The sequence below is a fragment of the Taurulus bubalis genome (assembly GCF_910589615.1).
Source record: "Taurulus bubalis genome assembly, chromosome: 17".
NCBI classification, from domain to species: domain Eukaryota; kingdom Metazoa; phylum Chordata; class Actinopteri; order Perciformes; family Cottidae; genus Taurulus; species Taurulus bubalis.
In genome coordinates this window covers 7217257-7481127 of record NC_136605.1, presented here as the reverse complement: position 1 = coordinate 7481127, position 263871 = coordinate 7217257, and the positions used below count along the sequence as shown (strand labels likewise).

The window sequence follows — 263871 nt, the reverse complement described above, 5'->3', positions numbered from 1 at the left end:
TGAGTGCAGTGATGATATAATGAAGTTAAAAATGGGAAGCACCGATAAGAATAAACCAACTGTCTCTTTATTTTTTTTATTGTCATTATTTATTTACTTTTTATCACTCAAGAAACAGCCCAATAAGATGGAAAAATACACGAATGCTGATCAAAAATGACTTTGATTACACTACATCACTTGCCTACAAGCCTTCTATTGCCTTGGCTTTTATTTTGATAGACTCGTACTTCCGGGACGAAATATGGCACGGTTATTGTTCACAGTAATGTATATCACCGTGTGAAATAAAGACTGACAATGAGTTGTGTATGGATAGGAGAAGAATAAGTAGTTGTGCTCTCTTGTGTGCGCAGGAAGAAGTGCCTGGCAGACTGCGTTCAGGGCTGCTAGACCCAGCGTTCATTAAAGGGCCAGTAGAGGTTTGCAGCTGGCTCGTGGATGGTCTGGGCTGCTGGGAATCGAAACTTAACTGCAGGCTAAAGTCAGACACGGAGCCTCGACGGGTCTCTTCCTCCTCGGTTCGCTGTTTATCTCCTCGACCTCTCAGCTGCAGCACGTGTCTCCGTCTCTCTGCCATTGGACACTAAATTATTTTCAACTTCTATTTGGTTCAATGAACTTCCTCACTTCCTGCGGTAGGTGTGTCTGAAGTTGGGCCACACTCGATAGATACGCGGGGGTCAGAGGCTTTGCATGTTGTATGTGTGTTGCTACATGTATTAAATACGGACTGAACACGGAGCCAGGCTCGGTTAGTGTCTTTTCACGAGGTGACGACGGTGGCTGTTTCTTGCTTTCTGCTCTTTAAGGAAGTGTGTGTCCACCAGCTTCCAGTTCATCGGCACTATCAACACACCATCAGGCGGTCTTGGCTCCTAAATTCACGTGTGGTCTGTTTGTCTTCCACCCCAGATATCGAGCATGGATCCTGCCAGACAGAAACGAAAGGAGGAGATAAGGAACTCTCTGAAATTTATACAGTGAGATGCATTTTTTATTTGTTTGAATGCGCCCATACAGAAAGTGAAACCGTCCAGGGCCACGAGTGACTCATATCCTCGACAACAAGCTGTCACTGTGCTTCTCTAAGAGAGTTTACATCTTGTGTTCTAGGTCTTCCTTGGCTTATCCAGAGCCCGAGGGCTACCAGGTACCACCTGTCATTACTAATGCCGTGTTATGTCTGTCTCTTTATGCACATTATGATCTACAATAGCCGGGCTATTAGTCGTCGCTGAAATCCACATCCTCACTGCACTCTCTGTTTGTTTCTCACCTAAATTCCTCTTTCTCCTCTAACATCTTAGTTCATTCCGAGCTGCATGTACACTCAAAGACTCTTCTTCTTGGTCACAGCGACGCTCTTCAGATTATTATCTTAATACTCTCTCGGAAAGAGATACTGGTTGTTGTAATCATTCCCGACATTTATTGTCCCCAGAGGATGAATCGTACTGATATTTCCTCTAGAGTCACCATGAAGTTGATATTCGTGTTTTTAAGTGACATGTCTCATAAAATTATTTGATAGACTGGCACAATTTTTTTTTTTACAGACATTCATGGTCTCCAGATCAATGTAACTTATTGTCTGTGGCAATGCGCTCACCTTTCGTGACCTGGTGTGTATGACTCTAAACACGTGCTAAACTAATGACATTACCATCTGGAATCATTTCAGGGCCAGTATGAACGGGGCGAATGTTTACAACAACCAGTATGATGGGCGTCCGTATTTCTGAATACACTTTATTCATGACAGGGCCCAGAGTTTTTTGGGAAACACCACACATCTTTTTTCTCCCCCTCCCTCTTTCCAGGACTTCCTTTCCCGGCTAGTGTGCAACCTGCTCGATGAGGGCAATGCCTCGTTCAGAGACGGTGACTGGAAGCAGGCGGTGCAAGAGTTCAGTGAAGGCTTGAACGTCTCGGACTACGCTGCAGCAGAGGAGATCCAGATCTCGGAAGCTTTGCTGGAGAGCCTGTACGTCAACCGGGCGGCTGCCTACCACAGCATGGTAAGATACGGCTGGCACTGTGTGTGATCCTGACACGGCGTGTCCGCTTTGCAGACACTTTGTTTCAGTGAGTGTGAGTGCAGCTCACACAGACACTTGAAGTGTGTCCAGGCACATGCAGCTGTGAATAGGTCTGCTAAGGCTAGTGTGGAAGGCTTTGCCATGCCCAAACCTGATCTGTGCACCAGTCAGTCAGTTGTAGAGTCAGTTAAAAGTGGATCAACCTAAATGAATGTGTGTGTTTCGGTGTTAATCTTAGAGTAGCATGTTATAGTACAAAGCAGGGAGCACAGCGGCATAATTCATAGCAGCATAATATGACAATTACATATTCCTTTTATGGTTGAATTGAATTTTTTTTTCTCCTCAGGACTGGATGGAAAAATAACAACTATTGTATAGATTGGCATTAATGTTTGTGCAGACTTTCATGGTCCCCAGAGAATGGGTCACAATGACTTTGATGATCCCCTGACTTTTGCTCCAGCGTTCAGCATGAGGCCGACATGTGTGATTGATAGTGGAATGTCAGCTTTTGGAAGCATTGCCTTGAAATTTGACTCAGACGTGCATGTCCCCCTCAGGGATGATTGTGATAACTCTGATAATCAGGTCGACATTTCAGTTTGTCCAATATTTAGTTTCATCACCAATGGTCAGCATCAGTCTCTGATGTATTGCAAGTGACCAATGACGTTGTAAACAAAGAACGTGTCGTTTCAGGCCAAAGTTATCTGTAAATCCGATAATATTAATTAATTTAATCGTAGATAATGTTAATAAGATAATGGGAAGAAAAGGTTTTCAGATAAACTTTATCCACACACATTCCTACACCAAGAAACATAATTTGTACGAAATAATAAATGGACTATTAACTCTGTAAATAACCTTTTTATTAGATTTTTCTGTCCTCACCATCCGTCACACCTGCACTATGAGGCTTCTTCTAGAAAACAATACCAGTCTGACCGAGCCTCTTTTTTACCGTGTCCTGCGTTGTCATCTCTCACGTCTCCCACAGGGGGAACATGAGCGAGGCGTGACGGACTGCGACAGAGCTCTGAAAGTGCGTAAGGAAAGCCGCCGGGCGCTGTACAGGAAGGCACTTTGTTTGAAGGCGCTCGGGAAGTACAAGGAGGCCTACAACTGCACCACCGACTGCCTGCTCATTACTCGCCTGGTAAAGGAAAGGGACAATTGGGAGAGTTGACGCTAATGGGTCTAAAACTTACTTAAATGGCACTTACTTATAGCACTTTGTAGGTTAACTTTCTTGAAGAAATTGTACTTTCTTGATTCTTGTTTGGATAAAAGCGTCAGCTAAATGAAATGTAATGTAATGTCTAAGAAATTGATTAACATAGATCAACAACGATTCTGTCCAGACATTCATGTTCCTTTCAGGCTAAACCTTCATGGATTTGGTGATCGCCTGACTTTATCTAGGCTTACCAGCGCTTCTACAATTGCAATACTTTGGTGTTTGCCTAAAAACGAACGACATTCCCATCAACCTCAGCTGGACTGATTTTGCGCCAGTTCGCAAATGTTATCATGGTGAACATGCTAAACTAAGATGGTGAACATGGTCAACATTGTACCAAACTAAACTTTTAGCCATATCTCATGGCATTCGTTGCTTGGTACTCACAAAAAATCTCATCTCCATGACGTTATTTTCATGATTTTACTTAAAAACCAAAAGGATATATATCTTGTGGGTTGAATAAATGCTAAAATATGTAAAAATGAAGCAGCGGTTGAGCGAACGTTTATGCAAGAAAAAAAACGGGAAACTGCTTCTGCGGGACATTTCCGAGTTGGAACTAAATGGGTTACACTTGTACTGAAGCTTGTGTAATGTATCCTATTGTTCTTCGTCTGTTTTCACTCTTAACAGGACAAACCGGTGAATGAGCTCGCAGAGGAGCTGGCCGTCCACCTGGGACTGAAAAATCGCAAACCATATGTCGGCATAAAGGTTAGTAAAATAATTAAGTTTGAGATTTTGTTCACTGAAGAATGCAAAGGAATAATGGGAAAGGATTTTCTCAGTCTTCAGCTCAGTCACGGTCAGATAAGATGCAGTCTAGGGGTGGGCCTGAATATAATCTTGTTTCACTGTAAATTATTTCATACTGTGAGTTCAATGTTATACATTATGACTTGAACAATTATTAACAATTGAATACCTTAAAATCACATTGATGCGAAGAAATGGTTACCCAGGTTTTTTTTTATGTATGTAGTAAAGAAAATTATCTGATTGTTGATTGTTGTGTCATTGCATATTTCATCGTTTTGTCGAACTCCAATGAAGACATGGTGCAGATTTGTGTCTCATATTCAGTCGGTTATCGTGTCTCTCCCAGGAAGGAGGACTTATCATGAGAGCTAATGTCGCTAATGTCGCTAATGGAAACATGACTACTGAAGCCATCAAGGTAAGTTGATCAAGGTAACCAAATATAAACTTTAAAGATTCTAAATCATAATATTTATGAACAAAAACATTTTTTGTTTTCTTAAGTGAGGACCTCTGAGCTCTGAGAGTTTTTCAGCATCAGTGATTCATGTTTTGCAGATGTATCTTTGTCTAGCCTTTACCCATATTCTCATATATTCATACACATTACATTTGTTTATATTTGCGCTTGATTTGACTAAAAATGCTTTTTTAATCCTTCTCACTTTCAGGTGTCTGGTGCTCATGTCGGAAATGGTATGAATCCTCTGAGTGGCCTCGCACCAGGTGTGAATTCTTAACTTTGACTTGTTCAGAAGTGTCTCTCCTTAACAAGACAAGCAACATGTATGTCTCCACAATGTTTTCCTTGATAAAGGTCTTGAAATATGTGTAAGAAATCCCCCCAAAATCCCTACTGCTTCTCTTTAGTTAGTTTTCCCAGCATGCCTCAGTACTCCATTCGCTCCCCAGCTCCCAGCTGCTGCCAACCTGCCGTCTCTCCAGTTCCTGACATCGTGGACACTTTGGAGGACTTCGAGCTGATGGGAGACGATTTGGACAGTCTGCTCGACGGCTTCCATCATGAGACGGAGCCAACTGAGGTAAAGTGTGTTTGTGCTGCGTTTGTCCTCGCAGACCAGGAAACTAACTTTTGTCACTGATAGTGGAGTGATTATTACTAAGATGGAAGAGCATGTAATAATACATTACTATTGTCCAATTCTTTAAAGGTTTGGGAATTACATGTCGTGAAAAAAACAAAAAGCAAACCTCCTCTTTTCAAAGAAGCATATTTTTTTTCATGTTTTAGCTGATTTACAATACCTTGCATTCTTTTCATTCCAGTGCAGTAAAAGTATTTTTACATTCTGTCCCATTTCCCTTTTTTTTTTTTTTTTTCTTCATCCATCTTCACTCCAGTTTCCTCCTCCATGTTTTCCAGAACCCCACCCAGGAAACATTCTCAATCCCACGCCGGACTTCCGCCTGCGATCGCGCAGTCCCCTCTGTCTTGCCCGCCCCAACACCCCAGCTACCCCCGGCCTTCTTCAGCTCGGCCGTCAGCCAACTCAACTCCCTGGACTCCTTTTCAGGCGGTGGGTGCAGCACCAGAGCTGGAACCCTGAATGCCCTCGACGACCTCTTGACCTCTGGCATTGGGGGTGGCGCTGGTGCTACAAACTTAGCACTGACCTCCGAGTCGCTGGATGGCCTTGATTCCCTGGATGACTTCTTGGATACGACTCCAAGTGCTGCTGGAAGTAAGGCAAAAACAGAAGTTGACGCCGGGGAAATGTCCCTTGATGATTTGCTGGATGAACTGGATCCTCTGGAGACTGTCTCCGATCCAGGCGGTCAGAGTGGTGAAGTCCCTAAGACTTGTTTGAAAGCATTGGTCGGGCTCGACTCCCTTGATGCCCTGGACTCGTTTCCCTCAATGGAAGGTGTTGTGGCAGCTTTGCCAGCGATCTCCATGGGGGCAACACGCCTGGACACGCTCTCCGATTTCAGCTCAACTAGTGAGTAGGATTTTTTTTTTTTTTTTTTGGCTCATCATATTATTGGCAAAGCAGGACGCCTCTTCTTTCAGAGTTCATAACAACAAGTAGTCGATCAATCGAAGTGTGGCGATTTAGTTTTTGGATGACATTGTTTAATTAGAAGGACTTACAAAGAGAAAGCACACAGTTTCAAATGACAAATAAAATTATTATTTACACACAAAAAACTACAAAGTGTGCACACATTGTTAGTAATGTATTTCCTGTTATTACTCCTCAGGTATCACAGGCTTTCAAACGTCTGTAGCTCCAGTAATGCGATCTCCAAAGAAAAACTACAAAGTAAGACTTGATTACCTGGCTTGTGTTACCAGCTCTTTGGTTGTCTGTTTTGTTCGCATTAACTGAAATCTTATTCTTGCAACAAAGGAGACGAATAACCCGGTGCTGTTTGCGGCCTACAACCCGCTGTCCTCCACTCATGAGTTCCTGCAGGCCTGCTCTGCTTGTTTCCCTCGGAAAGGTGCGTCAGCAGTACAACCCTGTCTGTAACTAACTGTAGTGCAGCAAGAAACCTCAATGATTCTGCTGCTGGGGATGATTTTACCATCCTTTTTAATAATCCCTGTTTTGGGCATCGTGAAAGGCGATTTGGTCTGCGTCTTGAAGCCCACTTTGTTTCTGTTCTATTGAAAATCTTCCACTTCCACTTAAAAATAACCCGCCCCCGTTTTGTTTTCAGGTCAAGGCATATATACATTTGTTCACAAGCCAGACCTGGTCCACAGCTGTCAGCGAGACGTTCTGTTATGTAGACTGAAGGCAGGTTGTTCTGCGGAGTGGACCAGAGTACGACAGGTTCCCAAATGGAGTTCCTTCAGTGGGCCATTTGTTCTCTGCAGAGGTAAGAAACTATCACATGGATGAGGATGTCTTCTGGTGAATATGTTGGCGTTCACTGTTCATTGCTTGTTATAGCAGCTAAAACGTATTTGCGTAATGCACGTTGTGTGTTTTTAGTTTTGTGCGGTTGAATATAATAAAATTACAGTACGTTTACATAAAACACTAATCCGCCGTGAAATTAAAGAAAACCATTAGTCTTCTTGTCTAAATGGATTTATGTTCAAAAGTAACTACACAGTTCCTTCAAAGACAGCCAGAGACAAAAATCTGGGTTTCCACTTGTCCTTGAAAATACATAAATAATGAGAGAAGAAGTCAAACGTCCAGACAAATCTTGTTTTGCCCTGGAAATGTATTGTTGGGAGAGTTGGAAAACAGTGATTGGGAAGTCGGCGTCCAAATAATGAGTTAACCAGCTCAATACTGGTGAACGGTACTTTTTCACTTAACGAGCATTATCTCTTCAAGTGAAATGCTGCATTATTGTTAAGATAAAATGGACCATGACATGTTTTAACTTTTGTAGCTGTTATTGTGTTTAACAAGCGGATTCCTCTTACAGACCTCTGGAATGCAAAGAGAGGAGTTGACCTCTCAGGATGTCAGACTTTGGGTTGAGGTCACACATCCCGTTGTATTTTATGGCCTCGGGCTAATCTCGAGAAGGGAAATCATAGTCCCTCATTTGTTGACATGGCTCTTTGTGCTCCGCACACAGGGCTGTGTGTCAATATAGTAGCATTAACCGCATCCGAAATTCAGTACTGATGCCAAAAAGAATGCTTTTGCTGGTACCTTCGTTGAGTAGTACAAAAGATTTTAGCTGCATCGCACGATAGATGGTGATATCCGTCTGACACCCGATTCTCTCTGACGGTCGGTCGGTGGACCACTTTGGTGTGTGTGTGTGTGTGTGTGTGTGTGTGTGTGTGTGTGTGTGTGTGTGAGTGTGTGCCACATCGGGGCATGTTGGGGGTAGTAGCAGTTCAGGTCAGTTCTACAAGGCCCTTCCTGTCGTAAATTTAACATTTGTCACTCCCTTTTCCATTAGTTCCCTTTTAGCCTTGAGTTCAGATCACAATGTCAAATTGCAGTCACCAATTTTAACTAGTGTTTTCTTCCTTTTTAACCAGGTGGCCATCTCTTTGCGGTTGTGTCAGAAGGCAGTTTAGATTTATAGGATGCAACTTGGTAGTTTTGGGGAAGGTACCCCAAGTTTCTATTGTTCCCATGTGAACAAGGCAGCGTTTCTCTCCACCCCGATTGGTCAGAAGCATTTGAATGTGAAGGAACTGTTGATGAGGCATGAATTCTGGGAAACTGTTAAAGAGGGAACTTGTTCTAAAAATGAGTGATTAACCCAACTGTGTTACTGTCAACCAGGACCGTGGATGTGCGGCAGAATGAGCTCTGTATTTTCTTTCATGTCAGAGCTGCTGAAGTCCGGGGATTTGGGTCTGTGCAAGTTCGGAGAGAATTGCACGTTTGCCTACAACCAGCTGGAGATTGACGTCTGGACGGAGGAGCGGAGGGGGACGTTGGACCGAAACCTGATGTTTGACACGTCGGGTTTGAAACTGGACCCTGTAAAAAGCATCATCCGCATTCTGCGGGAAGACAGGGGCATGTTCATGTTCCTCTGTCAGGTTAGTGCTCTCCCACTGTTTTGGAATCATCATAATAATTCTAATTATTATACACACAAAGTTTCTAATGTTGAGTCATGTTCTTTTTACTCTATAATATATATATACGGTTTGTATGTACACGCACCAATTTAGTTGTTCCTTTTTTTTTTGAAGGTTTCTATACTAGAAACCTGAGAAGTACCAGTTGCTAGTGTTTGTTCTGTCCATGAAGCATGCATGTTCCATGTGTTTAATCTTCATATGACTATGTGTCTTGAAACATTCATACAGCTTTTTGTCGTATCATAATATATGTATCCATTAATATTGCATTAAGACTGTCATCTGTTAATATACACACAAACTGTCTTTCTTTGTCCCTTTCTCGTCCTGTATTTTCTGTCTCAAGGAATGCTATGACAGTAAACCTAGAATCATCAGTAAGCGCTGTCGAGGCGATCACACCGTCTGCTCTAACTTGGATGCTCGCCACACCTTCGATGCCAATAAGTGAGCGTGTTTACAACATATGTGCCACTGAGTCCTCGTCCTCGTTCGCTCGCTCATTTCATTCCCAGGCGGCAACTTTTTACTTCTTGCGTCTTTCTTTCCACTGTAAACACGTTTTTAATTTCTCACGTCTCTGCTCATCAGATGCTTGGCATTTGTGGTGCAGACGCTCAGCGTCAACTACAAAAAGGTCCGACCGCTGAGCGTCCTGTGCCACTTGGATTTGTGCCGTCAAGCCATCCGGTACGGCTGCCAGAGAGATGACAGCTGCTATTATGCCCACTCCGTCATAGAGCTCAAAACCTGGAGGGTGCAGCGCGACACGGGTGCGGTTTACCAGACGCGTATAAACATATGTGTTTATATAAAGAAAATGGAATCAAGAGCGTTGTTCATTTTGTTTGTCCACTTGAATACAAATGTTCAAATGCAGATGAAGGACACCATTTCGCTGTGATGTTTCTCTTAAAATGAGCAATGTGCTTGTGTTATTTTCAGACATCAGCGCCGAAGAGATTGTGAAAGTATCGACAAAATACAATGAAAATCAGGAGCAAAACTCAATCAAACATAAAGGAAAGGGAGTAAGAAACCATTTTGATCATTCTTTGTTTTGTTGATTGGAACAACACAATGTTTAAAATGTTCAAATATAGATCGAGCTGTTACAGTTCGTTGTTGGTCCAGCATCCCTGTTTGTTCTTTCTTTTCTAAATGGGATTAGCATTGTGACACCGCCTCACTGCTGGTCTTCAGACTGACAGTCATTTTTCTCATCTTTTGTAATTTATAGAGCATTTTGTCAAAGTTATTATTTTTATTGATTCATATTATGTGTAATTAATGGCTTATATAAACACTTTAAAGGTGGAAAAAGTATCTTTGAGATTCATATTGTTGTTTATTTTGTCAAATGAAGGCTGTTGAGGAAATGTTGTCAAATGACTACCACTCTTGTCTTTATTATGATTTAATTTTAAGCAGCTGTCTTCTGGAGGCGATGGGAGCAAACCAAGAGGAGCAGGAGTTGGGAAGAGTCTGAACATGAAGATGAAGTTTTCCTGTGCTCAGTGCATGCGGGACGGCCTGATCCGTGAACCAGACAAGGCTCTGAAGTACTGCACTGCAAAGGCCAAGCACACGTGAGGAAAACATGCATACAAAATGAGCACAATTCCTAGTTTGGAGAAATGTATTCAATTATTTCTCTACTGTATTGTATATTGGAATATTCTCTCCCTGTAAGCACGTAAAGGTATGTAGGTGTGTTTGTGATATCAGTAAGTGTTGGGTTGAACTGCAATACAGTCCATATTTATTTTTACAACAATATAGAAAAAGGATTACAGCTAAAAGCGCAACACTCTAAGACAGAAAATAAAAACTGAATCGAGCGATACATTTGCCAAGCATCGATTATATGTTTGAGTATACTTTAAAATATATGCACGCTTTCGCAGAGTGGTCGACTGTCTCTATTAGACGGTTATACCTCAACCTGAGCATTATGATGCATTAAAAGAAGAAATAAAGCACAAGAATAAAACTTAAGACATCCGAATACAAAGATAAAAAGATTGATTTGTTTAAGGATCCGTTTATTAGTTCCTTATTCTGCTTCGGCTTGTCTATCAATAGCAGAGCAGAGACGCTCAGCAGTGAGGCCCATTAACCGTTTACCAACTCGGCAGTTGGTCGACTGTTAGTTCTGCCATTTTGTTGCTATTTTATCTTTGGTTCACTTACGCGGTTACAGTTAGTTTGTTTTTTATCTTTATGTTCATTGTAAACACCGTAAGTTAAATTATAGGCCAGGGCATTACGTCTGAGATATTCAAATGAAATTGCATGTCTTCCAACACTATAAGTACATCCATGTCATATTGTCATAGATCCTATTATATATCAGCCAGATTTGTATAAACCTGCTTGGAAAAACAAGCTGAAAGGTTAGATGTTAGACTGTTCAATCACAGATGATCACGATGATCCATCTGCTTTCCAGCTCCATATCTGTGTCAATTTCAGCCTCTGTCCTCTTCCTGTGTCGTCACCTTCAGGTGGACGAAAGAGAGATGGGTGCTGCTGGTCAGGTCCTCGGAGAGAAGTAAATGGGTGCAGGTCCGACCGCTGCCACATGCCAAGAACTTCCCTGTGTATTATGATGTAGGTGTGCCTCCTCTACACTGATGCACTTTAATACAACAAGCAGTTTCAACCAAGGGCTTCGATCCATCAAAGACATTCTCACATTGATTCCTGTTTTTTGTGTTTGTTATATGTTGTGCTTTTAACAATGACAGCTGTATGTTTTCCTGTTGTGGTGTCTGTTGAAAGTTTGTATTGCACTTTGCTGTCTGTGTGTAACAGCATTACGTTTTCTCCTGGCAGATATGCACCCAGATTTTGAAGAAAGGGAAATGTAACTTCACAGGGAACTGCACCTTTGCGCACAGCCAAGAGGAGAAGGAGATGTGGATGTATATGAAGAATAATGACTGTGAGTTATTAGAATAGTGCAATATGCCACTGATTTATTACACATTCCTCTCCCTTGTGCAAACATACATTACCCACAATGCAACTCACTCACTGAGAGCCCAGTCAGAGATGTGTTATGCTAGTAGCGGGTAATTTAAGCTCGAGCAGACACGGCTTAGGAAATGTTGCTAAAATGGCCAGAAATCTAGATGGAAACCTTTAACCTCATGTGACAGATTTGTATTTGTGCCTGCAGTGCGGGACATGCAGCGGATATACGATATGTGGCTGTCATTAACCGCCCAAAACCGGCAAGCAGATGGAGCCATGCTAACCCAGCCGGTTCCAGAAGAGAGATGTATCGTCATGCCGACTGACTATGCTGAACCAATGGTTTGTGTTTCAGTTCAGTAAAGTCAAAGACCAAAAACAGCTGCACCAAACAAACGCATTGCGTTTCCTGACTATATCTGTAAGAAAAAGATGACTATGAGGCTTCTTTTTTTTTTACGTTATAATTTTCTCTTTAGAATGGCTTCCACTGTCGCCTGTGTGGTAAACACAGTAACGGTGATCGGCAGTGGCAGCAGCACATCTCCACTGAGAAACACAAGGACCGGGTGTTCAGCTGTGAGGGAGAGGACGAAGCTCTGACGTGGAGCTACCGCTTCCCTGGGCCATGCTTTGATCTCTGCCCCAAGTGAGGCCTTTTCCTGGATCAGGATTTGAAGTGTTTGCTTTGCTGACACCATATCAACCTTTAGACGGATGCGTCGTGTGTTTACAGCTGGTTTTTCAAGACGTTACTGTTTGACAGGTTTGACGGCGACTGTCCCGACGGTGTGAGCTGCGACTACGCCCACAGCTTAGAGGAGCTGCAGGAGTGGACGGAGAGACGAGATTTCCTGAGACAGAAGCTGGCCAAAGCCAGGGAAGACATGCTCGTCATGCCTGATGAGCTTGACTTTGGAAAGTTCAACTTTCTACTTCAGAACTGAGAAGTTTTTATTTTTTTTATTTTTTACTTTGTGAGCCATTAACTGCCAAACTAGCTTTTCAGTTAATTACGATTATGGTCAAATCATGACCATAATCAAAAGGTGATGTGTTCAAACTAGCAGTGTATACGATGTGCCTGCAAAAAGATGACTTAACATGATTCATGTCGCACAAGTATTTGCATTCCTAACTCTTAATATTTTAATTTCTTCTATGGAACATTTTCAGAGCCACTTTTTGCTTTTGCCTGTTCAGCTAAAACATCAGTAATAAAACAAAACAAACTCTTCGCTGTGGAAGTACTTTGCCTTGGAGCCAAAAACACAGCAGATACAAAGACACACCGCTCATCACAGAATATTCTTTAAAGTTCATATTTAACCATACATGCAGCCGTTTAAATGTTGTTTACTTGTTCTGAATTGTTGAAATTATTTCCCCTTCTGTTTGTGTCTGTTTATTTTAAGGTTTTTTAACGTCACTTTCATTCCACTATTCGCTAAGAGGGAGGATGTTAGAGGCCTCGACTGGGCGTTAAAATACTCCCCACTAAAGATTTTTCTTAATAAAATGTCTTAATAAAAATAATCACGTTCCCTTCTGATATTTGTTTTTGGTGTGTTCTTGTGTTTTTTTTTTTTTATCAGATTACTTAACAGTTTTGCTCATATGCTAAATGAGAATTGTTCTCCAGTTTAATAAACCTGTGAACCGGCCGCCACCTGTTTAGCGCAATACTCAAATAGGCCGCTAGATGGCGCGGGGCGCTCGCGCGAATCAGACCTCGCGCCTCCCCGCTGGACTTGCACGTGCGAGAAATGTGCTCGACTGAACAGGTTTGTTGTTGTGCTCGCGTGAGAGCCCGCCCCTTGCGTTTCTCGTAGGCTGTGCGGCGTGACTGATAGGCGCGTGCTGATCTTTGAGCGAATCAACGTGACCCCCGGGGGGCGTGGCTCTCCTCGCGCATAAGACAAGTTGTTTGGACATGCGCTGGCGGCCCAGTGATGTGACGTCCTGCGAAGTTGGTTGAAAGTGAGAGAAGTCGGCCGCTGTCTCAGTTGGACTCGTCTGTCGGACATCAGAAGAGACTCGCGCAGGCCGGTCACCATGTCAACTGCGAACCACGTGACCCTTGGAGACAGGAGCGACGTTCCTGATCTCCTCAAGACCTTGGCTGACTACCCCTTTTTCTTCGATGACACCGGTAAGAATAGTTTCAGATTAGATTGAATGTGTCAAAGCGTTTAAATGTATTTATACTCTTATTGTGCTGTTTTCCTACTACTAATGTTGCAGTTTACTGTGTGCTCCTCTGTATTCATGACTAAACGGTGTGCCTTTTAAAAAAAAAAAACGCAAAAAAAAACACAAGTAGCTCACATTTGCTCGACCACTTTTAATATCGCATAAAAGTCATAATTCTGCTGACTGATGAGAACTTTTACTTTTGATGCTCCAAGTTGTTTTGCCGTTAAAAGTTACTGTAGTTAAAAGTACTACAGATGCATTGTATCAACAACAGAAAGGAGAGCTTCCCTAAGGAAAAGCTTTTTTTCACTACACCTTTTTTTTAAAGTACAAATTTAAAATGCAGGACTATAATTTGTGCATGGAGTGAATGTCACTATATCTAAGTACTACTTCATTGATGTAAATGTATTATAGTAGACCACTTAAATAATGATTTATGAGCCACACAGACCTCAACAATCTTATTACAATGGTATTACATATGAACTGTTCTCTCTCTCATACAACTCACTCCTGCTGCAATCAGCAACTCGTCGTTCTATTGATGACTACTGTAATGTCATCAGTGTAGTATATTGTAGGTACACTGTTACAGGTTCGTGTGTGTGTGCGTGTGCGCGGTTTCTCCATGTAGTCACTTTAAGTCTACAGCATCATGCAACTGATGCAACAGCACTGAAACGGCCCTCATGAGCTCCTCATCGTGTACCACTAGGCCTCAGTTGGCCCCTTTCCTTCTTTCTTTAAGTGTCCCTGCTCCGCTTCTGCGCATGTCAAGACAGTGCTCCACAGGGCGAGGACCGATCAGACTTCCTAATACAAGGGAAACTGACGTGTTGTCACACTGAACAATAACTTTACTTTGATATTATGCTGTTTTACTACGTTGCCAACACATTTTATAATAAAATTCCGAAATATGTTGCATTCCCTGACTACATTTGCCCATAAATTCCTGGAATGTAACTTAGTCTACGGGTATTTAGGTTCATCATATAAAAAGACACGTTAGGATGAACATATTACATATTCGCGTGTGTGTCAGTGGAACATATATGCAAAAACAATACAAATGACATCATTCATTGAATTTAATTATCTTGCGCTGCAAACATTGACACATTTGCTGTCATATTTGCCTTTTTCCTGTAAATCTCACAATATAATACAACATAGAGCAGAATATAATTTACCTGCATGTTTCAAAGCATTATTGCAGATCAATGCTAGCAGAAACATTATTATATACAACAAATATTATATATTATTAAGACATAAATAAAGATAAATCAATCAGTTATAGGTCCGTTAACAGCACCAGCAGACTAATGGTCAGGGCTTTTTCTCGTCATGCTACCTGTGTTTGTAAAAGCATCTCCTGCTTTGGAGAGGACACTGATATAATACTCTCAGCCTTTCTGTTGAAACTATCATTGCGCTGCGTTAGATTGAACATTTCAAACAAAAATGTTGGTGTGCTCATATTTCCCAAAACAAAAGCTGGACCAGGAGGCCACCTGAACTGCTTCAAGGACACTCAAGGATGGAAGTGTTATTTTAGGCCAGCAGCTGTTTGCATCTGTTGCACTGAAACACTTTTTTTTCAATAAGCTCTGCAGGATATTTAGCAAGTAACAAGGAATAGGAACTCTGTGAAGCTCTGTAAAATATCCGAATACTGACTTTTTGCAAAAGCACAATTAATGCAGCCACACTGACCCAGTTACTCGAGCCACATGATCACTTTGATATCCATCATCCTAACAAAGAGGGAGTCTCAAGCTATATGCACAGTACCACGTTCAGTACCAAGTTGTACCAAGTGTTAAATGGATAAATAACGTGACATGTTGGTGTTTTTTTAATACTATGAAAAATGTTGTCTAGTTTGGTTAGGGCAAGTCAAAAATATTCTCATGTGTGAGGTATTACTGAAGTTCTCAGACTATATGGTACTCTAACATTATGACGTCACAGGGTTACAGTCTTCTTTGGTGGTGCACATAGCTCACCATGTTACCAGCTCACTCACTCGATATTTTCCGCATTCATTGACACGTTCCATTATCAAATCGAGGTAAATAGCTGAAATAACGACAACAAAAGAAGAAACATCAAAGAAAGATGGGAATGTAAACAGATCAGTGTCATCTCTAACCCTCTCAGTGTTTATCTGGCAGATACACTGCACATTGTGTACCGTGTGGATAACACGTCCGACACATACGTGCTGAAGGTGGGATGTTTGTGTTTATGTGTTTGAACAAGATGTTCCCGAAACGGCACACGCGCTGCTCACGGAGAGAGTGACATACTGTCGCGCGCTCAATATTGCGGCGCGTGCATGGGGACGGGACATTTACTCTTTTGTTGTGGCACTTCTGCATGGCGTTGGATGTGGAAGATTTAAAAAACATAAACATGTTTTCAATTACGGTTGTGTGACACGATGGATGGCATAATGCCATAACACGACATGCAGCTTACTTATATTAAATATATAAATAAACGAATTGTGGTAAATTATTATGAATAAACCGAGTCGAATTATTTAGCGCCGGCTGGTGAAGAGCGCGCACTAAACTTTGGGTCCCCGTGCCAGCTGTTCGAACTATGGGCGCGTGCCCGCTCCGGCTCACCTTAGCCTGCACGTGCTAAGTATCCGAAGCCACGCCCCTCGACAGAATGTACTTTCACGTGAGTGCGATAGGGGCGGGGGCACGTGTCTAGACACGAGCATCGGTGCGGAGGGGATGTGGAAGTGACACAAAAAGTCTTTGCACGAGCACACTGCGTTGTGTTTTTTTTTTTGGGTGCATCGAGAGTGTGCGTGGGTGCAGTCTTGCAGTGTAATCTGTGGAAACGATGAAAGGGTGCACATGTATCATTCAGTCCGCTTCTCGCTAGTAGTGACTCTTTCCACTTAAAATGCATGCTGGTTTGGTGCACGAGACCCTATGTTCTTATTGCGGTGCACGTTCCCCCACTGCACTGTGCCATAAATAAGGGACTGTACAGTCTGTATGTGTAATTGATCTTCATGTGGACAATTGGCGGCCAATGAGAAGTCCTTGGACCACAATACAGACTCTCCGTGTGATCACAGTCCCTCGTCAACAGACGGCACCGACAGCCAATCAGCTTCTACTATTCTACGAGGGGGCGGGGCCCTTGGCTCATGAATATCCAACAAGCGCGCTCGGCGGGGACGGAGAACAAGGGGCTTGTGTTGTGTTTTTGTTTTTTGGGGCATCCTAAACGCGTTGACAACAGCCCTGGACGCAGCACCAGAGTTATAGGAAGTGACCATCTGCGTTCCGTTCCGCTTGTTGCTGTCGCTTCCCGGTGAAGGAGGCAGACCCCGGTACCGTACAGGACACGCGCGGGTCTGATCGGAGTTCAGCAGCATGTCTGGCAAAGCCGCGGTGACGGTGGCGCTCCAGCCCGGCGATAAGGTCGTTCCCGCGGCTCCGCAGAAGTCTTTTCCTTTTGTTTTGAAGAAGATCATGGACATCCCTCCTCCCAACATCCTGGAGGAAGGAGACGACGGTAAGACTGAAACGGCAAAAGGTGCGCTCAGTTTGTTTCCGTCATGTTTGTCGACACTATGCGCGTCAACGTTATTCGGCCAAATGCGCGTAATGATCAAAATTCACACCTCGGGCCGTTAATTGTGTTTTGATTAAGCGATGGGCGTTCATCAGGCTAGATTGTAACGGGCCGCCATATGTTCCACGGAGCCAGTCTCCTCCTAGGAGGCGAGGAAACGAGAAAAGAACATAAAGTTCCAGCTCCTCTCTGCTGCTCTCCAAGCGGCGCACGCGGGCTGGGAAGAGACTATATGCTAAAAGACATGGTTGACTTCCATTAGACGCATTGGTCTAGTTGTTCCGAGTTTGTTTGTGTGCTGTTGCACGTGTGCACTAAACAGGGCCGTTTTGTCGAGCCTTTCCTTATCTACTTTCTGGTTTCCCAGAATCCTTGTTCTGTCTTTTATTCCATTTTGGTATCTACCAACTAATTGACAGGCTTTTTGGTTGAAACCCTCTTTTTATGTGTGTGTGTGTGTGTGTGTGTGTGTGTGTGTGTGTGTGTGTGTGTGTGTGTGTGTGTGTGTGTGTGTGTGTGTGTGTGTCAGCTGTCACATTAACACTACGCCCCCCACCCCACTCCTATTTCTATCTGCTTGTTAGCTTTTTTTCCTGTGTGCACCTATGATGTCACATTTCACTGACATTAAGCAGCCATTTATTTATCCAATGTATTGTCTTGTCTGCAGAAATCGAGAAAGAGAAGCTGTGCTCCTCTGAGGATGGTGAGGGGGGCGGGGCTGGAGCAGCCAGTGCTGGTGCAGGTTCAAGAGGAGGAGGAGGAGGAGGAGGAGGAGGAGGGGGAGGGGTATCCGCCTCCTTAACCCCAGCCCTTTGGGAGAAGACCATTCCCTACGATGGGGAGACGTTCCACTTGGAGTACATGGACCTGGATGAGTTCCTCCTGGAGAACGGGATCCCTGCGACCCTGGAGGAAGAGGAGCTACAGAAGACTCTGGCCTCAGTGGGATTCAAAGGCAAATTTGTCCCAAAGGTTACTCCTATAGTTGCTACAACTACTATTACTATTACTGCTGCCGCCCCTGACCCCGCCTCAGCATCACCCCCGTCTATCTCCGCCACCTCTACGGTCACCTCTGATCCAGAGGAAGCGGTGACAGTCACTATGTTACAACCAGCTAAACTAGAGGAGGAGGAGGAAGAGGAGGAAGAAGAGGAAGAAGAGGAAGAGAAGGAGGAAGAAGAAGAAGAAGAGGGAGAAGAAGAAGAAGAAGAAGAAAATGAATCTTTGTCTGTGAAGGCAACAGCAGAAGTGAAAGAGAATAAAACAGGTGAGAAATTGGTTTATTATATTTCTTTAGGTATACGGCTGCTATTAATGAGATTTCAGACTGTTTATTCTTATTTTTTCCTGTTCCTTGTTAAATTTAAATTCCCCAATAGACTGAATCATTTTAGAAACGCAATTTCTTAAATTCTGTATCTAGAAGCTGAATACAGGACACTGAAGTGTGCCTTTTTGTTTCAGCTGTCTGAAGTTGTATAGGTCCAGCTGTAGTGTGTCCTCTTAGACGCTGGGGTAACATGAACTATTATTGCACATGTAGACACACAGACGTAACCCTGACCATTAAGCCCGTGCTATAGCTTTTAAAATGTTTGGCAGATGGCCAGCACGACACAAAACAATGCAGCTCTGTTGAGAATCATTACATTATCGGCAATCAAAAATAGATATAATGTGTGAGAGGGATGATCAACTCTCCCAATCGCTGACAATTTGCATATGAACACAAAGGGCACACAGAAGCCCAAATATGAGGCCATTATATTTCCATGAAAAATGGAGCATCCTCAGGAAAGACATTTCATAGTGTTGTCTAAAGAGTGTAGTTAGTCTGGTTTAATCGGAGTGGCCTCTCTTGTATCTGTGCCTGTAGATCGTAACACTGCCTCCCCCATCGATCCAGAAGCCATCGAGGTGGACATCAACTTCCAGCCGGATCCCACAGACCTGGTCCTGTCCAGTGTGCCGGGTGGAGAGCTGTTCAACCCGCGCAAACACAAGTTCTCTGACGAGGAGCTGAAACCGCAGCCTATGATCAAGAAAGCCAAGAAAGTGTTTGTTCCTGATGAGCAGAAGGTAGGCCAATTCAAACATTATGTGGAGCATATCAAGAGAACCTTTCATCGTAAAACAAACACAACACAGATTGAAAATCCCTCGCTAATTTCGGTTGCGTTCAGCTCCACCTCTCCCGTTCTGTCCGTTTCATCCACTTTCACTCTCCTTCCCCCAGGATGACAAGTACTGGTCCAGGCGAAAGAAGAACAACGTGGCAGCAAAGCGGTCTCGGGACGCGCGGCGGCTGAAGGAGAACCAGATCACGGTGCGCGCCTCCTTCCTGGAGCGGGAGAACGCAGCGCTGCGCCAGCAAGTGTCCGAGATGCGGAAGGACTGTGGCCGCTGCAAGAACATCCTGTCCCGATACGAGGCGAAGTACGGGCCGCTGTAAAGAACTCGGATCAAAACACCGCCCCCCCCACCCCCACCCCTCAAAAAAAGTATCAATGAGACAAAAAGCAGAACCCCCTTCCCCCGCAGAGATCAACACAAACACAAACCACCAAGGGATTCTAAATTTGCACTGTTGTCTTCACTGACATCCAGCAGCCGCGCCGAGCTCCCGCTGTTGTTTTCAACGCGATGCTGGAGTTTTGGATGCGCTCTGGCAGGCAGTGAGGCATGATGGGATGGTGGTCACAGGAAGGCCTGTGGAGAGCGCCTGGCTCCTACACTCGGGAGAGAAGGGACGATTGTGGACACTCCCCGTGGTCAAACACGCATGGAAAGTCTGGTTCAAGAAAATTCAGGAAATGCGGAGATAGCAGACTGGTACAAAAGAGTCACTTTTAAACGCCACACACATCAGTTTTTATCACTGCACAGCACTTCTTCTTCTTCGTGGACCAAAGCATGAGTCAGTCAGAAGTCCTGTATTTAGACCGGTGCACACGGGCCCGCCCCTCACATTCCCTTGTGTTGTAACTCATGTTTATGTCTGTGCTTCCTTCAAAATACTCAAAGGGAGCTGGTTAACTCACGGCAGGGCGGGAGAGGAACTGATTGAAGGTACGAGAAAGGAGCAGAAGGCATTTACGGTGGTACTTCCAGCTCGCAGGGGAAAGGAAGCGAAGCGAAGCCCTCAGGTCGGCGGAGGAGAAAAGGGCGAGAGTCCGTTAGCGGTGAGGTTCAGTCACAGTTCTTCTGTCTTGTGACCCACATGCACGTGGAAAAAAAAAAACTTGTACATATAGCCACCTCCCTGCACCGCAGAGATCCGTGCGTGTAATCCATTCTTGCACTTTTTACAGTGGCTCATAGTGGTACCTGCACCACGGAAGACAGAGTAGCTTTTTAGGGGGGGAAACATGCATGACCTTCAATTTAAAGCTACTCTGATCTAGTTTCCTTTTCTACTAACCTCAGATCAGCTTCCAGAGCCTCACACATTTTTTTTTTATTACCGAAGAAAGGCTTTGGGTTTGCTCAGAATATGACTATATTTTACAAATGAAGACAGAGTTGTAGTTTTCTTTCTCCGTAAGTTACTTCGGAAGACAGTTGTCCGATCTCCAGGGCCCTCACTGGTGGAGGGGTATGTTGATGCGTAGAGATGTTTATTTTACTGCACTCCGCAGATAGAGGGCGCTAGAGCCACTGCCTGCCTACTCAGGTGGGATGGCTGGATTGATTTAAGAAAGGGAAGAAAAAAAAGATTTAGCCAGTCCCATAGTTGGCTGCTTCTAAACCTTGTAAATAAATGATTGTCTCATGGTTTTTAATTCCCTAGACAGGAATTCTGACTGTGTCTTTATTAACCCAATACTATTCCTCATATTTGCCAAATAGTCAATGAGTGCCGTATTTATTCTGATGGTAATAACGCATCTGTTGATTGTGATGTACAACAATATGTTGGATAATTCTATTTCCTTCGAGGAACAATACTTCTAATGAAACCAATGCAGGGAAATCAATGGGTAAACTGTGCTTTTGGATGTTTGTTTTAAAAATAGATTTATATTGTTTTATGGGATTCTCCCCCTCCCCTCTCCCCTCTATATACATACAGCATGTGTTTGAACACACAAAGGACAAGGCACACTCTTGTTTACCTCATTCAGCACTTCCTATTTTGAATGGTGAAAAGTTTAGCAGGGCTACAAAATGGCGGAAGTTGAAGCAGAAAGCACATTTTAAAAAGCAGCTTAGTTCCATTTGGCAAAACCTTGAGTTTTTTTTTGCTAAACTGAGTCTGTTTCTAAATTAGTAAATAAACGACAGACTGTTATCGGACTCCGTATCTTAAGTGTCTTGGGCTGATGCACATTCTGTCATCGGTCGGCTTGTGCTCATAATCGCCGTAAATCTCGGAAAGAAAATAAGTGGGGCAATAATACTCTGTTATGTAATGCTTGTTTTATTTCCTTGATGATGTTGTCTGTAAAATTGTTATGATGTACTAAATAGAAATGCCCCAAAGTCATTTGTGCTTCCAGTTCAGATCCTCCGTCGTCTAGGATCCTAATGCATGAAACCCAGTAAACTTGTCTGTTCTTTATTTGAATATTTTTACACCAAGTGTACTTATGTCTGCGAACCATTACTGAAAACTCTATATGTTTTTGAATGGGTAGGTTGATGGTCTCCTGTACAGCTCTGTCAAAAGAAAAAGCGTAACATCTTTGCTATAACGTTATGTGTTTATGACTTGATAGCATAATAGCGCCACCCGTCCTTGTGCAGCCAGTGCTTGACCTTGGGGCGAACATTAGCTGAAGACAGCATCTTTTAATCACTGTGTGGATTGTTGTTTATTTACTGAGGCTTGATCTATATCTAGATACACTGGATCAGTTTGTGAGTTTGTGTTTTTCTCGATAGATTCTGTGTTTGTTCCAGTTTCCTGGGAGACATTTCTTCGCAATGTGTTTTACGTTGCATCGACTTTCAAAGTAGGCTTTGGCTACATTATGCTGTTTATACATCAATTTGGTTGATGAATACAAACTTTTAGTTGTTTTTTAACTAAATTAAAAAGGCTGATTTAAAGGTACTGCGAAAGATAACCTTTTAGAAGACAAAACTCGTTTATAGAACTGCATACACTATGTAGCAATTTCTTCTCTTTTAGTTTTTTTTTAATGCAAAGCACCTCACGGATCCGGCGGTAACTCTCAAACCAGCTCATTGTCGTTTAGCAGGGAGTAAATTCTCCAGTTCCACACATGCCAAACTGGGCCACCAGTAGGAAAGGAAGATAATGGGAACAGCGGTTTCGGTCTGCAGCCGTCTGTCCCCACCTACAGACAAAGATACTAACAGCTGCTGCACTATTGGAACCACTATGCGCCACCTGGAGGCTATACATGTTACGATGGCAAGTTTCACCTTTGCCAGGCTCTTCGTTTAGAAATTGAGCATTTTGGTGTAAATAAACATATGTCTTGAACTAATATCTTGAAATCGGATTCAGGTGACAGATTTTAAATACAAAAAGCATTTGAAAAACTGCAGTTGTAATACTTTGCCAGCAGGTGACACAAGTGTTAAAATGCCATTGCTTTCTTTGCATGTAGGTGGTGCAAATTAGCATCTATATCTGGTCCAAACTGCAGTTTTTCCCGCTTCCCACTTCTGAAACTGTTGGCAATGGCTTTGGGTGCTGCGCATCAAAGACAGTGTATTTGTTTGCTATTCAAAGCAGCTACTAGCTACAATACTCCGTAAAAATAACTATTTGAGGTCTCTCGCGATTTTTAAAGTTGAGTTTTTTTTTGGGGTGCTTTGCTTTCTTTTCTCTTTTTATATAAACATGTTTTTGTTTGTTTTTGTATTGTCCTAAACATGTGTTGGATACATGCAACTGCAGTACCACGTTCTAACTGTATCTTGTATCTTGTATCATGCGATTGAAATAAATTGGCATTAAATGACACGTGGGCTCTTTGTGTGACCTTGCCAACCAGCTGCAGCAGCGCTAATGGGAGACACTGCTGCTGCGAGACAATGGAACCGTGGGTAACAAAAGAAGGGGAGGATGGATGAAGACGTCTTCCTCATCCTCATCCTTGATGCTCACGTTCACATGCATCATCACATGTGCACATGTCATGCACACACACACGATTGTGTTTTCCTCCGCCTTGCTGTTTTTTTTTGCCCACTGTCCCTTCATCTCCTCGGTCCTGTTGCTCATCAGTATTCCAGAGGAGTCGCGGATGTTGCGTAATGATCACATCGACACACTGGGGAGCAGCGTTGCGTAACAGCAGCAGCCTCAAAGACCAGCGGGATGGGCGTGTGAGTTTGGAGAAAGGAAAGCGAGGAAGCAAAGGAGGGGCTCTGGGAAATAGGAGGGGGGGGAGAGGAACAAGGAGAGGAAAGGATCAGGTGATTGGAAGGGGGGAGGAGAGGAGAAGAAAGGGAGGGAAGAGCAGGTGGGTGAAGGAGAATGGGGGAAGCAAACAAGATGGCAAGGGGATGGACAGAGAAAGATGGAGAACAGGGGACGCAGTTGAAAACATGTGAGCCAAAGAGGGAGGGAGGGAGATGGGATGCAGTGAGTGGGCGATGACGACGAGCCGAGGAGGAGCCCATAGCCGTGCATGTTAATGTCACACCACTGCATGTTACTATGGAGAGCACAGCCCAGTGCGTTCACGCGAGCGAGCCAACCTCACAGCTGGCTGCATCCGACGGGCACGGACCAGACGAGAGGGAGAGACGGGGCCGCTGGATGATGAAATTTAAAGTAATATCTGCTGGGATGGGTCCAGCTGAGGTGCGTGGGTGGTGAGCAATCTGGCTCTTCACCATTTGGAGAATTTCAGCTTTGCTTTGAATTATTGATCAAACACCACTCGAGTTTGTTTACTGCAATAAGAGCTCCACACCGGAGCACATGTTGGTGGGAGGGGAAGGGGGGGGGGGGGGGTCACCTTTTCATCGTGTTTGATCTGCAATATGTTCAGCATCCACCAAGTACGACACACTAAGAGGTGAGCATCTGTGACCGAGCGGGTCACACGGCCCTGCACACCCATAAACAATGAGGATGACACAATCAGCTTCTTTTCCATGCTTCTTTTTGCCAATCTGTTTTCTTTTTATTACAAAACTTAAAAAAAGAATCCGATACAATAAGAAACTGCGGTAGTAACTCCCCATTCCCGGGAGGGGGAGTGGAGGGGGGAGGCAGCACAGAAAACAGGTCGTTGCATTTCAGTAGTGAAAGATTCATCACACATCTACAGGGTGTACAGATCAGATACAAAATAGGAAAAATAATAAAATACAGGCAGGAAAGAAAGCACTATTTATACATCTGAACTTTTAATTATATCTATTTCAATCTTAAATGTTAAACTTTACATAGAAAATAAACTTCTTTTATGTCAATGAAATATTCCAATGTGCAAAATAAAACGCACACATCGATTTAAGCAAAAGGACATCAGAATACAAAATTCTTTTTTTTCCTCTTCATTGATGTTCAACCCTGATTGTGGGATGGCCTGCGTTTAGAGTCGGTTTGCGGCACGTTAAACCCCCACTAAAGTGTTCTTTTCAAGTGTAAAACTAACCAGCGATCACTCTTAAAAGATGCGAGGGCCAAACAGCTTTTACAGGCATCGCTCACATCCTCAGAGCTCTCACCTCTAGAGCCCGATTCGAACGCAGAGGACATTTAACACACCGCGTTTGTTCAGCGTAATCTGACAAATATGAAAAGGAAAAAGTTGTCACTTGGACTTTTTGGACATGCAAAAATTCTCTTTAAACACAAAAAAAAGGATGCGCCGTTTCCTCTTTTCCTATTTTCCACAGGCCATCTCAACCAGGGTTGACTAAGAATCACATTCACAGCACATTCATTTCCTTAATCCTTCTGAACCTGCCGTAACACTGTCGTCCTAAAGAGGATATATACTGGATTTATTTTTTTATTGTTTATTCCCGGGTGCAGAGAGGTAGAGACCCCTTGAATCCTTCAGGGTAATTTAAATTATGGCATAACATTGCACTGGAGAAGTGTGAGCATCTGTGTACGCAAAGACAGTCTGGGATATGGCTATAGTGTCAGGACCAAAGGACCAGGCTCCTGGGGAGAAGAGACCCCACTGGGGAAAATAAATAAATGGAGGTGGGCTATATAATATGAGGGAGGTCAAAATACATCCGGGTTTAGCTACTCTAGTAGCCCAGAAAAAAAACAGGGAGTTATTGTTAATGTGAAATAGTTTTTCAAACCCTCCCCAAAAATAAATGAAAAAAACCAAACTGATGGACAATTATTCAGGAAAAGAGAAAGAAATAAGCGGGTGACTACAATATGCAGTGAATTCACAAAAAGGGTTAAATGGACATTGCACTGAAAAATATTTTTGGTTTAAATGTACTACCTATGGGAGTAGTGTTGTCAGGCTGCCCTGGGAGCACAGGAAAAAAAAAAAAAAAAAAAAAAAGTGATAGCCATCCTTTCCTACACAAACTCATTGTAAACATTCACATCTTAAGCTTCAAATCCAACTTGAAGAACAAATACATTTACCCGTCTTTTTAGACAAATGCTGCACAAGGTACAATACACATTCAATACTTTATTCTGTACATCTTTATTTTTGTCTCAGTTTGCATATATTCACGTTATTTTCTGGAAAAATAAGCTCCGCATGTAAGAAACTAAACAAAGAATCCAAACATAAGAACTTTGTATATACATATTCCTGGACTTGTCACGTCTTACTCATACAAATGTTAAGTGATCATTTTTGCAAAAACAAAAATATAGAAATATTGGAAATAAATTACAAAACATAAAACTATAAATCTTTCCCCTCACAAGGTGTACCTCTCCACCCCATTCCCCCTGAAAAAAAAAAGAAGAAATACAAACTTTCATGCATATGACAAGCTGTCACATTGCAAAACCAGCGTGCGCACAAGTCAAGGGTCATCGTATACAAAAACAGCGACTTGAAAACATTCAAGTAAACCGACAAGACTCACTGCACCTCCTCACCAGCCTGATGCACTTTAAATACAAATTAAGCTCCTGTTTGAATCTCTAAAGCATTTCATGATTGCTGAATTAAATGTGCCATTTCCAAACAGAGGGCAAAAGGAATGGTGTAAGCGTGCGCGGGCGACACTCCGCCTCGGGGAGCCCAGTAATAAAGTGCCGGGCAGCTCAAATGGACATCTGAGAGTTACCCTTCCCTGCAGTGACTAACCGACAATCACGTGGACACGGCTGGTAAACAAACCATTGTCAGAAACAGCGGCCTTCTGGAGACCTGGTGAACCATCCGATAAAGCGACAGAGCAGTGAAGAAACATTCACCCTTTGCATCTTTGTTCACAGAACTGGGGGAGAGAGGGGGGGGGGGGGCAACCTGAACTTTACGGTTCTGGTTCCAATTGCCGACAGTCACAGAAGAAATCACAAGAGGAGGGAGAGAATAGTGTGAGCCTTTGGCTTCAATACCATTTAAGCTCACCAGAAACGTGTTCTGGGTTTCAAAGCGTCGCTCTCTGAGCCAATACAGCCTGGTAGCCACAGAGACAACAGAACCCTCGAGCGGCTTCTCCCTCTCCGCCAGTCGTTTTCTTCTGTCTTCCCTTCTTTCTCTCTCCATCCCTCTCTCTCTCCCCTTCCTGCAGAGGAAAACCTCTCCTTCATAGTCAAAGTCATGCTCAGCCATTTATCACACACACTGCTGACTGGAATTGTGCGCATATTTATGGGTGTGCGTGCGTCTCTATTTAAATGCATGTGAGAAACCATAACTTGCATCCCAGTCTGTATGATTGAGGTATCAGCGCATCGTCGTCGTCTTAAAATACAAAGATTTACTTGTTTTCCCACATTCACCAAGGTCTCCCCGACCTTCCCGGCTGCAGTACCCCCCCCCCCCCCCCCCTCCCTCCCTCCCCGACAGATACAACACATTCCACTACATCACACTGCCACAACACCCCGATGCTCTCTCGCTGCTCGCTCCACTGCTCCCACTTCGTTTAAACTCGTGTCATGTTCTCATTCCAGATGACGATAAACCGCCTACGATAAACGCCGGCGACGACAACAACAGTGTCAAAACGTGCATGCGCACGAGTGACTTTCAAAAGGGAGCGGGCCCACCGTACAAACAATGAGTCTCTCCATCACGCTGAGCCACAACAAAACAGAGCAGGACAACACACACACACACACACACACACACACACACACACACACACACACACACACACACACACACACACACACACACACACACACACACACACACACACACACACACACACACACACACACACACACACACACACACACACACACACACACACACACACACACAGCAAAGTCCCCTCTCTGTATTTGTTGCAAGTAGGGCAGAGCAGATTGCAGAGCAAAGTGCTGAGCTTTTCCACAGCCGTCGCTCCCTGCAGGACTTGGCGAGGTCCTTTTTCACAGCATGACAGTGCAGTGCAAAATGGAGCTATACTGGAGCCGGGCCCATTAAACAACAAGTCAAGGGAGAGAAAAAAAAAACAAAAAAAAAACACATTAACATTCAAAGCAACAACAACAAAAAAAAAAAAGTAGAGATTGGCAACCACTCAAGGTAGAAAGGAACATAACCGACCAACCAAGCAACCAACCCCCCCTCCCTCCCTCCCTCCTGTCAAAGCAAACACACAGAACGTGATGAGTAACAGCAACGGACTACAGGGTGGGGTTGGGGGTAATGGAGGAACAAAACCAATCACAATAATTATTCAGTGGACGGTGTATTTTAAATCTTTGTAGTTCTAAACTTGTATTAGTAACAATTTCTTAGAAAACTGAAAAGATCTGGAGCATCATTGTCCACCCCGCCTCCTCCAACGACAACCGTTATCGTTACAAATGAGGCTTAGTTGGCCAGCACAACGGGCTGGAAGGACTGGCTAGGATATTGCAGGTTGTAGCTTCCTAAACCCTCGACAAATGGCGGCTTCTCCATGTAGGGGATTCCTCCGTTGCTGCCAATGATGCCCACACTCGGGGCTGGGGGAGGGCTGGAGAATGGGTCAAAGGACGGATGGGTGTTGAGACTGTGGGGGGGTTGGAATGGGCTGGCGAGCGGCTGCATGGGCTGGGTGTCAGCATCAAAGTAAAGGGGGCCCGGGGATCCTGGGTAGACAAACTCTTTGGCGTTGGGGGAGAGCTGGCTGGCGATGGGACCTCCGAGGGAGTGCAAGGAGAGAGACAGGGGCTTGTGCTTGAGCAGCTCCGGTGCCGAGATGGCGGTGGGAGAGCGGGTGAGCCTCCTCTGGGCAGGCGGTATGGCGGCGCCGGCGCTCGCCGCCGACCCGGCCCCGCTGCATTTCTTCATCTTGGTCGAGCCAAATTTTGTAGCGGCGAAGCTGGCGGTGGTGAACGTGATGGGCTGAGGACGGGCAGTGGGAAGAGCAGCGGGCGGCTGCTGGGCGGAGAGGTAGGGCAGCCCGCCGCTGGGGGGGGAAGGGGTAGAGGTGTTCGAGGAGTGGGCGGCGGGGTCGGTGGGCGTGCTGGAGCTCGGGTAGCTGAAGAGCCCGGGGCAGGACTGGGCCGACAGCGGTGTGGGTGAGCTAGAGACCGACGGCATGAGGGCAGGAGATGCCTGGCTTCCAATTGGCACAAACACCTGAGCGTCTGGGTTAAAGCCCAGACTCTTGGCCTCCTCCGCCTCGGCGTCGCCGTTACCCTCTCCGATCACGCCCTCCTCGCCGTCGCAGCCGAGGCCCGGATGGTCCTCCAGGTAGAGAACCTTCACGGCCCCTTTCTCCCCAATCTGGTAGGATACCTCGTACGGGTCAATCCACACGCTGAGCTCCGCGGGAACATTTGCGCGCACTTCCTCTGTGTCCAGTCCACTTCTCTTGGCGGCCAACTCCACCACGGGGTCCCTCGGGGCTCCCAGGTGAATGCAGCGGAAGGCAGAGCCCCTGAGAGGCGCTTCGGGGTACCAGTGACCCTCAAAACGAGAAATCAGTATCCTCTCCAGCTCCTCGCCGAACAGGTCAGCTCGACGCCGAGGCAGCTTGTTGTACAGGTAGGACACGATGAAGTTGAGGGCGACCTTCACCTCCAGATGCATGGCTGCACCAGGTTAGCACCGTCCTGGGAGCAAAGTGATCAAGAGGACGCTGAAAGTGAGGCAATGCAACTGTGACAAGGAGCTTTTCCTCTGGCTTATTGTAAAGTGTATGATTCTTTTAGTGTCACCATGGTAAAAAAAAAAAGGCACCTTGACGGCGGGGACAGCCGGTTGCAGGCTGTCTTTTGTCGTCACGAATATGCAACAATGTGGTCAGGTCCCAACTGTGAAGAAAAAGAAAAAACAAACAGAAGAAAGCTGTCATTTTACATGGAAAGAACCGGAGGAAGATTTAAGGACAGATGAAGGGAGATGGATCAAAAACCAAGCGGGAAGGACACTGCTATGTTTTTGTCTGAACACAGCACAAAAATATACCAGAACTTGCATATCAAGTGCCATTTGCCCATTGTGTGAACTATTTACATTTTTTCCTGTCGTTTTAAAAACAAACCAACAAAACACACAAACTTTCTTGCAGTAAAGAAATGCTGCTAATGAAGGCACTTTTTAAATCACAATAAAAAGAAACTTGTGAGATCCTGGTGGAGCGGTTTGGGAAATGTATTAGTTAAGTGGGACACTTCATTGATTTACATAATTATTTGAACGACACACTCAAGCCTCCATATAGGTCATTGCTCTGATGAAAGCAAGGAATATTCACATCTGCACGGATGAGACCAGTAAGAGCGTTACGGCTATAGAATACACTATGGATTGAGAACTTTCTATGCTGACCTGTGAGGGCAAACTTTGTGGTTAAGTGCTTTTGAAGCCATCATAACTAGATCCAGCTCACCATAATGCCTTTAGGAACAAAGTTTAAAAAAAATGTAAAGACATGATAGCAAAAATACTGTACATTTGTTAAATGTGTGATGAGGGGATCAGTTACCAAGCCTACACATGGTACATGAGTTTTTTTAAAGAGTGAGCAAATGAACTTACATCACCACTATTCTTGGTCAATAACACACAGCAAGTATACATGGTTAATATTTTGGTTTCATCGACTGCAAGATGTACCCACGGATGCAACAGATGCCGTGTTGTGGGCTTCATAAATCCTTCATAATCTGAATCCGATCCCACGGAGTGCCTCCTGCTTAATACTTTAACACAGTCACACAGAGGGCATGCATCACCACGCAGAGTCACACCGAAGGAACGATTACGCGCCGACAAAACTAAAACAATCAAACCACAAGACCCACAAAAGAAAGGTGTAAAATGGCAGGGCAGTTGGTCGACGTCACAGAACACCATTTCCCACCATGCAGTGTGTGCAATAACCCCCTCCCCCCATAGCCACATACACACGCGCACACACACACACACACACACACACAAACAATTCACTCACATTCACTTCCCCTGCCAGATGGGGCTTCGGTGGCTAAGATTAGGAAGACGCCTCCGATTAAAAGACAATTCTAATGTTATTACCAATAAAGCTGCACAGGCTGGATGCAGAGCTGTGGGAGTGACGGCTCAAGACAAGATTTACATTTCCCCCATCGCATGCAAAAGGTGACATTGAAAGCAAAGATGGGGGTCGGTTGGAATGGGCTATAAATAGGGCCCCATTTTGCGTCATTTATGGTGCAAATGCATCTCCAGCACCTGAGTTTAAAATGAGTAGAAGTGACTGCAGAAGGGTCTTTGAGCACAAGAGACCCCCCCAGTCCATCACCTGCAACAGCCATCATCATGAAAAACAACAACAACCTTGTGTGCACACACGCATGGCTAAGCTACCTACTGCTACATTTCTCATTATAAAAAGACAACAGCAGGATGCACAATATGGCCAATGTCATCCAATGACATTAAAGGAATAGCTCAGTAAATAGGTGCACGTGTGCTGCTTTGGGAGTGCAATCAATGCTCTAAATCACGAACCGCAGCCTGAAATTTCAATTTAAAAAGAAAAACATCCAAATCGCTCATGTTCATAAATCATAAATCCCCTCTGCTGTTCTCATGTTTGTATTCTCCACCTGCAGATTTGGGACACAGCTTGGAGTAGCTAGATTCATTTAAAACATTTCTTTTTTTACAAGCCTGTTGTTGCGGGTTCAGCGCAACAGCAGGATCTATCGTGCTATTTTTGTTTACATCGACTCATTATCAGAGCTGCAGATGTGTGGCACTGGGCGCTGCAAAGCATCCACTGCCTGAAGCACATCTACAGTGAGCTTACAAGTAGCACAAGCTAATGTGCAATAGATACACAGCAGATGTATGAAAGCAAAAGGGCCTTAAGAAAGAATAGAAGTGAGGGTTAAGCACAACATATAGAACCTGACTGAACGGTCGGTCGGTCCACACACACACACACACACACACACACACACACACACACACACACACACACACACACACACACACACACACACACACACACACACACACACAATATCATCATGATCTTTCCTTTTTTGTTAATAAAAAGACCCCTCACTTCAATTTGCTCCCAATAGAACTTTAAACAGATTGGTATTTTTAGACTGAATGGGGAATGCCATCTACCAGATGGCAAACAATAGAGGTAAATATGCAAAGGGGAGGGTTGAGATTGGAGAAATAGTCACCCAGGTCTGCATGTGTGATGACGAGCTCGGATAATAAGGGATCAGGGTCTACCTGGGCTTACTGCCATATGTCAGTCAAAAGGCACATGAGCAGAAAGGACACTGGCTCAGCTGACACCGCCGTGCCAAATTGTGCCTGTAAATTAAATGATAAGGCTAATTAAGTGGGGGAGCATCATATCGACCGGTGTGTACTCACTGAGCAACGAGAGCATCTCCTCGGCATAAACAAGATATACAAATGAAAAATACCCATAACAGCTGCACAGACCGCGAGAGGGTCACTCCGGCTAATATAACCTACATAACGGACTGAAACAAAAACAAAAGCGGAGCCTTCAATCAATGGCTGACACCAGTGCAGTCATTCATTTGAGTCAAGAGCGTTTTGCCAAGCAAGAAGACACCAACACTCAGCAACATGCTGCTGACAACGAACACGCCTTGTGTATTTGTAATAATGCCGTGCATTTTAAATCAAATGTACCCGTTTCATGCACCGGCTGACATGTAATCACTCACCCACCGTCACTGATGCGCTAGCTTGACTTGTACTCCTGCGTTTCTGTGTGTAATTCCCTTGTGTTGTCTCGGATTTCAAGGCGGGTGTGTCGTTGATTCGGATGCTGACCACCAGATATATTTCACCTTGTAGTAGTTGGATAACTGCCGCCCCAAATCTCAAATGGCCACGGGGTTTCACAGTTTGTCTCCAGCTGACAGTTTACATGGAGGGTCCAGAGAAACTTTACTGTTTGACAACCCGGCGTATTTATACAGGGTGACTCGCCCACACGTCCGTGACGGCAGGGACTACTTTCTTCATATTATAGTAGCTGCTGCTTTATTATTCCACAAAACGGCATTGATGCATTGTGTTCCCCTTTCAACAGACCATTAATGTCATCTATATGCACAGGACCTATATTATGAATAACCAGTGGACAAAAACAACAATAACAACAACAATGCAATAAAAAAGATAACTTCACTCACTCACCCCTTCCTAGACAAGATGTGAATTCATAGTCTTCCTCAAAAAACAGAGACGCAAAAAAATTAGAAAATGAGGCCGTTTTGTTTCCATGTTTACCTTGCAGGCCCTAGTTTAATTGGCGGAGGGATATTTGTAGTTTTCTGCGGTGCTGAACAATTTGCTAAAAATACAAGCGGTGATAGCAACAGAGTCTCCATTGGCTGAGATGGAGGAGGACCCACAGATTATTGGGCCTCATCGTCCACTCAGCAGCTGAAGAGACCTGGCTGTTACCAGGGGCTTGTGGGAAATGGTGTTATTATCACTCAATGCCGTGGGGTTATGAAAGTGTTAAATTATAAGACGTGCATCAGAATCAGAATCAGAATCAGAATCAGAACCATTTATTGCCATGTATGTTTTCACATACAAGGGCTTTGTCCTGGCGGGAGGTGCATAACATTTAACAATAAACATTTAACAATAAACAGAGTGCAATTAATTCATATTTAATATACAATTAAAGTTAAAATAAAGTGCACAGACAACAGATAACAGTAATTTAAGGTGGAATGTAAGTGTAATGTGAAAGGGACAAGTCGATGGTAAAGTGGGATTGCATTGAGTATTGAGTGATGGATTAGAAATAGAGAATATTATCTAAATATGATAGGGTTGAAAATGACACCAATGGAGCCAATGGTACAAAGTGTGCTTTTACAAAAGGGGCCTAAACAATTCCCAAATAAATTTTCACATTTGCTTAGTGTAGTGTCCTCCAGCCTATGTTATGCTTTCATGCGATTAGTGTCTAATATTGCATTCAACTATGAAAAGGTACTTGTTACATTGATATCAATATATATCATATTATATGTGATATCATGCTATTAATTGTATTATATTATAACTATGGTGTAGTTCCAGTGGTGGAAGAAGTATTGATAACTTTACTGAAGAAAAGAAGCAATACTACACTCTGTAGGCCTACGCAAATTCTGAAACTGACTGCAGTGGGGTAAAATGACAAAACCCTCCTCTGAAATTAAATTCAGTAGTATAAAGACACATAATTCAAATACCTAGTTTTGACTAGTGGCTTGTTTTTCTGCCTCGTCTATACATGTGGGAAAAGATTAGATATGAAATATAGATATTATTCATGTTATCAGGATACTAGCACATAGAAGAAGCTTAATAGAAAGATCAGAGAAAGACTGTAGGAAGGGAGGGAATTCAACTGGTGTTAATATCTCATCAATGTTTATGGAATAATAGCCAAACATTGTTATTATTATTATTATTAGTACTACTACTACTACTACTACTACTACTACTACTACTACTAATAATAATAATAATAATAATAATAACAACAATAGTAATTATAATTATAAGAATAATACACATATCATATTAATCACATATTATAATACATAATATAATACACATATTATTATATTAATAATGATACTAACAATATTTTATTAACATTGGCTTCATTGTACAATTTTTAAAAATATATATCTACATATATTTATATATATGTATATATATATTTTTTTAACCCAATGATAAAATAACGGGCTCCTTAAGCCGGTTACGTCACATGAGGGCGACACACTCATCTTTGTCAGTGAACAAAATGGCGTCTTACTGCTTAACTGTCACTAGGCTGCGGGTAAGAAATCGTTTATTTACTCTTTCAGAGTTTGTAAATTCCTTTACAAACGAGTACATATGTGACAACGGATACGTTGTGTCGTGTAGTAAACCCGCCGGTGCTGAAGTTTGACGAACGACGTGTAAATGTGGGCTAGCGCGCGCACCCCGCCGCTCGAGACAGGTCACGGTGTCCTCGTTTGACTCGCGACAGCGACCCACTCTAACAGTTATAAACTGTTTACCACATCATAGCAAACAATATTATATCGTGTAGTTGGTAATAGCAGTGGCAGGTTTGGTCAACATCAAATGAATAGTGGTTCAAACGGGCTGTCGGTGCTTCTGGTGTTTGCAAGGTGATCGCAAGGTTACGGAGAAAGAGGACGAAAATGGTTGCCAGAGGAGCGTGCTTGAGTTGTCTGAGTTTGTGATTTGTCATTAACTCATTCAACCAACATCTGTGAGAGAGCTGTTGTATATTTTTGTTCCATTTGAGGAGAATCGATAGACGATGTGTAAAAGGCCATAGTCCCAGTCCTCAGTCTCACCTTTCTCCTTCGTCACATGTTTAGTTTATTATTTGGATCTGGGTCGATAGGATATTATTGCATTGAGTTGACATTATATACAAACTATGCATTCTAACAGCTTCTTTATGAACCACTTGCACCTGTGGCCTGTTTCTGTCAATAAGTGTCTGAAACGCTGAACCTGCTGCCCAGTCGTGTGTTATGGTGTTGCCACTTTGCATTGTCAGAGTCCTTTTCTTTAAAGACCTTTGTTAATGTTTTCAACACATATAGGTTGTTTGACGAGGTGGAGAATCTCCTCATCTAGGCTTAATCTAAGAAAACCCTGTTCTTTACATTGCAAAGGACATCCCAAAATAAAATGCCTAAAAAATACAGACTGACTACATTTAGTTTATTTCTAATCATTGCTGGCCACCAAAAGTTAACATTTCCTGGCGCTATTAGGAGGATCTCTGAGCAGCATTTCCCACTGCAGCTGCTTTATTTACACTGATCTTTTTTTGTAGTTGATTGTGCTCGTCTGATTTACTTTGCCCGTTACCTTTAGTGCGTAGTAAACCGTTTACTGTATGAGACTGTCAGTAACAGCCTAGCAGGTCATTTTCTACCCCTGGAAATATGAGCTCTATAAACTTTCACCCAGTTCTTTCGGAGCACAGTGACTCCACTGAATGTCAACACTGAGGGTTGGATAGTAAGTGGGCATAGCATCTCTTATGTATTGCCTACTATCAATCATTGGCATGGGTATAATAATAATATTATAACGTGTTTTGCTGGTAGTGGCAAATTACATCAACTAATACAAATCACTCAAAAACTTTACAGTGTCCTGATTAAGTCAGTCTAATAAAGCTTGACATTGCACACTTGAAGTTGCTAAAATGTAGTCAATGTGGCTGTTATTTACATGACATACTGTGTGTTTGAAATTGGTTCTAGGATTTTAACAAAGTCCAGCAGGGCGTTTTTGTCAGCTGGTGTAGATAAAGTACAGCAGGATACAGAAATAACTGTATAATAAATGTGCGTTTTGATTTTAGATTTGAACATGGGTTGGTGCGGTCTCAGATGTGTTTGGGAAGTGAGTTCCAGGGACAGGGGGCAGCTATGGAGAATGCTCCCAAGTTTGAACTATCCTCACATGTCGTCCCATTCTTGCATAATTTAGTTGCCTCTGTTTCCTCTTTATAGTTATTTTATAACTACAAACTGAATGTGTTAGTCTTTAACGGCACAGTAAAACATTGTTTATGGTGTCATTTCTCAAACCTGTCTTCTGTTTCCTCTGTTCTAGCTCGCTCTTGGAACCGGGGCGAGGCGTTTGCATGTCTCCGCAGCCTTCAACGCCAAGGCCAAGGTGTCCATGAGCCGCTTTGAGCCCGGCTCCAGCATTAACTATGAGAAGATGCACGAGAACATCAACATTGTGCGCAGGAGGTCAGCAGTTGTCCTTCTCAGAAATACACATGAGCATACAGAGTCCTGGTTGATTACAGTTTGGCTCATGAGGAGTGGCTGGTGTTTATTACAGCTGCACAGTTACTCTTCGCGTTAACCACAATGTTGACTTGTGAGGGCCAGCGTGGCCTACGGAGCTAACTTTAGATGTCCTGGTATTTCTCCCTCACTGAGCTTACCACTTAGGAAAAGCCTTTTGTGTGACTGTTATATGACTAATATATGAACAGTTGACCCCCAAGTGTTTGCTGTCCTGATGAGTTTATTTTGGTGTTCCATGATTTTTGTCAAAGATGAGATAGAAGGACACTGCAAGAACACTTAAAATAAATGTGTATAGATATTGCAAGTAAGACTTATAGTATCTACAATTCATGTCCAGCACAACACAATTTTTACCGCATGTTTCTATTAATCCATGCCAACAGGCTCAGCAGGCCTCTCACTCTGTCAGAAAAGATTGTGTACGGCCACCTGGATGATCCAGTGGGGCAGGATATCGGCCGCGGCCGCACCTATCTGCGCCTGCGTCCAGACCGCGTGGCTATGCAGGATGCTACTGCTCAAATGGCAATGCTTCAGTTCATCAGCAGTGGGCTGCCCAAGGTGGCGGTTCCCTCCACAATCCACTGTGATCATCTGATTGAGGCTCAGATCGGTGGGCCTGAGGACCTTCAGAGGGCCAAGGTGAGGACATAGGAATGCAGTAATATTTTGTACATTGTAATGGCACAGGCATTAGTTGAAATTGTCATCAGAAGTAGGGTTGCAAAATTCTGGGAAGAGTCGAGGTGTAAACCTTTCTTGGAAAGAAACAGGAAATCGTCAAATAAAACGTAAATACAGGGGTTATCTATCCAGGATGTATTTAACATGTCATATGCAGATGTAAGCAATACATAGACAAACATATTCCATTAATTTACCAAATAAATCTTTTAATTTGTCAAATACATACTATGTGAAATGTATCATGTGGCGAGTTAGCTAGCTTGCAAGTTAACTGATTGAGAAAGGTACTTTAATGAATTTGAGCCAACAATGGGGGCTGTGTGAAAACTTAGGGTTTAAAGTGAGCAGATAATTTATTAATATATGTTTTACAATAAAGAATGGAATAAAATCCTCAATTAGCGTGCTCAATCAAGCTACATCAAACATAATAACAGTGTTAACAAGTTATAAAACATCTACTTTGCTTTAGTTTACTTTCTGCTGGTTAACTGAAATATCATGAAGAAATTGATTTTGTGACAGTTTGATCAAATTGTCTGTTGGATGCAGCCAATTTTATTATTATTTTATGGTTCCATCAAGGATACTCAAGGATCATATATGAATGTAACTCTTCCACATTTCACTTTAACACAGGAAGTAAACGAGGAAGTGTACAACTTTCTTGCCACTGCTGCTGCCAAATATGGAGTAGGCTTCTGGAAACCCGGATCAGGCATCATCCATCAGGTACAATACACTGATTTAATAATGATGCTATAAATAGCTTTTCTAATACTCGGAAATGTGTTACGCATATTGGTATTTCTCTAGGATGTTTGACTGTCACTTTCAGAATGATGAAAGTGTCCTTCCAGAAAAGTAGTCAATTTCAAATAGCAGTATATAGACATTGTAAATGTTGAGGGTAAAATGTGTGGCTGACTGTGAATGCCCCTTTATTTGGACAGATCATCCTGGAGAATTATGCTTATCCTGGAGTGATGCTGATCGGGACAGACTCCCACACTCCCAATGGCGGTGGCCTGGGGTCCATCTGCATCGGAGTGGGTGGAGCTGATGCCGTGGACGTCATGGCTGGAATCCCTTGGGAGCTCAAGTGTCCTAATGTGAGTTCTTGACACCGGAAATCTTGTAAATTTAATTTGAATTTCATGAGCAGGTTCAACCCTGTGCTCAACCACTTTATGTCTCCACGAATGTTTCTGTTCGTTTCTATCTGTTTGTTTAAACCTGTGTGCCTTTTTTCTTTATTTCTTTCCTTCAGGTGATTGGAGTGAAGCTGACTGGATCCTTGTCTGGATGGACTTCTCCAAAGGATGTCATCCTGAAGGTGGCTGGCATCCTGACTGTGAAGGGTGGAACTGGTGCCATTGTGGAGTATTATGGGCCTGGAGTGGACTCCATCTCCTGCACTGGTAAGGATGAGATGCAATACAAGACCTGAAACACTAGTGGAAGACATTCTTTGTGTTGAAAACTGAAAGTCAAAGACAGGAGACGGCTGAAACTAACATCATATCTTGCTTGAATAGATGGTAAATGTCTCCAGACTTTTGTGCAGTATGTTTTACTCCAAAGGGTAAAGTGACACTATTTTTTTCAGGAATGGCCACTATCTGTAACATGGGTGCTGAGATTGGAGCCACCACGTCCGTTTTCCCCTACAACCACCGCATGAAGACGTACATGGAGAAAACCGGCCGTGGAGGTCAGTCTCCTACTGTTAGTCTCTCTCTCTCTGTTTAGTCTTTATTCACTGAGTCTTACCCCCCAACTGTGTCCCCTTCTTCATGCCCTCTCAGAGATTTCCGCTGTGGCTGATCACTTCAAAGAGGACTTGGTCCCAGATAACGGCTGTGAATACGACCAAGTCATTGAGATTAACCTGAGCGAGGTGAGTCAAAACATTAGTCATGTACAACATTATTGTTGGCATGTCCAAATCCATCCTACATACTAATGATTTACTGTCGTACTAATAGTCATTGCATAGTGCTGCTTCAATAGTATAGTAGTTTCTGGAGAAGTCTTTCACCACCTCCCACAATTTATTTAATTATTTTCCAGCTTCGTTTGTGCATTGCATTGTGGGAGAATAATATCCATCAACGACACACTATATTTAGTATGTGTGAGGTATATTTGAGTATTATACTTTTAGTCACTTTTCCACAGTGAATACACTGCAAACCTACCCAGAATCAGGATGTTGAATGGATTTAAGTCCTACCACCATACTACATGTGAGACTAACTCATGGTGTCATTGCTTTAGGCAGCTTAGTTGTGCTTTTTAGTGTTCCTCTTTTTTCCAAATCTAGAAAACAATATTGATAGCATACGCAAACATGTCCCACGTTTACTCAAATTATGACCTTGCGGCATTAACCATTGAACAACCCTTCTCCTCTCTCAGTTGAAGCCCCACATCAACGGACCGTTCACCCCTGATCTGGCTCACCCGGTGTCTGAGATCGGAGCCACAGCTAAGAAGAACGGCTGGCCCCTGGACGTTAAAGTTGGTCAGTATTTCTTTGACAGGGCTGTATTATCTTACAATTGTCCATGTTTCTAATGATTTGTCTCGAGAAATTGGATATTTCTTTTTTTTTGCTCCTGCGAACTGTGTTGTTGATCAGATCACATTACAGCCCTGTCATGCCTGTACTGCTGAGTAAAATTTTATTCCAGTCATTTACAGAATGACTGACTAAAATATGATTATGATGATTAAGATGTGTAATTACAGACTTGCTTGTCTTTTGTGTCTTCTCCTCTTATTCCCCATTCCTATGATATACAAATGTAGATGAATTCTTCCAATCTGCCACTGTAACTGTGTACACATTCACTTTAGTTTTCTTGTTCTCAGTTTTTCTCTTACAAACGTTGAACTTGTCTCCTGCAGGTCTCATCGGCAGCTGCACCAACTCAAGCTACGAGGACATGGGCAGGGCGGCCTCCCTGGCCAAACAGGCTCTGGATAAAGGTCTGAAGTGCAAGGCCCAGTTCACGGTCACCCCTGGCTCTGAGCAGATCCGCGCCACTATCGAGAGAGATGGATATGTGAGTCAGAATCTTCCCAACATTGAACCAGTGACCCATAGCATTTTGGCAGCTTGTTTCCTGTATTTATTTTTTTTCACCAGTTTTTTCTCATAACACATTTATACAGTTGTGTGTGTTTGAAGATACAGGAAAGTATTTTGTCAAATTCATGTTGTCCTTCTTTCAGTCCAAGATCCTGAGTGATGTTGGTGGAATCGTCCTCGCTAATGCGTGTGGACCCTGCATTGGACAGTGGGACAGGTATGAACGTCATTTGTAATTGGCTAATTGTGCCCCACTAGTAAGCAGGGTCATGTCAGTTGATAAGTCTCTTCTACCAATGCTTTGGTCCAAAATATCTCCAATACAACCACTGGCCAGATTGCCATGACATTTTGCAGGAGTATTTCCTCTTTACCAACACTGGTTCATGACTGGATTTCTATTAAATGTACTGTGATATTTATATGAATACTGTTTCTGGTGACCTTTCCGCTCATACTTACCAGTGCGCCATTTAAAAACAACTTTAGACAAGAAATGTCAATCTAAAGAGAGAGATTAATGCTCATCAGAACTCTTGCAATTTTGGATGTTCGATAAACTTTCTTGTAGGATCAATCAGAGGCTAAATTACTTTCATATTGTTGCATGTAATGTACACTGCAGTCAGTAGGAGGCCTCTAATCTTGTAAGCTGATATGAAACTGGTGGCTCACCTCACAAAAGTAAAGTCTGAAGATCAAACGGAAAATTCCTCTGAGTGAATTAGGTTAGACACAATGCATCAGACTAACATGCTCTGTGTTTTGACTTTCTTCAGGAAAGATGTGAAAAAAGGAGAGAAGAATACGATTGTCACGTCCTACAACAGGAACTTCACTGCTAGGAATGACGCTAACCCAGCTACTCATGCTTTTGTCACCTCCCCTGAGGTAAGAAGTACTAAAGGTTGAACACCGAGCAAAAAACAAGCTCAGCCATTCATAATTACATGGGCATCAATGTACAGACTCATATTAGCTTATGCATACAGCAGAGTGGATGTGTGGAGGACTTGACGATGAAATTCTTATTTTGGTTCCCTGTGATGCCGTTGACATTTGCACACCCAAAATATGCCTTTTCTGTAATTCAATATAGATTGTCACTGCCATGGCGATCGCCGGGACCCTCGACTTCAACCCAGAGACCGACTACCTGACCGCTGCAAATGGAGAGAAGTTCAAGCTGGAAGCCCCCAACGGTGACGAGCTCCCCTCAAAAGACTTCGACCCGGGCCAGGACACCTACCAGTACCCCCCCGCCGAGAGCAGCTCAGTAATGGTATTTGGGATTTTGATTTATAAAAAAACACAGATACAGTATCTGATCCCAACAATCTGGACGGCAGCACAGCGCTACTAAAACAGACTTTTAGTGAGCTGAGCATCTTCTGTCATAAGCCAATAAGAGTTTAAACCAGCCCAAGAAACGGCATGATCAGGGCTGGTTCTGATTGAAATGGTGTCATGTGACAGTTTGTCGAGACAGACTTTTTTATTTTGGTGTATAAATAAAATTCTGTTTGATCTGGAAGTTGTTCGCCCTGCTATCTTATGAAAATATTCTTGGAAGAACATTTACATCTTACCCTGATTTGATGTTGTTCAGGTGAACGTGAGCCCCACCAGCAACCGTCTGCAGCTTCTGGAGCCCTTCGACAAGTGGCACGGAAAAGACATGGAGGGCATGAGGGTCCTCATCAAGGTGAGCAGTGAAATGGAAGGAAAGTTGTGGTGGAAAAGTGCAGATTACAAGACTTTTGCCACAATTTGCCCGTCTCAGACAAATTTCTTTCATCCGAGACTAAAACCCTTAAGTTAGCACAGAATCAGTGTTAATGCCATCCAGAACCCGTCCACAAGTTAAAGTAGTTCAAACACTTCATCATATTGTGAAGAGTCTCAGACACTACCACAGTATTCAAACATGCTTGATTTTCTAATAATAAAAAAAAAAACAAGTGATGGCAGACACACACATAAATACAGAATTATATTTTTATTCATGTTTCTTTTCTTAATCGCAACCGTCCTTGTGGCTCGTGTCCTTGTGGCAGTGGCACTGTATATGAATCTACTTTTTCACCTGCTATTTTATTTGATACCACATATGTCCCAGCTGCCCTTTTTATTGGGATTTGCTGACTGTAAGAAAAATGATTTTCCTTTTTAAAGTAATAATGAAAACGATAAATTAACAAAGGTCTGAATTGCTTTGCTAAAAGAGTGATATTATATTTCATTCCCTTTTCAACGCTTTTTAAAACTCCACTGAATTATATAAATGTTGTTGTGTCTAATAGCTGTTGTTTATTATCTGTTCCTTAACTTCCTGTCTCTAGGTGAAGGGAAAGTGCACCACTGACCACATCAGCGCTGCCGGGCCTTGGCTGAAATTCCGCGGTCACCTGGACAACATCTCCAACAATATGCTGATTGGTGCAGTCAACATTGACAATGATGGCATCAACAAGGTCAAGAACCTGCTGACAGGAGAGTTTGGAGGTGTGCCGGATGTGGCCCGCCACTACAAGGTGAGTTAGATGGGACGTGTCCGTTTGTGAACTGAACCTTTAACCTATGAACGCAGGATTTATTGCAGGACTGTTGTATTAGACTGCAGTAGGTTTAGCTAGGTGTACCTAATAAACTATTGAGTGTAGATTGTGCTATATTCTCATTTGTGTTGCATACTTTGTCCAGCGACCTATCTCCTCCTTGGGACTTTACTTGTCTTCTCTGTCCTCGCCCTGTCAGCAGTGAACATGTTTTCTTTGTTTAACTGTACAATCCAGGCCAATGGAGTGAGCTGGGTGGTGGTTGGAGATGAGAACTATGGAGAAGGGTCCAGTAGGGAGCACGCTGCCCTGGAGCCACGGCACCTCGGAGGACGCGCCATTATCGTCAAGAGCTTTGCCAGAATTCACGGTAGGTTTCAGAGCACAGAGAGAGAAAACATGCGAACATCATCTGCATCACTGCAGTAATGTGGAATTTTGTATTATGCCTTTGTTTTCTGGTAGTTCTGTGGACGGAATTTCAGTAAATCTGGCACAAACATCTACTCTGAGTCAAGAATCAACTGATTAGAATTTAGTGGTCAAAGTTTCACAAAACACATTTTTGGCCATAACTCAAGAATTATGACAATTTCACACAAATGTCAAAAAAAGGATGAAGTGGTGACAGTTACAGGCAGCAGTTTCTTAACTTGTATGGGTGGGTTCTAGAGCAAGCTGAGGATTATTTCAGCTTGCATGTTTACAGTCTGCCAGAATGGAAGGAGTGTCTAAGAGAGTCTTCAAGTTATCCTTCCAGTCCATTAGGGCCAGTTTATTACTGGAGGCTACATGTAGGTGATGTAGACAAAAGCCTGTGTGATCTTAGCGGTGTTGCTTTCATTTGTGTGAAAAGAGTTCCTCAGAACCAGAAGCGCATTCAAATAAATGCGGTTGCGTGTAGTTGATAGTTTGCATGTCGATATGCAAAGCTTTCAACATCATTTAGTCTTGACAAATAAGATTTCCAATCACATGAATTCTGTGTCAGTGGAACAGCTAATTCATCATGAGAACTTGAGCCGATCAATAACAACCAGAGACGCATGCTCACAAGCTTTATTCTCCACGACCTTGTATTTCGGTGTAACAGATACTCCTGACAGACAAGGCGCCCTTCTCTGGTTACCTGATGGAAGTACAGAGTGAGTTAGTGTCTTGCCATTACGTCTCATTTTTCCATTTGTTTTTCCTCCTCAGAGACTAATCTGAAGAAGCAGGGCCTGCTGCCTCTGACTTTTGCCGACCCCCAGGACTACGACAAAATCCGCCCTGATGACAAGATTTCAATCACTGGGCTGCAATCCCTTGTTCCTGGCAAGGTGAGGAATAGTCTGTCCAAATTAACCATTGATCCAAAGGACAGCTGAGTGTCTCTTAACATTACGTTGAAGATAAACTGGATCAATTATTGACCCATGATCTTGTTTGCCTCCTGTGTCCTACCTCCAGGCTCTGACGGCAGTAATCAACCACAGCGATGGCAGCCAGGAGTCCATCACTCTCAACCACACCTTCAATGAGACGCAGCTCGAGTGGTTCAGGGCTGGCTCCGCTCTCAACAGGATGAAGGAGCTCCAGTAATCGTTGGAGAGGAGGGAGGTGGGGCCTCTAGGGGCCACTGAGGGGCCTGCGTGGGTTAAGAAGGGGAGAAATGTGGGCCAAGAGAGGGGCTTCGCAAAGAGGAAGAGACAATGTGAACGGTAGATGGTAACCAGACTTGTTGGTGTAACTTTGGTCTATGTAGTCATGCTCAGTTAAAGAAAACACACACACACACGGTCGCTGTACAGATGAAAAGCCCACATACACACAAGCACGTACATGCACAGACAGGATTACTGTGAAAGCTCTCCCCGACGACAGGCAGAATTACACAAACACACTCAAACGATCACACATAACGGAAGCTTAGCAGTATGTGTCTTTAATAGGCGGCATCCTCAGTTTAACATCAGATTCAGTCAAGCGTAGTTGTTCATTGCGTGTTACCCTGCAGCGTTCAGCTCACTGTTTCATACACAGACGCTCATCTTTCTCTCTGAAACGTGGCGTTTATGCTCCAAATTATGTGAAAATACAGGTGGAAGCATTAACATGAAGGGTAATTCATTATCAGCTCCACAATATACACCCTTTTAATGGCCGTATCTGTCAGTGTACAAACCTGATTCAGCCCGTAAATTATTAAAGTTAGATTCATCGTTTGTCTCAATAGTTTCCATCCAAACAGCTCAATAAGCTCACTGTGTTGTTCTCGCATGAATGTTCTTCCCCAATTTCCTGCAGAACATCTTTCCACGAACCGTGATGAACTCCACTAGTCGTCCTTCCCTTTCCTCCTAGTAAGCTGCTAGAGTTACCATCATTGACTTAAACAAGCGTTTCCATGCTAATTGTAGTTTGGAGCCACACTGTAAACAATCTACCTGGCACACTTATTTACTGCAAGCAGATCCTTGAAATCACATCAGCCCCTCCACCGGCATTAGAGCCCAGTCTGCATCACTCAGTCTGAGACCTTGTGTTTTCATGCTGCTGCTGTTGCACTTTTTTACTTTGTGCGTACCCAGACTGCTACATTTCGGCCAACAGGTGAATCTGTGTTCACTCCCAGCTACTCTTCCATTGGTTATTTGCGCGTTCTGTCTTTTTGTATGATATAACACCCCATTGTGTGAAAACTTGGGACTAGATCACCCAACCACAACACATACTGCCATTGTGTTAGCGCTAGCCTTGCTATTTTCTTTTCTTACTGTGGTTTGTCCTGTGTGTGTGTGTGTGTGTGTTATGCATGGTTGTTTTTATTGGGTTAACGTCGGTCTGTGTTCACATCTGTGTGTCTCTCTTTGCTCATCCTGTCTCTCTTGTTGATCTCACCAGGCTGGTTCTTGCAGTCCAAACCAGAACCTGAAACGTTTGGGGACATAGGCTGTAATCAAATTAGTGTTGCCAGAAATCCCATTTCTCATGTACATTCTGGTGTACCACATAGATACAGGACATGTTCTGTGCCCATTATAAATTGCAGCACAACACTGTCCCAAAAATTCAGCTGCAGAGAAAGCGCTTCTCTTTGATAGTAGGTCTTTTGTCTCAACGTCCCAATGAAATCCTCTGGAACAACGTTTCTGTTATTGTGGTCTCTCTGTGTTTTAAAGTCTTTCAGTTTGTCCTCACCATCATCTGGAGTTGCCAGCGTGTGAAATTGCCTCGTGTAGCTGCGATGGGAGATGATATGATGTGTTTGTGTTCTTGGCATTGATTGTTTTTCTTCAGGTTGAGGTTCGGTCCTCCATAGCATGAGGAGGCCGGCTTTCTTCTTGCACACACTAACGCACAATCTAGTGTCCAGATGCCTGTACACTAGCACTTTGTAGAGTTAGGAAAGTAGTTTTAGGTGTGATTCGTCACGCTTCCTTTATCCTCCGCAAACCTTTTACGCTTCAGCGCTCATCTCTGTTGTGTGTGTGTGTGTGTGTGTGTGTGACTCTATATGACTGACATACATACAACTTGTTAGACGCATTATTGATACACAAGTTTTCAGACTGTAGAAAATTATTCAAGATCTTTTCTGGTTTTAAGTCTTGCCATGATGTAGACTAGTGTACGCCACTGAAACAGTCTGGTGAAATGTTTTTGTTGGATGGTTGAGGTCATTGTTGCGATGTTTTTTTTGCGTGAAATTACGCTGTTTAGCTCTCGTCATCATCTAGAAGTCTTTGAATCCGTCACTTCATTCGTCAGTGGAGGAAGACACCGCTTTAGATTGTTAATTACAGTTACTGAGGTGAATCCCTATGTACTAAAACAAACATGTGTAAATGATGTGATATATATAGCTGCACTTTGTGTAGGGGTGTGTACATAAATGATAAAGTCCTGATATAGATATATATAAAGAGCGAGAGAGCGCAAGTAACATGCGCTGCCGGTCGAAATGAGAGCTGTTAACTCCATTTGTGACAACTCGTAACATAACGTCATGAAATAGTGTCCCCTTTGTTGACCTATTGGTTTCACAAACCACTTTAGGATTGTGGGTGAAATTTAAAAGCACAGTTACTGGATTGTAGCGGTCGGTTGCTGCTTGGGCTGTGACGGTGAAGAGGGACTTGTAATTTCTAGGAAGGAGACTCTTGGTGGCTTTGTGTATATTTCGTAATCGTTTAGTTTTGTTCAAATCATTTTCAGGGTCAGAGGTGATTAGAAACTGCAGCAGCCCATCTTTAAAGACGTTTTGGACATTAATGAGTCCATGAAGGGGGTCATCTGTTCACAACATTTTGAGAGCCATCACGTTTTCATGCCCTCTTTCAAACCCATCACTTCGATGGTTAAACACTCCTCACCACTGTAACAGATTTACTGCCAAAGATGCCTAATGGAATATACTGACATGTTGAGAAGTAATGGTTATCCATAAGTTGTGTTTGAGAAATCAGCCATTATTGTGTGCGCTTTCAAATAAATCGCCCTGTGCATAATTCTCTGCTTCAAACGGGGTGTTGTTACCTACAGAATTCACCAGGATCAATGTTTATCGATAAAACATCTTTGAAAGTACTGATTTGTTTAATCCTCCTTTGTCCTCCGGCAGCACATTTAAAACAGCCGCATGTGAAGCAGTTCTGTGTTGTAAGATAATGCTTTGTTGTGCAGGAGTTTTAAAAAGCGCTACTGTAGAGTGACAAATCAAGTGGTTCATGAAGACATGCCCCTTGTGTCATTTTGTTCTCAGGTGTGCTCTGTTTGGTCAGGCTTCCTCTGACGCGTTTGACGACAATTTTACAACATGCTTCACTTGTTCGGATACAGCAAATAAATATGGAATATGAACATCTGCTTTATTACAGTGATGATTCCCCTCACACTCCGGTTTCAGCATTACACTTTTGTAAAGTAGATGATTCAAAATGCCTGCAGTTGTATTGCTTGAGAGATTGAAAATGTCTTGACATCAACAAAATAACCAGTAAATTAATAAAGATAAAGTTGTGAAGTGAATGTATTTGTAGTTTTATTTGCTCAATGAAATAATGAATAAGCTCATGTGATTGTCAGTCATGTAGTGTTACAGTTGATATACAGGCTTCCAGCAGCGGAGGAATACTTTTCTTCAGTTGTGGTTGCTGCCCTCATGTGCTCCTGAAGAACTCCAACTCACTGACATTCATTATCGAAACATTTTTTTCTATTATAGGAATGTTCATCTGTCAATGGCAGTTTCAAAACAACATCCACGACTTTGAAATATCAACATGAATGCGCCCATACATGTACATATGTCTCTGTCTACATAGATTCTGGGTATTATATAATTCTTTTTAACATTCATCAATGAAACTCCAATAAAGTGCATTGCCATACCAATAATGGACAATATCTACTGCACACTTAAAAGGGCATATGGAAATATGTGTGCGATCCCCTGAAAAGATTTAGGCTAGATACAAAATAAGCTTGTGGGGAAAAATATATATATATATTTGTAATTTTTACTGTTTATACAGTAGTAAATATAATACTAGTATGTAATGTTTCATGTCATTATGGGATAGACGTGTATAATTCCTATAGATTTTTTTTAAATATTTTTAGATCTGTAACAAGTATAGAAACCAAATGTCACGTTATGGCAATACAAATACACATAATCACATATATACGATAATAACAGACTGTATATAATGGAGCTTTGAAATTGTGCTTTGTAGCTTTACGATTTGCGACATGTCGTAAAAATGCATTGTCGAAAACCATCACGTGGAGACATCATGGATGCGTTTGGGTGTGCTGTAGATTCTTACACATGTATTGGTGTCTTCAGCTAGATCGTGAACAACTGTCGATATTTTTATTTGCACCACATCTCTGCGGTAAAACGAGAAATGCGGTCCCGAGAGTAGGCGACCCCTCGGAGCTCACCTGACAGCAGCGCTGTGCCTGTGCGCGCGCGTGAGTACCTGCTCGCAGTCTGCATCATGTTCGTGTTGGTGGAGATGGTGGACACTGTCAGGATCCCTCCGTGGAACTTTCAGAGACAACTCAACGAGGCCATCGCCGAGGAGCTGAACAAGAAACTGGCCAACAAGGTGCGCGTGAGCGACACTTCGGCGGTTACACAACTTAAAAAGAAAAAACTCTACACACGAACTGTTAAAATATACTTCAAAATCTAACATGGCCATGTCACAAATAAAACCAGTCATGTTTATTATTATAACTTTTTTTTATTCGTCATCTCTTTTGTGAGTGCATCAGGAGAAATGAGCACAATAATGGCATCAGAAGCAGTCACAGATCTCTCTGAACAGGCTCCACGTTAACAATTTTAAATTCATCCACTGAGAGTTGAGACTGTCGGATATTAAATGCTGAATAAATCCTCCATCCATACGAATGATAATTGGAATTGAGCTTCAGTTTATTTTGTTTCTGTTCTGCGTCTTCCACAAAGTGTATTGCATATTTGTCCTACGAGTTTTGCTTATTGGAAGTGTGGACTATTGTAATGTCAGCCTGTCTGCGTTACTCTGACCTCTCCTCATGACTTCAGGTGGTCTACAACGTTGGCCTGTGCATCTGCTTGTACGATGTCACCAAACTGGAGGATTCCTATATATTCCCCGGAGACGGAGCCTCACACACTAAAGGTACGAAGACGCTCTCTCGTTTCTTCATGCACTTCTTCAAAGTCATGGACTGTGTTTTTTACGACAGCTTTAGACACATTGCCACATTTTGCAACGCAGGTCCTTCCTCTTAGTTCTTCTTAGTACTTTGTGATAAGTTTGGTGTTTCAGGGTCCTGCTAAGAGTAAACTCCTGTAGGACATATTGATATAGATGTCCTATCCAATAATAAAACACTTTGACAGGCTTGCATATGGATGGAGGAACCTCCTTATTGTCACTGTTAGTACTCCGAACAACTTCACCTAGCTGTCGCTCGCTGAACGTTCCCCATCTTCCTTTTGGTTTTTCTTTCAGTTCATTTCAGGTACGTTGTCTTTCACCCGTTTCTCGATGAGATTCTGCTCGGCAAGATCAAGTACTGCAGTCAAGAGGGAGTTCACGGTAACTTCTGTCTTTCCATCTCAGCAGGTTTGATTCAATCTCCAGAAATGTGTTCGCTGAATTATTCTCAAGGTGGCGTAACATCTGGTTTTGTTCGGCCTACAGTCCAAAGCCCAAAGATACTGAATTTGCAATACTTCAAAACAAAGAAGCATTAAATCCTCTCATAGCAGAAGCTGGAAATAGCAAATGTTCTGCGCTTCTGTTTGACAAATTTACATAAATTAATATTTTATTGTCAAAATAGTTGTCGAGACATTTTCTGTAAATCTACTAATTGATTAATTTGCTAGTCATTTCTCTATGAATAATAGATTCATGTCTGTGACTTAATTAACCAGCTCTTTGTAATGTAGCAAATAACATTGTATATCTGCGTAATTTATTGATTCATTTTTGACATATTTTCTTCATTTAGTAGTGCGGTAGTGTAAATATTTTTTTTCTCACCTCTGGTACCAAAGTTCTCGTCTAGCTGTCGACGTCCCATGTGACTTTTTATAAAGTACAACATCAATGTTGGAATGGTCATGAGATCTGGTGTATGTATGAACTACGTTCCCATGTCTCTGCTTATGCATACACAGAAATCCCGCGGTAAGACCGTAACCTTTCTGTTTCACAGTGACAATGGGCTTCTTTGATGACATCCTCATTCCACCAGAGTCTCTTCAGCAGCCTGCAAAATTGTATCCTGACAGAAAGTGTTCCTGCAAACAAAGCGCCGTGATTTGATCTTTAGAACAGTTTTGCAATGTGCGTCGCATCACATACTCTGTAGATTATCACCCATAACTGATCCTTAGCTCCGGCCTCCAGTGACGAAGCGGAGCAAGTTTGGCTCTGGGAATACGAGACGGACGAGGGGGCCCATGACCTCTACATGGACCAAGGGGAGGAGATCCGTTTTCGGGTGACGGATGAAGTGTTTTTGGACACCTCGCCAACGGGCCCGGCCGCCGCCGTGACGGACACGCCGGCGCAACCGGGGCAGTCGACGGCTCCCCCGGCAGAGGCCAGCGTGGAGAAGAAAGAGCCGCCGTACACTCTGATCGTAAGAACGCGACTCATGACTAACGCACATTTACATCAGGAGACCTGTTCACGTGAAAATGTCTGAACTGTGAAAATTGGGGTTTCTCACTAATGTTAACCAAACTCCATTATGTATCAGTTAAGGGGCACACTTTTACATTTATTTATTTGTACTCCTATCAAATATCTGTTTCGGCCTCAAAAGTCCAGTCTCCTGTGTGCTGTAGTTTAACCTCCGCCAGAGCTGGGTTTTAAAAACACAGGATGCTGTTTTCACAACTATTCAAACTATCAAAATGACAGAAAGCACCTGTGTGGGTTTACAAAAGGCTTCCAAAATGGAAACAAAAGTAGCTCCACGTCCATCCTCACCTACTGCGCTGTTGTTCCAGGGGACCATCTGTGACCCGGGTCTGGGGCTGCTGTCATGGTGGAACAGTTAGCGCCGCAGCAGGAGGAACGAGGACATTTGGCGGTTACGAGCTGCTCGACCGGCGCGACTGATCGGAGAGGAGAGGGACGGTCGGCTGGAGACCCAGAGCCCCAGAGTTTGGATCCAGAAGTGAACGCAGAGCTCTCTGAACCGAGATGCTCTTGGTGTGAAGTGACTGACGTGCTCTGCCACATTGAGACTGATTGTGTTGTAAATAATGCCCTGAACATACCAGCTCCGTGTTGACGCGTGAAATTGACCATGTATTTCAAAACAGATTCATTTGATTGACATTTCTGTTAATTTAGTGTATTGCACATGAAAATGAACCCCCCCAATTTGAAGGAAAACATTAATTATTTGAGTCATAATTTCATCACTACTTTAGTCAGACATACACAGGTCACAGAATCTGATTAAATGGGTCAAAGTAGGTGCTGTTGAACCACGAACAGCAGGGATGAATACATGTGGGGCCTGATGATACTCTGAGAGCTTACAGACACTCTTACGAACATGAGAGAAATAAGCATGAGTGATACTTTTGTTCAGAAATTAGACCCACGGGACAATTTATACCGCATTTGTATCTTCAAGATCCGAACAACATTGCTACGATTTGAAAATAAAATAATGTCGAGCTTAAAATATTAACTTATTTGAAATGTTTCCTCAAACAGGTTTCTGTGCTCGCTTCTTCAGTTTATGAAACGGCCTTGTACTATTCTGTTATCTTATTTTGCCTCTCAGTAAAAAGGCCTATCATCAGCGTGAGTGGTTGTGATTTGTCATGTGTGATTATAGGAAGTGTATCAGAAAACGGATTAGTGGCCAGCCGGTCAATCCCACAGTTTGAAGGCCGCCGTCCTGCTTGTTTAAAGCAGAGCTGCGCTGTCCACTCTGCTCTGTCCATTCCCCCCCCCCTGCCACACACACGTGTTTGTTGTACAATCAGACATGGGGTGGGTTGATTGTTGTGAGACATCATGGCGTTTTCATCAACACAAACACAGGGCATGTGAACCTCCTTGCAGAAATGTCTTCTGTACAGAAAGCTTGACATTGTGTCTTTCATCACATGCCAGTATTAGACATTTACAGTCATTCTTTTGTCACCCCCTTTTTTTTGTGTGCATTTTTTATAACTGTGATGACGATAAAAATGTAAAAATCCATTGCATCCCTGGAGAGCGGTCTACCCCATAACACACCCTTTATAAGAACAGCGCAAGGACAGGTGCGTGTTTTTAAATTCATGGTAAAAACGAATAACTCTGACAACGCTGTTCCCTAAACAGATCACACACATGCGACGGAATGAAGAAAGTCCTTTTCTACACACACACACACACAGAGTCGCATCACGCCATCGGAATCTCCGCCAGCTGCGCAGACTCAGCAGCCCTCACATCGTCACATCAGGGTTTTCCGTCGGACTGCGCTGATTTAGTCGATTTATTTATTTAATAACTCGTTATATAATACACAGCGACTTAAGACACTCGCTCGCACACGCGGATCGTCCTCATCCTTTAGCGCACCCAATGCAGTAAGTAACATTTCTGAGAATATATGTGGAGTCTGTGCAGGTGGGTGGGCGGAGTGTGTCAGGGTGGCTTTGTTTTGGGATCCGGACAATGTATTCTTTGCATGCTCGACAGAATAACCGAGACAGATTTGATCATGAGCTATATTCATGTTTTCATTGTATGGAGCACTGATCGGTGTAACATCTCCACCATATTTGACCGTCAGCTGCTCTCAATGAACGGACCTCTCGCGCTGCTTTTTGTTCAAGTTATACGTTGTCAAATCGCATCGACGGCTCTTTTTTTTTTTCACACGTTTTTGACAAATTGCGGATATCATGAGGGATGTCATTTTGGGATTGATTTATTTAAGTGTTTTTACTAGATAGGCTAATATAAAACGAGGGTAAATGTGTAGATGTGGGGTTTTGTGGTGGTTCTCTGAAGGTATAGGAGAAGTGTATGAATTCAACTGAACTCCACAAACGCACATTCGTACACACGCTGCATTTGGATAATCATGGGACGGGGACCATGACACTGTGGCTTAATTTCTGCACATCCAGATGTTCTGGTGATGTGTGTGAACTCTGAGTCGCTCTGGATGTTTAGGTCCATTCGAAGTAGTTTGTCATTATAAAACATATTATATCCATCACGTAGACCTCTCTAACGTGTCCCGTGGCATTGTGGTTGTAGTACTCCTGCAGGATATGCAATTGTTCATTTGTGAAAGAGGCGCTGACGTCACGAACGCACCACTGGAGGCGGTGTTCTGCAGCTGTTTTGACGTCACGACCTCGGCCTCCATCATTACACGCGAGAGGAGTGGGCGTACAAGACACGTAGGCTCGTGCGTGTAGAAAACGACACGGTGTTTGTTACCCGGACTGTTAGTGGTGTTTTTTCTATGGGGGAATTCACCCTTTAGTGCTGACCGGAGATCAGTCAGTTGCCTCTTATCTAACCTTGAATGTACCACAGTGGGGAGAAACCGGATTAGGAGATATTGAAGGGCAAGGTCACCTGACTAAACACGATATGTTGCGGATTTTAGTATTAGGGAACGATGATCAACACAGATGGACAGAGGCATAATTCCCCAATTCTCTGGAGAAAACTGGAGCCTGGATTAAGAGCATATACTGTGTCACCCTGATTGAATAGACATGGCAACGACAGTGCTCTGTAATACACCTAACAGCAGGGGTGCCAGTCCAGTAGATGTGAACATTGAATCTCCACGTGTATTCATACAATGCAAGAAACCCTGTAGTATAGTAATAATGGGGGATTGTAGTGAAATGCAGTTTGTTACCAACGGAGCCAAAGAAAACATTCAAAGGCTCCATGGGACAAAAAGAAAATGTGTGTTTTCTTGCATGAAATTATATTTGGTCCTGGATTTAAAGGGCCACATCACATACTTGTGAAAGTGTAACGTCTTCAGTGGATGGATGTTCTTTGGTCAAATCAGAGAAAATAACCCAGATGATGTCATCGGGGTATCTCTGGTGAGGTGCCTTCCTTTGAGATGAAAACATGCAATTGATCTGCATCATGGTAAGTGTGGGGTCTACCAGGAAAGACCAGTTGCACCTCACCGGTCCATTATATGTATATCTGCTTGAACAGACTTATTCTTGGCTGGGTGACCCCTCCCATCACCTCTTTGCCCCATCAGGTCTAAAGCCACATGACAACTCTCTGATCCTCATCCATTCTTTCTCTTCACAGCCTGTCCTCCTGACAGACTTGAAGTGACAGCCCTGACCTGGATAACGGCTGTGCCTCTTGTCCCGCACTGAGGCGAGCCTCTCCAAGCAGAAGGACTCACACATACACCCGCGGACAGACGCCTGTGTCAGCAGCCCATCAGCAGACTGCGGCTCGAACAGCACCGCAGCAGAGTCCAACACTGCATCCACACCATCCTCCCTCATCTTCCTCGCCCCTGTCACTTCTGACATGGCAGACCCCAGCCTCACGTCGCCGTCCAGGACCCCGCTGCGCTCCCCCAACGCCTCTCTCAGCCTCTCCTTCCCCTTCCTGAGGGAGAGGAGCCGTATATGGGAGGATGGGAAAGAGCAGCCGCTGCCTCGAGATTTGCCCAGCCCGCTGCCAACCAAACGCAACCGCACCTACTCCGCGTAAGTACGATGGTTTATTTACCAATGAGGTGGATAGAAGACATTTAACAAACACACACGTTTTTCTTTTTACTCCACTTCCACTAAATGTACTAAAGCTTTACGTCTCTGTAGCCAGCAAACCTGAACCAATAATGGGTTCAAAGCACTCAATGCTAATGTACCATTATCACGCCCACGGCACCGGATACTGACGCACTAGGTACTATCGTGTCTGTAAGAGACTGAAGACCAAATAAAACCCACACAGGGCAAGAGGGGGTGGAGGTTGTGGATAATCAAACACACAGGACTTAAAACCAGACCGTTGTTTATGTGTTACTTAGTTATTTTAAGCCCAACCGTGATGTTTTCTAAGTGGTTTTGTAAAGTGCGCCAAATCATTCCCTTTTTTGTTTGAATTCCAACATTAACCCTGTGTTTATACTGATACTGATTTTGGCTTCACTGTTGTGAAAGCTGTTGATGTAAATCTGACAGGTTGCTGTATTGTGGCTGCTCGCCTGACTGTGATTGGTACTAAAGAAAGATGGAATACTGTACTCTACACAGATGAATGTTCTCATCTCTGCGTGACGTAATGAATGAGGCAGTGTGTAGGAGTTGATGCCATCACCTCTTCATCTACCTTCTAACCTTCATTATCAATCCTCCTCCACGTCCACTTCTCCATCTCTCTGCCTTGACAAAGGGGCCTAAATCATGAATTGTCTCACATTGTCTTACTGAAACAATAACAACAGTAAATTGTACCGAGATGAGTCATTTTATGCTTAATGTAAGAACTTTATTGTTTCCCTCTCTTTGGCTGCAGTACGGTACGTGCTCAATCAAGTCCTGTGTTCAAGGGCGTGTGTAAGAACTTCTCCAGGTCACAAGGTCATGGCTTCCTCAAACCCTCCCACGGTGGCGAAGACGTCTTTGTTCACATCTCAGAGTGAGTGGCAATAGCACTTTACACACTTTTAAAGGACATAATCATACAGATTTCACAGCTGTATGATTATGTCCAATGTGCATGCGAGGGTCCCGGGACAGAGGATGTCGTATGTGTATAGATTGTAAAGCCCTCTGAGGCAAATTTATGATTTGTGACTTTGGGCTATACAAAATAAATTGAATTGAATTCACAGAATTACAAATAGCAGCACAAACTTACTGCAGAACCGCAGCGTCAACTCTTTGAACTGCAAGGACCGAGCAAACAGCACTGTTTATGTGTGAACTTTTTTCAAAGCTATTTTTTCCAACCCTCGAAGGACTCTGTGACACCTGCAATACGGGAACATGCACAGAGAGTGCAGCAGTCTGTGCTTCTTTTATTTTAGCTCTTTAATCAGCACAAGCTGTATGCCAAATGTGATTCCAGCCTCTGCAAAAGCAACTTTGTAAAATGTCTCCCAATAGATTATATGGGATGATCCAGTTATTTTATGGCCAAACAGCTGCATCGTGGCCCTGAAAGTCTCAAATTTCCTCATCTCAAAGCTGAGACTGGAAGGAGGAAACAGCTAGCAAGGCTCAGTCCAAGTTCAAAAGTACGCCTACTTGCACGTCTAAGGCTCAGTAATTAAGACATTGCATCCTGTTTGTTGAGCTGGCAAATATGAGCTCGGCAATGTGACTTTCTGGAGTCTCCACGGGTTGAAAGCATGTTTACATTTTGTCTGTACATCTATATACCAAGACAGTATCGAGCGAGACTCATTTTCAGTTCTAAATCATCGCCCTACTTTTGCTCTATTTCAGCATCGAGGGGGAGTATGTCCCAGTAGAGGGCGACGAGGTCACGTACAAAGTGAGCCGGGTCCCTCCCAAGAACCTGAAGGTGCAGGCGGTGGAGGTGAAGATCATACATCTCAACCCGGGGACGAAACACGAGACCTGGTCGGGCCAGATCATCAGCTCGTAGACCTGAACTTTGGGCCTAGCTGGTTGCGCGGGGCAGGGCTGGGTGGGGTAGGACGGACCTGTCATCGGACTGATAACTTACAATCTGTGCTAAAATCCTTTCTTTAAAAACACGTTTTATCTACACAGCAAAGTGCCCGTGATAATTCATGTGTCGTTCATGTGTCCACTCGCAGAGCGGATGCACTGTTCAAAGCTGTCCACTGCACTGATGGATTTGCTGTGTATGTAAGACTGACCATTTATTCACTGTATGGAAAAAGACACGTTTATTTATTTCTATTTTTTTCATGACAGCAGTAATAAAAGTCAGATTTGAGACAGGAGGGTACAGTGACCGGCATAGGATCAAACCCGGAAAAAAGGCTTTTAGGCCTCATTTTTCACAAAGTAGTTTTCACGTAAAGTATTACAAACAACTGGTAAAACAAAGTGGACATAACTGTGTTGCAGGTCTGCAGACTGAGGCATGACAGCTGAGTCCATGTGCAAGGAAGGAGAGCGACGTAGGACAGAAGCTAAATTCAGTTTGACTTCCCTTCTTTGGTCGCTGCTGCTCACTTTACTTCAGCAGTGTTTCCAGGGTCACATGTTGGGTGCAGGTGTGGGTCAGATTATCACAACCTACACAGTTCAGACTTTGGACAGATGAGAAGAAACTTTGAATTCAAGAGCAGAGATAACGGATGTAAAAGCAAGTAGTTGAGGGAATTGAAGTTGAAATGGCAGGTTGACAGCAGTAAATCCCAGTTACCCAAATCAAATCAACACAAAGAACAATATCCCTAGATATGAATAGTTCTATGTTTGCACCCTAGACAGGATGTCTTATTAGCTCTTTTCCGGTCACCAGTTTAGAAATATCACCATATAGGACTAGAAAAGGAGATGTTTTATTTTTAAGTAGGTGAAGTGAGTTCAAAGTTATGAATTCAGTTTGTCTTCGACAGAAAAAGCATGAAGGTAGACCAGGAGTAAGACAGGCAGATCACATTAAATCAAGCATGAATATTTCAAAAGTTTGAAAAAAAAATTACTTTACTGTGAGGAAAGCGATTGCAAGTATTTTCCTGGAAAACGCATATCCTTGGTTGTGTGTCTTGTCTGTGGTTATTTATTTTAATTATGTATTTATTTAATCAGATGTGTATGTGACCTCAGATTGCAAGCTCTATATTTTGGGTAATTACAGTCAGAGCTTGCACTTAAGAAATTTAAACTTCCAACATGAAAACTGCCAGAAAAACTTCTATAAACATCACCGTCAGGTTTTTCCAAATTTGTGGAGTTGTTTGAAAAATGTCTGTTTTGAAAACATCTGGGGCCAGATATTACTGATAAAAAAAACTATTTGTAAATCTCTTTTTCTATTATCAGAAAAAAACATGTATCTGTGTGTGGTGTATCAAGCGCAGTCAGTGTGATCGTGAACTTCATGACTTCATAGTTGGTGTCAAAAGAGATCATCGACACATCAACGCTGTTTGTAGTTATTCAGGTTTGCCGTGTGTCATTTTCTATTATGTCTGTTCCATAGAGTCTCTATGCATCTTGTCTGTCTGTCAGTGTCACTGCCTGAACTTGTTCAACCTTACTTTGGATTTATTTAGGGGCACTTTCTTTTGTGGACGAGCCACGGTGGTGGTGATCCCCATGATGACGTCTACTGAGCCTTGAAAGAACATTAAAGCATTTTATGATTCACGCGTCTGATGGAAGCTGTGTTTCTTTAGTCGCATGTGAGAGTGAGACTGACGGAGGAAGAGGAAGAGTGGAATGAACTTTGATCAACATATGAGGCTGTCTTTAAAAAAGAGATCACAGGTCTGTTTTTGACCACAGACAACACGTCCTGTCAAAGTTGTCCCCAGACTGATCAGTATGACAGTGATTATTATTACTATACTAATACTATATTAAATTAACTCCATTTTATTTATAAATGAATAAATCTAAGATGTTGGTTGTGTTTTAGGTCTGGAACCAGGCTAAGCTCACCCACTGACATGTCAACTTCTGTCTTCATTGGTAAAAAAGATTGTACAGTAACCTCAGGGCTGTTATTGAGGGGTGAAACAACTAGTGGCCAAATGGCAAAAAAAAAATAAGATGTGCTTAACACGATGACGTATTTATCACGTCACTTCCTGCCTCTTCTCTATTTCTAGAGACATATGCTCAGCATAAACGTGATGGTGCCTGAGGAAAAACTTGAAAAAGTTTGCAAACCAGAGCAACTGCCGATACATGCCTTTTGTGTTCTTCCTGCCATTTGAGTGCCTGTATCTTTAACATATTTAGTATAATACATTTTCCCACTTTTGTACATTACATTTTTTACTGTGTATTATTACTAAGCCCCGAATGGCTTTTACAGTGGGGTTAAAAAAGAAAGAAGAATACCAAAAGAAACCAATAAAATTAGCAATATTGGTTGAAAATATTTTTGTCTTTGATGCTGAATATTTGAAGTACAAACTCTTGTGCTACTTATTTAGTTATCTGTGACTTATTGGTAGAATAAGTAGTTAACTGCGGTCACATACATTTTTCTACGGACATTCAACACTGAGGCTCACTTGTCTGATCGTGTGCCTGCCAAGACGTAGTGTCAGGCACTGCTGACTTACATTAAAAGAGAATTGAACGATAGTTAGGGGAATAAATGATTCATTTGTGTACAAAAACAGCCAGAAGTTGAATAGTATTTTATCGTTAAAGCATCTGTGTAGGTGAGATTTGAAAGTGTCTGCCGTCTCCCAGTGGAAAAATGTAAAAAGGCATGTAACGAGGCAGAATTGTATTAAAAGTGCAGAGTTCATGATTTTGTGAGTGAGTTACATGTAAAAGGAGTAAAGGACAAAGAACAACACTTGAGAGCTGAGGTCGGTGACATGATATCAAAAAAGTTTTATTACCATGAATTGAGCAAAATTTCTGAAAAACGACAAGACCGATCTTTTTAATCAGTTAGTGATTCATTAAAAGCTCATATCTGCTGTGCATAGAGGTCTACATGATCCTTTTAGTCTTTGTTGTTGAAGCAGTGTCTACAGTCAGACACAGAACTGCAGCTGATATATGATTTATCCTATTTACAACAACGATTCATCCAGGAGGCGTTTTTTCTGAACCGTGACAGAACATTGACCCGTCATGGGAAAATCTAAGTCTCAGTGTTCACAATTTTAAAAGTTACTTAAAAAACCCTTGAGGCATCTGTTGAAAACTGCATTAATCTAAAAGAGATTAGCAATAAGCATCAATACATACATTCACCCAGAGCGCAGGCCACGATTTAGCTCGTAAAAATATTTTACATAAAAAGCTGTCATGTCAACTGACAAAAGGTTTGCAGAGTGACTTGGTCACAATAGCTTAATTCACTGGTTAAGATGAATTCATTGAGTCAGTAATGTTCAGTTTTTAAAACGAAATCTGATCCATTTTAAAAACAGACACTTGATAGTTAAGGGATTACACAGTAAATAAACAAAACATAACATATTAAAATACCTGGAATGATTCATATGCTGCAACTGCATTTTCAATGTGGACTCACAAAACGAGTAAATGTTTCTCCGTCACTTTTGTCACCTTCTTCAGCGGTGTTCAACGAGACTACAGTACACCAGCGAATGGTATGGAAATATAACAACATGAGTGCAAATCATAATTCTATGCTCTTAATAAATTCTGGAGTAATAATTCCCAACACTGCTGAATATCTTAGTTTTTAGGGCTAGTTTCATGTCACATGCTACACATCGCAGTGCTGTTACACTGGCCCCGCACTTCAAACGTTCACATACAGGTAACACTTCCTCAGTTTCTGTCCCTTTAAAACAAAACAAAAAAGCAGCTGGATTTATTGCACACATTTAGTCAAATCACCCTGCTGCTGTCTATTTGTATAGAGTAATCATATTAATAACATGGAGATGATCAGTAGTACCTTTCAGCAGTTGTAATATGGGATGGAGTTGCTTGTTGTTGGGGAGAGGGCATGTTATTCCAGGACATCAGGGCTCATGTGGTGGAGCATCAAAGAAAAGCTCCCGACAGAACCTGACCGTGTCCTCCGGAGAGTAGACCGTGAAACCGATGGTCCGTGGGTCGTTGAAGATTTCGTAGTCATTTCCTCCCTGAAAAGACAATCATCAAAGATTATAAATCCATATTAATATTCTATCAGCCAAAGCTCTCCCAATCTAAAATCAAGAAATTTGAGCTTTTAACAAGCCTGGACAAACAGTTTGATCTGAGCGAACACTTAAGTCATTAAGTTGTGAAGATAAACCCCAGAATACAATGGAATATTGAAATAGCAAGTTTCCTTATTTAAGAGAAATCTTTATGCTGCTGAAATTACACAGCAGTGTGAGTGCGTGCAAATCTCTGCAGCCAGGTTGCTAAATATTTGTGAAAAGAATTCCCAGAAGAGTGGGGGCAGATTAATGCCCAGGTTTTAGAATGGAGATATTCAACAATCAATGTAATCTTTGACTGTCCACATACCTTGGGCCATGCAGTGTATGAAGAATGTAATTAGTAGACAGTGTCAGTATCTGAATCCACATCACTGCACCCAGCCCTCCTGTAAATATTTCCCAGGATGAACTTACATCCGACGTCTCGTTGCCAAAGAAATAGATGGCGTTTAGGCCTTCGCTGTCCAGCAGCTCTAAACACAGTCTCTTGTCCCAGCCCTCTGGAAAAACGTCAAAGCTGATGAGACCACCTAAAAACACACAACCAACAGGACATTGTTATCATCCTTGTCATAATTATTTAGTCATATGCATTGTAATCCTTGAATAAACAGCTTTAACAATACAATGCATTTTAAAGACAACATAATTCATATGAACCAGTTCACTCAAAATGTTGGTGAATACTTTCCCTTTCGCATTCTTCCACCTATTTACACTCAACAAGTCTGGCCCTGTGGAACACACGTTGTTTACTGTCTGACCAGAGGCTGTGACTGATGGAGGCTTTTTTGTTTTAACAGTTGGCAGAGAGCGAGACACACCCTTCAGTCTGGAAAAATAAGATTTGCAACAAATAAACACACACCCCAACGTGTGTGCGAGTCCATCATTGACCAAACAATGGCAATAATTTTCTATATTCGAGGAATCCAGAGACGACAGTGACGGGCGTGATTGCGGCCGCAGCTCGTAGATAAGGGCACAGATTGCGACGTGTGTTTTGCAACATGTTCTTTACACAGTTCAGCTCTGGCCCTCATTACAGCTTGTTGTTCATCACATATTAAGGGTCACAGAAAAAGCTCTCTTGTTGCTCAGCTGCCAGTCGAATGATCATGCAACCGTGACATGGAGCCCAAAAGTCTCCTCCAACGTTCTACACAGCACTTCCCTTTTAGTCCTCCCTTCCCCCGTAAATACTATTCACTGCCTTGTCAATAACAAAGGCAACAGCTGAGGAGCCTCCAGCCAATCAGAGGGCTGTTTCACTCACCCACCCACCACACGCCTCCATCCTAAACACCTTCAACCCCACACAATAAACACCTCAGCGCTTCAGCCACCTCTGGGAGAACCCATCCCCCGGCCTGCTTTGTCTGCTTTTTTCAAGAACAAAGTCGGGCTGCTCAGTGGACATTGAATAGATGTGCATGTAATCCTTTTCAACCACTCTGCTAAACCCCTAAAACCTAAATGAATTACACAAACTGCCTCTTTATATACAGGTGACTAAAATGCACAAAACGTGAAGTTCCAAAGAACATATAGACAGGAATCTAATAGCTTTAAGAAGCTATATGTGGAAATGAGTAATTTAAGGAATTTGATATTCAACATTCCTCAAAGGGTTTGCCTATCTTTAACTGCATCTCCTCCTCTGGGATTGCTAACATTTAATAATTAAAGAATCAATACAGGATACAAGCTTTTACCTCACATCCTCAGTGTCTCTTATATTCTGTATTCTCAGTGCAGATTGGATATAATGTTTAAACAACACCTAAATAGCATTTACAATCAACACTTGCAAATGAGAAGGTATGACAACATGTAAACCATACTTTGGTGTTTCATTAAAGATTTCATTAAATTTCTATTTTCTTTTTTTTTACAAAATGGACTAAAACACTGGCAACGAGGAATATCTTTGGTAGATAATAATAATAATAATAAGATATCAGCTACCAGGGGCAGCCGTGCTGAAGCAGAAAGACACTGATCATTAATTTGCGCATTTCCTCTGCGTCAGTAAAACAGTAAAACATCTGCAAATGGCGCTGATGTTGCAAAAAACAACAACAACTGTCTCTCTACCTCAGAAACCTATTATTAGATCAGATCGTATACTGTGCAGACATATCAGCCCACCTAGACTGATCCCGACTGTTAACCTGTTAATATCTTTAGGATTCATACTTATTTTGCATTTGCACCTTATTGTTATCTTTTATATTCACACACATCCCAATTCGTATTGCAACTGCTGAGCAGCATTTTTACTCAGGATGAGTAAAGTTTCATGTTGTTTTATCTTCTAAACTTCAGGTAACATGATAGCTATATGTGAACTCAGAAAGCAGACAGGAGATAAAGTCCCATTTCCCTTTTGTGCTACGTGCCAGGGACCTAGAACTGGAAGAGATTTGAGGAAAAACCAGTCTGTCTGTCTCCTTTGTTTGCCTGGATTGTGAAAAGCCTTCTGGGGTCATCAACTGAGGCTCACGCCTCTCAGAGCACGTAAGCAAACATCCATTATCCGATTAATCTTACTGCTGCTGCGTCACAGAGAGAGCGGGAACTGTGTGTTTGTATAAAAGTTAACAGAAGGCTCCAACGTAAAGCACAAGGTCCTCCATACAGCACAGGCACGGGTTAGAGGGAGAAGAGACAGACAGATGTGCTGTAAAACTAGTTTGTCATTAAACTACACCGTCATCAGGAAGACAGCAAGAGCCAGAAAGATCACGCTCCAAGAATACAAACAAAGAGACTGTAGTAGACTGTATTATTCAGAGAGCATGCGTGGTAAAACTATAGTAGATTAGGTCACGTCCAAACATCATGGAACATTGTCATCTGGTGTTTTGATCCCCTATCCACCTCTTCAGGAGACATTTGAGGGTGATATCAGGGTTCAATTGGTTAAATGCAACATGTAGTATACACTGACATGATACCTTCCAATACAGAGTACTGACCTGATACAGCGCTCTCTTGCAAAAATCTAAAATCTGTGTGCCTCACATGGAGGCCTCCCTGCAGATGTTTACAGGCTGTCTTACAATCGATTCAGCCCTGAACCAGTGACACAAAATTAACTCTACTGGCAAAAAAACACCCCAAAAACGAGTATGTGATCAGACTCATTTATTTGTTTGCCAATAAAGTGCCACTGTCTCCTGGGTCTTGAGGCACCGGGGATGCTAACATACAAATACACACTGGCTCTTTTCTCTCGTACGTTTATGGCTCTCCTGTTTTATGTCTCCTGCAGATTAAGAGAAGACTCAACTGCCATTTCCTGAATGTAATTTTAGACCCGTCAGAATTAGAATTAGTGGGTCGAATATTACAGGATGCATGCTTTTTTGCAAGTGCAGGTTTTCTGTAAGTGGGCTTTCGGCTGTCGACTCTCTTACCTTTAGTGAACTGAAGTCCCTTTCCAGCAAACTCCTCTTTCAGGGCAGCAACAAATTTCTCCCTGATCTTCTCTCTCTGTGGAGAAAGTGACAAAGCAGTCAGAGTTAGCCAACCTTGTTACTGCACACAAGCCGTGTGTTTGCATTGAACACACCTAGAACTATTATCTGCTCCGTTCCCCAGATGTTAAATGTGTGCAGTTTGCCATGCACTGGTGCATGTTGGTTAATTTAATCTGAACATAGAGGATCTAGCTGCATAAATGCTAGCGGGAAGCTAAAGTGTTAAACCTCTCCTCTGCTGCTATCTGCTTCCTCCATATCGCCTGGCTCTGTGAACCATCAATGGACAGCCTGTTCAGCGGTCCTGAAAGCTCAACATTGTTCGACCTCTCGCCGTGACTCTCAGTGCCTGATGTGTTCAAATGTGCAGCTTGTTTAATTTGGCAAACTGTGCATTTTTAATTAAGTTATCGTTTCAATCTCATTGCAAATCAGGCGAATTTTCAACCCAGTAATGTAACTTTGGTCACCGTCAATGCACTAATGGCAAATCTTTCACCTTGTCGATTTCAGAGAATTCAATTCGCTCCTCCAGCGTGCAGCTCCGACCAACGGGGGAGATGTTGAGCATTCCATTCCTGAACTCAATGAACGTTCCCCTGCCGGGCAAAAAAAGGACATGCTACTTGTTGAGAGGACTTAAATGAGGCTGCCATTCACACAGCCAGGAGCCAATCCTGCATGTCAAATCAAGGAATTTTACAAATTTGAACCAAGACTGAAGATTCATGTTGACAAAAGACATTCTGAATAGCTGGATTTGTTTTCCCCCCATCAGAAGAAGAAAATATATACATGCTAACAATGGTGTTTTAGCTTTATTACTACACAGAGATCACGATGAGGCAGGTTTCTTCCTGCTTCAACTGGTCAGGGCGGATGAGTTACCAGAAATACCAGGAATGCAGGACGAAAGTGTGTGTGTATGTGTCCACCTGGGGGAGAAAGTAACTTGTGGCCTGACTGTTTCTTAAGATTGGTCAAAGTCTCACCTTTTCTTTGGCAGCTTGATGAGCCCCATGTAGCTGAGGCAGAAGTTGATGAGGTCCTGCAGCAGCTCCTCTCCGATCTGGTTCTGTATCGCCTAACGGGACGAAAATGCACTTTATTCATGAAACACATGGCGGCCTGTGCTCTGTCCCATTGTTGTGACAGGTGACTGAAACTGATAACATTTGTTCTTTTTGCCCTGAGGATCTGGCTTGTCAAGATGCAGGGAAAGAGGTCACCTTGGTAGATTTATAGTCGTAAGTGGTGTGACATAGAATGCTTCTTTTTGAAACATACGTTTCATACAATCATGTCGTCCAATGTATTTTTCTCAAAATAGATAATGTGTTGAATACTAGCGGATATTGTGACTGAAGATGAAAAATGGGACTGAATGTTCACTTACATGCTTTGAGAGGAGTTTCCCGTCTTTGTATTGCACTGTCCCGTTCTCAGCAAAGACGTAGTCAAACTTTTGCATCACTGCAAGAGAGGAGACAGATGGATCAGGGCTAAATGAGCTCATTTGGTTATTTAAGACACACACACACACTCACATATGGAAGAATGGAACAGCCTGCTATTTTTACCTGGTAGCAGATTACAGTGTATGTAACACTGCCTGGAAAAGCCAAGTTTAATCTCTCTGACCTTCCCATTCACTTTAGCCTGTAACTGCCCTGCTAACAACGCTCTACACTATAACTTTGCCTGATTAAAAACGGCATGGTTTCACTTTACCTTCAATAACACAGCAGTCACATGCAAAACAGCATAATCCAGCATAAAAAAGGCATGTAGAAGATGATTATAAAATAATGGCTGGATCTTGTGTGACAAATAACAATAACACATTCCTCTCACTGGGTTAAAAATGTAATAAAAGTGTTATTGGAATGAATTTTGTGTCAGGTACATTATACTGCAGCAGCAACAACGACATTTACTGCAAATGTGTGCATCACAAAGTATAAAAAGGATTCACCTTTTAGCACACTTGGCAAGGTTAGGGAACCACATGGCTCACTCTTGGCATAACCTCTGCCTTTCAGCTGTACCGTAATATTTACAGACAAGTTTCACCCTGCCCATGTTAACCAAACAATATGTTAACTCGGCTGGGAAGTTGTTGTCACAGCAGTGTGAGGGCCAGGGCGCCAGTGGGTTTTGACGGCAGGTTTGGGGGTCATAGATTAATAGTAAACCATACCGAACCACTGGAGTTTAACCTGTGTTTGTTTAATATGTTCATTTTTTAAACTGTGGCTCCCAAGGTGCTGTTACGAAATAATCCTGAGACAATCATGATGAGTGGAAAGGCAACAGTTAGTCATCAAGAGACAATTATTAGCCCGGCCTCCCGCATTGCGACATCGATGAAGGAAGAAAAGGGTGTTCAGGGTTGTGTTATCATCCTTTTTTTTATAGCGAGTCTGTTCAAAGCATTTTGTGTTACTCTCTATTAAACTGCACAGTGGCCTAAATCCCACATTATTCCCAAGGACCATCCTCTCAGCTCCACTCTCTGTGGACTAGTGTCCAATTAGGCAGAAGGCACATTAAAAAGGTCAGGTCATGCAGTGTGACCCAGCTGTGTAAACGATGCAGCATGCAGTGAGTAAACCCTCCCTGGTTCAGACAGGAGGAAGACTGCTCACCATCATCCCCCTCCCCGAGCTGCTCAGCTATCTTGGAGTAGTCGGAGCCTCCCACGATGCCGATCTTCACTTTCCTCCGCAGGGTCTGGAAAAACTCATCCAACTGTGGGTCGATTTTCTGCAGATTACATGCACCGCACATTATCACTTTGTGTTAACTGGTAGAGCTCCCTCTCAAAAAACACATACACAAGTCTGTGTTGTTGAAGCATCATTACACAGAACAGAGAACAATGGACAACGCTGCAGAATTTGCCTTTGTGGTAAAACAATTTGGCATTTCCAATTATTTTAGCATATGGAAGAAAAGCTCTCAGCTGCCCCGCATTATGTAATACACACACACACACACACACACACACACACACACACACACACACACACACACACACACACACACACACACACACACACACTAGTTTACCTTAAATGAACCCAAACATTCAAACTCAATGGACCGAGAAAAAGGAACTGAATAACAGAAAAGATGTTTTGTGCTTTAAATCTTAATTTACTCAATGACAAAACAACCAAAACTAGGTTTATAAAAGAGTTGGTATGTACAGTATGTCAGTTTACCTTTAGGGAATGTAAAGTATATTAATAAACTAAAAAACCTAAAGTGAGGGCAGTGTCCATGTGTGTTGTGACAGAAGTTAAATACACGTCAGGTTGAAGACACCGTATCCTCACTGTCTCACACCCTGAACATAATGAAGGGGCAAATGATGAAGGCAGAAGGGCGAGAGGAGCAGGATCTGCTCTTACGAAAGCTTATGAATGATAACCAATAACCTATAATGTCGATCTGGATGGGAGTGAGCTGCTCACCTCTCTCGGTGCTGTCAACGTCCCGTCCACATCAAACAGGCAGAGGATGTTTCGGTCGGACGAGAAGCCGTTTGATTTCTCCATGTCTTCTTCTCTTCGAGTTTTCCTTCTTAACAAATTGCGCGTGTCACAGGTCCCCGCTCGTGCAAACAAACACGTAATAATAATACACATTCACGTGAAGGAGAAAATAATCAAAGTATCCAGCAGCCAGGTCAAATATCCAAATAAATAGGTTTTGAAGATGGGAATTAAAGATGGTAAATGAAGCCTTCTCGTGCACTTGTTCTTCTTTAGCTTCTTCTTTGTGTCTACAGTCCCGCTCAGTTCAGCTCGGATCAACCGGGTTGACCGAAACCGTCAAGCTCAACAAACACGGCCCGCTGTACGTGTCGTGTATCTTTTGCAACACTGTACGACACACAACCAACAGCCAATCACAGCCGGGCTGCCTTGACGTAAACAAGTGGGCGGGGCCGTTCAGCCGAGCGCGAACTGACCTTTTGCCTCCAAGAGAAAGAGTGGAAGAGATGCAGAACCGAAACAGACAAACAACTGAGGATGAGTCGTATAGACAGGGTATTTATGGAGTAGAGTAGTACCTTATTTATCAATGAAGAAACGCCAGATGGACTTAATACTCATGAATAAAAATCATGCATGAGATTAAGGTAAGCAAAATGCAAATCAGTTGTTGATAAACAGATTTAAAGGATGGGACTACATTAGGATTAATGTAACTGGTTTGAAAATGTTTGTATATATATATGTTATTTTTTAAATATATCTTTTTAATTTAATTCAATTACAGTCCCAAATGAATCAAACCAGTCACAATAATTATTATATTGCTCCATCCTTTAGATACAACTTTCACAACGGATACATTATATTATTCCCTCCAGAGACTTCTCTTCATTCCTGAGTTACAGAGATTATAGATCATGTGTCGCCGGCTGTTCCTATTACACTTGAGATCTTAAGAAATAATAACAAACACAAATGAAATCCCCTGATTTTATGATTTTATTTTTTAAGAGGTTTTCTAACACATTCTAAGTAGTAAAAGTGTTTTGTTACGTTTCAAAGAAAATGATACGCAACAAAGGTTTAGTGGTTTTACATTCATCAGACTATACTGTTATGGTTTTATTCTGAAAGTCAGTCAGACCTCTTCAACCTGAACCCTCGCCTGGATTTGATTTCTATCTCTATATCAGTTACTTTGCAACAGTGGCAGCTTTGCAGCTGACGGACAGAACTTCTGGTGTACAACGAGACTTCAACTGACACAACTGACTTTGGTGCTGGTATCAATACTGGTGCTGACTTTGAGGGTAAATAAGGTGACATAGGAACACCTTTCACTGAGAGTTGACAAATAATTACTGCATTAAGTGACATGTGTGAAGTACATATAGCTGTGATGAACATAGATATTATTCAGAGGTGGAAGACACCAATTATAGCAAATCTCTCATGTTTAAATAAAGTACTGGTTAAGCTGCACCAAACCAGCCCAACTGCTTTAATTTGCTGCATCAACACCTAAACAAATAAAAAAAAGATGTACCATCCCTTTCTCTCCATACACCAGAGGCCCTTCTCCTGTTCTGTGCGCCAGCACAAACACCCCCTGTTGCTGGAATAGTGTAATCATTTGCAGAGCCAGGGCTTTGTAAGTACGCCAGAGTTCTTTTTAACACACTCAGAATGGACAGCAATCGAACCGTGCAGAGACATCTGCTGAATTTGACTATATTAGATTACATAATATATAACATGAGGTTAGATAGATGAGTTAGGAATATATCGTGTACACTTGATTTGATTAAATTAAATTAGGTTAGAAAATAAATAAAATAGATAATCCTTGATTGAATATTAAATTAGAATAGATTAGATGGATTATATTATGAGATGAGGTGGCACTTGATTCAATTTGATTGTGTCAGATCACCTTTCTGTTAGACTGCACTCCATGTGTCTGTGACAAGCACTCAGTTTCACATAATAGGCAACAAAAACACACTATTGCGTTCAGAAACAACTCAGACAGTGCAGACAGTTCAGAGTCTGACAGGTGACTCACAGGTGCCAGCGGTGAAGCAACAGACAGTGACGCACTGCATGAAGAGCTGGGCCTTTTGGAAACAGGTCAAAAAACAGACTCATCTAAAACAAAAGGTTAAGTGGCATTTTGTATTAAATGATACTTAATCTGTATTTATAGAAGCAATTTAAATCTCAAATGAATCAATTAAGTCAGCACCATGTTATTTTCTGTGCTTGAGGAAAATGGTCATGCCGAAATTCCTAGCAAATATTTTAGGTATACTGGTTGTGTCTTATGAATCAATTTTTTTTTAGGTCCATGGAAGCAACACATCCACAAGAGGGCAGAATGGCAGCGAGACAGAGATGGTACCAGTCAAGAGTGGCATTGGGACTCATTGAATTACCGCCTATCAGGCAATTACCCAAATCCAGAAATTCCAGTTAAATACCGACATTTCTCATGAAGTTCTTGGAAATAAGAAACATTTTGTGGCGTTGTCCTCAACATATTTATGTTGACAAAACTACACAACACTTGATTGAATTCTTTAATAACATATGATGAAACACTTTGTAGGATTCTTGCTGAGGGCAGTTTTACAATAGTTAACAGACTTAATACTGGCTCCATAAATCACTTGTATGTTTTATCTTTTCCACATTTCACAGCAATCATAAATTACTACTGCATGGACATTAGTTTCAGAATAAGTGATAGTGTCAGAACACAAACCAATTTGACCCCTCTTTTGGTTTAGTACATACATATTTGTCATGTATCTTTGCATATAAGGTACCATTATATATTTGTGTGCGTTTTAGCCATGCTGACGGACCTTTTGACATTTAGGTCTGAGAGACAGAGTTCGCTTCAATGTCAAAGTCAAAAAAATTGGTGTCAATAAAGTCAGCTAGTTATTTATGTTCCTGTTTTATTAGTAAGATGCCAATTGATATGGTCAAATTGTATGAGGAAGGAGGCAGCTGAGGGAAATTATTGACTAATCATAAACAGACTAATCATTAGCCTCTGAAATAATGAACACGCATCTTTACTGACTTCGACCTCAATCCCATGTTTCCGAAGCAGACGGGGTCTTATAGCTTTAACCTTTTAGACTGACTAAATGGGACAGAGACTAAAAACAGTGGTATTGTCAAAACATCCCATGAATCTCGGTCTCTCAATTATTGACTACCTTAACCTGTTCCTTTGTCTTCGGCTCATTTGTTCCGACTGAAGATGTCAATCTTTAAAGGGAAAGTTCACCCCAAAATAAATAAAATACACATTTGCCTAGCTTTGAAGATATTGTCCATAGAGATGTCTGGTATTCTCCTGGAACAGCTGGGAATTGTTCTTTTTTTAACAAGAATAACAATAATAAATAGTGTTCATTGTGGGGAGTATTTTTGGACACGGATTAATAAGCATTAGTGTCCATCTTCATCATCATCTTCTTTACTCTGAGCTAGATTTAATGTTTTGGAGAAATATGTGCATGTGGTCTCTCAGTCCATATACCACAGGAGGGGGAACTAAGGGTAAGACCTATGCCAAATATAATCCATGGTTCATAAAATCTGATGATTTCCATACCGGGGTTCATGTTAACAAGATGGAAATAGATAGTCAGACTATCTATTTTTGAAAGCAGAAGATAAAAAGAAGACTCTGTATCTGCTTGTTATGTATCACATGTACATTGAGTGATGCACTCAAAAGGGCGTTGTTTTTATATTGCATCTGTGGAAACGTGCTGATCTTTGAAATACAGGTCATTGGGTTTAATACATGTCTGAGTTTGTTTTGAGGTCGAGGAGACGAGATAAAAATAAATCAACAACAAACAAGATGTTCTCTCAAGATTAATTATGGCTATAACTATGGCTTCTTCTCAAGCCTCTTCTTTCATATATGTATAAGTGAGAGCATGTGTGCATATGTGTGTGTGTGTGTGTGTGCGTGTGCGTGTGAGGCCTTCATGCTCACACGCCTGTTTGGGTGCTCTGTGAGTTGAGCTGAAGGCCTCCTTTAAAACAGCACTCTTATCTACCTTCATGCGGAGGGGAAAGTGCTCACTTGGACCCATTTTCTCAGACTAACAACAACAGCCACTGTTAACAGCGTTCAGTTGCTATTAAACAGCCAAGATGAGACAATAAAACAAAGAGTCTTGTTCCTCTTAACACGTTACCTTTTCCTCTGCCGGAGAATAATCCAGGGTGTGTTGAGACGGAAAGCCTCTTCACATGAAGCGGTAATGGGTCTAAATGGCCGTGTGCCCCAAGCCAACCGTGCTATTACGACGTCATACGTGTGTGTTTGTTTAAGATGTTTACGACCCTGCAAGGTGGCGGCCAGACAGGAAGCTGAGTGATGATGAATTGTACTAGAAAGACAAGTTTTGTTTGGAAATGTTCAGTCCAAATGTATAAGAACATTGTTTGTTTTAGGTGGTACAATCATACAGCGTAATAATGTCAAGGGTTTTGGTGGAAATTGCAAATTTATTGAAAGAAAGGAAATAGCACACTACATGATCTTCTTCTTTTGTTCTCCATGTACGCGGCAGAGTTTTTGGAGAGATGAGAAAACAAGCTCATTTCAATTCACTGACACAAATGTCATGTAAATATGTTTTTTTATCTGAATGATCATTCTTTAAATTCCTCTTCTTAGAAGTGAAGCAAAGAACATAAAACAGTGTGAGAAAGACAATTCAATCATCGAGCGATAAAAGAGTCGGACACCAGCGAGATTTAGGACCGGCAATAGGACCACAGTGTGTTTGTAGAAGATGTGTGACGAGGATAGACGGATAGTGAGACAGACAGATACTGAACCAACTGTAAAAGATACAGCCATCCCATTTAACAAGCCACGATCAAATAAACTATATGGCAATCATTTGATGAAAGTATTAACATTGTGTGCAGTAACAAATGATTTCATCCAATATCTGAGATTACATGATATTGCATTTCTTTGATAACTTGATGACTGTTAAGATGGATGCGTGAGCAGGTAAAGGTTTGTGTAAAAAAAACATGCCAGCATGTGAGGCTGTACTAATATAGTAACAGCAGTGCCTCAACACACAACGCATTCACAATGATGATGCTAACACGCAGATGTTAAGTAAGTTCATCATCTTAGTTTCACATGTTAGCTTCTTGACATTAGCTAAATAGCTCTAAACACCATGTACAGCCGAAGCTGATAAAAATGTAATTAGTTTTGCAGGTATTTAGTCATAAACCAAAGCACTGACAAATGTACATCATGGTGGGGAATGGCAAGTAGAATATTTTGACCAAAATGCTTAGCAATCCATCCAATCGTTGTTGAGACACGTCACTTAAACCCACAAATGTGTAAAGTCAGTCGGTTGCAAAGATCAGGGGGCTCCACGAACGTTGTGCTAATCCTTCAACTAGATCATAGCTGAAAACCTCGACTGGCTGGTGGTGCTACAGCTCAAGGCACGGGATAATCAAAGCCCTTCAGTTTGATCATCTGGGGAACATAAATGTCTGCATATAATAACATGTATTTGTTGCTTTATTTAGTCTAGACCAAAGTGGTGGACAGACAGACTGACGCCAGACACGTTCCCCCATTGCATGGTTAACAAAACAGCACATGTATCATTACTTCACAAAAGAGTTTGACTCCTACAACAGCGGGGCGTCGAGGCTTCTAGCAAACATTTCTCAAACAGATGTAAATAGTGCTGATTTGGTGAATTAGTGTGTATTTTATGGCAGCAGGACGGGTTTTAAAGATTGACTCCAAAGAAACTACAGTTCCCATGTTCCTCGCTTTGTAAGGAACATGCCACCCAGTGCGTTGGTGTTAATCACTTATTAGTTTGAATAGTTCTTGGATATTTATGAATTCACTGGCCCAGATAGGAATGTACTATATCAGGCATTCGTTCATTGTTGGTTTGGGTGTATTCAAAAGATTTGATAATATGAAAATGTAGAAGATCACTTAAGCAAACTGTTAATCGGAATACGATCACTGCTATGATAAACCGGGTGGGATAATTGTGATCACTAATGACTTTATCGTGTTGTAATGCCATTATTAGCCTACATAAACACATTAATGTGTGTTTAAGCAAAGAGTACAGACTGTTTTAACTTGTGTTAGCCTGTATTTTCACCAGCAGGTGCTGTTTTGAAGATACCAGAAATGTTTTTGATGCATTTAACTGCAACATTAGCTCTCTTCTATCAAAACTAATACAATTAAACAACACTGGTGGCGCACTCACACGTTTCATTTGGTTTTGTAAAGATTAAAGCTGCTTTCCCCAAAATGAGGTGACACTGGTTTATGAGCAGTTTGGCCAAGACTTTTACAGGCTTAATCCACCCTGCTTTTATAGCAGACAATATTTATCACCTCCACACAAGCCTTCACTTTTATTGCCTCCTATGACCTTTGCCCCTCTCCCTATGCAAGCTTCCCCTGCCTCTCCTTCGAACAAAGAGTCTCCAGAACAAACCAGATTGTGTAAAACAAAGGCAAAATAGCATTTTAAACTGATTCCACTGTCTACGTTTATGTAGTTTTTTGTCACGTGTACAATTATTCTGCTGTTGTCAAATAAAGAGCCGGCAAAGATTCTGGTGTTTTATTCTTACACTTACTGCAGGTTATTACGGACAGATTAGTCACTAGAAAATGGAAATTTGTAAATAATCTTTGATGTTATTCAGGCAGGAGATGTAATGTGGAGGCAGGTCTTAACTTTATGTTTACACACAGGATGATTTATGAGCTGAATAAGTTTCTAAGTGAGGTGTCAGTCCAGATGGAGTGTGGGAGTCTTTCCTGCCCTGCCCTCCGTCTGAATGGTGCACCGACTGTCACTTGACTGTTGTTCATTAACGTATGGAGGACAGGTAGACCAGACCATACCAAGGTGGAGGATTATTGATCTCAGGCTTGAGAGGAGCAACTGCTGTGAAACCTGCGATTGATTCTTTTGTATTGACTAAAGTGGTTGTGTGGAAGATCTCAGACAAAAGTTTTTTTTCTTCTCTTGTCTGGACGCTGGACAGTGAACAGTGAGACTTCTGCCTAGTCCCTGAAGAGTCCCATTCACTTTTGTTTTTGGACCAATATCGTCAATTGAGAGGATCTGTTCAGGCGGACGAATGTAAAAACCTGAATTCAGCCTCTGTTTGTCAGGACGGGGTTTTGCAGCTTTTGACATGTAGAAACTTTGGAAAAGACACAAACTTCTGAGGGAAACAGGAACATCTCACGGACCAACATGTACAGCTCGCAGAGTTTGCCTTACCTGGGAGTGTTAATAGTGGCGGTGGTTGGGAACATGCTGGAAGACTGTTTGTCATCGAACCATACATACACCATGAATGTTGTGCTGCTGGAGGACAACACTTATGGGTGGAGTCGACCGTTTGTTCAGGCGGCCGTGGAACGAGCCATTGAACAGGACAAGCAGGAGAATGAGAACTGTGGTAAGGACTGATAGTTTACAACTAAGACCTTACAGACAAATGTAATCTGATACAATACGCAGACGAATAAATAAATAATAAAAAACAAATGGTTTTCAAAATGAAAAAAAAGAAGAATCAAAAATGTAACGATCAGTTCTGTCACAAGGAGCCAATGTTGTTTTTTCAGGCAAGTGATACATTTTAAATGAAAGTTAAGTAATAGATGCTCCTCGAAAACCATCAAAACTGAGAACGACAAAGTCAAGATGGTTTATAAATTTATAAATTATTTCTCCGCATCCTGTTGAGTGAGAAGAGGGTTTATTGCACCACCACTGTGTAAATGATAAAAGAATGCTGAGGATGATAAACAATTTAAACGTAATTTAAAAACAAAATCTACCCAAGATTTTGTCTAAATTGTTCATGAATTATGAGATCTTTTTGGGATTTAGGTATTATTTCAGACTTTTTTTTTATTGTCCTCTTTTGTTGGGTGAATACAATTGATTAAACTTTAGAATTTAATTTCACACTAAATGTATCTTAATTAAAATAAACCTGGTATTAATTAAGACAAATTAAGATAAATTCAATTTCACACTTCATTTATCTTAATTTTTTATCAACACTTATTCAACAAATACATGCCACCAAGGTGTTTCTCAAATATGGACGGTCTACTTTCAGAAATATAAACTTTCAACAGAATTAGAAACTCTTAACATAAGTAGCCATACAATAACTTTGCCTAAACAATAGACATTGACATTTTTGAGGCCAAGAAAGAACTTTGATGCTTAGCTAAATAAAACATATTGATCAAAGAATAAGTAAAAAATACCTGACATTCAATGCAAGTCAGTACTTGACAGTATTTGATACACTATGGATATATTGTGGTTGGTACCCAAAAGTATTGGGGCTTGGTTTGATACCTAACCCTACAGGTGCATGCTGTACAGGAAACCTTGTGGTAGATGCAAAAAACATGTTTAATACACTGAAAAGAATCCAGCACAGTCTCCTTGTTACATTCTATCTTGTGTATCTTAACACGTGCAGAGAGAGATGTAACACACTGACAATTACACCAAGGTGTCTTCAAATGTGTCCTATTCACACATCAAGAAAGCTAAACACAGCTAAATGCAGCATAACCCAGTGGTTCCTAACCTCCTCAGGACCAGGTATCGTATCTTTAGACGGCTCGGAGGTCCTGACCTTCAGTTGGGCACCACTAGCACAAACATCCTTAAATTCATCTTTAGAAATCAAAGTGTTCCTTGTTAACTAAACATATATGTGACTTCACAGTTTTTAATTTTAAAGACATAATGAAGATATTAATAGTATTTGTCTTATTATCAACAGTAGTAACAGATAATGAGCTTTACTCTTGCTCCCATCCCCTTGTTGGAGGCTAGTCAATTTATTATCAAATTATACACTTTGTAATATCCAGCTTTGTTCTAGCTGCTACTGTAAATGTAAAGGCTGCATTTACCCTAGTGGGCGATAAAGCCAGTCTAATCTAATCTAACTTCACCAGCCCAAAGAGATTAATGAACATTTTTTTAATATTAATAACTCTTATCTTCTTTCCATGACTCAAGGTTTAGACTTCAAGTTGACGGCTAACTACAACGGCTTCGACACCACGGTGTACAACCGGCAGGGCTGTGGCAGCAGCACCTGTGAGGGAGTGGCTATACTCAAGTTGCTGCATGTGAGTGTGGTCAAAAGATGAGATGGCTAAAGAGTGTTTGAAGTGTTTCTGTTAGTGCAGCCATTAAAGTCAAATCCAACATGGGTGTTGTGGTAAAAATGTTTAAGGTGAAGAGACACTGAGAGGCTTTGATAAATAAGTGAGGTATTGTTGAGAGTGATAAGATTCAAGGGATTACACTTTTCTGTGTGGTTAACTGCATAGTAATAACGTTGTATGTTTCCTTTTTTGTGGTTTGATCATTTATCATCCCGAGATTACTCTTTAGCTGGCACAGTTACATGTCAATTCCTCCATGACAGGATGGTTATTCTGACTCACTTAAATGTTGAATTATTAAATGTTGAATTATAAATGAGTATATTATACTATTTATGTATTTTACTATATACTATTTTGTATATTATAGTATTTCGTCAAACTATTTCCAGGACAGTTACAAAGGCTCAAATGTCAATCATCAAAAACTTCAACAGTAGAAGTAATTTTTTTGAGCTGTCAGTGCCTAACAGTCAATGATAAACAACCTCTTTGAAGACTGACCATTTTGCACCAACAATATCAGCATTGCAGGGGTTGCCATCATAGTAGTAGATGCCCGGGATGCAAATATTGCATAGTAAGTGACACACTTACAATGCCTCTGTGATGACAGAATAAGTACATGCACTGTGTCTTTCTGCAGAGCAAGGATGAGGTTGGATGCGTCATGCTGGGGCCTTCCTGCACTTACGCCACCTTCCAGTTAGTGGAGTGAGTATGACTCTGTTTCTGTTTGATTATCTACCACCAAACAACTGACTGATTTCTGACTTTTTAACCCCCATTATCCACCTCAGTGATGAAATTGGCCTGAATCTGAGCATTCCCATCATCTCTGCTGGGAGTTTTGGCCTCTCGTGTAACTATAAGCCCAAACTGACCCGAATTCTGCCTCCAGCACGCAAGATATCAGACTTATTATACAACTTTATGATAACAGACTTGCCATTTAAGACCAAATGGAAGCAGGTCTACGTCTACAAGAAGTCCAGCAACGTATCTGAAGACTGCTTCTGGTGAGACAACAAAGGCTGCGATTCACTTGATTGACCTCTGCAGCTTTGTTCAGCATGTGTCACGTTTTGGTTTCTCCTCCTCGCTTTTTCTCCAGGTACATCAACGCATTGGAAGCACCCTCTGCCAACTTTGCCAAAAATACAACCAGAGAGATGTTGCGTGGGGAGGAGGCTCTGATGGGGGCACTCAACGCTAAGAACAGACACAGCAACAGTGAGTATTTGGTTTGTCTGTTTGAGTTATATCTCAACACATCAAGCATTTCTTCCTGAGCTGTAATTTTTTCAACAAAGCTTGAAATCAAAATAGAGTATGTTCATCTGAAAAACATCATCTAATATCTACATCTGTGGGTGAGTAAACTAACGAATCTGGACAGTCACAACATTAGTGTGCATGGGGTGAACAGGAAACCAGTCTAGGTCAAAATCTAGTACAGTCAATGGGCTAAATATTAGCCAAATTGTTACAGGAACAGTTAGTGGTAGAGTCTGTAAGGTAAACTCCTGTATATTACATGTGGATCTACAACTTGCCAACTACTTAGCATGAACAATGATTCCACAGGGAAACGGGAGCAAATCAGAGAAGAAGGAAACTTCAGCTCAAGGCCTGTCTCTAATATACGTCTGATTCAAATGACGCTGGCAACAATACTCTGCAGTTGAGGCACTGGTCACTACATTATGAGAATTGACGGTAGTTAAGTTATTTTCAATGACTAACATAACTAGCATGATGTTTTTCTAAGCTAGGTTAGCACACCCACAGCCTAACTGCAACAATGCAATCATGTTAATTTGGGCTACATAATTCTATCTATCGATATTACTCCCAGAGTCTAGGTCATTTAGCAACTCTGCCCTGTTAGCCTGCTTTTCTGTTTTTCATCTTGGATTGACGGGCCAGACAAAAGTATCAAAATGTGAAATACTACTGAGGAAGTTGGGCGGGGTGTGGGAATGTGTGTGTAGCGTTGCAATTGATCAAAGTAACGTTACTAAAAATAGTTTTTGCTCTTCAGGGATTGGTCTTTTGGTGTTTCAGTTGGTCCACTACTTCGGTCCAGAGTAAAATATCTCATCAACAAAATGTAATGAATGGATTGCATCACTTATTGCACTATATGTATATATATATATATATATATATATATATATATATATATATATATATATGTATATATATAATATATGTATATTCATGGTTCTGGAAGGATGAAACCGACTGAATTTGGTGATTCACTGACTTTTCCTCTAGCACCACCATGAGGTTGCAAGTTGCTCATCACCAGCCCACTTTTTGTTGTGAAATATGTATGGCACCAGCTTTAAAAAAAAACAATATATCTTTCTCAAACACTGAAAGTCAATCGGTACAAGATTTATGAAGTAATTGTACAAAGTAACATTGAAATAATGGAACCAGTGCTAAGAATAAGTTGTTTTAAAATGTTCTGTTTCAGTTTTCATCTTTTGCGGGGGTCCTGATGACATTGTTTCAATAAAAGAGAAGGTGGACCATATTGATAAAGACATCATGTTCATTCTCCTTGATATTTACAAGTAAGCCTGTCTATGATGACACCATTCTGCCCACACTGTGACCATGAAGTTTCATGAGTCTATTCAGTGTAAAACAAGAAATCAGAATAAACTGTAAAATAAGTAGTGATGGGACATTTTGAAAGTATATGTGTATATGCAAGTAAGACTGTTCACAGTGACACCGTTTATCTTCCTCCAGCCCTGAGTATTATGTCAACACAACATCCAGTCAGGCTATGCAGGATGTAATAGTGATCACTCTGCCACAGAGGAACTACATCTATGGATCAAACTCAACGTACAACGACACGGTGAGCAACATTTCAAACAAGACTTTGTCAGGAAATGGTTCTTGCATCCGGCTTTGACTGTTTGGTCTATCTTCCCATCTAATGGGCAGATAAATGACTATGTGGCCGGGTACCATGATGGGGCTTTGCTGTTTGGCAAAGTGCTCAGAGAGAAGATGATCAGCCAGCGAGAAAACAGATCCCAGGATGTGCCTCTGGATGACAACCCTTTTGTTAACGTCTCCTTTGACGGTGCGTATGATCAGTGACAGCTCAAGGTTAACATTGCAACGAGAGGAAGAATAACAATGTAAAATATATTTTTTTAAAGTGTAGCTTTTGGTAATGCAGTTGTGAGAAGATCTGAAAACTGTTCGGTACCATGTGTACAACAAGGATGCTCCAACCCCTGCAATTTGCCTTAGTTGCCTTCATTCGTGTGATGAGGTGCATGTCCTGCAATGTGAGATTAGATGAAAAGTACATTTGGAGGGTAATTTCGATATCTTTCGACCTATTTTCCCATTTATTTGTGTCTAAGTGATTAATGGGGACAACATGTGTTTTAATTGGTCAAATATTGAGGGAGAGCCCTTCAGCCGACAGACGATAAATGTGCTACCATGTAAGTGTTTTTCTTAAAGTTTGCTTTCTGTTCGTTATTTTGTCATTTCACTTGTGGAAGGCAACGGTGTAAACGTAAGAGAGTTGATGGCAGGAGTGACACAGTGGGGCTCAGGTTGTTGTGTTGGAGTATAGAAAGTGTGGCAGTGTTATCTTAAAGATTTTCAATGGGATGGGTGAATGTTTCGCTGATTTCGACAATGTGGATGAGGCCGCGAGATTTCAGAACGAGATCTGTAGGCTCTGTAGGGTCATTTCATGACCCTACACTTATGGCAGAACCAAACATTTTTAGTGGAAGTACATTCGGTTTCTCTAAGTGATAACCTTGCAGTCTGCTGTCTGCAGCATTACATTTCAAAATGTCTTGATTTGTCACTTTGAGACAAGTTAGGCTCCAGGTTATACAATACCAAAGTTACCCTTTAACAAAGCAAGACACAACCAAATTGACACGGACATTTTCATGGTATCCAGAATTGCATATTCGGAGATTCCAAAATGCTCCTGGCTTTCAAATGCAATACTGTAAAACTTTTGCGATGCTTGTAGTTAGATTAGACATTTCATTGATTGGATTGCCAACTGTTTTGAGTATAATTATTTTTTCATCAAACTATTTTTTCATCAAACGTGATGTGATGTGGTCCCAGCTTCTCAAAATGTGAGGATTTGCTGCTTCTTTCCTTGTTTTACAACATAGTAAAGAAAATATCTTAAAGGTTTGGGATGTCTGTCACCTTAGTCTGTCTTTAATAGACTCAATTAATCAAGAAAATGGTAGTTTCATTGTGAATTAAATGAATTGTTAACATTGGGCCTACTTGTTTTTTTTCTGACTATATTATGTTTTTTTTAATATGATTTTTTCCAATCTAAAGCAAAGGCACAGGCTAATCATTAGCACAGGCTAATTTTGGACACAACCGCAATATAACTTTTGTAGCTGATTCAATAACATACAATCATACATTTAGATTGTGCCATGTGTCAGAAATAAAAAAATCTTTCTTCATCGTGTGTGTGCATACGTGTATTTATCTTTGTGGTTTCAAGCAGGTATGGGAGGACACTATGTGCTCGATGAGTATGGTGACAGAGATGTTAACTTCTCTATGCTTTACACATCAACCGTCACTGGCCAGGTGAGACTATTCTCCATTCAGCAGTTGGCACAGTCAATGTGAACATTTGTTTTTATACTTTGCCTTGGTCTCCCTCCAGTATGTAGCCCTGTTGATGTTTGACACATCGCAAAATAAAACCATAGTGGTAGACACAAACCCCGCCTTGTACTGGAATGGTCGCCTACCTCTTGATGTGACGAGAAATCCAAACGGTAAACACACACACACACACACACACACACACACACACACACACACACACACACACACACAGCACACACAATCTCATTCAAATCCATCGATAAATCCATAATTTAGAAATATAGTGTTATTTTGTTGTTCTTATTCCTGGTACAACTGTGTGTGTGTGTGTGTGTGTGTGTGTTTGTGTGTGTGTGTGTGTGTGTGTGTGTGTGTGTGTGTGCGTGTGTGCTTCCAGACCTAGATATGCAGGACGTGATTGTGATCGTTCTGAGTCTCAGTGTTGTTGTGGTGACAGCCATCGCCCTCATCTTCTACAGGTAAACGGCTGCTGCATCACACTTGCTACATGTAGAGCTTTAGCATCAGTAAAGCTGCATTCAGAGACCAGGGAGATACAACACTTTTGAATGTAAATTGTTTTTGATGTTGGAGCACCAGAAGAATTAGTACTTCCTCCAAAATGAAGTTTAAACATGTGGCGTATAAATGAAGCATGATTGGATGCACTCTGAAAGCAAAATAGTTATTCTACAAATATCCCTCGTGCTCATTATGCATGTATTTACTGTGTGTGTGTGTGTGTGTGTGTGTGTGTGTGTGTGTGTGTGTGTGTGTGTGTGTGTGTGTGTGTGTGTGTGAATAATGTTAGGCAGAACAGGAAAGATCGTCTTATGCAGAAGAAGTGGTCTCACATCAACCCACTTCTGATTGGTCCACTGGACGAGAAGGAGGTCTCACTGAAGGTAAACAGCCTCGTCAGTCAACTGTTTCCCACATGTTTCATGCTTTTATATGATGAATAGAAAGTTGAAGACTTTACAAAGATGAAGACAACCAAAAAAGACCCCCTCAGCAAGAGCTGTCTTTTAGTAAAGCATTCCTGACATAACATCATGTCAACATTAATTCATCATGCTGGTTTATCTGTTTTATCACTATCCGAATTTAGCAGCTAAAGTGATTTTTAAAGGTGCAATGTACGGGATTCAGGGCATTAACATAGCAGCACTCAACTATGATCAATGTAAAGATCTAGAGGAGTAATGTCTACCTCAGCAGAATGAAGTCACTCTCCCTCTGTGTGTGGTGTAACCAAGCTTCTCCCTGCTAATGCCGTCCCGACCATCAGCGTTGTCGCGGGAGCATATAGCATAAACTCAAGTACGTTACCAGGTTATCGAAAATGCAAAGTTTCTTGATACCTTTTCCTGACATTGACCAAATCTGTCATCCATCAGGCTTTGGAAGTTTCCGGAGTTCAATACTTTCTTTTGTGTTTTACATGATGTATACTTGAAATTTGATGAAATCATATCCAGCAAGATCAGAATATTAAATCATATAAGTGTGTGTGTGTGTGTGTGTGTGTGTGTGTGTGTGTGTGTGTGTGTGTCTGTGTGTGTGTGTAACAGATTGATGAAGATAAGAGGAAGGACAGCGCTTTCTTCAATCATCGAGGCCGCTATGACAAAAAGGTAAATCTATATTTAGTCATGAAAAGAACAAAAAGAAAGAGATGATCATGTATTTTCCCTCACCGTTTAAATGTGTCTTATTTTTCTCGGTTCTTCAGCCTGTGATCTTGAAAGAGTTGAAACAGACAGACGGAGACTTCACGGAGAACCAGAGGATTGAGCTGAACACTGTAAGACACCCCCTCTTTTTATCTTCATATAAAACTCTTCTGGTAAACCTACCTCCACCTTTCTCCCCTCTTGTAGCTCCACATCAAAACAGTCTTTCGCGTTAAATTTACACAATTCTTTCCCAACATACTTTTCAATGGAGATAGATGATGGTTCCTGCTAATGAATTAGATGTGGTGCTTCGTCATAGTGATAAGATTAAAAGATTGTGAATGAATGAGCATTTTCCTCTCTAACATCATATAAATGACTCGTCACTTTTTAATATATTCATGTCTCTGGCTTTAGATAACATGTATTTGTCTGATGTCATAGCAGTAAAAGTGTGTTGCCCAATCCTTTTTTTTAAACCCCTTTTTGTTCTACTTCCTTGTCCCTTCTTGTCCCTGCCTCCAGCTGCTGCGTATAGATTACTACAACCTGACAAAGTTCTACGGCACGGTGAAGTTTGAGTACGGTGTGTTTGGGGTGTTCGAGCTCTGTCAGAGGGGTTCCCTCAGGGTAAGAGCTTCACTCACACTGCGCTCCTCTTTCTCTTCAATATCAGATCCTGTTGTTTTTTAACATTGCAAGATAGGACCTTTTTATCATGAACTACTATGCTTACTTAAAGTACATACCTGGATCATGTATCCGTCATTGTGCGTATTTCAATGCAGATCTGGATCCACATACAATAAAATACATTTAAAAAAGATCACATTTATTCAATTAACATAACAAATTCGAAGAACTTTGTGATTTATAGTTTTGTCTATGAGCTGTTTGGCTGTGAGATGCATTGCAAGAGGCCTTGCTTTTTGTCATAGTAGCTGTTATTTGTCCTCTTAGTTGTTGTTTGTATCTTCTCTCTCTTATCTCCCTTAGCATTTTAAATATAGCATCTGCTTGTTTTACCTTTTACATTGATTTAAAAGTTTTTTAAACCTCCATTGTGAATCCTGCAGCAGTGCATTCAACTGCATTGTTACTCTGGTGCAATGATGATCTGACTTTACGTCATACTACATGACTAAGCACAGATCAACTTGTTTATGACAGGGCTCAGTGGCCTCCCTTTTTCACTGCTCACAAAGACTTTACTGTTCATTTGATAAGTCATCGACACAGAGTTTAAAGAGCACTGATGGTGTGTGTATGAATGCACATAGTCACACACATACACGCACACACACATGAACTTGTTTACCTGTTTACCCCCAGTACATTCTGAATGACAGCATCTCATACCCAGATGAAACCTTCATGGACATGGAGTTCAAGATATCAGTCATGTATGACATAGCAAAGGTATTGTTTGTTTTTGTTACCAAAAGTTTTTTGTCATTTATTTATGCACTTTACCAAATAATAACAATAGCAATTATATATCATTTTCTATCACTCAAAGATTATTTTCCTTCAGTGATATTTATTCAAATTCAGCAGCATTTCCCAAATGGACATGGCCATGATTTGTTGAATGTGTTTCAAAGACAATATGTTGGCTCAGTGTATTTTACTCAAATGGAGGGATATTTTACGTAACAACTCTGTATAACCATCCTGGTCACTACTGTCCTCCTACTTCGTGTATATACAGGGCATGTCCTATCTCCACTCCAGTAACATTGAGGTCCATGGTCGCCTCAAGTCCACCAACTGTGTGGTCGACAACCGCATGGTGGTCAAGATCACTGACTTTGGCTGTCACACCATCCTGAGGCCAGGCAAAGGTCAGTTTTTTATCATCACGAAGGTCAAATTTGGATCTAAACACTAAGAATAGAGTCATCCTTTCCTCTCCTCTCCTCTCCTCTCCTCTCCTCTCAGACGTGTGGACGGCCCCGGAGCATCTTCGTAAGGATGGGGTGTCTCAAAAAGGCGATGTCTACAGCTATGCCATCATTGCTCATGAGATCGTTTTGAGGCGGACCCCGTTCTATACACAGTACTGCTCTGATCCTGCAGGTGGGTCTGGATGATTTGGCACACCATTAAGCTGCGATAAACAACACAACTAAACGTACTCTGTGAGTGCAAGACAGTTTACACGCCTGCTCGCATTGATTGTCTTTATGTCATCCAATCCCTCAGAGAAGCTCTACAGAGTGAATAATCCCAGTGGGATGGACGTCTTCAGACCGGACCTCACCTTTGACGGCGCATCAGAAAGAGAGGTTGAGGTAAGAGTGTCATACACTCTGACTATGGGGGTTTATAAAATAAAGCTGGTTGGTAAGAGAAAGAAAGCCATACACTCTCTCACTCTGTTTCCCTCTTTGTCCGTGTGTGTTTGTGTGTATACAGCTGTTCATGCTGATAAAAAACAGCTGGGATGAAGACCCAGAAAGAAGGCCAGATTTTAAGAGAATAGAGGTCACTCTGGGTAAGATTTTCAGGTACGTCAACACCACACATTCATTTAGTCAGACTTTCAATTATTTCACTAATATACTTCATGGAAAAATATATACTTTGATATTGTGATTAATTTATCCAGTGACACAATCAGTGTTTGTAATGTTGTATATATTTTTCCTTTGAAACAGTAACCTGCACAACCAAGCCAGTGAGACATACATGGACAACCTGATCCGTCGCTTGCAGATGTACTCCAGAACTCTGGAGCATCTGGTGGAGGAGAGAACCTCTTTGTACAAAGCTGAGAGGGACAGAGCTGATCGCCTCAACTTTATGCTACTTCCTGGGTAGGCTTTGTGTCTGCGGATGTGTTACAGAGGGCGGCTGAAAACATGCTGCACTGAGTTTTTTAAATCTTTATTTTACAAAGGATCGAATGTTTATTGTTTAAAGGGCCCAAACTGACAAATCAACAAACAAGGAGAGGAACAAGGCACATGTGTTGTGCCTTGTTTTATATTTTATTAACTTTGTTTTTGAGAATTTTTTATTCATCTCTTTTTCTTTTCTCTATTGTATCACACATTTTTATCACATTTCATAAATCCTGCAAGCAGGAGACTTTTTGAAAGTTTTCCAAGCATAAATATACAATATGTACTTATTTATACCTGCTTTTTGTTCCCCTTTGGTAATAATTTTCTTTCCCGCCTGTGGAGGCAACGAGCCACCTGCTCAAGGCGAAGCGTCATCTGCATGCACATGTCATACTCCCTTAGCTAAATGTAGCTGACAGCTATTTCAATTTCTTTAAAAGCCATGAATTAACGTCAGTATTTTTCACTATCTCTGCGTCTCCTCAGCCCAGTGGTGCGTTCACTGAAAGAGACCGGCAGAGTGGAACCGGAACTGTTCGAGGAGGTGTCCATCTATTTCAGCGACATTGTGGGATTCACCACCCTCTGCCACTACAGCACCCCCATGGAGGTGGTGGACATGCTCAACGACATCTACAAGAAGTTTGACAGTATCCTTGACCACCATGATGTCTACAAGGTACCTAAGTCTGAATTCATGCCAGCGGGGACTAGTGAAAGTTAAGCCCAGAGGATCTTACCTATGTTTTTCTGGGTGTGTTTATTTTTGTATTTCGAAGACCTAACTTGTGAGATAAAACTTAGATTTAGACTCGTTCAACAATAATCTAAAACTCTGAGGTAGTTGGAGTTAGAGTTAGTGTTTTCATGTTTATGGAATACAGCTAATGAGTTAAAACAATGTAATAACAAAGCTATTCATCTTTTGTGTCTCAGGTTGAAACAATAGGAGATGCGTACATGGTTGCATCAGGTTTGCCCAAACGCAATGGCGACAGGCATGCAGTGGATATTGCCCACATGGCCCTGGACATCCTGGCATTTGTAGGGACTTTTGAGTTGCAGCACCTGCCCGGCATCCCTCTGTGGATTCGGATCGGTGTGCATTCAGGTAACAAAAAGTCATCATTTGTCTTATTTAATGCTTATTCTTGCCCATAAACTTTACTTAAATGAACAGTGTATTAATTAATTGGCACAAATGGAATATAATATGCAAAAGTGTGTTTTCATTAGTGTAAAATTACCTGAAACTAAGAATTGTTATGTTATATTTATGTATACACGAATAACCACATAGAGTAGATTATTTAAACAGTAGTTAATAGACTACTAAAAGACTACATTTTATTGCTACTTTAAAAATATTTAACTCCCCTTCTCAGTTGTATCAATCCAAGCACATTATGTCCCATTTCCGCCCCACCACATTCTCTTCAATGAGAACAACGTGGGAAAGACTACACCCAAGTCAGTAAATGAAAGGAGTGTGTAAATAGTAACAGTTATGGATGTGAAAGTAATTTAAAAACACAGAAGGTGGCCGTAACACACTGTGACAATGCCAACAATTTAACCACAATAAAAAGAGAAAGTCAAAACCTCATGATGTTACTAACATCTACATACTGAATCATATAAATGATGAGCCAGTGATAATGTTTTGATCCATTTAACTGGATTAAAAGGAAATGATAAAACAAAATAAGATAGCATTGCTTGTTTGTGTGTATTTGTGTGTAGGGCCGTGTGCAGCAGGAGTGGTGGGGAACAAGATGCCTCGCTACTGTCTTTTCGGAGATACAGTCAACACTGCATCACGCATGGAGTCCACGGGCCTGCGTAAGAGACAACAAGCATCTTAACACAGTCACACTATTGGTGGTTTAGGTGCAGCTTCTGATCTTAATAAGAAAGCTGAGGGTTTGACCCTTATGATTCTCCCTCGTGTCGTCTTTCCAGCTCTAAGAATTCACGTCAGCCAGTCTACCATCAACATCCTGCAGAGGACAGACTGCAAGTTTGAGTATGAAGAAAGAGGAGAGACGTACCTGAAGGTGAGCTGGGTTTGCTTTGGCTTCTTATGTACTCATCAATCCAGGTGTTTATATCAAACGTACACTGTACAGATAGTGGCTACTACTCTCATTCCCTTTGTGTCTGTGACCTTTTGTTCCTCACCCTCAGGGTAAAGGCAAAGAGATAACATACTGGTTAACAGGAGTGACTGGGGGGAAATACAACCTGCCGACACCACCAACAGCGTGAGTAAAACACTGTCTCATATGAATCAACTCCATTGTGAGAGGTACACTCAATCCAAACATTTCCTTCCAGCTCGCTATTGATGTAAACTGTGTTCAGCTACAAATTTAGAAATTTGGGACACAATTCATTATAATGCAATGCATACATTTAATCAAGCAAAACGTCATGCAATTATTACCCACCCTAATGTAGCAGAAGCAGAAATTGTTCAAGCAAGACAGGGATTTTGGCCCTTGTATCATATTAACATCATTTTAGGCATTTTAAAATAATCCTCATGTTAACAGGGAGAACTTCCAGCGGCTCCAGCAGGACCTGTCGGAGATGATAGTGTCCAGTCTGGAGAACCGTGGAGTTGGGAGTGAGGGCTTTAAAAACAGGAAGACCCTGTCCACCAAAGTCCGTCGGGGAGAGACTAACAGCAGCCTGCAGGGGAACAGCCCGCCGGAGTATTTCCACCTGGCTGTCACTGACATCCCCAGTACCTACCTTTGAGGGGAGGAGCTTTCTGTACAATACGGGCCAAGAAGTGGACGTCGTAGAAGTACATCATAGCGTGCACCTGTCTGAATCAGCACTGCCGGGTTTGTTCGAGTGACAGCGGAGCGGCCGTGGGACAAGCAGGCGTGTTGAAAGTGAGACTTGTGTGTTGATGTAATGATAAACGGTCCAGCAACAGAGTCTCAGTTGTCTCAGTTGTCTCAGTTGTCTCTTTACCCTTTGACGCTTCATCCTCTCAACACCCATCCTTCTGACATGAAATTAACTGTTTATTAGTCAATGTTTTGCTAAAAGGAAAAATCCACCCTCAGATTTTTTATATATCATTCAAGATGTTTGTTGAGTTTTGTTGTGGTGGAATTGGTAATATAAATAAGCCTCCTCCTCTTTTATTGTGTGGAACTGACACATTTCAACACAACATTCTTGAGATAGCATCACTGTAGCTGTGCAAACTATTACATCTGCGCTGTTATTCATGGGAATAAGAAAGGAACAAATGGCCCTAAAGAGTAGAAAACACATATGCAATATCTGCCCGTGTTTATTTTGATACTGTCACTTGGGGGCGCCAATGTTTTACACTTTTACTCATATAATGGCTACACATTTTTCCCGGAACTATTTTGGATGGATTTTTTGGATATAATGTTGCAAATAAAAACAGCATGGGTTCATGCCTTCTTGTAATTAGTAACACACAACCTTCACCATCTCCTGCCGTGAGGACAATGATAAGTCACAGTTATTGACACGACTACATGGATCTAGTATGGGAGTCGTCCTTTTAAAGCCATTAAAAAAACACAGCTTTCTCTAAAAGGAATCCTTTTAGATATTGAATGTACTCTTCTTGACTTTACTTTGAACAGTTCTCCGTTTATGTTCAGATGTTGCCTGCAGGAAACTTATTGATTGAGAAAGTTTGACGCAATTATTTACCATGTAAATACCCTTTTCTGCTTTTCCAAACTGTACTTGTCATAATATAGCGGAGATCTGAGAATATTTCTCTTTCACACCACAACAATGCTACCTTGTTTTCAGAACATCAGCAATATCTGTAATGATTTAGGTCTTGTGTTTTATTAAATGATGTTTGAAATATGGCACAAGATCAGAGCAGTTTTTTTGTTTGGTCTTTTAACAACACTTTGCAATAAAGTACAATAAACTGTAAACAGTCTTACATGGTACAATTGGACACCAATCTACAAGAAAACACTTGTGTTTCTTCAAGCGTTGCAGTGAAATCAAACAACAGCAGTAAATTACTTCAAAAACACACAAAAAAGAAACGGTAGAGGTAAAAAAGAAAGATATCCAAAATGTGGATTCACTGAAAAGTCCCCACACTGAGTAGAGTACATGCAGTGGCGAAAACCCTACACTGTTTTAGTTGTAACTAAGACAGTGCCACCCAGCTCTGTGGCAGGAAGTGGGATCCTGTGTTCCCTTGTGTTGCATGTAGGCAACCCTCTGACCCCCTCTGTCCCAGCATGCTTTGCGAGGTCGCTGCAAGCGGTAAAGCCCTCCTCCCACTTGGTGCCTGCTTGGGCCTCGAGGTGCAGGTGAGGACAGGGTGAAGGGGCCCATTCTGCCCTCTGCCACCTCTCTGCAGGCGGTTGTTGGCTTTTGGCAGGTGGCTCTGTTTTCTGAGGAGGCTCCTGTTGCAATCCTGCGTCCTCTGCAACGCAGACAACTGAAACATGAGCATGCCACTGAATATATGAATGTCATTGAATATCCAGACTGAATTGAATATATTGTGTGATAGGATCTCCCTGAATACGTCTGTGGACTGAAATTGAGCCCTGATTACTGAACACAATTGCAGATACCATTTACTTTTAGCCAAGAGAACTGTTTTATATTCTGTGGTCCCATAATACAGAAACCGCTATAGCATATGACCAAATACCATACAATCCAGTACAACAATATCCCCCATATACAATGTCCCAGCCCTCCTAAAAACAAAATAATAACAAAATCAAGCAAACATCATAGTACATCACTGTGCATGGTGTTTTCTAACAAGTACACTAACTGCACAATGTTGCAAAAGGACAATCTAAGATTAGGAGTATAGATACAAATAAAATGTGTATTGACATTCATACACATTTTATGTGTTAGAGGGTCGAAAATAGTTTCTTTGGACAGCAATATGCAGTTGAGGGTGTTAATTTTATCCCATGCATCTGTGTATGGATTTTTAATTGGGATACTATCCAGTATGGAACTCTGATTTCTGATTCTATATTTAGTCAACTAGTGTAAAAACCACTTCTAAACATTATAAGCAAAGCATCAGAGTTCTGCATTACATCACGTGTGAAACAACAATGATGTGTGAAACAACAAGTAATTGGGCAAAGCTGAACACCTCCACACTGCTGATGTTATTAACATTCCTGAGATTTCTTTCTTTTTATTGTACTGGGTTAAAACTGCACAGGAGCTGCATTCCAGAGGATTCAAATTATGGTCATGATCAGGTTGGCATATTTATCATATAAAGCACAAAAGTTACCAAGTTCAGATATTAGCAGCTTTCAAATATCTGGCTTTATGGATACAATATGATGTCTCTGTCCACCACACTTTCATAACTCTTTCAGTCTGTGACTGAGTGGGATCTATTCTGCTGCTACTGCCTCTCTGCATGTCTTTTTGTCAGGATATGTGTTTTTTTTAGAGACCCAGTTTGTCCTGCCTAACCAAAGGATGTGTGTTGAAACCAGAATAGCTGGTGAGCGAGCAGGGCTGACCCATGGGACGCCTGAGAAGAGAACAGAAACTGTGGAGTTTCTACTGTGATGAGCGTCACACTTCATCACGTGCCCCCACTTCCTGCACACTGCTCATGCTCTATACTTCATGCACTACAGATGCTCACTCTGCATGTTATGTCCCCAGCGTACAGCAACACTAATGGCTGCCACTGGACGAAGACATCACAAACAGCTCTAATAAAATACGTCTTGAGGTGGATTTAACCCAGGATACGAGGGATCAATTATTATCTGTGAAACTTTCATTTCTGGGGCTTAAATCATACACTTCTTTGCTATATATGCTGATATCTTGTCCTACATTTGAAGAATGAATACATGAAGAACAAGATAAAATAAATCATATGAATCATCAATGCTGTTTGTCCTTACCTGAGTTGCTGCTGAGCCTGGTCTGTCGTTTGTATATGATAAACCAGAGAGCGAGAGCCAAAATGGAGCCCAGTGTGACCAGCACTACACATATCCACAGAGCCGGACTCATCAACATCACTGAGTGGACCTGTGCAGATGGGGCCGTGGATCTCAGCTGGCCCACAGGAGGCAGCTCTGAGGGGAACAGACTGATCAACTACCTCAACATAAAAAATTGTTTACATTCTCAACAGCTGTAAAAGTTATTATTTAGGATATGAGCACACACTGGGATTTATCGGCATTGATTGCCTGTGTAGTTCCTAAAGGAGCAGGACTGCAGGCAAGTCCAAGTCAATCAAATCTGACTCAGTTGACAATTAGAAAGAAAAAAAAAGTGTTATTAAGATCAACAGCGGTATTTTATCGTAAAGAGGGTGCTCTGTGCCTTCCCTTAAGAAGATAAATAAATCATTTTGGTATGTTTTTACTAATCAGTGCATAGAGTTAGGAGCTGTACACAGGTGTAATCACCTGATTACTTTGCGTTACCGTCAAGTTGAAAACAACACATCACTCAAATGTAAGAATTTAAATAAAAATCAAGTCAAGAGATGTCAAGTCAAACTAGAGATCAGTTCAACGAGGTTTTGAAACGAGAATATGTCAAAGCAACTCTGCTCAGGAGGGAGATAAATATACTGAGACGTCAGAGACATTCAGTGAAACTCACCTGTTGGTGCTTTTGGTTCGGGTCTGGGCGTGGACTTACTGAGGACACATGCACCGACGAGACTGTCCCACTTTTTGCCAGCTGGACAGTCCTCCCTGGCCATGGCTGGAGCAGGGTGAGGAATGTGGAGACCTGCTGCTGTGTTACCCTCCCCGAAATGTGTGTGTGTGTGTGTGTGTGTGTGTGTGTGTGTGTGTGACACAAACCGAAAAAAAGTAGAAAACAGAACTGTGAGACACAAAGGAGGGATGTGAAGGGAACGTTTCTGAAATGAATGCAGAGGGCCAAACAGAAGTTTCAGTTCCTCCATCTTAGAGGAAAGGGTGAATCACAGTGTCCCCGGGGGCAGACTGAGAGAGAGCTACTGTGTCTCTGTTTAAAAAACAAAGAGGTCCTGACCTTCAAGCTCCTTAGTTTGGATTCAAAATTGAATGGTAGATTTACCATTGTTTCTATCACTTTAAATTATGGAGGATAACAAACATCACAGCAAGCCACTCCTATTCTGTCCCAGAGACTGTGTGCGCATGCAGATGCAAACTTTATCGTGTGAATAGTTCCCCTCACTTTGTTACAACAGTGTGCGTCGGTGACATAATGTCTGTCGTTATCTCCTCATGGCTCTATGATACTAATGGTCAATGATGCAGTAAGAAATTGAGATGCTAATTAGCAAGCTATTTGCTTACGTGGTGCTCGGCTTCGTCAATGAGCGGCTGTGTGGCCCTGTGTATGTGCAACAATGTGCTATCTATATGTTACTGCCTGTTTATTATTGACTGTTTCCTAAATTGAAATATTTGTCATGCTAAGAATAGCGCAAGCAATATTATGAGGTAGCTTTGGGGATCCACAACATCTCATTATCTCCATTACTTCTTGATTTCGACCACACTCTGACCTGAAGGGTCAGGGCGGTCCCTTGGGTTTGGATAATCTGTCTTAACAGTGGATGGAAGGATTGTTACGCTTTTCCTCCATTTCCACTGAATCTCTGCATACTCGACAGGATTGCCCTGGGCCTTTACAAAGTGCTGTTAATAGCGACCTGGTGGTTTTCCATTGCCCCTTCACTTGCATGGTCAATCTTGCCAGTCAGGGTGGATCTTCTCTTCCAAGCAGAGGGTCAGAAATGTCACCCCAAACCAATTTTTAAACTCGCAATTTTGCCTAAAATAGAAAAGATACAGTAGTCATAACCAGGCCGAGGCTTGCAGCATAGTAAGGGGCTGGCTCTGATTGGGAAACAACCGGATGGCAAATGTCAGTGTGGAGATTCAGAGACTGTTAAAGACACATCTTCATCCAGTGCAATTACTCTCTTCAAGGGAGAAAGCTCGTCAGAGACCTGGGAGCAAATGGAGAAACGGTTTTAATCTGCACACTTTACTTAATCTGGATGACAATATGAAGAAACTGATGGTGAACATTGGACTGTATCAAAGTACAAATAACTTTGAGACGATCATCGCCCACGGCCGAAAGCTAGGAAGCTAAGCTAACCCCGCTAGTACCTGAGGCTACTCCACTAACCAGTGTACTGCTGGCTGTTTGATGCCCGGTCGCCAAAAAGTAAGATGGATGAGAGCAGAAGGATGTCGTTGACTGTTGAGCCCACATCTTCACAGAGACCTGGCTCCAACCCGGATCAAGCTGCATGGCCATATATATATATATATATAGATAGGCGCACAATATTAAAGACAGAACTGTGCTGGTACAACTGTAACACTTTAATGAACAATTAACATATTACATAAGAAACACATTTGTGTAATAAATATATCAACCTGAGTTATTTTCATTCTGCACAGAAATAAGAAATAGAGTCATATACATAACAGTATTAGAGAAGGTCTCAGTCCTGAGTATGACATTGTATTATATATATATATGTATTAATTTACCATTGAAATGATGGTGTTTGCATTTATGAAGACATTCGAGCATTTAAAAAAAGATTACACATTTTCTCTGATTTAGTGCATTCATTCTGCACATTATAATATCATGAAGTTGCTCTCAGTGTTCAAGGCACAAATGGCTGCAAGTATAAAAAAACACTCCTGGTTTCGACTGTATTCCAAATAAAAAAATCACGAGACATATACGCGTTTAAAACTGATTGGCAGTTTGACGTCCTGCTTTTTATCAGGTGGAAGGAGGTACTGTTGGTCAAAAAACTTGAAAACTTAAAAAAAAACTTTAAAGCATTTCTTGGGACGCAATTCAGAACATTAAAATGTTCTCAAAGATTTTCATTTAAATATCAGTTAAGTCACTATCACCGAATTAATAGTGACTAAACTGATATCACACAATAGTGATTGAGCCTATGGACCAGTGATGAAAGCCCTTGCACTGGCAGTGTTACAAACTGTGCGTCTGTGTGCAACATTGCCAAGAAAAATCTGAAAAGGTGCACAGCGTTTGTTTCTGGGAAGTGAGATCCACAAACACACCTGCAGTTACCGCTTATTGCCATGGCTGCTGCCAAAGAGAAGCAAATGGAGATCTTTTGAGCAATAATTAAAACAAAAATCATCAGTGTGTAAACAGATGTGTGAATCACAAAAGAAACATCAGATTGTACCTTGAACTCTCATGATTCCCTACTCTGAAAGCATCAAACAGACAGAGCACACCTCATGGCTTGAAGAGAAGAGGCTGCATCCTGATGAAGGTGAAGTTGTAGTACTGAGGCAGACCCTGGTGGCTGATGCTGCTGAATTTATCCCAAAAGAACGGCGGGAGTCCGTCCTGTGTCGTTGGCCCGTTCACTGCCTCCGCACGGAAGTCCCCAGCCATGAGGAAATCTGTCACCTGGACGGAGAACAACACAGGGACCAGAGAAAATCTGAGCTCAAAGGAATTTGATTTTACAAGTGACCTCTATTACTATACAAGATCACTGTGGTGACAGGGCACTACCTTGGTGTCATAGCAACCTGCTGGTGTGGGCTTCTCTGCTCTCAGGTCGGCACGGCAGCAGATGGTCTTGCAGGGGTCACCCTTGGAGTACGGATCCTTCTTGTAGTCTGAAAACAAACAGACAAACAACAATGGGAACATTACATGTGTGGCCACAAGTCCTCTTCTGGGCTGACGAGTAAATCTTTATTTTAAATGTGGGCCAAACATTAACTAGCTGGATGTGAGTCAGAAAGTACCAAAAGGAGGCAGAGCCACACACCATTAGACCTCATGATGTGCTTCAAAGAGTCCAGGTCCTTGACGTCAGCTTGGTCCCGGCGGAAGATCTTGGCTCTGGGACAGAGATCGTAGGAGAAGTCTTCTCCTAACTTAAGCCACATTTCTTCATAACCACTCAGCGTGTAGATCTTGTGGTGGAAAGGAACGTTGTAGGACGGCCAGTAACCTTTGGTTGACGAAGGCAGACGGGAAGAGAAACTCTACAAATGTGCAAACGAAACAAATTCTGTAGAAAAACAGGATACAAAGAGCTGTCGTTACCTCTGCGCAGAGCCTGTGTCTGGTCAGAGTACTCCACCAGCCCAGGGATCTGCTCCACCACAGTCAGAGCGCCGTCATCAACACTGTGGCCCAGCTTCACTTTGCTCCTGTCCAGCACCATGTACTGGTTGTTGTAGGTGCCTACACAAGCGGAGCCAGAGGTATCGTCTTTAGTTGATTTAAATTTGGTGCTGAAATAAATATTATATAAATAGTATTCCAATCGCTGCCTGGAAGGTGGAATTAACGAATTAAAGAGCTAATACACTGGTACGCTTTGGGAAACTAAAGGTTGGCAGTAGTATAAGTATACAGTCATTTTATTTGAATGGTCTTTATTTAACTGTCATTGACCTATTGATGGTTGTGTCTCTTCATGTCTTCTACAATAATTTGTGCAAAATGTATAATCACTAACCAGAGTTGTGCCTGGAGAATGTTTTTGCCCACTCTTCTCCAGTGTGTGCCAAACTGTGCGCCAGCCTGACCCTCTGCCACGCCAGGAGGCTGTTGGGGGTGATCGAGTCAAAAAGGGAGTCGTTAAAGACGTTGTTGGTGGTCTGGGTCATCATCAGACCGCTGCCCAAGAGGTAGAAGTCATCCAGAGACACAAGGAAACCTGAAGAGGAAGATTAAGCTGAGACTATTACCGACATTACTGACATACAGACAAGCCACAGTTGTGTGGAAAACTAATTGGACTCGTGTTATGGAGAATTCCTGCGGCCTTCATACCAGGGTAGCTGCTGAAGGACAGCTTCCCGGTGGCTGTGTGGGGCTCAGTGATGTGGAAATCCCAGTGTTTATAGATCCGCATTGTAGCAGCGTACGTGTACCAGCTGGAGTGGGCAAACAAGAGGTTCTCAAAGCCGGGCAGCATCTGAGAGGGAAACAGTGAAGTGTGGCTGTTTGGTGATTACCAATGAAACACAATGTCAGTCTTTAAATTACAGGTATATGTGAATACAAGTGTTTTCTATTTGACGTATGTCCTACAACATAAAAATGTCATCTTGGATTTCAAGGTAAGTATTATCTTGCAAAAGCTGGTACAGAACAATTGTTGGCAGTGCTCAACAAAATCAGCAAAAAAAGGATATTAAATTAAGGATATTGTTAATTTCAATGAATTAATTACAATGTTGGTGCAGCTACATCATTAATTGTAATTCAAGCATGTGTGATGTGATGTAAATTTCACAAATAAAAAAACAAACATAAAACACAAACAATAAGAACAATGACGTAAGTGAGTAAGTAAGTAAACAATTGATGAAGAACAAATACTTTGGAAAAAAGAAAGGTGTGATTATAAGTTAAACCACGAACAGTACTGCACTCCTTAAAATATGTCAACTGCACACGAGGGAACAATATTTCTGGTTAAATATACTAAATGTATTTTGTGACAGAGGAATCTGCGAACACTTTCTCTGATACCAAGGCTTGTTTCTTACCCCACACTATACGCATGTTCACGAACACAATATGTTATTTAGCACATTTAAGTAAATCATCTAGTTTACAGTTAATGTTTTACTGATTTTAAACACATATTGTGAACAGGGGCTTTGAGGAACACTCCTTACTGTACAGGTTTTGACCTCTGACCTTGATGAGAGCAGAGCAGTGACCCATGCCAGGAAGTTTGATGTTTCTGAGGAGAGGGTTGGAGGTGAGGACCAAGGCTGGGATCAGATCCAGCAGGTCTCCCACTGCATTCAGGAACTGGACGGCAAACAGGGACAGCGGCTATGGGAAGGAGGCCAGATAAACAGCTGTTTATCAGCAAATGAAAAAGAGTAGTAGTGTTGTTACTTTACTTAACTCGTGAGCTATTGAGAGACATGTCACACCAAATCTGCACTATCAAGCTGCAGTTTAACTTTATGACAATTAAGAGAATCATTGATTGTAACATAACAATATTGGCACAAGAAAAGGTGTTGTGTACTTAGTGTGGATCATAAATGAACCTTTGGAAAATATGTTACTACTCTTGATCTACAACACATACGTACACAAGGCATACAATCCCTTGTCCCTTTAGTGCAGAGTGACAAAATGTGATACATCAGCACAAGTTTGGTTTGAGTTGGAGGTTCCTCATCGTAAATAAGAACTTGTCGGAGCAGTATTTAAAGCCGTTAAACAAATCTAAAAGTGGAATTTCTTGTTTCAATAAGATTCAGATTATTCCATTCTTATATATTCATTCTTAATTAGGACACATCTACGTTTTATCTATACATATGCATTGCAGTTGGTTATTCTTTATTTTCCTATTGATTTCTACCTTTTATGTATGTTTTTTAACTGTTTTTGCCTCCATAGAGCTTCAATGCTCATAGAACAGCCTGTTTAAACAAGAGTTAAATTGCAATGAAAAGATCATGTTAATGTTGTGTGCCCTTCTTACCTTTTGTCCCTGTTTCTTTGCCCAGTGTGCGACTCCTGCTTGCAGCCCATCCATCTGAGCCACGATGAAGCCTGCGTGTTTCCACAGAGGATCTGAGCTCTTGTTCAGTTTTATCTGCTCCCTGGTCCATGCGTCCTGCTTCCTACAAGCCCAAGAGTGACCTTATTCATTATAATTATTCACACTTAAAAGTAAAGAACCAAACACTAAGCTCATGACCAAAAGCTCTGCAGACACAGAGTCCAACAGATACATGTTAATGAACTGACTTGAACTGAGGACAAACATTGCACTCTCTAAACAATCCAAAATGAATTAAACAAACAATAATATTTTCTGTTTCCTTTTCCTGCTGAATTTTACGATGTAATCCTCTTTGGAATGAACTACATTACACTCTGGTCAACAGCATTACAGAAAGCTAACAGAGCTTAACTATCTGGCCACAGTTTCTGCTGAACTAAACTCTGAGAAGAGGATATGAGAGATGATGACTGTACTGTGTGACTCAGATTATGTACTGTAAATGCTGCTGCTGTGGTTTTAATTTATAAAAGGAAAACGGAACAGACTCACGTCATGAAACTCTGAAGTGGGCCGAGGATCTTTGGGTCGTGGATCAGCTGTGGATACATGTTGGCATAGTGGTCTATCATCTGCCTGGGGAGAAAGAGTATGTATGAATTATAAAATAATGTAATCAGAATGACAAAAATACAGTATTTACAATGTTAAAACAGTGTGTTGTTTTTTCAACTCACTTTTTATTTAGTTTTCAACAACATAACAACAGCATATATTTTCAAACAGTCACATTCTTTGTCAATTTTTCCGTTGCATGTCTTGGTACACATGATATTCAGGTACAGTGTACAACACACAGAAAGAACGACAAACATCAAATGGTGGTCACTCCAAGAAAAAAGAGAAAACAAAAGAGGGGAAATAAGGATAATAATAATGAAAAGATGGGATAAATAAATACAAATAATAATTTAAATAAATAAATAATTTAAATAAGATGAAGAACCAATAATTGTCCACTCCCGAGTGTAGTATTGTATGTGCTATATGTGCTTTCCAGAGAGGATTGTGTATGTGTGTGTGTGTAGAGAGAGTTCGCGAGAGCAGTTCTACCAGAGGGCTAAGCAACATATAATAATCACCTCATTGTAATAATAATGGTGCGACAGGACTCCATCGTTTACTAAATATAGGCTTCTGGAGCCTTAATGAATATGTGATTTGCTCCATTTGATAGATGTCCCATACTTTTTGGATCCATATATCGTATGTTGGGGGATCCGGTTTTAACCATCTGATGGTTATACCCTTCAATGCTGCTGTTAGTGGTATGTTGAGGAGGTATTTTTTGGCCCTCCCGCCCAGGCCTTCAGGTATCACTCCCAATATTGCTACTGTGGGGTCTTGTTGGATGTCTTGTTGGAATATCTCTTTGAGGGCATCAAAGACTTCCCTCCAGTATACATTTAACTTGGAGCATAACCAGAATATGTGTGTGTGATTGGCAGCGCTTCCGCAATTCCGCCAACATACGTTGGAATGTGTTGGGCCCATCTTGGCTACTATTTCTGGAGTTCTGAAGAATCTGGTGATTATTTTCCATTTATATTCCCTCCAGGTGTTTGAGTTTGTAACTCTGTGTGCCTCTGTGCATATTTCCTCCCAGGAATTCTGTGGTATGGTCTTGTTCATTTCCGCTTCCCATCTCTGCTTTATCTGTTGGGAATTATGCAAATTCATAGATAGAAATATGTTATATAGTTTACTTATTGTTTTCTTAGTTTTGTTCCCCATCTGAATTTCTATTAAAAACCTTCCTAGAGTCGTACATTTCACAAGCTTTCCCCACTCTTTGTGTGTTGTTAGAAAAGTTCTCAGTTGTAGGTATCTGAAAAAAATCAGTTTTGGGAAGATCAAAATCGTTTTTCAACTGCTTGAATGTCTTGAGGTTGTCCTCATTAAATAGCTGGTGCAGGTGAACCAGTCCCATGTCTGACCACTTTCTAAAGCCTGTGTTTAGATTGTTAGGTGTGAAGGTCTTCATAGATCCAATGCTTGTTAATAATGAAATTAACTTTGGAAGCCCAAAAGCCGTCTGTAATTTTTTCCAGATTTTAAGAGTAATCTTAGTCCTCTCTCTCACTTCTTTTATGGGTTTATCTAAAAAAGGCAATATTTGTAAGGGCTCAGGGCATACATTTTTCTCAATATTAAGGGAGCGTGGTCACTATCAATGCACTGAATTATTTTACTATAATTGGCCTCATATAAATTATGTAAGGATGGGGGGATGTATATGCCCAGGTATTTTAAACTGTCTTTTTGCCATTTAAATCCACTTTGGAGTTTTACACTTCTTGAGATGTTACCGTTGACATTCATAGCCTCTGTTTTTTCCACATTTTCCTTGTATCCTGAGTAGTATCCATACTGTGAGATGAGTTCCTTTAAAGGTGGTATTGTTGATGCAGGTTTCGTCAGATATAATAATACATCATCAGCATAAAGGGATATGTTATGCTCTTCTTTATGTATTACAGTTCCTTTTATTTTATCATCATCTCGGATGAGCTGGGCCAAGGGTTCAATACTAATTGCGAACAGCAGGGGAGATAAAGGGCAGCTTTGTCTGCAGCCGCGTTCCTTTGTGATCTATATCCGTTAACTTTAACAGCTGCTTATGGTGATGAATATAATGTTTGTATCCAATTTAAAAGGTTGGGGCCAAAATTTAACCGTTTTAGTGTTTGGAATAAATATTGCCATGATACCTGGTCAAATGCTTTTTTCCAAGCATCTAGGGACATAATCATTGTTTCCAATTTCTCTTCTTTTTGATGAGATAATATGTTTAATAAGCGTCGTAAGTTATCGCCATAGTATCTTCCGGTGATGAATCCCGTCTGATCAGGATGGATGATTATTGAATATCATCCTTATGAATTACCACCATAGTTGCCTCAGTCCAAGACGGTGCCATGGTTTTAGATTCTAATGCATGGTGGTATGCTTTTAGCAACAGTGGTGCTAACAAATCCTTGAAGGTTTTATAAAATTCATTAATAAATCCATCTGGTCCTGGCTTTTATTATTTTTATTATTATTATGCTTGATCTCCCATTCCTCAATAGGCTCATCTAATTCCTTGGCTGCTGATTCTGTCAATTCAGTACATTTTATAGGATTTAGGAACTCTAAGTTTTGCATTATCAGAGCAGGTATCCGTATTTTTGTATAAAGATTTGTAAAACTCCGCTATTTTATCTGGTTTTGGAACAAAAGTTTCTTTTGATTGTATTTTCTGTACTGTATTAGATGATTGCTGTTTTCTGAATCTAAATGGTAATAATCTGCTTGCTTTGTTACCGTGTTCATAGTATTTTTGGTTCGCGAATCTTAAACTTCCCTCAATTTTATCTGATTTTGGCTGTTTATGTTTATGTTCTACGTCTTTTATTTTATCTTCCAATTCTCTCTTTCTAGCCTCTTTTCCTCTTCTCTTAGCAGAAGCAAATGAAATAATGCGGCCTCTGATGTATGCTTTAGCACAATCCCACAGTGTAAGAGGTGTTGTTTCGGCTGAGGTATTGATATCCAAGTATTCCTTGAGTTCTGCTGTAATAATGGCGGCAAATTCTTCATCATTAAGGAGAGCTGCATTAAGTCTCCAGTGTTTTGATGTTGGTCTTTGGCCTATGTCTCATTTTAATGCCACGGGTGCGTGGTCATTCTAGAGAGTGGAGCTTTAGAGACAGGTTGTCGGTCCATTAGTTGTGACATTACGCAATACAGGTCCCCTCCCAGGAGTAGTAGCCCTGTACTGTATTGTAGGATCTTATTGTACAATGTTCTGATAAAGCCATGCTCGTCTTCATTAGGTGCACATACATTTATGAGTGATGCTTCCTCATCAATTAATCCATTAACTAAGATAGTAATATACTTTATCTGCCCACGACCTTCTCAACTTTTCATGTTCAGCATCAGATAAATGGGTTTCCTGGAGAAATGCAATGTGACAGTTGGCTTGTTTCATCTGTCTTTCTCTTAACGGGGCTATGGAGGCCTTTGACATTATAACTTATCACTTTTAGCGGGTCCATTATGTAAAGAATGCAATTTTCATATTTTGGGATTTTGCATAGAGAGATGGGAAGCGGACGCAAACAGCCAGCACATGGGCCATGTATCTTGTTATGTGGAGTGTGGGGAGTTGGACTAGACAATTAAACCAATAGGGGTGGGGTAAAAAAAGGGTATTTAAGAAAAATGGATGATGACTTTGTTGTTTTTATATACAACGTAGGATCCCAGGGGAACAGTGGGATCAGAACAAGGGGAAAGCAACAGTTGTGACTGCTGTTAACAAACATTAACAACAATCTAGTAGTTGTTAAAAACAGTGTGTTCAATGCTGTTTGATTAGTCAGTAGGTTATTATCCTGAAGACTTTGTGTTTTTACTGCATTGTGAGGGTGCTGTCAATCATTTCTTAATTGTTACAGGTGACAAAGGTCAAAGCTCATCAAAGTTTCTCATCAGCATCATACTGATCAACATACCAACCAACCGATCACCAATTTGATTACTGATATTTGTCTTGTTTTGATTATCAGATGTTGAGATATAGGCATGAACTCCTTGTAATATGACGAAGACTGTATAGGAAAAGTGAGCCCGACAGCACGTTCATCACACTTACTGGGCCGTGAGGAAGCCTTCGAGGTAGCCAGCCAGGAAGAAAGTCACCTCATCAGTTTCAGGGGTCTTCCCATACCCGGCACGGATCTCTAGGACACTCCAGCCCGTTTGTGACATGGTGTCATTCAGGTAACCGTACGCATCCCCTTCCGTCTCCAGCACCCCTTCCTTCAGCAGGACGACCTTGTGTTGGGGGTCCCAGTACACTGTGGCTGTTGTCACCTCTGAGAAGAAATCATACACCATTGCAGTAAGAGGGCATCCAAACAAAACGGTTGTATAAGGTCACAACAGTCTTTGAAAAGAAAGAAAAATGAAGAAAAATGAAGTTGGGGACATTGACTCCTAGAATGCAATTTAAGTGCAGTAAATATACCAATGCACTTATATCTTGCTCATGAAGGCCTTTACTAATTGCATGGCAGTATATCAGTGCATTGCGTTTGTAAAGTTTATTTAGCTTAATAAATCATCTATTAAGGGTCACAAGACTAGATTGTCCCATTTACTAAAAATATCTCACCCTGCATGTCTGCATTTCTTCTTTCTCGCCTTTTGCCGTCTACATGTTTCTACATTTGCTGATGTTACAATGTATTTAGGTTTAAACTAAACTAAACATGAGTGGAAGGATCCCTCGTGGGTGTGGGGATTACCCTGTGTCGTAACGTTAGGTAAAGAGAACAGGCTATTCACTTCAAGCAGTCATTTCAGACACACCTTAATTCATAATAGTCCCCAGAGTCAGTCATAGTTCATTGCTGCTTGATTACAGCGGACCACTTTTTGTTAAATCCTGATGCGATCCTGAAACAACAACAACCCGTGATTTTATATAAACTCGGCGTACTTACTGTCAGCGGAGGCGAAGGTCGAAGCCACAATAAATAACAGAAAGACATGCAGCCTCTTTGCTAAAAGCATTGTTGTGTAAATGCCGTTTACAGTGAATATAACTGCAGAGTTGAGACGCGGATCGGTCAGACGTGGTGGAGGCGAAGAGAAAATCTGATATGGCGAAGGGACAGAGAGTAAACTGAGCGGAGCGTTTCCTGATCGGCTGCTGAGGAAAGGGAACGACATAACATGCCCTTTTAAAGGGATTTGTTATTGCAATAGAAAATTACACTTAGCACTAAGTGTCATAGGCAATAGCTCAAGTCCATTTCTGCCCATTTTATTCTATTTCCACTATAGGCTCACAATAAAAATGTAAGAAAAGTCCACCCCAGATGGGACTCGAACCCACAATCCCTGGCTTAGGAGGCCAGTGCCTTATCCATTAGGCCACTGGGGCTTAGCGGAACCACAAGCACACCAGTTAGGAAGTCAAAACCACATACACTTTTCATATAACGACAGTAAATGAGTTAAATCCCTTTTTTTTTTAAATAAATGGTGCATCCCGATAGGTACGTTTCTACTCATCTAATCCAATATGCTGCAACGTTAAGTGACAAGGATCTGTGTAAGATAACACAGTAGCTCCTGATTCATTACATTCCAGTTAATCAGAAAAAGACAATATAAACCAATGTTTTTATTCTTTATTTAAGTCAACAGATGATGTAGTCGTTGATGACTGCAGAACAGTGTTTTCTGATGTGATTGCTTCCCCCTTAGTGCTCTCAATAGTAAATCGTGAAAATGCACAAGATCCTCTTCTCCCCCTGAAGGCAACCAGGAGCCACAGAAGAGGATAATTATATTGACTATAAAATATAATTCAATTATCTAATTAAAAGGTTTAAAATATACTTTGACAAAAAGAATAAATAAAGTGGGAATGACAATAAAACTTCAAACAACAGTTTTTACACCCTTTCCCTTTGTACATAGTTATTTACATGTAGTGTTTGTATGTTTTTTCCTCATCTATGATTTTCACACAGTGGTAAAGCTCTGCGAGGCTCTGTGTGTCCATTACCTCTCTCCTCCTAAACAGAAACACTACCAGGGGCATTGTAAAAGTGAAAAAAACAAACATGCTGTTGACGAGAAGAGAGCAATTCAGGTGTGTTACAGAAAAAAAACATACACATATATAACTTGAAACATGCAGTGTAAGGAGATGAAACAGATTGAAAGACACAAAAAATAGACTTTGGTTGTGAAGCTCGTCAGAGCTAGACACTGTGGCAAAATACAGGCTGTCCCTTGTGAACCAACAGAAGAATAGAAAAGAAAAGAGGACAAAGGAATGTAACGGCCTCACGGAACAAACTTCATTCAGTCATTATCTTCAGCAATACCTTCAGTAGTGTAGCCAGTAGTATCATTTGCCATTTGTTTGTTAAAGCAAAGTGTCACTTAACACAAAATATAATGTTAGGTAGCTCAATAAATCCCTGTTTGTAGCAAAGAAAATAACAAAAAACAAAGTTAATGTCAATATATAACTTAAACAATCCACAATATGCACATTGACACGCAGCCCAGGCCCATGAGGCTTCATTAAGAGCAAAGAAGGCACACTTCATAATCTCATGATCACATAAATACTACTATTATTATTATTATTATTATTATTATTATTATTATTATTATTATATTACTAATATTCTGCTGCATTAAAATTGCCATCTGTAGTCGTGTCTCTCTCACAGTCATTAAGAAATGACATTATGTGTGGAGGGGACGTCAGAAAGCAGGACGTCGTCTTTTTTTCTTTTCTTTTAAAGAGAAAGTTGACAGTCAAAAGTTGCTATCGTAAAATAATCACAAAGCTGTTGATGTGAGAGTATCCCAAGAAGGAAACGGCACCAAAAGAATAACATACAGCATTATAGCAGCAATTCTTTGTAGTATTTAACGTTTAAACCGCTATAATCCACTGCAAAGATCGCTGCTTGAAGAACACACACCTACACACCGACACACACACTCACTGTCATTCGTCATCGATCAGTTTCTCAGCACCATTCTCTGCTCGTCTCTCTGTGCTGCTCCGTCCCTCCTCTCCTCCGTCTTCCTCCTCCTCCTCCTCGTCCTCATCTCCGGCGTAGGACAATGACGGGCTTCCGTAGTTGAACATGGTGCGGGAGAGGTCCACTTCAATGGGGAAGACATCCGCCTCCTTCAGGACGGCGTAGCACTCGTCATAGTAGTGGGACATGCCTGAGACGAAGCGCTGCAGCTGGAACACAATGTCCTGGACTGGAGGTGAAGAAGAGGGACGGAAAAGAGTGGATAATCTACGTTATTACATTTAGAGACGGGTAAGGGAAGCTGAATATTGGCAAATAAATAAATAAAGAACGTGAAGAGAATGAGCTAAAAGAGTTAGAAAACGATGGGGTCAACAGGTAAAAGTGTTACTGTTTGAGGGACAGATTATATGAGATTAAATGTCTGAACGGGCTGCCGTGGCTCTCCTCGGGAACAATTCATCATTGTAGGACTTTTTTCTGATCAATATCTTTACATTTCTCTGCACCTTTTATTTGTGCATTCTGGCAGACTAAATCCCAAAAATTAATCAGTGTATTTATTCTTAATTATTAAATGCATCCAATATTATTTTGGCAAAAAGTATATGAAATTCTCTCGATAGTCATCAACTTAAGTGAAAAACTAACACTGTTAAAATGTGCTTTGGGAGTGAGTGACAGACATTGTCCCATTCCTGGTGAATAGAGAGAAGCCGATCACACAGATGTACCCGTGTTCCACTAGTGCCAGTTTACAACGGGCCGAGTAGGGAAATGGAAACAACAACAACAACAACAACAACAACAACAACAACAGACCGTGTTTCTGATCCAGCAGCTCTATCTTCTCCAGAACGTCCTTCCTCATCTTGGCGAAGCGGGTGCGAGCCTCCTGCCGACAGCGCAGCACCAAGCGGTACTCGTAGTTCCCAGTGCTGACGCGGTACATGGGCTCTCCCATGGCCTGCAGGAGGAAGCACACCAATCACTGCTTCAGATGATAGGAGTGCAAAAAACCTCTGGGAGACGCAACAAGACACATTTTTCCTTTGGCAAACCTTAAAGCTTGTGTATACAATGAAAACGAGAACTCACAATACTGCTGTATTCTTCATCATCCATTTCCTTCACCTTCAGGCAGTACGACTGGAAGACACAGAGTTCAGACGGTCATTCATAGACTCCCTAGACTGAGAGTGAACCAAGTCCGGCAGATTCACAAGTGATGACTCGATGTTGCACATGGCACCAGAACTTACCAGATACTCAAACTTCACATCCAGGTACTTGCGGATGGTGAGCTTGGTGTCGGGAATGGCCTTGTGAAGGTACGTGTTCAGGTCGTGGAGCATCTGCACAACAGGATATGATGTGGTGAGTCATGCCATGAGAGTGCGTGTGTTTTGTACTTCCATTCCAAAATGTTTGCGAAGAAAAAAGAAACACGTTTGATCCGAGGGTTCAGAATTGTGAATCTGTACTCACGGGTTTGATGGTCTTCAGCAGCTGAATGCCGTATTTCTCAATGTTGCGGTGAGCGTCAGCAAACTTCACAAAAGCCTCGCTGGCTACAGCCTGAGGCTCTCGCACCCCGATGACAGAGAAGACGTCGCCAAACGCTGGAGGGGTAGATTTTAAAATACCAGTCAGGTACATCAGAGTGCTCAGATAGACTGAGAGGATAAGGTTTGTGCTTTTCTTCTTTGCTGGTCGTTTTTTAAGGGTTTAAAGTGACTCACCTCTGTGAGTTTGAGAAAGCTCAAAGAAAGCTCTGAGCAGTCTCTTCGTGTGCTCCATCAACCCTACGAGCAAACAGAATAATGACACACACTTTACCACAATGTTTCTGATATAAACATCACATTACCAGTTACCTTACTTATCACACTAAACGACAACACTTTAGTTCACTGAAGGCCAGTTTTGTTCTTTACCTTTGTAGAGCTCTGCTGTTTTCTCCAGCTCCTCCAGTCTTTTGACCAGTCCATCTGCAAAGTAAATCCACGAGTTGAGTTTATGTCGAGCTACATAGATGCACTAATACAATCAGAATGCTCGTCATGATAATCTCACCGTTGCATAGAATAGCTCGACTGAGTCCAAGAGCATCGGCTGTGCCTGAGCTCATATTCTCTACCAGGCGATGTTTTACTTTTTTCAGCACTGAAAGACACAGCGGATGTGTTTAGTGGACACAAACGGCACTGAGCAAAATTTACTGTGATAAAGGAAGAAAGCAATTCAAAGCGTTATGATACATAAGCCACGTGCAGTAAAATAACAAACACTGAATCACGAGGAAAAGAAGAGATACCTATATCCAGCGACTTCCCCTGTTTGGGGTCAGCCTGCAGTTTGTTGTAGTGGATAACGGCTTCTTCCTGTGGAAACATAATCACAAGACACACAGTTGAATCAACAACAACAAACATAATGTCATATTTAAAAGTAGACCATCTCTAGAAAACAAACTATATTCAACATTAATTGTATCTTATAAAAATGAACCAGAAGTGCGTTTATTAAACTGATAATGTGCAAGCTTTTCCAGCTTCGTGGTGCCGAGGGTGAAAGTCACATGCACGTTAATTTGCTTTGAATGGGAAACAGCGGCACATTCTAATCCTTTAAATCCCGCGTCGCACCTCGTCTTTAATCCGACATGCAGTCATGTCAAGTCATGGAATTTTCTGGGCGCGAACAATGGATGCCAAAAAAAACACAGCCACTCTCCACTGGTGACGTTACGCTAAAGGCGACGGAGCTTTTGTCCCGACCTCTGCAGCACCAAGCCAGTACAGTCCCTCTCTACCAGTTTGATGGTGGTTTTGCATCCAGTCAGTAAACTATTTCTTTAGGTGGGAAACAGAAATGTAAGTAATGTTTGATTCCTTTTGCATGTTTCTATTCATGTCCATCGGTGCTTAAATTTGACTCATTGGTGATGTGGAGTTATTATTCTAAATCTAGATTGTAGATCTAAAACATTGTGGAAGAAGTTAGTAATAAGCCACCGGAGCATTTTCCTGGTGGGACTCAGAGCTGTGAATCCATCCATGTGTGTACCTGCACAGCTTGAATCATCTTGGCCACCTCCACTTTGGTCTTTCCCTTCACTGTTTTTCCGTTCACGCCTGTGATTTCATCTCCTGCTGCCAGTGTCCCATCCAGAGCTGCTGGGGTGTTATCAAAGACCTGCAAGACACCAGAAACCACATTTAAAACAGGTACCGATGACACAGAAACACTGTATGTTCTTACATGTTATACCTTACAGACCTGATCAACTCAGTTGTGTACAAACCTGGACAATGTAGAGACAAGGGCAGTACTGTGCCCCGCCACCAATGCTGATCCCAATAAGGTTATTAGCGTCTTTCTTCAAACACACAGTGCCAGGTACCGTTGGTATCCCACTGTTGAGGAGAAAACACGATACATTGAGAATTGTAGCATTCAGTTGAACCGGTACAACTGTATAGTATAAAATCCTACACGTTCATGAACATTTAGTTCATTAATGGGAGGAATGAGTGCAACGTTCATATCAGGACTTGGGCTCAGCTCCTGTTTTAAGGTTTTAGTGAGATCTCAGCGTGGTTTGGTTTGTCAGTGACTGTATGAACTGAAGGCTTAACAATGACACACACTGACACACACGACCGAACGGCTCAGATCCTGTAAAGGGAAAACACAAGTGTGACTCACAGTTTGTCCTCTTCCAATTCATAATCCATGTCTGTGAACATTGCAGGCCAGAGTCAGTCCTGTCCCTGTGAACCTGCGAGTGATCACAACAACACCTCGTTATTAAGAGAGAAGACAGAAACAAGCGCATGCTGGTGGGCAACACAACAATAGTGAGGTGGAGCTGATCCCACAATAAAGCAGATGATCGCCTCCATGTCAGATCTGCAGCAGCTGGTGAACAGCTGGTTGCTTTCGGTGCATGCGAACTAAAGTTACCACGTTGGCTCGTTAGATGAGTCTGAATACGTGTAACAGTTAAACTACGTACAATCGTATCAATGCGGTCAAAACACACGACTGATATGTCTTTGCATGGACAGAGATAAACATAAAAAGGCGTAGTAACGTTAGCTGCTAGCTGAGTAACGTGAGGCTATTTGGAAGATGAAAAGGAAACACGCCGTAAATTAATTACCTTTGTCAGAAGTAGCACCAGTTTCACATACAAACGTCACGTAGTATGCAAACAAAGCACAACGTGTTTTTAAATCGCTGCCTTTAGTCGCAATTATCTTAATTTCTGGATCCACAGCTCCTCTGTTTACTTTCTTTTGTCACTTCCGGTAGCATAGCGGAAGTTGTTTACGTATAACAACTTATATAGATATTGACTAGTTGTTTTTAGACAGAATACTACAGATAAATTACCTATATATTGTTTTTCTTTCTGCATTGATGTATACTTTATATATAGGTTATATATACAACCAATATTTCGATAATGCAATTCCTTCCAAGAAGCCTTCAAGGTATAATCTTGGGGTTTTACTGCCCTCCAGTGGTCACAGTCGGTAACTGCAGCATATTCATTTCGTCAAACTATACCTACTACACTTACGGTAGTACTTTCAAACTCTAGTGCTCGAACTGAAGCCATGCGAAATGAAATAACAGAATGGTCACTTAAGAAAATACACTTAATTGAGCCATTTCGACGAGTAGGGCGATGGCTACGTGACCGATATTCTTCCAGTACGGTAGTTTGTTAGTCAACAATAACATTTCAACATTCAATTGTCTGCATCGGTCATATGACCCCAGCCAATGACGATGTTAATGTACGGTTATGGTCGCAGTTCCACACTACTTAAATACGACGTCCAATACTGCCCTCCAGTGGACAGAGTAAGTAAGCGTCAATTCAAACATGACAGCACTTCCGGTATATACTTTCAAAATAAAGTGATCACGTCCGCTATGACGTTAAAGGCGAGGCTAACGTCAGACGGAGTGCAGCCAAAGCTAGTTTTCGGTCGCATAATTGATTTGTGTTTAAGTTACTTATACTCATTCAGAGCGACACACACTTGATTCCAATACACTCGATTTAACCGTCATCTCCACTTTGTGATCAGGCGGACATCAGGCCTATCACCCCGTAGGTTTTACTGAGGTGATAAAAGTAGATGAAGAGGCAGGAGAGATTGGTAGAGTATTACAAAATAATCTTTAAAATCTTTAAAAATACAATTAATTATTAAAGAGACATCCAGCATTATTGTGAAAAAGAGCCTATAATAAATAGTAGAGCAATATAAACTTATTTTTATTAATTTATAATGTATTTTGAATGATTATGCACAGGGAGCAATGCTCTTTAATTTATAGGATCACCTCAACAGACTGGTTAAAACAGGGACAGTGTACTCTGGTAGGTTGTACTTTTGTTCCAATGTAATCAGTCATGTGTTGCAGACCTTCCTCAACGTGCACAATGGCTCCCAATCAAAAATATTGATATATTTAAATAGCTCTTGGAAAAGTCAACGGGTCACATTGCAACGGTTCAATGTCCTTTCACTGAACCCTTCGTGCTTCACATTATAAATTAGGTGAAACGTCACAGTCAGGCTTCTTTCTTTTTGTCTTCTAGGGCAGAAGACTGCTTGTGTGCCAAGAACCGTCCTCTTACATCTTCCATTTGCTCCAGGACTGTCCACCAACACCAGCACCCAAAATGAGCATGGTAAGTTTGACTGCTTTGTTCTTCACTTTGCTTCTGTAATTTGTAGAATAAAAACACAAGTGCCATTATGGCAGCAATCTTTTATTTTCTAATTAAATGGTTTGTAACCCTGAATTGCACAATTGTGTTTCTCAGCAACTTGAATTGAAGAATGTGAACATAAGAGCTGGAGATCAGCTGAAAGTAAAGGGGATAATTCCGCATGATGCTGAGAGGTGAGCCAACCAAACATAACATTTGTTTTATATTGGCTTCTTCACTGAATCAAATTCAATGGTGATGTTTAAGCAGATGCATTGTGGAAAACTGGAATAAAAGTGACTTTTAACTTAGATAATTATAATATTGGTTCAAGCTCAGCAAACATCTCAATATTAAGACCACATCAATTGAGTAATCTCTTATCCACTCAGATTCCAGATCGATCTCGGCTGTGGTGCAGACGACCTGGCCCTGCACTTTAACCCTCGTTTCCATGATGACACTGACGGAGCCGTTCTTGTTTGCAACTCAAAGGCTGCTGGTTGTTGGGGCGATGAGAAACGGGAAATAAGCAACCCCCTTCAGAGGGGCGCTGATGTCAAGGTGAGGCAATCTGACTGAAGGGAATGAGAATGTGTGTATTTTGTGAAGAGAAAAAAAAAGCTGTGGAAGTTAATTGACATTTTTTTAAATGCTTAATGGGTCAGTTTACCCTAAATCACAAGAAACAGATTTCCTCAATTACCTTTAGTGATATTTAGCCATGCAGGTAGATTTGGTTTGGAGACGTTTTGAGATGTCTGCTAAAAATTAAAAGGTGTTACTGTTTCTTTTCTATTTTAGATGGTGTTGAAGCTGACTGGAGACATGTTTGAAGTGGAGCTTCCTGATGGACATGAAGTCCAGTTTCCCAACCGTGATGGCATGGACATCATCAGCTACATCAAAATCGCAGGGGACTTCAAACTGACTTCCTTCAAGATCTGCTAAGAGAAACAATGGCCGTTACACATGCATGGGATGTTTATCGGTTTGGTTGAAGTCAAGACCTTGAGACTTGATCAGTTATTGTTAGACATATTCATCACTATAAGATGTAGAGCTTCAGTGAATTGGAAATGTACCTCTATCTATAAATGTCCTGTTGTGTACAATAATATAAAATGTTTCAATTCAAATTACGTCATTGTCTTTGAAGGGTTGCGGCTTAATCCTGAGCTTTGAAATGTCTTTCCACAAATAGTAACACTAAGTTTACAAACAGTGTCAGTGTAGTCGTGAGAGAGCAGCGGTTCAAGACAGACAACAAATCCTCCAAAAATAGTCACAGCCCACTGAGATTACCTGTAGCCTCAGTGGACACAATAAACACACAGTCAAGAGAAGTGCACTGAGATGGCTTTGTGCACATAAAGTAATATATATATATATATATATATATATATATATATATATATATATATATATATATATATATATATATATATATATATATATATAATTGGAGCAATGTGTCACTTTCATCACAGAATACACAAAGATCTTTATAGTTATTACTGCTTGACCTTTATCTGCAAAGAGTGCACAGCCATTTCAGTTTAGCTCTTTCTGTTTCAAAAAGTTTTCGTTTTTTGCTCCGTCCAAACAATATAATAGCTCGTACTCAAAATATTTGCTCTTGTCACAAATTCTTCATTATTTGATCAACTTCATGTTCTGTATTTCCTCTTCATTTTCTTTATCTGTGTCCTCATTAATTTTTGCAATGGACTCTTTATTTCATCACTTCACATCATGGCACAAGACAACAACTCCTTCATAATTAATTAATAATTAATTAATTACATTTATGACCACCATGGGTTAATTTTAATGTTGATATTGATTTTGATATATATCCTGTGTTCAGATGATTAATATAAGTAATCATCTGTGGAAGTTTCATGTTGAATTATTTCCACTGTTCATCTATAGCAGAGGTGGGCAAACTACGGCCCGCTGAGTCATTTACGTTATATTCTCACACCGCCCCTTGCTGGCCTCGCCGTCCTCAAGTGTAGAGCCACGGGTCTCACACCGCCCAGCACCCCCTGTGGCGGACCACAGGCTCCCCACCTTCCCTTTGGCTCCAATAATCTGTTTTACCAGATACTCATACTCTCATGTGGTCTGCATTTGGGTCTGCAACATTGTCCTCCCGTGACAGGTTCACACAAACACTCTCCATCCATCTAATACTGGCCCGGCCCGTCTGTCAATTTTTTTTATTCAATGTGGCCCCTGAGCCACAAAGTTTGCCCACCCCTGCTGTAGATGACTATAAATGGGACGTATGGACTGGAAAACACAATGGGACCATAGCCTGAAGCCTTTTCTAGTCTAAGTAAAAAGTTGATAACAATATCACAGAAAATTAATATTTTACACATGTTTTTCTAATGAAATGTCTAGGCGTTTTTTCATTTTGAGACTGAAAATATTCCTGATATATATACTATATACCTATTAAAAAGGCTTATAGTCTTGCAAACTTATATAGGTACTATTCATATATACTACCAGTATTGCTGACATAGAGAAAATTAAGTATAAATGCATTTTTATGCTAATTTACACTTCAGACTGAAGCTCTACAGCAGCTGCTCTTCTCATCAAATTGAAGGCTGTTGGGATTATTTGCCCCCCCCTCTTCCCGCCTATCTTTGTTTAGGCAATTTCATTGGCTTCATTTTTGGACTAAATCTTTTATGGGATTTATTTTTATTGGACCTTTACGACGTAACAACGCCGTTTTTGTTGGAATATTATGGATTTATGGATCAATATGAGGCGTCATCGGTGAGTTGTCTTGATTTTCAAATCGCTTGTTTGTTTGTTGTTGTCTGACAAAAGTATTGATTGTAGCTGCTGTGGTGGTCTGATGTTGAAACAGAGTGGACAGCTGGAATCACAAGAATCGTAGGTTTCCAGAAACATATGGCACTCATACCGAACTATAAATAGATGTACAGTGTACAACGGAATGTACAACGGAATGTACAGTGTATAGTTGAAATGGGCGCCCGCGCGACAGCAGAACGTTAAGAAGAATTACAAAAGGTTCACCTCCTTACATAGGTTAAAGACATTACCCTCTCCATATTGCAAAATAAAATAAATAACTAACAGCTTAAGACCATTAACACTAGGGAGCGTTCTTCTCCTACGTGGATTCCCTCCTGGACAACGTTTTCCTAGTTCTTCTTTTAAGGTTTCTAAGGAGCGGAGGATTTACCACTGCTGCTAATTCATCCGATCCAGCATGGACGTCACCTGTCAGATCTAACTTTTCACTTCAGTCCTCTCTCAAACATTAGGCTCGTTCGTTAGAGCTGCGCCTCGCCTGGAATCCAGACGAGAGCAGCGGCCGCAGCAGGAGGCGTTGACAAAAAACTGCAATCAAGTCGGACAGTTGTCAGCTGCCAGCTGTGTATACGCAGGAAGTCACAGAAAAAAGTACTTCCTGTTAGTTCCGAACTTTTGTTTACTTGTAGTTTACAGATCACGTTTGGATTTATTATATGTGTTTATAAATATATATTTATGTAAAAATGAGTGTGTAGCTGCATCCTTTGGTCTTTTGATGTCTGCCTGTGAAATACATTACTAGTAGTTTTGATGTGTGTTGTATAAATACGATTTTGTATTAACAACCACACAATAAATGTTTTTAGATCAAACATGAGACTAATAGTCAACAATCCAGGGTTAAGTATTCCAACTACACATAAAATACGAATTTTCTACAACACGTGGTGTTTGCTGTCAGATCTAAGAGCCAATCAGCTCTCTGATGTGGCGAGAGCCAGGCGTTTCCCATCATGCACTGGGCCAAGCAGTCGGGGGAGAGCCACTGCAGCGCCTGCTTCTGAAATCAACGGTCGGCTTAGTCTCGTGAGAGTATCGTTGACCACGTGTGCATGACGTCAGAGCAAGTCGGAAGCAAGTCGGACACAAATCTAACCGGCATGCATTGCGCGCCGATCGCCGCCGATCGATTCTGCGCAGAACTGGCTCATCTCGAACGAGCCTAATATACAAGGCCAATCTACGGCTCCACTAAAACAAGTGGGGTGTCGGTCATCCTCAGTTTATGCCTCCTACGTGCACCCCAATGCCTCAGACATCATCGGAGCTCAAAGATCCCTAACAAATATGTTCCAATTATCGGGAACAAGGTCCCCTGAAGCTGCAAGTCTGCTGGAATCCTCAGCTCCGTTAAATCCAGATTGAAGACTTTTCTGTTTGCGGTTGCCTTTTAATTGCACCAGATTCAAGGACATTAATCAAGTTATGCATCCCACTACTGCATTCTAATTCCTAAACTGCAACCGCCCTCGACCTCCTTCTTAATGTTTTAATGAATGTTCTTAATCGTGCGTAATCACGTTTTCTCCTGCATCATGTTTCGATTCTTTAACAATTTTATGTGAAGCACTTTGAATCGCCTCATTGTCAACACTTTTCCCCTTTTTCTCCAGCTGCACTTAATCATAATGCTCAGGAATTAAATGGAAGTTCATGTCATTTATGGTACATCAGTCATCACAAGCAGGACCCACAGACATCATTCATCCAAGCAGAAGAAAGGGAAGAAGAGAAAGAAGGAAAGAAGCATTGCTGGCTACACCATTCACCCAAGCAGGACACACAGCCTGTTAAGCCGTGCTGGCTACATCATTCATATAAGCAGGGCAGCTAAAAATGGGATTATTGTTTAAGAACAAATACAGTTGTGCTACATATTAATGTTCTTTATCACTTTGTGTTGTGTCTATTTCCCTTTTCTGTTGAGAGAATAACTGAGACTTGTGTTAGCTTTGAGGCACTGCTTATAAATGCTTTGAAAGCATAGATAGTCCTCACTTTAGATGAGGTCACAGAACATGCTTAAGTAATACTTAACTAACGAGTAGTAACTACTAACGTAATAATGACATTTATTAATGCTTTGTAAGGCATACATAGTCCTAACTTTATATGAGGTCACAGAACATATTTAACTAATACTTAACTAACGAGTAGTAACTACCTGAATTAATCATGAATTGCAGTATTAAAACGATTATTAAGTTCATATCTAAATCATTATATGTATAAATAAATGCATGAATAAATTACATTTAAATAAAAAAGGTATCATTTACTAACACTTTATAAATGATCTTATTAATCATCTATAAGTCCTTAATACTTAATTTATAAATGGGGAATCCTTCATTTATAAAGTATGAAAACCCAATCATGAAACGCATAATAGTCAAGCCTATTAATCAAGAATGAAACTTTCATAACTGTTTATAAATTGCATACTAATGAGTTACTAATGAGAATTCATGTTGGAATAATGCTTTATAAATGGTGAATTAAGTGTTTATTCATGCTTTACTAATGGTAAATCGTGTGTACTTATTATAAAGTGCTACCCACATACGTAGCAATAAACGGTTCTGATTCTGATCCTGATCTGATTCCACCTCCATCTTTTCGGTACGTCATGCTTAGGATTGTAAGTCAGTTAGATAGGTACTATAATTAACTTGATCACGTGTGTATCACCATTGGCCTTGTATTTTATTTAATAATAAATCAATCAATCTTTTCTAAAATGACTGCAATTGTTTTACCTCGAGCCCAGAATAATCTGTGATTAGCAATTTAGAAGTGTCACTGAGAAATCTTGAATTTTAATCTTGCATTTGGGAAAAAAGATGCATCCAACAAGTTCATAATTCTTTGAAGTAAGTAACTTCAAATCGAAATATGAATCTAATAAAAGAAACATGTATAAACAGAAACAACTACAATTTTGAATAAACTCACCTTTGTGTTGCAATAGCTCTACCTGGTGTTTGTTGCTGTAATTCTTTGTAATTGCACAGAGATCACAATATGATTAGTAGGTCTGTCCCTCACAGATGCCTCCTCTTCACATATATTAGACATGATGTGCTGAGCTGAAGAGTTCAGCATCTGCCCTTCTTTTAAACTATTGATAACAAGTAGGACAGGTCTGAAAAACAGCAGAAAAATGTGATGCCAATTTACGGCTGCACAGAGTGTCTGTGCAGCCGTAAATTGGCATCACACTTTTCTGCTCAAGCTGCAGAACTTGTGGCCCTTACAGAAGCCTGTAAGCTCGCTGCTGACAAAACAGTAAACATCTACACAGATTCTCGCTATGACTTTGGTATAGTGCACGCTTTGGTGTAGTGCACGATTTGAGGGTTTTTTACATCATCTGGTAATCATCAGCCAATCAGTGTTGAGAAGCTCCCCCCGTCATCACCGCCGTCTTGCCGTTGTTAAATCAAACTGCTGCTGAAGTAGTGCTGGTAGCAGCCGTCATTCAGATGCTGTTGCGGGACAATTGCAGGCTCGGCTCTCTGAGGAGACCCAGTGCACTCGTCTGGTATCCTCGGTGACCTCCTCTCCTCCTCTTGACCCCGTCCAGTTCCTGCTACTGTAGTACACACTGTTAAATAGAGCTATGACAATAATTACATCCCTTCACCACAGGGTAGCAGTATTTAACAACCCAGTAACTCAATGATGTAACTTCCCTGAGAGAGTTTTCTGGCTCCTTGCCAGATTAAATATTACATACAGTAGAAAATAGGATTACATGTCAGGTATGGTGCCAATGAAAGGAGCGGAAAGGGAGAAGAACAAGAGGGACGGACAATTAAATGTGAATTAACGGAAAACTTGCCATGATGTTAGTGATGGTCCATCAAAGACCCTGAAGGCCTCAAGCTGTAACATATGTATGATAATAAAGTTGTCTATAAATGTTGCTGGAGCTGTTGGAGTCAAATGATTTTAATGAAATGGTCAAAAATGTGTATTACATGATCTACAAATGAAAAATAAGAAATGACAATACATATAGAATTTTTTTAAAAACTTTAATCTACTCATTTTTCTTTGTAGTATCATAATCTAAATGTAAAGTGGTTTACTCTAATTCATAACCAATAGGTTTACAGTATACCGGTGGATAATGAGACAATATGTGACAAACAACTGAGTGAAAATGAGTGATGATGCAGGCAAACTGAGAAGCACTGAAGACAAAAAGCCCCCATCATCCTTCAGTTCACTGACTCTCCATACCAGCTCCACATCACTCAGTTTGGGCAAATTCCATATGATTTGGGTAACTATAATCTGGGTACGGAAGAGGGGCTTTCCAGTCAGGCTCTGCACACTGCTGCCTGATCAGCTCTGATTGGTTGGCAGATATAACTCAGACTCAGAAAAAGACTGCATGTTTGCTGGTTGTCTTGGAGGAATGTGGGAGCGATGTTGAAAGGAGGGAAACCTCACTCTCTCTGTTGGTGTGTTCACAGACATTTATAGTCCTGTTTGGACCAAGTCAGCTCAGCAGCTCTTCATGCTGTTTGGTCCAAAGTCAAATTGAGGACCAACTGGACCAAACTTACACATTTATTTTGTTCCATCTCCCTCCTGTTAATAGTAATCATTGCTATATCCAGTAATGCAAAGTTAGTGTTAACACTTCGCTTGTAAATCATGACAGAAATAAAAATTAGAAAACATCGAAGATCTTGAGAGTCAGTCTTAGCTTAGCTATAGGCTTTGTATGCTGTCAAATGAAAAATGTTGTCCATATACCTTTACTCAAAACTAAATGAACATGTGATGCCCTTTCTGTTCAACAGGAAAAACATGCTGCTGAAAGATGAATCAATTCAGTGTGTCAATGGAAAAGCCTTCCGCTGTTTTCTTGGAGCAGCAATGTAAAAATAAAAATTTTCGGGCCAAATTACTTCTACAGGGTTATCCTAGCATTAGCATACCGTGTTCGGAAACTGACAGACATTTTGTCATTTGACATGGATATGACTTTCCATAAACCCTGTCTCATGCAGGATGTGATTATGGATATCTCACCATATGTGCAGAGGGAGTCATCTGTTGAGCTGATGGTTATAAAGCCTATTATGTCGGCTGAAGCATCAGTAGTTTCCCTTTGTTACATTTAGTTACTACAGGGTGTGTGGGCTGTAATCTAATACACTATTTCATGAACTTTGTTTTCTGTGGACCCACCTTTCGAAAGAAAAGCACATTTGTGCATTATTTAATGTTCCTGACCATGTTTACTGCCACACAGACTGCTGTACGTTGCTCTGACATGAAACTGCACTCATGTTTTTCATAGGAGATGAACAGCTGAAAGTAATATTTTGTCTGATGTTAAGAGGAAAGGTTTCAGTTCTTTAAAGACACCACTTTAATCTAGTCACCATTTAAAAAGTTACCCCTAGATGTGAAAAGTCTAGTTTTCCCCGTAATGGAAAGGTGTTTGTTTAAAAAAAAAAGTGAGAGTGAAGCAGATTTCTTAATATAATAATGTTTACTACATATCATCCTTGTTCGAGAACCTTTGTTTTTGAGCACTGAACAAACAGAAGAAGGAGAAGGGGAAGAACCTCACCTTTAACCAACCTGCTCTAAGGACCCGTCATAGCTGTGGAAAGGTCTTAAAGGACTAGTTAGTGGCATCTTGTGGTGAGATTGCAGATTGTAACCTTGATAATACCCATCTGTTCACCCTTCCTTTCCAAGCGTGTGGAAAACATTTGTGTCACCAAATTCAAGGTGCAACTTAAAAGTAAAAAAGTGAAAGGCCCTCTCTAGAGCAGTGTTTGTTTCATCCGTCTGGGAGACTGGAGAAGCTTTGGGGTGCAACAGAATGCACTCTGGGAAGAAGACCTGCTCCTATGTAGATATGTTGGACTCAGTCTTATCTAGCAAATACACAATTGATAATAATAATCATAATAATAATCATAACAAACGTGCATTTTGTGACCACCAAATTGATATCAAAATCTGGTCAGTCCACCTGAGTCCAAATTTAAAGAATTTCCCTCCAGATGTTCCTGGGATATATGAGTTCATGAGAAAGGACATGTCTATAGTACAAGACATAAATGCTCTGTAGTATTTGTTAGACTTAAAGGTTGTGAAATCATCAGAAACACTAGGAAACCTGGTCTTTCGATATGAAAAAGTTATTTTATTTTAACATGACAGGTTACACTCAACAAATTTCTTCTCAATGACTTACATTGTTTACATCTGTTTACATCACTGTTGGATATCAGAACAGGTAGGATACAGTAGGTTACTCAATAAAAACAATACAACTCATAATTGTGTGGATATAATAGCCGATTGGTTGAAAGGAGATAAACATAACACACCTTAACACTTCAAATACTGATGAATGATTAATTACGTGAAAACAAGTATTATGATTGTCAGCAGTGTCGTGGTTATATTGGCTTACTCACAGATTGAATGAAAAACAACAACACTCACTTGTGTGGATCTAATAACAGATTGGTAAATAAAAATAACAAAACTTAACAGTTTCAATACTTCAGAACCATAAATCCTCCTTCATCCGTATTATTTTTGAGGTTGTCATGGCAAACAGAAAACCTGATACTTTTACAGATTCACAACAGTCCCTCTGAGGTTATACTCCTCTGTATAATCTTCATTATGTTTTGGCAGCTACTAGCACATGAGCATCTTAACAGAACGATTCCATAACAAAAGCTACGCTAAAATATAAACATGCAATACTCATGACAGGATGTTCAGTTGCAATTTTAAGAAATTAATTTTACAGGTTCACAAAGAAATATGGATCACCCTCTCACAACTCTTTGCTCTACTTTCACTTTATGAAAACAATTTTACTTTACAGAAATCCTCACAGACAAACTTTGTAGATGAGTCATTGACTTGAAATGAATATTCATATTTTGAGTACTTGTTATGACTCACTAAATTCTCCATGTTCTTTTGTGCTCTTTTGTTTTAAGTGTTACTTTGCATAAAGCGATCTGATATCTGTGTCCCAGTCTAATCACGCGTAGTTTGTAATAATTAATTGATCTGTTCACATTTATTATTGACACAACTTCCCCTGTCAATGGTAAAATAATCAATCGTCACTGAATGTTGTTTTATAGGAGTCTGATTAATGAATAATCATGAAAACAAGTATCATGATTTTCAAGGTTGTGGTTTTATTGACTTTCTCACTGATTATCCAAACTTTTAATAGCTTGTTTCTTAGAGTATGTTTTCCACTCGCTGGGAATTTCACCACTGCCCTGGAATTTTAATTTATAGTAGTCTTCCAGTTTCTTCTCAAATCGACTCACAAACCATTTCCAATATTTCAGCTGAGACCCATCAGGGGTAATTGCCCAGTTAGCATAACGTTGGCCAGCAGTACGGTACTTTTTATAGGGAATGCTCACTTTTGAATTACCAGCTGGGTGGAAACTTCGACCACTTGTAACACTTGTTGTGCAGAACTCAATACACAGTTCCACTGAGTTTCTGAAGCGCATTCCATCAACTGCCTTAGATCGATGAAAAGGCACGCTGTGGTCCCCTTCGTGATCATCTATGGTGTTGGTGCAAACAGCTGAACAGAACGGACACTTTACCCAGCAGCAGTTACACAGTTGATCGATGAGGATTTGCTCAGGCTTCATCCTGAATTCCTCGATCTTATCCAGTGAGAGGCTGCTCACTTCCTGTATGACAGACTCAAAACCTTTCTGTATCTCTTCTTTAAGAAAGTCAATATTTTTTATGTCACTGAAGTTTTGACAACAAACTGTGTCGAACGTTAGCTCATCTTTTAACAAACTGGAAAATTCCTCCACCCACATTTCTGGGCCTCCTGTTTTTCCTTGCACTTTCTCTGTTGCATCAAATAAAGCTTGACTCACATCTTTTTTGACGTCGTCAACATTTCTCTTGAGTATTTTCAGTGCTTCTCCTCTTTGTTCTGTGAAGATGTATTTCTGTACTTCTTCTCTTATGTATGTCTCTGCTTGCTTCCTTGGGTGTCGGATGTAGGTGATGAAGTCATTAAAGTCCTCTTTCTCTGCGAGTGACTTCAACATATGTATCTCCAAGTTCGACCTGTTCCCATTGAATGCTGGGACATTGCTCTTCATCTGGTCAGCGAGATCGATGACACTCCTGTTACAGACGGCCTCAACAGTGGAACTCTTCAGCTTGTCACAGATCAGTTCTCCAAGCACAACAGCAGATGAGCTTCCTTTGCAGAAGCTTTTGAAAATGTTGTAATAATGCGCTTTCTTGCTTTCTACATAGGAGTGTGCATCATTGTTCCCTTTGAATTTCTTGTGGGACTCTGAAAGCCATCTCTCTGCTCTGTGAAATACATACAGTGAGAGATCAACTGTGAACTCCTTCTTTAGAGCATATTTCCTCTGTGATTCAAATTCTGTCACCTTTCGTTTTACGTTGTTGATCAGTTCTTGCAAGTAAATTGGGCTGTAGCCTCTTGTAGCTACAGGTTTGCTCATAATTGACTCAAGGGACTGTTCTTCAACATCGTCAATGAGGGATCTGATCAGTTGCTGTTCTTCAAACTGAAAATGCCCCTTAAAGTAGTATCTCACTTTTGTAGTTTTTTCTACAACAAAGTGATGTACTTTGTGAGCAGTAGAACTTTTTCCCTTTCCTCTTGTGTCCCTTTCCATCTCATTGTCATACATTTGTTGGCCTGTGCTACACGGATTGTGACGCTTGCTCAGACATACATATTGAGCGTAATTACCAGCCTCTGGCATCTGTTTGTATCTGCCATTCTTTTTGGATTCATGGATGAGAGAATATTCAAAACCAAGCTCCTGGAGGACTGTTGACTGATCTTCTTCATAGTTGATGTCCTCAATAGGTTTTGTTTCTGCAATTAGTTCTTCAACTAAGCCACTCCAAACAGACTTGAACTGCTTTTCAAGTTCCTCTTCATTTTTATTCTTGTCCTTTAACTGATGAGCAAGTTCTTTGCTCTCTTGTAGCAGCTTGTTCTCAAACTCTGTCTTCTTAGCATCAAGCTTTTTACAAGCATGTTTCTGCTGGATCACTCCATCCAGTTTTCTTTGAACTCCTTTCACTTGTTCATCATGAAACTCCTTGATTTTGTTTTCAAATCGGCCTCGCCACTGAACCAACATTTCTTTGTCTCCGTCATCATCAAAGTATGTTGCCATTGCTTTTTTGATTTCCTGATAGGTTTGGTTTGATTCTTGATGAAGATAACTGAGCTCGACCTCGTCAAGTCTTCCATTTTCAATTTTGGAATGAAGCCCGTTCTCAATGGTCAGCATGTTGCTCCTCAGGCTCCAGGTCCAGTTCCCATACTGGACCTCTAGTTTTCTGTACACTGCAACTTCAAGTGTGTTTTTAAAACTGAAAACAAATTGTTCGTTCATCAGAGCATTCCACAGGTCCTGAATTTTGGTTTTGAACCCCGAGAGAGTAATCCCAGCTGACTGTGAAGCTTTTGAGAGGATGATGGTCTTCAGCTCTTGGACACTCTCACTATAACCTGGATTAGGAGGAGCCATAGGTGGACTTCCCTCCCAAAGCGGGGAAAAGTATTTCACATCTTTCTGCACATCAAATTCAATGACGTCACTGAAGCACTCTGCAACCCAGTCCTCCTCTTTGGCTGCTAGTTGGGCCATCTGGTCCAGTTTTTCTTGCAGCTGTCTCTTCCCCTCCCTGTTTTTCTCTGTAGCAGCAATATCTGTAACATTCTGGTGAACAAACACACAACTTGGAGAAAGTTTAATTTTCTTCATCCTCATGAAAGCCTGAACAACAATCTGCAGAACATCTTGCATCTCTGCCGGATTCTCTCCCATAATGTTGATCAGTGTCATGTCTCCCAGACCAACAACAAATGTTGCCAGTTCATTGTCGTGTTGGAGAGTGGCTTTACCTTCCAACTGAAGAGCACGCAGTCCTTCAGTGTCCACCACGAGCACGTAGTCAAACCGAAAGTCTTTCTTGATCTCCTCTGACACTTCGACCAGCTGCATGAAGGCACCCTTGGTGCACCTGCCAGCACTCACTGCAAACTGCAACCCAAACATGGCATTCAGCATTGTTGATTTTCCACTGCTTTGTACGCCTAACACTGACAAAACAAAAACTCTCTTGTCACCCAGTTTCTTGATGACTTCATCTAAAAGACCAGAGATCCATGTTAAAGGTACATGACCTGCATCACCATCCATCAGCTCCATTGGTTGTCCTGATATCATCAGCTCTGCAGCCAGCTCAGGGTATTTAGACCAGTCAGTCTGTCCCCTCTGTGTTTGGTTCTGCAGAGCTGCATGAGCTTCATAGATCTGTCCCATCTCTCTGAAGATGTGCTCCAAGCCAAATGTAGCTGACTGTACTTTTGTTGATATTTCATCAAGCTCAGTTTGCTTTCTTTTTAGCAGAGCAGTCTTGTCCTGCTTCTTGTTCTTTTTCAAAGCCAAGAGCTCAGTCCACTTTTCATCATAGTTTTGGAGAATTGAAGAGAGATCATCTGTGGAGAGGGCATCGATTAAGATCTGTGTCCATTTCAGAAAATACTCTTTTTCTGTAGCTGACAAATATGAGAGGCTTTCAATGAACAACTTCATCGGTTCACTACAGGAAACTTTGCATTGTTCTTGTCGTATTTGCTTCAGTTTATCTTGCTTTTGACATTTCTCATTCTCAATGTTTCCGTTGAGGTGATACAATTCTTTGTTGATTTTGCACCATTCATGCCACAGTTTGCCTTGACAAGGAAGATATGCATCTTTGATCTTTGAAACGTCCATCTCCTGAAGCAAGTCCACAATTTTCAATGCAGCAGATTTTCCTTTTTGACAGACGTCGTCGTCTTCATCCACTTTGACTCCAGGAACTTCAGCCATGGATTCAAGCTGGAAGGATGAATGTGGTCCAGACAAAATCTTTCCAATGATTTCTTTCAGTTCTTCAGAAACATCTGACTTGCTTTTGTGTTTTAACCCCATTTTGTATTTTCCCTTTTTCTGTTCAATAGCATCACCATCGTTCTCAGCAATGAGAATAATGAGAGGTTTTGGAGACTTGTAAAGGGCTGAGATCACTGCAGTGATTTTGTCACCTTGTTCCAGAGTTGGTACAAGAACAACATTGACTGAAGATTTGTCAGTCAGTATGTCACGCTGTTTTACAATTGACAGCGCATCACCATGAAGATTACAGAAGGCAATGCAGTCAGTGAAGGCGTCATTGGGTTTTCCAGCAGGGCAGTACCAGGCAATCTCTGCCACACCATCCACCAGATGGCGAGACCTGGTGCTACCTGGGCAGTTTCTGTGGAAGAAGGTGTTGTGACGATCGTTGATCAAAGTGTTCATCAGCTGAGATTTAGACAGAGATGGTGAACCCAGGCGGAGAAATGACACCAAGGGTGTCTCAGCTTTGCAGATGGGCATACTCTTCATGGTGACAATGTTTGATTGATCTTCACTTTTAGTTATCTTCCATGTTTTTCTTATTTGTCTGAATGTCCACAGAGGACAGTCAATATCCATTGTGACTGGGTCAGGAACAAGCAAAGGTAAAGCGTACTGACATTGTGATAGCTTTGTAATCATGTTCTGCTTCAAAAAGCTGTCTGAGCAGTGCAATACTGCCATTTGAACATCCATTGGATGCATGCTAGTCTTGAGTTTTGACTGATCAAAGTCAATATTGGTGCTGCAAAATGCCTCAAAGTCATCATTGTCTGTTTCAACAGGCTTTGAGAGGCTCACTTCGGGACTGGCTTGTCTCACAGGAATATATCTGGCTCTGTAGTCTGACATCATCAACCTCTGAATGAAAGTATGAGCTACATCTTTCTCACATGTGTCACGGCTCTGTTTCACAGGTGGACCTACTTTGAGAAAATCTGCTGGTGACAATTTCTGTTGCTGTTTGTCTTGAAGCTGAAGTCTGTCAAGCAGTGTTTCAGTTTCTCTTTGATATTGTTTCTTCCTGTTGAACTCTTCAGAAAACGAATTCTGTAAATAAGTTAACAAGCATGTAGAAAATTATAACTTTTAGATATAAAGTAAATTGTGATAAAACTATTACATTTTGAGTTTCTTACCTTAACCATGTTTCCACTCATATCCATATTAAAGGTACCTGTCGTAGAATAATTAACTGTATCAAACGAGAATCAAGCTTAAGACATGCAATGCACTTTTAAACTAATTTTTTATGTTATTGACCTTTTCTTGTCATTCATTAAAATGTTACCTTTCTCAGTGGCAGCAGACTGTACAGGCTTGATTTCCAATTCTTCTCCCACTATTATGTTGTCATCATTCTTTGCATGTTCAGCAGTTCGATTCACCGGATCACACTAAGAATACAAATAATTTAATTTAACAGTCAACCACCCATCTAGTGAATCGTTACCTTAACGTTGTGGAGGGATTGCGTGCCCCAGTGACCATGGTAGCTATGTAGGGTCTCCCAAGGCAGAGTGGTCCCATGGGAGTGGCAAGACCAAGAGCGAATCACTGTCTCTACATTTATCAGTCAGAAAAGAGTTGTTGCACCTCACCCACAAAAAGTAAGCTCCCATCTTGAGGAAGACTTGGGAGGGGAGCATGCCGGCGTGTGGTCGGTGACCAGGCCTTTACACATGGGGCTTGGAATATCAGGTGTGGGAGTAGTTAGAGGAGATTATAGAGATGGACATTTAGGGGAAAACCCATCCATATTACCGGCAGGTCGCTCAAGTAGACAGAGCCAGAAGGGAAAGCTGTTGATTTACAAGTCCGTCTTTGTTCCAACCCTAACCCGTGGTCATGAGCTTTTGGAAGTGACCAAAATAATGAGATCCCGATTACAAGCGGCTGAAATGAGCTTCCCTCGTAGGGTGGCTGGGGTCAACCTTAGAGACAGGGTGAGGCATCCAGAGAACCACTAGATGTTTTCCGGGCACTGCCAACTGTTAAGAGGCTCTGGGTTAGAGACATGCTGGAGGGACTATATATCTCGTCTGACCTGGGAACGCCTTGGGGTTCCCCAAGAAGAGTTGGAAATGTTGTTGGGGAGAGGGAAGTCTGATATACCCGCACCATAAGGATTGCGTCAAAAACTACCAAGCAACTAAAACTTGTGTGGTGCAATGACGATGATGATGAAGATGAAGTTAGAAAATGCAGAGATGCTTAGATCCATTGGGATTATGAACACGAAGATCACAAATACACAATAGAAGACGAATTCAGAGAACAACTCCCAAAAAAAAACAGGCTAAACACATTGAATAAACTTAATACATGCAGCTTTAGGTAAGGAGAAAGTAAACGTATCTCATTTCAACTCATGCACTTGTCCATCCAGGGGGTAAAGGTGTTCAAATCTAAACTACAAATGTAAATAACTCAGAACTTCACTTGAAAAGATAGATATCATTAATAAGTAAACACTGCTGTATGACAATGACTACTGAAGACCAAAACATCTCACATTTACCTCTGTTTCAGCTGCATTCTCCTCCAGCTCGCCCCCTGCAGGGTAAAGTAACAGAAAGCAAATTGCAGAATCAAGCATAAAACTAATAGTTTTGGGTCATTTAACCATTCAATGATTGTTCATTATTCCACATGATGGATCTTCTCCACACCCAAGGGTCTAGGTTTGCATATGGTCCATAGGGACTAGTCACGACCAAAGTTTGCACAATATATTTTTCAAACTCACTTGTATTATTATTATCTGTAATAGAATAGACACTTGGAAATGGATTTTTCACTCTAGTATAATACTAAGTTCGTCACCCAGAAGAGTGAAAAATCCATTTCCATGTTTTCCAATGTGCCCTCGACACTGCGAGTCAGAAATACTATGTGAATCGTAAATGCAGAATGAGAGCTGGCAGTAGTCTGACACGGTACACTACTAAAATACGCCAGGAAATAATAATGCCTCATATTTGTATTTTGTTTGGTCTCAGCATTGATATTGTTGACCCTTTTGTGCTTTGTAGATAGGAAAATGCCACCCAAAAGGAAAAGGGATATACAAAGTTGTTTCACCCAGAGGGTAAGTAGCTATCAAGAAGCCCAGGTCGTTGTTAGTTAGCTAGTAGTAGGCTAACTACCCACACAGTGCAAACCTGCATTATTTTGAAATGCATTCAGGAAACTAAGAAATCCAGTGCAGATGTAGTGCAGGTTGAGGAAGCAGCAGATGAACCATCAGGCCTTCAGGTGAGGTCTTACTCATGGCATTTTGTAAAGAATATATTATTATTATTATTATTATTATTATTATATAATTATATAAATTATAAGAATGACCATGCATTAGCAATGAAATTGAAGGACGTTCGGGGAAGCTGACCTTATGTCAGTGTTGTACCCCCTCAAAACGAACTGTCCACAAACACGTCCTTCTTCGGTTTGCAACTTTTATTAAAACAAATTCCAGGTTAAACACAAGCACACGTTTTGTTCTGCATACTGCACGTCTTCCTCGCTCCTCTCTTAAAGAGACAGCGTTCTCTTCTCCAGGGTCAATACCAGTGGCAGGCCGTGGGTTTTAGACCAAGGCCTTCAATGACGTGTGTCCACATCAGGTGCGGACTGGGGAAGAAGAAAAAAAGTGTCCCGGGAGTTCCCGGGACACTCTTATTGAACACGGCGCTGCCCACTACACGGCGCGTTCATCCAGACTGTCATGTGTGGACAGCAGACGCTCACTCTGCTATACGGCCGATTTCTTTGCACTATTACGGGCATGGAGGTCACACGGTGTGGACCGACCCGCGGAGCTGTTTTAACCGTATAAGCACCAAGCCCACCCGCGCCTATTCTCGAAAAAAAAGAAAGAAGTAGTGAAGAAGGAGTTTTTTTCTTTCTTTTTTCAGCGGACGTTTCTGAGTCGGGGAGAGCTCAAGCAGCGCCTCTCTGACTCGCCCGACCCGGTCGGCCCACCGGGGATTTCCCCGCATCAACAAGAACCACACTGTGTTATAACATGACAAAACAATCCATGATTAAAAAAACAGCACACAACACAACGCCACCGCAGATGAAACACAAGAAGCAACTCACTTGATGCTGTTCACTGTTCATCGCCTATCCTTATTAACAACAAGTTCAGCAACGCGGTTGTACAGTTTACGGTGCTTCAGTTCCAGCAAGTGACAGCCGAGCCTCCCAACCGCGCCCCGGAAACCTCCACGCGTTCTAGGGCAGAACATATCCGCTCGACAGCAGCAGTCGACGCCCCAAATCCACCACCAAGTCCGCTTATCTTCCACCGAGTGCCAAAACACGCTAAAAAATAAACATGTCACAACTTCTCTAGCTTCAGCCTGAACCATTCCAGCTCCCACTGAGCTCCGCCATGTTGACACACTGGCCAATCACAGCGCATGTTAATGGTCACGCTGGGCCACTGACCAATCACACGTCCACGCCACCTCGCAGGCCCTGCACGTCAAAGAATCCGCCCAGCTTGTCAAACTAACGATCTGATTGGTTGAAGTCCATGACAATCAACCACAACGTCCACTCTCTGTGTACTTTAATCTGCAAAGACCTGCTTAAACTGCCTTGCTGGCCTAGAGACACTGGAGAGAAGAAATCTGATTGGATGAAAGCTTTTCCTTCAAACCAGGTGCAGTCTGATGGCTGAAGACTGCAGGCTGAGCAACAGAGCTGTACAATGAGAAAATAACCTGATAGGGAAAAATAACTATAATGCATGTAGTGTATTTGTGAAAAACAATTAAATTATAAAATAGCTATAACTTTGTGATTCTGTTTAGGCCAGCAGAGAAGGCTTAGAAGGCCCTGACGGCCCACCACTGGTCAATACACACCAAATAGACATAATATGTGTTTTACCTTAATTATAATTATACAGATTTTGCATAAATGCATTGCAATATTTAAAGAAAATATTTATTTTGGTAACTGTTGAACTAGTCTGAGATGTTGGACTCTCTTCCGTGGACGGCTTACTCAAGTTACTGCTGCTTTCATTGTTGACATCTCTAACTTCCCCTGACCCTGTTGAAGGGTCAAAGTCAACGCATTTAGTTCCATATTTTATTTACACCACTGAATACTCATTATTATTTTACTGTAAAAATATATGTAACAATAAAACACATTATTGTTACCTTCATTGGTTGCAGATGATGATACAGATTTTATTTCAGACTCTCCCTGTAATCTTATGCTGTCATCATCCTTGTCTGAGTGTTTAGCACCCTTCATTGGATCATTCTAAAAAAACAGACAATTTAATGTAATTGAGTTAACCAGGTTGAAACCAGTGAGATTAAGAATATGAATATAAAAAAGAATCAGTAGTACACCAATTCAGAACAACATTTTAAATAAACGGGAAAACAATAAGTAAAAACTAAATACAATCATGTCTGTAGTTTAGTAACAAAAAGGTAAACAAGTGTTTTCAGCTGATCCATATGTGCAACCAGGTTCATTGAGTCAAACTCTGTTCAAGTTCAATCTAACAGTATAACTTTAGAAAAAAAGGTAGCGTTGAAAAATAAATGCTTCTGTTTGACAATGGCTACGAGGACCAGAAGATCTCACCTTGATCTCTGTTTTAGCTGCGCTTTCCTCCGGCTCGTCTACTGTAGAGTAATGTGAAAACAAGCAGATTGTAGGACAAAACATCAAATATACTTGTTTTGGTCAGTTACCCATTTAAGATTAACAAGATATATCTGCAAGAAGTTACATTTGTATTCACAGATTTCACAGGCTCTGTAAAGCAAAATGGAGCTCCAGTTTCGGGTGATAATTATTCCTTATAATAATAAGGATAATTACACCTTTCACATTGTAAAATTGTTTGAAAAGTAATTTTGATACTTTAGTTGTTCGTTCTGTCCACATTGTCTTCATGAAGCAGTGTGGGTGTGATTCATAAACTTTAAAATTTCACCTGTTTTTATTTGCTGACATAATGAGGAATCCATCCTTTCTTCTTTGTGGGATTTGTGGTCCATGTGTTCTGACTTCCCTTTATTTTCATCACACATCAGTTCACTGTAGCAGTGGGGACCATTTTCTGAGACCATGGCGTCTACTTTTTCCAGCAGAACTATTATCTCGCTTGCATCCATCATACTTCTTTTACATGTGTGGTATCTTTTTTCAACAAAACTGCTGTTGGCTTTAAGGTCTGTCAGTGCACTTTCACAGTTTTCATCTGACTCATGAGTCACAACTGTCATTACATAATCCAATAATCCTTTCCCAAAAGCTTTTTCTAACCACTGCACTCCTGAATTGTAATGGCTGTCATGCAGGCCATTTGACAACAGCATGAGAAAGGCATGAATTTCCTGATTTAACGGGATTTTGTCAATGTTTTGTAGACCAAGCATGTTAATGACAGAGATGTGCCGACCACACAAATCATACAGTTTGGTTGAAAACTGTTCCACATTTGTTTGCTCGTCATGGTCAATTAGGATGTTTTTTGATCCAATCTCAATGGAATGTGTGTCACCAATCAACACTAGTGTGAGATCAGGAATCACTGAAACAAAAGAAAAAGAATAACATCACCATGCTATCCTGCAGAATTCATGAAGAGAACATTTTGAATGACAAAAAGTTCTGTTTCACAATTTGCTGAAAGGTAATGCAAAAATGTAATGAATCTGATAAATTGAATCGCACATTATATATTCTGAGATGTTATAGACTTGTCCTCCAGTGTGTTTTCATGACCTTATCAAAGTAATTATTTTCTACAGTTGAAGATTCATAGTCTTCATCAAAGACATCAGATATTAGTTGAAATATGACCTTTTTTTTCTTTCTTTTTTTTCTAAGATGTTGCCATACAATCAATTCATATTTAAAATATGACCTTTCGTATTGGAGAAAGATGGCTCTGCAAATGCAGTCGTCTCTGCTCCTGTGCTTTCATCGTTATTCTCGGAGTGTTGAGCTTCACCAGGTTCATTCACCACATCAAACTGAAAAGATATGGGATTTAATACAAAAAATGTTCAGCTTCCGACTGGATTACAATATTTTTGTAATCTTTATAAAAGGAGAGTATTATAAACCCAATGAAAAATAAAACTAACACACACTCATGAGAGAGGAACTCTTTGCTGAAACCAATGATGCCTCCCAGTCTACGACAAACTGTTGATGAGTTATGAAAGGGGCATGGCTAACGTGTGTGGCGGGGCCAACCCTCACTAGTGAGAAAGGAATAGGGCCGAGTGCAATGATGCCTCCCACAAGAGTCTACGACAAACTGAACATGAAACCATTTAGAAGTTATGCAACTTTTTGTTATCCGGCACTCTCATTGCCACACCCCTTGTTTGCCAATAGACATTGTGGAAGAAAAATGTGTATATAATCACGGACATATACATATATATAAGGAAATATTTTATCCACACGAGTTGATAGCAAATCCAACGAATAGTTGTACGTCTCATAAAACAGCAGCCCAAACAACAGCTGCAGTCGCACTTAAGCACACATACTTTCCTAAATGTTCCGCTGTATACAATACATGTTTTTTGGCAGGAGCCAGTCCTATCTAAGAAGTCACTGTGACCTGGTGCGCATCCAAGTACTGACCGAAAGGGAAATCGGAGTTTGGGCCCCAGGCCAGGATAACATCATGGGCAGACACTAACATTTGGAAGCTGATTGGTGGACGTGGTCAATAACAAATGACGAGAACTATGTAATGAGGAACGGGGGGCGTTACTGCACTGGATTTTTTGTTATAGTTGATATGTTGGGGTGGTGTTCGGGGTCTTTGTTAGAAAGATCGTTCAGACAACCGGATCCAGCCTGTTTTGTTTTTGACAATGATCCGTTGCAAATAAATCTACGTTTGTGAACGTCAACGCAGTCTCTCTCTCGTGTTCTGAGTACAGGGGGAGTGCTGAGTGTCTTCCGAGAGGCCTGTGGAGTCTCAACGCGCTGTCAGTTAAGTAGATAGATTAGAGTTTATTCAGTATCGGTATTTATAGAATATTCATCATTAATAAAGGTATTTTTCCACATCAACATGAACACAAACACACACCATCTCTCACGCACACACACGCACACGCACACACACACGCACACACACGCACACGCACACGCACACACACACGCACGCACACACGCACGCACACACACACACACACACACACACACACACACACACACACTTTTGTTGCAAAGACTAACTTTTACCTTGGTTTCAGCTGCACTCTCCTCTAACTCCTCCACTGCAGGGTCATGTTGGAATAGTAGAATATATCGTCAGCATAAACAAACATTATTTGGTTAAATTATTCATACAAATGTATTTACAAACGTTTAATTTACCCTTTTCATTAGTCCCAGATGGTAATTCATTCTTATGGTTTTCCACCTCCATCTTATCGGTACGTCATGCTTTATAGAATTGTAAGACACAGTCTGTTAGATAAATACTGTAATTAATTTTATCACGTGTGTATCACCATTCAAGCTGAAGGGCTTTATATTTTATTTAATAATAAATCAATCGATCTTTTGTCGAACGACTGCAATTGTTATACATATAGAGACCAGAAGAATCTGTGCTCAGCAGTTTAGAAGTGTCCCTGAGAAATCTTGAATTTTGATCTTGCAAATATGATGCATCCAACAAAAGATCATAATTCTTTGAAGTAAGCAACTTAAAATCGTAATTTGAATCGAATAAAAGACAGATGTATTTACAGAAACAACTACAATTTGGAATGAACTCACCTTTGCGTTGCAATAGCTCTACCTGGTCTGTGTTGCTGTGCTGCCTTGTTCCAAATCTTTGTAATTACCACAGAGATCACAATATGATTAGTAGGTCTGTCCCTCACAGATACCTCCTCTCCACATATGAGGTGTGATGTGTTGAGCTGAAGAGTTCAGTATCTGCCCTTCTTTTAAACCACATAACAAAAAGTGAAAGTAGGACGGGTCTGACTCGTGATTTACGAGAAACCATGTGACTTCAGGGAAAAGAGTGTGAAGTTTGAGGGTGTTTCTGGTTTCAACCAAAAACAGTGACGCACAAACCACTGACAACACTGAACACTGCTACAACTAAACGGTTTCATTGACAGAGGACAGCTCTATATCAAGATATTCTTCAGGCATTCTTCAGAGCTCTTTCCCACAACCCAGGGGTCGGTAACCCGCGGCTCTTTCGCACCTCTGTTGCGGCTCCCTGAGGCTTTGGAAAAGAAAAAAAGAAAAAAATCTTTTAGCTTCTCTTGCAATCTCTTGCACTTTCCCCTGCAGGTCGCTACTCGGAATTCACAAAGCTCCGCCCTCGCTAAACTATCAACTGATCAAAAAAAAGAAAAAAAAGTCACAGAGAAAAGAGTTTAATTCTGCGTGGACGTATTCATTTGCTTTCACTGCTGTCTGACCTGTATGCTTGATATGTGGCGAGAATTTATCAAACAACAAAACATGTCATGTTGAAAGACTCTTCCAGAACAAACACACCGCATCTGATGAACAGTATCAAGCTGCAGATGAAGAAGAAGAGCGATTTCTCAACTGCTGCAGCAAACTGAGAAAAGTAAATATACTTTCAGGAAGTGGATCACGTCTCCAAACTCAACTACTGTTGCAGGTTCTGTGGCAGCTCATGAGACAGTGAGGCGTCCGCTAGTAAAAACGGATCCGTCCTCGGGAGTGTGGCGGAGTCAGGACGCTCAGTCTTAACGTAGCAACGTGGGGATCAAACCTGCTACCTTGCGCTTTAAGGACAATCTCTCTACCACTTAAGCTACAAATATTGATAGGAATTGAACTCTGCAAAGTGCTAATCTTAATGTACCTTAATGTAGGCCGACACATGACTATTGTGTTCTTCTCCTCTTCATAAGAGTTTGATAGTTATAAACAGGTAAAATAGCAATACAATGTCAATAATTGTCTTTATTCTTGCTCTATACTGTCATAAATACAACAAACTATATTTTTTGTAGATATAATATGACTATATATACAACTTTGTATGCTGTGATATTAAATAGCTTTTGGGTGGAAAAAAGGGCAAAATGGCTCTTTGGATAGGAAAGGTTGCTGACCCTTGCCCCAACCCATGTGACTTAGAGGACAACAGCAAGGAGACTGACAGGTCACACTACCCAAACACTAACAAGCACAAACTGCCGTCAACACTGAGCTCCTGTTACTTGCAAAGCTACAAAAAGCTACAAATTCCGGCTTGTTTACTAAACCATTAAATATCTACCAGAAGATCCACTGATAGTGAAAACATTAAAGGAAGTTGCTCCAAAACAGCCCCTCAAGGCCTGTAGAAGCAAAGCACTGTAATTGTTTTTATTGAGTGTTTTCTGTGTCAGATTGGTGCAACTCTCCTCCATCTCATTCACCTCCAGTTCTCATCTTAGACAGCACCTATAGGACCTTCCACTGAGCTGCAGTTTAAACTGCAGAACTGCTGCTACCTGTGTTCTTATAATGATGAATCCCAACGTGCTCGTAAATTACAGGAGTGTCCCAGTTGATCCTAATTAGCTTTCTGTCTCGTCACCTGTTATATTTGATGTGTCACCAATTCATCTCACATTAATGAGTTACTTATCATTTGTAGATCTTCCTGAAACTATCTGTTACCAATGTTCTGTATATCTATGTATAGAAGTAGTTTAGCTAACTTTGACCTCTTCCTCCTCTTCAGAAAAAGGCATATGATGTTTTGCGGCTTTGGGAAAATGCAGCAGAAGTGGCGTCGCTGCTCGTCCTCGTTCCCTTTGTGAAGGACCCGCCTCCATAATGACGAGACAGCACGTCAGCGGCCCTCTGGAACCTTTCTGCCTCGATTGCAAGCTCTTCTCTCTGAGGAGACCCAGTGCACTCGTCTGGTATCCTCGGTGACCTCCTCTCCTCCTTTGCAGTACCATAATCTAAATGTAATGTATTTTACTCTAATTCATAATCAATAGGTTTACAGTATACCGGTGGATAATGAGAAAATATGTGACAAACAACTGAGTGAATAAGAATAATGATGCAGACAAACTGAGAAACACAGAAGACAAAAAGGCCCCATCATCCTTCAGTTCACTGACTCTCCATACCAGCTCCACATCACTCAGTTTGGGCAAATTCCATATAAATTGGGTAACTAATCTGGAGACGGAAAAGGGGCTTTCCAGTCCCGGCTCTGCACACTGCTGCCTGATTAGCTCTGATTGGTTAACAGATATGAATGCTGTGTTTATGCTGAGGTCTCTGATTGATCAACTGCAAACCTGAAGCTCCTCACTCCACTAATGACTTGTTTAAGGAAAACCATCTGAATGAATTATCATGTGTTTGTGGAAAACAAAGGGACAGTCCTGACACCAACGAGGACTCTCTCCATCCTGGAGAGGGACGTTAACAGGCTGTTCAAGAGAAGCCCCTGAAGACTACTAGGGATGTTATGTGTACAGATTGTTTAGCCCTCCGAGGCAAATTTGTATCTGTGATGTTGGGCTATATAAAATAAACTGAATTGAATTGAATTCCCTCAATATTGTTGTAGGCATTTAAAATACATTTTATAGACTGAACATTCTATTCATAATTTTTATCCGCATGAAGTCGATTCGTTTTTGACACAAAATCTGAAAATGGAGACAATAAACGCTGTGTATACAGTAAACCCAATAATATATGAATGTGTTTTTAAATATACAAATATTTAAATAAAATCTTGGTTCACAGATAATCTCACAAATTTGAGGGTGAACACACCCTGCACCTGATTTAGGAGGAAAACTGACTAAGTTATACTATCATTTTAGTTTCATATTAGTTTTATATTTTAATCAGCTTTGTGTGTAACCCTGGAATAAAGACAAGACGAAAATACTTTGTTCATGTTTGTTTATTTATCATGGAAACATTCAGTTTGTTCTCACATCCTATCTGACAAAGTAAGTAGAGTAAAGACAACTAAAATATATTTGATAAATGTAGGTCTGCTGCTTTTTGTCTTCAGAAAAATGCAGTGGAAGAGAAACAACAATATAAAAGCATCAATACAAATATTCATCAGACATTTTAAGCTCAGAGAAGTTCAGATGATGAGCTCTCAGCAACAAACATGGAGACTGAATGACTTCAAGACTTCAAACACAGAGTTGAACCCTCAAATGACTTCTGTCTATTTCAGTTTACACATCTCAGCAGTGTCTCCAGAGGAAACACAACGTCCAGCATAGAGAGGCTGAGTGAATGTGGTCTGGACTTTGTGGAGTAGAGTCATGGTTTCAGAGACGCTGTAGAAGGACAGAATACCTGCACTGTGATCCAGGTACACTCCTACCCTGGAGGACTGAGGACCAGAGACGGGAGTGTGGACACTGTTGTGAAAAGATGTATAACTGTTTTTGAGACATCTTAATGCCCAAGATTTGTCATTGAATCCAAAAAGACATTCAGCCCCGTACCCTTTTCTGCTGATATCCTTGTATGCAACTGCTACATAAACGCTTCCTCCTCTCCACTTCACCTCCCAGTAACAACGTCCAGTCAGACTCTCTCTACTCAGGACCTGATCACATACATTGCATCTGTCTGGGTGACTAAAATAAGACTGGTGTTGACTCATAAATGCTACTTTTCTGTTCCCATCGGATAATAACAGCTGTCGGCTTGTTGTGTTTGGATCCAGTGTGATTTCACGTGAATACTCTAAGAATCCAGCTCTGGTCTTGGGCTCTGGTTGTGGCAGTAAAACATCCACTTTTTCTCTAAGAACGCCCTGTAGTTCATCTCTGACTTCTGACACAGCCGCTGTCACGTCCTCAAAGTATCTCAGAGGACGGATGTTGATGCTGGATGAGTCTGTAGACTCACTGAGTGGTGACAGTGAGGGGTAGTTGTGTAGAAACTGGTTGAGATCGTCTGTGTGCGAGAGCTTCTGCAGCTCAGCGTCGTTCCTCTTCAGCTCTGTGATCTGCTGCTCCAGCTTCTCCTGAAGCTCTTTGACTCGACTCACTTCAGTTATCTGCTGGGATCTGACCTGCTGCTTCACATCAGAGCTTCTTTTCTCAAGGAGACGCATCTGCTCAGAGAAGATCTTCTCACTGTCCTCCACTGTTTTATCAGCAGAGAGATTAATGGCCTCCACCTCCTGATGGAGCAGCTTCACGTCCTTCTCTCTGTTCTGGATTCTCTGCTGGATGTTTAGTCGACTCCCCTCCAGCTCTCTCTGCCTCTCAATCCTTTCTGCTGCAGCTGAGACTGTGTCGTGGCCTTTATGTTCCTCCATTAAGCAGAGATAACAGATACACCGCTGATCAGTACGGCAAAAAATCTTCATTACCTTATCGTGAAGAGAGCAGATGTTCTCCTGGAGCTTGTTAGAGGGGTCCACCAGCTTGTGTTTCTTTAATGGCGGTACATCATGATGAGGTTGGAGGTGTTTCTCACAGTAAGAGACCAGACAGAAGAGACAGGACTTGAAGGCTTTCAGTCTCCTCCCAGTGCAGACATCACAGGCCACATCTTCAAGTCCAGCATAGCAGTGATCAGCAGCAGCATCTTGGAGTCCAGTCTCCTTCAGCTCCTCCACTAAATCTGCTAACATGGTGTCTTTCCCCAGGACAGGCCTCCGTTTGAAGGTCTTCCTACACTGAGGGCAGCTGTGAAGTTTCTTCCCTTCCTCTGTATCCCAGTGGGCTTTAATACAGTTCATGCAGTAACTGTGTCCACAGGGAATAGTCACCGGATCCTTCAGTAGATCCAGACAGATGGAACAAGAGAAGTTCTCCTGGTCCAGCTGAACTCCTTTTTCTGCCATTTTCTCCTCGTGGCCGAGACTGTGAGTTTAAATCAAGAATATGTTTTTTGTTCCTGTTCATTCACTAATCTTCACTGAATGAGGTGTCTGCTCCAAAGAAGGCAACATGTGCTCAGAGTGGAGCTGCCTGTATTTTACAGGAAGAAGAAGAGGGAGGAGTTATCTAGCTTTCATGTGATTGGACAGCAGCAAGATGGGGAGGGGGGGTCAGCCCAGTGAGAGCGATGAAGCTACCATTGGCCGGTCTCATTGGCCGGTCTGGTCTGCTTAACAAAGTATCATGAAGTACACAAGCAATGTTTGTTATTAGCAAGATAAACTATTTATACGACACTTTTGAAACAAAAGAAAAGAGAAGGATTGAATAAAAGAGACAGATACTAATTGTAATAGAAACAGAAAGTGGGCACATAGCTTATTTATAAAGTTATAAACCATATAATCTAATCTAATCTAATCATAATATATCTAATTAATTAATGTTAATATTACTGATACTATTTTAAAGATTTAAAAACAATGTTAGATAGAATATACAATATGTCCTTTAAGGCACACATTTAAAGATTATTAAAAAAAACAGGAAAAACATTGAATTTGGAATAATAAAATCACACAATCATTGAAATAATCATCTACATTTTATAGAAGATACAGCACAATGAAAGCAGTGCTTTTAACTACATAAACACCATTGTCACTGATTCTTACTATTATGTAAAAGTCAATAACAACATTATTTTATATTGTATGTCTACATTTTGTTTTACTATATAAATAAAACCTTGGTTCACAGTTAAGCTCACACAGATGAAGCAAACAGGTTTAAAGAATCCAAGTACAGGTTTCGCGAGACGATGAGAGAAACCTAACGAGTGTACTCTAATATACTCCAACTACAGTTCTCAGTAAACGACTCTGCTTCTGTCTGAAAAGGTCTCTGATTGATCAACTGCAAACCTGAAATTCCTCACTCAACTAAGGACTTGTGCATGGAAAACCATCTGAATTAATCATCCTGTGTTTGTGGAAGACAAAGGGACAGTCCTGACACCAACGAGGACTCTCTCCATTCTGGAGAGGGACGTTAACAGGCTGTTCAAGAGAAGCCCCTGTAGACTGCCTGCTCAGCAGCAAACAACAGACACTAATCAAGAAGCACATGAATGAACCAAATCAGCTGATTCTGCTGTTTGAGGCAACCCTTTTTTCTCTTCACAACTAATCAACAAATGTCAAAATACCAAGAATCGTCAATCTTTAAATGTGTCCCTTAAAGGACATGTTGTATATTCTATCTAATATTGTTTTTTTTAATCTTTAAAATAGTATCAGTAATAATCACAGTTTACAGTAATGACATTTTTTTTATAACTAATGCAAAACACAGAAATAAGATTGTTATTACATGGTTTCTAACTTTATAAATAAGCTGTGTCCACACTTTCTGTTCCTATTGCAATTAGTATCTGTCTCTTTTATTCAATCCTTCTCTTTTCTTTAGCTTCAAAAGTGTCGTATAAATAGTTTATCTTGTTAGAAACAAACATTGCTTGTGTTCAGCCTCAGCTGTCTGTGAACCACAGTTTTAGTTTCATATTTGTGTATTTAAAAAACAATATTTATACAATATTGGATTTAAATAAAAGGTTTATTGTCTCCATTTTCAGATTTTGTGTGAAAAACAATTTGACATACGGATAAAAAAGTATCAGAATCAACCATCAAAAACTCATGAGTAGAAATTATATCAAAAGTATTTTAAACACCTACTCGTGTTTATTTAACTCGCACAACAATAAAGAATGAATTACTCGTATTTCTTAAACTCCCACAACAATTTTGAAGGAATGTCCCCAGATTCATTAGTGGTAGATACAGGTACAGCCCTGATTTAACAGACGTTAACAGGCTGTTCAAGAGAAGCCCCTGTAGACTGCCTGCTCAGCAGCAAACAACAGACGCTAATCAAGAAGCACATGAATGAACCAAATCAGCTGTAACTGCAACAAAAAAACAACTCTTGGTTGCAAAACGCAACAAGTGATATCAAACTCTGCTCATTTCATCGTGACAACGATTCTTTAGCGTTTGACTAGTAAATGGTCTCCTGTTCAAACTTTGTCCCTGAATCAGGAGCAAAACTGACTCAGTTATAATCTCGCATTAGTTTCATATTAGTTTTATATTTTATAAATCAGCTTTGTGTGTATCCCTGCAATGAAGACAAGACGAAAATACTTTACAGCCCTGATTTAACATTTGTATGAAATATTTTTGTCATTGACTTTTATAAAATATTAAGAATCACTTTTTTAGCAGCTGGAGTCCAGTCTTCTTTAGTTGCTCCACTAAATCTGCTAACATGGTGTTTTTCAGCAGGACAGGCCTCCTTGTGAAGCCTAAACCTAACGTTTATTTAGTTGAGTAAACCTAAGCTCATAAACTAATTTTAAACCCAACCTTCACGATTTGTCTTAAACGTCTGCCCACTGGGCCCGCGGTTTCGCGTGGTGACACTCGAAGCGTTTCTCTAAATTTCTAAAATATTCACAGCACGCGATTATACATCGCAGAAATATAAATTTACGTCTGGCGGAAAGAGAAGACTTCCTGCTTCCGGGTGCCTGCCCAGGCATAGCCCAGCATAATTTTAACATTATCAAGCAAGCGAAAGGGCAGCAGTGTGTCATCTGACGCTGGTAAAAAAAAAAAAAAAATCCTTCTCTGTGATTTGTTGAATCATATGTCCGTCACCATTTCGTGAACTAAACAACCAATGTACACTCAGGAAGTCTCAAAGGACTACCCACCTGAGCTTATACACACGCTACAGTTTTTAGTCAGAGAAAAGCGACCTCATGACGACAAAGAGATTCAACACGGAGGAAGCAAAACGCATGATTCTGGAGAGCAGCGAGGAGGAGGACGACATTGCATCGTCGTCAGAGCTCGAAGGCTCTGGTTCTTCTGAGGAAGATGGGTAAGTGTAGTTACTAAACTTTGTTACGTGTCTGTAAGACTGCATGGTGCAAACTAGTAATGTGTACACTGTGCACGAGAGCACGCCACGCGGTGCACACTGCTGCTCACGTTACTACCACAGTCATGATCTGAGTAATATTCAGTGTTGGGGGTAACGAGTTACAAAGTAACGGATTACAGTAACGTAATTACTTTTATAGGTAGCGAAGTAAAGTAACGCATTACACTCAAAATATTGGTAACTACACTACTTTACTAGACCTCAGTAACTCGCTTTCCTGCGTTACTCAAGCCACTTTTACCAGTCCGAAAAGTTCTCTTTTAGTGGCGCGCGAGTCACACGACACTTCCTGCATGAACAATCTATCACAGAACTCCATCTGAGTGATTTGAGTGACGTAGCTGCTGGTGCGTAGAAGGAGGGAAGCGGGGAATGGATGAGACGGAGACGGAGTGCCCGGATCCAGTTCCCTAGGATTAAGGATATTGCAAAGCAATACAACACTCCAATACCATCAAGTGCACCTGTCTGTAATGAAGTGGAGCTTCTAATGAGGACCAAGACATGTCTGGTATGAACGGAATCACTTTACTGGTGAACTGCAGTATTACAACTGTTAAAGCATTGAGAACGCGCTCTTGCACCCGACATGTGTATATTTTCCACACGTAACATCAACATTAGTTAGCGTCAACAAGCACGTATTATTGTACTTTCTGCCTTCAAAGTAAAAGCACTTCCTGTTTACATGAGAGAAAATCATGTAATAAAACAAGTTACAACACTGTCAAAAGGCTTTTCAGCCGGGGCAGTATTGTTCTGACCCCAAGGAGGAACAGGCTGTCGGATGAAAGATTCCAGAGACTTTTACTCATGCGATACAATCGCTATTTTGAAGAAGAGAGAAAAATTATAAACTTCATAGGATATAGTGCACTTTCTGTTTATTTAGGCAATGATGAAGTGGATTTTCTGTTTATTTAATTGCATTTTCTGTTTCTATTTTATGGGAAAAAGTGCCATTAATTTTTCTATTTTTCTTAAACCACTACAATGATTCCTATAACAAGCTGGTTTTGTTCTTAGGAGTCGGCCCCCATTTGGTTTAGTGGAGTCTCATGTTTCCAAAAGCCTGTTTTTAATGTGTTATGCTGTTTGACCGACCTGAATGTCCCCACCATACATAGCCTCTTGTATCCTGTTGTTTGTGGATTTTAAAGTGAGGCATATTTCTTTGGTCAGACAGTGTGAACAGGGTTAATGTTAATGTCAAGTTAATGGCTGAGTTTTGAGCGGAGCACACTGCTGCTCACGTTACTACCACAGTCATGATCTGAGTAATATTTACACATAGTATGCTGAGCACTCTGCTCAAATTACTACCACAGTTGTGATCTGAATAATATTTACACATAGTATGCTGAGCACTCTGCTCAAATTACTACCACAGTCGTGAGCTGAGTAATATTTACACATGGTATGCGGAGCACTCTGCTCAATCGTTACGTCATCTTTCTTTCAACTGACTAGTATTCATTTATTTTACAGAGAGGAGTACCAGCCACAAATAAGTCACCGAGAGGCTCCATGAGATGGCCCTATCGTCTATGTGAAGTGGATGGACACAAGGGAAGTATCAGCCTGCTCCACAGTTCACTCTGCATACTCTGGGGGAACTGCGCAGAGGAGGATGAAGCAGCAAGATGGCTCCTGGAAAAGAGCACCAGTCCCCTGTCCCACACCAGTTGCAGAGTACAACAAGTACATGGGTGGAGTTGTTCTGTCAGACCAGCTCATCCAGTATTACTCTGTACATCGCGAGACGATGCACTGGTACAGAACGCTTTTTTTTCATTTTATGGACATTGCAGCCACCAACAGCTACATCATCCACCAGGAACTCTGTCTGGCCAGGCAAACAGATCCCATGACGCACAGAGGTTTCATGGAGCAGCTGAGTGCTGATCTCTGTGGACAGCCGCTTCACATCGCTCCTGCCCCGACACCTGCACCTGCAGGTCATGTTCCTGTGCCTGTCTCTGCTGCTGCTGCAGCCTGCCCCAAAACAAAGTCAACGGCGGGTCGCATGGTCTGCGAGCTTTGCAGCATAAAGAAAGTGCGAAAAGACACGGCATGGAATTTTTTTAAAATACATATTTTTATTTCCAAAAAAAATGTTGTTGTGATGGTCATTTTTCATTTGCACACACCCCATGAAGCTTTATCTGCAGTATGAAGTCATTTCTCCGTTTTTATCATTTTGGTGAAAGGTGTGAAAGACCATATTTCTACTCAAAAAACGATAATACAAAACTTAGTTTTAGACATTGATTTACATGTATCTACCATTTTATTCATATATTTCACTGTAAACCAATTTCCATCACCTAAACAGAGTTACCACCTGAGTAAAGTTAGGTTTTTTTCAAGCGATATGAATAATTTCAAAAAATCGAGACTCCATTTTTCAGCTTTAGTGTCATATTGTAACGTTTTTCTCTTTACACTTTTGCCTTATGACAATGGTGCCTCATTATATAGATAGCTGAGATTGTTCTGCAATTTATGATGTAAAACATGGGTATATATCTTATATGCAAGTGCCTTAAAAGGTGAATCTAAGAAAATTATGTGAAATCGAGAAAATCGACTGAAAATGACCTCCAGTGTTCAGTGTGTTAAACTTAACTAAATACTATTGTTGCCTAAACCTAACATGTGTTTTGTTGCATACTGTCGTCCTGTCAGACATTCTCTAAATACTACTGTTGTTGAGTCACAGAAGGTAATTTTAGGATGTTTTCAAGCGAGAAGTTAGTTGTTTAAGCATCACATCTGTGGTCGGTTTGTCAAGATTCGTCATACTTAAAAAGATACGTCGACGATTTGAGGTCCTGCTCGCCGGACCAGTGAGCCCCGCACCACCGTTCATGGTGCCCGCCGAGAGCAGCCTGGGCCCTATTCTTCGTTCCTGGCTTACTGAGTTAGCATTTTCGGTTCCTCGAAGCAAGTTTAGAAAAATCACCATAGCAACACAGCCACAAATTTAAATCTGCGCAGGCTAACTGAAATTCACTGGATAAGCTGGCCACTCCTTCCGGACAAAAAAGGCAGCTCCCTTCCTCATTGATGAAGGAGTGATGTTAGTTATATTCGTTTTATAGGGAGAGAGTTCTTCCAGATCACCAAGATCCGTTCTCACATCATGATGACTCTGTCGACAAGGAATCACTTATTTACAAGACCTTCTCGAGCCATATTGAACACCGCACGCCCATTGCCCATCTCACAGACTGTATATCGCCCGTTGCATGCCGTGCTGTTCGTAGCGCTTATTTAGCGCTAAAGAAATTTATGGATGTGTTGAAAGCATACATAATTATATGACAGTGTTATTAGTACACCATACATATCATTATTGGAGAAAACTACTACGGTGGATTTGTGATAAGAAGAATACAGAGAATCACACACAATTTCTTTTCACTGCTTCAATTCATTGAATTTCTGATTATGAATAATACATAAATACTGATCCGCCCACACACATATTCAAACTCCTAAATATATCGTAATCTACATATACATATATACACATATATAGTACATGATACATACGCGCATACAGTACATATATCATCATAAGTATATATTTATTTGTATACTACTGCCAGCAGGCACATTTAAATAAATATAATCTGATTAATTTGGGTGATGAAGCACTTAAAACTAGCCGATACATTTTCTCAACACTGACGCATTTAACTTGTCTGATATATTTGCAGTGCTTAATGTCACACCAAAAACGTTGCAAAAACCGTTGCGAATCGTTTGCTGTGAATGCAGCATTAGACTTTACCATGATTAAACTATTGACTTCCTCATATGCGTTTGGGATCATCTCCTGCTTCTCAGCAGAGATAAAAAAAAGAGGTTCCTCTGAGTTTATTTGCCATTGTAATGTTAGAACATCGTGGTGTCAGTGCACGATTATTATCCCTTCTGAAGAGGAACGGGACTGTTTCAGCACGGATCTGACATCGGACATTTGCTCGACTTTGTTGAACCACGTACGAAAAATAGGGGCCTGGTCTCTGCAGGACTTTTTGATGAAATTATTTTCTGGCAATCGATTTCTCCATAACGATTAAACATGAGATATAATTCGGTTTTGGAGGGTCTAAAGAGCAATCTTTGGTCTCAGAGTTTACAGCACTGTCTTTTTACTTTTGACTGAATTGTTTGCAATTATCTCTGTATCTCTGTATATATATACAAATATATGTGTATCTGTATATATATATATATATATATATATATATATATATATATATATATATATATATATATATAAAAAAACCAATATAAATATATTTATAAACACAATATATTCATATTTATATGTGAATCTGTGTAGATATATACAAAACATATATACATATATTTATACACACAATATAAATACAATGCTATGTGTCTCTGTTATTAAACAGTCAGGCTGTTGTGCTCTTTATCACTGCAGTGTAAGTGTTAGTTCTGCAAGTTAACCGTTTATTTATTTTTATATTTTATTTTTACTCTCAAGGCTTTAATTTGAAAGATGGATTGAGAGAGAGAAGCTCGAACTCAGGCCGACAGGTGACAGGTGACAGGCGAATCCCGCGGGATATGGGACCACAGTGAAGGGTCCATATGACCGCCTATGTAAATTTATGACAAACTTTTGCAAGGGGATTTAATACTTATTAAACCCACTCTCTACCTGTAGACACCCAGCGGTGTCCAGCGGACAGTCAGTCAGTCAGTCACCGTAACTCTCTCTCTAATTAGTTACAACAAATATGAGTCTGTTATGTAAATGTATCCTGTATAGTGATCAGTGTGTGTAGCCATGATGGATTAACCTCAAACTCACCTCGGGGACTGCCGGGGCGGGTCATCGCGAAGCTCCGCCTCTGGCCCTCTGATGGCTTGATACCAAGAATGAAGAAGATGAAAAAGGAGCAATGGACTCGCTGACTTGATTTAAACTTCAATATCAATCAATTTTATTTGACCAAAGATAGAAAAGGATGTACACGTTACAAATGCAACCTCACAAGTACTTAGAAGACAACTGAGAAGATAGGAGAACGGAGGATCTAATTAATTGATTCGACCACTACACTAACGTATTGCTATGACTATTCACCTTACTTGCTCAAACGCAACTGAACGAAAAACCTTGATTCTCTCCCAAATTTCATCTCTTGACCCTCCTTTCAGAGGTGCTGAGGCACAGGCTTTCTTGAAGCCCCCGCTTCCTGTCTTACTTCCCCTTTTTTCACACCTAGATCTTATCAGCCTTGTTTCCGCTCACCCTCTCAGTCCTCACCCACGCACAGAGAAAAAATTAACATTTTAACATCACTTTACTACAAAGGTTATTTGAAGAAACACAATAATTTTAACAGTTTACAGTTTACACATTAAAACTTGCCAAGCAGTGATTATATGTCAAGAGTATCTTCTGTACTGTACTCTTATGCAAGGTGGATCACGGTCTCTAGCAGACACGGTTTTGTCCACCCTGAGCATCACTAAATTATATTCAGGAAAAAACACACAAATCACTTTAACCTTTAAAGACATCACACCACCCTAATTTATGACCCTGTGAATATCCTGCAATCCAGTTTCTCCTGGGTCACTTTAAGATCTTATCTGGTCTAAACGTCTTCACGCCTTGTATTTCTACTTTACATTGGGGGGGTCAAGCTGAGGCCTGCTCACCGCAGGGCCTGACAGTTTGTTCTGCGTCCGGTGGCCCTTCCTAAAAAATGCTGTTCTTTCTTCCCTCACAATGCAATGTCTTCTTAGGTTAAAGCTGAAAATGACAGGTCAGGGCTCGAGTTGATAAGAGATTCACATACATTGCAGGCTGTCCAACACTGTATATAAAACATGCATATTTTTATGAACACAATATATATATATATATAATTATGTATGTATGTATATATATATATATATATACACACACACACACAATTGTATGTGTATGTCTGTGAAACCAGTGCAAAAAAGCAGGTTTGTCATATTTTGTTTGACTATAAAAATACTTTACAGTGCAGAATTAGAGTAAACTCATAAGCAGCTTTGGGGACGTCGTCAAGTCAGCTGCTGTTGCTATTGCAGAAAGACCGTCCTGCGGCCTCCCATCCTTTAGAGTCTGGGTTACCAAGTCCAAACTCCAAAAGAACCTAAGTCTTTACTTAACATACTTGGTATTGAGAAATGGCCAAAGAGAGTTGAGGTGCTTGCCCGGTAGTAGTCACAAAGAGATCTCTTGATTTTTTGACTGTCTCAGCCTTTGTCCACTTAAAGTCAGCCCCCCTTCACCTGGTCAGCACCTCTTCCAGCCCATCGATTGGACAAGATCTTGTTCTGTTGTTCCGTCACCAATCTGTTAGGTGTTGCTCAACCCAACACCGTTAGCATAAATACAGCTCTCAGGCCTTACGTCAAGCAACCCCCTTCACAGCCATATTCCTGAGCACGTCCTCTTATCCTGCTCCAATCTTCAGGCTGTGTAATTTATGTGGTGGGGGGTCTGATGTTTTCTGGATTCCTTCCACAATCACCCAATACATCCCATAATTCTAATTTGACACATTTGCATAATACATACAGTATCATTCATTTGATATTGCATAATGCTTTCAGAGTTATTTATTTGTCTTGACCGTCCAACATGTAAACTCATTATAATACACAACAGCTCTCACTAGAAGTGCTAGTTTTCTCACAGTCCACAGACCCAAAAATGACCAGATTATTATTTTTATTTTAAAGGGTTTTTAAGTCTGTGTGATGAATATTTTGTAGACAAACAAACTTGTGGTTGTAAAAAGCAACACGTGATATTACACTCTGCTTATTTTTAAGATGTTCTACTCTCATATTTTATACATCAGCTTTGTGTGAAATCCTGGAATGAGGACGAGAAGAAAATACTTTTCAAATCCAAAAAGACATTCATCCCCATCCCCTTTTCTGCTGATATTCTTGTATGCAACTGCTACATAAACTCCTCCTCCTCCTCTCCACTCCACCTCCCAGTAACAACGTCCAGTCAGACTCTCTCTACTCAGGACCTGAAAATAATCAGTGAATGTGTCTGTGTGACGAAAATAAGACTGGTGTTGACTCACAAATGTAGCTTTTCTGTTCCCATCAGATAACAACAGATATGCGTTTGCCGTGTTTGGATCCAGTGTGATTTCACGTGAATATCTTAAGAATCCAGCTCGGGTCTTTGGCTCTGGTTGTGGCAGTAAAACATCCACTTCAGTCACTGCCAGTGAGACATTTGTCCTCTTGTCTCTCAGGATGTCCTGTAGTTCATCTCTGACTTCTGAAACAGCCGCTGTCACGTCCTCAAAGTATCTCAGAGGACGGATGTTGCTGCAGGATGAGTCTATAGACTCACTGAGTGGTGACAGTGAGGGGTAGTTGTGTAGAAACTGGTTGAGATCCTCTGTGTGCGAGAGCTTCTGCAGCTCAGCGTCGTTCCTCTTCAGCTCAGTGATCTGCTGCTCCAGCTTCTCCTGAAGCTCTTTAACTCGATTCACTTCAGTTATCTGCTGGGATCTGACCTGCTGCTTCACATCAGAGCTTCTTTTCTCCAGGAGACGGATCAGCCCAGTGAAGATCTTCTCACTGTCCTCCACTGTTTTATCAGCAGAGAGATTAATGGCCTCCACCTCCTGATGAAGCAGCTTCACGTCTTCCTCTCTGTCCTGGATTCTCTGCTGGATGTTTAGTCGACTCCCCTCCAGCTCTCTCTGCCTCTCAATCCTTTCTGCTGCAGCTGAGACTGTGTCGTGGCCTTTATGTTCATCCATTAAGCAGAGATAACAGATACACCGCTGATCAGTACGGCAAAAAATCTTCATCACCTCATCGTGACGAGAGCAGATGTTCTCCTGGAGCTTGTTGGAGGGGTCCACCAGCTTGTGCTTCTTTAATTGAGGTACATCATGATGAGGCTGAAGGTGTTTCTCACAATAAGAGACCAGACACACCAAACAGGACTTGAAGGCTTTCAGTCTCCTCCCAGTGCAGACATCACAGGCCACATCTTCAGGTCCAGCATAGCAGTGATCAGCAGCAGCAGCTTGGAGTCCAGTCTTTTTCAGTTGCTCCACTAAATCTGCTAACATGGTGTTTTTCAGCAGGACAGGCCTCGGTGTGACGGTCTTCCTACACTGAGGGCAGCTGTGGAGTTTCTTCCCATCCTCTTTGTCCCAGTGGGCTTTAATACAGTTCATGCAGTAGCTGTGTCCACAGGGAATAGCCACCGGATCCTTCAGTAGATCCAGACAGATGGAACAAGAGAAGTTCTCCTGGTCCAGCTGAACTCCTTTCTGTGCCATTTTCTCCTCGTGGCTGAGACGGTGTGAGTAAAAAAAAAAATCTATTTCTAGTTCCTCTTCATTTTCCTCTTCCTCTTCAACATGTGCTCAGAGTGGAGCTGACTGTGTTTTACAGGAAGTAGAAGAGGGAGGAGTTATCAAACTTTCATGTGATTGGACAGCAGCAAAGCTGGAGAGGAAGAGGGGTGGGTGCAGTCCGGTGAGAGCAATGAAGCTACACCATTGGGTGGTCTGTGTATATGTATTTTGTTTCACTGTAAAAATGGAATTCGATGAGTTATAATTAAAAAGTATTTAATAAAAGGTTCATCACAAAAACAGCTTATACATTCTCGCTTGAGGCCCTCTCTTGCTCACAGATTCACAGTCTGTCCCCCAGTTACCTGCCGCCTCTGTGGTTCAAGAGAGCCCCTTCCAGTCTCACGTGTTAGTTTATCTCACTCACAGAGCTTAAGGCCACTCATTGGTTAGTTCTACGGCATGCGATTGGCTAAAAGTCCCACAGGGGCGGAGTCTCTCTTGGCACAGGTTTTGAAAATGGCTCCATAACATTCATGTTTTCCGGTACCTGAAGTCCTCACTCCGCCCTCCTGTGTTTGCTAATGCAATATTTGACCTAGAAGGAATTGTTATTCAGTTCTATACATTACAACTTATGAGAATCTTACTTCAGCCTACAGTCATCCTTCCCCAGAAACCTTTCATCTCGGCTGGCTCGAATCCCCCTCCAGTTCCTTATCTCGTGTTATAAACCACAGGATGAACCACAGGTGGTCCATTCTCTTTGTTCCTTAAGACCAAATGCTCCTTTGTAAAACCCTCAACCACTGTCTGTGTGTAAATGACCTCTGCACTCTGCAGTACAGAGTTCATGTGACCTCAGCAAACTAGTGACTCTGTGACCTGATAAACAATAATCTATCCTAAGCATTGCAATATACACATGGACATCATTACACAGTAATACAAATGACCTTAATATGCATACAATCACAAATCCTTCATAATAATATCCCTTATTAATTATCATATTTCATGCATTGTAATCTACACATAAACAACTCATTTTACATAGATGTGCAAGTCCACATGTGACAAACTAAGCTTAAAAAACACTACAGTCGCATACAAGAATATCAGCAGAGAAGGGGAAGGGGATGAATGTGGATTTGGACTCAATGAAAAATCTTTGTCATTTGATTGTGATGATAATAATAGTTATAACTTTATGTACAACCATGTTGAAACTCCTGTCTCTGGTCCTCAGTCCTCCAGAGTATGGGTGTACCTGGATCACAGTGCAGGTATTCTGTCCTTCTATAGCGTCTCTGAAACCATGACTCTACTCCACAGAGTCCAGACCACATTCACTCAGCCTCTCTATGCTGGACTATCATTTTATCATTATGGATCCACTGCTGAGTTGTGTAAACTCAAATAGACAGAAGTCATTTGAGGGTTAAACTCTGTTTGAACTTTTGAATTCATTTAGTCTCCATGTCTGTTGCTATTGTTGTATTGATGCTTTTATAGCGTTGTTTCTCTTCCACTGCATGTTTCTTAAGAGAAAAGGCACCAGACCTTCATTTATCCTCAATATGTTATCTTTATGTAAATGTGGAATGAAATATTTAATTACATTTCTATGTATTTATTTGCAGACCTATGAGCTATTATTAAACTTGAATTATCGTGATCATAATCAAATGAGGAGATCATTCATTATTCTCTAGCCCCGTATGGACCTATATAGGTCCTTTTTTAGAAATGTATTTAAACCGTGTAAAACATTACAATAATCATGAACAAATATATTGATGCTCCACATCACATTAAACAAGAGAACCTGGGCTACAATAATTAGTCAGCTATTTCAACACAACTCAAACACCAACTAAAATAATTATTAAAATAATATAGTTATAATTTTGTCACGAGTCAGCCCACTCTGCATGTTTCCGGAACTAGCAGCCCGTAGCTTGGTGCAATCAGAAAAAGACAAATAGCAAAAAGCAAGACAATTCCACACAGATTCAAATCCCTCTGCTGCAAAGCATCACCGAGATATGAACCAAAGAACACAGCAACATAAATCGCTGAGTCAGCAAATTTTGAATAAATAGCAAATAAAAGAAAAAATGCATTTCCCTCAGTAAATCCCCACTATTACAAGTTTATTGAACACCATAAGTCATATACAAGTGAAATATAAGGTTTGCTACATGAAAAAATTCAAATGTCACAGATGCGCGAAAATATGCGCAAATGTGCCCAAATGGAGATTTTGGAAACCTCGCCTGAATTCTCTTTGTACTTTACCTCTGTGACTTTGTTCTGCTTCACTTTTTCAAGTGAAAACATTGCAGAGAGACTGTTCACATATTGTGCTATGATTTGGGAGAGCTTCAGGGCTTAGTGCATCATTTTAAGGAGATAATCATCCTAAAAGTGCTTTTTTTTAAAGGCGGACCTGAAACGTCTATTTTTTCTGTGTTTCAATCTTTATTTACTCTTAGCCAGCAACATATATACTAATACTTACACATCTGACCAAAAGCTCACAAGGGTTGCCTTTATTATAACACCAGAATTATTCAAATAGCCCTTGTGGTTGCAGAGATACACCCTTTTTAGTTTGGGTATGCTAATTCGAGCTAAATCCTAAAAAAAATGCCATAGAGCTTAACGGGTTAATATAAACAACATTCTGGTAAAACTGATTGATCGTGTGGATGAAGTGAATCTGTCCATAAAATTATTGATCAAGAGTCATTTAACAGACTTTACTGATGGGATGTGAGAACAAACTGCATGTTTACATGATGAATAAACAAACAGAAAAGTATAAGTCTCCAGGGTTCCATAGAAAGCTGATGTATAAAATATGAAACTAATATAAGAGTATAACTGAGTCAGTTTTCCTTCTGAAACACCACAAAGTTGCTGTCCTTTAAACTTTCCTCACTAAAACATCTTTGTCACAGAGAAATAAGCAGAGTGTTTTAATCACTCGTTGCTTTTTACAACCACGAGTTGTTTCTGTTTGTTGCAGTTACAAAGTGACATTGTGTGAAATTACATAACTTTAAATTTCTCTTTGCTGATGTTGTTTAAAGCTGCCAAAGGCTCAGTGGAGTTTTTACAAGTCTTCCTGCAGTGAACATCACAGCAGCTTAACAGGTGAGAGGGTGAACTTTAGGTTTATTCTACAAACAAACTTTAGGTTTAGTCATCAAAACTACTCAACTTTACAGACATTGTAAAATTTTATAATTTTAGATGACTCAGTTCCTTTGTTAGAAGTTGTTTGTCTTACGATACTCACTGACTGGAGGTTTAACTTCAGTTTGTCGCTAACTTAAAATCAGACGTGTCAGTCTAATGCTTCCACCTACTGAACATTTAATTTTCACATCAAGCTGATATTTTAATATCGACAATATTATTTCCAAACGTCAGTGAAACTTTAAACTCGATTTCCAATTCCAATTTGTTGTTTCCCTGTTTGAGTTGACCCGGTCGAGAGTTGTGCTGTGGTCTACAACAGGGGTTCTTAACCTTTTTGACCTCGAGGCCCAACTTTTCAAGTACAAAGGGCCTCGGGGCCTAGTGTGGCGTGAGATCTTGGTCCTGATGGATCTCAGCTTCCTGCCAGAGGGAAGGGACTCAAACAGTTTGTGACCAGGGTGAGAGGGGTCAGCTACAATCTTTCTAGCTCGCTTCAGAGTCCTGGAAGCGAACAAGTCCTGGAGGGACGGCAGATTGCAGCCAATCACCCTCTCAGCAGAGTGGATGATGCGCTGCAGCCTGCCCTTGTGCTTGGCAGTGGTTGCAGTGTGCCAGACGGTGATGGAGGAGCAGAGGATGGCAGTGTAGAATTGGACCATCATTTTATTTGGCAGGTTGAATTTCTTCAGCTGCCTCATGAAGAACATCCTCTGCTGGGCCTTCTTTGTGATGGAGCTGATGTTCAGCTCCCACTTGAGGTCCTGGGTTAGGATGGAGCCCAGGAAGTGGAAGGAATCCACAGCGCAGGGTGAGAGGGGCGGATGGGGCTGCATTCTTTCTGAAGTCCACAACCATCTCCACTGTCTTCAGAGTGTTGAGCTCAAGTTGTTTTGGCTGCACCAGGCCACCAGGTGGTCAGTCTCCCACCTGTAGGCGGACTCGTCCCCACCAGAGATGAGTCCAATGAGGGTGGTGTCATTCGCAAATTTCAAGAGCTTGACGGATTGGTGACTGGAGGTGCAGCTGTTGGTGTACAGTGAGAAGAGCAGAGGGGAAAGAACGCAGCCTTGGGGGGAACCGGTGCTGAAGGTCCGAGAGCCTGAGACGTGTTTCCCCAGCCTCACATGCTGCTTCCTGTCAGACAGGAAGTCTGTGATCCACCTGCAGGTGGAGTCAGGCACGTGCAGCTGGGAGAGCTTGTCCTGCAGCAGGGACTGGATGATGGTATTAAAGGCATAGCTGAAGTCCACAAATTGTCCACTGTATTGGTTTATTAAGTAATTGATCGCACTCTTGGTTTGATTTGTATTCAATAACTAAATCAAATGTACCTACAGTTAAACAAGCAACAACCTTGTCAAATAAATGACATGATGCAATGTGATCATCACAAAGACATTCATTGATCAAGTGTATGTAAACCTGCACAGACAACAAGTCATGGAACAAATCAAGCTAATACAATAACTAATTTAAAGGCTCAAGTCAGGCGAATTTACACAAAAATAACTAATAATTTGATTTTTCTACAAAAACAAGGGTGACTTAAAAAAAACTGAGAAAAAAATATTTTTTTGAGGATGAATTGTATTATTGAACAACTACAGTGCTCTCGGTTAATCCACAATGTTAATACACCTCACACTTCAATATTTAAGACAGTAAATGTGAGCTTTTTACTTTCTTTGGAGAATATCTGTGTGTGCAGTTATTGGGCAACTATTAGTGTGCAGACAAGTGTGCACACAATTCAAAATAATAATTTTCTAATTAAATAAACTGTAAATAACATAAATGCAAATAAAAATATAGCTTTATAATCTGTCAATGATATGCTTCAGCAGTCTTCATGTTTGCAGAACCAGAAGTTGCTCTTCATATCTGTGACAGCTGGCTTTCACAGCACATTTGGAGTTGTCAGTCAGTGACACAAGAGACCTTTTCTGTATCTGTAGTACATCGTCCTTTCGCTTAAAAAATCCCACCGGCTTTCCCATGAGCGTTGGATGTTTGGTTTCTAGATGCCGTTTATTTTTAATTTTATTTAACCTTTATTTAACCAGGAAGTCCCATTGAGATTAAAAATCTCTTTTTCGAGGGAGACCTGGCCAGGACAGGCAGCAGCATAAAACACACATAGTTATAGACAGAAAACACAGAACAAGACAAGTTGAAAGAAACTAAAAGCTAAGAGCTAAGAGACAGTGACGTAGAGTTAATTTAAGAAACAGTTTTAGCTTTGAAGCCGTCAGTGCTGCGTTAGCTAGCGAGGCTAGCGTTAGCGAGGCTAGCGTTAGCGAGGCTAGCGTTAGCGAGGCTAGCGTTAGCGAATCTAGTGTTAGCGAGGCTAGCGTTAGCTGGCATTAGCCCACACTCCACACACTGGGCTCAGGGCTCCCCTCGTTACCTCCGTTCGCAAAGCCCTACTCAGGATTATACTTGGTGAAGTCAGGATTATACTTGCACAAACTGGAGCAGAAAGGAGTTCAGCTGGACCGGGATCTGTCTGGATCTACTGAAGGATCCGGTGGCTGCATGAACTGTATTAACAGATCAACAAGGACAATCTTCCATTACACTCTCCACACCAGCTCCACATCACTCAGTTTGGGCAAATTCCATATGAATTGGGTAACTAATCTGGAGATGGAAGGGGGGCTTTCCAGTCCAGGCTCTGCACACTGCTGCCTGATAAGCTTTGATTGGTTGGCAGATATAACTCAGCCTCAGAAGAAGGCCACATGTTTGCTCGTTGTCTTGAAGGAATGTGGGAGCGATGTTGAAAGGAGGGAAACCTCACTCTCTCTGTTGGTGTGTTCACAGACATTTATAGTCCTGTTTGGACCAAGTCAGCTCCAAAGTCAAATTGAGGAACAACTGGACCAAACTTGCACATTTATTATGTTCCATCTCCCTCCTGTTAATACTAATCATTGCTATATCCAGTCTTCAGCTGTTTCAAAGGAGTGTTGTCTCATGCAAAGTTAGTGTTAACACTTTGCTTGTAAATTATGACAGAAATAAAAATTAGAAAACATCGAAGATCTTGAGAGTCAGTCTTAGCTATAGGCTCGTTATGATACAACACAGGCTTTGTATGCTGTCAAATGAGACATTGTGTCCATATACCTTTACTCAAAACTAAATTAACATGTGATGCCCTTTCTGTTCAACAGGAAAAACATGCTGCTGAAAGCTGAATCAATTCAGTGTGTTTTCTTTGAGCAGCAATGTCAAAATAAAAAAATTCGGGCAAAATTTCTTCTACAGGGTTAGCATACTATGGAAGTGAGACAGTTTGGAAATTGACAGACATTTTGTCATTTGACATGGATATGACTTTCCATAAACCCTGCCCCATGCAGGATGTGATTATGGATATCTCACCGTATGTGCAGAGGGAGTCATCTGAGCTGATGATTATAAAGCCTATTATGTCGGCTGAAGCATCAGTAGTTTCCCTTTGTTACATTTAGTTACTATAGGGTGTGTGGGCTGTAGTCTAAAGCACTGGTATTTCTCCCTTGGTACATTAAATTACTTAGTAATCTAAAACACTGTTTCCTGACCTTTGTTTTCTGTGGACCCGCCTTTTGAAAGAAAACCACATTTGTGCCTAATTTAATGTTCCTGACCATGTTTACTGCCACACAGACTGCTGTACGTTGCTCTGACATGAAACTGCACTCATGTTTTTTATAGGAGCTGAACAGCTGAAAGTAATAATTGTCTCTAATGTTCAGAGGAAAGGTTTCAGTTCTTTACAGACACCTCTTTAATCTAGTCACCATTTAAAAAGTTACCCCCAGATGTGAAGAGTCTAGTTTTCCCCGTAATGGAAAGGTGTTTGTTTTAAAAAAATAAAGTGAGACTGAATCAGATATCGTAATATAATTATGTTTACTACATATAATCATTGTTAGAGAACCTTTGTTTTTGAGTACTGAGTAAACAAGGTGAAGGAAGGTGAAGGGGAAGAACCTCACCTTTAACCAACCTGCTCTAAGGACCTGTCATAGTTGGGCAAAGGTCTTAAAGGACTAGTGTGTTGGAGTTAGTGGCATCTAGTGGTGCGATTGCAGATTGTAACCAAGTGAATACCCCTCTGCTCACCCTTCCTTTCCAAGTGTGTAGAAAACATTTGTGTCACCCAAATTCAAGCTGCCACTTAAAAGTAAAAAAGTGAAAAGCCCTCTCTAGAAAGGACACATCGGACAGACAACTCATAAATATAATGTCTGTGGCCATGACTGTGGCTGGAGTTGAAGCATACAAACACTACAGTACAAGACATACATGCTCTGTAGTCTTTGGTAGACTTAAAGTGTAAAATGATCAGAAACACTAGGAAACCTGGTCTTTCAGTAGATATGAAAAAGCTATTTTATTTTAACGTGACAGGTTGAATTCAACAGATTTACACTACGTTGTTGTTTACATCTGTTTACATCACTCTTGTATATCAGAACAGGTAGGATACAGTAGGTTTCTCAATGAAAACAATTCAACTCATACATGTGTGGATAAAATAACAGATTAGTTGAATGTTGATAGACATAACACAACTTAACACTTCAAATACTGATTAATGAATAATTAATAATTATGTGAAAACAAGTATTATGATTGTCAGCAGTGTCGTGGTTATATTGGCTTACTCACAGATTGAATGAAAAATAACAACACTCACTTGTGTGGATATAATAAAAGATTGGTAGATAACAATACAAAAATTTAACAGTTTCAATACTTCCGAACCGTAAAGCCTCCTTCATTCATATTATTTTTGAGGTTGTCATGGCAAACAGAAAACCTGATACTTTTACAGATTCACAACAGTCCCTCTGAGGTTATACTTCTCTGTATAATCTTCATTATGTTTTGGCAGCTACAAGCACATGAGCATCTTAACAGAACGATTTGAAATAATTAATTGATCTGTCCAAATTTATTACTATAACTTCCCCTGTCAATGGTAAAATAATCAAACGTCACTGAATGTTGTTTCATAGGAGTCTGATTAATGAATAATCATGTGAAAACAAGTTTCATGATTTTCACAAGGGCTGTGGTTTTATTGACTCTCACTGATTATCCAAACTTTTAATAGCTTGTTCCTTGGAGTATGTTTTCCACTCGCTGGGAATTTCACCACTGCCCTGGAATTCTAATGTATAGTGTTTTTCCAGTTCCTTCTCAAATTGACTCACAAACCATTTCCAGTATACCAGCTGAGACCCATCAGGGGTAATTGCCCAGTTAGCATAAGGTGAGCCAGCAGTACGGTACTTTTTATAGGGAATGCTCACTTCTGAATCGTGAGTTGGGTAGAAACTTATACTACTTGCAACAAATGTTGTGCAGAACTCAATAGCAAGTTCCACTGTGTTTTTTCTGTGCCAACCATTTACTGCATTAGATCGATGAAAAGGCACGCTGTGGTCCTCGTCGTGATCATTTATGGTGTTGGTGCAAACAGCTGCACAGAACGGACACTTTACCCAGCAGCAGTTACACAGTTGATCGATGAGGATTTCCTCAGGCTTCATCCTGAATTCCTTGATCTTATCCAGTGAGAGGCTGCTCACTTCCTGTATGACAGACTCAAAACCTTTCTGTATCTCTTCTTTAAGAAAGTCAATATTTTTGATGTCACTGAAGTTTTGACAACAAACGGTATCGAATGATAGATCATCTTTTAGCAAACTGGAAAATTCCTCCACCCACCTTTCTGGGCCTCCTTTTTTTCTTTGCACTTTCTCCGTTGCATCAAATAAAGCTTGGTTCACATCTTTGTTGACTTCTTTAACATTTCTATTGATTATTTTCAGTGCTTCCCCTCTTTGTTCTGTGAAGATGTATTTCTGTACTTCTTCTTTTATGTATGTCTCTGCTTGCTTCCTTGGGTGTCGGATGTAGGTGATGAAGTCATTAAAGTCCTCTTTCTCTGCGAGTGACTTCAACATATGTGTCTCCAAGTTCGACCTGTTCCCATTGAATGCTGGGAAATTGTTCTTCATCACTCCAGCGAGATCGATGACACTCCTGTTACAGACGGCCTCAACAGTGGAACTCTTCAGCTTGTCACAGATCAGTTCTCCAAGCACAACAGCAGATGAGCTTCCCTTGCAGAAGCTTTTGAAAATGTTGTAATAATGCGCTTTCTTGCTTTCTACATAGGAGTGTGCATCATTGTTCCCTTTGAATTTCTTGTGGGACTCTGAAAGCCATCTCTCTGCTCTGTGAAATACATACAGTAAGAGATCAACTGTGAACTCCTTCTTTAGAGCATATTTCCTCTGTGATTCAAATTCTGACACCTTTTGTTTCACATTGTTGATCACTTCTTGCAAGTAAGTTGGACTGTGGCCTCTTGTAGCTACAGGTTTGCTCATGATTGACTCAAGGGACTGTTCTTCAACATCGTCAATGAGGGATCTGATCAGTTGCTGTTCGTTATATGATAGATTACTATTTGATGTAGGTGGTTTCTTTTGTTGTTTTGACTTGAATCTAAATCCACTTGGAACATACCCCCACATAGTTGACCATAAACTTCTTTTCTGCCCTTTTGTGTTTTCTCTGTTATCATCTTGAGATTGTTTGCTTGCATCTGATAGATCGTGATGCTTGCTCAGAGATACATAATGAGCATAATCACCAAACTCTGTCATATTTTTGTATCTGCCATTCTTTTTGGATTCATGGATGAGAGAATATTCAAAACCAAGCTCCTGGAGGACTGTTGACTGATCTTCTTCATAGTTGATGTCCTCAATAGGTTTTGTATCTGAGATTAGTTCTCCAACCAAGCCACTCCAAACAGAGTTGAACTGCTTTTCAAGTTCCTTTTCATCTTTAGTCTTGTCCTTTAATTGATGAGCGAGTTCTTTGCTCTCTTGTAGCAGCTTGTTCTCAAACTCTGTCTTCTTAGCATCAAGCTTTTTACAAGCACGTTTCTGCTGGATCACTCCATCCAGTTTTCTTTGAACTCCTTTCACTTGTTCATCATGAAACTCCTGTATTTTTTTTCCAAACCGGTCTCGCCACTGAACCAGCATTTCTCTGTCTCTGTCATCATCAAAGTATGTTGCCATTGCTTGTTGGATTTCCTCATAGGTTTTATTTGATTCTTGATGAAGATAACTGAGCTCGACCTTGTCAAGTCTTCCTTTTTCAATTTTGGAATGAAGCCCGTTCTCAATGGTCTCCATGTTGCTCCTCAGGCTCCAGGTCCAGTTCCAATACTTGACCTCAAGTTTTCTGTACACTGCAACTTCAAGTGTGTTTTTGAAACTGAAAACAAATTGTTCGTTCATCAGAGCATTCCACAGGTCCTGAATTTTGGTTTTGAACCCCGAGAGAGTAATCCCAGCTGACTGTGAAGCTTTTGAGAGGATGATGGTCTTCAGCTGTTGGACACTTTCACTATAACCTGGATTAGGAGGAGCCATAGGTGGACTTCCCTCCCAAAGCTGGGCAAAGTATTTCACATCTTTCTGCACATCAAATGCAATGACGTCACTGAAGCACTCTGCATCAAAGTCCTCCTCTTTGGCTGCTAGTTGGGCCATCTGGTCCAGTTTTTCTTGCAGTCGTCGCTTCCCATCCATGTTTTTCTCTGTTGCAGCAATATCTGTAACATTCTGGTGAACAAACACACAACTTGGAGAAAGTTTAATTTTCTTCATCCTCATGAAAGCCTGAACAACAATCTGCAGAACATCTTGCATCTCAGCCGGATTCTCTCCAAAGATGTTGATCAGTGTCATGTCTCCCAGACCAACAACAAATGTTGCCAGTTCATTGTCGTGTTGGAGAGTGGCTTTACCTTCCAACTCAAGAGCACGCAGTCCTTCAGTGTCCACCACGAGCACGTAGTCAAACCGAAAGTCTTTCTTGATCTCCTCTGACACTTCGACCAGCTGCATGAAGGCACCCTTGGTGCACCTGCCAGCACTCACTGCAAACTGCAACCCAAACATGGCATTCAGCATTGTTGATTTTCCACTGCTTTGTACGCCTAACACTGACAAAACAAAAACTCTCTTGTCACCCAGTTTATTGATGACTTCATCTAAAAGACCAGAGATCCATGTTAAAGGTACATGACCTGCATCACCATCCATCAGCTCCATTGGTTGTCCTGATATCATCAGCTCTGCAGCAAGCTCAGGGTATTTAGACCAGTCAGTCTGTCCGCTCTTTGTTTGGTTCTGCAGAGCTGCATGAGCTTCATAGATCTGTTCCATCTCTCTGAAGATGTGCTCCAAGCCAAAAGTTGCTGACTGTACTTTTGTTGATGTTTCATCAAGCTCAGTTTGCTTTCTTTTTAGCAGAGCAGTCTTGTCATGCTTCTTCTCCTTCTTCAAGTCCAAGAGCTCAGTCCACTTTTCATCATAGGTTTGGAGATTTGAATAAAGATCGTCTGTGGAGAGGGCATCTAAGAAGATCTGAGTCCATTTCAGAAAATACTCTTTTTCTGTTGTTGACAAAGATGAGAGGCTTTCAATGAACAACTTCATCGGTTCACTACAGGAAACTTTGCATTGTTCTTGTCGTATTTGCTTCAGTTTCTTTTCCTTTTGACATTTTTCATTCTCAATGTTTCCTTTGAGGTGATACAATTCTTTGTTGGTTTTGCACCATTCATGCCACAGTTTGCCTTGACAAGGAAGATATGCATCTTTGATCTTTGAAACGTCCATCTCCTGAAGCAAGTCCACAATTTTCAATGCAGCAGATTTTCCTTTTTGACAGACGTCGTCGTCTTCATCCACTTTGACTCCAGGAACTTCAGCCATGGATTCAAGCTGGAAGGATGAATGTGGTCCAGACAAAATCTTTCCAATGATTTTTTTCAGTTCTTCAGATACATCAGAGTGGCTTTTGTTTTTTAGCCCCATTTTGTATTTTCCCTTTTTCATCTGGAAAGTATCACCATCGTTCTCAGCAATGAGAATAATGAGAGGTTTTGGAGACTTGTAAAGGGCTGAGATCACTGCAGTGCTTTTGTCACCTTGTTGCAGAGTTGGTACAAGAACAACATTGACTGAAGATTTGTCAGTCAGTATGTCACGCTGTTTTACAATTGACTGCGCATCACCATGAAGATTACAGAAGGCCATGCAGTCAGTGAAGGCGTCATTGGGTTTTCCAGCAGGGCAGTACCAGGCAATCTCTGCCACACCATCCATCAGATGGCGAGACCTGGTGCTACCTGGGCAGTTTCTGTGGAAGAAGGTGTTGTGACGATCGTTGATCAAAGTGTTCATCAGCTGAGATTTAGACAGAGATGGTGAACCCAGGCGGAGAAATGACACCAAGGGTGTCTCAGCTTTGCAGATGGGCATACTCTTCATGGTGACAATGTTTGATTGATCTTCACTTTTAGTTATCTTCCATGTTTTTCTTATTTGTCTGAATGTCCACAGAGGACAGTCAATATCCATTGTGACTAGGTCAGGAACAAGCAAAGGTAAAGCGTACTGACATTGTGATAGCTTTGTAATCATGTTCTGCTTCAAAAAGCTGTCTGAGCAGTGCAATACTGCCATTTGAACATCCATTGGATGCATGCGAGTCTTGAGTTTTGAGTCAACATTGGTGCTGTAAAGAGCTTTATCATCATCATCAGCATCGTCTGTATCATCAGTGATGGACTCTTCAACAGGGTTTGAGAGGCTCACCTCAGGACTGTCTTGTCTTACAGGAATATATCTGGCTCTGTAGTCTAACATCATCAACCTCTGAAGAAAGGTATGAGCTACATCTTTCTCACAAGTGTCATGGTCCTGTTTAACAGGTGGACCTACTTTGAGAAAGTCTGCTTGTGACAATTTCTGTTGCTGCTTGTCTTTCTGTTGCTTGCTGTCTTGAAGCTGAAGTCTGTCAAGCAGTGTTTCAATTTCTCTTTGATATTGTTTCTTCCTGTTGATCTCTTCAGAAAACGAATTCTGTAAATAAGTTAACAAGCATGTGTTCTATGTCGAAAATGATAACTTTTAGATATAAAGTAAATTGTGATAAAACTACTACATTTTGAGTTTCTTACCTTATCCATGTTTCCACTCACATCCATATTAGAGGTACCTGTTGTAGAATAATTAATTGTATCAAACGACAATCAAGCTAAAGACTAGCAATGCACTTTATTCTAAATTTGTTATGATATTGACCTTTTCTTGTCATAGTAATATTCATTAAAATGTTACCTTTCTCAGTGGCAGCAGACTGTACAGGATTGATTTCCAATTCTTCTCCCACTATTATGTTGTCATCATTCTTTGCATGTTCAGCAGGTCGTTTCACCGGATCACACTAAGAATACAAATAATTTAATTTAACAGTCAACCACCCATCTAGTGAATCGTTACCTTAACGTTGTGGAGGGATTGCGTGCCCCAGTGACCATGGTAGCTATGTAGGGTCTCCCAAGGCAGAGTGGTCCCATGGAGTGGCAAGACCAAGAGCGATTCACTGTCTCTACATTTATCGGTCAGAAAAGAGTTGTTGCACCTCACCCACAAAAAGTAAGCTCCCATCTTGAGGAAGACTTGGGAGGGGAGCATGCCGGCGTGTGGTCGGTGACCAGGCCTTTAACATGGGGCTTGGAATATCAGGTGTGGGAGGAGTTAGAGGAGATTATAGAGATGGACATTTAGGGGAAAACCCATCCATATAACCGGCAGGTCGCTCAAGTAGACAGAGCCAGAAGGGAAAGCTGTTGATTTACAAGTCCGTCTTTGTTCCAACCCTAACCCATGGTCATGAGCTTTTGGAAGTGACCAAAATAATGAGATCCCAATTACAAGCGGCTGAAATGAGCTTCCCTCGTAGGGTGGCTGGGGTCAACCTTAGAGACAGGGTGAGGCATCCAGAGAACCACTAGATGTTTTCCGGGCACTGCCAACTGTTAAGAGGCTCTGGGTTAGAGACATGCTGGAGGGACTATATATCTCGTCTGACCTGGGAACGCCTTGGGGTTCCCCAAGAAGAGTTGGAAATATTGTTGGGGAGAGGGAAGTCTGATATACCCGCACCATAAGGATTGCGTCAAAAACTACCAAGCAACTAAAACCTGTGTGCTGCAATGACGATGATGATGAAGATGAAGTTAGAAAATGCAGAGATGCTTAGATCCATTGGGATTATGAACACGAAGATCACAAATACACAATAGAAGACGAATTCAGAGAACAACTCCCAAAAAAAAACAGGCTAAACACATTAAATAAACTTAATGCATGCAGCTTTAGGTAAGGAGAAAGTAAACGTATCTCATTTCAACTCATGCACTTGTCCATCCAGGGGGTAAAGGTGTTCAAATCTAAACTACAAATGTAAATAACTCAGAACTTCACTTGAAAAGATAGATATCATTAATAAGTAAACACTGCTGTATGACAATGACTACTGAAGACCAAAACATCTCACATTTACCTCTGTTTCAGCTGCATTCTCCTCCAGCTCGCCCCCTGCAGGGTAAAGTAACAGAAAGCAAATTGCAGAATCAAGCATAAAACTAATAGTTTTGGGTCATTTAACCATTCAATGATTGTTCATTATTCCACATGATGGATCTTCTCCACACCCAAGGGTCTAGGTTTGCATATGGTCCATAGGGACTAGTCACGACCAAAGTTTGCACAATATATTTTTCAAACTCACTTGTATTATTATTATCTGTAATAGAATAGAAACTTGGAAATGGATTTTTCACTCTAGTATAATACTAAGTTCGTCACCCAGAAGAGTGAAAAATCCATTTCCATGTTTTCCAATGTGCCCTCGACACTGCGAGTCAGAAATACTATGTGAATCGTAAATGCAGAATGAGAGCTGGCAGTAGTCTGACACGGTACACTACTAAAATACGCCAGGAAATAATAATGCCTCAAATTTGTATTTTGTTTGGTCTCAGCATTCATATTGTTGACCCTTTTGTGCTTTGTAGATAGGAAAATGCCACCCAAAAGGAAAAGGGATATACAAAGTTGTTTCACCCAGAGGGTAAGTAGCTATCAAAAAGCCCAGGTCGTTGTTAGTTAGCTAGTAGTAGGCTAACTACCCACACAGTGCAAACCTGCATTATTTTGAAATGCATTCAGGAAACTAAGAAATCCAGTGCAGATGTAGTGCAGGTTGAGGAAGCAGCAGATGAACCATCAGGCCTTCAGGTGAGGTCTTACTCATGGCATTTTGTAAAGAATATATTATTATATTATTATTATTATATAATTATATAAATTATAAGAATGACCATGCATTAGCAATGAAATTGAAGGACGTTCGGGGAAGCTGACCTTATGTCAGTGTTGTACCCCCTCAAAACGAACTGTCCACAAACACGTCCTTCTTCGGTTTGCAACTTTTATTAAAACAAATTCCAGGTTAAACACAAGCACACGTTTTGTTCTGCATACTGTACGTCTTCCTCGCTCCTCTCTTAAAGAGACAGCGTTCTCTTCTCCAGGGTCAATACCAGTGGCAGGCCGTGGGTTTTAGACCAAGGCCTTCAATGACGTGTGTCCACATCAGGTGCGGACTGGGGAAGAAGAAAAAAAGTGTCCCGGGAGTTCCCGGGACACTTTTATTGAACACGGCGCTGCCCACTACACGGCGCGTTCATCCAGACTGTCATGTGTGGACAGCAGACGCTCACTCTGCTATACGGCCGATTTCTTTGCACTATTACGGGCATGGAGGTCACACGGTGTGGACCGACCCGCGGAGCTGTTTTAACCGTATAAGCACCAAGCCCGCCCGCGCCTATTCTCGAAAAAAAAGAAAGAAGTAGTGAAGAAGGAGTTTTTTTCTTTCTTTTTTCAGCGGATGTTTCTGAGTCGGGGAGAGCTCAAGCAGCGCCTCTCTGACTCGCCCGACCCGGTCGGCCCACCGGGGATTTCCCCGCATCAACAAGAACCACACTGTGTTATAACATGACAAAACAATCCATGATTAAAAAAACAGCACACAACACAACGCCACCGCAGATGAAACACAAGAAGCAACTCACTTGATGCTGTTCACTGTTCATCGCCTATCCTTATTAACAACAAGTTCAGCAACGCGGTTGTACAGTTTACGGTGCTTCAGTTCCAGCAAGTGACAGCCGAGCCTCCCAACCGCGCCCCGGAAACCTCCACGCGTTCTAGGGCAGAACATATCCGCTCGACAGCAGCAGTCGACGCCCCAAATCCACCACCAAGTCCGCTTATCTTCCACCGAGTGCCAAAACACGCTAAAAAATAAACATGTCACAACTTCTCTAGCTTCAGCCTGAACCATTCCAGCTCCCACTGAGCTCCGCCATGTTGACACACTGGCCAATCACAGCGCATGTTAATGGTCACGCTGGGCCACTGACCAATCACACGTCCACGCCACCTCGCAGGCCCTGCACGTCAAAGAATCCGCCCAGCTTGTCAAACTAACGATCTGATTGGTTGAAGTCCATGACAATCAACCACAACGTCCACTCTCTGTGTACTTTAATCTGCAAAGACCTGCTTAAACTGCCTTGCTGGCCTAGAGACACTGGAGAGAAGAAATCTGATTGGATGAAAGCTTTTCCTTCAAACCAGGTGCAGTCTGATGGCTGAAGACTGCAGGCTGAGCAACAGAGCTGTACAATGAGAAAATAACCTGATAGGGAAAAATAATTATAATGCATGTAGTGTATTTGTGAAAAACAATTAAATTATAAAATAGCTATAACTTTGTGATTCTGTTTAGGCCAGCAGAGAAGGCTTAGAAGGCCCTGACGGCCCACCACTGGTCAATACACACCAAATAGACATAATATGTGTTTTACCTTAATTATAATTATACAGATTTTGCATAAATGCATTGCAATATTTAAAGAAAATATTTATTTTGGTAACTGTTGAACTAGTCTGAGATGTTGGACTCTCTTCCGTGGACGGCTTACTCAAGTTACTGCTGCTTTCATTGTTGACATCTCTAACTTCCCCTGACCCTGTTGAAGGGTCAAAGTCAACGCATTTAGTTCCATATTTTATTTACACCACTGAATACTCATTATTATTTTACTGTAAAAATATATGTAACAATAAAACACATTATTGTTACCTTCATTGGTTGCAGATGATGATACAGATTTTATTTCAGACTCTCCCTGTAATCTTATGCTGTCATCATCCTTGTCTGAGTGTTTAGCACCCTTCATTGGATCATTCTAAAAAAACAAACAATTTAATGTAATTGAGTTAACCAGGTTGAAACCAGTGAGATTAAGAATATGAATATAAAAAAGAATCAGTAGTACACCAATTCAGAACAACATTTTAAATAAACGGGAAAACAATAAGTAAAAACTAAATACAATCATGTCTGTAGTTTAGTAACAAAAAGGTAAACAAGTGTTTTCAGCTGATCCATATGTGCAACCAGGTTCATTGAGTCAAACTCTGTTCAAGTTCAATCTAACAGTATAACTTTAGAAAAAAAGGTAGCGTTGAAAAATAAATGCTTCTGTTTGACAATGGCTACGAGGACCAGAAGATCTCACCTTGATCTCTGTTTTAGCTGCGCTTTCCTCCGGCTCGTCTACTGTAGAGTAATGTGAAAACAAGCAGATTGTAGAATAAAACATCAAATATACTTGTTTTGGTCAGTTACCCATTTAAGATTAACAAGATATATCTGCAAGAGGTTACATTTGTATTCACAGATTTCACAGGCTCTGTAAAGCAAAATGGAGCTCCAGTTTCGGGTGATAATTATTCCTTATAATAATAAGGATAATTACACCTTTCACATTGTAAAATTGTTTGAAAAGTAATTTTGATACTTTAGTTGTTCGTTCTGTCCACATTGTCTTCATGAAGCAGTGTGGGTGTGATTCATAAACTTTAAAATCTCACCTGTTTTTATTTGCTGACATAATGAGGAATCCATCCTTTCTTCTTTGTGGGATTTGTGGTCCATGTGTTCTGACTTCCCTTTATTTTCATCACACATCAGTTCACTGTAGCAGTGGGGACCATTTTCTGAGACCATGGCGTCTACTTTTTCCAGCAGAACTATTATCTCGCTTGCATCCATCATACTTCTTTTACATGTGTGGTATCTTTTTTCAACAAAACTGCTGTTGGCTTTAAGGTCTGTCAGTGCACTTTCACAGTTTTCATCTGACTCATGAGTCACAACTGTCATTACATAATCCAATAATCCTTTCCCAAAAGCTTTTTCTAACCACTGCACTCCTGAATTGTAATGGCTGTCATGCAGGCCATTTGACAACAGCATGAGAAAGGCATGAATTTCCTGATTTAACGGGATTTTGTCAATGTTTTGTAGACCAAGCATGTTAATGACAGAGATGTGCCGACCACACAAATCATACAGTTTGGTTGAAAACTGTTCCACATTTGTTTGCTCGTCATGGTCAATTAGGATGTTTTTTGATCCAATCTCAATGGAATGTGTGTCACCAATCAACACTAGTGTGAGATCAGGAATCACTGAAACAAATGAAAAAGAATAACATCACCATGCTATCCTGCAGAATTCATGAAGAGAACATTTTGAATGACAAAAAGTTCTGTTTCACAATTTGCTGAAAGGTAATGCAAAAATGTAATGAATCTGATAAATTGAATTGCACATTATATATTCTGAGATGTTATAGACTTGTCCTCCAGTGTGTTTTCATGACCTTATCAAAGTAATTATTTTCTACAGTTGAAGATTCATAGTCTTCATCAAAGACATCAGATATTAGTTGAAATATGACCTTTTTTTTCTTTCTTTTTTTTCTAAGATGTTGCCATACAATCAATTCATATTTAAAATATGACCTTTCGTATTGGAGAAAGATGGCTCTGCAAATGCAGTCGTCTCTGCTCCTGTGCTTTCATCGTTATTCTCGGAGTGTTGAGCTTCACCAAGTTCATTCACCACATCAAACTGAAAAGATATGGGATTTAATACAAAAAATGTTCAGCTTCCGACTGGATTACAATATTTTTGTAATCTTTATAAAAGGAGAGTATTATAAACCCAATGAAAAATAAAACTAACACACACTCATGAGAGAGGAACTCTTTGCTGAAACCAATGATGCCTCCCAGTCTAAGACAAACTGTTGATGAGTTATGAAAGGGGCATGGCTAACGTGTGTGGCGGGGCCAACCCTCACTAGTGAGAAAGGAATAGGGCCGAGTGCAATGATGCCTCCCACAAGAGTCTACGACAAACTGAACATGAAACCATTTAGAAGTTATGCAACTTTTTGTTATCCGGCACTCTCATTGCCACACCCCTTGTTTGCCAATAGACATTGTGGAAGAAAAATGTGTATATAATCACGGACATATACATATATATAAGGAAATATTTTATCCACACGAGTTGATAGCAAATCCAACGAATAGTTGTACGTCTCATAAAACAGCAGCCCAAACAACAGCTGCAGTCGCACTTAAGCACACATACTTTCCTAAATGTTCCGCTGTATACAATACATGTTTTTTGGCAGGAGCCAGTCCTATCTAAGAAGTCACTGTGACCTGGTGCGCATCCAAGTACTGACCGAAAGGGAAATCGGAGTTTGGGCCCCAGGCCAGGATAACATCATGGGCAGACACTAACATTTGGAAGCTGATTGGTGGACGTGGTCAATAACAAATGACGAGAACTATGTAATGAGGAACGGGGGGCGTTACTGCACTGGATTTTTTGTTATAGTTGATATGTTGGGGTGGTGTTCGGGGTCTTTGTTAGAAAGATCGTTCAGACAACCGGATCCAGCCTGTTTTGTTTTTGACAATGATCCGTTGCAAATAAATCTACGTTTGTGAACGTCAACGCAGTCTCTCTCTCGTGTTCTGAGTACAGGGGGAGTGCTGAGTGTCTTCCGAGAGGCCTGTGGAGTCTCAACGCGCTGTCAGTTAAGTAGATAGATTAGAGTTTATTCAGTATCGGTATTTATAGAATATTCATCATTAATAAAGGTATTTTTCCACATCAACATGAACACAAACACACACCATCTCTCACGCACACACACGCACACGCACACACACACGCACACACACGCACACGCACACACACACGCACGCACACACGCACGCACACACACACACACACACACACACACACACACACTTTTGTTGCAAAGACTAACTTTTACCTTGGTTTCAGCTGCACTCTCCTCTAACTCCTCCACTGCAGGGTCATGTTGGAATAGTAGAATATATCGTCAGCATAAACAAACATTATTTGGTTAAATTATTCATACAAATGTATTTACAAACGTTTAATTTACCCTTTTCATTAGTCCCAGATGGTAATTCATTCTTATGGTTTTCCACCTCCATCTTATCGGTACGTCATGCTTTATAGAATTGTAAGACACAGTCTGTTAGATAAATACTGTAATTAATTTTATCACGTGTGTATCACCATTCAAGCTGAAGGGCTTTATATTTTATTTAATAATAAATCAATCGATCTTTTGTCGAACGACTGCAATTGTTATACATATAGAGACCAGAAGAATCTGTGCTCAGCAGTTTAGAAGTGTCCCTGAGAAATCTTGAATTTTGATCTTGCAAATATGATGCATCCAACAAAAGATCATAATTCTTTGAAGTAAGCAACTTAAAATCGTAATTTGAATCGAATAAAAGACAGATGTATTTACAGAAACAACTACAATTTGGATTGAACTCACCTTTGCGTTGCAATAGCTCTACCTGGTCTGTGTTGCTGTGCTGCCTTGTTCCAAATCTTTGTAATTACCACAGAGATCACAATATGATTAGTAGGTCTGTCCCTCACAGATACCTCCTCTCCACATATGAGGTGTGATGTGTTGAGCTGAAGAGTTCAGTATCTGCCCTTCTTTTAAACCACATAACAAAAAGTGAAAGTAGGACGGGTCTGACTCGTGATTTACGAGAAACCATGTGACTTCAGGGAAAAGAGTGTGAAGTTTGAGGGTGTTTCTGGTTTCAACCAAAAACAGTGACGCACAAACCACTGACAACACTGAACACTGCTACAACTAAACGGTTTCATTGACAGAGGACAGCTCTATATCAAGATATTCTTCAGGCATTCTTCAGAGCTCTTTCCCACAACCCAGGGGTCGGTAACCCGCGGCTCTTTCGCACCTCTGTTGCGGCTCCCTGAGGCTTTGGAAAAGAAAAAAAGAAAAAAATCTTTTAGCTTCTCTTGCAATCTCTTGCACTTTCCCCTGCAGGTCGCTACTCGGAATTCACAAAGCTCCGCCCTCGCTAAACTATCAACTGATCAAAAAAAAGAAAAAAAAGTCACAGAGAAAAGAGTTTAATTCTGCGTGGACGTATTCATTTGCTTTCACTGCTGTCTGACCTGTATGCTTGATATGTGGCGAGAATTTATCAAACAACAAAACATGTCATGTTGAAAGACTCTTCCAGAACAAACACACCGCATCTGATGAACAGTATCAAGCTGCAGATGAAGAAGAAGAGCGATTTCTCAACTGCTGCAGCAAACTGAGAAAAGTAAATATACTTTCAGGAAGTGGATCACGTCTCCAAACTCAACTACTGTTGCAGGTTCTGTGGCAGCTCATGAGACAGTGAGGCGTCCGCTAGTAAAAACGGATCCGTCCTCGGGAGTGTGGCGGAGTCAGGACGCTCAGTCTTAACGTAGCAACGTGGGGATCAAACCTGCTACCTTGCGCTTTAAGGACAATCTCTCTACCACTTAAGCTACAAATATTGATAGGAATTGAACTCTGCAAAGTGCTAATCTTAATGTACCTTAATGTAGGCCGACACATGACTATTGTGTTCTTCTCCTCTTCATAAGAGTTTGATAGTTATAAACAGGTAAAATAGCAATACAATGTCAATAATTGTCTTTATTCTTGCTCTATACTGTCATAAATACAACAAACTATATTTTTTGTAGATATAATATGACTATATATACAACTTTGTATGCTGTGATATTAAATAGCTTTTGGGTGGAAAAAAGGGCAAAATGGCTCTTTGGATAGGAAAGGTTGCTGACCCTTGCCCCAACCCATGTGACTTAGAGGACAACAGCAAGGAGACTGACAGGTCACACTACCCAAACACTAACAAGCACAAACTGCCGTCAACACTGAGCTCCTGTTACTTGCAAAGCTACAAAAAGCTACAAATTCAGGCTTGTTTACTAAACCATTAAATATCTACCAGAAGATCCACTGATAGTGAAAACATTAAAGGAAGTTGCTCCAAAACAGCCCCTCAAGGCCTGTAGAAGCAAAGCACTGTAATTGTTTTTATTGAGTGTTTTCTGTGTCAGATTGGTGCAACTCTCCTCCATCTCATTCACCTCCAGTTCTCATCTTAGACAGCACCTATAGGACCTTCCACTGAGCTGCAGTTTAAACTGCAGAACTGCTGCTACCTGTGTTCTTATAATGATGAATCCCAACGTCCTCGTAAATTACAGGAGTGTCCCAGTTGATCCTAATTAGCTTTCTGTCTCGTCACCTGTTATATTTGATGTGTCACCAATTCATCTCACATTAATGAGTTACTTATCATTTGTAGATCTTCCTGAAACTATCTGTTACCAATGTTCTGTATATCTATGTATAGAAGTAGTTTAGCTAACTTTGACCTCTTCCTCCTCTTCAGAAAAAGGCATATGATGTTTTGCGGCTTTGGGAAAATGCAGCAGAAGTGGCGTCGCTGCTCGTCCTCGTTCCCTTTGTGAAGGACCCGCCTCCATAATGACGAGACAGCACGTCAGCGGCCCTCTGGAACCTTTCTGCCTCGATTGCAAGCTCTTCTCTCTGAGGAGACCCAGTGCACTCGTCTGGTATCCTCGGTGACCTCCTCTCCTCCTTTGCAGTACCATAATCTAAATGTAATGTATTTTACTCTAATTCATAATCAATAGGTTTACAGTATACCGGTGGATAATGAGAAAATATGTGACAAACAACTGAGTGAATAAGAATAATGATGCAGACAAACTGAGAAACACAGAAGACAAAAAGGCCCCATCATCCTTCAGTTCACTGACTCTCCATACCAGCTCCACATCACTCAGTTTGGGCAAATTCCATATAAATTGGGTAACTAATCTGGAGACGGAAAAGGGGCTTTCCAGTCCCGGCTCTGCACACTGCTGCCTGATTAGCTCTGATTGGTTAACAGATATGAATGCTGTGTTTATGCTGAGGTCTCTGATTGATCAACTGCAAACCTGAAGCTCCTCACTCCACTAATGACTTGTTTAAGGAAAACCATCTGAATGAATTATCATGTGTTTGTGGAAAACAAAGGGACAGTCCTGACACCAACGAGGACTCTCTCCATCCTGGAGAGGGACGTTAACAGGCTGTTCAAGAGAAGCCCCTGAAGACTACTAGGGATGTTATGTGTACAGATTGTTTAGCCCTCCGAGGCAAATTTGTATCTGTGATGTTGGGCTATATAAAATAAACTGAATTGAATTGAATTCCCTCAATATTGTTGTAGGCATTTAAAATACATTTTATAGACTGAACATTCTATTCATAATTTTTATCCGCATGAAGTCGATTCGTTTTTGACACAAAATCTGAAAATGGAGACAATAAACGCTGTGTATACAGTAAACCCAATAATATATGAATGTGTTTTTAAATATACAAATATTTAAATAAAATCTTGGTTCACAGATAATCTCACAAATTTGAGGGTGAACACACCCTGCACCTGATTTAGGAGGAAAACTGACTAAGTTATACTATCATTTTAGTTTCATATTAGTTTTATATTTTAATCAGCTTTGTGTGTAACCCTGGAATAAAGACAAGACGAAAATACTTTGTTCATGTTTGTTTATTTATCATGGAAACATTCAGTTTGTTCTCACATCCTATCTGACAAAGTAAGTAGAGTAAAGACAACTAAAATATATTTGATAAATGTAGGTCTGCTGCTTTTTGTCTTCAGAAAAATGCAGTGGAAGAGAAACAACAATATAAAAGCATCAATACAAATATTCATCAGACATTTTAAGCTCAGAGAAGTTCAGATGATGAGCTCTCAGCAACAAACATGGAGACTGAATGACTTCAAGACTTCAAACACAGAGTTGAACCCTCAAATGACTTCTGTCTATTTCAGTTTACACATATCAGCAGTGTCTCCAGAGGAAACACAAAGTCCAGCATAGAGAGGCTGAGTGAATGTGGTCTGGACTTTGTGGAGTAGAGTCATGGTTTCAGAGACGCTGTAGAAGGACAGAATACCTGCACTGTGATCCAGGTACACTCCTACCCTGGAGGACTGAGGACCAGAGACGGGAGTGTGGACACTGTTGTGAAAAGATGTATAACTGTTTTTGAGACATCTTAATGCCCAAGATTTGTCATTGAATCCAAAAAGACATTCAGCCCCGTACCCTTTTCTGCTGATATTCTTGTATGCAACTGCTACATAAACGCTTCCTCCTCTCCACTTCACCTCCCAGTAACAACGTCCAGTCAGACTCTCTCTACTCAGGACCTGATCACATACATTGCATCTGTCTGGGTGACTAAAATAAGACTGGTGTTGACTCATAAATGCTACTTTTCTGTTCCCATCGGATAATAACAGCTGTCGGCTTGTTGTGTTTGGATCCAGTGTGATTTCACGTGAATACTCTAAGAATCCAGCTCTGGTCTTGGGCTCTGGTTGTGGCAGTAAAACATCCACTTTTTCTCTAAGAACGCCCTGTAGTTCATCTCTGACTTCTGACACAGCCGCTGTCACGTCCTCAAAGTATCTCAGAGGACGGATGTTGATGCTGGATGAGTCTGTAGACTCACTGAGTGGTGACAGTGAGGGGTAGTTGTGTAGAAACTGGTTGAGATCCTCTGTGTGCGAGAGCTTCTGCAGCTCAGCGTCGTTCCTCTTCAGCTCTGTGATCTGCTGCTCCAGCTTCTCCTGAAGCTCTTTGACTCGACTCACTTCAGTTATCTGCTGGGATCTGACCTGCTGCTTCACATCAGAGCTTCTTTTCTCAAGGAGACGCATCTGCTCAGAGAAGATCTTCTCACTGTCCTCCACTGTTTTATCAGCAGAGAGATTAATGGCCTCCACCTCCTGATGGAGCAGCTTCACGTCCTTCTCTCTGTTCTGGATTCTCTGCTGGATGTTTAGTCGACTCCCCTCCAGCTCTCTCTGCCTCTCAATCCTTTCTGCTGCAGCTGAGACTGTGTCGTGGCCTTTATGTTCCTCCATTAAGCAGAGATAACAGATACACCGCTGATCAGTACGGCAAAAAATCTTCATTACCTTATCGTGAAGAGAGCAGATGTTCTCCTGGAGCTTGTTAGAGGGGTCCACCAGCTTGTGTTTCTTTAATGGCGGTACATCATGATGAGGTTGGAGGTGTTTCTCACAGTAAGAGACCAGACAGAAGAGACAGGACTTGAAGGCTTTCAGTCTCCTCCCAGTGCAGACATCACAGGCCACATCTTCAAGTCCAGCATAGCAGTGATCAGCAGCAGCATCTTGGAGTCCAGTCTCCTTCAGCTCCTCCACTAAATCTGCTAACATGGTGTCTTTCCCCAGGACAGGCCTCCGTTTGAAGGTCTTCCTACACTGAGGGCAGCTGTGAAGTTTCTTCCCTTCCTCTGTATCCCAGTGGGCTTTAATACAGTTCATGCAGTAACTGTGTCCACAGGGAATAGTCACCGGATCCTTCAGTAGATCCAGACAGATGGAACAAGAGAAGTTCTCCTGGTCCAGCTGAACTCCTTTTTCTGCCATTTTCTCCTCGTGGCCGAGACTGTGAGTTTAAATCAAGAATATGTTTTTTGTTCCTGTTCATTCACTAATCTTCACTGAATGAGGTGTCTGCTCCAAAGAAGGCAACATGTGCTCAGAGTGGAGCTGCCTGTATTTTACAGGAAGAAGAAGAGGGAGGAGTTATCTAGCTTTCATGTGATTGGACAGCAGCAAGATGGGGAGGGGGGGTCAGCCCAGTGAGAGCGATGAAGCTACCATTGGCCGGTCTCATTGGCCGGTCTGGTCTGCTTAACAAAGTATCATGAAGTACACAAGCAATGTTTGTTATTAGCAAGATAAACTATTTATACGACACTTTTGAAACAAAAGAAAAGAGAAGGATTGAATAAAAGAGACAGATACTAATTGTAATAGGAACAGAAAGTGGGCACATAGCTTATTTATAAAGTTATAAACCATATAATCTAATCTAATCTAATCATAATATATCTAATTAATTAATGTTAATATTACTGATACTATTTTAAAGATTTAAAAACAATGTTAGATAGAATATACAATATGTCCTTTAAGGCACACATTTAAAGATTATTAAAAAAAACAGGAAAAACATTGAATTTGGAATAATAAAATCACACAATCATTGAAATAATCATCTACATTTTATAGAAGATACAGCACAATGAAAGCAGTGCTTTTAACTACATAAACACCATTGTCACTGATTCTTACTATTATGTAAAAGTCAATAACAACATTATTTTATATTGTATGTCTACATTTTGTTTTACTATATAAATAAAACCTTGGTTCACAGTTAAGCTCACACAGATGAAGCAAACAGGTTTAAAGAATCCAAGTACAGGTTTCGCGAGACGATGAGAGAAACCTAACGAGTGTACTCTAATATACTCCAACTACAGTTCTCAGTAAACGACTCTGCTTCTGTCTGAAAAGGTCTCTGATTGATCAACTGCAAACCTGAAATTCCTCACTCAACTAAGGACTTGTGCATGGAAAACCATCTGAATTAATCATCCTGTGTTTGTGGAAGACAAAGGGACAGTCCTGACACCAACGAGGACTCTCTCCATTCTGGAGAGGGACGTTAACAGGCTGTTCAAGAGAAGCCCCTGTAGACTGCCTGCTCAGCAGCAAACAACAGACACTAATCAAGAAGCACATGAATGAACCAAATCAGCTGATTCTGCTGTTTGAGGCAACCCTTTTTTCTCTTCACAACTAATCAACAAATGTCAAAATACCAAGAATCGTCAATCTTTAAATGTGTCCCTTAAAGGACATGTTGTATATTCTATCTAATATTGTTTTTTTGAATCTTTAAAATAGTATCAGTAATAATCACAGTTTACAGTAATGACATTTTTTTTATAACTAATGCAAAACACAGAAATAAGATTGTTATTACATGGTTTCTAACTTTATAAATAAGCTGTGTCCACACTTTCTGTTCCTATTGCAATTAGTATCTGTCTCTTTTATTCAATCCTTCTCTTTTCTTTAGCTTCAAAAGTGTCGTATAAATAGTTTATCTTGTTAGAAACAAACATTGCTTGTGTTCAGCCTCAGCTGTCTGTGAACCACAGTTTTAGTTTCATATTTGTGTATTTAAAAAACAATATTTATACAATATTGGATTTAAATAAAAGGTTTATTGTCTCCATTTTCAGATTTTGTGTGAAAAACAATTTGACATACGGATAAAAAAGTATCAGAATCAACCATCAAAAACTCATGAGTAGAAATTATATCAAAAGTATTTTAAACACCTACTCGTGTTTATTTAACTCGCACAACAATAAAGAATGAATTACTCGTATTTCTTAAACTCCCACAACAATTTTGAAGGAATGTCCCCAGATTCATTAGTGGTAGATACAGGTACAGCCCTGATTTAACAGACGTTAACAGGCTGTTCAAGAGAAGCCCCTGTAGACTGCCTGCTCAGCAGCAAACAACAGACGCTAATCAAGAAGCACATGAATGAACCAAATCAGCTGTAACTGCAACAAAAAAACAACTCTTGGTTGCAAAACGCAACAAGTGATATCAAACTCTGCTCATTTCATCGTGACAACGATTCTTTAGCGTTTGACTAGTAAATGGTCTCCTGTTCAAACTTTGTCCCTGAATCAGGAGCAAAACTGACTCAGTTATAATCTCGCATTAGTTTCATATTAGTTTTATATTTTATAAATCAGCTTTGTGTGTATCCCTGCAATGAAGACAAGACGAAAATACTTTACAGCCCTGATTTAACATTTGTATGAAATATTTTTGTCATTGACTTTTATAAAATATTAAGAATCACTTTTTTAGCAGCTGGAGTCCAGTCTTCTTTAGTTGCTCCACTAAATCTGCTAACATGGTGTTTTTCAGCAGGACAGGCCTCCTTGTGAAGCCTAAACCTAACGTTTATTTAGTTGAGTAAACCTAAGCTCATAAACTAATTTTAAACCCAACCTTCACGATTTGTCTTAAACGTCTGCCCACTGGGCCCGCGGTTTCGCGTGGTGACACTCGAAGCGTTTCTCTAAATTTCTAAAATATTCACAGCACGCGATTATACATCGCAGAAATATAAATTTACGTCTGGCGGAAAGAGAAGACTTCCTGCTTCCGGGTGCCTGCCCAGGCATAGCCCAGCATAATTTTAACATTATCAAGCAAGCGAAAGGGCAGCAGTGTGTCATCTGACGCTGGTAAAAAAAAAATAAAAATCCTTCTCTGTGATTTGTTGAATCATATGTCCGTCGCCATTTCGTGAACTAAACAACCAATGTACACTCAGGAAGTCTCAAAGGACTACCCACCTGAGCTTATACACACGCTACAGTTTTTAGTCAGAGAAAAGCGACCTCATGACGACAAAGAGATTCAACACGGAGGAAGCAAAACGCATGATTCTGGAGAGCAGCGAGGAGGAGGACGACATTGCATCGTCGTCAGAGCTCGAAGGCTCTGGTTCTTCTGAGGAAGATGGGTAAGTGTAGTTACTAAACTTTGTTACGTGTCTGTAAGACTGCATGGTGCAAACTAGTAATGTGTACACTGTGCACGAGAGCACGCCACGCGGTGCACACTGCTGCTCACGTTACTACCACAGTCATGATCTGAGTAATATTCAGTGTTGGGGGTAACGAGTTACAAAGTAACGGATTACAGTAACGTAATTACTTTTATAGGTAGCGAAGTAAAGTAACGCATTACACTCAAAATATTGGTAACTACACTACTTTACTAGACCTCAGTAACTCGCTTTCCTGCGTTACTCAAGCCACTTTTACCAGTCCGAAAAGTTCTCTTTTAGTGGCGCGCGAGTCACACGACACTTCCTGCATGAACAATCTATCACAGAACTCCATCTGAGTGATTTGAGTGACGTAGCTGCTGGTGCGTAGAAGGAGGGAAGCGGGGAATGGAGGAGACGGAGACGGAGACGGAGAGCCCGGATCCAGTTCCCTAGGATTAAGGATATTGCAAAGCAATACAACACTCCAATACCATCAAGTGCACCTGTCTGTAATGAAGTGGAGCTTCTAATGAGGACCAAGACATGTCTGGTATGAACGGAATCACTTTACTGGTGAACTGCAGTATTACAACTGTTAAAGCATTGAGAACGCGCTCTTGCACCCGACATGTGTATATTTTCCACACGTAACATCAACATTAGTTAGCGTCAACAAGCACGTATTATTGTACTTTCTGCCTTCAAAGTAAAAGCACTTCCTGTTTACATGAGAGAAAATCATGTAATAAAACAAGTTACAACACTGTCAAAAGGCTTTTCAGCCGGGGCAGTATTGTTCTGACCCCAAGGAGGAACAGGCTGTCGGATGAAAGATTCCAGAGACTTTTACTCATGCGATACAATCGCTATTTTGAAGAAGAGAGAAAAATTATAAACTTCATAGGATATAGTGCACTTTCTGTTTATTTAGGCAATGATGAAGTGGATTTTCTGTTTATTTAATTGCATTTTCTGTTTCTATTTTATGGGAAAAAGTGCCATTAATTTTTCTATTTTTCTTAAACCACTACAATGATTCCTATAACAAGCTGGTTTTGTTCTTAGGAGTCGGCCCCCATTTGGTTTAGTGGAGTCTCATGTTTCCAAAAGCCTGTTTTTAATGTGTTATGCTGTTTGACCGACCTGAATGTCCCCACCATACATAGCCTCTTGTATCCTGTTGTTTGTGGATTTTAAAGTGAGGCATATTTCTTTGGTCAGACAGTGTGAACAGGGTTAATGTTAATGTCAAGTTAATGGCTGAGTTTTGAGCGGAGCACACTGCTGCTCACGTTACTACCACAGTCATGATCTGAGTAATATTTACACATAGTATGCTGAGCACTCTGCTCAAATTACTACCACAGTTGTGATCTGAATAATATTTACACATAGTATGCTGAGCACTCTGCTCAAATTACTACCACAGTCGTGAGCTGAGTAATATTTACACATGGTATGCGGAGCACTCTGCTCAATCGTTACGTCATCTTTCTTTCAACTGACTAGTATTCATTTATTTTACAGAGAGGAGTACCAGCCACAAATAAGTCACCGAGAGGCTCCATGAGATGGCCCTATCGTCTATGTGAAGTGGATGGACACAAGGGAAGTATCAGCCTGCTCCACAGTTCACTCTGCATACTCTGGGGGAACTGCGCAGAGGAGGATGAAGCAGCAAGATGGCTCCTGGAAAAGAGCACCAGTCCCCTGTCCCACACCAGTTGCAGAGTACAACAAGTACATGGGTGGAGTTGTTCTGTCAGACCAGCTCATCCAGTATTACTCTGTACATCGCGAGACGATGCACTGGTACAGAACGCTTTTTTTTCATTTTATGGACATTGCAGCCACCAACAGCTACATCATCCACCAGGAACTCTGTCTGGCCAGGCAAACAGATCCCATGACGCACAGAGGTTTCATGGAGCAGCTGAGTGCTGATCTCTGTGGACAGCCGCTTCACATCGCTCCTGCCCCGACACCTGCACCTGCAGGTCATGTTCCTGTGCCTGTCTCTGCTGCTGCTGCAGCCTGCCCCAAAACAAAGTCAACGGCGGGTCGCATGGTCTGCGAGCTTTGCAGCATAAAGAAAGTGCGAAAAGACACGGCATGGAATTTTTTTAAAATACATATTTTTATTTCCAAAAAAAATGTTGTTGTGATGGTCATTTTTCATTTGCACACACCCCATGAAGCTTTATCTGCAGTATGAAGTCATTTCTCCGTTTTTATCATTTTGGTGAAAGGTGTGAAAGACCATATTTCTACTCAAAAAACGATAATACAAAACTTAGTTTTAGACATTGATTTACATGTATCTACCATTTCATTCATATATTTCACTGTAAACCAATTTCCATCACCTAAACAGAGTTACCACCTGAGTAAAGTTAGGTTTTTTTCAAGCGATATGAATAATTTCAAAAAATCGAGACTCCATTTTTCAGCTTTAGTGTCATATTGTAACGTTTTTCTCTTTACACTTTTGCCTTATGACAATGGTGCCTCATTATATAGATAGCTGAGATTGTTCTGCAATTTATGATGTAAAACATGGGTATATATCTTATATGCAAGTGCCTTAAAAGGTGAATCTAAGAAAATTATGTGAAATCGAGAAAATCGACTGAAAATGACCTCCAGTGTTCAGTGTGTTAAACTTAACTAAATACTATTGTTGCCTAAACCTAACATGTGTTTTGTTGCATACTGTCGTCCTGTCAGACATTCTCTAAATACTACTGTTGTTGAGTCACAGAAGGTAATTTTAGGATGTTTTCAAGCGAGAAGTTAGTTGTTTAAGCATCACATCTGTGGTCGGTTTGTCAAGATTCGTCATACTTAAAAAGATACGTCGACGATTTGAGGTCCTGCTCGCCGGACCAGTGAGCCCCGCACCACCGTTCATGGTGCCCGCCGAGAGCAGCCTGGGCCCTATTCTTCGTTCCTGGCTTACTGAGTTAGCCTTTTCGGTTCTTCGAAGCAAGTTTAGAAAAATCACCATAGCAACACAGCCACAAATTTAAATCTGCGCAGGCTAACTGAAATTCACTGGATAAGCTGGCCACTCCTTCCGGACAAAAAAGGCAGCTCCCTTCCTCATTGATGAAGGAGTGATGTTAGTTAATTCGTTTTATAGGGAGAGAGTTCTTCCAGATCGCCAAGATCCGTTCTCACATCATGATGACTCTGCCGACAAGGAATCACTTATTTACAAGACCTTCTCGAGCCATATTGAACACCACACGCCCATTGCCCATCTCACAGACTGTATATCGCCTGTTGCATGCCGTGCTGTTCGTAGCGCTTATTTAGCGCTTAAGAAATTTATGGATGTGTTGAAAGCATACATAATTATATGACAGTGTTATTAGTACACCATACATATCATTATTGGAGAAAATTACTACGGTGGATTCGTGATAAGAAGAATACAGAGAATCACACACAATTTCTTTTCACTGCTTCAATTCATTGAATTTCTGATTATGAATAATACATAAATACTGATCCGCCCATACACATATTCAAACTCCTAAATATATCGTAATCTACATATACATATATACACATATATAGTACATGATACATACGCGCATACAGTACATATATCATCATAAGTATATATTTATTTGTATACTACTGCCAGCAGGCACATTTAAATAAATATAATCTGATTAATTTGGGTGATGAAGCACTTAAAACTAGCCGATACATTTTCTCAACACTGACGCATTTAACTTGTCTGATATATTTGCAGTGCTTAATGTCACACCAAAAACGTTGCAAAAAGCGTTGCGAATCGTTTGCTGTGAATGCAGCATTAGACTTTACCATGATTAAACTATTGACTTCCTCATATGCGTTCGGGATCATCTCCTGCTTCTCAGCAGAGATAAAAAAAAGAGGTTCCTCTGAGTTTATTTGCCATTGTAATGTTAGAACATCGTGGTGTCAGTGCACGATTATTATCCCTTCTGAAGAGGAACGGGACTGTTTCAGCACGGATCTGACATCGGACATTTGCTCGACTTTGTTGAACCACGTACGAAAAATAGGGGCCTGGTATCTGCAGGACTTTTTGATGAAATTATTTTCTGGCAATCGATTTCTCCATAACGATTAAACATGAGATATAATTCGGTTTTGGAGGGTCTAAAGAGCAATCTTTGGTCTCAGAGTTTACAGCACTGTCTTTTTACTTTTGACCGAATTGTTTGCAATTATCTCTGTATCTCTGTATATATATACAAATATATGTGTATCTGTATATATATATATATATATATATATATATATATATATATATATATATATATAAACCAATATAAATATATTTATAAACACAATATATTCATATTTATATGTGAATCTGTGTAGATATATACAAAACATATATACATATATTTATACACACAATATAAATACAATGCTATGTGTCTCTGTTATTAAACAGTCAGGCTGTTGTGCTCTTTATCACTGCAGTGTAAGTGTTAGTTCTGCAAGTTAACCGTTTATTTATTTTTATATTTTATTTTTACTCTCAAGGCTTTAATTTGAAAGATGGATTGAGAGAGAGAAGCTCGAACTCAGGCCGACAGGTGACAGGTGACAGGCGAATCCCGCGGGATATGGGACCACAGTGAAGGGTCCATATGACCGCCTATGTAAATTTATGACAAACTTTTGCAAGGGGATTTAATACTTATTAAACCCACTCTCTACCTGTAGACACCCAGCGGTGTCCAGCGGACAGTCAGTCAGTCAGTCACCGTAACTCTCTCTCTAATTAGTTACAACAAATATGAGTCTGTTATGTAAATGTATCCTGTATAGTGATCAGTGTGTGTAGCCATGATGGATTAACCTCAAACTCACCTCGGGGACTGCCGGGGCGGGTCATCGCGAAGCTCCGCCTCTGGCCCTCTGATGGCTTGATACCAAGAATGAAGAAGATGAAAAAGGAGCTATGGACTCGCTGACTTGATTTAAACTTCGATATCAATCAATTTTATTTGACCAAAGATAGAAAAGGATGTACACGTTACAAATGCAACCTCACAAGTACTTAGAAGACAACTGAGAAGATAGGAGAACGGAGGATCTAATTAATTGATTCGACCACTACACTAACGTATTGCTATGACTATTCACCTTACTTGCTCAAACGCAACTGAACGAAAAACCTTGATTCTCTCCCAAATTTCATCTCTTGACCCTCCTTTCAGAGGTGCTGAGGCACAGGCTTTCTTGAAGCCCCCGCTTCCTGTCTTACTTCCCCTTTTTTCACACCTAGATCTTATCAGCCTTGTTTCCGCTCACCCTCTCAGTCCTCACCCACGCACAGAGAAAAAATTAACATTTTAACATCACTTTACTACAAAGGTTATTTGAAGAAACACAATAATTTTAACAGTTTACAGTTTACACATTAAAACTTGCCAAGCAGTGATTATATGTCAAGAGTATCTTCTGTACTGTACTCTTATGCAAGGTGGATCACGGTCTCTAGCAGACACGGTTTTGTCCACCCTGAGCATCACTAAATTATATTCAGGAAAAAACACACAAATCACTTTAACCTTTAAAGACATCACACCACCCTAATTTATGACCCTGTGAATATCCTGCAATCCAGTTTCTCCTGGGTCACTTTAAGATCTTATCTGGTCTAAACGTCTTCACGCCTTGTATTTCTACTTTACATTGGGGGGGTCAAGCTGAGGCCTGCTCACCGCAGGGCCTGACAGTTTGTTCTGCGTCCGGTGGCCCTTCCTAAAAAATGCTGTTCTTTCTTCCCTCACAATGCAATGTCTTCTTAGGTTAAAGCTGAAAATGACAGGTCAGGGCTCGAGTTGATAAGAGATTCACATACATTGCAGGCTGTCCAACACTGTATATAAAACATGCATATTTTTATGAACACAATATATATATATATATAATTATGTATGTATGCATATATATATATATACACACACACAATTGTATGTGTATGTCTGTGAAACCAGTGCAAAAAAGCAGGTTTGTCATATTTTGTTTGACTATAAAAACTTTACAGTGAAGAATTAGAGTAAACTCATAAGCAGCTTTGGGGACGTCGTCAAGTCAGCTGCTGTTGCTATTGCAGAAAGACCGTCCTGCGGCCTCCCATCCTTTAGAGTCTGGGTTACCAAGTCCAAACTCCAAAAGAACCTAAGTCTTTACTTAACATACTTGGTATTGAGAAATGGCCAAAGAGAGTTGAGGTGCTTGCCCGGTAGTAGTCACAAAGAGATCTCTTGATTTTTTGACTGTCTCAGCCTTTGTCCACTTAAAGTCAGCCCCCCTTCACCTGGTCAGCACCTCTTCCAGCCCATCGATTGGACAAGATCTTGTTCTGTTGTTCCGTCACCAATCTGTTAGGTGTTGCTCAACCCAACACCGTTAGCATAAATACAGCTCTCAGGCCTTACGTCAAGCAACCCCCTTCACAGCCATATTCCTGAGCACGTCCTCTTATCCTGCTCCAATCTTCAGGCTGTGTAATTTATGTGGTGGGGGGGTCTGATGTTTTCTGGATTCCTTCCACAATCACCCAATACATCCCATAATTCTAATTTGACACATTTGCATAATACATACAGTATCATTCATTTGATATTGCATAATGCTTTCAGAGTTATTTATTTGTCTTGACCGTCCAACATGTAAACTCATTATAATACACAACAGCTCTCACTAGAAGTGCTAGTTTTCTCACAGTCCACAGACCCAAAAATGACCAGATTATTATTTTTATTTTAAAGGGTTTTTAAGTCTGTGTGATGAATATTTTGTAGACAAACAAACTTGTGGTTGTAAAAAGCAACACGTGATATTACACTCTGCTTATTTCTCTGTGATAAAGATGTTCTACTCTCATATTTTATACATCAGCTTTGTGTGAAATCCTGGAATGAGGACGAGAAGAAAATACTTTTCAAATCCAAAAAGACATTCATCCCCATCCCCTTTTCTGCTGATATTCTTGTATGCAACTGCTACATAAACTCCTCCTCCTCCTCTCCACTCCACCTCCCAGTAACAACGTCCAGTCAGACTCTCTCTACTCAGGACCTGAAAATAATCAGTGAATGTGTCTGTGTGACGAAAATAAGACTGGTGTTGACTCACAAATGTAGCTTTTCTGTTCCCATCAGATAACAACAGATATGCGTTTGCCGTGTTTGGATCCAGTGTGATTTCACGTGAATATCTTAAGAATCCAGCTCGGGTCTTTGGCTCTGGTTGTGGCAGTAAAACATCCACTTCAGTCACTGCCAGTGAGACATTTGTCCTCTTGTCTCTCAGGATGTCCTGTAGTTCATCTCTGACTTCTGAAACAGCCGCTGTCACGTCCTCAAAGTATCTCAGAGGACGGATGTTGCTGCAGGATGAGTCTATAGACTCACTGAGTGGTGACAGTGAGGGGTAGTTGTGTAGAAACTGGTTGAGATCCTCTGTGTGCGAGAGCTTCTGCAGCTCAGCGTCGTTCCTCTTCAGCTCAGTGATCTGCTGCTCCAGCTTCTCCTGAAGCTCTTTAACTCGATTCACTTCAGTTATCTGCTGGGATCTGACCTGCTGCTTCACATCAGAGCTTCTTTTCTCCAGGAGACGGATCAGCCCAGTGAAGATCTTCTCACTGTCCTCCACTGTTTTATCAGCAGAGAGATTAATGGCCTCCACCTCCTGATGAAGCAGCTTCACGTCTTCCTCTCTGTCCTGGATTCTCTGCTGGATGTTTAGTCGACTCCCCTCCAGCTCTCTCTGCCTCTCAATCCTTTCTGCTGCAGCTGAGACTGTGTCGTGGCCTTTATGTTCATCCATTAAGCAGAGATAACAGATACACCGCTGATCAGTACGGCAAAAAATCTTCATCACCTCATCGTGACGAGAGCAGATGTTCTCCTGGAGCTTGTTGGAGGGGTCCACCAGCTTGTGCTTCTTTAATTGAGGTACATCATGATGAGGCTGAAGGTGTTTCTCACAATAAGAGACCAGACACACCAAACAGGACTTGAAGGCTTTCAGTCTCCTCCCAGTGCAGACATCACAGGCCACATCTTCAGGTCCAGCATAGCAGTGATCAGCAGCAGCAGCTTGGAGTCCAGTCTTTTTCAGTTGCTCCACTAAATCTGCTAACATGGTGTTTTTCAGCAGGACAGGCCTCGGTGTGACGGTCTTCCTACACTGAGGGCAGCTGTGGAGTTTCTTCCCATCCTCTTTGTCCCAGTGGGCTTTAATACAGTTCATGCAGTAGCTGTGTCCACAGGGAATAGCCACCGGATCCTTCAGTAGATCCAGACAGATGGAACAAGAGAAGTTCTCCTGGTCCAGCTGAACTCCTTTCTGTGCCATTTTCTCCTCGTGGCTGAGACGGTGTGAGTAAAAAAAAAAATCTATTTCTAGTTCCTCTTCATTTTCCTCTTCCTCTTCAACATGTGCTCAGAGTGGAGCTGACTGTGTTTTACAGGAAGTAGAAGAGGGAGGAGTTATCAAACTTTCATGTGATTGGACAGCAGCAAAGCTGGAGAGGAAGAGGGGTGGGTGCAGTCCGGTGAGAGCAATGAAGCTACACCATTGGGTGGTCTGTGTATATGTATTTTGTTTCACTGTAAAAATGGAATTCGATGAGTTATAATTAAAAAGTATTTAATAAAAGGTTCATCACAAAAACAGCTTATACATTCTCGCTTGAGGCCCTCTCTTGCTCACAGATTCACAGTCTGTCCCCCAGTTACCTGCCGCCTCTGTGGTTCAAGAGAGCCCCTTCCAGTCTCACGTGTTAGTTTATCTCACTCACAGAGCTTAAGGCCACTCATTGGTTAGTTCTACGGCATGCGATTGGCTAAAAGTCCCACAGGGGCGGAGTCTCTCTTGGCACAGGTTTTGAAAATGGCTCCATAACATTCATGTTTTCCGGTACCTGAAGTCCTCACTCCGCCCTCCTGTGTTTGCTAATGCAATATTTGACCTAGAAGGAATTGTTATTCAGTTCTATACATTACAACTTATGAGAATCTTACTTCAGCCTACAGTCATCCTTCCCCAGAAACCTTTCATCTCGGCTGGCTCGAATCCCCCTCCAGTTCCTTATCTCGTGTTATAAACCACAGGATGAACCACAGGTGGTCCATTCTCTTTGTTCCTTAAGACCAAATGCTCCTTTGTAAAACCCTCAACCACTGTCTGTGTGTAAATGACCTCTGCACTCTGCAGTACAGAGTTCATGTGACCTCAGCAAACTAGTGACTCTGTGACCTGATAAACAATAATCTATCCTAAGCATTGCAATATACACATGGACATCATTACACAGTAATACAAATGACCTTAATATGCATACAATCACAAATCCTTCATAATAATATCCCTTATTAATTATCATATTTCATGCATTGTAATCTACACATAAACAACTCATTTTACATAGATGTGCAAGTCCACATGTGACAAACTAAGCTTAAAAAACACTACAGTCGCATACAAGAATATCAGCAGAGAAGGGGAAGGGGATGAATGTGGATTTGGACTCAATGAAAAATCTTTGTCATTTGATTGTGATGATAATAATAGTTATAACTTTATGTACAACCATGTTGAAACTCCTGTCTCTGGTCCTCAGTCCTCCAGAGTATGGGTGTACCTGGATCACAGTGCAGGTATTCTGTCCTTCTATAGCGTCTCTGAAACCATGACTCTACTCCACAGAGTCCAGACCACATTCACTCAGCCTCTCTATGCTGGACTATCATTTTATCATTATGGATCCACTGCTGAGTTGTGTAAACTCAAATAGACAGAAGTCATTTGAGGGTTAAACTCTGTTTGAACTTTTGAATTCATTTAGTCTCCATGTCTGTTGCTATTGTTGTATTGATGCTTTTATAGCGTTGTTTCTCTTCCACTGCATGTTTCTTAAGAGAAAAGGCACCAGACCTTCATTTATCCTCAATATGTTATCTTTATGTAAATGTGGAATGAAATATTTAATTACATTTCTATGTATTTATTTGCAGACCTATGAGCTATTATTAAACTTGAATTATCGTGATCATAATCAAATGAGGAGATCATTCATTATTCTCTAGCCCCGTATGGACCTATATAGGTCCTTTTTTAGAAATGTATTTAAACCGTGTAAAACATTACAATAATCATGAACAAATATATTGATGCTCCACATCACATTAAACAAGAGAACCTGGGCTACAATAATTAGTCAGCTATTTCAACACAACTCAAACACCAACTAAAATAATTATTAAAATAATATAGTTATAATTTTGTCACGAGTCAGCCCACTCTGCATGTTTCCGGAACTAGCAGCCCGTAGCTTGGTGCAATCAGAAAAAGACAAATAGCAAAAAGCAAGACAATTCCACACAGATTCAAATCCCTCTGCTGCAAAGCATCACCGAGATATGAACCAAAGAACACAGCAACATAAATCGCTGAGTCAGCAAATTTTGAATAAATAGCAAATAAAAGAAAAAATGCATTTCCCTCAGTAAATCCCCACTATTACAAGTTTATTGAACACCATAAGTCATATACAAGTGAAATATAAGGTTTGCTACATGAAAAAATTCAAATGTCACAGATGCGCGAAAATATGCGCAAATGTGCCCAAATGGAGATTTTGGAAACCTCGCCTGAATTCTCTTTGTACTTTACCTCTGTGACTTTGTTCTGCTTCACTTTTTCAAGTGAAAACATTGCAGAGAGACTGTTCACATATTGTGCTATGATTTGGGAGAGCTTCAGGGCTTAGTGCATCATTTTAAGGAGATAATCATCCTAAAAGTGCTTTTTTTTAAAGGCGGACCTGAAACGTCTATTTTTTCTGTGTTTCAATCTTTATTTACTCTTAGCCAGCAACATATATACTAATACTTACACATCTGACCAAAAGCTCACAAGGGTTGCCTTTATTATAACACCAGAATTATTCAAATAGCCCTTGTGGTTGCAGAGATACACCCTTTTTAGTTTGGGTATGCTAATTCGAGCTAAATCCTAAAAAAAATGCCATAGAGCTTAACGGGTTAATATAAACAACATTCTGGTAAAACTGATTGATCGTGTGGATGAAGTGAATCTGTCCATAAAATTATTGATCAAGAGTCATTTAACAGACTTTACTGATGGGATGTGAGAACAAACTGCATGTTTACATGATGAATAAACAAACAGAAAAGTATAAGTCTCCAGGGTTCCATAGAAAGCTGATGTATAAAATATGAAACTAATATAAGAGTATAACTGAGTCAGTTTTCCTTCTGAAACACCACAAAGTTGCTGTCCTTTAAACTTTCCTCACTAAAACATCTTTGTCACAGAGAAATAAGCAGAGTGTTTTAATCACTCGTTGCTTTTTACAACCACGAGTTGTTTCTGTTTGTTGCAGTTACAAAGTGACATTGTGTGAAATTACATAACTTTAAATTTCTCTTTGCTGATGTTGTTTAAAGCTGCCAAAGGCTCAGTGGAGTTTTTACAAGTCTTCCTGCAGTGAACATCACAGCAGCTTAACAGGTGAGAGGGTGAACTTTAGGTTTATTCTACAAACAAACTTTAGGTTTAGTCATCAAAACTACTCAACTTTACAGACATTGTAAAATTTTATAATTTTAGATGACTCAGTTCCTTTGTTAGAAGTTGTTTGTCTTACGATACTCACTGACTGGAGGTTTAACTTCAGTTTGTCGCTAACTTAAAATCAGACGTGTCAGTCTAATGCTTCCACCTACTGAACATTTAATTTTCACATCAAGCTGATATTTTAATATCGACAATATTATTTCCAAACGTCAGTGAAACTTTAAACTCGATTTCCAATTCCAATTTGTTGTTTCCCTGTTTGAGTTGACCCGGTCGAGAGTTGTGCTGTGGTCTATAACAGGGGTTCTTAACCTTTTTGACCTCGAGGCCCAACTTTTCAAGTACAAAGGGCCTCGGGGCCTAGTGTGGCGTGAGATCTTGGTCCTGATGGATCTCAGCTTCCTGCCAGAGGGAAGGGACTCAAACAGTTTGTGACCAGGGTGAGAGGGGTCAGCTACAATCTTTCTAGCTCGCTTCAGAGTCCTGGAAGCGAACAAGTCCTGGAGGGACGGCAGATTGCAGCCAATCACCCTCTCAGCAGAGTGGATGATGCGCTGCAGCCTGCCCTTGTGCTTGGCAGTGGTTGCAGTGTGCCAGACGGTGATGGAGGAGCAGAGGATGGCAGTGTAGAATTGGACCATCATTTTATTTGGCAGGTTGAATTTCTTCAGCTGCCTCATGAAGAACATCCTCTGCTGGGCCTTCTTTGTGATGGAGCTGATGTTCAGCTCCCACTTGAGGTCCTGGGTTAGGATGGAGCCCAGGAAGTGGAAGGAATCCACAGCGCAGGGTGAGAGGGGCGGATGGGGCTGCATTCTTTCTGAAGTCCACAACCATCTCCACTGTCTTCAGAGTGTTGAGCTCAAGTTGTTTTGGCTGCACCAGGCCACCAGGTGGTCAGTCTCCCACCTGTAGGCGGACTCGTCCCCACCAGAGATGAGTCCAATGAGGGTGGTGTCATCCGCAAATTTCAAGAGCTTGACGGATTGGTGACTGGAGGTGCAGCTGTTGGTGTACAGTGAGAAGAGCAGAGGGGAAAGAACGCAGCCTTGGGGGGAACCGGTGCTGAAGGTCCGAGAGCCTGAGACGTGTTTCCCCAGCCTCACATGCTGCTTCCTGTCAGACAGGAAGTCTGTGATCCACCTGCAGGTGGAGTCAGGCACGTGCAGCTGGGAGAGCTTGTCCTGCAGCAGGGACTGGATGATGGTATTAAAGGCATAGCTGAAGTCCACAAATTGTCCACTGTATTGGTTTATTAAGTAATTGATCGCACTCTTGGTTTGATTTGTATTCAATAACTAAATCAAATGTACCTACAGTTTAACAAGCAACAACCTTGTCAAATAAATGACATGATGCAATGTGATCATCACAAAGACATTCATTGATCAAGTGTATGTAAACCTGCACAGACAACAAGTCATGGAACAAATCAAGCTAATACAATAACTAATTTAAAGGCTCAAGTCAGGCGAATTTACACAAAAATAACTAATAATTTGATTTTTCTACAAAAACAAGGGTGACTTAAAAAAAACTGAGAAAAAAATATTTTTTTGAGGATGAATTGTATTATTGAACAACTACAGTGCTCTCGGTTAATCCACAATGTTAATACACCTCACACTTCAATATTTAAGACAGTAAATGTGAGCTTTTTACTTTCTTTGGAGAATATCTGTGTGTGCAGTTATTGGGCAACTATTAGTGTGCAGACAAGTGTGCACACAATTCAAAATAATAATTTTCTAATTAAATAAACTGTAAATAACATAAATGCAAATAAAAATATAGCTTTATAATCTGTCAATGATATGCTTCAGCAGTCTTCATGTTTGCAGAACCAGAAGTTGCTCTTCATATCTGTGACAGCTGGCTTTCACAGCACATTTGGAGTTGTCAGTCAGTGACACAAGAGACCTTTTCTGTATCTGTAGTACATCGTCCTTTCGCTTAAAAAATCCCACCGGCTTTCCCATGAGCGTTGGATGTTTGGTTTCTAGATGCCGTTTATTTTTTATTTTATTTAACCTTTATTTAACCAGGAAGTCCCATTGAGATTAAAAATCTCTTTTTCGAGGGAGACCTGGCCAGGACAGGCAGCAGCATAAAACACACATAGTTATAGACAGAAAACACAGAACAAGACAAGTTGAAAGAAACTAAAAGCTAAGAGCTAAGAGACAGTGACGTAGAGTTAATTTAAGAAACAGTTTTAGCTTTGAAGCCGTCAGTGCTGCGTTAGCTAGCGAGGCTAGCGTTAGCGAGGCTAGCGTTAGCGAGGCTAGCGTTAGCGAATCTAGTGTTAGCGAGGCTAGCGTTAGCTGGCATTAGCCCACACTCCACACACTGGGCTCAGGGCTCCCCTCGTTACCTCCGTTCGCAAAGCCCTACTCAGGATTATACTTGGTGAAGTCAGGATTATACTTGCACAAACTGGAGCAGAAAGGAGTTCAGCTGGACCGGGATCTGTCTGGATCTACTGAAGGATCCGGTGGCTGCATGAACTGTATTAACAGATCAACAAGGACAATCTTCCATTACACTCTCCACACCAGCTCCACATCACTCAGTTTGGGCAAATTCCATATGAATTGGGTAACTAATCTGGAGATGGAAGGGGGGCTTTCCAGTCCAGGCTCTGCACACTGCTGCCTGATAAGCTTTGATTGGTTGGCAGATATAACTCAGCCTCAGAAGAAGGCCACATGTTTGCTCGTTGTCTTGAAGGAATGTGGGAGCGATGTTGAAAGGAGGGAAACCTCACTCTCTCTGTTGGTGTGTTCACAGACATTTATAGTCCTGTTTGGACCAAGTCAGCTCCAAAGTCAAATTGAGGAACAACTGGACCAAACTTGCACATTTATTATGTTCCATCTCCCTCCTGTTAATACTAATCATTGCTATATCCAGTCTTCAGCTGTTTCAAAGGAGTGTTGTCTCATGCAAAGTTAGTGTTAACACTTTGCTTGTAAATTATGACAGAAATAAAAATTAGAAAACATCGAAGATCTTGAGAGTCAGTCTTAGCTATAGGCTCGTTATGATACAACACAGGCTTTGTATGCTGTCAAATGAGACATTGTGTCCATATACCTTTACTCAAAACTAAATTAACATGTGATGCCCTTTCTGTTCAACAGGAAAAACATGCTGCTGAAAGCTGAATCAATTCAGTGTGTTTTCTTTGAGCAGCAATGTCAAAATAAAAAAATTCGGGCAAAATTTCTTCTACAGGGTTAGCATACTATGGAAGTGAGACAGTTTGGAAATTGACAGACATTTTGTCATTTGACATGGATATGACTTTCCATAAACCCTGCCCCATGCAGGATGTGATTATGGATATCTCACCGTATGTGCAGAGGGAGTCATCTGAGCTGATGATTATAAAGCCTATTATGTCGGCTGAAGCATCAGTAGTTTCCCTTTGTTACATTTAGTTACTATAGGGTGTGTGGGCTGTAGTCTAAAGCACTGGTATTTCTCCCTTGGTACATTAAATTACTTAGTAATCTAAAACACTGTTTCCTGACCTTTGTTTTCTGTGGACCCGCCTTTTGAAAGAAAACCACATTTGTGCCTAATTTAATGTTCCTGACCATGTTTACTGCCACACAGACTGCTGTACGTTGCTCTGACATGAAACTGCACTCATGTTTTTTATAGGAGCTGAACAGCTGAAAGTAATAATTGTCTCTAATGTTCAGGGGAAAGGTTTCAGTTCTTTACAGACACCTCTTTAATCTAGTCACCATTTAAAAAGTTACCCCCAGATGTGAAGAGTCTAGTTTTCCCCGTAATGGAAAGGTGTTTGTTTTAAAAAAATAAAGTGAGACTGAATCAGATATCGTAATATAATTATGTTTACTACATATAATCATTGTTAGAGAACCTTTGTTTTTGAGTACTGAGTAAACAAGGTGAAGGAAGGTGAAGGGGAAGAACCTCACCTTTAACCAACCTGCTCTAAGGACCTGTCATAGTTGGGCAAAGGTCTTAAAGGACTAGTGTGTTGGAGTTAGTGGCATCTAGTGGTGCGATTGCAGATTGTAACCAAGTGAATACCCCTCTGCTCACCCTTCCTTTCCAAGTGTGTAGAAAACATTTGTGTCACCCAAATTCAAGCTGCCACTTAAAAGTAAAAAAGTGAAAAGCCCTCTCTAGAAAGGACACATCGGACAGACAACTCATAAATATAATGTCTGTGGCCATGACTGTGGCTGGAGTTGAAGCATACAAACACTACAGTACAAGACATACATGCTCTGTAGTCTTTGGTAGACTTAAAGTGTAAAATGATCAGAAACACTAGGAAACCTGGTCTTTCAGTAGATATGAAAAAGCTATTTTATTTTAACGTGACAGGTTGAATTCAACAGATTTACACTACGTTGTTGTTTACATCTGTTTACATCACTCTTGTATATCAGAACAGGTAGGATACAGTAGGTTTCTCAATGAAAACAATTCAACTCATACATGTGTGGATAAAATAACAGATTAGTTGAATGTTGATAGACATAACACAACTTAACACTTCAAATACTGATTAATGAATAATTAATAATTATGTGAAAACAAGTATTATGATTGTCAGCAGTGTCGTGGTTATATTGGCTTACTCACAGATTGAATGAAAAATAACAACACTCACTTGTGTGGATATAATAAAAGATTGGTAGATAACAATACAAAAATTTAACAGTTTCAATACTTCCGAACCGTAAAGCCTCCTTCATTCATATTATTTTTGAGGTTGTCATGGCAAACAGAAAACCTGATACTTTTACAGATTCACAACAGTCCCTCTGAGGTTATACTTCTCTGTATAATCTTCATTATGTTTTGGCAGCTACAAGCACATGAGCATCTTAACAGAACGATTTGAAATAATTAATTGATCTGTCCAAATTTATTACTATAACTTCCCCTGTCAATGGTAAAATAATCAAACGTCACTGAATGTTGTTTCATAGGAGTCTGATTAATGAATAATCATGTGAAAACAAGTTTCATGATTTTCACAAGGGCTGTGGTTTTATTGACTCACTGATTATCCAAACTTTTAATAGCTTGTTTCTTAGAGTATGTTTTCCACTCGCTGGGAATTTCACCACTGCCCTGGAATTCTAATGTATAGTGTTTTTCCAGTTCCTTCTCAAATTGACTCACAAACCATTTCCAGTATACCAGCTGAGACCCATCAGGGGTAATTGCCCAGTTAGCATAAGGTGAGCCAGCAGTACGGTACTTTTTATAGGGAATGCTCACTTCTGAATCGTGAGTTGGGTAGAAACTTATACTACTTGCAACAAATGTTGTGCAGAACTCAATAGCAAGTTCCACTGTGTTTTTTCTGTGCCAACCATTTACTGCATTAGATCGATGAAAAGGCACGCTGTGGTCCTCGTCGTGATCATTTATGGTGTTGGTGCAAACAGCTGCACAGAACGGACACTTTACCCAGCAGCAGTTACACAGTTGATCGATGAGGATTTCCTCAGGCTTCATCCTGAATTCCTTGATCTTATCCAGTGAGAGGCTGCTCACTTCCTGTATGACAGACTCAAAACCTTTCTGTATCTCTTCTTTAAGAAAGTCAATATTTTTGATGTCACTGAAGTTTTGACAACAAACGGTATCGAATGATAGATCATCTTTTAGCAAACTGGAAAATTCCTCCACCCACCTTTCTGGGCCTCCTTTTTTTCTTTGCACTTTCTCCGTTGCATCAAATAAAGCTTGGTTCACATCTTTGTTGACTTCTTTAACATTTCTATTGATTATTTTCAGTGCTTCCCCTCTTTGTTCTGTGAAGATGTATTTCTGTACTTCTTCTTTTATGTATGTCTCTGCTTGCTTCCTTGGGTGTCGGATGTAGGTGATGAAGTCATTAAAGTCCTCTTTCTCTGCGAGTGACTTCAACATATGTGTCTCCAAGTTCGACCTGTTCCCATTGAATGCTGGGAAATTGTTCTTCATCACTCCAGCGAGATCGATGACACTCCTGTTGCAGACGGCCTCAACAGTGGAACTCTTCAGCTTGTCACAGATCAGTTCTCCAAGCACAACAGCAGATGAGCTTCCCTTGCAGAAGCTTTTGAAAATGTTGTAATAATGCGCTTTCTTGCTTTCTACATAGGAGTGTGCATCATTGTTCCCTTTGAATTTCTTGTGGGACTCTGAAAGCCATCTCTCTGCTCTGTGAAATACATACAGTAAGAGATCAACTGTGAACTCCTTCTTTAGAGCATATTTCCTCTGTGATTCAAATTCTGACACCTTTTGTTTCACATTGTTGATCACTTCTTGCAAGTAAGTTGGACTGTGGCCTCTTGTAGCTACAGGTTTGCTCATGATTGACTCAAGGGACTGTTCTTCAACATCGTCAATGAGGGATCTGATCAGTTGCTGTTCGTTATATGATAGATTACTATTTGATGTAGGTGGTTTCTTTTGTTGTTTTGACTTGAATCTAAATCCACTTGGAACATACCCCCACATAGTTGACCATAAACTTCTTTTCTGCCCTTTTGTGTTTTCTCTGTTATCATCTTGAGATTGTTTGCTTGCATCTGATAGATCGTGATGCTTGCTCAGAGATACATAATGAGCATAATCACCAAACTCTGTCATATTTTTGTATCTGCCATTCTTTTTGGATTCATGGATGAGAGAATATTCAAAACCAAGCTCCTGGAGGACTGTTGACTGATCTTCTTCATAGTTGATGTCCTCAATAGGTTTTGTATCTGAGATTAGTTCTCCAACCAAGCCACTCCAAACAGAGTTGAACTGCTTTTCAAGTTCCTTTTCATCTTTAGTCTTGTCCTTTAATTGATGAGCGAGTTCTTTGCTCTCTTGTAGCAGCTTGTTCTCAAACTCTGTCTTCTTAGCATCAAGCTTTTTACAAGCACGTTTCTGCTGGATCACTCCATCCAGTTTTCTTTGAACTCCTTTCACTTGTTCATCATGAAACTCCTGTATTTTTTTTCCAAACCGGTCTCGCCACTGAACCAGCATTTCTCTGTCTCTGTCATCATCAAAGTATGTTGCCATTGCTTGTTGGATTTCCTCATAGGTTTTATTTGATTCTTGATGAAGATAACTGAGCTCGACCTTGTCAAGTCTTCCTTTTTCAATTTTGGAATGAAGCCCGTTCTCAATGGTCTCCATGTTGCTCCTCAGGCTCCAGGTCCAGTTCCAATACTTGACCTCAAGTTTTCTGTACACTGCAACTTCAAGTGTGTTTTTGAAACTGAAAACAAATTGTTCGTTCATCAGAGCATTCCACAGGTCCTGAATTTTGGTTTTGAACCCCGAGAGAGTAATCCCAGCTGACTGTGAAGCTTTTGAGAGGATGATGGTCTTCAGCTGTTGGACACTTTCACTATAACCTGGATTAGGAGGAGCCATAGGTGGACTTCCCTCCCAAAGCTGGGCAAAGTATTTCACATCTTTCTGCACATCAAATGCAATGACGTCACTGAAGCACTCTGCATCAAAGTCCTCCTCTTTGGCTGCTAGTTGGGCCATCTGGTCCAGTTTTTCTTGCAGTCGTCGCTTCCCATCCATGTTTTTCTCTGTTGCAGCAATATCTGTAACATTCTGGTGAACAAACACACAACTTGGAGAAAGTTTAATTTTCTTCATCCTCATGAAAGCCTGAACAACAATCTGCAGAACATCTTGCATCTCAGCCGGATTCTCTCCAAAGATGTTGATCAGTGTCATGTCTCCCAGACCAACAACAAATGTTGCCAGTTCATTGTCGTGTTGGAGAGTGGCTTTACCTTCCAACTCAAGAGCACGCAGTCCTTCAGTGTCCACCACGAGCACGTAGTCAAACCGAAAGTCTTTCTTGATCTCCTCTGACACTTCGACCAGCTGCATGAAGGCACCCTTGGTGCACCTGCCAGCACTCACTGCAAACTGCAACCCAAACATGGCATTCAGCATTGTTGATTTTCCACTGCTTTGTACGCCTAACACTGACAAAACAAAAACTCTCTTGTCACCCAGTTTATTGATGACTTCATCTAAAAGACCAGAGATCCATGTTAAAGGTACATGACCTGCATCACCATCCATCAGCTCCATTGGTTGTCCTGATATCATCAGCTCTGCAGCAAGCTCAGGGTATTTAGACCAGTCAGTCTGTCCGCTCTTTGTTTGGTTCTGCAGAGCTGCATGAGCTTCATAGATCTGTTCCATCTCTCTGAAGATGTGCTCCAAGCCAAAAGTTGCTGACTGTACTTTTGTTGATATTTCATCAAGCTCAGTTTGCTTTCTTTTTAGCAGAGCAGTCTTGTCATGCTTCTTCTCCTTCTTCAAGTCCAAGAGCTCAGTCCACTTTTCATCATAGGTTTGGAGATTTGAATAAAGATCGTCTGTGGAGAGGGCATCTAAGAAGATCTGAGTCCATTTCAGAAAATACTCTTTTTCTGTTGTTGACAAAGATGAGAGGCTTTCAATGAACAACTTCATCGGTTCACTACAGGAAACTTTGCATTGTTCTTGTCGTATTTGCTTCAGTTTCTTTTCCTTTTGACATTTTTCATTCTCAATGTTTCCTTTGAGGTGATACAATTCTTTGTTGGTTTTGCACCATTCATGCCACAGTTTGCCTTGACAAGGAAGATATGCATCTTTGATCTTTGAAACGTCCATCTCCTGAAGCAAGTCCACAATTTTCAATGCAGCAGATTTTCCTTTTTGACAGACGTCGTCGTCTTCATCCACTTTGACTCCAGGAACTTCAGCCATGGATTCAAGCTGGAAGGATGAATGTGGTCCAGACAAAATCTTTCCAATGATTTTTTTCAGTTCTTCAGATACATCAGAGTGGCTTTTGTTTTTTAGCCCCATTTTGTATTTTCCCTTTTTCATCTGGAAAGTATCACCATCGTTCTCAGCAATGAGAATAATGAGAGGTTTTGGAGACTTGTAAAGGGCTGAGATCACTGCAGTGCTTTTGTCACCTTGTTCCAGAGTTGGTACAAGAATAACATTGACTGAAGATTTGTCAGTCAGTATGTCACGCTGTTTTACAATTGACTGCGCATCACCATGAAGATTACAGAAGGCCATGCAGTCAGTGAAGGCGTCATTGGGTTTTCCAGCAGGGCAGTACCAGGCAATCTCTGCCACACCATCCATCAGATGGCGAGACCTGGTGCTACCTGGGCAGTTTCTGTGGAAGAAGGTGTTGTGACGATCGTTGATCAAAGTGTTCATCAGCTGAGATTTAGACAGAGATGGTGAACCCAGGCGGAGAAATGACACCAAGGGTGTCTCAGCTTTGCAGATGGGCATACTCTTCATGGTGACAATGTTTGATTGATCTTCACTTTTAGTTATCTTCCATGTTTTTCTTATTTGTCTGAATGTCCACAGAGGACAGTCAATATCCATTGTGACTAGGTCAGGAACAAGCAAAGGTAAAGCGTACTGACATTGTGATAGCTTTGTAATCATGTTCTGCTTCAAAAAGCTGTCTGAGCAGTGCAATACTGCCATTTGAACATCCATTGGATGCATGCGAGTCTTGAGTTTTGAGTCAACATTGGTGCTGTAAAGAGCTTTATCATCATCATCAGCATCGTCTGTATCATCAGTGATGGACTCTTCAACAGGGTTTGAGAGGCTCACCTCAGGACTGTCTTGTCTTACAGGAATATATCTGGCTCTGTAGTCTAACATCATCAACCTCTGAAGAAAGGTATGAGCTACATCTTTCTCACAAGTGTCATGGTCCTGTTTAACAGGTGGACCTACTTTGAGAAAGTCTGCTTGTGACAATTTCTGTTGCTGCTTGTCTTTCTGTTGCTTGCTGTCTTGAAGCTGAAGTCTGTCAAGCAGTGTTTCAATTTCTCTTTGATATTGTTTCTTCCTGTTGATCTCTTCAGAAAACGAATTCTGTAAATAAGTTAACAAGCATGTGTTCTATGTCGAAAATGATAACTTTTAGATATAAAGTAAATTGTGATAAAACTACTACATTTTGAGTTTCTTACCTTATCCATGTTTCCACTCACATCCATATTAGAGGTACCTGTTGTAGAATAATTAATTGTATCAAACGACAATCAAGCTAAAGACTAGCAATGCACTTTATTCTAAATTTGTTATGATATTGACCTTTTCTTGTCATAGTAATATTCATTAAAATGTTACCTTTCTCAGTGGCAGCAGACTGTACAGGATTGATTTCCAATTCTTCTCCCACTATTATGTTGTCATCATTCTTTGCATGTTCAGCAGGTCGTTTCACCGGATCACACTAAGAATACAAATAATTTAATTTAACAGTCAACCACCCATCTAGTGAATCGTTACCTTAACGTTGTGGAGGGATTGCGTGCCCCAGTGACCATGGTAGCTATGTAGGGTCTCCCAAGGCAGAGTGGTCCCATGGAGTGGCAAGACCAAGAGCGATTCACTGTCTCTACATTTATCGGTCAGAAAAGAGTTGTTGCACCTCACCCACAAAAAGTAAGCTCCCATCTTGAGGAAGACTTGGGAGGGGAGCATGCCGGCGTGTGGTCGGTGACCAGGCCTTTAACATGGGGCTTGGAATATCAGGTGTGGGAGGAGTTAGAGGAGATTATAGAGATGGACATTTAGGGGAAAACCCATCCATATTACCGGCAGGTCGCTCAAGTAGACAGAGCCAGAAGGGAAAGCTGTTGATTTACAAGTCCGTCTTTGTTCCAACCCTAACCCATGGTCATGAGCTTTTGGAAGTGACCAAAATAATGAGATCCCAATTACAAGCGGCTGAAATGAGCTTCCCTCGTAGGGTGGCTGGGGTCAACCTTAGAGACAGGGTGAGGCATCCAGAGAACCACTAGATGTTTTCCGGGCACTGCCAACTGTTAAGAGGCTCTGGGTTAGAGACATGCTGGAGGGACTATATATCTCGTCTGACCTGGGAACGCCTTGGGGTTCCCCAAGAAGAGTTGGAAATGTTGTTGGGGAGAGGGAAGTCTGATATACCCGCACCATAAGGATTGCGTCAAAAACTACCAAGCAACTAAAACCTGTGTGCTGCAATGACGATGATGATGAAGATGAAGTTAGAAAATGCAGAGATGCTTAGATCCATTGGGATTATGAACACGAAGATCACAAATACACAATAGAAGACGAATTCAGAGAACAACTCCCAAAAAAAAACAGGCTAAACACATTAAATAAACTTAATGCATGCAGCTTTAGGTAAGGAGAAAGTAAACGTATCTCATTTCAACTCATGCACTTGTCCATCCAGGGGGTAAAGGTGTTCAAATCTAAACTACAAATGTAAATAACTCAGAACTTCACTTGAAAAGATAGATATCATTAATAAGTAAACACTGCTGTATGACAATGACTACTGAAGACCAAAACATCTCACATTTACCTCTGTTTCAGCTGCATTCTCCTCCAGCTCGCCCCCTGCAGGGTAAAGTAACAGAAAGCAAATTGCAGAATCAAGCATAAAACTAATAGTTTTGGGTCATTTAACCATTCAATGATTGTTCATTATTCCACATGATGGATCTTCTCCACACCCAAGGGTCTAGGTTTGCATATGGTCCATAGGGACTAGTCACGACCAAAGTTTGCACAATATATTTTTCAAACTCACTTGTATTATTATTATCTGTAATAGAATAGAAACTTGGAAATGGATTTTTCACTCTAGTATAATACTAAGTTCGTCACCCAGAAGAGTGAAAAATCCATTTCCATGTTTTCCAATGTGCCCTCGACACTGCGAGTCAGAAATACTATGTGAATCGTAAATGCAGAATGAGAGCTGGCAGTAGTCTGACACGGTACACTACTAAAATACGCCAGGAAATAATAATGCCTCATATTTGTATTTTGTTTGGTCTCAGCATTGATATTGTTGACCCTTTTGTGCTTTTTAGATAGGAAAATGCCACCCAAAAGGAAAAGGGATATACAAAGTTGTTTCACCCAGAGGGTAAGTAGCTATCAAGAAGCCCAGGTCGTTGTTAGTTAGCTAGTAGTAGGCTAACTACCCACACAGTGCAAACCTGCATTATTTTGAAATGCATTCAGGAAACTAAGAAATCCAGTGCAGATGTAGTGCAGGTTGAGGAAGCAGCAGATGAACCATCAGGCCTTCAGGTGAGGTCTTACTCATGGCATTTTGTAAAGAATATATTATTATTATTATTATTATTATTATTATTATTATTATTATTATTATATAATTATATAAATTATAAGAATGACCATGCATTAGCAATGAAATTGAAGGACGTTCGGGGAAGCTGACCTTATGTCAGTGTTGTACCCCCTCAAAACGAACTGTCCACAAACACGTCCTTCTTCGGTTTGCAACTTTTATTAAAACAAATTCCAGGTTAAACACAAGCACACGTTTTGTTCTGCATACTGCATGTCTTCCTCGCTCCTCTCTTAAAGAGACAGCGTTCTCTTCTCCAGGGTCAATACCAGTGGCAGGCCGTGGGTTTTAGACCAAGGCCTTCAATGACGTGTGTCCACATCAGGTGCGGACTGGGGAAGAAGAAAAAAAGTGTCCCGGGAGTTCCCGGGACACTCTTATTGAACACGGCGCTGCCCACTACACGGCGCGTTCATCCAGACTGTCATGTGTGGACAGCAGACGCTCACTCTGCTATACGGCCGATTTCTTTGCACTATTACGGGCATGGAGGTCACACGGTGTGGACCGACCCGCGGAGCTGTTTTAACCGTATAAGCACCAAGCCCACCCGCGCCTATTCTCGAAAAAAAAGAAAGAAGTAGTGAAGAAGGAGTTTTTTTCTTTCTTTTTTCAGCGGACGTTTCTGAGTCGGGGAGAGCTCAAGCAGCGCCTCTCTGACTCGCCCGACCCGGTCGGCCCACCGGGGATTTCCCCGCATCAACAAGAACCACACTGTGTTATAACATGACAAAACAATCCATGATTAAAAAAACAGCACACAACACAACGCCACCGCAGATGAAACACAAGAAGCAACTCACTTGATGCTGTTCACTGTTCATCGCCTATCCTTATTAACAACAAGTTCAGCAACGCGGTTGTACAGTTTACGGTGCTTCAGTTCCAGCAAGTGACAGCCGAGCCTCCCAACCGCGCCCCGGAAACCTCCACGCGTTCTAGGGCAGAACATATCCGCTCGACAGCAGCAGTCGACGCCCCAAATCCACCACCAAGTCCGCTTATCTTCCACCGAGTGCCAAAACACGCTAAAAAATAAACATGTCACAACTTCTCTAGCTTCAGCCTGAACCATTCCAGCTCCCACTGAGCTCCGCCATGTTGACACACTGGCCAATCACAGCGCATGTTAATGGTCACGCTGGGCCACTGACCAATCACACGTCCACGCCACCTCGCAGGCCCTGCACGTCAAAGAATCCGCCCAGCTTGTCAAACTAGCGATCTGATTGGTTGAAGTCCATGACAATCAACCACAACGTCCACTCTCTGTGTACTTTAATCTGCAAAGACCTGCTTAAACTGCCTTGCTGGCCTAGAGACACTGGAGAGAAGAAATCTGATTGGATGAAAGCTTTTCCTTCAAACCAGGTGCAGTCTGATGGCTGAAGACTGCAGGCTGAGCAACAGAGCTGTACAATGAGAAAATAACCTGATAGGGAAAAATAATTATAATGCATGTAGTGTATTTGTGAAAAACAATTAAATTATAAAATAGCTATAACTTTGTGATTCTGTTTAGGCCAGCAGAGAAGGCTTAGAAGGCCCTGACGGCCCACCACTGGTCAATACACACCAAATAGACATAATATGTGTTTTACCTTAATTATAATTATACAGATTTTGCATAAATGCATTGCAATATTTAAAGAAAATATTTATTTTGGTAACTGTTGAACCAGTCTGAGATGTTGGACTCTCTTCCGTGGACGGCTTACTCAAGTTACTGCTGCTTTCATTGTTGACATCTCTAACTTCCCCTGACCCTGTTGAAGGGTCAAAGTCAACGCATTTAGTTCCATATTTTATTTACACCACTGAATACTCATTATTATTTTACTGTAAAAATATATGTAACAATAAAACACATTATTGTTACCTTCATTGGTTGCAGATGATGATACAGATTTTATTTCAGACTCTCCCTGTAATCTTATGCTGTCATCATCTTTGTCTGAGTGTTTAGCACCCTTCACTGGATCATTCTAAAAAAACAGACAATTTAATGTAATTGAGTTAACCAGGTTGAAACCAGTGAGATTAAGAATATGAATATAAAAAAGAATCAGTAGTACACCAATTCAGAACAACATTTTAAATAAACGGGAAAACAATAAGTAAAAACTATATACAATCATGTCTGTAGTTTAGTAACAAAAAGGTAAACAAGTGTTTTCAGCTGATCCATATGTGCAACCAGGTTCATTGAGTCAAACTCTGTTCAAGTTCAATCTAACAGTATAACTTTAGAAAAAAAGGTAGCGTTGAAAAATAAATGCTTCTGTTTGACAATGGCTACGAGGACCAGAAGATCTCACCTTGATCTCTGTTTTAGCTGCGCTTTCCTCCGGCTCGTCTACTGTAGAGTAATGTGAAAACAAGCAGATTGTAGAATAAAACATCAAATATATTTGTTTTGGTCAGTTACCCATTTAAGATTAACAAGATATATCTGCAAAATGTTACGTGCATGCAGGGGCAGACTGGGGGAAGAAATTGGCCCGGGAGTTACTATCAGACCGGCCCACTCAATACGGTGCGCTGCCCACTCAATGCATCGCACGTATCGACCAGTGACTTACTTGGAAATATACCCATACACTTAACATTATTTTAGACGATTACAAAGAAATCACATCATATATGTTTTTTTTATAACATTTGGCTCCACCAATTTGCCTGAATGGATACATGGAATAAAATGATATTTTATGTATTATTAGAGTACATTTAACGTGTTCTCTGAAGCATTGAAAATAGTCGGGTCCAGTGATGTCAGAGGTAGGGCCGATTGGTGATGGAGGTGGGCCAGCCCAACCCCGTTGGCCTACCGGGGATTTCCCCGGTGTACCCTATGGCCAGTACGCCCCTGCGTGCATGTGTATTCACAGATTTCACTGTTCCACAAGATGCATCTTCTTTGCAAAATTATTTTGCATTTATAACTTTTAAATATAATTTGTAATATAAAGTTATCAAAATTTGGCACAAATGGACAACAAAACAATTTCATTAATATGCTACTGTGGTGGCGGGGACATGGTGAGGCTCAGCTGCGGAGGGGAGTGGGAGAGTGGCTCGGGGAACAGGTGCCGGGAAGAGGCCTAATTGGCCTCAGCTGGAACTGATCGGATGTTTTGTGTCCCTATATTAAGCGGAGTATATGGAGGCGGGAAAAGGAGAGCAAGAGAAACAGTCTGCCAGAGTGTGCAGGTCACAATACAAGTATTTGTACTTTGAGTGTGCTCGTGTCATTTGTGCTTGGGGGGAACTCGGGAAGGTAACTGGAGCTTATTACAGTTACCTTTGTTATGGTTTGCAGCTGAGATTTCAGACTCTCCTGTTTTTTCATCATTCTTTGAGTGTTCAGCATCACCAGGTTCATCACTATTCACTGGATTACACTAAGGAAACAGGTGATTTAATATAACCTCTAGTTCAACTTGGTAGAGTATTTGAGATCAAGAATGTTGCCAGGGAAAACAAGAAAAATAGACAACACTGTGGATCAATATCATGCAGTGGTGCACCAATCGAGTTCCAAACTTCAGCTTAAAGACTGGGACTGTTTACTTAAGAGTGAGGCTTACAATGTGATCTAATTTACATGTAGGTATAGTTTTAAAGAACAAATGCTGCTCCATTATGATGATCACTAACAAAGGTGAAAAAAGCTTACCTTGATTTCAGTTGCTTTCTCCTCAAAATCTTCAACGATAATGTAAGAAAGACAACAATAGGGATAATAATAACACAATATGTGTGTGTGTGTGTGTGTGTATATATATATATATATATATATATATATATATATATTGCAGTAGCGTTACAAAGACCACATGACAATCATGATTCTCAAAACACTGAAGACACTGTGTACACATCTCTTCTCTATAGGGCTGTTCCCACAACATGTTGCTTTCATACAGTTAAATGTAAAATACCTATCTTCATATTATTCAATGATGCTTTGATTGATCATAATGGATTTCAGTGCTTTTCGAATGATCTTATCAGTATGATTATTATGTAAATCCACACACTCAAATATTGAGCCAGATGTCAGAATCTTTCAAACATGTGGAAAGAGTTGAAAAACCACAAATCAATTAGACTTGTGTCCTCCGGTGTGTTTTCATGATCTTTTCAAAGTAATTATTTTTTCATGTTGAAGATGCGTAGTCTTTCATCGTAGACATCAGAGATTAGTTGAATTATTACGTGTTTTTTTTATTTCAGTTTTTTTGAAGATGTTTCTAAAATGATCAATTCATATTTAAAATATTACCTTTATTACTTGACAAAGATGGCTCTGCAAATGCAGTCGTCTCTGCTCCTGTGCTTTCATCATTATTCTCGAAGTGTTGAGCTTTACCAGGTTCATTCACCACATCAAACTGAAAAGATATGGGATTTAATACAAAAAATGTTCAGCTTCCGACTGAGATTACAATATGTTTTTGTGATCTTGATATAAGAACAGTATTTTAAACACAAAGAAAAGAAAACTGAATCAAAATGTAAAAATGGAAGATCAGTAACTTAGTGTTGTACCAGTTGTAAAAACAATGAAACATACATTAAAAGCAAAGTAAAAAAATCATTGATCAAATGCAAGTTGGTAGTGATAAAAGTCGGGGAAAAAAAGAATCCTATGCACTCCGAGTAATTTTAGAGTTTAGGAACTGTGCTACACCAGAGATGGACGGGGAGACTTTGTGTTTTTCTTACATATCGCTACTGTTCTATGTATGTACACATCTGCCTGTAGCCCCTGTTCCATCGAACACAGATTGAACACAGAACACAGAGCGGGGTGGGCCTCTCTGAGTGTATTAAAGCTTCACTATGCATGTGGAAACTTTGTCAGAATCTTCCGTCTCCTCTCTGTAGGAGGAAGAACAATTCTGAACCATCCAGCTGAAGGCCATGACTTCTGTCTGTACTATGGCTCATGTTTGATGAATTGTAAACTCGTTAGAACCTTTCTATATATTATCCTGTAAAAAGTATTCAAAGACGAACGTGCTTAAAGTACTGATGATTTCTCACAAGGAAACTATATTAATTTCCACCACAAATTGGCGACGAGGATCGGGAGGATCGGAAGACAGAAGGCCATGAGATAGATGATTCCTCCCCGAGGGTGAGAAGCTGCCGTTCAGCGGAGCCCAGGTTGCCGATACAATCCAGTTGAAGAGACAAGGGAAAACACGCGGTGAGAGATCTAATTTATTTTAAGCCAGACAGAGTCATGACTAAAGGGTTGATAGATCTACCTCACAACTATTGAGAGTTGTTGACAGACGTGTCATAGTTATCCTGTGGTATTTTCTCAGAGTCTGTATGTATCTGGTGAATCCTAAAAAAATCATTGACACACTCTCCGGGGTAATAGACAGATAACTAGAGAAAGGATAGCGTTCAGGGTAAAGGAGATACGGGTGAAAATCATGATTTTAGTATCCTGCCACCCCTGTGTAAGTTTGTCAGAACGTTATCCTGGCAGTTTAAACCAAATGCAAAACTGGGTTGATGTGGGTTTTCCTTCAAATGGAAGTTTGAGCAAGAATCAATTAAAACAGTTGAAAGTGCAACAGAGGGAAATGAAGAAGAGCGGTGCAGCGCAGCATGCAGCCATGTCCGAAAGAAAGCAGAAAAATAATGTGATATTAAGGCAGACTGGGAAGCATTTAAAATGTGGAAGACAGAGATTGAAAGCATTACATTCGCTAAAGTCTGAAGAGCATACAAAGAACGCTACAATCTGTTCCCCCATTCATTTTTGTGGATCGACAGACCGACTGACAGTCAGTTATAGAGCTGCTGGTCGCAGCTAAAAATGGGATTATTGTTTAAGAACAAATACAGTTGTATAGTATTGATAAATAATAAAGGAGAAGAGACTCGTTTTTTTTTTAGAACCACTGCCCTAGAGGTTTTCCGGGCACTGCCAACTGTTAAGAGGCCCCGGGATAGACATGCTGAAGGGATTATATATCTCGTCTGACCTGGGAACGCCTTGGGGTTCCCCAAGAAGAGTTGAAAAATGTTGTTGGGGAGAGGGAAGTCTGAAATACCTGTGCCATCAGGATTGCTTCAAAAACTACTAAGCAACTAAAACCTGTGTGCTGCAATGACGATGATGATGAAGATGATTAAATTAAGAAATGCAAATCTAAACTACAAATGTAAACAACTAAGAACTTCAGCTAAAATTTGACTTGAAAAGATAGATATCATTAATAAATATACACTGCTGTAAGACAATGACTACTGAAGACCAAAACATCTCACACATACCTCTGTTTCAGCTGCACTCCCCTCCAGCTCGCCCCCTGCAGGGTAAAATAAGCAGATTGCAGAATCAAGCATAAAACTAAAAGTTTTGGGTGACTTAACCTTTCCATAATTGTTCATTGTTCCACATGATGGATCTCCTCCACACCAAATAGACATCATATGTGTTGTTTTTTTAAATTATAATTCTACAGATTTTGCAGAAATGTAATGCAATATTTAAAGAAAATTAGTTATTTCTCACACTCTTTGGTAACTGTTGAACCAGTCTGAGATGTTGGACTCTCTTCCGTGGACGGCTTACTGAAGTTACTGCTGCTTTCATTGTTGACATCTCTAACTTCCCCTGACCCTGTTGAAGGGTCAAAGTCAACACATTTAGTTCCATATTTTATTTACACCACTGAATACTCATTATTATTTTACTGTAAAAATATATGTAACAATAAAACACATTATTATTGTTACCTTTATTGGTTGCAGATGATGATTCAGATTTAATTTCAGACTCTCCGCCTCCTCTTATGCTTTCATCATCCTTGTCTGAGTGTTTAGCACCCTTCACTGGATCATTCTAAAAAAACACAGGTTTTTATGTAAATTAGTTAACCAGGTTCAAACCATTGAGATTAGGAACATGAATATACAAAATAATCTGTAGTACACCAATTCAGAACCAAATTTAAAATAAAAGGGAAAACAATAAGTACAAACTAAATACAATCATGTTTATAGTTTAGTAACAAAAAGGTAAACAAGTGTTTCCAGCTGATCCATATGTGCAACCAGGTTCATTGAGTCAAACTCTGTTCAGGTTCAATCTAACAACATAACTTTAGAAAAAACATACAGTTGAAAAATAGATGCTTCTTTTTGACAATGGCTACGGAGGACCAGAAGATCTCACCTTGATCTTTGTTTTAGCTGCGCTTTCCTCCGGCTCGTCTACTGTAGAGTAATGTGAAAACAAGCAGATTGTAGAATAAAACATCAAATATACTTGTTTTGGTCAGTTACCCATTTAAGATTAACAAGATATATCTGCAAGAAGTTACATTTGTATTCACAGATTTCACAGGCTCTGTAAAGCAAAATGGAGCTCCAGTTTCGGGTGATAATTATTCCTTATAATATTAAGGATAATTACACCTTTCACATTGTAAAATTGTTTGAAAAGTAATTTTGATACTTTAGTTGTTCGTTCTGTCCACATTGTCTTCATGAAGCAGTGTGGGTGTGATTCATAAACTTTAAAATCTCACCTGTTTTTATTTGCTGACATAATGAGGAATCCATCCTTTCTTCTTTGTGGGATTTGTGGTCCATGTGTTCTGACTTCCCTTTATTTTCATCACACATCAGTTCACTGTAGCAGTGGGGACCATTTTCTGAGACCATGGCGTCTACTTTTTCCAGCAGAACAATTATCTCGCTTTCATCCATCATACTTCTTTTACATGTGTGGTATCTTTTTTCAACAAAACCGCTGTTGGCTTTAAGGTCTGTCAGTGCACTTTCACAGTTTTCATCTGACTCATGAGTCACAACTGTCATTACATAATCCAATAATCCTTTCCCAAAAGCTTTTTCTAACCACTGCACTCCTGAATTGTAATGGCTGTGATGCAGGCCATTTGGCAACAGCATGAGAAAGGCATGAATTACCTGATTTAACGGGATTTTGTCAATGTTTTGTAGACCAAGCATGTTAATGACAGAGATGTGCCGACCACACAAATCATACAGTTTGGTTGAAAACTGTTCCACATTTGTTTGCTCGTCATGGTCAATTAGGATGTTTTTTGATCCAATCTCAATGGAATGTGTGTCACCAATCAACACTAGTGTGAGATCAGGAATCACTGAAACAAATGAAAAAGAATAACATCACCATGCTATCCTGCAGAATTCATGAAGAGAACATTTTGAATGACAAAAAGTTCTGTTTCATATTTTGCTGAAAGGTAATGCAAAAATGTAATGAATCTGATAAATTGAATCGCACAATATATATTCTGAGATGTTATAGACTTGTCCTCCAGTGTGTTTTCATGACCTTATCAAGGTAATTATTTTCTACAGTTGAAGATTCATAGTCTTAATCAAAGACATCAGATATTAGACCTTTATTTTCTTTCTTTTTTTTTCTAAGATGTTGCCATATAATCAATTCATATTTAAAATATTACCTTTCTTATTGGAGAAAGATGGCTCTGCAAATGCAGTCGTCTCTGCTCCTGTGCTTTCATCGTTATTCTCGAAGTGTTGAGCTTCACCAGGTTCATTCACCACATCAAACTGAGAAGATATGGGATTTAATACAAAAAATGTTCAGCTTCCGACTGGATTACAATATTTTTTGTGATCTTGATATATGGAGAGTATTTTAAACCCAATGAAAAATAAAACTGAATCAATTGTTCGGCCAATTGTAAAAAGAATGAAACATAAATTAAAAGCAAAGTAAAACAATCATTGATAAAATCCAAGTTGGTAGTGATAAAAGCAGCTGTGCAGTTCTTAAAGAGGGCATGGCTAAAGTACAGAGGGAGGCTAACACACACTCATGAGAGAGGAACTCTTTGCTGAACCAATGATGCCCCCCAGTCTACGAAAAACTGAACATGAAACCATTTTGAAGTTATGCTCCTATTTGTTACCCGGCATTCTCATTGCCACACCCCTTGTTTGCCAATAGACATGAACAAAACACACACCGGCACGCACACACACATGCACTTTCATGGCAAATTAGCAAATTAGAGTCAGTTATAGAGTTGCTGGTCGCAGCTAAAAATGGGATTATTGTTTGAGAACAAATACAGTTGTATAGTAATGATAACTAATGAAATGGAAGAAACTAACTTTTACCTTGGTTTCAGCTGCACTCTCCTCTACCTCCTCCACTGCAGGGTCATGTTGGAATAGTAGAATATATGGTCACAATAAAAAACATTATTTGGTTAAATTATGTATTCAAGTTTATTCATGAACTTTTAAATTACCCTTTTCATTAGTCCCAGATGGTAATACAGATTTGACTTCAGATTCTCTTCCAGCTTCTGTATTCTGATGGTTTTCCACCTCCATCTTATCGGTACGTCATGCTTTATAGAATTGTAAGACAAAGTCAGTTAGATACATACAACTATAATTAACTATATCGCGTGTGTATAGTCAAGCTGAAGGGCCTTGTATTTCATTTTTTATAGTCAATCAATCAAACTTTTGTAAAATGACTGCAATTGTTATACCTATAGAGGCCAGAAGAATCTGTGCTTCGCAGTTTAGAAGTGTCCCTGAGAAATCATTCATTTTGATCTTGCATTTGGAAAACATGATGCATCCAACAAAAGTTCTGAATTCGTTGACGTAAGTAACTTAAAATCGGAATATGAATCTAATAAAATAAAGATGCATAGACATAAACAACTACAATTTTGAATAAACTCACCTTTGCGTTGCAATAGCTCTACCTGGTCTGTGTTGCTGCGCTGCCTTGTTGCAAATCTTTATAATTACCACAAAGATCACAATATGATTAGTAGGTCTGTCCCTCACAGATACCTCCTCTCCTCTGCCCTTCTTTTAAACCACATAACAAAAAGTGAAAGTAGGACGGGTCGTGATTTCTTGCGAAACCTGATAACACAATATTGATAGCACTAAATTAACCATTAACCAAACACAGCACAACACACAGTTGTGAAGTTATCATTTGTATTGTGAAATGGGTCACTGTAGTAACAATAATTACCCAAGCCCATTCCACCTGCTATCAACAAATGTGATGTGATAAGATATAAGTATAACGAGCTGAGAACTCTGCACTTTATTGGTAAATCAGTGATGAGAAATGTCCGACTGACCGAACTCATGATTTACGCGAAACCATGTGACTTCAAGCTACTTGCAAAGCTTCACAAAGCTACAAATTCAAGCTTGTTTACTAAACCATTAAATATCTACCAGAAGATCCACTGATATTGAACACATAAACGGAAGTTGCTCCAAAACAGCCTCTCCAGGCCTGTAGAAGCAGTTACAAGCACTGTAGTGCAGATTAAAAATGGGCTATTTGCACTTGCTTTCTGTAATTGTTTTTATTGAGAGTTTTCCGTGTCAGATTGGTGCTTATCAAGTTAAACTGCAGAACTGCTGCTACCTGTGTTCTTATGATGATGAATCCCAATGTAATCGTAAATTATAGGAGTGTGCCGGTTGATCCTAATTAGCTTTCTGTCTCCTCACCTGTTATATTTGATGTGGAACCCATTCATCTCACGGTAATGTGTTACTTATCATTTGTAGATCTTCCTGAAACTACCTGTTACCAATGTTCTGTATATCGATGTATATAAGTAGTTTAGCTAACTGTTAACTGTTCTCTATGTTCTGATGTCTAACATAGCATTTGTACTGTTCCTCACCTATTAAAAAGAACACGTAAATTAAACTTTTACTAAGAATGTGCAGAGTGCAGAGTGATAACTTTGGCCCATCCATGTAAAATGACTGCAATTGTTATACCTATAGAGGCCAGAAGAATCTTTACTGTTCCTCACCTATTAAAAAAGGAAATTAAACTTTTACTAAGAATGTGCAGAGCTCTATAACCACTAGTAAAAGTGATAAAACGATATTCTGTAGCTGGCCAAAGTCTAAAAGATGTCTAAGGCTCTGTTCATTCTAGCAGCCTGGAAGGCTTTTTGTCATTGTTTTGATGCTCATTGACCTGCTGTGACCTGTGCATTGTTGTAGTTTAGTTTTTTAGTACTTTAAATTTGTTATGAATAAAATACCAAGGCAATTCCTTGTATGTGAAAACCTATAAAACAACCAACCTGATCCTGATACTGCTGTGATTGGTATCTGTATTCATTTAAAAAAGAAGATTCTAAGTACCAACGGGTGCTGTAAATGGTCTCTTGCCTAAACAAAATGGATGGTCTATTGACACAATTTAACAGCTGCTGGGAGTCTTTGATGTGGGTTCGAAAGGTTGTTTCTAAAAAAAAATAATCAGAAAACAGGCCTTTATTGCATCTGCCATGTCATTTAAGAAAAAGATGAACTGATAAAAGCCTGATAGAGCGTCCTATAGCCTACAACATGTTCCAGGTGCAGCGATCACTTTCACTTCAAAGAAACATCAATGGAACATTTCCAACTGTCTTAGTTTTTCTAGCATCACTTTTTCTGTTTACAGTTAAGTTATTGACGGAGTGCAGAAGTTTTATCACGTGGTAATAAAACAGTTCAGGTTCACCTTGACCGTGGCCTCAGACTTTGAACCTGAATATCTTTGTAAGGGCCAAACATGGTGGTGAAAATACATGTGCTATTCTCTATGAGCATTGGGTGGCGCTATTCTGATGTGCTGGACTCAGGCATACTGTAGTAAATTAGATCACTATCAGGTCAGCTGTTGGACCCCAAAGGGTAAAGGGTTTTCACCACTTTTGCGGTACCAGTTGCGCTAATTGTTGGCACCAAGGGACTGGGTTTATTTTGAGAATACAAATGGACTCTAATACAACGCAACATGTCTGTGGATTATGTACCTGATGCAACTCTGATCGAAGTTAACGCAAGGTGATTGAGGCTCGACAAGAGCACGTCAACCAGGTCAATCCAGAGGGAACAACACCTCAGTTACTAAACCATTAAATATCTACCAGAAGATCCACTGATATTGAACACATTAAAAGAAGTTGCTCCAAAACAGTCTCTCCAGGCCTGTAGAAGCAGTTACAAGCACTGTAGTGCAGATTAAAAATGGGCTATTTGCACTTGCTTTTTGTAATTGTTTTTATTGAGTGTTTTCTGTGTCAGATTGGTGCAACTCTCCTCCACCTCATTCACATCCAGTTCTCATCTTAGACAGCACCTATAGGACCTTCCACTGAGCTGCAGTTTAAACTGCAGAACTGCTGCTACCTGTGTTCTTATAATGATGAATCCCAATGTCCTCGTAAATTACAGGAGTGTGCCAGTTGATCCAAATTAGCTTTCCGTCTCCTCACCTGTTATATTTGATGTGGAACCAATTCATCTCACATTAACGTGTTACTTAGCATTTGTAGATCTTCCTGAAACTACCTGTTACCAATGATCTGTATGTCTATGTATAGAAATAATTGAGCTAATTGTTAACTGTTCTCTATGTTCCGGTGTGTAACATAGCATTTGTACTGTTCCTCACCTATTAAAACGAACATGTAAATTAAACTTTTACTAAGAATGTGCAGAGTGCAGAGTTATAACTTTGGCCCATCTCATAAGCATTGGCCAACTTGTTTCAGTTGTGGTTCCAGTAAAATATTTTTGAAATTACATTTCATTTAGCTGACGCTTTTATCCAAAGCGACATACATTTCTATACACCGTAGACACAGCTACAGGGAGCAATTCTGGGTTAAGTGTCTTGCTCAAGGACACATCGACATGGGGGACGGACCTGATGACCACTGAGCCACAGTCGCCCCCATATATGTTCTTGAAGTGTACTGAAGTAGAATATGACGTGACTTGGTGAAACGCATAACCACTCATACAGAAGCACATCTTCAGATATAGAACAGTACACTTTTTAACAATTTGTTGTAATCTGGATTTCTCTATTGTGTTATTGTCCTATTTCAATCACTGTGGGTGTAAGTGTGTTCATTTCCCAGCCAGATTGCATTTTGTAGTAACGCACAAGTGCCACAAGATGACAATAGTTACAGTTAAGTACCTTATTGGACCAGCGCCAGTCACTGAATTCCCCTGCTTCTAAACTCTATACAGTCCATGTTCCTGAAGCGCTCTATACTGCAAATGCAAAGGATTTAATCTGTGGACTATATGCTCAATCACTATTGTTTTACTTATTTCAGTGCAAGATGGTGACAAAACAGACATTGATTTAAATGAAAATCTTAAAGATTATTAGTATACATTGGAGAAAAAAAAGATGTACACTGGGAAGGTCATCTGACAGTTTTAGTGAGACATGGGGACCAATTTTCACATCATACATCAGCTGTAATTTACAACTATGTTAGGTTTTACAACATCACTTTTCCTGATAACAGTTAACAGAATATAGACGTTTTATTGCAGTGGTTACAAAACAGTCTTCAGTCATACATGTTTATTTATGTAGAATGCATTTTGCTATTGAGCATCATGATAATGTAGTGAGTGATTATGTACAGGGCAAACAAAAAAGATAGAAAGAAAGAAAGAAAGAAAAAATGCATGTGTTCTCCAGTATATCAGTCAGCTGTTCTGAGTATAATTAATACAGGTCACTTTTAAACCTTTGTTACTGATGAAATTCAAAAGTAATTACTAATAGTTGTGTTAAAAATAATCCATTTTGTGATATCAAACTAAATCAGTGACTTGTCTTTTTAGAATAGTTAAATAATCCATAAAAGCATGGCAGCAACATGTGCAGAGAGAGGGTCCAGGGTCCAGATAACATCAGGACCAGGATCTGGTCTTTGATCAACGTCGTCCTCCATGAAGATGCATGTGAGAAGAGGAAGAATGTTTCTAAGGAGGACAGAACAGAATATCATAAACCGGTCAGCCTCTCTGACTTGGAGTGAACCCAGAACTCAGGTCACGGGAGGATTCCTATAGTTTTATTGGATCAACAAAGTCACAGCACTCTTTCAGAGATAGTTTCACCATCTAGACTTTCACCTCTTCCTCCTCTTCAGAAAAGGCATATGATGTTTTGCGGCTTTGGGAAAATGCAGCAGAAGTGACGTCGCTGCTCGTCCTCGTTCCCTTTGTGAAGGACCCGCCTCCATAATGACGAGACAGCACGTCAGCGGCCCTCTGGAACCTTTCTGCCTCGATTGCAGGCTCTTTTCTCTGAGGAGACCCAGTGCACTCGTCTGGTATCCTCGGTGACCTCCTCTCCTCCTCTTGCTCTGTCCAGTTCCTGCTACAAGAGCGCCCCTCGTTCCTGCTGAAGGACCCACTGCCCATGGAGGGGTTGGGGGAAGTCGCCCCAGGGGTCTGCACAGGCGTTTCTGTTAGAGAGCTGTCGTCCTCTTCTTCCTCTTCCTCTCCTTCGTCTTTCTCACCTGCTGCCTGGCTGTGATTGGACATCTGAAGGCAGCTGCGGTTGTCAATCAAGCTCAGTACCTCAGTCATAAGGGATGGGCCAAGGTCGACAGTGAACGAGGTGAGGGAGTCTGAGCGTGTCAGTGTGATGCAACTGCTGTCAGGCAGAGATCCTTTCCGGACGTCTCCATCCTGAAACTGTCTGTCAAGGCGAGAGAGGCGGGGCAGAGTGACAAACCCAGACTGCAGACCTGCAAACAGGCAGAAGAAGAAAACCCACTGAAATGATCTGAACTACTGAACACACAGAGAACATCTGGGAGACATTCTTGACCTCGACCCAGAATAATCTCAATGAATTTACGTTTCATGCTCATTTTCAACTTGAAAAAACTTTGCCAAATATAAACCTGCAACAACACTTGAAGGGAAATCCAATCTAAAACAGAATTGACATTTTTACAAACACAATTACCTTTAGGTCCATGTGCAGTAATTACATCCCTTCACCACAGGGTGGCAGTATTTAACAACCCAGTAACTCAATGCTGTAACTTCCCTGAGAGAGTTTTCTGTCTCCTTGCCAGACTAAATGTTACATACAGTAGAAAACAGGATTACATGTCAGGTATGGTGCCAATGAAAGGAGCGGAAAGGGAGAAGAACAAGAGGGACGGAGAATTAAATGTGAAGTAATGGAAAACTTGCCATGACGTTTAGTGATGGTCCATCAAAGACCCTGAAGGCCTCAAGCTGTAACATATGTATGATATTAAAGTTGTTCTATAAATGTTGCTGGAGCTGTTTTTATGTCAAATGATTTTAATGAAATGGACACAAATTTGTATTTTTGCAAATGAAAAATAAGAAATGATAATATAATATTGAAAATATTGAAAGAAAATATTGACTTTAATTGACTTATTTTTCTTTGCAGTATCATAATCTAAATGTAAAGTCTTTTACTCTAAGTCATACCCAATAGGTTTACAGTATACCGGTGGATAATGAACAAATATGTGACAAACAACTGAGTGAATCTGAATGATGATGCAGGCAAACTGAGAAGCACTGAAGACAAAGAGCCCCCATCATCCTTCAGTTCACTGACTCTCCATACCAGCTCCACATCAGTCAGTTTGGGCAAATTCCATATGAATTGGGTAACTAATCTGGAGACGGAAGAGGGGCTTTCCAGTCCAGGCTCTGCACACTGCTGCCTGATAAGCTCTGATTGGTTGGCAGATATAATGAATGCTGTGTTTATGCTGAGCATTCAGGCAGTGACACATGCACACAGAGACAACAGGTAAATGCCCACTAAGTATCTTTCCTTCTCCCAAACCAGCTGTGTGTGTTTGTGGTTATAGACCTAATGGTGGACAGGTGTTGTCTAGGTGATTCTAGATGACTCAGAAGAAGGCCGCATGTTTGCTGGTTGTCTTGGAGGAATGTGGGAGCGATGTTGAAAGGAGGGAAACCTCACTCTCTCTGTTGGTGTGTTCACAGACATTTATAGTCCTGTTTGGACCAAGTCAGCTCAGCAGCTCTTCATGCTGTTTGGTCCAAAGTCAAAATGAGGAACAACTGGACCAAACTTACACATTTATTTTGTTCCATCTCCCTCCTGTTAATACTAATCATTGCTATATCCAGTCTTCAGCTGTTTCAAAGGAGTGTTGTCTCATGCAAAGTTAGTGTTAACACTTCGCTTGTAAATTATGACAGAAATAAAAATTACAAAACATTGAAGATCTTGAGAGTCAGTCTTTGCTATAGGCTCTTTATGATACAATACAGGCTTTGTATGCTGTCAAATAAAAAATGGTGTCCATATACCTTTACTCAATACTAAATGACCATGTGATGCCCTTTCTGTTCAACAGGAAAAACATGCTGCTGAAAGCTGAATTAGTTCAGTGTGTCAATGGAAAAGCCTTCTGCTGGTCTTTTTGAGCAGCAATGTCAAAATATAATTTTTTGGGCCAAACTTATTCTACCAATAGGGTTATCCCAGCATTAGCATACCATGGAAGTGAGACAGTTTGGAAACTGACATATACATTTTGTCATTTGACATTTAACTTTCCATAAACCCTGTCCCATGCAGGATGTGATTATGGATATCTCACCATATGTGCAGAGGGAGTCATCTGTTGAGCTGATGGAGCTGGAGAACAGCATCTTCTGAAGGCACCCATTAGGGGAGTCCACGTTCAGCTGGGGCAGGGAGATGGCGTTTTTGATGATGGGTGAGACGTCTGGCGGTGGGGACGACAAGTCACGGGAGTCCCCCCGCAGCCGCGCCACAGAGCCTTTCCGCACATGCCCAAAGGTGCGTGTCAAAAACCTGGTTGTCCTGGAGCTGTTTGCCGAGTCCGGACTGCCTGCCTCCCTGTTGCCCCCGTAGTTACTAAGGAAGGTAGTGTCACCAAACACTTCCCCGCCGCGGCCAACATGCATAGTGTGTCGGAAGTCGCCCAGCGGCGGGCTGATCATGTCCACAGAGAGTTCACTCTTGAAACGACGTTTCCCCTGAGAGCCAGACACAAGGCCTTTAATCCCTGGCAGTTTTCCCAGACTCATGGTGGCAGAAAAGTTGTGCAATTTCCCTTTAATTTGAATGAGAGTGTCTGAGCTCTGCGCACATGTCAGTCAAGTTTAAATTCCAACATAGGGTCCACTGTAAAACCAGAGAGAGAGAGAAAAATAAATTAAATGTGGGGACAGTGAGAACAGGAAACAGAAATATGTGGTTGCTCAGTCGGCAGAGAATGTGTGTATAATCCATTCTCCACATGGCCAGAACCAACTATTCAGCCACTGACGGGAAAAATGCCCGTCTCTCTCCCTCTCAAGCTCAGCTAGTACTGGACATGGTCAAACCCTCAGCTCACTTCTACTGCACAGCAGATGAATTACAAGGCCACACTTTGGTTCCTCTGGTTGCCACAGTTCATGTGGTTGGAGAATTTTGGATCTGGCTGGACAGTTAAGAAATACCGATCCACAACAGCAAATAAACTGACAAACAACTCAGCTAGTTTGTGAGACAATAGTAAATGAAATAGACTGATGCGAGTGTACACTGTGTCCACTTCATTTGATATCTTTTAGGATTTGGAGAACTGTCTCGACTTATATTTTGGATCAACACACCAGGAAGCCTTGATAAAAGTGAGATTGGACAATATTATTGTGAACCAGCATACAAATTCATGAATTACTCTTTATAGGCCCATTTCCACCAGAATGTGGCTCCCTTCTTCCCTATTATTTAGGTTTCAGATTAGCCAACAAGATATAATAAATTAGTTTATGTCTGAGGTGTTACTCTGTAATCTTGCACTTTTCAAGAAAAAGTCGGCAAAACGTCAACATGGCAGCATCACCACTCGGTAGCTTACTGTCAGGATCTTGTGAGTCTCAAGTCCAGACAGAGAGAGCTTGGAGTCCACTGCCACGCACCGCCGCTCCTTCTAAAGACGTTTATCCATGTGTGGCACCAAACTGTCCTTGGGACATCCTGTCAGCAGGCCTGGCGCCCCGCTTCTTTGTTAGTCCTCTGTTGCTCTGGCCCCTCTGCACCCGCGACGTCGGCCCTTTGAGGGGCAATGAAAACAATCAGAGCAAAGGAAAAAGGAGGGTGATGCTTTGTAGAAAAGGGGAACAACGTAGAGTGCCGTAATCCAGCGACTGTTTTGCCTGCATCACCCAGGAGGAAAAAATAAGGCTCATCCAGGATTGTCCATGCACTGGATTAGCTGCTAATCTCTTCTGTCTTCCCTCCCGCTCTGACTCCCTCACTTGCTCTCTGCCTTCTTCAATCCACTTAGTTCCCCGATGGTTTCCAGGTAGGGGGTCTTCTGTGTTTTCATTCAGTTCAGATAGCTGGGAGAACAGAGGGAGAGAAAAGGAGAGAAATGTCAGTGACATACTAGACGAAAAAATAAAACAGGAGCGTTCAGGCGCGCATAAATGTGTAAGGCGTCTAAAAGTTTGGCATGACGGATGCATGCTGGGAATATAATTCTCTCTCTCGGTTGGCTGAGGAGTCAGCAGGTTCTCGAGAATTTGTTCAGGGACTGAACTTGACAAATAAAACCTGAGGACAACGGGAACTTTGAAGAGTCTTATGTGTACTTTCTAAGTCTGACTCATATGATAAATATTCATTTCACGTTCCATTGTTCTCTCCTGAGTGAACAGAATGTTTCTATAATTAGACAGTTTTCATTTACATCTACTTAAGCACTGACGCAATAAGGAGATTAGTTATTCTACAGAAAATATTTAACTATTTTGCTAATAATTGTTCTATCTTTATTTCATTTTTTTTACAATAATTTTTTTCTAATTCAATTGAATTAAAAATGAAAACAAATCACATGGGATGTGACGTAAAAACAAGAGCCCATGTCTGCATATGTTCAACCACAGTGAGCTGCAGAGATGCCAGATCTATCTCACAGATGTATACACAACATGAACACCATACATCCACTTCTCCAGAGATAGAAATGCTTCCAGTAGCCTGTCTGCTTTTCCTGGATGTATTTGTCAAAGCGAGCACTGGTTAACTCCAAACATGTGACCTCTCCAAACCAGTCCGTGTTGGATTAATGTCGCAGGAGTTACTAGCAGAAACCGCTGCCAGGCCAATCTGCCCATGTGCTGGTGCCACTCTTACTGGGCACTGACCGGGGCTCAGATTACCTTCCCTAAATCTTTAACTAATCCCAGTTTTTCAACCGCACAAATGTTCAGGGGAGGCCATCGCAAGGAGCGTTCACTGTCTGTCGGCTAGAAATAGGAACGGGGGGAATAAATGGTGAATGTATGGGTGTGACAGAAAGTCATTAATTTAGAGTGACCGTTCATAAAGCTGAGGGAGCGGAGGTAGGATGGATTTTAGCCGTTGCCAGACCGCTTCTGATCCTCCAGCTCAATAACATTTAGCTTAAGGGAGCGATTAGGGCCTGTGGGGCACGGGAAGGTGAGAGGCAGATAAACACTAGCAGGGGAGACAGACATCCACTGTCACTGTCAACACCAAGTCTGGAATAAAATCAAAACATATCAGAAATGTCTGCGACCAGATTGATGACCTTTAAATAACATTTCCATCCCTAAAACCATTAATATATTTATTTTCTCTTTCATCTGCCTTTCATTTTGCTGCTGCGTTTCAGATGTCTGATGATAATTCACAGCTTTTCATGCTGTAATTAACTTGTTTTCTCCGGCCTTTATAGTTTTTACCCCCACACCAGCTTTTTATATGTTTTTCCGTCTTCCTTTATTGCTTTGTGAGCCGTAAACGCAGCTCAACACAGGTATCTTCATACACAATAAAGTGTAAATGCCAGCACAGAAATTCACTTGGGGGACTTCATAGAAAATTGGCCTCATTAGGGATAAACAGAAAGGAATGGAAGGATTTAGATCGGCTAAACATGTTATTTATCCGTAAATTGTACCGGCGGGCATCCATAAACAAGCCTGTTTTATGTGAACTGCTTGACTGATTGCAGAGACAGGAAAGTAAAATGGGAACAGCTTGCAATTGGAGCAGACCGGACACCATCTATTATGGCCATCAAATAAAGAATCTGAGGACGCTGATGAAAAACACATTTTTACCTCATGTATTTATTTTTTCTCTTTTTTTACCAGACTTCGATTTTCAGCTCTCAACCTTGCTGTATTTGATCTCTCTGTTTTTCCCTCTATCGCAAACACACAAACACACACACACACACACACACACACACACACACGCCGTCATGTTTCCCTACTCTGTCACTCTCCTAGTAGATTTCATGTGTTAGTCAAACATCTGATCCCACGGAGCAACAAATTGTACAACTGGGCTCTGATGACATTTGAGGAACCGTTCAATCACAGTGGCTCAGAGTGAGATACAGCTGTGTGCTAGTATGGACTCACACACACACACACACACACACACACACACACACACACACACACAAGGCCGTGTCACAGCGTGTCAGCTCTGAGGTTGCTTCCTCCACTGGACCGGAGGCACGGAACCAGCAAACTGCGGCTGAGGTCAGTACACCCTGACTATTACGACTCCAAAATACAACAAACACTCACTCAGTTTACAAGGATCTACTGCTGGGACGTGGTAAAACACTCCAAACCCTGCCAGGTCTTACGGTGTCTTTATGTCTCTGCACTGCCTCCAGTCAAGTGTCTCACTCTGCATGTTATCTGACTGCAATGACAGCTGGCTGTCATGAGTTATGAATAACACTATCTGATTGTGTTATGTGTGTAATTATAGGTTTGTGACATTGTCTGACGGCATCAGACTGTGAGCACAGATATGTGTGTCATATCTGAGGACTGTAACTTGTAAATGCACTTCCTGTTCACTGCCTCTCACACTTTCCTGCACTATACAGAGTCAACAAGAAGCATTTGAGATAAGAACTTTCTGCACATTTGACCTCTTCAAATAGTTCAATGACTCCTTTTACAGCACAAAGAAAACATGACTAAACTACAGCAGGCTAAGCAACCAAGTCAATCTCTACGGTCAGGTTTAACCCTTGTCATGGATTCTTTATTTTTTTTATGTATGGGACTTTTGTCAATAGAATGCAGGAGAAATGAGGCCAAGCAACAGTGAGGTGCAAACACAACTCATTCCATTTCAATATACATGCTGAACAAAACATAGAGCATAAGGAAATGATGCCTCTCCAAACTTCCACCTGGCAAACAAAAACAGAGAGGCACAGTTAAAGTGGCCGCTCATTCAAAGTCGAATTTGAAAAGTCTGTGTAAGGGATGTACATTTCCATCTCCAGTGCTCACTCACAATCACTATCACTTTAGATCTTTACGATGTTTCATGTTGTCCTGTCTTTGTATCACAAGGAGGATACGTCATGAGCGTCACCTCTTGAAAACGATATGTGCAGCTGTCTTCATTGTGTCACATCACAATCATGTAAAAGCTATATCCACATTTGAAATCACCAAGCAAACCCATTATTTTGCACATACATTTAGTTGAATGTGTTGGTCCTTGTTTGCTGTTGCAGTGTCCACTGAGGATACGCTGCTGCAGGGACAGAACGAGTGTCCAGATGATTGAATGGCTGAGGGACAGTCTCTATAATCATTACACCACCTCCCTGACAGGTGGCCAGTCCACTGATCTGAGATCTGGCATGTCTCCATGACAGTTGTTCTGTGGTCCCAGTGGAGATGCACAGTGACCAAGTGATTCTGATAGCTTCCACCACACCTTTCACCACATTGAGCCAAGATGCAATCCATGTTACTGTAGCCGAGAGTTATGGTGCGCCTATACTTTAACACAGTTGGAAGTTAATAATGGAGCACTTGCCTTTTCACATTTATACACCAAGTTTTATTGAAATGTGACCTAAAAAAAAAAATCAACACCGAACTAAAGGGAAGTAATGCTGCAGAAGAGGATGTACATAGAGTTTGCACATTGCAAACATACAAAGGCAGCTTATTGTAATGTCGTTGTTGTCTACGTTGTCAGGAGATTCTCTCTCGCTTTACATATTTTACTGAATAATAATGCACCGATGAACCTGCGTTCTGGACACAGATCATGTGTCCCCTTTGGAGCTCTGGTGGTTTTCTCAAGCTTGCATAGATGTTATTTAAAGTTGGCAAATGCGTCTAATTGGTATTAAGGCAATGTGTTCACACATATAGCGTGATCAAGTACTTCTATGATATGATTAATGTTATTTTGTCGGAGCCGTTTAAATGCCCAAGAGATATGCGAACTCACTATTAAACCAAGTGAGTGCGCGGAGATGTACGCATGGGCATAAAGGTGCAACAGTTGATCGTGACAAGTGATTTTATAAGAGAGCGAGACTTTGCGCCTGGCTGCTCTGACTGCGCTCTTCTTTTACGCACAGAAAATGCCCTCGAACGTCTTCGAATAGAAAGCCAACAAAAAGGGATTAGACGTCGACCGTTTAGTAATTTACTGTCAATTTTCCCATCCAGTACTACATCAAACACACTTATGTACTAACTTTTCAGAATAATCTTACCTTAAAATAAAGTAGTTCCGTCGCAAAGACACAACTTCACGCACCCATATTCTCTGTCATCCTCCTCGGTTTGTGGTCCGCACCGTAAATTTCCGCTTGGACATGAACTTTGTGCAGCGGCTCTGGGCTGCTGCCGACAAGTGGAGTGGAAGGAGATGGAGAGCAAGAGGAAGAGAGAGAGAGGGGAGGGGGAGGAGAGGGAGGAGGTTTGCAGGACTAAGCGTGAATTAATACATTATAATGGATGGTGAACGAAGCCCTAATCCTGAAAGAGAATGGTTGAAGAATGTCTGAAGTGTGTACTCTACAGTGTGTGTGTGTGTGTGTGTGTGCGTGTGTGTGTGTGTGTGTGTGTGTGTGTGTGTGTGTGTGTGTGTGTGTGTGTGTGTGTGTGTCCCATCTTATTCAGTATTGACTGTTGAAGTTAGTCTTTTCAGGTTTGTGGAGCACAAGAGGTCATAACAGATCATGTAAACTTTCAATTTGAGCAAAACTGTGAAAACAAATGTAAAAGATATAAGAGCACGACAAAAAAGAGGGAAAATCTAAAGAATAGAACTAATGTGACGAAGAAAAGACACCGAGTACATTCTCATGTGAGGCTGAAGGCTGCAATAATAAACCTCTGTGACTCTTCCCACACTGTCCTGCCAGGGTGTGCATGAGCTTCTGACTAAATATGGGTACATGCGCATTTAATCAAAAGCAAGAGATGTGCAGCAAACACAATGAAACACACACACGCACACACACACAAACACACACAGTTGTCATTTCTGACCTGTAAACACGATTTCTTGAGAGTTCCCATGGGTGTTATCAACCTTTCCAGTCTATGACTTTCAATTGGGCCTGCAACAGTTTGGCATGCATGTTGTCGGTGTATGGTACTTCTGTGTTTGCTGATCTGAAACAGAAGTTTAAGCACTGATGCACAAACTGGCATCACCCGTATCAAAACATCAGAGCAAGGCACTAATAGCAAATAAAAGGCCAGCTATTTTAGGGGCAATGTTCTTGTGATTTCATCATTTATTTGCAGTGAGTTCCAGGTGTTTAGGTACATATGTGGTTTCACTGATATCTAATGGATGAAGGGTTTTTGCTTAAACCAGCTGTTGCGTCCTGAGAAATAAAAATATAAAATAGTCAAGAGATTACTGTATGAACAGAAGCCCAAATGTCCAAGCTACGATGGGCAGTGATGCAGATTTGACAAATAGAAATAAATTGACTAAGAATTAATACAACGTGAGGAGTGAGGTAAAAAGAGTGGAAACACAGAATGGAGGGATGATCTTTGCTGTAAATCTGGGAAGGCGAGCAGCTCTTGTTGACAACAGCTGCAAAGTGTCAGAGGCTTTCTGACGAACAGCGAATGTGAAGGCGAGGAAAGGAAAACCAGAGGACAGAAGGAGTGATGAAAAAAGGGAGAGAGAGAGCAATGACAGGAAAGTCAACACCTTAAACGTACAAAATTCTGTAAGTTTAAGGTATTGTACGTTAAAGTTATATGAATAGACGTGACAGAGAGATATAACAGAGAAATGCTATCCAACGTGGAAAAAACTGGCCGAAGCGTGAAGCTCATGAGCATGAAAGGAGGAAAGAGAAGGAGGTGGAGAGGAAGGAGTGCGAATCAAACAGGATGAAAAGTTTCTGAGACAGAAAAAGATTTTCTTCACAGGAAATTACTTTCTCACTAATCAGCGAGGCAGCCAAGAAGCTTTCACTGTTTTCAGACACTCAAACTCGTTTAGTGTTCAACAGCTCACTATTATTACTGTCAGTCAGACAATTAAGGTGGTTCCACTTCACCCAGAGCATGGTGGGTCTCGTCGGTCTGGGTGTTTTTAGTTTTTGTGAATCTGGCTCCTGCTCTGGAGCGCAGATCCAGATTAGACTCCTGTTCTCATAAAAACTCAGATGTGCATTTGGAGAACACCGTCCGGGAAGCGGGACTCTCCAGTTGAAGTGGGGAAGGGGAGGAGTAGTGTGATGATATGGAGGGGTACATGAAAGAAGTCGACCCTTGTGTTTTTGTTTGGACTGCGCTCCTGTTTCCGTGGATTTTGACTGCAGGAAGCTGAGTGTTGGCCCACAGACAATAGAGTATTGTAATGTCAGTCCTCAGTGCTTTCTAGACTACAATAATAAAAACAGGCTTGGACACACAGACACATAGTAAAACAATTAGTTCTGTCTGTCACTGAATAGAGAAGGTTCACTTTTCTTTGAGAAACCTGGTTCAAATTTAGGATTTAGACGTTTTTTTATTTATTTTTAAAGTTCCAGAAAAAGAGCATGGCATCTCAACAGCCATGCACTGTGGCTATTCCTTGTTGACTGTTTCTCAGGGGAAATAAATGAAGGAAACTAAGAATATTGCAACAAAAATCTATCAATTGAGCATCAAATACTCACCAAACATCTAGAGAAACATCTCAAATTATGCAACATTATCTTCCCATCTATTGCTGTTGACTATGTTCCAAAAGATTTACAATTATCTGGTGATGCAAAGATTCTTTGGAACATGCTGAACACATAGAACACAAATAACATGGAACACATGGCATTGGTGTCAATCCTAAATACTATATGGTAGTCAACTAAGGGTCTGAGTTTATAATTTTTTATAACACATCTTCTCATCTGAAAAAGAGAATATCACCCCTGGTCTATTTGCTAAGTGGTGGTGATATTGTTCAGGCCAGTAGAGTTATATAGTGGTCAAGTATGACCTTTGAAGCAGATCCCAGTATGAAGCAGTGAATAGAGAAGCTGGGAGAATTCAGTAGTTGTGACGGGGTCTCAGTGACTCAGCAAGGGTTAATCCGTCGTCCCTGTATGTCTGCCTGACGGAGGGGAAACAGATGATGATGTCTGGGAGAGCTGGTGAGCATTGAAACCAGCCATTGTACTTCCAGACATACTGTATTCATAGTTAGAACGTGCACACAGATGCCGATGGAGCTGCACATGGAAACAGACACCAAATATTGTCAGGGGGTTATCGGGAAACTGAATGGCTTCCTGTTATCGTTAAGGAATAACTTGCGTCTCCAAAAATCCTGCTGTAAACTGCTATGTTAATATCCGAGTCCGTTGGATGACCCTATAAGTATTCTGTCTGTGAGACGAGAGACGCAAACATTGTTGAGTAGAGCTTGAAATGGAGTCTTACCACAGAACCACTCTCTTACTGTATTGTTATTAGAGGAAGGGTGTTTGTTTTGTTGCCAGTTTTGACTTGACTGAAAACACATCATCTATATCCAGGAACATTAAACACACTTACAATACAGTACATGCACTGAAATGTACACACATAAATACTTAGGCAGACATGTGGACTGTTGATGCCAAACGTGTTACTTACTGTGACGGCTCTATATGTAACCCTGGAAACTTTTAGCATGCGGTTAGCAATAGTTGCATTTTTAAACATGTATGTGTATCTGAAAATTGATGTGCAGCCGTTGGTAAAGCTGTGGAGCTCAGATTTAGACAGCCATGTAACACCCTGAAATTCAAACGTCTCAACTCAAACCTCACTGCTCAGGAAGGAGAGTGACAGGAAGGGGGTCAGGCCGGGTCGTCAGTTATTTTACTGGCACTGCAAAGTCATGCCTGTGCGTACAATTGAGTGAATAAACTAGCAGTTTGTATGTTACACTATGGGTGTCGTCGAGTCGGGAAACAGTGTATTTAACCTGAGCTGAGGGAAAAATGCCTTTTTGTAGTCCTACAGTAGACATTCATGGTTTATATGTTTACGTCACACAGCACGTTAAAGCAGTAGGTGATTGTATTATCCAGACAGAATGGATGAGGACTCCTCCCAGACGCTCCAAATGTGTCCAGATGAGGTTCTGTGAGGTCTGAATTGTATCAAAATCAGCCACATCGTCTCCATATGAGGTTTCTTTGTCAGCCTGCATGGCTTCGGAAAATATCTCACACAGCAGGTCATGAACATTTAATCTTTTTAATTAACGTTCTTTCAAGTTCATTCCGTGATAAAAAAAAAGAGCCCTCTGGTTTTAATGTTGTAATATTTTTGTCCCTCTCATTGTTTGTCCAAGCTTCTTGTTTGCTTCAATAATAATTCCTCCCTTCACTCTGACCCTTTGCTGTATTGATGTTGATTCCATGTTAAACAGGAAATTGCAGGGTTTTACTCTGGAATATTTTCAAGATACATTTTTTGGGCCAAGGCAAATGCATCAGCACAGCACCCTTAGAAACAAATACAGCTTCCTCTTTACAAGAGGAGAGTGGAGAGAAACGCGTGTATTTCATTGGTGCCTGATATTCATTTCTCAATCTCAATCATAAAGCATCATGGGTATCTTGAGTTCCACCAGCCTGATCAATGGAGAGCTATACTGCCACAGTATCAGCCTACAGAGAAAGCATAAATCACATGTCGAGATTTAAATCTATCTCAATTACTCATGCTCCTATCGTTCCCTTTCGCTGCCTCTGTTTTCAAAAAAAGTCAGAAAAGACGCATTCTTCATGGACACAAAGGGGCGATTCTGTGCTGCCGCCAGCCTTGAGTCATAGATGGAGCCATAGGGGTTCAGCTGCTGGGCGAAGAGCCGAGCCTGTTGTGTGCCGGGCAGGAACAAACATAGAAATGAAACCCACAGACACTGGTGCTCCATATGATGTTGGCCTCCATTGTTAAATAGTTACAGATTAAAGGCAGATTTAAATTAATTCTGATGTCTGATTTCATCCTATGCTGAAAGGTTTTGCGGGGACGGCAGATATAAAGCAGATTTAAGAAACTTGCTTATTCCACAAAGTGCGGCAGTGATGGCTGTCAGTCCCACCCAGCTCCTGATGAAGTTTATCATTTCAAAAAGACACAGCAACCATCAGCTGCTCACTCACTTGTTGTCTGGAGACAGAGAAACACATTCACCTTAAAGAGCTCCAGATTAAAGTGTAAAGTGCACTTAAGGGAATTCTGCACGGCCCATTTCTGTGTGACTGAACTGCCACAATATCACACATTCCAGCATTAGCAAACTGTGGGGTCCAGTGCTGCCGTCAATGGCTCCTCTGTGCCGCCGTCACCTCAGAGACAACAGGAATGCTCATCCACTGCAGCCGCCCCTCCCTCCCCTTCCCTCTCTCACCAAGGCCTTGACTGCACTGCTGGAGGATGGATGGGTCTGTTGGAAGAAGAGGCAGAGTGTAAAAGACAAATAGTGAAGCAATAAGAGGGAGATAAAATGGAAGAAGAACACAGAAATAAGGGTTTAGAAAGAAAGACAGAGAGGAGGAGAGGAGAGGAGGTGTGAGTTTGTGAGTCATAATCACGGATGAGAGGCAATCAGTGATGATGCAGCACAAGACAAGTTCAAAACACAAGGAGGGTGTAGAGTTATTTATATAACCTCCTCTGTTTCCTGTCTGTTCATTAGTACATCTAAAATTAATGACCTGATAAACACTTGAAAGTAAAAATTTAAAAAAACGGTTAAAATAAAACACAGTCAACATGACTACTACTTTTGTGGGTCTTTAAGGTACAATTACAGATCCTTCAGTGAGTGCATCAAATGAATGGCTGTCATGCATTTCTTCCTGTAGCATATATGAGTATGTAATATGTAAATGAGGCTGCATTATCTCTCCCTCAGCAGTACTGGGACCCCTAACCGGAGGCATGTTTGTATTTGGGAGGCCCAGGGATGGAGGGTGGGCTGACATTTCCTGTCCACATGCCAAGAAAAAGACACATTCTTCTGCTAGGCACCCCGCATTTCCTGTCTGCCTTCATACTGTAACTGCAAGACACATTTCACACCACACCCTCCGTCCAGTGCAGTCCCACACTCAAGAGTTACCCAGCTGCCTCAGAAAAGGAGGAGAAGAAGTTAGGAAATGATAGTATTGTTTAAAAATCTATGATATAGCCTACATGTGTGTATATGTTTCTTAATAAACCAAGGATTTAAATAACCTCTAAAATGTTATTTGACTTGTGACACAAAATCTCCTTTTCTTCTCATCTAATCATCATTCAAATCATTTCACCATGCTGTTAAATGATTTTGAATATAACCTGTAATTATCATGCAAATTTACATCATGCTTTTTTTTTGGCAACGCTTGCCTCTATACTTGTTTTAAACTTCACGTCACTTCCTAGTTTCATTTCCATGTTAAATACGGTCAACGTAGCTGGTAGTTCTATAGCTCAAACGGTATGAGTCAGCTGTCCCACTTATCTCTCCTACAGTCATTGTGTGCTGACATAACACAACCATATATGTCTATGCATTAAATCAAACAAACAAAAAATGTGAGGATGACTCACTCATGCGCTTAAATGCATCAGATTAGTCAGGTTTCCCTTGGCAACGCTGGTGACTAACACGCTCTCCTCCAGGACACAACGCTGTATCTCCTGTACATTTACGACGTGAGAAGATAGTGAGTGACTCACGGTTTCTGTACCAAGCCTTCATGATAAAGCTCACAAGTAAAGCTACATATCTGTAGATATGTATGCAGTTTAACTATCACTGCAACACTGCGCTCATTGGGGGCCGCTTTGAGTGGACAATCAGTGGTTGAAAGCGCCATCTAGTGCTAAAGGACTGTGTTAAACCTCCGCCATGAGCCCTCGCTTTAAAGCGAAGCTTTCCTCTAAAATGTTGATAGAGGAAATCCGCTGTGATTTGGTGATTTGTTTTTTTTATTATTGCTATTTCTTGGCTGCCGATTGGCTGGTTGGGGGTTGGCCGGGGGTGGAGGAGCTGAGTGTGCCAAGGTGTGCGTAAAGGAGTACCTGTGCGCGCCGCCGCTCTCCAGTCAGACGGCGCCCACGCGCTCTGATCTCACTGCTCAGCTTCACTTCTGACGCGTCTCTGGACCTGAACGAGACGGAGAGGACTTGATTCATTCGTTTGGTCTTCTCTTCAGAACAAATACCAGGAGGTTCGAGACATGAGTGGTAAGTGAACATTTAATATATCAGCAGTTTGCAGATGTTTTATGAGTCGGTCGTTAACTTAAATCGTAGCAAGGCTGTGCTATAGCCGGGTATATAAACATTGATAAGGTCTCAGGTCCGACTCCCGGTTTTGGTCAACAACAACAAATAGACAAGTATACATGTTTAACTCCAACATCCATATAATCTACCACGTTATACCATTCTGTAATACCATGTTCACTGTGGTGCATTGCTCTTTTTCTCCAGATGTAAACTTCCCAGTGACAGCCTGTGAAAAGTGATATTACATATGGCAGCTATTCAAGTTGCCCACTCTTTTTTGTTGTTGTTATTTTTGATCAATTCTCTGTCAATGTGACACATTTTGTCACATTTTTTTGCTAAACTAACATATACCATATAACAAATACATATTTTCAGTCATGTCAATTACAAAATGACATCTCATTGTTCCCAAAGCTACTCTCAGAACTTTTCAAACTTTCACACAAGATATAAACATGGCCTTCTGGAGATAAATAAATCACATGCGTAGTTTTGTATTATTATTTGCTTTTTTAATAATGTCCCTCAATTGAAAGCAAAGCTTCATTTTGCAGTGCAGATGTTTGTTTTGTTTCTTGTTTTGTTTTTACAATTGAACCCCAAAATTGCAAGTTGTTTCTATTTCTGTTCTTAGAAATGATGATGATAGATACAATATAGTATTGGATGTGTTCTACTGCTTGGAGTATCAGGAGGAGAACAATATCTCAGTAGACGTGTGTATGGGTCATGACTGAGATTCCAGAGCATCCAGACCTGCCTCGACCTGCCTTTGAGCTCAAATCAGTCACATCAGCTGCAGAGCAGCAGGCGCCTCACTCTCATCTTTGGTAAATAACACTGAGGGTGAATACTAATAAATCATGATGACTTATCCTTAGGTTCTTTAAATATGTTGTATATACAAATGCACATCACTATGAGCCGAGAGCCAAAAGGCATTATAGACTGCAGTGAGAGAAAAGTGTAAGAGTGTAAGAGAAACTGTACCTCTGTGATTATAAACTGCATTTGTTAATCCAACAGAAATGAGACATGCGGTTCCGCTTGAAGAAACACAGTTTTGTGGAGCCTGTGTTGTGAAGAGTGAGCCTTGTTGCAATTTTCTCACTGGATTTGTAAGATTAGCGAAAGCTTTTCCTCCCTTGCATCACTGTTAACAGAATCAACTGTTATGTTATTATTATCATTATTACACGAGGAAAGAACATAACTTTATGTAGCAGTATAGTACACACATACACAGTATGTTTTTTTAACACACTCCTGTGGTGGCCGGGTTATTCACTTTCTCTCATTGTCTCCTCCACAGTGTGAAATGAATGGGACTGAGACGCTTTTGTCCCCTGGTGGGCTTTTAGGTGTGCGATATGAGTCAGGCCAGTATTTTCATTCCTGCTCTCTGAGACACTGCCCCCCTAATACAATTGTTATGACCCTGTTAACAGCAGATGCTGCTGCTGATATACTAACTTACACGTATGAAGCATATTCATTCCTCACAAAAACACTCATTGGCTTTCAGCTAATCATGTTGTCCTCCTTAAATGAGACCCAACACCATTATCTGCTCTCCGTGCGGCAAATGGCCTGAAGTTAAATGTTCATCTGTCAGATTTGTACTTTAAAGGATTAAATCCCCCTCTGCATTCCTGAGAGGATTTCCATCAAGGAGCTGCATCTTGTTCTTTCTCAATTAAACAGATAAACCCCATAATCCTTTATTCATCCTAAAGAAGGATTTCTATTTTAAAAACAGTTCAGTGCTTGATAAAGAGGATCATCATGTATTGAATTTTAATGAAGAGGTTTATAAACTTATTTCCCGAGGATGCCTTGCATGTTTTCTTCTGATCTCTTGTCTTAGCGTTGAAAAGCAGACAGGCCATCGTGCAATGACCCAATGCAAAGGCAGATAAGCGTTGTCAGGACATTAAATCTGGCCCTCAGGCTGAATTGTGACGGTCAAATGAGACATGGTCCAAAGTAGCAAAAATATTTCATGGAGACACTAAAAAAAAAAAAAAAAAAATGATGATGTGTATACTTTTTAGTTTTTACAGAACTCAAACTTCCTGCTTATAAATATTCGGTCTCTTGCAGGAGTCACAGTTTGGGCAGAGGACGGGGACATAGCTCAGGAGGAGGTGCGGTCCTCTCCGTCCTGGTCAGAGGAGCGCTGTGAGGAGCTTTGGGATCGGGTGGAGGGCGTACGGCACAAACTCGCGCGCATCCTCAACCCGGCCAAACTCACCCCGTATCTGCGCCAGTGCAAGGTCATCGATGAGCAGGATGAAGACGAGGTGCTCAACTCCACGCAGTACCCGCTGCGCATCAGCAAGGCCGGTGAGAGGAGGAAACGTTCATTTTAACACATTGATACATAGAAGGCGGAACACCAGCCATGCAATATGAAAGTTATCTTGTAGAGATTTCACAATATAGAAGATACTATGAGTATTTTTGTAATTTTATATTCAACCTATTTTAAAAAGTAAGCTACTATGAGGTATGTGGTGAAAGGGACAGGTCAACAAAAAGTTGGTTATTATAGTTTTGCCTGTTAATTTAGTCGACTATACGTCATGAATCTAATACACATATTTTTTGTGTGACATGAGGATTGTATCATCTCCAATTCCCAATTGCAAATAAACATCCATAACTCAATAAGAATAGAGAACAAGCAATTAAGGGACATTGGCATCATCCTAAAAAAGAATAATGAGAATTTCTTAAAATGTTTATAATTTTTTGCCTTTATGAGACAAATGATAGGAATATGCAATATGGCCATTGCTAATGAACTGATACAAACGGCTACCTGGAAGACAAGAAAATGATTTACAATAGTACGACATGCTTTGAAAATGGGAAGCAATACAGTCCATGCAGTATGGCTCTTTTGTTCAATATTACGTGTGAGTGGTTGTGCAGCAGATTGTGAGAGAGGAACAGGTGGGTAGAGGTAAATGTTGAAGTGAGCAAAACAGGCAGGAACTAAGGAGAGAGTAAGATGAAAGACTTTGCTAAGTAAAGGGGAGTGTAAGGCTGACAGAATGAACACCCAGTGCATACCACTGTGGTTTCATTGTGGGTTAGCTCATGCTAGAGCCGCTCATTTATCATGGTCATGTTTGAAATACCTGTAACTCATATCAAAGAGGAAGATGTTTTGAGGTGAGACTGCTTTAGATTCATCAGTGTATTGACATTGTGCCTGGGATAGTGATTCCTTCTACATTGTTACAGTTTTTTTAGATTTATTTTTTCTTCTTCTCCTTTTGTCGAGCAGGTCGCTTGCTGGACATTCTGCGTGGTCAGGGCCAGCGAGGTCTCCAAGCCTTCATGGAATCACTGGAGTTCTACCACCCGGACCAGTACACACAGCTGACCGGAGAGCAGCCCACACAGCGGTGCTCCCTCATCCTGGGTAAGGCTGGGCTTCTCTGCCTGCTGACGACGGCTGAGGTGTGGACTCACCTCGTGACACAGAGTTGAGTTTGACCAAAGGTTGGAAAATAATCAACCAAAACACTTTGAAAAGAGAAGGAAATATCTCAATTTGGAAAGAGAATCGTCATGCGTGCACTTTGAATGAAAAGACACCGTAGACTTGATCAAATAGACTCCATCACAAATATTTCAGGCCGGAAAATCCACACTTGATTATCATCTTGAGACTTAAATCTGCCTTTTTTTTTATTACTTAGCGTCACTTGTTGCGTAAAAAGGCACATAGTAAACACAGACATTCAACCTTTGGATAAGCTCACAAAGGTTTATATTTTAATGGCCAGCAAATAAACCTGAGATACAAACACTTAAAAAGTGTTTCTGGCTCAGGTCAGTCTGACCTCAGTCTGACCTAGTAGATAAGTGGGGAACTCTCTGCAGAGCGGAGCACACAATCTGTTGTTCTTAAGAGTATGAATGGAAAGCCTTTAGACATTTGGCACTAATGGTATTGAAGACAAAGAGCAAAAGAGGAAGAGCCAGTATGGGAATTTAAAAGAAAATCTTTTTTTAAAAAGCTCTCCTGGTAGATTTCCACGTTCACAAAGTATACACAAGGTTTCAGTGTTCCCAGATGTTTAGAAATGCGACAAGAGCATGCTGGTGACTCAGGAGTAAGACCCACTCATACATCCGTCCCGTCTCCTCACACATTAAAACAAGCCACTGTATGCATGTGAGTTTTCTCCACACACACTAACCAGTCAGACCCATGACCCATAACCTGTCTGTCTGCGCACCCCAGATGAGGAGGGTCCGGAGGGTTTGACCCAGTTCCTGCTTCTGGAGGTGCGTAAACTAAGGGAGCAGCTTCGAAGCAGCCGCATGTGTGAGCGCCGCCTGTCTCAGCGCTGCCGGATGGCGGAGGACGAACGCAGTCGCGCCGAACGCAAAGCTCAGGAGTTGCGTCAGGACAGACTGCAGCTTGACAGGTTTGTCATGGGCTTGGTCCTCTACCTTTTGCCAGGCTGTGAAAAGAAAATCTATATGCACTAAATGTATGGGTGAGAGATGAGTCATGGAAGATCTCCGGCAGCTTAGAGAGTGAGAATCCATTTGATAGAGTAAATAAACAAACACGCTGATTGAATCTCTAGTTCATAATAGTATGATTTCCTCATGAAGCGCCAGGGACTGGATTAAAACTACGATGAATCCATGAATGAGAAACGTTAATGTCTAAGAAAGCACATGGTTTACCTCGTGTCGCATGAAATTGAATCAATTGGAAAAAGAGGATGCGCTCACTGGAGGATTTTCTATCTCAAGGCTGCGTCAGGACTGGGAGTCGGGCAGTCGAGAGCTGGGCAAGCTGAAGGACAGGCACCTGGAGCAGGCTGTGAAGTACTCCAGGGCGCTGGAGGACCAAGCCAAGGCCTCCACCCGGGAGAGAGAACTACTGAGGCAGGTAGGTCGGTTGGGATCAGCATAATGTAAAAACTAAACTGCCCAGTGCATCATCTTAGAAGGTAATTCATAATTAATTAAAGATAATGTATGTTTTATTCACCGCAAATCATGGAACTCACATATATTGATCCCATGGAGTTGTCAAACAGAAGACTTTTGCTAACTTTTAGTGTGAGAAGGCCCACAGAAGATGAGTCATTCCCTATTTCCCACCACATTCCTGAGCTGATCCTCACTCTAAAAACAGCTGTTACTTGCTACAGAAATGGTGAATTTGCTAATTACAGTGATCTACTCGTCCCCCAACTTTTTTCCCCTGTCGCTCTAAACTTTATGGGGCTGGTTTAGGTGCTCCATGTCGGCCTGTTCTTCAGAGATACAGTTACTTGCAAAACCAAGTCATATAAGGACAGGGAGGGATATTGTAAGTTCTGGGAGTCTATGGGAAAGAAGAAGAAAAAATTGTTTATGTTTGATGGCACGAATAGCAGCGCCCCAGGGCAGTTCAAGTCAAACTTGCATGCTAATATAGGAATGTGGGTATGATAAACAGCTCTGTAGCCATATTTTAGACATAGCAAACGGCTGGTGTGGACGTTCCAAAATGTCGGGGTATGTCTTTATGGCTGCTTTACTTGGTTTCCATACAGGTAGAGGAGCTCAGGTCCAGGTTGACAGAGGGAGACCAACAAGCAATCAATCTTCCAGGGATCACCACGCCAGCAAAGAGAAACAGTTTGCTTCTTAATGGAATAAATGGTTCTCCACCTGCTTTGCCAGAAAAGCTGCTGCACCGCACTGACGTTCCCAAAGCTGAGAATACAGGAAGTCAGACGAGGAACTTAGTTCCTCCCACCGGGGTCATAGTATGTTTTTAAATCTACATTATTTATTGTCTGAAAGCACATTTGCTGTTTCCTATTGTGTCAATCTCATTGCTCAAGACAAATGTTTTGCATTCTTTTTCTAGAGAAGTTTCTCTCTTTGATGTTGTCAAAATGTACATTCTGTTGTTGACCTCAGGCTCTGATGGATATCCTGCAGCAGGACCGCAGGGAGGCTGCAGAGCAGAGGCAGGAGCTCTGTGATGTCATCACCAGACTACAAGGAGACCTACAAAGCACTGAGGAGCACTGGGACAAGGTGTCACAAATTATCTTTCAGATTATATATGTTTTACTCTATTAAAGAGGGTTTGATACACAGCCAAAGTCGGTGTTGAAGGGTTTTTTCTGTCTTTGAATAGAGGTTGTAACGGTAAACTGTGTTTGTAGCTGGAGTCGCAGTGCGAGCAGCTGCAGCTGAAGGTGAGAACTCTCCAGCTGGACTGGGAGACTGAACAAAAGAGGAGCGTGTCCTATTTCAACCAGATCATGGAGCTGGAAAAGGAGCGAGACCAGGTCAGTGTGAATGGAGGCCGTAGGAAGTAGCAAATTAATTATCACACCTGACTAATCTCAAAAGTTTTCCCACCATGCAAACTTTTTTCCCCTTCCTTTTTCACCAGGCCTTGCGTAGTCGAGACAGCCTGCAGTTGGAGTACACCGACTGTCTGCTGGATAAGAACCGTCTGCGTAAACGCATTGCCGAGCTGCAGGCCAACCTGGAGCAGCAGCAGAGGGAGATGGAGAGAGAGAGGGAGAGGAGCCGGGAGCAAATGGAGCAGAGCAGTCCCAGTCTGCACTGTGTGAGTTCATGCAGCAAGTTAGGAGTCCAGCACTGTCTCCCCGCTGCAAGCACACAACGCTTCATATTATTCCCCGTGTTTCCCCAGTCCCACCTGTCCCTGTGCAGTGAGGACCAGTGCTACGGCCCCTGCTGTTCCCTCGGCCTGGACCTGAGACCTCAAGCCAATGGCACCCGCCCGCTGCTACGAAAGGTCAGGCCTGGCTTCCTTAACTATGCTCTTATTCACATTCACAGTTACAGTAGAATCACCGTCATCCCAGTCATTATTAAAATCAGAATAAGTGATGTGGTCTTGGTAATGCAGTGTAAGTACTTATTTGTGTACTGCACTGCGCCCACAACTGTTTTGGGGGGCTGCAGCAACATGTTTTCACGTTGAGGAATGTAGCTTTTGGACTGCAAAGTAAATATCTTCAGCTTACTATTGTTGAGAGTTAGAAAGATTGTAGTAGATTCTTCTGCAACCCTCGACGTGTTAGTACCTGCACAATACCTATATAGTTGTGAGGCCATACAACATTCACTCATGTTCTCTGTGCCACAGACGCCCTCGAGCGGCCATGCCAATGACAACTCGGAGGGTAAGTTGTGTGCACTGACACCTGGTGGAGGATTCTCACATTTACAGTGCTTGTACTTGAGTGATTTATTTCTCCTCCACAGATTCTCGCTCCAACTCAGAGGAGAATCTCCTCTCCTCAGTGAGTACCAGAACTCTGCTCATTAACAAATGCGGGAAGGAAAGAGATAAAGAGACAAAAGAATAAAGGAGTAAGAATCAGTGTGTTTTGTAATTACCTCTCTACCCTCAGGCAGAGGACAACGAAAAAGAAATAAATCGACTCTCCACATTCCCCTTCCCGCCGTGTATGAACTCCATCAACCGACGGTTCAACACCGAGTGAGTTCATCAGCTCCACATACACAATGACAGCCTAACTAGCTTCATTTCATTCTTAATAACGTCCCTTTTGTCTGCTCTCAACAGGTTTGACTTGGACTCGTGGGGCAGTGATGAGAATGATAACATTACAAGTATATTTCATTGGGTCACATCATTTCTGGCTGTGGGGCCTTTGCCTTGTATGTTACGAGTGTAAGTTACGAGGCTCTCTGGTGTTTTTTAGGTGAACAGAGTGAACCTTCTTTGTGGGATTCCTGGAACAGCTTACACTCTCATCTCTTCCCCCCTGACCTGGTCAACCTGCCTGCAGTCTCTTCACAGCAACCCAATCCTACTGTTTCCAGGTACAACATCAGGATACAGCCACTAGAAACATTGTTAAAGTACACTATGACGTGCAGTGTGTGATGGCTTCCTGCTTAATAACCAATGTACACTGAGATAAGAATGATAATTGATTTTACAAAGTTTTGGCCCCATTGACCTTACATGACTGTAACTCAGCTGCACGACCTGAATCGTATATATGTGGAATCCTCAAAATGAAAGAAAAAAAAGATACAATTTAACAGAACTTAGTGGTTTACATCACTAGTAACTGGGTCCAACGGTTTAAAAGGGTTTAATACTGGAAGTGAAAATATTCCTAATAATACATACAGTACCACATGGATGAAAGAAAATTCTAAGAGCACAGAACAAGCACACAAGTTAATCTTTTGATTATATAAAGTGAATAGGAATAGGAAAATCCCTTATCAGTCCGACAGTGGGGAAATGTATTCTCTGCATTTTGACCCATCCTTAGTATTAGGGTTCAGTGTCTTGCTCAGGGACACTTCGACATGCAAACTATGGGGAGGCTGGGGATCGAACCGGACACCTCTAGACACTGTTCTTTGCCTCATGTACAAGTCACACCATCCTCATCGAATGTCCGTTCCTGTCATCTCTCAGGACGCCGTCCCGCTCCCCATCCTCAAGCCCCCCCATCTTACCAAAGCACAGGAGAGCCAGTCTAGCTGACGACATCACGATAGTCGGAGGAAACCAAACAGGGATCTTCGTCAGCCACGTGAGAGCTGGTTCCCCAGCTGAATTATGTGGACTGAAGGAGGGCAGCGAGCTGCTGGAGGTGTGTGAGTGTGTGTGTCTGTATAGTGCATAAATCATGTGTGAGCACTGTGTGTATGTACATGCTTCATAAAGAGAAGGTGTGCTTCAGCTCATGCTTATGTGTGTATTATTTGGACACATGCATATTACAGTTCTATGCGCAGATGTGGGATTTTTTTTTTTTTTAAACAAACTCCTTGATTGAACGTGCACATTTCTCTTAATGTTGTCCAGCTGGAGAGGGTTCTGTTTGGTGGGGGCAGCGTGCTGCTGGGCCAGTGCACTGCTGAGGTAGCCCACTTTTCTCTGCAGTGGTGGGCTGAGCCTTCAACACTCAAACACCAGAGCAACCCAGAGGGTGAGTCTGTTTGTTTTTTTTGCCGGAGAGTTTACATAAAAACAGTTACACTGCATCCTTAAAACCTCTGTTCATTCATGTCACAGAGAGGTGAGACTAAGCGTACCCCTCCTCTGTTTCCTGTCCTCAGCATACTCCACGCTGTGCTCCGCACTCTCGTCGCCTACTTTTATGGGTTCTGACTCCTTCTATGTACGTGTTAATCTCAACATGGAGCCTCGCGGTGACCCACCGTCTCTGGGTGTGTCCTGTGATGACATAATACACGTCACAGACACAAGGTACAATGGAAAATACCATTGGCACTGTTCGCTGGTGGACCCACACACTGCCAAGCCCTTACAGGCAGGAACCATGCCCAACTACAACAGGTACGCCAGTTGGACCTTGATTTGACTGCAACCTCATTCTAACTCTGGATATTGAGGATTTGTTTTACAGTGGTATTATATTACAATATAAGCACCGTCCATTAATTAGAATTTTAACTAAGAGTGTCGATGACAAATACATATTTTCCACCTCAGGGCACAACAGTTGTTACTTGTTCAGTTCCGGAAAATGGCCATGGAGCAGAAGGACTTCAAGAGGAAGGTCAGTCTGCTCATATTGAAATGACATGAACAGCAGGTTCCCTTTCAGTCACTGCGCTAAAACCAAACTGTTACATAACTGGCTACATTAGATGTTTATTTTTCTCAATTTTCCGACATGTAGTTCTTGAAGAAAGCATCCGGACGTGTACGACTGGTCAAGGCAGTGGACCCCAGTGGCCGTGGGATTGGTTCCACACAGCAGGTCCTTTACACACTCAGTAAACGTAAGATCCAGTCACAGTGTTCCCAGAATGCAACACCGAATCTGTGTGGTGATTCTTTTTTTTACAAGCTTTGCATTAATGTTACCTTCATGTGTGCCTATCCCCTCAGGTCACGAGGAGCACTTTATCCCATACAGTTTAGTGCAGCCGGTGCAGATTCAGACGAAGAGACCGGTCATCTTCTCCCCCTCTCTTCTCTCCCGTGGTCTCATAGAGAGGCTGCTGCAACCAGCAGAGTCGGGTTTGAAGTTCAACACCTGCCCACCAGGTATGCGCACAGCACACACACACTTGTTCACGTCCCGAACAACGATAGACCACGATAGAACAAAGAGGTGGATGACTCCTCATTTGACCGTGGCGTGTTTCACCACAGTCTCCTCTTCCCTCTGTTTCCCGTGGTTTACAGAGCTTATCCAGGCTTCGGAGAGACGAGACAAGAGAGTTCTCCTGTTGGATCCCTGCAGTCCAGAAAAGGATCTGGGAATTCGGCTGCAGTCAATACAGGACGTCATCAGCCAGGTAATTAAAGAGAAACATCATCGTTAAAATAATTTCAAGGCACAAACATCCCAAGTCTCTCTCAAGTAAAAGTAAGAAGAGTGATTAATTTTGCTAATGATAATGCATGCACATTGTCACGCATTATCTCCCTCTTTGTCTCAGGACAAGCACTGTCTGCTGGAGCTGGCGCTGGCCAGTGTTGAGGGCTTATTGAGACAGGGGGTGTACCCTATCGTCATCCATATCCGCCCGAAGAACAAAAAGAACAAGAAGCTGAGGTAAGTGGGCACTCATGTGCTTAGCAAGTATACAGTAAATTCAGTGTAACATTAAGTATCAGATCATAGCAGCATGATAGTACATCAGTCAGGCTCATGCAGGTTCACCACACATCACACTATTTGCATTGTAGGGTAAATGTGCATTTTTATGTGTGGTATTTTCTTACCATACAGATATACAAAAACTGTTGTTGTTGTTGTTGTTGTTGTTGTTTTAAGAACCCAATGTTTTTTCCTCTAATATGACGCTCCAACACTCTAAACAGGAAGCTTTTTCCACGGTGTGGGGAGGACAGCGTAATGGAGGAGGTGTGCCAGGCCGAGGCGCTGCAGCTGGAGACATTGCCCCTGCTCTACTTCACCCTGGAGCCCAGCACATGGAGCTGTACTGATGAGCTGCTGGCAGCCATACGTAATGCCATCGACAGCCAACAGAGGGCAGTGGCGTGGATCGAACTGGATAGGCTGCAGTAGAAGGGAGAAACAGCATATTCAATTTCATTCATGCAAACTACAAAACTAGATTCTCTTGGCTTTGAATCAATAATCTGGCAGCTGCCCGCAGGTACCAAACCAAAGCCAGGTTTGTGGAGAAGATTAACATTCAGTGTTAGATCATCATACTATTCTAAGGGAGTCGAACAAGATATACTTCGGGATTTACTTGTAATCTTAATCATTTTAAAGAATTCTCATCTATTCAAGCTGGACTTGTTACAATGGGATGATAGGATAAACATTTTAAAACTAAAACAGATTTGACCCACATATGGAAGGGACATAGCATTAAAGACAAGATTACAGACTGTGGTTAGCTGTTTTTATCAATAGCAATTATGCCATGTTACTTTTTTCCATTCTGTTGTATTACATAATTAAACACTGAAGGGAGCATTTTTTTTTTTTGCATTTTGGTCCCTGGGTATTCAGTTATGTTGTGAGAGGAATGTTAAGCTGTGAGGACACAATAGGTGAAGGGGATTGGAATATGTTGTAAACAGGGATGTAGTGAGGGTGCTAATCTGGGCCCTATTTCTCGTACCTGGTTTATTGAGTTAGCGGGCTAATTGTCAGGATAAGATGACGTAGGTCAGGCTTTCTCGGTTTCTCGAAGCAAGCTTAGATAAATCACCATAGCAACACATCCAAAAATTTAAACCTGCTCCCGGGCAGGCTTACTGAACTTCACTGGATAAGCTGGACACTCCCACGGACAAAAAAGACAGCTCCCTTCCTCATTGATGAAGGAGCGATATTAGTTATATTAGTTTTATAGGGAGAGAGTTATTTCAGATCGCCAGGATCCATCCTTGACTTCCTGTACGCGGCGATATAGATTTTGCCGGCAAGAAATGTTTTTTTTACGAGAGCTTCTCGAGCCGCGGACATTGATCACTAAAGGCGCAGCTGATCGCCCGTCTCACAGACACAGAGTATCAGCCGATGCATGCCGCTGTTCTTAAGTTTATTTAGCGCTTCAGAAACTTATGGATGTGTTGAAAGCACTCATAATTATATGACAGTGTTATTAGTACACCATACATATCATTATTGTAGAACATGATTAAGGTGATCGTGATAAGAATACAGAGAATCACACACAATTTATTTTCACTGCTTCAATTGATTGAATTTCTGATTATGAATAATACATACATACTGATCCGCCCATACACATATTCAAACTCCTAGTTATATGGTAATCTACACATGCATGTATATACACATATATAGTACATGATTCATACGTGCATACAGTACATATATCCTCATAAGTATATATTTATTCGTAAATATAATCTGATTGATTTGGGTGATGAAGCACTTAAAATTAGCCGATACATTTTCTCAACACTGACGCATTTAACTTGTCTGATATATTTGCGACGCTTATGTCTGGCAGCGGGCGCTGTTAAAGTTGCGTTTACGGCAACAATGTTGCAAAAACGTTGGAATATTCGCAATGCGTTTGCTGTGAATGATTACGGTACTGACTTCCTCATATGCGTTCATGTTCATCTCCTGCTTCTCATCAGAAAAATAAAAAGAGGTTCCTCTGAGTTTATTTGCCATTGTACTGTTAGAACATCGTGGTGTCAGTGCTCCATTATGATCCCTTCTGAAGAGGAGCGGGCGCGCGCATTTATCCAGATGACTGACGTCTGGTTAGAATGAACGAGACGTTTCAGCGCGGATCAGCCGTGAAGAAACCCAGATAGCCTGATGTCAATCATCTCGCTAATTTAAGATGGAGATTAGGACATTTGCTTGACTTTGTTTAGCCAGGTACGATAAATAGGGCCCTGCTTATCCACATTTGGAGTAAATACTGTGTCCTTTTTGGAAGAACATAATGTTTGAGATGTACACTAAATAAACAGGTCATATTTAAAAGTATCACACTGACTTATGTAATTATATGAACAGATTTTTAAAAGAAAAACTGAATTTGTGGCTATATTTTAGGTGGGATGTATATGACTGAAAGTCAGCAAGTGCTGTATTTATATTTGCAATACACTGTACAGCAGAAGCTGTAGTTAAGTTGGAAAAAAGTTTTGTACTGCTAAATATATTTTTTAATTTTGTAACCAGTTTAAAAAATAAATATGTGAAAATAATTGATGTCCTCTATGCTCAATCATACAACAGATACATAATACAAAAGCAATTGCACTAGATTAGACAGTACATGTTTTATTAATTCCCACTATACGGAGTACATGTTGTGACCGAAACTGTCACTGCGGCAAAGCATTACCAAACTTTAGAAACAGAGGTTGGAAACTCTTAGAAAGCTGTTTGGGCAATTTAAACATGATTTTTAATTGTAAAATGAACACCTGTTGGTACTTGACGTGTATGACGTCACGCTCCCTGTGATGCGGCGCCCCCTGGTGGACGGTGTCGGTACGCGGCCCGCTCCTCCTCCCTTCTCTGATCAACAACCAGCCTGGTGATATCATATGCTGGCTAAACCTCCACACAGAAGCAAAATGGCCGATAGTAAACTAACCGATCATACAGCGTCTGACAGTCATCGAGGGGTTATGCATGTTTTGTTGACGCCTTGAGAACCAGAGTCGCTCGAAAAGGATAATCGCCTTTCCTCGTTTTTTTTCTACGATTAACATTTCGCCTTTCGGTGATGTCATTTCTTATTCAATTTAGCCTCGAAAGCCTCGAAGAACTCGCTCGCTAGGCTAGCCTCCAAGCTAGCCTGCTAGCGGTAGGTTTGCAAGAATTTCTGCACAGAAGCACTTTATGTCCGATGTGATTCCCGAGGTGAGTGTTCAACACCGACGCGGAGGTCTTTGGCAGCTTCCACGCGGTGTGTTGCGTGTTAATCACGCTCGTTATTTCAGCCTCTGCGTCCAAGATAACGTTTTGGGTTTCTCAATTTTTAGAAGAGCTTCGCTCGTTAACGCGTTGCTGAATAAACGTCACCAGGAGTTCGTCGTTTCTCTCGGCCCTTTCCACCGTGACCGCCGGGACACCCGCGGAAAACAAACGGACACTTTACAACGGACACCCCCGTTGTAAAGTTACGAATTATAACCGTAAAGTTTGGTAAATTACATTTTTATTTTATTTTATTTTAAATAAGGCTCATATCGTGGGCTAACATGACGGTTGTCTGCAGTCAACTGCGTGACGTTAGAGGGTAGTTTGCTCGCGCGGCTCCCCGGGCTCCGGGCCGGTCGGGCCGCGGAGCCCCCCGCTCTTTAGGTCACGACACGGGGCTCAGCAGCTGCTGGAGAGCCGGACTAGCATTAGCTCATCGCTCACCCGAGTGAAGCTCCTCTGGTCGCTCGTTAGCTGCACGGCTGCTCCTCGCTGGCCTGTTTATTTCCACCAAATCCGGACTGTTTGCTTCATATGCCGCCTTGTCCGGATCCCCATACGTTACGTAAACTGGTTTATTAATGGTCATGTCGGTGGATTAATTAGCAAAAGATGCATTGAAGGGTTAAAGCCATTCGTTGTGCAGTTAGCGTTCATTAGATAGATGCTAGTTATGTGCAGCTTAGCTAACCGAAACACGGGGCCCAGTCCTGTTTACAGCTCTTCGGTATCTGACATCTCTTTTACATTTCAAGATAAAAATCGGTTTGTTTTTCAGCTTTCCGTGGTATTTTATAGCTTTTCCATACACAGACAATGGCTGACATTACTTGGGTATGAGTTGTACATATTCATAATACAGAGGTTTTTACTTTTGGCAAAGTGTGAAGTCAGTTGGAGCATGTTTTCAATACACTGGACAGCTCGAGTCTCGTAACTTTACTCGCATTATCGCGCGTGTGCTGCTGCCATTACGGTCTCTACAGTGAGTTAGGACAACTCTACTTCCCCAGCAAAGTGTTTGAGTTTGAAGTCTCGTTTGGCTGCTGCTGGTGTTGTCTGTTAGTTGGAATTGCAATCGCTCGCTGGTTAATGAATTATGCAATGAGAAGCCAGGCTTCCAAGCGCTGTTGTCAAGCTGTCTGCCCCTGGTTTAACATTACTGTCCTCACTACATTGACACTGTCGCAGAATGCTGGGCAGTGATCTGATGTCATATGTAATCTTAATTTGGTGTGTGTGTGTGTGTGTGTGTGTGTGTGTGTGTGTGTGTGTGTGTGTGTGTGTGTGTGTGTGCGCGCGTGCGCGCGCGCACAGGTATGCTTTAGTGAGGATTAGATTACTTACTTTACTTACTTGCCTTTTTTGAGATGTAGCATGAATAATTGAATTTGTGTATTCCTCTTCACAGACAGGAGAATCAGGAAAGGGAGCAGTAGTTCATGGAAGACAAGAAAAAGAAGAAAGAAGATAAAAAGAAAAGGGAAACCTCTCAGAAGGTAAACACATTCACCCAAAAACACTCACAGCTGACGTTGCCTCTATGTTTTGCAGAGAATCTGAGGGGGAGGGGGATATTGTTAATGTTTGCTTAATAGTGCCTTGCTTTTTTCAGTCTTAGTAGCTAGACTAAAAGTTAAGTTACACTTTGTTTTCTCTTCTGCCTAATATCTGACACACTTATTCTTTCTGTTTTAGGTGCCAGAACAGAAAATCAAAGGTATGTTTATTTTCATCATCATTAAACATGTCTTCCGTTTCTATCATTCACTATTCCATATTATTATGTCAGTGTCATTATTTCTAGACCTTGTTGTTGAATATGCTTTAGTCAGCAGCACCCTGTTCTTATGATAAATTGAATGTATTGTGATGACCATGGGTTATTCAGTAATGCTCAAACTTTCGATTAATTTTCTTAAACTGTTGGCTCTAGAGAAGCTTAACGTACCTGTAGCCCAAACTGTCTTTCTCTTCTTATCGTGCTTAAGTCTACCATTGGTTCACACGTTTTCATTCAATGTGTTTTTAGTGCCAGAATCAGCCAAGCCCTCCTGTTCCCAGCCGCTCGCCACCCCAGGCTCAGTGTCCCCCAGCCCTGGCACTGTTGCCCCCTCATCCCCCAGTCCTGCTGCAGCCGGGGTTTCTGCACAAGTTCCTCCTGGTGGCGGGAACAATGCAAAGCAGCGGACTGCTGTGGCCAACGGACAGCCCTCCTCCTCCCCCTCTGGAAGCCAGACCTCCCAGCAGCAGCGATACATGTCCAGAGAGGTTCCACCAAGATTTCGCTGCCAGCAGGATCAAAAAGTGCTACTGAAGAGGGGCCAGCCACCTCTGTCCTCCATGCTGCTGGGGGGAGGCGGAGGGGAAGGGGGTGCAGGAGGGGTTGGAGGAGGCAGTGGCTGGGAAGCCGCCCCATCGCTTTCCTCCCAGGGAGCAGATGACCCCAATGCAAACGCAGCTGGAGGCACAGGTGGGTTAATGTCTTGGAACAAAAAAAGATGATCAACTTGACTGATGTGTAGATCATTGAATACCGCTCATACAAACCGCTACAAACTGAATTTCCAGGCGCAGTCCTGTTGTACAATGACCATGAATGCACCTTGAAACCTTGTATGTTTAGAAACGCCACTGTATCATTAGTTGGTATTGTCAATGTGGAAATTGTCAATAAATCACCACATTTTTGTCCACATAGATTCCAACCTGGGTTCATCCTCCGCCACACCCCCCAACTCCTCCTCATCGTCATTATGTGTTGCTGCTCTGTCGTCGTCGTCTTCTACTACTACTACTTCAACTTATGCAAATTCCACATGGGGGGCAGGCTCTGGCAGCCAGTCCTCTTCTCAGGGCTGCGGGAAGGTGATTGTTGATGGGACGGACCTGGGGGATTGGCCTAGCATCTTAGGAGGGGCCAAATTGAGTTCTGACCGGGCTGGAGGAGGAGGGGTGCAGGAGCAAGACTGCCCTGGTAACAACAACTACAGTAGTGCCTCATGGAGTGAGAGAAACATCCAGCAGAAGGGAGGAGCAGCAGCAGGAGGAGCAGCAGCAGCAGGAGGAGCAGGAGGAGGAGGAGGAGGAGGAGGAGCAGGGAACATGGACAATCCTTCCTCACCTCGTTCTTCGCCTCTTTCCTCCTCTTCCTCGCTTAATGAATGTGTTCAGTCGAGTGGTGGTGTGTGGGGCTCTTCCACCCCCTCTCAGGTGGAGCCAGGGTTGGGATCAGCAGCATTTTACAATTCCAAAGTCTCCCGTCTTCTTCCTGGGCCTCAGGAGAGCCCTGTGGGTGGCAGCAGCAGCAGTGTCCCTGGTGCCAATTTCAACCCCAACGTGAACCCCTCCGCCTGGCCTGCCCTGGTGCAGGGTGGGACATCATCTTCGGCTAGCGACGGCCTTCCACTACACTCGTCCATTACTTCAGCTTCCTCGTTCTCTGCCAGCACTACGCTCATCACCACTCACTCTCTTTCATCTGTGAATCAAGCTGGTCTCCATCAGCAGCACACTGAGACGGCTGTGGGAGCACGGAGTGGAGAACAGCAGCAGCACTTTGGAAACCTAGGACCAGAGTTGGGTTCAGGCGGGGGAGCAACAGGAGCTGGACCAAATCAAGAAGGTGGTGATGAGGGGGGCTGTGGGCCTGCTAGTGTTGATGGAGAAGGAAGCGGTAGTCTTTCTGGCTCTTCGTCTTCCTCCTCTGCTGCCTCTTCTTGGAAATCCATGCCTCCGGTGTCCTCCGACCTGGGTACAGGTGCCTCACAGACAGATGGGTGGGGCGGAGGAGGGACTGCAGCTCAGGGGCAGGAAGGGAGTGTGTGGGGCTTTGGAGGCCAGGGCGACAAGGCAGGGTGGGGTAGGGGAAATGATGGTAGCTCAAATACCCCAGTGGTATCTCAGGGAGCGTGGGAAGGAGGCAGTTCAGGAGCAGAGTGGGGTGGCACAGCGGGAGGTGTAAGTTCAAGTAACTTAGCAATAGGAAGAGGAGGAGATGGGAGCAGCAGCAGCAGTAGTGGAGGCAGTGGAGGTATTGGCGGCAGCGTTTTGCAGGACTCTGCCTCAACAAAGTTTGACACTATGACAAAAGCTTGGGACAATCAGAAAGGAGTGGAAAGTGGGGACGGGACAGATGGGGAGTGGGGGGGAGGAGGAGGAGGAGGACGACCGGGTGGAGGCACCGCAGTTGGAGCACCTTCTTCCTCTAGTGGAGGAGGGTCCACAGCTGGAAGTGGTGGAGGAGAAAGTGATAATGGATCTAAGCAGGAGAAAGATTTGTCTGTAAACAAATGTTCCGACCAGACCTCCAATGCTGAGGTGGCCTTACTCGGCATGCTCAATCGATCTGACCTAGACCCCAGGGTTCTCTCTAACACGGGCTGGGGGCAGACCCAGATTCGACAGAATGTGGCCTGGGACCTGGATACAGCAACAGGAGCCAGAAAGAGAAACGAAAGAAGCACTTCATCATCCTCTGCATTCTCATCAGCAACCATGAACACTACCACTAGTCGCGGCCCTGGATACCCATCTAACACCAGTTCAATAACTAATAATCCATCTGTTGGCAGTCACACGGCCAGCCCGAACTCTGGTCCTGTTACAGCGAGGGAGGGCTGGGATGGTGGTACGACACAGTCCACCTGTGGTCCTCACATGCTCGGTAGGAAGCCAGGAAAGCCAGAAGAAGATATAGAGGGCAACCAGGGCAAGGCAGCTGGAAGCTGGGGGGATCCCCCACCTGAAAACCAGGGCAAAGGCTGGGGGACTGAAGAAAAAAAATGGGTTGATCACAGAGGTGGAGGTGTGGGAGGATGGGGAGGGGGGGGGAGGGAACACGAGAGACTTTGGAGAACAGGGTAGTGGATGGGCAGATGGTCCAGAAGATAAAGGGACAGGGGGATGGAAGGGGACTGGAAGAGGAGAGGCAGGTGGTTGGGGAGGAGACAGGGGACAGAGGGACTCTATACCTGGAGGTGGGTGTGGAGATGGGCGAAGCAGAGGTGGAAGCAACTCTGATGAGAAGGGATCTTCCTGGGGTCATTTGGATGAAGGGGGAGCTCAGCGAGGAGGTTGGGGAGGGGGAGATGTGGGTGGAGGCAAATCCCACCAGGACTGGGGGAGTTCAAAGCCCCACGCAGCAGCAGCACAGATACCAAACAGCCAAGTGGCACCAATGAAAGCCCCAAATCAACAGCAGCACCAATCACAGGGCCAGCAGCCACAAGGCGGTCCCATTCAAGGAGGGTGGAACAGCCGGTCTAATGTTGGAGGTGGAGGTCCGCCATCCAAGAATCAGAACCAAAGCCCGGGCTGGAGCTCTGGCCCAATCCCCCAAGTATCTGGGGGCGGGGGCGTGAGCGACTCCTTGGAGCCCAGTGGCTGGGAAGAACCCTCCCCTCAGTCCATCAGTCGCAAAATGGAAATCGATGATGGCACTTCAGCCTGGGGAGACCCAACCCGCTTCAAAAGCAAGAATGTCAATTTGTGGGACAAAAAGAATGCTGCGCCTGGCCAAAGCCACAGTCAGCAGGCCCCACCACCACCCATCCAACAACCACCTCGAAGGCAGCAGGGGATGCAACACAGCAGGGACACAAACCCTGGCAATGCTGCAGTGGGTAAGTAGAAGTTGTACCATTGCAAATAAGTGTGCACTTGGCAAACTCCAACCAAACTGGATCAGCATTTGACGTGTTCATGTCAAGAATTGCACATTTTCTTTACTCTGCCATCAATCTCCATGTCCAGGCATGTGGGGAGGAGGTGCGCAATCTGCAGATAATGGTACGACGACTTGGGGCCAGTCGTCTGATGCAGCAACGGGTTGGGGGGATCCAGATGAGCCCGGCAAAGCTTCTGGCTGGGGGAACCCTTCACCCAACTCCGGTAAACCTGGTAAGAGAAACAATATGTGTGTTACTTAAAATATTGCCATGTGTTTGAGTTATTTATGCTCATTATTATGTTTAGACATGGTTTTCAAATCAAGCAACATTACACATCGCTCAATTTCAAAGGGTTAAAAATGGAGAACATCGAGAGAAATGACATGGCCACTTTAAAACCATCTGTTTTGATTTCCCTGCAGGCACCAAATCAATGGAGGGCTGGGGTGGGAAGGGAGAGGGCCCTGTTGCAGCCTCCCGTCACCCCAGCTGGGACGAGGAAGATGATGGTAGCGGAGGGGTCTGGAACAACTCTGTCTCGCAGGGAAACAGCTCCTCCTTCAACTCCGGAGGCTGGGGTCAGACTCACGGAGGAAAGAGGGGCAACATCAAGGTAGGGAAAATTAGCGATTCAAGGACACACACCAAGGGTTTGGTCATTGTATTAACACAAAGCACTCATTTTGTTTGGTAACTTTCCTTTTAATATAGTCATGTAAACTTTTTAAATGAGCTTTTTGACCAAGAGTAATGTTTGAATTTTTTTCTCCTAAAGAGTGGAGGAGGGGACGGCTGGTTGAACCCAGCAGTGGCACGCCAGTTTTCCAACATGGGTCTTTTGGTAAGATGTTAATTCACTAAAAAAGTATCTCAATAACTCTAGCTATTGGAAACAGCAATTGTAATGCGTTACTGATCTTTGACTTTTAACAAGCTCTATACAAACCTCCGCTCAAACCTCCGATTGAGGGATTGCCTCAGTCTTTCATAGCGCAAACAGGGCAAACAATGCAGCAGTGCTGACAGAGCTAACAGTGTTAACCTTGGGGGCGGAGGGGGCTACAACATGTTATCAATGGCAACTGCTGCATGAGTGCAGTCCAGAGCTGAGGCCCTTAGCTAGCCAGTGGAGGACACAAAGAGGGACCCACACAATCAAGCTCTGATTACCCCACACACACAGGCACGCACAGGGATTGTGATTTTATTCTCTGCTCAGGTAGACATTACTCCCCTATATCTTTACATAGCAAATGTTTTTTTGTTGCTATGATAATTCTGACTGAGAACCTTTTTAATGTCTTCTCTTTCATAAAATCTAAACTTGCCACCCATATTAATAATTTGATGGTGGATGGATTATCGGTGAGACCTCTATAACTGTCCTATGAACGAGTGTGTTCATGACTTTGTTGTTCCTCAGGGTGACGACCCAAGTCTTGACAAAAAGATGGAAGGAGACAAGAGAGGAATAACTGACTATAATGGAGAGATGCGAAGGGGAGGAAGAGGTGGAGGATGTTACCGCATGCCTAGTTCCAAAGACATGGGTCCTGTTGAAATGGGGCCCTATGGTGAAAAGGTAAGAGTCTGTTGTGCGAACCTGTATTTTACGAGTAATTTTAGAGAACTTTCAATGTCAAAGTTGGTATCATTTCACTTTTTTTTTATATCAACAATATCTGCTGTATGTGTGGGTTGTGCTAAATTGAGGACCCGGGGGGAGAACGCATGATGTGAGAAAACGTATCACAAGTTACATTACAAATGCATTGGTATGGTGGTTTTGGTTTCCATTGCACTCCAGATGGGTGGCCATGGGGTGTTTGTTGGCAGTGGCGGAGGGATGCCTCAGCCTCGAGGGATGCACCAGCCTGGCATGCATCCAATGAATCCCTCCCACGGTCTACGTGCTCAAGTGCCTCATCAGTTCCTGTCGCCTCAGGTATGGGGTTTTTTCTTTGTCTCTGAGGTTTTAGTTATGATTAATGGAGAATGAGGGTCTCCTGAGTTCTGCCAATGTTTACTAAACACAAAGAACAAATTTGGTTGGTAGTGTATAATTTTAAAGCTTTTTTTCTTAGCTTTTCAAAAGTTATGAATCACTTGTCCTCACTTCATTTACATACATACATACATGCATGCATACATACATAGGCTAAAGGCTCTCACCTGAGGAAAAAGCTGCAAATCCGAACGATCAGATACCAGCAAATATAAAAACAAACATTGCAATTTTCCAATATTATAAAACATAGGTTTACATCACAATACGGCCCTATAGAGACGTTAGATTAGAAGTCCGACCCATATTACACAATGTAGCGTATAGTATTTAAACAAGTAGAAAGACACTAAAATAAATTTGAATATGTAAATAAGCCTAATGGTGACAATACAAAAATAAAAAACAAGAAGAAAGAGAAAAAAATATTTATATATATGTATATATATATAAACAATATAAATGTATAGTAACATCTGTAATATACAGAGCCAAGAATGGACAGTGTAGGGGATTATTTCTTCCTTGTGAATAGATTTAAATTAGTATAGTCATTCATACTTGAATGGAGCTCGATGAATGGATTGTCACCGTTTCTCATATTACTCCATTAAGTGTCTGTATCAACAGCCATATACAAAGAAATTCCTGTGACGTGCAGGTGCCGGGTCCTATGCTGAAGCAGATGCCCTCTCCTGGTGGTAGTGTGGGTGGAGGTGTTGGTGGTGTCAGTGGCGTTGGAAGTGTCGGAGGGGTCGGCGGTGTTGGTGGAGGAGCGTTCCCTCCTAATCAGATTTCCCCACAGCAGCTCGCAATGCTCAGCAACATTTACCCCCACATGCAGCAGTTCCATCTGGTATGTCATCTAAATGTTATATTAGCTGATTGATGTACTGACCACTTTGCGAGAGATATTTCCTTTTTGTAGAGCTGCAAAGATTAACCATTAGTTGTCAACAATTTAAACGCCAACTTTCTTTCAATTTAATCAGCCTGAGTGACAAAAAAAAAATCAAAATTCTCTGATTCTAGCTTAATGTGATTTATTTTCTGGTTGATTTACAGTAAACTGAATATCTTTGAGTGACAGCTTTGGGCTTTTCTGACATTTTATAGACAAAAAGTATATTAATAAATCGTGAAAATAATCGTTGCATACATCAACATTGAAAATAATCGTCATTTGCAGCCCTACATTGTTTGGTACAACGGCCTGACTTTGTTTAATCTGTATTGATTATTTAAAAACACATGGTGACTTGTAATAAACCCACGCGGAGCAATAGCCAATGTATTCTTTGTTTACCTTCATCTCTGACTATTTGTATGCCCTCCTAACCACAGGCTTGTCAGCTCCTGCTACAGCAACAGCAGCAGCAGCAGCAGCAGCAACAACAGCAGCAGCAACAGCTCCTGCAGAACCAGAGGAAGTTCCCTCAGCCTCAGCCTCTAAGGCAGCAGCCAGATCCACAGCAGGTGAGCATGATTATGTTGCATACCATGCACTGTCACCAGGACTTTTGCTGCGTTAAAAACTGTACTTTGCAGTTATTCTGATAGGGATTTTCTTTTCTTAAATCTTGTCCTTTTCTCAGCTTGCAAGGATTATGGCTATTCTGCAGCAGCAGAGGCAGCATCAGCAGGGTGGAGTTGGAGGAGTTTCAGCAGGAGGAGGGAGCTCTAAACTGTCCCCCTCTCACCTGGGAGGAGGCCTATCCAAACAGCCCATGGTTGACCCCCTTACACATCCTGGAATGGGGGGGCCCTTATCAGACATTCATGCCAAAACGCAAGGAATGTACTCTGGTGAGTACAACAGGCGACTTCGTTTGTGGGTTAAGTCAGCTGTAAAAACTTCAAACCATACACTGTTTGGAGTTTTCAGTGGTGTTTGTTTGGCTGCCAAAGTAGCCTCTTAGAAACTATCTCTGGGTTTATGAAGTCAGAAAATCAACGGGTTTAGGATCAGGTGTGCGTGAGGGAAATGGCATTCAGCTCTGCCCACTTAAGTCTTGGTATCCTGTTGTTGGGGTGTCTGTTTAACTAGGTGAGCCAATAAGAACCATCCAGTTACAGCTATCTGGTTAGAGTAACTCAGACGTGTTACCTTTAACGGTATGGGTCAAGATTTTTGAATAGTGATTCAATTATTTTAAAAATTGAATAGTGTGTGTGAACATTGTCTTATCTTAAAAAATATATTTCCCCTTGTTTTTTCTGGCACCTGGTAGTAATCGTAGGTCTTCGGAGAATGGTCGAATAGTTTCCTACAAACTTTGAATAATATTTTTGCTTTCAAACGCCCATCCCTGTTAGCTTTGTAGTCACTGTTGTTATAACAAAGGTTAGTCTTGGTGCAGTCATAGATACTTAGGCTGAACTGCACATTAGTTGAATGTGATGTGCTCATGAATGTTGGTGTTGTCCCCCTCGCCAGGGCTTGCCCCTGGTGGTAACCTGTCAGGACTGGAGCTCGGTCCCATGATGGGAGGGATGAAGGACACCGGAGGACAGCAATCCCGCTTCAAATGGATGATGGAGGGACACTCCCCAGCTCCTTCTCCCCCCGACACAAACCTCCACAAGAATGGTAGGTTAGCAGATGGTTCGTAACATGATTTTTGCGAAGGCAAAATTCACACATAGGGAAAGCACACCTCCCAGGCTGTTGTCAATCTGGTCTTAACTGCGCTTGTAATCACCTTCATTCGCAGTGTATCTGAATGAACCACCGCGAATCAAAGTGATTTGAGGTATATTCTCGTCAGTCTGACTTTTTTTTCTCTCCTGCCAACTCTTCCCAAGGCCCTTTACCCAGTGCTATAAAGGGGAGGGGAGCATCACCTTACTCCCAGTATGAAATGCTGGGCAGTGATGGTTTGGGGATTCCCCCTCAAGGTTCTACAGACAACTGGCACCGGACCCCTGGGAGTAAAATGGGGAACAAACCTGCCACATCCAGCTGGCCTCCAGGTGAACATTTCCATCTCTGCTACATGTTACCAAAGGATGATGAATTGGGATTAGAGGAGTAGACGTAGTACATTATGGCACGTCAGGCTCAAATATGCAGGACGCTGTATGTTTGTTAGACAGTTGTCAACCTGTCTAGCGTTTGTATGGTGCATTACAGACCACTTACAGTAACTAATTGCCATAGTTGGTGTTTGGTTTAGAAAATAGCCAAACGGCATATAATTTCAATCTATTAATACATTATTCTGTTCTCCGCTGACAGAGTTCCAGCCTGGTGTTCCCTGGAAGGGAATCCCAAGCAGTGGTGACCCAGAGTCCGATCCATACATGACCCCTGGTAGTGTTCTTGGCTCCCCAGGACCCCAGAGCCTCAATGACTCTGACCACCAGTTACTGCGAGACAACATAGGTATCTGACTGAACTTGATGAGCATTTGTGTTGATTTTACCTGAAAGCTTGCTCCATTGACTAAGTCTAAGGGCAAAGTGTTGACGGTTCCTCACAGGCCTTGTCTTGTTTATCACACACTTTGTAATGTTTTCTAGGGCCAAACCCCTCCCTCAACACCTCGCTGCCTTCACCTGGTGCCTGGCCCTACAGTGCCTCAGACAGCCCCCTCAGCAATGCACACAGCACAGGTGACCATTTGTTTTTTATTTGATTTCCTTTTTAAATCTCCTTCATCTGCTCAGTAGTTGTTGATTGTTTTTCTGTATCTTTGTTTTTGTTCCTATAATTGTGTCTGCACTGCATTGTGCCAGTACAAAGTTGTGCCTATCCCACAAAGATGCCAAAGGAGTTTGCTGTACTGCGTGTGCTACTCTCCATTTCTGTGGTCTGTTTGACAACAATATTCTCTTTCTCCCACCTCCCCATTTCCTCTTTAGGAAAGTACTCTGAGTACAAGCCCAGCTGGCCCCCAGAGCCCATTGGACAAAACAAGTTATGGAAGACCAATCGCAACAGCTCACAGCTGCCACGCCCCCCTCCTGGCTTAACTAATCAGAAGCAGGCCTCGCCCTCCCCATGGGGTAGCGGAGGCCCGCGGCTGGCTCGCAACTGGGGAGGGGGCGGGATTAATCAAGATTCAAGATTTGGGCCAGGTACTGTTTACAGGGAAAAGATTTAGATTATTTTTTCCCAGGACCATTTGTCAACGTATGACTGACCTATATACTGTATAGAGGAAGCTCTTCTTGACAGTGATATGATGACTCAGGCCGTACGAATGTTTTATGAAATTTTGCAAAAAATCTTTTTATAAATACGGTAATCGTCAGCGCATCCATTGTGTTTGTCATCAGCTATGACGTCCTTGGTAATTGTTTGTCTCTCCTCTCCTTTTCCGTTTTTCTTCTTAGGCTCAGCTTGGAGCGATGGCGTTGCCTCCAGAGGCAGCTGCTGGTTGCTGCTGAGCAACCTGACCCCTCAGGTAAGGAGTGACAGAGGTTGAGAGGCATGAAAATCCAATAACAATGTTGCCACCTCTTAATCTGCGGTCTATAAACTAAGATGGTGCCGACGGGTGAAGAAAAAATGAGACGGGAATGCTCTTCATGCGATGCAGAATGACATGTTTTTTTCAGTCCTTCATCACAGCAGAATTGTTTGTGGCTTAAAACGTACAGCTGCCCAGACAGAGTGGTCTGGGTTTGGATTTAACAACATTGAACCACTGTGCTCATTCATCTGAATTCCCCTTCAGTCCGTCTTATGCAAATTAGGCAGAATGATGCGTGACCCAGCTGTAATTGGATTGAGAAGCTGGATGAGCCATTTAATCAATTAGGGCTTACACAAACGACACTTGCATGACACTGCTCTGGGAAAGCGTAGAAGTCTAGACAAAGTTTTTGTTTCAGTAATATACATTTTCTTTTTTACAATAATCCATTCACTAACTCGGTGCTTATGTGCACAGGCTTGCACAACTTGTATATCTTCATACACATAACCAATGTTGCATAACCTCTTAGAATCCCTGACCTTTCCCTGGAATTGATAATTGAGTATTGTCTCTCACACACAATCTTTTACACTTCAATTTATTTTCTTTTTTTCCCTTTTAGATTGATGGCTCCACGCTGAGGACTATCTGCATGCAGCATGGCCCCCTGCTGACCTTCCACCTCGGCCTGACCCAGGGCAGTGCTCTGATTCGCTACAGCAGCCGACAGGAAGCAGCCAAGGCCCAGGGTGCACTGCACATGTAGGTTAACCTGCAACCTCACTGATGCGCACGTACCCATTATGAAAATGCTAAACAACCTTGTCTTGTAAATCCTTCTCAGGTGTGTTCTGGGCAACACCACAATCCTGGCGGAGTTTGTGAGTGAAGAAGAAGTTGCTCGCTATTTTGCACATTCCCAGGCCGGAGGAGCAGAGGGGCCCAGCTCAGGAGGGCCAGCAGCCGGTGGGACGCAGGGTTCTTCTGGAACGGGCACAGCTGGGGCAAGCAGTGGAGGTAGCTCCCCTGGGAATGAGCGGGCAGCAGCGGGCACAACTTCAGGTGGAAATGGTGGTGGTGGAGGAGGAGAAAGTGGAGCAGCGGCTCTAGGTAGTGTGAGGTCCTCTGGCTCTGCCTGGCAGAGTCTCGATGGTACAGGCGGTTCTTCAGAAACCTCTTCAGCTCAAGGACCGGGGTTGGGGATATTTTCCCAGTGGAGCACCAACGGGGCAGGGGAAGGAGGAGGTGTCGGGGGTGTAGACTCTGGGAGGTCTGGGCTCTGGGGGGGCATGACTGCAGGATACCCCAGCAGCAGCAGCATGTGGGGAGCACCGCAAATGGAGGAAAGGAACCAAATGGACAGCCCTGCCGCATTGTTGCCTGGCGACCTGCTGGGGGGAGGAGCTGATTCCATCTGATGATCCCCCTCCATTTGTACGTGCAGGTTTGGACACACTGATACAAAATACACTGGGATACATATGTACTTAATATAGCACACACACAAACATTTACATGGTATGCATATTAATGTAATACACATATACACATGTTCATACATATACATAGTGCACACACATCAAGCAGAAATGTGAGACATGCTTACACACATTCTCGTGGCCAGACTTAAGCTATTATATAAACAAATGCAGGGACTGTTAGATGTGTATACAGCCTTTTTCCACAGATGAAGATTTCAACTGCTTAGACTTGAAACCTGAAAAAGAATGAAAAGTCAGTTGGTCTCAAAGACTTGACTGGATTGCAATGTGCTTAGTAAATAGGGGACTTTTCAACAGATTTACATACACATGCACACACCAAATACAGACAAGCCTTCAGACAGATGGGCACTGTAAACAGCATTACCTTCATCGTATAAGAGAACTTAAAACTACTACATGATGTGAGGTTAAAGTGCAGTTTGTATTCACGTCTCCTTTAAAAAAAGAAAACCGGAGACCGAATCCAAACACATGCAAACAGCTCTGATTGAAAACAGAACTGTATGTTAAGTTTTTTTTTTTTCTTCCTGTTTGTATGTATGGTTTTAATTTTTGAACAGTGAAAATATTGAAAAATGTCATTGTTCTGTTTTCAAAATGCTGACCTCCTACTGTTGTATCTCACGCACTCTTTCTCTGTTATTCTCTCTTGAACATGTTTGTTACTGTTGCAGTGATAAATGTTAAATTGCTGGCAGTTTGAGGCTATGTTGCATTTCTCCATGTGTCGATACTGTGCGCAGTGTCATCCACACAATATGGACATGAGTATGAGTGAGATTGAGACCAAGTAAGTGGATTAAACCACCACAGTTTTTGTGTGTGTGTGTGTGTGTGTGTGTGTGTGAGAGAAAATGTGAGGATAATGTGTGTGTGTATGCATGTTACTGCCTGTCATAATGTGGGCAAGGCTGCTTACTCTACAGAAGGTCTATACAAAAATGTTTTGAGTGCATTCGGTATACTGCTGACTGTGTTAAGAAATATTGGCACTAATGCTTTTTTTTTTCTCATTTGAAGTTGTGTGTTTTTTTTTTTTTTTCTTTTTTAGCATACTTGTCTTTTTTATTGTCCGACCTGCAATAATAAAAAAGAACATTTAATGACACAAAGAGCTGAAGGCATATGCGTTGAGTAAATGGACATGCCAAATCTTATCAAACTGTGGAGTGGGTGGGAGGGGTGGGACGGGTTGTTTACAGATGCAGAGTAAGAGTTACCGTACATTTTTAATGTTCTGTTGTTGTGTATTCGTTTTAAATTAAGACAGGCTTTAACACTCCTGTTCAGTGTTTTCGTTATGAGATTTTACAAAGGAAAAATTTATTTAAACAAATGAGAACAAGATTAATAAAGATGAAAGTATTGGCTTCTAAATATGTGCTTGTGGTAATTTATTTTTTTCTTTATGAATATAGGTTTCTGGATGGTGGCTAAAAGTACATGTTGTTCTGTTAAACCAATCCTAGCTTGAAACTTCCCTTTATCAGTTCCTCTGCTATAATGCACAGTACATTTACTATGAGAAACAATGTTGTGTGCATGTCAAAGAATGTACATCAAGGGAAAGTCCAGGCCACAGGAAAACAAGCCAGTGTGTCCATCTGTTGGCCTCATTAACATCCACAAACCAATCCTATTTAACACCCACGTCATCCTACGGTAAGCCACTGAATACTGTATGAAATAAGTAACATTTTTCTGCTGCAGTTACTGGTTTTCGTTGGCTTGGGGTTGAAAACTTACTGTTGCCAACAAAAACGTTGTTATAGACCACCGGGTTTTTCCTCAGATTCTAGCCGCAGTTGAAAGAATTTCCTCAACATTACCATTTTAAATATGTGCAAATAAACATAACCACAATTTGAAGAACACAAACCCCCAGATGTATTTGACATTTAAAATGTGAGGGAATCACCAGGATCATACTAGGATGATTGGTATGCACCAACTGATGAATTTTTGACAAACACTTATTATTTACTGGCATTATAGCACTGTGTATTACTTAT

The 263871-nt window shown here is 41.5% G+C and overlaps 21 protein-coding genes across 22 annotated transcripts; 9 read left to right on the top strand and 12 right to left on the bottom strand.

Annotated features, from left to right (window-relative positions):
• Positions 1–924: 924 nt before the first annotated feature.
• LOC306749917 (zinc finger CCCH domain-containing protein 7B-like) lies at positions 925–13059 on the top strand (the record flags this gene model as incomplete). Its single annotated transcript, XM_079233275.1, has 22 exons — positions 925–983; positions 1117–1153; positions 1824–2021; positions 3046–3204; positions 3925–4005; positions 4397–4468; positions 4722–4776; positions 4921–5093; positions 5447–6011; positions 6274–6335; positions 6423–6516; positions 6736–6897; positions 8331–8545; positions 8937–9037; positions 9182–9363; positions 9536–9621; positions 10022–10179; positions 11098–11203; positions 11429–11537; positions 11775–11911; positions 12049–12218; positions 12336–13059. The coding sequence occupies 22 exons, from the start codon at positions 925–927 to the stop codon at positions 12514–12516; spliced, it is 3162 nt and encodes a 1053-aa protein (XP_079089401.1). The 3' UTR covers positions 12517–13059.
• Positions 13060–17175: 4116 nt separating this feature from the next.
• On the top strand, positions 17176–19954 carry tefb (TEF transcription factor, PAR bZIP family member b; the record flags this gene model as incomplete). The annotated part of the gene is made up of 4 exons (XM_079232989.1): positions 17176–17338; positions 18048–18650; positions 19260–19462; positions 19620–19954. 4 exons carry the CDS (start codon positions 17176–17178, stop codon positions 19833–19835), a joined length of 1185 nt encoding a protein of 394 aa, XP_079089115.1. The 3' UTR covers positions 19836–19954.
• Positions 19955–28305: 8351 nt separating this feature from the next.
• tob2 (transducer of ERBB2, 2) lies at positions 28306–29511 on the bottom strand (the record flags this gene model as incomplete). The annotated part of the gene is made up of 1 exon (XM_079233791.1): positions 28306–29511. The coding sequence occupies one exon, from the start codon at positions 29509–29511 to the stop codon at positions 28306–28308; it is 1206 nt and encodes a 401-aa protein (XP_079089917.1).
• Positions 29512–34693: 5182 nt separating this feature from the next.
• Positions 34694–48137, top strand: LOC306749880 (aconitate hydratase, mitochondrial-like; the record flags this gene model as incomplete). Of its 2 annotated transcripts, none has more annotated exons than XM_079233226.1 (18): positions 34694–34765; positions 36580–36722; positions 37172–37430; positions 38115–38207; positions 38429–38587; positions 38746–38896; positions 39085–39189; positions 39284–39375; positions 39897–40002; positions 40389–40546; positions 40716–40789; positions 41352–41463; positions 41672–41854; positions 42182–42277; positions 42915–43106; positions 43368–43500; positions 44331–44452; positions 44583–48137. In XM_079233226.1, 18 exons carry the CDS (start codon positions 34694–34696, stop codon positions 44712–44714), a joined length of 2382 nt encoding a protein of 793 aa, XP_079089352.1. In that variant the 3' UTR covers positions 44715–48137. The 2 variants fall into 2 exon arrangements, with proteins under 2 accessions (XP_079089352.1, XP_079089353.1); XM_079233227.1 differs by having other exon boundaries at positions 34730–34792.
• An 851-nt stretch (positions 48138–48988) lies between these two features.
• Positions 48989–52451, top strand: polr3h (polymerase (RNA) III (DNA directed) polypeptide H). Its single transcript, XM_079232733.1, has 6 exons — positions 48989–49231; positions 49696–49792; positions 50129–50215; positions 50841–50904; positions 51035–51269; positions 51643–52451. The coding sequence occupies exons 1-6, from the start codon at positions 49121–49123 to the stop codon at positions 51691–51693; spliced, it is 645 nt and encodes a 214-aa protein (XP_079088859.1). The 5' UTR covers positions 48989–49120; the 3' UTR covers positions 51694–52451.
• A 2729-nt stretch (positions 52452–55180) lies between these two features.
• csdc2b (cold shock domain containing C2, RNA binding b) lies at positions 55181–57274 on the top strand (the record flags this gene model as incomplete). The annotated part of the gene is made up of 3 exons (XM_079233330.1): positions 55181–55362; positions 56177–56299; positions 57112–57274. The coding sequence occupies 3 exons, from the start codon at positions 55181–55183 to the stop codon at positions 57272–57274; spliced, it is 468 nt and encodes a 155-aa protein (XP_079089456.1).
• A 2894-nt stretch (positions 57275–60168) lies between these two features.
• pmm1 (phosphomannomutase 1) lies at positions 60169–68726 on the bottom strand. Its single transcript, XM_079232650.1, has 8 exons — positions 68449–68726; positions 67618–67735; positions 66366–66442; positions 65962–66053; positions 65469–65568; positions 64907–64982; positions 61899–62014; positions 60169–61418 (listed from the first exon to the last, which is right to left on the bottom strand). Exons 1-8 carry the CDS (start codon positions 68620–68622, stop codon positions 61296–61298), a joined length of 876 nt encoding a protein of 291 aa, XP_079088776.1. The 5' UTR covers positions 68623–68726; the 3' UTR covers positions 60169–61295.
• Positions 68727–75800: 7074 nt separating this feature from the next.
• Positions 75801–89806, top strand: gucy2ca (guanylate cyclase 2Ca; the record flags this gene model as incomplete). Its single annotated transcript, XM_079232723.1, has 27 exons — positions 75801–76008; positions 77607–77719; positions 78405–78472; positions 78559–78777; positions 78873–78991; positions 80244–80343; positions 80525–80636; positions 80726–80867; positions 82299–82384; positions 82464–82578; positions 82806–82887; positions 83220–83313; positions 83983–84045; positions 84144–84215; positions 84613–84717; positions 85420–85506; positions 85799–85931; positions 86029–86166; positions 86293–86381; positions 86506–86597; positions 86748–86906; positions 87423–87615; positions 87873–88047; positions 88680–88778; positions 88899–88993; positions 89124–89200; positions 89492–89806. The coding sequence occupies 27 exons, from the start codon at positions 75801–75803 to the stop codon at positions 89697–89699; spliced, it is 3243 nt and encodes a 1080-aa protein (XP_079088849.1). The 3' UTR covers positions 89700–89806.
• A 5574-nt stretch (positions 89807–95380) lies between these two features.
• Positions 95381–105132, bottom strand: plbd1a (phospholipase B domain containing 1a; the record flags this gene model as incomplete). Its single annotated transcript, XM_079233710.1, has 11 exons — positions 95381–96413; positions 96522–96628; positions 96784–96969; positions 97065–97205; positions 97483–97683; positions 97800–97944; positions 98676–98816; positions 99484–99625; positions 100060–100143; positions 104210–104432; positions 105063–105132. 11 exons carry the CDS (start codon positions 105130–105132, stop codon positions 96237–96239), a joined length of 1617 nt encoding a protein of 538 aa, XP_079089836.1. The 3' UTR covers positions 95381–96236.
• A 637-nt stretch (positions 105133–105769) lies between these two features.
• Positions 105770–111440, bottom strand: pick1 (protein interacting with prkca 1). The gene is made up of 13 exons (XM_079233772.1): positions 111304–111440; positions 110847–110919; positions 110443–110554; positions 110205–110333; positions 109453–109519; positions 109212–109301; positions 109073–109126; positions 108878–108940; positions 108624–108757; positions 108398–108490; positions 108234–108284; positions 107958–108102; positions 105770–107364 (listed from the first exon to the last, which is right to left on the bottom strand). The coding sequence occupies exons 2-13, from the start codon at positions 110885–110887 to the stop codon at positions 107099–107101; spliced, it is 1245 nt and encodes a 414-aa protein (XP_079089898.1). The 5' UTR covers positions 110888–110919; positions 111304–111440; the 3' UTR covers positions 105770–107098.
• Positions 111441–112801: 1361 nt separating this feature from the next.
• Positions 112802–113826, top strand: LOC306750281 (galectin-2-like; the record flags this gene model as incomplete). Its single annotated transcript, XM_079233682.1, has 4 exons — positions 112802–112854; positions 112990–113069; positions 113268–113439; positions 113680–113826. The coding sequence occupies exons 1-4, from the start codon at positions 112846–112848 to the stop codon at positions 113824–113826; spliced, it is 408 nt and encodes a 135-aa protein (XP_079089808.1). The 5' UTR covers positions 112802–112845.
• Positions 113827–122734: 8908 nt separating this feature from the next.
• On the bottom strand, positions 122735–127885 carry LOC306750164 (interferon-induced very large GTPase 1-like; the record flags this gene model as incomplete). Its single annotated transcript, XM_079233560.1, has 2 exons — positions 122735–127787; positions 127877–127885. 2 exons carry the CDS (start codon positions 127883–127885, stop codon positions 122961–122963), a joined length of 4836 nt encoding a protein of 1611 aa, XP_079089686.1. The 3' UTR covers positions 122735–122960.
• A 4399-nt stretch (positions 127886–132284) lies between these two features.
• LOC306750163 (uncharacterized protein) lies at positions 132285–135180 on the bottom strand (the record flags this gene model as incomplete). The annotated part of the gene is made up of 5 exons (XM_079233559.1): positions 132285–132397; positions 132712–133311; positions 133648–133756; positions 134994–135028; positions 135129–135180. The coding sequence occupies 5 exons, from the start codon at positions 135178–135180 to the stop codon at positions 132285–132287; spliced, it is 909 nt and encodes a 302-aa protein (XP_079089685.1).
• A 3777-nt stretch (positions 135181–138957) lies between these two features.
• On the bottom strand, positions 138958–152001 carry LOC306750162 (E3 ubiquitin/ISG15 ligase TRIM25-like; the record flags this gene model as incomplete). Its single annotated transcript, XM_079233558.1, has 2 exons — positions 138958–140617; positions 150581–152001. 2 exons carry the CDS (start codon positions 151999–152001, stop codon positions 138958–138960), a joined length of 3081 nt encoding a protein of 1026 aa, XP_079089684.1.
• Positions 152002–159617: 7616 nt separating this feature from the next.
• LOC306749684 (interferon-induced very large GTPase 1-like) lies at positions 159618–169375 on the bottom strand. Its single transcript, XM_079233003.1, has 5 exons — positions 169324–169375; positions 166672–166706; positions 165444–165549; positions 165284–165321; positions 159618–165185 (listed from the first exon to the last, which is right to left on the bottom strand). Exons 4-5 carry the CDS (start codon positions 165308–165310, stop codon positions 160314–160316), a joined length of 4899 nt encoding a protein of 1632 aa, XP_079089129.1. The 5' UTR covers positions 165311–165321; positions 165444–165549; positions 166672–166706; positions 169324–169375; the 3' UTR covers positions 159618–160313.
• Positions 169376–169690: 315 nt separating this feature from the next.
• On the bottom strand, positions 169691–171848 carry LOC306750161 (uncharacterized protein; the record flags this gene model as incomplete). The annotated part of the gene is made up of 3 exons (XM_079233557.1): positions 169691–169803; positions 170118–170717; positions 171788–171848. The coding sequence occupies 3 exons, from the start codon at positions 171846–171848 to the stop codon at positions 169691–169693; spliced, it is 774 nt and encodes a 257-aa protein (XP_079089683.1).
• A 4451-nt stretch (positions 171849–176299) lies between these two features.
• Positions 176300–189387, bottom strand: LOC306750159 (E3 ubiquitin/ISG15 ligase TRIM25-like; the record flags this gene model as incomplete). The annotated part of the gene is made up of 2 exons (XM_079233555.1): positions 176300–178011; positions 187967–189387. The coding sequence occupies 2 exons, from the start codon at positions 189385–189387 to the stop codon at positions 176352–176354; spliced, it is 3081 nt and encodes a 1026-aa protein (XP_079089681.1). The 3' UTR covers positions 176300–176351.
• A 7601-nt stretch (positions 189388–196988) lies between these two features.
• Positions 196989–204049, bottom strand: LOC306749685 (interferon-induced very large GTPase 1-like). Its single transcript, XM_079233004.1, has 4 exons — positions 204041–204049; positions 202813–202918; positions 202653–202690; positions 196989–202554 (listed from the first exon to the last, which is right to left on the bottom strand). Exons 3-4 carry the CDS (start codon positions 202677–202679, stop codon positions 197683–197685), a joined length of 4899 nt encoding a protein of 1632 aa, XP_079089130.1. The 5' UTR covers positions 202680–202690; positions 202813–202918; positions 204041–204049; the 3' UTR covers positions 196989–197682.
• Positions 204050–218824: 14775 nt separating this feature from the next.
• On the bottom strand, positions 218825–221791 carry cdc42ep1b (CDC42 effector protein (Rho GTPase binding) 1b; the record flags this gene model as incomplete). Its single annotated transcript, XM_079233011.1, has 2 exons — positions 218825–219456; positions 221338–221791. The coding sequence occupies 2 exons, from the start codon at positions 221789–221791 to the stop codon at positions 218825–218827; spliced, it is 1086 nt and encodes a 361-aa protein (XP_079089137.1).
• A 12464-nt stretch (positions 221792–234255) lies between these two features.
• On the top strand, positions 234256–245382 carry LOC306750158 (caspase recruitment domain-containing protein 10; the record flags this gene model as incomplete). The annotated part of the gene is made up of 24 exons (XM_079233554.1): positions 234256–234262; positions 236414–236656; positions 237606–237743; positions 238572–238758; positions 239096–239234; positions 239887–240102; positions 240260–240379; positions 240511–240636; positions 240744–240923; positions 241011–241115; positions 241470–241506; positions 241589–241626; positions 241738–241826; positions 241914–241960; positions 242053–242173; positions 242787–242964; positions 243180–243303; positions 243434–243674; positions 243831–243897; positions 244021–244123; positions 244233–244391; positions 244533–244645; positions 244790–244905; positions 245175–245382. The coding sequence occupies 24 exons, from the start codon at positions 234256–234258 to the stop codon at positions 245380–245382; spliced, it is 3102 nt and encodes a 1033-aa protein (XP_079089680.1).
• A 2672-nt stretch (positions 245383–248054) lies between these two features.
• LOC306749683 (trinucleotide repeat-containing gene 6B protein-like) lies at positions 248055–262947 on the top strand. The gene is given in 22 exon segments (XM_079233002.1): positions 248055–248193; positions 249665–249752; positions 249952–249973; positions 250286–250726; positions 250955–253065; positions 253067–253877; positions 254008–254154; positions 254348–254538; positions 254701–254766; positions 255349–255507; positions 255733–255870; positions 256592–256786; positions 257275–257406; positions 257526–257736; positions 258368–258520; positions 258736–258903; positions 259169–259315; positions 259453–259545; positions 259795–260010; positions 260269–260339; positions 260977–261116; positions 261199–262947. Coding segments are annotated over 21 exon segments (6243 nt in total). The 5' UTR covers positions 248055–248193; positions 249665–249695; the 3' UTR covers positions 261773–262947.
• Positions 262948–263871: the final 924 nt, after the last annotated feature.

Coding starts and splice junctions, on each gene's coding strand:
- polr3h (XM_079232733.1), top strand. CDS start 49,121: ATGTTCGTGTTGGTGGAGATGGTGGACACTGTCAGGATCCCTCCGTGG. Junction 49,232..49,695: donor ACAAGAAACTGGCCAACAAG/GTGCGCGTGAGC, acceptor TCATGACTTCAG/GTGGTCTACAACGTTGGCCT. Junction 51,270..51,642: donor AGCCGCCGTACACTCTGATC/GTAAGAACGCGA, acceptor CTGTTGTTCCAG/GGGACCATCTGTGACCCGGG.
- pmm1 (XM_079232650.1), bottom strand. CDS start 68,622: ATGTGTATTATTATTACGTGTTTGTTTGCACGAGCGGGGACCTGTGAC. Junction 67,736..68,448: donor CGTTGACAGCACCGAGAGAG/GTGAGCAGCTCA, acceptor TGTAATCTGCAG/AAAATCGACCCACAGTTGGA. Junction 66,054..66,365: donor GGAAACTCCTCTCAAAGCAT/GTAAGTGAACAT, acceptor TCGTCCCGTTAG/GCGATACAGAACCAGATCGG.
- pick1 (XM_079233772.1), bottom strand. CDS start 110,887: ATGTTCACAGACATGGATTATGAATTGGAAGAGGACAAACT. Junction 110,555..110,846: donor GAATTGGAAGAGGACAAACT/GTGAGTCACACT, acceptor TCTCCTCAACAG/TGGGATACCAACGGTACCTG. Junction 107,365..107,957: donor GCTGCTGGATCAGAAACACG/GTCTGTTGTTGT, acceptor CTTCACCTCCAG/TCCAGGACATTGTGTTCCAG.
- LOC306749684 (XM_079233003.1), bottom strand. CDS start 165,310: ATGGATGTGAGTGGAAACATGGATAAG. Junction 165,186..165,283: donor TGAGTGGAAACATGGATAAG/GTAAGAAACTCA, acceptor ACTTATTTACAG/AATTCGTTTTCTGAAGAGAT.
- LOC306749685 (XM_079233004.1), bottom strand. CDS start 202,679: ATGGATGTGAGTGGAAACATGGATAAG. Junction 202,555..202,652: donor TGAGTGGAAACATGGATAAG/GTAAGAAACTCA, acceptor ACTTATTTACAG/AATTCGTTTTCTGAAGAGAT.